At 44.0% G+C, this 232440-nt stretch overlaps 1 protein-coding gene across 1 annotated transcript; it reads left to right on the plus strand.

The window, feature by feature from the left end:
- Positions 1–69729: 69729 nt before the first annotated feature.
- On the plus strand, positions 69730–189344 carry LCLAT1 (lysocardiolipin acyltransferase 1). Its single transcript, XM_084261020.1, has 6 exons — positions 69730–69798; positions 111123–111291; positions 113997–114195; positions 127868–128014; positions 136667–136783; positions 188577–189344. Exons 2-6 carry the CDS (start codon positions 111127–111129, stop codon positions 189083–189085), a joined length of 1137 nt encoding a protein of 378 aa, XP_084117146.1. The 5' UTR covers positions 69730–69798; positions 111123–111126; the 3' UTR covers positions 189086–189344.
- The last annotated feature ends 43096 nt before the right edge of the window (positions 189345–232440 follow it).

The following is a 232440-nucleotide window of genomic DNA, read 5'->3' on the forward strand; positions in this document are numbered from 1 at the left end:
GTTGGTGGTGCCAGTACCTGGCTGTGCTGCACAGCTGGAGGCAGGAGGGAATGGAGATGATGCCCAAGCTGTTGTGTGGGAGCAGGCAGCAGTTGCATCTTCGATGCTAGGGTTGGTGGAGCTGCTGTGAGCTGGTGCCATGGATTGAAATCCTCCTGTCAGAGGTCTGGGTGGGGCTGTGGCTGTTCCCTTTGCCTTAACATCCCGTGCCAGTTCCCCAGAGCTCCTCGGGGCTTTCTGAGCCTATGCATTGCATTATTGTGGTGACCTTTCTCAAATTGCTTTGGGCTCAACATCAGCACAGTCTACCTCTGTCTGTATTGAAAATAGGATTACTTTCTGCTTTCCACCTCAAGAGGCAAATCGGAGTCCACAGAGCAGGATTTAAGCTGTTAAGGCATTCCTGTTAGTCTCTAGCAAGCTCCCTGGAAGGGGAAAAGGTGGCGAGGTAAGATACAAAGCCCCCCATCTCTAGGGTGGGCTCTGCAGAGTTGTTGGGGTTTTTCTTTGCAGTTTATTCTGCTTCTGAGGTAAGTACACTCGCTAATGTCCCGTGGGGGGAGAGCAGGGTTTAGCAAACAAAGCCCAGTGAAAAGGGAGAGCCAGAAATAGAAAGACTGTGAACGTAGAAGCCTCAGGCAGTGTCTTCCTCTGCCTGGAAGAATCTTTCCTTATTACAAAAGCCACCCTCTGACTGGTTCTCCAAGCAGCCAAGGAAAGCAAGGCCATCAGCGCAGGGCTTTTTTGAGAAACAGTAAAGACCTATTCATAAAAGAAGCAGCAGGAGGGAAGGTGGGGAATGGAGAAGGAAAACAAAGGGAAGTTGTAGCCAGACCTTCTTTCATTCTATGAAAACAGTCTTGATGTTAACCCTTGAACAGTGCTTTGAGCATCTTCAAGCACTGTGCATCTGCTTAATTAACCACAGATTGGAACAGAGTCCTGGAGATTTTTGGTAGGTTATCCATCACCACCCTACCCTTCCTGGCAGGCAATGGCATGGTTCCATCAAGCATATCCCTGCAAAGGACAGGCCTGGTGAGGAAGATTTCAAAGCCATTTCAAGGAGACTTGGATGCTCTCTTTGAGTTTTGTTCCAAATGAGAAGCTTGTCCACTGGTTTGAACTTTCTGGTCTGGTCCAGGAGTCTTCGGTGAAGCTGTGCCTTTCAGCCAGAAACCAGTAAAACCTTTGCACAGAGACAAATTTGAACTATGTTTTGCCAAAGAAATGTTCTTCTTGTGATTAATCCTTATAAATAGAAGTGCTGAGACCAAGGAGAAAGTTCCTGGGACATTAAATGGCTGAAAGGAGGCAAATGATGCAGAAGGGAGCCTGAGGGAGATCTGGAGTATAAGGCCTACTGAGTCTCAAATGCCCCTGTTAAGGGTATGGATGTGAAGTCCTCTCTGGAGAGAGTGTGACAAGTGTTAAAGGGTTAAAAAAGATCAAAAGGTAGAGAGCATTCTGGCCTTTGCAAAGTGATGCTCATTGTAGTTAAGTGATAAGCACAGAAAACAATATTCTTAATATTCCTGTGTCGCTCTACATCTCACTTTAAGATGCCTTAGTATAAAAGGGTGACAACCATGGGTTTTGTGCCTTAGGTATTTCAACTAGCTTCAGAGGGACTGCTCCGCATCAGAAGCAATACCCCTGTTCCCGGGGCTCACCTTGGACCTGCAATTCCCAACTGCCCCCTTCCCAATTCCTGTGGCCCTGCTGTACCTGAAGGAGAAGCTGTGCTTGAGTAATGATTCCTTACATGCAGACGGGCAGGGCTGTGACTGGGGTGTAGCGTGTCTGACCAGGAGCAGGTGTGGGGCGAACAAGCCAAACAGCTCCTGCAGAAAGCTCGTGGGGGGTGCAGAGTTCATTCCTTGTGTACAAAGTGGCAAGTAAGTTTGTTCCACCGAGGTCACACTTCTTGGCACTCATTTCCCACAGAAAGTCACTGGGTGATTGCACACGTACCATGTCTGTTGGACTGACATATTAGTTGCTAGCCTGAATTACTTGCACCTAAAGCATCTCAGACGTGTATGGCAGCTACATACAGTTAGAGATCTCAGGGTGATGGAGTAGTTGAGGAAGGGTTAAGTAGAAACAATGGGATAAACTAGGCGAGGGGAAATGGAGGCTGAATACCAGGAAAACATTTCTTCACACTAAGGTCACTTGGGCTTTGAGAGGGGGAAGTGGCAGCTCACCAGAGCTGCCTTCTCCAGGCACAGGATGGCCGTGGGGTTGGAAAGCTGGGTGAAGAGGGGATGGGTTCCATGAGGAAGCAGGCTACCTGGTGTGTGCTTTCTGTCTCTGCTCACGAGGGACTGGAGAGAGAAATGTCCTAATGCTTGTGCCCCATGAGGGCTTTTACGGCAGCAATGTTGGGATCTGAAATAAGAAAGAAGGAAAACCAGGAAAAGGAGTGGCCATAAAGGAATTTCCCTGAATAGACAACAATCTTTGCCCAGAAATATCTGCAGAGAGAGGTATGAAAGGGACACTTTTTGCCACGAATCAGGGTGATCAGGAATCCCTGGGGGTCACAGGAGAATGGTAAGCTGGAGTTATGCTCATATTTAGAACTATGGTGCCTCTGGCAGTTTCAGCTATAACATTTTCCTGTACCCCCTACCCTGGAAGAGAGATTGGCAGGTCTGGAGAAAATCATGCCTCTCTGCAGCCTGATCTTCTGTCGTGGTTGAAGTAAAGCATGTTGGTCTAAATCACAACTAGATAACCACAGGCTGTGATGTGGATGTGCAAAGGTAAGCTGTTGTGTGCAGATATGACAGAGCTCTTCTGCCTGAGAGTAAATCTAGATACACAGAATAAATATAGGATCTTGGAAGAACTCTTTTCTTCATTTAGTTTTTGGGGGTATTCAGCCCTTTCATGCTGAAGACTGTTTACAGTATGTGATTGAAGGAAAGTGAGGCTCCAATGGAACACTGGAATATCCCCTAGCTTTTCTGTGTTGTACCTTTCTACCAAAAAATAACTTGGTAAAGCTGTTTTTCCTCTTGCTCTTGAAGTTTATGGAAAATGTTTTTAGGCCAAGCCTTTCATCGCCCTTGTAGGGGTGTCTGAGTGGAAATGGTCTTTGTGTGCCGAAGCTTGACTCCTCCACCTTTTTGAAAGGTCACTGGTGCAGCACAATGCAGAGATGGCTGACACAATTAATTCTACAATAATTCACCCGCCAGTCAGCTCACTCACCTGTGCCCCTGAGTTAAGTTGCACTCCAGTTACTAGAAATCCTCTTCAGTTCTTAGTTGCTAATTCAAGTATCAACTGAAGTTTCATAAGAAAATGTGAAGACCACCACCTGAAATGACTTGGGAGAATTGCTCCAGGTATACATCTGTGCACTGTGAATGAAGCTACTCAGCTATTACCATTTTGGGGAGATTTGTAACCAGGAAACTTCAGAAAACCATCCAGTTACTTCAGCTCATCTCTGAAGCTTTCGGAAGAGGTAGCTGAATGGGAAAGGGATTTATCATTGAATATGAAGAAACTGGCATCTTATTTTGTTCTGCATGGGTATGAAACACCTGAGGATAGTTGGTATTTGAAGGCTACTTCACCATATGAATTTGTTTGGTGGACACTTGGTCTCGTCCCACTCCCTGATCTAACTGACCTTGAATTCAGATTTAGTAAAGATGGTGCTGCCTGAAAAGGTGTGTGGGGCAACTCAAGCCTCCACAGCGTCAGAGGTGAAGAACTTGTTGTAGCTGTTCACTTTCAGGACTAGTAGTGGCATTACTTCCACATGCTGTGGGGGACAGCACTGTTCAATCAGTCCTTGGCTTGACCTTCCCAGTTGCACCAGTGATGCTGACGGATGTGTGGTCTTAACACACGGATGCTCCCAGATGGTGACTTGGCACCTCCTGAGCAGCATCACCTGATGGCTACTGGTGCTAAGAACACCTTTTGCTAAAGACCACTCAGCAGGACGAACACATACAAAGTGGATGTCATTAGCAGCATACCATTTTAGCCTGCCATATGGATATGCCATGCTCTCTGTGCTGGTGCTACTGTGAGACCCCCACGTGGGGGTGAGCCAAGAACAGCACAGCCAGCATTGGAAGGGATTATGTTAACTGGGAGAGCATTAGGGCAAATGTAAGCTTTGCCTTTTCTGCCAATGGTGATGTGAGGGCAATGATATGAGTGGTGAGGCACTGGGTAGAGTCTGTTTGACCTGTCAGATCCTCCTGCCTCCCATGTACTTCCTCTAGAGCCAGCTACTGCTGCAGGCAGTGACTGAAAAGAAATGACACAGTTAATGAATGGGAGAAAATTGAGTGGTAGATCTTGCCTTACTGGCATCTTAGCTAGTGGCAAAGCATGGATAGATGGGGGATAAAGTGGCTGGCCCTGTCTGAAGCCACACAGAGGTTCCTGGGGCAGCCGAGGAGAGCAGGTGGTATTAGGCTTGGTGCTGTGCTATATAATCAGCAGTTTGCTTCCTTGCTGGAGATCTTCCTTCTGCTTCGAGATGCTGTCTCTCCCCCTCAGTTTTCCTTCTGTCTCCCTTGTTTTTTTCGCTCCATGTTGTAGTAATTCTGCTTGGGTGAGACAGAACTTGTTTTGCTTTTAACGGCAGAGGAAATCCACCACACACTGTTAAATCAGGGATGTGATACGCTCCTGTAATGGTGAGTGGGTGGCTGTGAGATGCTCAGGGGCTGCCTGGAGATGCTGAAGGAGAATAAACAGGAATAGGAAGTCCCTACCAAAACAGAACTAAGAGCAGAGACTATGGTTATGAGATGAGTGAGTACAGAAAAGCCTTTGTGATATTGCAAAAAGTTTAAAGCTTTGCCTTTATCATTGTGGAAGCACCTCATGGGGTTTACAGGGAGAAGGAGCCCTGGGAAAAGAGGGATGAATGGCTTGAGCCAAACTATTCAACAGGACGGAGAGCACCAAGTCCCACAGGGGCCATCTCCTAAACCTGCCAGAAATGATCTCCAGTGCTCAATCACCTTGTTAGGAAAGCAACTAGTGCAGCAGCATTACTCCAGAGCTTGGGATTTGCAAGGGAATGGCAAATTTTATTTTGTTTCTCTTTCCTTTTTAAATCAGAGCAAAGTTGTTCCTCCCTCCTGAAACCATCAGACTGAAATTCCATTCTAGCTTGCACCCACAATACCACACTGACTTCAGTATGTGAGCTGAATTTAACCTTTGGCTCTAAAACCCAGGGTAGTCAAGACACCTCACTTCTGGGTTTGGCCAGCCTGTATGAATGAATGCTCACAATTCAGCCCTGGAAGGTGGGGGTGGAGAAGTTCCTGAAAGCTTGCTTGTTGACCCTTCAGGTTTTGCAGATTTTCATGCAGGTCTGTTTGGCTTTATTCTAGCAAAAGCATCTGTACACCAGCATGGTAAATGGCAGTGGGGGTTTCAGCCAGGCTTCATGACCCAATAGGAAACAAGAGGCTAGCTGAGAGCAAGGCTTCAGGGCTTCAGAGACCCTGCCATGGACTATTTCATCCCAGGGATGACCTTACATGAAAGCCTGCTGGGGTTTTTTGTTCGATTTCTGATATCATTTTCTCACCAAGCTGGTGCATGGAGAACTAGGTCCCTGCAGCACACACTGGTGCAGAGCGAGTGCAGACACTTGTTTCTATAGCCTGATCTATCTGGAAGTGGCTCTGAGTTTCCTGCATGGTGTGGTGAAGGATCCCACCCATAAGCAGTGCCTTGAAAGCCACGGGGCAGAGACGGTGCTGGCACCAGTGAGGCTGCACTCAGCCACAGCCACCAAGCTCTGCTGGAGGCTGGCTGAGTGTGGGAGCCATGCAGTACCTGTCCTGTCTGCTTGCTCTGGGGCATCCTCTTCCTACTGTGCCCCAGACAATGGAGAATTACCCTGAGGAGCAAAGTGGCTGTGGCCTCTGTCTGAAAGATTTTCTACCACCATGTACTTCAAAAGAAGTGGTCCTTGATCCACTTCCTCAGTGTAGCACATGGTGTTGAGTAAGGCAAACTGAATTCAGACAAATCCCTGCATTCAGACACCTGGGAAAGAGGTTTTAGGTATCACAGTTTGACTGATAAAACAGGTTTCATTGGCTTGATTTGTTTGGTTTGGGGTTGGGTTTTTTTTTAGAGATGTTGAGCATGTGTGACCCTTTTCTGACTGTTCTTATAGTGTGGGTGTTTGCCACTCTCAAGATCAAGCCATGAAAGTATTGGGCTAGGAGCCTGGTCACTGCACCTCCTAGATGCAGGATCCCACCCTGGAAACCTTGCCATGGTAGCCTGAAACATAAAACTAGAGGTAGGAGGAAAGGCAGCTGGTTAGTCCTGTTTGTTGCTATGTTTTCTAGGCCTTTGAAGGACTCTGTGAAACTTGGAGAACAAGGGAGCCTGGACCTCTGGGTGAGCAGTGTTCAAAATACCTCCCAGGCTGGCATAAGACCATGAACAGTCATTGATCTTTGGGAAACTGTATGAAGGAAATACAGACTTCTTGAAGTGAAAGAAGGATGACCTTACAGGTTTTGGTGGAGAACTAGGTTTGATTGGGAGGTTGGGTTGGAATGAAGTCTCCTTCTGCCATGGACTTTCAGTTTGATCAGAGTCAAATAAACCTTCAGCCTGGCTAAATGCAGTGACAAATCTCTGACTTCAACAGAGTTGGAAATTCAGCTATGTAGTTTAAAAATTGCTAGGTATTTGATTCCTCATAGGAAGTGGCATTTGTTGTTGGACCAAAAGTCTGTACAACTTGTGTCTCTGACGCCAGGAAGCAGTGAGAGGCTGGGGATAAGGACATAAAGAACAAGACACATGTAGAACAATCATTGTTTAATTCTCTTTCATAATGTGCTTGCTATCATCTTAGCAAGCCCAGCATTTGAGTCATTCTGTTCTCTCTGTCCCTTCCTTGGTTATCTCTCTGCTCCCAGTGAAAATGATTTGACGTGCAGCAAGGCCAACGCAGTGTTTCGAGCCTCCTCGCCTCTGCTTGCCTTCCAGCATGTAAGCAGCATTATACAAGCTTGAGTGAAGAGCCCTCCCTAGTCTTTGAATCAGATGCTTTCAGAACAAGCCCTAAGTTCCTGGGAATATTTAAAGCAGCACACAGGAGAGTTTTTTTAGCTCTGCATTGACATTCCAGTCTTATCAACCTCCAGAGCTTGTTGCTTTTGTAGGAAGGAGAGTTGTGAATGGTCCAGGCATGTGATGTTCCACTCACTTAACCCTATCTCTTATCAAGCTGTTGTCTCTTGTAGAGAGCTTTTCCTTTGACATTAGGAGCTTGTTTCTGCTCCTACAGCTGCTTTTCACTTTATATATAAACCTGCCCATTCCCCTCCCCAAGGCAGTCATCCATCCCTAACTGCAGCTACTTCATTCTCTTTGAAATCACTTTTGTCCTGCCTGTTCCCAGGAGCCCAGGGCAGGCTATTCCCGCTTTCCATGGGAAGACTTGGGCAGGATGGTTTTGGAAACAGTCTTTTCTGAGTAAGTGGCAGCTGTAGGTATGTACTTCAGAGGATGCTGATGGGCAGGGGGGCTGGTGGTGCAGTTCCCCTCAGTCACCCCCTTAGCCTGATGGTGAGTGCAATTAACACATGTGTAATATGCAGGTATAAATACTTGTGTAGATAGCGGTAGAGAATTATGTCTTTACAGGGCATGGGATCAAGCACTGAACCCAAGGGCCAGGCTTTGCCTGATGTGTTGCTTGCAGCTCGATTGCCACAACAGGCACCAGTGGGACAAGCTGTGGTGCTTGGAGAACCTGACCCCTGAAGGAGCCTTTTGGATGAAGATGACCAGACCATAAAAAAACCCAACCCAACCAACAAACCCAAGCACCCAAACAACAACTTTGGTATTTGTTTAAGAGGTTAGATAAGCTGAAAAAAATGCAGAAGATAATTGTTTACACATGCACACAGACACATACACCAGGAAGAAAATTCTTTTCCAAAAATAACCACTTTTTATTTATAGCTTTTTTTATTACCCCCTTCCTTTCTTCTGAGATGAAGCAGAACATTTACATAAGGGGCAAGGAGATCTGATGATGAATAACTATTTCTTGTTCAGACCAAAGTCCTCATTAGACCTGCCAGCAGGGATAGATGTCTGGGCCTAGCAGAGCACCAGAATTAGCAAGTATCATTTAACTGTCTGAAGTCTTTAACACTAGAAAATCTTTCAGAAGTTTAGTAGGATTTTTTTTTCCCCTCTAGCATCTAAAAGATAACAGACCTGACTTATTCCATCTAAAAAATATCATGGGAGAGAAGCAAAGGCTTAGCTTCTGTCTGAGTTATCTCTTTCTGTTTTGGCTCCTGCTCCCACCCCCTCCCAGCCAACAAAATAATAGTGATACTGGGCGAGATTAGGCTGTGCTGCCATCTGAATTTTACAGAGGGAGAAGCAGACACACGCTGCCTTTCAGTGTTTGGCCATCTCATGAAGGCCTTTCTGTAGACTTCCATGGATCTGCACTAAGGCACTGCCCCAAGATCCCTCAGAAAAATTTGGGCAGAGCAGAGAAGTGATAATGCTGCATTGCGAGGTCACCCCTATGTGCTATCCTAAGATTGGGGTACAGACCCAAGGGGGGACTCTTTTCCTCCTAGCGCTGACTGTTGCTAAAATAAAGCAGCTGCCAGCTACGAAGCTGCCTTTCCTCTCCTGGTAGCCCACAACCTCTTGTGCTGCCCTCACCTGCCTGGTGAGGCATCCTCCCTCCTCATCATCCGGGGTCACAGGGCCATCACTTTGCAAAAGGGACTTTGCAGCTGGCAGGTAGGGGCTGCCCCGGATGCTGGGCACAGTCTGGCTGGCTTCACGGCTGCAGCGGTCCCCTGCGATTACATCAAGGTAAACCTGATTTTCTGCTCCAGTGTTCCTACCACGTTTCTTTGTGGTAGAACTCTGTGTGTGTGTGTGTGCTGTCCTGTACAGTGGTCTTGGAGAGTGAGGAAGGTAGAGGAGGCGGTTGGTTACAGAGGAGAAGCCTTGCTCTCCGCACTGTGCAGAGAACTTTTGGCAGTTGTCATGGCTGGGAAGAGGATCATGGGAGAAAGGGCAAGGCTGCTTAATTCACTTTAGAAACGTGTTCCTTAGCTTTGTGTGCGTGTATTTTTAGTCTCGTAGAGTACAGAACTAAACTTTGAACAAAAATAGCGATCTACTTACATAACATCCTTGCTTCCAAAACTCCCACAGCTTAAGCTCTCCGGAGGCTTCTGGAGCAGAGGGCTGTCAATCAAATCAAAGCCATGACTCAGGCCCGTACGCACATCCCAACAATGCAAAGTCAAGATTCGCAGTGTTTACACAAGATACTCTGCGCAAGGCGCGTGACAGCAAATGCCAGCAGCATCCTCGCTACCCTGGCTCAAAGACAAGGCAGGCTGCTGACCCGAGTGGAGAGGCACAGACAGGGCAGGGCGATGCTTTCCCTTTCTTTCCACTTATCCGTGATTGGGCAGGGGGAGGAAAGGATGAGGGAAGGGTTTTAATCGTATGGGTTCCTGGATTTTATTTTGTTTAGGTCTTCTTGAACAGTGGTCAGAGTCCAGACACAGAGCCCGTGTTCTCCCTTGACTTGCAGTGGGTGTTATTGGTCATCTGATAGAGCCCAATTTTAATAATCCCTGCGTCCCTGCTACTGCTGTGCTTAACAGTCTGAGCAAGGAAGCTGTGGAGCTGAAGAGGTTTGGAGTCACAGCTCTCTCCTTGACCCTCTGCTCAGGACAGAAGCATACTCATGCTATGGGAAAAGTTATCCAGTCACAGTCGAGGCTTCATTTATTCCGGTGATAAATCGGGGAGGGTAGGGTCAAGGGTGTTCATTCTTTCCATTTGCACTTTGAACATGCATGGTTAGAGATTAGTAATGTGTCATCCTTTCTTCATCCTGTTTTCCCTTGGCAGCCATGCTGTACTTGGATGTGCCTGGGCAGGTAGGTGATACTGGTTCGTTTGCCAAAAGTAACATGAGGTTGCGATACCACACGTTGACTCTAAAGGACCGATTCTGCTGAACGTGCTTGTTTGCCTGAGACATCAGGGTAGAGTAGGTTTTGGTTAAAAATAACCGACCTCCCCATGCTGAGCCTAAGCATTTCTTCCTGGGAAGCCATTTTTAACCACAGATGGTCACCAGACACAGTGGTTATCAAGGAGATCAAAGTTCACCATGGGGATGAGCTGAATTCTTTCCTTTTGCTATCAGACCTTCTCAAGTGGAGCACCTTCTTGGTCATCTGGTGTGAAGGGAAATGTCTGTTCGGGGCTCAAAATGTGGGAACCATCAGGTCAACGAGAGACGTGCGGTGGTGGGTGTACGTGTGCATGCCTGGGAACAGGCTTTTACCATGATGCTGATGGATTCTGAGAAAGACAGGGCTGGCCGTCATGTCTCAAAATAGCTCATGAAAACAGGCGGCCTTCCACTGCTTCCCTACTCCGCGATGGAGATGTACAGCCATGAAACAGAATTTGTTATGCAATTTATCCAAATAGTTATCCTCCAGGGGCTTTAGAGCCCTAGCAAAAAGAGACAAGGAAATCTAGGGGCTAGATTTCTTCAGTGAGATAAATAGTAAGTTGTTTTCTGAATACCTTGGAGTGCTTTCATGGGAAGTCTTATTTGACCTCAGTATACAGTGGTGCATTTATAGAAAGGTTATTTTTATCTTAGCTATGTGGCAGGCAGCGCTAAAACAACCATATTGTTAGTGACCATGAGCAGAGTATCTTCCAGATCTGCCTTTTCAACTCCATCAACTTTGGATGCTGTTGTAGATCAGGTCTCTTCTCTCCATCTCACAGAGGCACACACATACATCACATGTAAGGATGCAAATCTGATCATATGCATCAGGGAGAAAGTATAGCCTAGCAGATTGGGCATTAGACAGATTTGCTTTCAATGCTACTTTTCTTCAGTGTGTCAGACCAGGCAGACCCTCAGAGTTGATGCTCTGACGCCAAAATGTGGAGAGCCCTTCCCTGTGTCCCAGGGGGGCTGTGATGGCAGGATCCACAGCTGCTTTCAGGTCCCATCAGGCATCCCTTATCTCTGCTATAGCAAGGCTGAGCTATGTTGCACACAGGTACCATCGCTTGCTTTGGTCTCAGCTACCAGCCTGACATATCTCATTTTGGCAGTTTCTACCACCAGCTTTTTTAAATTATTACTTAGAGAAAATCAGATGTTTCTGAAAATAAAGGTAGTGAAAAGTCAGTGTTTTTTCCCCAGTTAATATTCTGGCAAGCTTCTTCTAGAACAGCTCTAATAGTCACACTACCGGGAATTATGAAATCTGTTGGAACCTGGTCTGTTTGCTGGCACATCTAGGTTTTGCGATGTTAAACTTCTGAGGAAGGAAGTAATCTGCATACCCTCATGGATTTTACAGAGAAATTCCCAGAAGACTTTATAGGCTTTAAGCAAGTCCGAGCCAGGGACTAACACATTGGCAGCTGGTAGGTCTGGGTCCAAACACCTGAGTTGGAGGCAAGAGGACTTCCTTTTGCTGTTAGCATTTGCACTGGTGATACTCAGACCGTGACGAAGATCAAACAAAAATACCCAAGACTATTAACAGACCTGTCTTCAGAGCAGAGTCTGAGTGTGGCACAATAAAAAGGCAAACAGAGGGGCGTAAAATGAGATCCTGAATTCTCATTCAGTGAGTGATCATGATCCAGAACAGGAACTGAGTGTGGGAGGGGGAAGTATTCTGCAGTCATGTAGCTGATGATTATGCGGTCCTACCTGCACAGGGAGTTACGGAGCACGCTCCACAGTGTTTCACTTTACAGCTTATTGTTGTCTTTCAGTGTGGGCTGCTGTGAATAACGTGGCATGTGTGTCCCCCAGAGATGTGTACAATACCTCCTCTTCAGGGTGGCTCCTGTATTTTAGCAGATATGGAAATTTGTTTGCATGGGCAAACATAGGGATGTGGTACCACTGGTATACGTGCGGGAGGAAGGTGTGTGAGTGCTGCAGGTAGGTCAACATGCGTGTCCCTGTATCCCCAAGAAATCTGTGCTGGACCTTTATGAAGAGCCATGTTTTGTCTAAGTCCCACTGCAGTTGCTTAAATCTGTGCTGCCAGCTCCCTTAGTGCCTCGCTGGTGGAGGGAGCAAACCCCGAAGGCCTTTGGAAGCTCTTATTGAGCACTGACTCCTGTAGCTCTTGTTTAACGCTGGCTTTTTCTGCGTAATTCGCTGTTTCCACAGCCTGGATAGAGTTCAGGATCCAAGAAGGTTTTGCTATTGATTTTTACAGAACTGAGATATCACTGTAGGTGTTTAACATTGCTGCTGCAGCTGTGCAACTCTACATCTCTGCCTAGGCAGGCTGTAGGAGTAAAGTGAACCCGTTTACCCCAATTGCACTTGAAAGGATGTTCTGTCCCTGTGTGATGGTCTTTCCTAGGAAGTTTGAAGTATTAAGAGAGGGTAGATTTTCATGAAAAAACAAGTTACAGGCAGATCTGATCCCTAGCACTTCATTACAAATAGGAGAACAGAACTATCATGGAAATGTAATTCCCTTACTATATAAGTAATGCCATGAGCGGTTGCACGGGGCTGGGGGCGTCAGGGCCAGATGCCATCAAAAGTGGCCAGTGTCATCTTTATTTAAAACTCCAGCTAACCAAATGAGCTTTTCTTTTCAGAGGAAAGGCAGGTGTGTGCCGAGTCCCGTTTGTACCCACAGTGCTTCCTAGCCTTTTATAGAAACATGCTTGGTCCTTTGGTGGGGGTTCTTCCATGGGGATTTATCCCACCAGTTGGTCTAATCAGCTCCCAAAATTTGAGTGATCATGGGAAGCTGTGCAGTGAAAATAACTCACCAGAACCGAAAAAGCAAACTGCTCAGGACATTCAGGCTATTAATAAAAGCAAGCGTGGCAGAGCCCCGTGTAAGCTTGTTGCATCAAGGACACAGAAGCAGCTACTCAGACCATTTTGGTTCTTCCAGCCAACAGAGCGCTTCCAGTTCATTATAAAGCTGCTGCAAACCTGCCCTGAGGACCCAGCTGCGGCACAGCTCCTTTCCCACTGGAATGCCGTGGAGCACCCTGTGGCACCTCTCCTGCCGAGGCGGCGGGATGACCGGTGATTCAGGAGGCTGCACCCGCAGCTGGCTTCGGAGAATCTCAGCCTACAGCACAACTGGGTTTCTTCCACGCTTACCCATGAATGTGCACTCTGCTTTAATCCGCTGCCAAGCTTCCTACTTCTTCATAAAGTACTTGCAGCATTGATTTCCAGTCTTTGCACTGTGGGAGCAATAACTTACGGAGATGTAATGTTTTCCATTGCATATTTAACTTTGTATGCCTGGTGTGTCATTGCCAGCGCTTTGCTTTTCTGTTCTGTGGCCTGAGAAATGCATGCACGAGGTACATCTTTAGGAAGGAATCCATTCAAAGTGATGCCTTCACCACCACAATTTTAAAGATCAGCGCACAAACAAATTGCTGCCTCTCTGACAGCGTGACACTATAAATATAGAAAAAGCCTGTTTTGCTGTGTTCTGCGCCTTCCAGTCAGATCCCAGCCCCCACCCTCTCCTTTCCTCAGTATTGTGCTGATGCCAAATCAGCAAATGTTCAGAGAAACAGGATAGGCTGCAGCTGTAAACCAGCAATGGCATCTTGTGCGTTGGGCTGTTTGGGGTTGGGGCGGGGGTTTTTTTTAGTGTGAAAGACTGGAGTAGTGCAACACTGAAATTGCATTGGCTCAGATAATAAATGGATCAGACAAATATAGCTGGGCATATGCTGAGTGTGGATATGGGTTTTTAATTTCCCTTCTTCATACCCAGATCTATAATAAGATGTTTCCTGGCTTGTGTGTGAGTGTTTTTAATAGCTTCATTTTTTTTCCTTGCTGCATAGTTCTGGATGTGGCTGTACTAGCCAAGCCCTGCACAGTAGCTACAGTGAATATTGTTTTACAGCTCTGAGCTGAGAGTACAGTAGGTGCCATAAACTATCCTGCAAGTCTGTTCTGTCAACAGTTGAGCACATTAGCAGCCTTTCTTTGCAAACTGAAGCATCAGAGATGGCAGAGGAAAGAGGTTTAGTTTGCAGGAGAAAAGCATGCTTCTCTGCAGCAGTGGCTGTCAGAGCAAGGGAAGGTGTGCTTTTATTTTATCCACTTCTGCAGTCATTACAGGTAGCGGCATTGCTCCTTGATCTTCTCCCTCACTTATCCCAAATCCAGTCCAGCCTGGCTCCCAGCTCTTCTCTGGGTGCTAGAAGATACCATGGCCATGCAGCAAACAGGACTGCTGTAGGACTGAGGGGCAAGAGGAGCTGGTAAGCAGAAAGCTTCATTCAGTGATGTGCACATGTACACTTGCAGTGGTCAGAGTCACGGGCTTGCCTGAAACCACTCTTCACATAATCATAGAATCATAGGGGTTGGAAAGGAGCTCAAGAGATCATCGGGTCCAACCCCCCTGCCAAAGCAGGTTCCCTAGCTCATATCACTCAGATAGGTGTTCAGACGAGTCTTAAATATCTCCAGTGAAGGAGACTCCACCACCTCTCTGGGCAGCCTGTCCCAGGGCTCTGTCACCCTCACTGTGAAAAAGTTCTTCTGCATGTTGGTGTGGAACTTCCTATGCTCCAACTTGCAGCCATTGCCCCTTGTCCTGTCCCCACAGACCACTGAAAAGGGGCTGGCCATTTCCCCCTGCATCCCATACTTAAGATATTTATAAACATTGATTAGGTCCCCCCTCAGTCTTATTTTCTCCAGGCTGAACAGCCCCAGCTCACTCAGCCTTTCCTTGTAGGGGAGATGCTCCAGGCCCTTAATCATCATTGTAGCCCTTCTCTGGACTCTCTCAAGGAGATCCCCATCTGTTTTATACCAGGGAGCCCAGAACTGGACACAATACTCCAGGTGGGGCCTGACCAGGGCAGAGTAGAAGAGGAGGATCGCCTCCTTAGACCTGCTGGCCACACTCCTCCTGATGCACCCCAGGATCCCATTGGCTCTCTTAGCCACCAGGGCACACTGCTGGCTCATGGCCAACCTGTCATCAACCAGGACCCCCAGGTCCTTCTCCACAGAGCTCTTCTCCAGCAGGTCATCCCCCAGCCTGTACTGATGCAAACAGTTGTTCCTTCCCAGGTGCAAGACTTTACACTTGCTTTTGTTGAACCTCATCTGGTTTCTCCCTGTCCAGCTCTCCAGCCTGTCCAGGTCTCGCTGGATGGCAGCGCAGTGTTCCTGCGTGTCAGCCACTCCTCCCAGCTTTGTATCATTGGGTACTTGCTGAGGGTGGATGCTATTCCCTCATCAAGGTCGTCAATGAAGATATTAAACAGGACTGGACCCAACACTGAGCCCTGGGGAACACCGCCAGTCACAGGTCTCCAGTCAGACTCTGCTCCACTGATCAACGCCCTCTAGGCTTGGTCAGTTCTCAACCCACCTCACTGTCCACTCATCTATCCCATGCTCTCTCAGCTTTGTTATCAGGATGTCATGGGAGACAGTATCAAAAGCCTTGCTGAAGTCAAGGTAGATGACATCCACTGCTCTCCCTCCATCTACCCAGCCTGTCATGAGATCATAGAAGGCTATGAGACTGGTCGAGCACAATCTCCCCTTGGTGAATCCATGCCGACTACTGCTCATGACCTTCTTCTCATTCAGCTGCTTGGAGATGGCATCCAGAACAAGCTGTTCCATCACCTTTCCAGGGACAGAACTGAGACTGACTGGCCTATAGTTGCTGGGATCCTCCTTCTTGCCCTTTTTAAAGACTGGAGTGACACTGGCTATCCTCCAGTCCTCAGGCACTTCTCCTGTTCTCCAAGACCTGTTGAAGATGATAGAGAGCAGCTCAGCAATCACTTCTGCCAGCTCCCTCAGCACACGTGGATGCATCCCATCTGAGCCCATGCATTTATGTGTGTTAATCCCTTTGAGATGCTCCTGGACCACCCCCACCTCAACCAGAGGGAAGCTCTTCATTTCCCAAACTCTATTACTTTCATCCAGTGTCTGTGGGTCCTGGGGGGCCTTTGAAGTGAAGACTGAAGCAAAGAAGGCATTCAGTATCTCCACCTTCTCAGCATCCCCCGTTACCAGGACACCCTCCTTGTTCAGCAAGGGACCCACATTATCCCTGGTCATCCTCTTACTATTCACATATCTAAAAAAAACCCTTTTTATTATGCTTTATGTCCCTTGCCAGTTTCAATTCCAAGTGGGCTTTAGCCTTCCTAGTCGCATCCCTAGAGGCCCTGACAACATTAAGCTTTGCTGAGTCTGTACTGCGGCCTTCATCTCTTAAATTGCATTAATTGAGATTTATATTCCCCATCCCTGTCCCACGTTGGAAAGTCAGGACACCCATAGAGTCACGCTGTGCCTACCAGGTTTCTCCATCATAGCAGGATCCCCTACGTCACCCATGGATAAAGCAGGGCCGCAGGGCTGGAGTGAGTCATGTATGCTGACCACTCCTTGCACTAGGCTTTAAAGTGGAGGCAGGTTTTTAGGAGCTCTATGGAGTGCTTGTGCTTGCTTAAAACCCCATCTTCAGACGTCATTTGAATGCTCAGCTTTCGCGTGAAGTGATCGCATACCCAGCCTTAGCAGCTTTGACTGGGTGGCTCAGAAAGCTGAAGGTGTATCCAAGGTAATCTCTTAATTTAACCTGCAAGATTTATTTTGAAAGCCAGTGTCGTGTCTGGGAGAGGCCTGAATTGTAGCCATCTTCAGACTGGAGCCAGTTCCTGTGTCTCAGGTAGGATGTTTCTAAGCCTTCTGCATAATTCTTGAACTTTATTTTGACATGAGTCAGCATTGTAATGTTATGAAAAAGGCAAGCATCATACTAATAATGTGGTCTACAAGAAAAGGTCAGACTAACTGGACCTACCGAGACTGAAAGAAGAGAAAGCTGAGGGAAGGACATGTCTCTGGGGCACAGCAGGCCACCTGAGAGACAGAGACATGTTTCTGCTGGCCTACTAAGACACTTGCATCTCACCTCCATGGGATCAAGTACGGGGTAATCAAGAAGGGTGACAGAGCAGCAGTCTGACAAAGACTTCAGTGGGGAAATAATTTACTATTTCTGTGTCTCTGCTCCTTATCTCTGGAATGGCAAAATCACCATCATTCTGCCTTATGCCCATTGACAGACCAAGTAATCACATATCATAATTTCAAGGCCACATCAGTCCCTCAGATATGTAAGCTGATATCTCCGAGTGGATGCAGTGTTGGGAGTCAGAAATGGCTTTAGGAAAACTATGTGTGAGCGTGGGCTCTCCCACGGGTGAAGGACACCACCCTGATCAGCTTTGGCAAATAACACATGTTCCCACTGGACCTCTGAAGCAGTTAGCAGGGGCCAAGGAAGAAAAATAGGACCCAAACCAAGCATTTCTATTGGGGTACAATTCACTGCTTCTTCCTAAATACCAGCTCCCATTGTGCTTTCACCACGTCGTCCCCAGTGTGGTCCCACTCTGATGAGCTGATCCCTAATGGGTCTGCATGCAGGGTGCGCGTGTAGGGCAGCATGTCTGGAATCAACTTTACAAAGGGGATCCTTCTCCCCCTTCCCTCCATATCCAGCCTGGCCATGCTCAGCTGCTGGGACAAGGAGAGCTGGGAGCAACTGCAGGGGCAGCTGTCCTGCACATCACTTCTGCTTGGCTTCAGCCAGGACTACCCCACCGCTGGTCCTGTGGCAACGTCTCCATCCCCAAGGCTCTCGGTGCAGCTGCCTATTCATTAGGACTGGCTGCAGACATAGCCAGAAGTGTTCAGGGCTGGGGAAAGCAGTGCTGCTAGAAAGGTGGCACGGTTGTGGATGCTGAACAGGTTTTACCCTTAGAGACTTCCTGTGAAAGCTCCTCAGGCTGGTTAAATGTGCAGTGTTTTACTGAAAGCTCTCCCCTGCTCAGCCTGCACTCTGACTGAAGCTATAACAGAGGCAAAATTCACATTATTGTGCAATATATTGAGAATCCGTCTCCGCTCCTCAGACCTGTTGGATATCAGACTTATCTGAGCTAGCATTTTGGCTTTGGGCTGAAATGACTCATGACCAGCCACTGCTGTCAGGAGCATATTCCGATTGCGCTCAGCTGATTTATCACATCCTCAGCACTGCATCACTCCTCATTTATTATCCTGTATTATAACAGGTGGAAGGGCCAGGATGTCTCTGTGGCAGGAGCAAATCCTGGGCTGCATGTGTGTCCTCCTGGTATAGAAGACTGGAGGCACGTGGCTGTAGCAGAGACTGTGCCATGTGTGTTCCAACACGACCTGCCTGCGGGGAGAGCACACCTCACTGCCTTAGCAGGTACACTAGAAACAGATTCCTGCTCACAAATGCAGTCATGGTGTTTGTGTTCCTTTTTTCCAGCAGCTCCCACTTCTTGGGTGTTACCAACTCATCCATGATCCTTTTGCAGCAGCAAACTGAGGACCAGGGGGCTGTGCAGGTCTCCTGGTCAGGCAGTGACTCGTGGACATCGCAACATCTGTACTGGGCCCCTGCCTCTTTCAGATGGATGTGGTGCAAGCTGGGAGTTGAGATTGCATGGCACTTGCTAAATAATACAGAGACACCTCCATTTTAGGAGAGTGCTTAGGAACTCCTTTCTGTTCAAATAAACCCGCAGCTGGCTGCTTTCCTCCTGTGCTGATTTGTGCCAAGCCATCGTTTGTCTTTTTACTCAGATCCAGCTTTTCAGAGGTACACGGACACCTCACCCTGGCCAGAGGTGGAGCCAACGCCACGAGACCCCCCCCTCACACCAGCCAGAGATGGAGCCAATGCCACGAGACCCCCCTCACACCAGCCAGAGATGGAGCCAACACCACGAGACCCCCCTCACACCACCCAGAGATTGAGCCACTGCAACGAGACCCACCTCACCCTGGCCAGAGATGGAGCCAATGCCACGAGACCCCCTCTCACACCAGCCAGAGATTGAGCCAATGCCACGAGATCCCCCTCACCCTGGCCAGAGATGGAGCCAATGCCACGAGACTGTTGCGCCTGCGAAAGCACGCACGTAAAACGTCTTTTATATCTGAAAAGAACGATTGGCTTTGTGGTTACTTCTGTTGCTGCTGTGGCATTGTCCTCCCTTGGTGTACCAGTTACCACCTTCCCCCAGGGGACGTTTTGGTTTTCCAGGAGGTTGCAAAGCTTTGATCATGGAAGTGGTATGCAGTACGTAACTATCCCTAAATCCTTCCAACGCTGCCACCAAGTAAGATCAAAACCTTGCTGTTGATGAGATGTCAGGGTACAAGGCAGGGCACATTGCACGGTGCCTCTTGTGCCCAGAGGGAGATGTGAGAGGTTTTCCCTGTCCTCAAGGTGAGTGGGGTTGATAACAATATCCTTTCTCTCGAGCCCTGATGGGAGAAGGGGTTAACTCACTGCTGACACGAAGTGATAAAGTGTTTCATCTGGCAGCCAGTGCCAGGTGGTAATACACTTTCTATAGAGAGAAATTATGTAAAATGGAGTGGTGACCCAAGGAGGTGTAATTAGCTCTGCTGTCACATAGGAAAGAACATGTTTGTACAGATTATTTCCAATTTCTAGCAACACCTGCTCACTTGCTTTAACCAGATTTCTCAAATAGGGACTAATTAGCACTTCCTTGGAAGCCCAGCTCTCTCCAGGCAGTAGCTTTACCTCTCAATCGGTATTCCTTCTGCAGGAAGGCACATTAATTACTATATCAGGAAAAGCTGATGGAAGCAGGAAACTGTTTACATGCCTAAAACTAATTAAAGGAGAAGGGAAAGCTTGCTGGAGTTGGTTTTGTTTGCCTATATAAAGGGTGAGGGCTGTATGGTGAGCTTTCCTCTCTGTAGCCTTGAATGAAAATGGCACTTTATGTGACTTCTGGGGGCTGTGGGTGAGGGTCGTGTGGTGTTGCTCCCCTAGGGTCTGAGTCCAGCAGCAGTGAGCAGCACTCCTGTTGCCCTGGCAGTGGCACAGAGCTAACCTTGGCCACCATGGTGGCTTGGGACCAAAGGGGGAGCCCCTGTAGCATCTGGGCTGGAGGTGTCTCCTGAATGAGCCTGTGCTAGGGGGGTGGATAGGGCTCCTTTCTATCTATCTACTTATTTGTAAATGTAACTATGTGTGGGGCTTTGGCTGTAGTTAGGTATTAACTACAGTTGGGAAGTTAATGGTATTTATTTATGCTACTGTTTGTAGAGCCCCAGTCTAGTCAACCCCTTTCTCAAGCAGAGGATTGTGATGAAGTTAATGAGGTCTCCAGTCACCCTGACTGACAGGTGAGAGGTGTCGCAATGCTGCAGGTGGGTGTGCCAGGACAATCCTACCAGCCCTTCCTTCCTGCTACTCATCCCTTCTTATCCCCAGCTCTGCTGAAGCTTTATAGCAAAGAAACCTCCTTTGGAAGCCTCCTGCTTTCCTCTCCTGCTTGAAGGGATCAGGTGTAGCCATCTAACGTGGCTAACCCCAGCCCCTGCCTCCTTGTAAGGGGTGGAGTCAACCCGTCTTGTCCTGGAGGTGTTTCTGTTTCCACTCAACACCTGTATCCATGAAACCAATCCTCTTTTGATCAGTTTTTAGGAAAAGATACATTTTTGGGAAGTGATCTGTACTGAACTGACTCCCTAATAGTCTGCTATGCACTGTCCACAAAGCAGAAAGTGAGAAGGCACGTCCAGTCCCACCTTCTCCATGTAACCACACCTCATTGCTCATGCACCAAGTCTGTTACCTTGTGTTTTGGATAAAACATATCTTCCAGGCAGCTAGCCAAGCTGGTTTTGGCCACCTCAAAAGATGGAGACTCTGCTGTTTCCTTTGGTGTTTGACTCCAAAACTCCAAGCTTGCACTGTTGATGTATTTCTGTCTTGGCTTGTCCAGCTTCAGTCTGCAGCTTTTTGGTTTTGTTCTTCTTTTGTTCTGACAGAGTTTAGTGCCTGAAGTTCAGTGCTCGACGCTGTAATTGAATCCACTGTCTCAGTAAGACAGATGGCTCTCCAGATGCCTCCCTATAGGCATCTTCTCCAGCTCTGAAGCTACATTTGTGACCTGGTTCTGCCCTCTTCTCAGTTTTACCGTATCTTTTTGCAACCATGGGTACCAGGACACAGATGCTGTGTTTTAGCTTCAGGTTAAAAACTCCTTTGAATGTGTGTATAGGGCTTTTGTTAACACTTTGTGCTACAGCATTGCTTCTTGTCCATCTGCAGTTTCCCTTTCTCTGTTTTCCTCTCCTACCTGTATTGCATTAAACTCTTGAATTCTAAAAGGAGCAGAAATTTCAAATCTTAGTTAAGGAAACCATTTGTATTCCTTACCCAATCTATGTGGAACGGCTGCCATAAAATAAAAGCGAGGCCAAGCATGGCAAAATATCCACAAATAACAGAAACATCTACAGAAATAATATATTTATATATATATATATTTAGAGACCTTTCAGCGAGCTGTACATCCTTAAACCCTCTGGCAGTCTTAACCTGTGGGGCTTTAGAAGTTTTGCCTCAGGGAGGTTGTTACAGGGGGAGGTTGTACAGGGAAGTATCTGGCAGTGGTGACTGCCAGGCCAAGGTAAAGAAGGAAGAGGACCACCAGCCTGAGCCAGCGTAGCAGCTCCTATGTATCAGTGCTTGCTGCTGTGTCCCTCGGAGAGAGATATGTGACCTTCCAGAGAACAGAAATCCCTATTTCCCAACTGACCTAGTTTATTTTTACGCATCATTTAACAGGCCTAATAATATTTTATAGACTCGTTTCTGTAACTTAGCACTGAGCTATTATTTAATGAAACAATCCCAAACAGGGACCAAGTAGGAGAACTAGTTTTACTTAAAAGATTTAGGGGTGGGGTGGTGGGAAGCATCCACAAATACTTTAAATACTGAATTTTACTTCTCTTTTTTTATTTTTAGGCTTGGTCTTGGTTGCAGTTCTGCAGAGCCACATCAGCAGTAACATTGATTAAACCCCTGTGCAAACTGGTATCAGAATCAGGTTCATAGAAATAGTGTTTAAAATTTTCTTTGACCATTTTGCCAGCTGGGGCTCTATTTCAATGTCATTGGTAGAGGCACAAACTTTCAAAGTGGGTGGGGGAGAATTCCAGGAAGACCCTTTATCAGCTGATCTGAGAGTTTGGGTACATTTCCAGGCAGCTCTGAGGTACCCCTGTGGACCTCTATGGCAGCAGGAGTTTGGGCCACAGGCTGGGCAGCACTGGAGGCAGGCCCCTTGCAAGAAAGGAGCATCTTTTTATTTATTATTTTTATTGTATTTTTCTCATTGCAAGATTTGCAAAGTAACTGCGATCCCTCAGTGTTTGGTGGTCACTTCAATGCCTGGTGAAAATGTGATGAAGTGTTATTTTCTTTGTATTGAATACTACTACCTGGTATCCCAGCAAGCTTGCAAAGCATTGCAGCAGACCCCAGGTGGAAATCTCACAAAGGATCATACAGAGGTGCCCATCATGGGTTTGCAGTGGGGGTTGGAGTCAATGATCTCTGGAGGTGCCTTCCAACCCCTACAATTTTGTGAATCTGTGGGAAGCAGGAAATTAAATGGAGCAAATCTTACCCTTTGAGATCTGGAGGGCAAAGAAACTTGAGGAGCATCTGAATGCCTTTGATGGTATGAAGTGCAAGAGGACAGAGGAGCTCTGCCTATTAACCCACTGAGGCTTTTTTGGATGCCAGTTGCCACGCAATGAGGACAACTTCCAGCACAGGCTGATGAGTAGTTATTTTTTCTGCTGCTGCTGAAGCTACTGGAAAAATCTGATTGATCCAGGATGTCACGTCAGAGTCTAATTCCCCTTCTGCAAACACCCATATGCTCGTGTTTAGTGCTTAATAAATGGTAAGCTCCAGTCAATGGGAAAATGTGCTTAAGAGCTTTATTCACTTTCTTAAGTGCTTTGCTGGGTCTGGCCCCATGCAATGTGTCAAGCACCCATTAGTCTCATCTTTTATCACTGTAATGTAGATAGCTCCTTGGAAATAACCCTTTCAACACAAAGGTGGGGTTTTTTTTGGAGGGGAAGCCACTCTGTGCGTGTGCACTTACTAATAATGACATGCGCTTGGGTGATGTTCTGGCTTTCTGCTCTGAGGAAATAAAGGGAGGGAAACATGATGGTCTTGGAACAGATACAAAGCTTTCAGGTACCTGGCTCGGATGAAGTTGTAGAAAGCATTTCTCTTTGTGTTGCCGGGCCTGGCAGCCCGGTGAGATAATAAAAGGCGAAGCAAACTGCACAACAATGGAAAATGCTGAGCTCCCCGAGTAATTAAAGGTTGTATAAGACGGTCGCATGGCTTGCAAGGATTATTAATACAGTCACGTTTGCATTATATAAAGGGTAATTAAAATGCAGGCTGCGTACCATTGATTACACCCTTTGCCTGGCATTCGTAGCGGTGGGTGCACAGTCAGGCTGCAAAGGCAGCTCAGGCAGCAGCGACTGCAGGTGAAAGGAGAAGCTCTGTGTGTGGAAGGAGGGGTGGTGCAGAATGCCTGAGGCCATGGGACCAGCATTGCACCGTGGCTTTGGACAACTTGCCCTGCAGACTATGTTGTCTTCAGCATGGACAGGAGGGTGCTTCTCCTCCTGCCTTCCCGCAGCCACAAAAGCTTGCTGATGAGAGCCTTCAGGGGGTTGGCAAATTTGGTGACCAGTGGGGTTATCAACAGCTCTGGACAGAAGGCTAAACTGGGCAGAGATTATAGACTGGTGCACCTGGGAAACTTTGGCAGGGTATCCTAAAGAAGCTGGGAAGTGAGGGATGTGTAACGTGGCGTGAGGTCTTTGGCTGCAGCCACTGTGCAGCTGGGAGCCACCCTTAGCCCTAAGCAGCCTGCACTGGTTTGGCCAGCCCCACTCCATGCAGACAGGCAGCTGAGCCCCATTGGTAGCACGCAGTGTTCTCAGGAGTGCAGGGTGGCACAGGTCAGTGATGAGCAGCTCCCTGGGGACATGCACAGCAGACCCGGGCAGTGAGGCCTGAAAGATGGGACTGGGCCTGGTTGCAGCTTTCTGGCAGCCCCACCTTGAAGATGAAAGGCAACTTCACTCATATGATCCTGGGCATGGAAGTACACACTGAGTGGGGTCTGGAATGATACGTCACTTTCAGAGAGCGTTTTCCACTAGTTCCCACCGCAGGGAGAGGTGAGGTGCCCAGACTGAGGAGAAAGGAGTGTGGGCTCCCTGACCTCAGCTCCTGGGAGCCCTCGTAACCCTGTTTTGCATTTTCTGTTGCATAAGGTATGCTGAAGAAGGGTTCAAGTGAAGCTGGGGATGCTTGGTCTCTGCAGGATGCTTCACTGTTTGGAGTTTTGTGCTGTCTGCTCCTTTGCAGGGCTGGCAAAGGAAATGCCTCAAACCCATGTACGAGGCTGTGGGGATGCTGCGAGCACACCATGTCTCTGTGTTCCCGATTGTTTCTCCATGTTCCTGATTATTTCCCTGGGACTTGTGTCCTTGGTGCAAGAGTGCTTTTTGGGCAGCAGCAAAGGCAGTGCCTCCGAGGGAGCTGGAGATAAGAGTACACGTGAGAATGAGCCGGCCCTACCGTTTCTCCATGGAAACACAATTGGCACTCGGCTGTTAGGCCCAGTAAATCCAATTACAGCTGTAGACAGGGGAAAAAAAATAAGCCAAGCTGGTGTAAATGAAAGTATAACTGTGTGCTTCAGAATTTTGGGGGCTATTTCTTTGCTTTTTACAGTTCCAACTGCATACCATACCCCTTGTAGGGTGTGGGTGTTGAGTGATGTGTGACTCTGCTGTCCTATGAAGCCATGGTACAGCACCCCTGCCTTGCTGTGGCAAACGTTGGTTTCTCCTAGCACTGATCTTTCCTAGGGCAGCCAAATTTTGGGGCTGGACAGGCAGCCAATGCCGAACATCTAAAGCATGAAGTATTTCTAGAAAGTCACTCTCCATGCAATGGGCCTCAATAAACAAAACCTGAGCTCCTGGGGATGACAACAGAGAGCTTGAAGTCTTCCTTCCAGCCATTCCTAACCCAGCAGCCCTCCAGTGGCTTCTGAGATACTGCTTTTAAATACATATTAGCATTCCATTTCAGGATACCTCTCTTAAGGACACTTGAACTATGCAGAGAAATGCTGTGAGGTGTTGAAACCACAACCTGAGTTTGAAAAGCCTGGTTACAGCTGCATGTCCGGCCCGAATAGCCATTATGAGCTTTTCCCCTGTGTTTTTATAATTCCCCATCCCCACAGGTGATGTGAAAATAACTTCTTGCAGCTGAAAAATTGCAACTGTAATCTGAATGTAGCACTATTCCAGAAAAACCACAGATAAAACCATAGATAAAAAGTTCCCCCAAACTCATCCTTACTCTGGGCATAGCGTTTTATGCCACTCAGCCTCCTCCACACAGCCCTGGGTAACACTGCCAGAACCTCCTGCTCCCCAGACCACCACGCCAGGCAGGGGAAAAGCCCTTCATGCTGCCTTTTCCAATTTTCAGGTCATAGGGAGGAATCTGCCAGCAAACCACAGACTTCAAAACTATATTTTTCTGTCTGTGGAAAGAATTAATTGCTTTAACTGCACATTGTGGTGGGTACAATTTAGTATCTTTTTAATTGGCATCTCATCTGTGCTTTCTGCATTCCCTCATGACTGGTTTGAAGTCTATTTTGCTTGTTTAGTCCCTGGGTGGCAAACCCATGGAGAATACAGGAGACATGGATGGTTTTTCCAATGCTGCCACTGACTTTGCTTGACTGGCTTTCTGATGCTTATCCAAAATATGATTTGGTTTCCCATCTGTAAAATGGAGGTTGTTGCTTAATCCCCTTTAAAAACTGCTCTGAGAGCTTGAGGTAGAAACCATCCAATGGGCTCTAAGTCAAGTGAGTTTCTATTTTTCAAACCTATGGCAGATTTTTCTGAGTTCTGTGCTTTGAAATATAGGAAAGTATGGAAATGATTGATTCTTTTTTTTTTTTTTTTGGTGGGGGAGGTGGCTTTTAAAAAGCTCTGTAATTTTGGAATGGTAGAAAACGTAAAATTAAAATCTTCCCACAACATTTTAGTTTTGTACTGGACCAAATCTTGAAGGAAGCAGTATTGCCATTGGTTATACTTGTCAGGCTTTGGCATTTCTCTCTTGTGGAAATCCAGCATCAGGGTTAGATGTAGGGTCTCACCCCAGCTGTGCTGGGCTTTCTCATCCCAGTTATTCCCTGCTGAAAGCCAAGGGTATGTTTCAGGCTCTCTGGGGACGACATACCACCCCACAGTGAGGTGGCTCCCTCTGTGGAGGAGTGCCCTGGCACAGGCAGCCAGGCATGCTCCTGCATGTTGTGGCATGGAGAGGAATCACACCATCTTCCCAAAACCAAGCCTGACCAGCCCTTCTGGAGAAGTCATCCTGCCCATCTTCACAGCATCAGGTAGGTCTGGGCTCTCTCATTCTGTGAATTGAAGGAGAGGTGGACCACCTCCCCCCCGAATTCCAATGTCTTCTGCAGGTCCTGGTCAGACAGGGCTCCAACCCACAGCTGAGAGCAGCAGGGCATTCATTCCTGGGATGGTTCTGTCCTGCCCTGTGGTGGGTCCATGCTGGAACGGGACACCCTGGCACATGGCCACAGGAGGTTCTCCACTTACGGTAGCGACCCTGTGCAGGTAGTTTTGCTTAATGGTATTAAACCAAGAGTGATAATGTTACTTTGGGGATCAAGTGGTGAGCTTTGTGTGGTGTGATCTTCAGGAACCTCTCGTGCCATAGAAAGACCTGGAATGTCACAGGGACCCAGTGGGCAGGGGGCAGATTTACCGGGGAAGGAGACTGATGCACTGACAAGGGAACAGCTGGATTGCTTGCAATAAACCACACCTGCTCCCAGGTATGCAACCTCTCTGTTTCAGCCCCCATTTAATTTTGCAATACTCTAACTATTATTTTTGGGCCACCTCTGAACAAGCTGGAGTTATTCATCCTCCTCCATCTCTTGTTGCCTAGACCTATCATTGACCCAAGGCCGCACCCAAACATGCAAAAGCCATTCACCCTTCTCCATCTCCTCTTGCTCAGACCCTTCATCAGCCCAGGACCACCTCCAAACATGCTGAAGCCATTCCTCTCCATCCACCTCCTCTTTCTGCTGCCGCTGGTGGAAATGAGCTCCACAGTTACACACAAGCAGTTCAGAGGAGGCTGTGTGCCTGTGTCTGCAGGGATGGAAGCAAATATCAAATAACAAATCAGTGAGGCAGCCTTGGGATCTGCTTGCTGATGCATGGGTGGAGGGGAGACAGACAGTGTTCCAAGAAGTTGCTGGCTTGGCTATGGTGACAGGGTGGCTTGTCCTACCACCTCCCCAAAAGGCTGCCCCCCCCCCCCCCCCCAAAAGGCAGCTGCCTGCCACCCCCTCACTGGGGCAAGCCAGGCTTTGGGCATCCAGCTATAGAAAGAAGATGCTATAAGGGAGAAGTTATAGTGTATGTATATGAGTACACATACATATATGTAAAAGTATACATAAAAGGTGCTGTTCGCCTCCTTGTCAGTCCAGCACATGGCAATTTCAGCCATATTAATCTATTAAACAAGCTGCTTGCTTAACTTCTGGGAAGGCAGCATTAATTTCGGGTGGGTTTCTGTTGGAAGGGAGGGCTGATGAACTTTTGATGAACCAGGGCTGGAAGCAGACAGTCGCTCCTATTGAATCAGCATCGTGTAAGGCTGGCCTCATTAATGAATGTCAGCGAGCATGCCTGAATCAGAGGTTTCAGGCCTCTGCTTTTTCTCTTTTAATTGCATTTTCCAGAGTTCACAGGCCAGAGTAAGCAGGGAAATTTGTGATGGGTCAGAAATGGCTGTGGTTTGGAAAGAATTTCAGGCATCCTTCATGTGACCTCCTCCTCCTCCTTGCACACAATTGTTGCTTTTAAAAGAAGCAGCGATAATGGGGGACTGGGTGAGCTGCCTCACAGAAATCTCACCCTCAGCCCTGCCATTTGCAAATCCCTTCTTTGATCTGAAGGCAGGGAACAATCTAGGCCTGGGGGAGACGTCCAGGGGCAGAGGGCCAGCAGCTAGGCACCCCCCCACCCCCGATGAAGCAGAGGAGCCAGAGCCTACAGCAGCGACGAAGCATTTTACAGTAGCGGCTCCAGAATTAGTCAGCCACAGCCTCTGTGCCATCTGCGGGGTTTGGAGTTAATCTAGAGCCGAGTCAAGGCTTGCAAGGCCCCAGGAGGGGATGGAGCTTGCTCCCTTAACAGCCTGTTTGAAGACAAGGGGGGAAAACCCCCTTGTACTCCCTTGCTGACTCAGCTGGTCTGGGCAGCTGGCCTAGTTAATCTTAAATAAGCCAATTAAGGCTGCACGTCAGGAATGCATCTCAGCTGAAGGTTTGCTTGAATAAAGGCTGTGAGATTTAGTTAAAAGTGCTCCAAATCTTAGCTGGGTGTTTTTTACCTAGAGGGTCAGTTGTGTTCCACTCAGCTCTCCCCATGCTGTGATTTGATTTAATTGAATCAAACCTACCAGGGAGTGAGTGGCAGCCCGAAGAGCCAGTGAGTCTGGGACACAGCAATGAAGGGAGCAGCTCAGCTCTGTCAGCTGCTGGGTAAGTCATGATATAGCTCCTGTGCCTCAGTTTCCCCATCTGCAAAACCAGTGATGCTCCTGGAAGGCATGGGGTATCCCATGGTGTCCTGTGATGTATGTGTGGAAGTTGGGGCACCAGGTAAAATCAAGTGTGTGATTGGGGGGCACACATGATGCATTATCACATTGTATGTGGGCCTAAAGAGCTGGGCATTTGACCACCCCCCTGCCAGCCTCATGGTGATTGAAGTGTTTTTAGGTTTCCTGATGAAAAGGTGAAGCAAGGCATCCTCAGCTCTGGGTGGCTGCCCTGTGCTTCCTGACATGAGCAGGGTAGGAAGTCTGACCCAGCGCAAACAGGCAACCATTATCCTGTAAAACTCCAAACCAAGTTGCTTTCCTCAGGCCTGAGACCTGATGCCAGGGCTGGCTGCAGCTCACCTCTACCTGTGCTTCCCAGGGTGCAAAAACCTGCTCTGATTAAACCAGAGAGGCAAGGTGATATGTAGCGGCCCAGATCCCTACTTAGATGTTGTGTAGCAAAAGGTGTTTGCAAGAGAGGGAGGGATGGGGATCGCCCCCCGCCCCTGCTTTTTTTTCTTAATAATTATTTTAATTGTGAGAAGAAAAGCTCCCTTCAAAGAATACCTCCTTGTGACTTTATAGTTCTCCAACCCAGTATTTTATGATCTCAGCAAGAAGCTCATAAAACACATGTTTGGAGAGGGGGAAGTTTAAAAAAAAGGGTGAAAGAGGCACCGGCAAGTCTCAACTGCAAAGATGGAGCAAGGTTTCCTAAGGCAAGCATTCCTGTAGAGGGAGATGGGCTGGTATGGGAGGGGAGGGTACTTCATGGGATATCTTGTACTTGGGCTCTTCATGTTGGTGGGTCAGGAGGCTTGGCAGAGATGGCCTCAGCGGAGGGGCATCCTACCAAGGGGTGGGGAGAGCTGATGGGCTTTACTTCCCCCACTGGAGAAACCCTCATCCCAGGGGGAGGTCTCAGGGGGTCTGTGGAGGGATTGGGTGTCTAGTAGAGGGAGCAACTCACTTGGAGAGGGCGTGGTTCTGGGGGCTGTGAGTGCAAATGTTATAGTGAGGTGGGGAGGTGCGTGTGAAAAACTCAGAGCTTGGCATTTCTGCAGGGACTCAGAAAAATGGATTTGGTTTCTGACCCCTTTCTAGCTCCAGAAGGTCAGAGGGAGCATGGTGTCCAGCAGAAGGCCTTTCCTGCATGGGGACAGGGCAGACACTGCTCTTTAAAGATGCTGAGGGCCAGAATGGCAGGGTAGTACACACTTTAAAAACCCCAGGGAAATGCTTAAAATCCAGTATTTGCTCTCCTTCCTGCAGCCTCAATTTCTATTTGTGGGAGGGGGTGTTACTTTTAATTTTTTTTTTTCTTTTTGCCCTCATTCTCCCCAAAGATTACACTGTAGTTTTTACACATTCTGGCTCAGCAGCCTCTGAGCACCTTCCTCTTCTGTGGTGTTGGACAGGAACTGGCTTTGCTCTGCAAAAGACACCTTGGTGGGTCTGGGAGCTTGAGCACCAAAGCAGTGGTTTTGCACCGCCTAGTTAAAATCAGGGCTCCTTCCAGGCATGTTAAAGCCAGGGAGGAACATCAGTATGAGCCTCTTTAGCCTAGCATGGCTGATTTTCCTGTGTCTGTCCTGTCATTTCTTGTGCTGTATTTGAGTCCCATAGGTCACCCATAAAAGCAGATAGGCTGTAACCAAACCCCCCCTTCCAGTTCACCTGCACCCCTTGGGGTGCTTCCTCCCTTTACTGTTCTGGAGCTTTTCACACATTCTCAATGTATCTTTCAAATCACATTCCCCAGCACCCAGAGCCATCAGTGTGGGCTGGATAAAATGGAGCCCTGCTGTTGCTGGTGATGGGCAACCTGTAGCATGTTAGGGGCTTGTCCATCCTTTTGCAGCTGGGAGCTTGGAGTTCCTTGTATGCTCTGACCAGCTAGGGACACCCCTAGCTTGGGACTTCTGCTCTGAAATTGGGAGGCTGTGGGCAACTCATCCCCTAGAGCTGGCAATGAGGAGAGGTGGCAGGCAAAGTTATGGGTGGCAGCAGTGCTCTGTGGTCTCCAGAGTTGCTGTTAGGGACAACATCCTTGCATGGCCTTAAAGGGGCATTAAGGACTCTCCTCTGATGTAGCAGTATGTCTTACTTTTGCTTCTTAAAAAAAAAAAAAACCAAAAACCCCCCTCCTAATGGGTTTAATGATGTGCAAGGATGACTCTTTCACAATTTGTGCTTTGGAAATGGGGAAAGTGTAATATTTGCCCTGCACTTGCTGAAATTCACTCAGTTTTTCCAAACAAGAAATCTGCCTCCTGGCCAAGGGCCAGAATGGAAAATTAAAAAGAATAAATATTTCTGAGCATGTGTGGGGGTTTGGTTTTGTGTTTGGTTTTGGAGGGAAGTGTGTGGTTTGTAGGGGGTTTTTTGGGAGGGTTGTGATTTTTTTGTGTGTGTGCGATTATTTTTTTTTTTTAATTGGCAGAGGGTGGCTGCCTTTTCCCTCTGACTCCTTGCAGTGCTGCCTTGGGATGTCCCTATTTTGAGAGGCACGAGCTGATATGATTCTCCTTGGTTTCCTCCCCTCTTCCAACTCTGGGGCTGTGAAAGAAACCCCAGGGGAGGACAGCCCATGTAATACCTGCCCTGCACACACTGGGCTAGGTGAGCTTGGGAGGCAGCAGTGTGGCTGGGCAGGGCTGTGGCAGATGCCACCTGGGCACTTCCATGCCTGTATGCTGATGTGCACACGTGTGGAAGCACACAGATAAGCGTTCTTTCCTCCACCACACCAAGATGCGCTTAGGAAGAAAGAAACCTGCTTTTATAGGCTTTATCTCCTCCTTTATCCATGTGTGGCCTCAGAAAGAGTAATTATTGAGTGAAAGCTGTTGGGAAATGGCCACACGAGTCCATGCATTTGCTGGTAGCCTCATGTCCCCTGCATCCTTTCAGCCCTGAATTTTAGAGAGGTAAGAGACTTACTACAAGGCAGCGCTGTGGGGAAAGAAAACCTTCCTTAGAGAAACACGCTCGATGCACTAGGAAAGCCTTGAGTAATGGAGCTTTTTGTGGGCTAACAGAATAAAGCTGCTCCACAGAAATGTTATCCTTGGGAATGTAAGCTGAAAAAGGAATGCTTCATGTGAAATGTGGGATGTGCCTCTAGTTCATATGAATCAGTGCTATGCAAAGTGGGAGAAGGGAAGATTAGCGCCCCAGAACTGCCCCTAAGCATGGAAAAGATAAAACACTTTAATTAAAGACCTCAGTGGGAGGTAGTAAGGAGGGTGAGATAGACTTGGGAAAACCACAGGATGGGGAGTCCCTAGGGCTAAGGAGAAAGCCATGTTAGAGGCCTGGATGATTGCTGATAGAGGGCAGAATTTCCCATGCCTTTCCATGCAAGCTGAAACAAATCTCTTCCCTTCTCTGCACCTACGCTATCTCCTCTAGGAATCATAGAATCATAGGGGTTGGAAGGGACCTCGAGAAATCATCGGGTCCACCCCCCCTGCCAAAGCAGGGTCCCTAGCTCATATTGCACAGCATGAGAAAAGAAACTGCTGTGGAAAAGGAGCTTTGTGGGCTACATCTGCAGTTTACTGGGAGCTACTGCTTCAGAGGAGGCTTAGTGGAAGAGATTTGGGAGGGTGGAATCTGTGACCTAGTAATTTATTTTTTTTCTTGAGGAAAAGTTATTCCAGTCCATTAGGTAGTGTTTCACAGGTGGCAGAACTTGTGGTCTAACTCACTAAGGGCTTCTGAGACCACCCCCCAACTTCTGCCCTGATGTTGTTACTGGCTGAGGTGAAGGAGTAGAAGTAAGAGGTTTGGCTTTTGTGACTATTTTGCTTTTTCTCTACTGTGCTGGAGACATCGTGGTAGTGCTGATGTTACCCAGTGGTGCATGCAAGCCATGGGCCCAGGGGATCGACAGGGCCAAAAAGCTGCATGTGCCTGTATATCGTGTCTGAGCCGTTCCCACCTCTGACAGTCCCCTGAGGTACCCTACGGCTGTATTTGGACTGGGACTTTCTGTGACACACTATATTTAGGCTGTGGATTTGCATTGTCTTAATGAGCAGGTGACTTGCTTGTCACACCAAGCACTTACCTCCTGTGGGCTGCCTCTGTGTTGTGTGGTCAAGGATGCTGCAACAGGGGAGAAAATACAAACACCCAGGTAAAAACCTGTTTGGCTTCTATTTAGAAGAAAGGGCCTCCCTTATTTTTTAAAAATAAAAATAAAAATGTAAAAAGAGGACAAAAAACAAAGACCCTCAACCCTTCTTTATCACAAGTAGGACATCCACATGTCCAAACCCTTTGGCAGGTTGAGGATACCTTATATGGCTGTAACTCACTTGGGGATCCCTGTGGTGTTTTGCTGCTTTGTGGTAGCACAAACACAATGGCACCAGGCAGGTTTGGGGCTATCAGGTATGTGGGGAGATCCTGACTGCCAGGACTACCCTCTTCCTGCACACTCATGGCTTGGACTGCTCTGTGGGGTTTCTTGCTAAAATAAAATGGTCTGAGTGACAAAAGAGAAAAACTGGTCACCAACGACTCACAGAAAGATCCTAAAAATATATGGCTATTGTTCCTTTCTGTATGACCCAGCTGGGATAAGTTGTTTTATAGAGGAAGTGGTAAGATAAACAAACAATTCCAGCATGCGATGGGGAAGGCTGCAGACCAGTTTCTTTCAGCTGCCCGAATTTGACTCCTGGATCCTCCTTTGCCATCAGGCTCCTACCCCTCCAGCTCCCTCTCAGAACCAGAGAGCTGGGAAAGTTGGCTGAGGATGTCCCTGATGAACGCAGGGCTGGGATACCATGTGTAAGGGATGTGCTGATGTGCTCAGCCCATGATGCTTCTCTCCAGGTCACTGATTCAGCCCTGGGTCATCATGACACATTGCAATGCTGGCTTGCCCTGTGGCACAGCCTTGGGAGCAGGAAGCTGCTGCAGATGGGAAGTCCCACTGATGGCTGTCACTAATATGGATGTGGTCCTGCCACACAGCACCTGGATGTCCACCAGTGCTGCTGGCAATGTCTGATGAGACCTTCATGTGAAGTGATCCTGCTGACTACAGCCTTTATGGCTTCAATTTTCTGTACTAATGGGGATCTTCCTGCTCATCCCAAGTGAAGCCACCCATTTCTTCCCACCTTCCAGGGTGACTGTCACACTCCTTAGCACTTAAACCTTGTCACCTCTAGTTTTGTCTTTCTGAGCACGAGGAGGAAGCATAGCATGCATGAAAGTAAAAAAACAACCCCCAAACAAAGTATATTGCAGGTGGCCTGAAACTGGCATCAGGATACAAATCACTCTTTTGGAGGAAGATCCTTTTAGCAGCAGGTTGACCCATAACAGCTCATTTCAGGTTCGGTGATGGGTTTCTCTGGTATTATCTGACCTACTGACTCTGCTCAGAGAGGACACTGGTCCCTCCTGTGATCACACATGCTCGCATTCCTACGTGTTTCCTCAATCACAGCAAGCAACTTAGAGCCTCACATGGCCTTGATTTGCCATCCCACCCCTAGCCTCCCCATTATACAAAATAAAATATGGAGTGAGGCTTCCTGGCAACCAGCTCTGCAGCTGGAGTCAATCTGCCCAGCTCTTTGGGTTTCTGCGGAGCTACCCCCTTACACATCAGAAATGGTGCGACCACTCACATGTAAGGAGTCCCTCTAACACCTGCCCCTGTATCAGGCCCTGCACAAGAACCCCACCAGCAGTATTTAATTTTGTGAGCACAGTGCCCAGCTGCTGCTTTGCTTTTCTTGCAAGCTGCTTGTCCTGAGCAGCGCAGGAGTGGGATGAGAAGGAGCAGCACATCTGTCTCAGGGCTGTCCCAGTGCTGCTTGGCTGCATTTAGGCTGGCTGATGGCTGGGAGGCACTGGAGGGAATTAGGATGCCTCAGCAGTTCTGGCCTCAGTGTTTTCTCTCTGATGGTTGCTTGCCAGCCAGGGAGATAAAGCCAGCCTGAATGTCTTCTTGGGGTGATGGGGAGAGGGATCCGTGCAATAACCTCAGACCCAAGCACCCCTTCAGCTCCAGGCACATATGTGACGGAGCCTGGAGCTGGAGTTTGGTCAGTGGTTTCCTGGAGGGCTGCACCACACCAGCCTGGCCAGACCAGGGCCCAGCTTTGCTGCTGAAGAAGCTGCTTTTGAGCTTGGTTTAAACCAGTGAATTTAGGGCACAGGCTGCCTAGAGGTGTGCTCATGTACCCTGTTGGGTTTGGATGGGAGGACCCAGGGCTTGGAAGGTTTACCTAGTGTAAACTGAAGCTCCCAGATGTTTGTAAATCTGTAATGTTGCTTTTGCTTTGTTACGTGAAAAGGACCCTGGTATTCTCAATTTTTTTAATAACAAAGTTTTCTGCTTCAGTAGGTTGGCAGTCTGCATACCAGGGCTGAGCTGCTGGGCAAGAGGTATCCAACCCCTCCAGCACAGCCTGAGCCTTCATCACAAAACACTCCTGCTGATTTGATAATCTCCAACACATTTCAGCTCTACCTAAAGACTGACATGTGACACCTTTCTAATGGCATGTGGAGTGCTATCACCTTCCACGTAGCTTTGGACACCTGTAGGGTTTTGTGCTGTCACCCAGTTGCTGGTTAGATTAGCATGATGCAAGGTTGAGGTTAGTGTAGGGCTGGGAATGTCCCTCATGCTCCTTATCTGAGGACTCCAATCAGCCTTCAGTACCTCCTGCCCCAGTCCACCCCTGACAGGGCTGCAAGCACAAGGTGGGCTTGATGAGCAGGTCATGGGATGGATGAAAGTAGGGGAGAAGCCATCATTCTGACAGGGTGCCTGGGTGTCTCAGGCAGCATCAGCACCTCAGGGAAGGAAGCTGATGGGTCTGTGTTCCTCCAGCTTGTGGGGAACAAAGATCTGTTACCATTAAGCTCCATTATGGTGGAACTGAGGTGAAATTGAGATCAAATTCTTCATCAAAAGGTATGGAAAGCAGCTGCCCTTGCTCAGCGTTTGATCCCTGCCTTTGTCCTGCCTCTGCCTCTCTGCTCCTGTCACTGAGCACCTGGAAACAGCTGACTAATGAAGATGTGATGATGTCAACTTCTGCATTATGCAGCATGTGGCTAAAAATAGCCAAGGTTGCAGGTCCAGGCCCAGCTCTGCTGGGACAGATTTGCAGGGCAGAGTTAAGAACCGATTTGTTCCCTGGTGCCATGGCAACAGATCTCAAAATGAGAGTGGCAGGATGGTGGCAGCATGGCAATGCTCCACTGGCAAACAGGATGATCTTGGAGAAGCAGGCAGCAGTAAGGTGCACCACTGTTCTCACCAGCCGCTTGCAGGAGTCCCTCCTGCAGCCCCTTTCCCCAGCCAGCAGCCACCGGCTGGCAGAGAAGAAAAGGCTTGTGGAAAAGGATGGACTGAAATAAGGAAAGTGAGTTTTGTTGCATTTAGGTGGCAAAGATAATGGTAATCAAGGAATTACCAGCAAAGGTGATATGGGAAAAATTACAGCAGAGAGTGAGCTGTATTTGTGTTTTGTGGGTGTATCATCAGAAGTGCCAGTACTTCTGTCTTTCAGGAGTTTTCCCTGTTCTGCTCCCTTCTAGGTTAGTGATATCCTGGCTGTTAGATGGAATGCTCTGGGTTTGTGCTGGAGGACGCTTCAAGCAGGCTGAAGTTTCACTAGGAGATGGAGCTGACCAAAAGCATTATAGATGTTGTCCAAAGCAAAGAGAGCAAAGGTCCATTCTCAGCTTCTTGGCAATAGCTGTCTTAATGCATTGCAGCTCTGCTATGTGTCCCATTTGTCACACAGTCTCTGTGGGTAAAGCTTTCCTGTTGAATGGGAGGAAAAGGAGATGGGAACTGAGCTGAGACAAACGATTCAGATACTCTTTTGCAAAGGGTGATGTGGAGGAGGTTTGTTCGTTCTTTGTGACCTTTGTGTGTTCAAGTGACCTTAGGAAAAAAAAGATCAACTTTTGTTTGCAAAAAGTTGTTGGATGCATCTTTGTTTTCCACTCTCTTCTCACCAGAGGGAAGAGGCTGAATATCCTGGACCTTATTTTCATGTGTGACGTGACCTATCCCCAGTTTCAGTGGACGCTTGAGATTTATTATTTTTTTTTTCAGGAGCCTGAGGTTTTTAATCACCTCAGTGCCAAATATGATACATGGCCTGGTTTGAAGTGGGTCGACCATCAGGCCATTTCAGACCCCTTTGAAACCTCACTGTGGGCATCCAAACCCAGACAACCAAAATAGCTGGCTCTGTGGAAATGCCTTCACTGGGGCTCCAGGGCTAATTACCCATACAGGCTTTAACAAGATGGCCTCTAGTACTTGGCGAGCTCATTTGAGTAAGGGAGATTGAAATGGAAAGGGGTACAGGCCCAAATTTTGGGTACAGGAGAGAAACTGAAGCACAGCCAGATTTTGCGGAGTCTCTGCTGTCCCTGTTGCTCAACACTGACTCCTGCACAGGAAGGTGCTCCCCTCTGTGGAGCTGGGTCCGTGTTGTATTCAGGACATGGACTTTTGAGGTTGGTGGGCTTGGTTCAGTTGTGGGAAATGATGAAAACCATTCAGGGAAAATTTAGTTTGGTTTTGGGTTTAAATTTAATGTGAAATTTCTCAGATTTTATAAGTTTGGGTGCATTAACTTTTTTTAGCAAGCCCATTTGTCAGTAAGACTCTGAAGAAATGTCCCTGCTTTGTGTCAACCTCTTTTATGGGAAAGTTAAACAAGAACAAATGTGCTGCAGAGAGACAGCCCTGTCTCAGAGGGAGGGACCTCCCCTATTTCTGAGTATGGGACAAGTGTTCCACTTCTCTGGGACTGATCAGGAAGGATGGAAGGGGAAGCACAACAAAAGGAATCAGATCTAGTCATGAAGTACAGTCACCAGCATTGCTTCTGGGGCTGGGCATCCCCAAACCCCCATTCTGATGCCAGAGCAGATTTAACAAGGTGTGTTAAATGATGAGTTGCTTGAAATAAAAAAGTCTCTGTCTGGCGTAGTGAGCACTGAAAGACAAAACATGCTGCAAGGAGTAGCCATGTGTAAGCTTCAGACAGGTCTGCAGCAGCTCTGTCTCTTTAGCTGCTGCATGAGAGTGTTTCTGCTTACACCCCTCACGGAGGTGTTGCTCCCCTTGGCCAGAGCCTGTCTTGTCTTTGCAAACACTTGTAGCCCTCAGCCCATGACCAGAGATGACAGCATGGTCTAGCTTTGCATCTCTGCCCATGTATTTGGGTGACCAAAGCATGGCTCAGAGTTGGTGTCACCCTGGAGCAGCAGCACAGCACTTCTCTGCACTCTCACTTGTGTTTTCCACTGCTGGATGGCTTCTAACATAGCAGAGCTCAACTCCCACAAAATCTGGATTTTTACCTGTGATACCAGCCTCTTCTCTTTGATAACAGGGGCCTGTTGAGATAGGAACCGTGTGTGAAATCACACCCAGGGCCCTGGGCAGGGCAGATGAGGAGCTGTGTTGTCCAACAGGTGCCCATAGGAAGGTGACAGGGTAGGCAAAGCACCTGTGGGAGTCTCTGGGTACCGAGAGCCCACGCCACCATCATCACAGCCACAAAGTGCAAGTATTTACCGGACATATGACAAGGACGTGATGGAGACCAGATGCTAAGTACCAGATCTGTGTGCACACATGTTTTTACAGCTGCTGAAGAAATGATTGCATCTGGTTGCTCATCACTGACTTCCCCTAGATATTTTGATTCCTTCAGATCTGCTTATGGTGTGGCTATCTGCAAAGGATCCCAAGCAATTTGAATCATATCTGTGTAAATAGCTACATTCCAAGGTTGGCTGGTTGGGTTTTTTTTTTTGTGAGGAGGATGTCTTTTGGGAGAAGTGGCTCATAGTGTTCCCATGAGTAGCTTGGTGTGCAGGTAACAACCTCCAGAAGGGTAGTCAGAGCTGGCCTTGTTACTCTTTGCACATATGCAGCCCACAGCTTGACTCAGGCTGACCACTGTCAGCTCAGCACTGCAGTACAGGTGGCACCTCTGGCCCCAGAACCTCAAGGAGAAAACTTTGGTGAACAGTAGGTGACACTTCCTTCCTGTGGTCATACTGCTGGTGGTTGCACCTTACCATAACCTGATGAGTGTAGCTGGCCTCATGCTCCCAGGTACCACAGCCTGCACAATTTCTTATGAAAAGGCTCGTTGGTCCACTTCTCAAGGCAAGTCAGTCTCTTCCCTAAAGAAAACAACAGGACTTTTAAAACCTCAATACAAAATGAGAAGAAGAGACAGCAGTGAACCACCTCCCCCTAGGAAGCATGACCAGAAGTGTGAGACTGCAAACAGGGGCGGTGTGCTGCTTTCCACAAACACAGGGTCTGCTGAATCAAATCAAATGAGATTATAGTTTTATTTTATTTCTTCTCACTTTAAAATACCCTGGGTGAGAGTCTTTATCTTGAGGTGTCACTGCATGTGCTATGGAAGAAAACCAGTAAGTTTTGAGGTCTGCTGTGCCACATTGGTAACTTCACAAAGCCGAAACCTGATAAATTAACATCTGCAGCTGGATGTAGTGTTCTCAAATTTATTTCTGCCTGGAATCTAGGAATTTAGTTTGGCCTATCTTAGGAGACGAGATCCTCTACTAAACTTCAGGGATGGTCATACCTGGGATCTAGATTTCAGACCAGTCCTTTTTTCACATCTCTGGACAGGACAAATGTATAAATTCTGGACTCTTTAAAGAAAAAGCAGAAGCTTCCACACTGGGGTGATTTAGTCTGTGTAATGCACTTAACTGAAGTCAGCCAGCTTTCTGCTTTAGTTGCAACCATGACCTGCTGCCTCCCTCTCAAGAGCAGGTAGCTCCATGTTGTCTCTGCATGGCCAGTTCCACTGCTGCTTCTCCTTTGGCCACTGTATGCCTGGAAAGTACATGTGGGAGAGGTGTTGTGCTCCTCCTGTGGAGGTCAGAGCAATGCAGAGGTGACCACTGCCAAGGTGTGATGCTACCAGGGCTGAACGCTCCAAAGTCACAAGGCTGTGAGAAATCAAGCGGTACTAGATGGTTCCAGCCTAGTACAACAATCTACTATGAAACCACGAAAGAGAATGAACCACAAGGATGGAAAGGCTGGAGCCAGTTCCTGTGGTACCCCTTGCAAATACATTCCTTCCCTAAGCAGCGAAAAAATAACCCATCTCTTCCACTCCCTCTGACAAACTGCAATTATTTTTATAAGCAAATACCAAAAGCAAGTAAAAATATTTTGGAGGTCCTGAAATGTTGATTCACTTCATGTTCCAGCCATAAAGGAAATAAAAGGCTAGAGATCAAAACTGTTTTCAAGGTCCTGTCTAAATTGGGAAAAGAAATCATGGCAACTCAAATGTGTTTAGATAAACTTTGCCTCTAATTTTGGGTTTGTGCCTGGCTACCATGTTACCTTATGGGTGTAATTTCTGTCAGCATTGCGAGCACAGTTGCTGTTGGCTTTCTACTGGATAAGGCCTCTTTGTCCAACCTTGACAAGACAAAGAGAGATCAGACCTAGGTTTGCCAGATAAAGGAAGCCTCTCAGGCTTTTCAGACCTGAGGTCTGCAAGGTGCTTCCATGGGTTTGGGTGTTTGAGCTGGGCTTGACATTTGAACTCTTTTTGGCTGTATCTGTTCCTGAAGGCAGACATCCCTCAGTGTGTCCACAGACCATGGGGATATGTAATAGCTGTTGGAAGCTGAGTCCCTCTGGAGCAGCCTGGCTGCACCCACGGCTGCATAGCTCTCGGCTTAGGTCTTTCCCGGGCCACAAGTTATGGCCTTGACACATTGTTGGGTTTTTTCCTGTGAGATTTTTTTGTTTGTTTTTTGGGTTTGTTTTTTCTTCTCCTTTTTTTCTTTTGCCCTTTCCATTTTCCTCTTTCTCCAAAAAGCCTGAAGAAATGCATGTGTGGGTGTTGTAACCAGACAGGCTGGCGCTTTCATAGCGTGATGCTTATGGTATGTGTTGCATGCTCAGGGTTATTGTGTGTAAATATTCAGAAGAGGTTAGTGTGGAAGGTCCCAGAGGAGCACTGAAGGACTGTTCCAGGAGACGGGACCAAAACTGTGGCCTTCCACACCTACGTTGCTTGCCTCCTGGAAGGTGTGGGGTCACAGTCCCTTCAGCTGCGCTTCTTTTTCCTTCTGGAAGGAAGTACTTTGAGCAAACTAGGAACAGGGTGCCCAGAGAGGTGGTTGTTGTCTCCTACCTGGAAACCTTCAAGGTCAGGTTAGACAGGGCTCTGATCAACATGATCCAGTTGAAGACATCCCTGCTTATTGCAGGGGGGTTGGGCTAGATGACCTGTAATGGTCCCTTCCAACACAGGCTATTGTATGATTCTATGTACATGGAGTATGGATGATCACATATTTAGGGCCTGGGAGAGAGGAACGAAACTAAGCTAACTGCTGGTGTAGACAGAGTTATTTACATTTTAAGCCAGACTTGTATTGGTGGGTTTCCAACAAAACGGGGAAAAATTGGATTAGTCTTCTGGGTTTGGTGTCCACACTGGAAGAATTCAGCAAGAGGAAAGGAGGAGGAAGTGACTTATTCCTCCTGAAAAGGCAGTGTGATGAAATACAGCGTGAAGTTCAGTAGTGGTAAATATAGCTAAATCAATTGAGTTTAGTTCACATCCTGAGAGCCATAAATGTACACAGGTGAAATTTTATGAGCTTTTAAAAAGAACTTTATGAGCTTAGAGGGAAAAGCAGTATAATTTGAAACTAGCAATGGAAAAATAATGTAATATGGATTGTGGCATACCTAGAAAAACCTGTTAACTTAACCTACAGAAAGACCATAAAGAATAAGCAAGGAGAGGAGGCCTAGGGATCTCTTTTATTCTTCTCCAGGACCTTGATCCAATCCACTTTTGAAGCTGTAGTGCCCATTGAGTTTGCTCTCCGGGCAGTCCAGTAGTCTAAAGGACTCTTGTGCCAGTGCCTCAAAGGGAAAGAGTGAGAAAGAGGAAACATGCAAGTTTGGTAGTTCTCTGTCACTGCACTCTCTAGCTTTCCTCCTGGGGAATAGATACTGCCCTTCTGTGCACCTGATAAGAAGCAGTGTTACGAGACATTTAAAGATGCCTGGTCTTGCCTAGCCGGTGTAAGAAGGGTGGCCTGTAGCCTCACCTGAGACATCTGAATACCAAAATATGCTGTCTCCAGAAGGTCATCTTTCATGAGTAAATTAAGTGCCCTTAAGAGCAGAGGACTGATAGCAGCAGAGAAAGGCTCATAGTGGTGTAGGCTGCCTCTTGTAAGAGACCAAGACAGATGTTGCCCTGACCACTGACCCCTCCGGAGCTCCTGCTGAGCTCTCTTAATGCATGGAGCTGTAAGTGGTATCTCCTGTTCTATGCTGCCTTTCGACAGACACTGTAATTTCCTCTGGATTGCAAGTCAGGCTGAGGAAGTTTTTGGAGAGGGGAGCTCGCCTGTGGCTTAGTTCAGTGACAGGTTAGTCAGCTGTGCCATCAACTTCCCTTCAGCCAGAGGCCATGGTGAGATAGGGCTGAGAGCCTTCCCTGATAATTGCCAAGCTGACTGACCAGGCTTAAGTAACAGCATTTCAACAAGTTCAAATAACCCAATGTTATGGGTGAGCGGGATGGTATGTGAGTGGGTTGCTTTAATTTAGTGAAGTCCTGCTTGCTCTTGACAGCATTTCCTTGGGCCTCACTCTTTCGAGTGTGGTAGGACAGGCTGTAAGACAGGAGAGTTGCACATCAAAAGAGAAGTCTTTCTGACTAACCAACCCAGTCTGGTTCAAAATCAGACACTTAGGAGTGAATTTTCAGCAGTCAGCTAGATCTAGAGCAGCAATTAGGACAAGAACCTATTATGGACCTCTTACCACAGGCAAGAATTTATGCTAGAACAGGAGTAGCCATCTAGCACCACGTTTGAGGCACAGTCTTCTGAAGTAAAGGCTTTATTCCAAATAAAACATTTCCCCCAAGTCACTAATCAGATCTGGCTTTGACAGAATAGTTATCAACAGAATCCTCGTATGGTGCTAATATCTAAGCTTTGCCTTCCTCGGTTGTGTTTGGTTATATATATAAATTTAAAGCTCCTCTTGTTAATGCACCAAGTATGTGTAAGCAATTAACAGATGATTGTGTTTGATTATGGCTTACAAAAAAGTCCCCAGAGAAGTTAGTGTTCATTACTCAGTGAGCAGTCCTTTCAACCATGAATGGTGACCTTGGAAGAGAGTCCCAGAGACCACAAAATTAATTGAAAAAGTTTTAATAAAGGCTGGTGCATGGAAAAAAAAATATCCATATGACTAGTGCATTGTTTGCTGGTGACGGTACGTTTGGCAGATACCTATCCCGTTACAAATTCAGACTCTGAGTTCATTGCTGAGCTGTGCTTTCAGGCTAGATTTGATGACACACTAGAGAAAGGCAGCTTTGGAAAATGGTCCTTGATACGTTCTAAAAGATGTTTTGCAGTCAAACAGAAGTATAGGATTGGTTAATGGGATTCTGTTGTGTTTAGCCAGGTACTTTCTTGGAATAGCATTTTTCCATGGCATCATAGTTACAGAAGTAGTTGTGAGCACGTTCATTAACTCTTGTGGCCTGAAGGAGTTTTCTTAATGAAAAAAAAAAAATCCTTACGTGCTGATTCTATTTGCTGTTGTTCCTTCAGCCTTATTTTCCTGTTTGTGGCTGCTCTGATAACTCTCTGCATCTTGAATTCATTGATGCTAAAAAGGGGACGGCAGAAGAAAGATGTGAGAGTGGTCATAATTTCCTATGCAGTCATGGCTAAGTTTCAGGCAGGGCTTTGAGATCCTTAGGTAATGCTATGGTGGTACAGAGGGCTAGCACACACGTGGCGTGTGTGGGGTATGTTTCTGCTCTACCAGCAAATGTACCAGCAACTCAAAGGATGTGTGTTATCAGGTGTGAATTTTCCCCAAAGTGACATTTTGCTCACTGAAAATAAAGATTGAAAGGAGCCTCATAACTTCTGTTTCTCTGTATCAGGCTATGTTGAAGGGACTGCAGTGTTATTTCTCCTTGTGAAAGGAGAAATTAAGCAGTTACATCAATAGATGTTCAGAGATCTGGCCTTTGTAATTATTGGATGGTGTCTTCTTGAAATGTGTGGACCATGGCTGTGGGGAACCCCAGGCTGTCATAGAGAACCTGAGGTTTTAATCAAAGCCCACTGAAGTCTTTAGGATTCTTTGTACTGACTTGGATGGGGTTTAGATTGAGCTCTTGAAATTCCGCAAGTTTAGGTAAATAGGCATGAGTAACAAGTTGTTTCTCAAAAGCTCATTCTGTCATCAAGAGGAAAAAAAACGCACTGCAGATGCTCAAGATACACAATCCAAGCAGGGTGTTGTTTTTTTTTTTCTTTTGATCAGAGAAAAGCTCATTTTTCTCAAAAATACTGAAACATTGAGGGTTTTATCAACTTGAAGCAAAGCTGTCTCCACTTCCCCATCTGTCTTCTAGTTGAAAATTACTATTTTCTTACTATTTAAGGTAAAATGAGATGTACTGTTAGCACAGTGCAGGAAGATTTACTCCAAAGGGTATAAAAACCTTAAAAACATGGGACAGACTGGAAGCTAGCATACAACCAGCAAATAACCAGCCTTCTCCTATAATGTGGGTTCGAAGTTATTCTCTGGTTGGGCTTTTACATTTATTTTTGTTAATAGTCTCCTCAAACAACACCAATGGGCTATAGAGGAGCCAAAATATCCTGCCTGAACATCTGTGAACTTTGGATTTGGAAGCAAATCCTGGCATTGGTGCCAGCTCTCTGTTGGTGTGAATGATGAGAACACAGTTGTGTCTAGGTTGGTTGTCAGGGGCTCAGGTCTGAGCCCGATGCTGAATTTTGCCCTTTAGGAAAGGCCATCTCTTCCCTGCCATCCCACCACGTGCCAGGCGGTGGGACAAGCCAGGAGACAGGGACAGAGCGTCACACAGCTCAATGAAGAGTGTTAATATGAGTAATTATTGCAGTATGTCACTGTGCTATTTTAAGGCTGCTTGCTGCATGCCAAAGAGTGCTCTGGGCAGGGTTTTCATTACAAAATCCTGCCAAAGCACTTCCTGAGGGGATCGTGATAAATATAGATAGTGGAGAGCCGGTCTGAATCCATTGCAGTGAATAGCAGCAGTGCACATGCCTTAAGGTCCTCAAGGCTCATAAAGCAAAAGATACTTGAGTTGGCTGAGATCCCTGAATAATTTGGCTGACTCTGGTGAGGGATTTTCAGGTAGCCTTTTGATATGGTATATAAGACACACTAGGGAATCAGCTCCCAGCTCTCCCTACCAGTGCTGTGGGGGTCACTTTTATTTCTGGCCCTTGATTAATCATGATGGATACCTGTCGGATGTGTTAGGCCAAGCACTTTTCTCTGTTGTTACACAGCTCCGTTGTTGACCATCTGTATAACATTGCTCTTTGCATCATGGCATGGCAGAAAAATAAAGAATAAAGGAAAAATATCTGACTGGTCTTAAACTCTCCCTTTATAACAGCACAAGTCCCAGTTGCACAGGTACACGAGCAGCCCTGCTGTTAGTTTTGCAGTTTTATGTTCTCTTCACTGTCTCCAGGGCTGACAGAGGTGTCTAACCCAGCTGTTGCATTAGCAGTGTTTTCTAAGGACTACTGGGTGACCCTGACCATGTCCCAAGGCTGCCAGACCTTGACTTTCTATTCAGGTGCTGCAAAGTAATGACTGCATTGAAGTCTCTGTACATGCTGGTCTGAGTAGGGTCACTTCCCCTGCACCAGTTGGTCTGGTAGCCCTGATGCTGCTGCAGTGGGGACCACTGTAAGCCAGAGACCCCACACGTGCAGCAAAGGCTGTGATGGCTTGTGCTTCTCTAAGAAGAGTGGCAGCACTTCTGAAGCAAAATGGCATGCGGTGTGGGATGGCCATGCATTCCATAAAAGCTGATTTTCATCATCAGTCTTGCTGGGCAACACTCAAAGGTGCCAGGTGTTTCATGTCTCTGTGGGTTAGCAGAGTTTGGGGGTAGAAGTGTCCTCATGGTGATGTGGGAGCAGAGACATGATGGGATGTCCTACTTCTGCTTGGAAACAGATAGTTCCTCTTTCAGGCTCAGTCTCTGGGGGCCGGTCTAACTTGTTTCCCCATGTCATTGTTGGTTGTGGGCTGTTGCCAGAGCATGAGATCGGTGTTCTGTGCATCTGTCCTGGGTTTCTGCTCCTAGTTCACAGCAGCATACCCTCTGCTGAGCCCTTTCCTGCTCCAGTGACCAAGGCTGTTGTGGTCTTTAACTTGAGGAGGTCTTATATGTTTCTTAAGTTGAATACTGATTTACTTTGAAACTTTCTCATCTCTTCATGGGAGAGTCCGACAGACATAATGTTCCTGCAAGTGAGGCCTCTGAGTTCTCTCCCCATCCTGGCCTCATAAGTGACTTCATCTTCTCTCCCAGCAGAAACTAAGGAGCTTGCTCAACAGATGAAGTCATGAGGAGCAGTGGGGAAAGCTAATGAAGGGGACAGGCTTCTTTCTGGTGCCGGTCTTCTCCCATTCCCCTGTCCCCACCAGGCCTGTGTTTCATCCCCTCTGCGCTGTGCTGGGCTCTTGCCTACAGTATGCACAGGGAAAGGAAATGTAGCAGCAAGTTAAAACTTCCCATAGCTTCCAACAAGCATGTCATGTTTTTCATATGCTTTTCCAGAAAATACCTGTGTGCTTTGAAAACAATACTGTCACAATGGCTCTAAATGTTTGAGGAGAAGTAAAATGCCAGTCATCTCACTCTGAGAGAGGTGATTGTGCATCAGCAGCAGATTAACTGTATCCAACAGACCTCATAGCCCTATGGGAGGAAAGACACAAACTTCATAGTAATTTTCAGTTCTTTTTCCTTAAGGAGCAAGGCTATCATGAATTAAAAATTGCCTGTACTAGATGAGAGGGGTGTGTGTGTATGTCACCATTGATGTTTATTATTTATTTTATTATTCATGACCAGAAGCCTGTATCAAAGCTAAAGCCTGTTGTCTTAGCTCCTATATAATTCCATGGGTAAAAACACTCAAACAAACAAAAAACCCAACCCAACAAGAAATCAACCCCAAACTGTGCTGTTGAAGTACGAGAGATGCTAATTTGCTCATAAGTTTGTTACAGGGCAATGCAGACAAGGTATCTAGTAGTTAAGTCTAAACAAAAATGCAGGAAAGGGTGTTCTAGCAAGGTGGTTCCTCTTCTCAGCTTCTGCATTGCTTTGGTTGTGAAGAATAACAGGCTACTTTGCAATAAGGAAAATGTCTACTCTAGCAGTTTTTCCTCCTCTGCAGAGAACTCCCTGTACCTGCCAGGAGAGCTGGATCAGTTGACTGCTACCTACTCTATTTAATCATCTGTTTTTGTGAGTGCTGAGAGCTGGAAAACAGGAATAACAACATGTTTAGAGGTCTGATCCTTTCTCATGACCCACAAAGACTGTTTCCACCGCTCATTCCAAAGGGAGAGTTGCAGGTAGCGGAAGTGGAAAAAGTTATGAGGGAAGATAGCTGTGAAGGTTTGGTTTGGACATGTTTGACTGAGCTAAAAACAACAATTATTTCCACTTCCCACCCTCATTGTCCCAAACAGCAAACTGACCGGCAGTTGCATCTGTAGATATGCTTTTGATGTACTTCTCTGTAATATGCATAAGACAAATTGGGTGGGAAGGGAAGATACGGGGTTCCTGCCTTTTTTCTACCCTAACCCTCTCCCATTATCTTAGCTCCCTTCTCCTCTCCACTGTGTGCCTTGACTCTTCTGCACTGTGCTTCAAAGAACCTGTTGAAAAAATGCCGAGTTATTCCAAGCCCCAGAAGTTAACACCTCTCAGCTACAACTATGAAAAACAAGACCAACCACGGCGCAGAACCTGCACCAAAGCAAATGCTGCCAGAGTAGTTCATGGGACGTGTTATCCTAGTGTCATTCCCATTTCACTTCCATTTTACCCCTTGGTTTCACACAACTGATGTAGAGCTCGAACAGGCCTCAGACACGGAGAACTGGTTTTGGCGAGAAACCCTGACAGTCACCACAGAATCCTCACGACCTTCAGACTTGTGTAGCTGCTGGGCCTATAGCCATCTGTGACTGAGGAGAAAAGCTTCTTGGATACAGAATTCCAATCATTGACCTCACCAGGACAAAATTCATGTTTTGTGGGGGGAAAAACCAACACAACTAACATAACAGAGCTGTAATTGGGAAGCACAACCTTGAACTGCAACCAAATGGGAACTGGGAAAACGTGGAAGTTGTGAATTAATGTCACATTCTTCCCTTATGCAAAATTTACTGTTGTCCCTAGAGACTGGTGATTTGTCTTTATTTCTAAAGCAGCAGATCTCAGAGCTGCATTTTTTTTAACGTTTTGATTTGTAGAGCCTACAGCTTTCCCAGCAGCACTGTTCCCAGTGAATCCAAGCCTCCTGCCAGCATACTCACTTCTCTTGTGCTGGACCCCCTGGAGCTCCTTCAAGACCCCTGAGGACCTGCAAGCAACAGGGTGGACACATCTGTCCCCCAGCTCTGAAGCAGAATCCCAGTATGAGGTCTCTTTTGTAACCTGAATAGATCGAATTATATTTGAGCTTTGGATTATATTGGAGAAGGTGGTGCTCTGCCTCCATCATCACCTGCCTAGCAGAGGAATATATTGCTTAAGAGCAAGAAGTAGGGAAACAACAGCGTCTGTCATGGCTCAGCATCCTGAAAACCCCTTGGGGGCAGAGAGCTCCTCCCCAAGCAGAGTACAAACTATGCTTGAAATGCCCTTTTTTTTCCTTTTTAATTAAAAAATACCGTTCTGATCTGCCTCTGCCGCAGCACAGATTCCTTACAGGCTGAGTGGTTTCTATCCAACTGAAACACATGTTCAACACCGAGAATGTCCCCTGCCAGTTAAGCAAAATGTGTAGCGAATCTGTTGGTATCAGAGCTGACTTTGTGCAGGTGAGCTTGGACCTTGTCTGACACATCAGGGTCCATTTGCCAACTTGCTGTGACCTCCAAGCAGTGACACTGGCCCGGTCACAGCCACTCATTTATCTCCACTATACTCACACAGGGCCAAGCAGAACACAGGAGAGTTTCTCCAAAGCCATGTAGCTCATGTTGTTGGGGACAACTAGTTTGTAACCCTTTGCATGTCCATTTTAACCAAGATCCTTCTCACCTGAGAGTGTTGGTGGCTGAGAACAAGGCTGAGCTTCCATGGAAATCACACCAGTAACTTGCTGTGGGCCATTGGATGAGCAACATAACTTCTTGGAGCTTTAGTTTCCCCAATTATAAAACTGAAGTAAAACCCTAGGGTGTTGCCTGACAAAAAACAGTACAAGTCTGGGGAACTTTGACTCTCCCTGCTCCAACAGCACAGAGTAACCCACTTCTCTTAGCTGTACTGCATTTCAGGGCTTAGTCAGTACTTGTATGCCTATGGGAACGTATTAGGCACATATACACACAATGGAGCGTTACCTCCATTTTTTTCTCACTTGCAATTTTTTAGATTTTTTTTTCCCCCAACCTTCTCTCTTTTCTCCTTCTGTTTCCTTTTGTCTAGTAGTATCCATAGAGAAAATATAGGAAGGGCAGAAGAGTAATAGCAGAGTGTGTGAACAATTTTTAGCTCTCTATGCATTGGAGTGATACATGTGGAGTTCACATGCAAACACTGGTTCCCAAACCTTGGGGAAATTTAGATTCCAGTTTGCTGCTTGGCTCTTAGGACTGCAGAATTGCCTAATAAAGAGACTAAAGAGTTACTGCTCTTAGAAACATCCTCTTTGCAATTAAGTTTCAGATCAAGGTCTGAAAGTGGTGGGTAACTTTTATCCCTTCCTCATCTCGCTTCAGAAAATTGTTGTCAAAAGTCACACCAACAACCAAACCTCAGGTGACTTACAGTTCCTGCCCTGTTCTGTTTGAAGGCTTCACTTCTTTTGATCTCTCCGGGGCAACAACCCAGCTCCAGTCCACGTGGGGTTTTTTTTCTACAGCAACAGAAACTGGTGAGTCCTTTGTTCAGCACAGTGTCAGTAAAGGTCAAAATCGAAGCAAATCTGGCTTTGTCTATTGTGGAAGAACCAGCAAGGGGTGAGGCTCCTCACAAGGGCGGGTGGGAATGGCTGCACAAAATAGCTTTAGATCCTCTGGACAACTGGCAGGCTGGCCAGCCTAGTGTTCAGCGCTGTGGGAGCCACTGCTGCATTGAAACTACAAAAAGCACGCTTCTAGACAGATGGGAATCTTCCTGGTCATTAGGTAGCAACCTTGATAGCACCCTTTGGAGACTGGGAGAAGGACACGGCCCCAAACATTCATGTGCCAAAATATCCAACACGCTGCTTCATCACCATCTTGGAAAGTCTTGTGCATCAGGGCGAGCCTGGCATTGGGTGGGTGTTCTGACATTTTTTTCTCTAGCTATGCTTTTCCCTTCCATTGGTAGGGTATCACAGCTCTTCACCCCTCCACCGCAAGCTCTGCCTTCTGCAGTCTGGTCCTTGCCTAATCAAGGGAGACAGCTTTCCTGTTGTTACTGTTGAAGCTGCAATAAATAGCATATCCATTTCTCCATTTATCTGCTTTTTGAAACCCAGCCTGTAACGCCAGCAATAATTACTCTATTTCTATATTTAGAGATCATCAGCACCTCATGAATATCAAACTGTACTGTTATTATCTCTGTACAATATGGGCCAGTCTCCTATCAGTGTAAACATTTATAACAGTGATTATCAGTAGGACTGCTAGAGATCCCAAAATAGACAAGGCTGAACAGGAGCCTGACATTATTTGTTTACTGGGGAAGGCAGATGTCCTGCCCCACAAGCAAATTCCTTTGAATGCTTCCCTAGGGCTTTTTTTTTAGTATTTTTCCTTGTCCTAGAGAAGGTGATGTTTAAAGCTCCAGTCTGACCAGCCTTGTAAATTGTAGAAATGTAATTTCCAAATTATAGATTCAACTAATTTTACTGCCAGCATTAGCTGGCTGGGGGGGAAATGGCTAATGTCTCTTCTTCTGTGCCAGGGAATGGCTGCGTATGATGGCATTTGCCCCTGCCAGGCAGTGCTTGGAATGAAACTGTGCTCTGAGCTCAGGGAAATAGCAGGATGCACAGACAGGAGCGTGGTGAAAGACTGCTGGTAAATGTTAAGGGCACGTGTGAATGCCAATGGGTTTTGCACTCAGTTGCTTGTTTGGGTTTCTTTTTTGTTTTGATGGATGTGTCGTATTGCATTGAGAAGGGCTGATCTAAACCTCTGTCAAACAGCTGAAGCTCAGAGGATCTGGCTGCCTCCTAAGAGACCATTTCCCCTCTGAATCCCCAGCTGAGGAGGCTCACAGGGGACAGTCACTCCCCATCATCATCTTTCAGAGCTGCCAGGCTGCTTCACCAGCTCAGCTCTTGGCACGGCTTCCCAACCTTCGCCTGCCCTGATATGGCCCATCGTGCATACAGTTTTCCATCTAGCTTCACTCTTCCCCATCACAAAAGGTCTTTCTGTTATTAATAACTCAATGCTTAATTTAATTACCTTCACCCTCCTCACTTTTCCCTAGAATTGTTGCTCTAGGGTGCTTACTTTGCCCATCTGTGGCCACCTGGGTATGGCTAGGCAGAGCCACCTCCTGGCAGGACAGTAAGCCACGCTCTCGGACCTGCTGGCCTGCTACTCTCCTCTGCACAAACACCAGACTACGGTCAGTGACGTGTCCCTGGCCTGCAGACTGAGACAGCAGGGTTACATCTCTGCACCTCGCTCTTTCCACCCAGAAAGGGTGTATCTATGCTTTATGGAAAATGTTTTATATATAAAGTGGGGGTGCTCAAGCACAGGAAAAAGGGTGGATGGTTCATTAACTGGGAGGTAGGTATGGGAGTGACCGTGCAACTTGAGTGTGGGCAGGCAGGTCACTCACAGACACAGGGGTGGTGGATCTGAGGGACATCAGGAGAATGGTAAGACCTGAGAACAGTCGATGCTTTGAAATTGCAGGTTCTGTTTTCCCATGATATTTCACCCCAAGGTGTACACACCCCCCCAAGCACATGCTTTAGTTTCTAGCTCAAAACACTTTAGTAACAGCAAATCCAGGCACCAGTACCATATTTTCCACTCCAGACAGAAAAAAGTAAATAAAGCTGGCTTCTTATCAATTCCTTGTCCCTGAAAGTGCTGTAATACACCCACCCATCTGACAGTTTCTGTCCTAGCTAATTTCTTGAATCAGCTCTCTTTTCAGAGAAGCCTCTGCCAGAAGAGGACATGACTAAGCAAGAGAGGAAGCTCAACTGCAGGAGAAAGCGAGTGAAACAGAAAATAATCATTGAGTAAACTAGTACTTGTCTGTTCAGCGGGGAAAACAAATCTAGATCATTCTGTGCAACTTTGGAGAGTTCCTGCTGGCTCTAGCACAGCTGGTCTGGAGAGGTGAACAATACACAAAACAGGAGGTAAGGGCTCCAGGGCTGTGCGTGGCACCTAGTGCTTTCATCTCTTGCACAAGGGGATGTGGCCTTCTGTCGAGAGAGCTCTTGTACACGTGTTTATGCTGTGAGAAAGCTGTCTATGTTTGGTTTGGAAAAGCTATGCTCGCTTAACAAAACCTGAATTTATCCCTGTAATCCTTCCCTGTATCTCCATGGCCAGATTGGAGCAGCCTGTGGAAAAAATTCCTGTCTATTTTCAGAAATAGATAAAAGCATTCAGATTACACAGTGCAAATCTCAGCTCGAAACGGCTGGAAAAAATCCATTCAGCGCCACTGTCACTGACCCCTGCGACCTCTCCAAGTAATGAATTTCAGTCGCCTGTGCCTCTTCCCCCCTCTGCCTCCTTCTCCTCCCGCTGCCGGAACTGCCTGTGCTCCCAGCATCTGCAAAATGTCAGCCTTGCATCCCACTGTTTATCCCACTGGGAGGGAGGCGTTATGTAAAACAGTGGAGTTTGCGGAAATTATTATTGGTCTCGTTGCTTAAGACTGTTATAGTGGGGTCTGTTTAACCCAGTGTTTTGGCAGAGGGCTGGCACACCAAGGGGGAAGGGCATCTGCCTTTTGCCCGTGCTCATCTCGGGGCTCTCCTTGCTGCCATGCTGGGAGCTGGGTACAAGTGTCATCCCCTCCACCACTGGGAGCTCCGGGGGAAAATGAGCCTGTAGCATCACTTATTACTTCACGAGGTTGAAGATTTGATGGAGGAGAATACTGATCATTTAGAGGGATTGTGTGCTTCAGGTAGCCCCCCGGGCTTGATGAATTCCTCCTCGTGGTGTATTAGATGCCCTGTTAGGAAGCAAAATATTAAACACAACTGCAGTGAGCTTATATTTCACTCAGTATTCTGCTTTGTGAATTACAGGGCGAGTCTTCATAATTAATACTAAGGAGGAAGACATCCAGATGGGCTGAGGCTTTGGAAAGATTAACCTTGATGGGATTTATTTTTTAATTTAAAAGTTTGTTTTTCTTTCTGTGATGTTCAGAGCAGACCTGCTGATAGCTTTGTGCCCAGCTCATTAAAGTGTCTACCAGAAGTCCTGTGGCCCTCCCTTGGGATTCAACCCAGCTGATGCTCACTGCACTTGTGTCTCCTCTGACAAAACTAGGTTGAATCCTGGGAGGTTCTGAGCAACCCATTTTGGAGTTGAGGGTGCTTCAGAGGTCTTTCCTTCTGTGGATGATGAGCAGGACATGAAAACCTAAAGGAACAGTGCATGTTCTAATGCTGAGTACAGGGTTTGGGACAATAACACTGCTGATTGTTGCTCTTAGGGCTGCTAATGAGCAAGGACTTGGGGGACTCAGCCCACTTCACTGGGAAACGTAGAAACATATTCAGTTTGTGGCAGTGATGAGAGGGTTAATTTTTATCTGGGGTGGATACACTGAGGCACAGAACTGACCGCACTGCTAGTCAAATACGCCAACAAGGTACACCAGCAGCTCATAACCACACCCAGGGGTTATTTGGTTCTTAAATGACTTTAAAATACTTTGAGATCTTTGATTAAAGGACTTCAGCAATGAATCAAGTGGGATATAAACACAAATTATGCATCTACTGTATGTTCAGAGCTGGATTAAGTCTGTGTACGTATACGTGCCTGTGTATTTGCATGCATGTACATCCTTCAAAATCCAAACACAGCTCAACTGAACATACGAGTGAAGAAGAAAAGGGGAGAGTGTGTGTGTGTGTAGAATGTGTGTGTATATATATGTTCCTTGTATGTTGAGTACAAGGGCCAAAATACATTGGAAAATGCAACACACATATTACACTCTGCCTACACGTCTAATGCTAAGATCAGAATTTGTTTCATCCCACTGCCTTATTTTTAAGGCCCAGAGAAATACTCATGCTAGCCAAAGTAATCCAGCTCTTGAGCTCGCCTCAGTATTTTCCACATTTTTCAACCAGCTGTCAGATGAAACTTTGAGCATTTGTAAATGGCAGTCGAATTTTTAAAAAATGCTAGAACCACATAATTTAAGAAATGCAAAATCCTTCTTCCTGTAAGATATTACATTTTCAATTTATTTTTTCATTTTAAGCTTATATTATTATTGAATATAGTCTTGAGTATTGAATATCTGTAGCAAGGGGTATTATTTCAGATAATAGTACACAAGCGGGGATACCACTAGAAAGGACAGTATTTCCTGTAAAGATTAATTAATTCCCCTTAAAGTAGTCATGAAGGAGTGCATATTGATTTGAGGTTCCTGGATCTACCTATATTGAACACAAGCTGAATACATAAGACTAAACTGTATCTATATAACACAATGAAGATGTTCATTAGAAAGAGGAACCAAATTGCTGGTTGTAACAAACTTATTCTAAATGTCTTCAGAAGATCTGTATGTGTTTCCATTATGACCGTAGGTCTGAGAACTATAACAATGCCTTCTCTAAGTAAAAATCTAACCTGTTAAGAGAAAATTAATGTGGAAATCCATAAAAAGATTCAACTCTGACCCATTTGGAAGATAAAATAAGCCTCTGACATCCTGTTTGTTCACCAGGGAGTCATATTTATCATTGAATTGTTACAGGTAGCCAGAATACAAGAATTTTTGTATCCTCTATGATCTAAGTGCTTAAAATTGCTTTCGACTGTTGAATTCAGCGGAGATGAATGAAAGAAATTTACAGGACTGCTGCGACCCAGGTTCTTCCCGCGGTGTGTAATGACCTCAGGAATATCTCCTATGTGCATCATACCCATCCGTTCCAGGCGTTCCCAGGGCATCGTGCAAATCCCACAGCAGAGACGTCACCACAGCCATCACAGCCGAGCTCCCCACCGCCTGCTGCCAGCTGATGGCTGCTCGATAGGAAACACCTGCACGGCACAGGCAGTTCGTAGGGCCTTTTGGATAGGTGCTTTCTGGAGAAAAGGAAAGATAAACCACCAACCAACCAAAACAGAACTAAAATGAAATGATTCAGTATGGATGGGAAAGACGAGTCCTGTTCCTGACTGAAATTGTCCAGACCGACGCTCTTACCTCTGCCCACGTCACGCGATGTGTTTGGACAGCCAGCAGAAAGGCTGGATGCGTTGTCCAAACACTGCGTAACGCCGCTCTGCTGCGACATTGACCAGTCAGCATAGCTTCCCCTGGACATCAGCCACACGTGACGAAGGCAGAGATGAGCGAATCCGCCTGCATAAATGTCTGTGGGCAACTTGTGTTTCCTCTTTGCTGCGGTTTGGACTATCTGTGTCTTTTCCGTGTAGTTTCCTCCTTCAGTCCTGACTCCTGTCCTGCTGCTTCTTGCTCTGGAGTTGAGGCCGTGTGTTGTTTTAATGGAGGATTTCACAAAAGGAGAGAGCATTTTCCTTTCCTGACAGGGAAGATAAGTTTAAAAGGTCTCAAAAGGATTCTCTTAGATTTTCTGGTTATGTTTCTAGGTTTAGGATGAGCACAAAGTATAAATTAGGCAAAAGGCTGTAATAGGTAAAACCTGGAAAACATTCTCCCTCACACAGTGTTTTCTACACAGACCTTCCCAAACATTTCTAATTCCACATAGTGGAATAGTTTGAAATTATAGTGCTGGGCACAGCAGCTCACAGCAACCCAAAAGACAGGAGAGGTGACATTCCCACCTTCAAACAACAAACAACATGCAATTTCCCAGTCAAGTAGAACTGAGGTGATTAAACAGTTTTGGAAAACAGTTATTCCTTTCCAGCCACCTGAGACCCAGAAGACTTAAGGGCCCTTGTGCTCAGAATGTACTAATGTGGGCGCCTGACTTTTATTACACTGTCTTGGAGGAAGCAGCATCACAGTTGTATGAGCAAGAAAAGTGGTTCATCTTTTGCATACCTGATTGCTTTAAAAACATGCCATAAAGTGGGCTGGAAGAGTGCTTCCCCCTCTACCTCTGCCTGCAGGCTCTACAAGGAGGTAAGAGTGTGGTAAGTGTGGTGCAAGAGGGTAGACCGCACTCCAACACCCGTCTGTTGATAACTGGACATGGATTGATGTCTCAGGCCCTGCCCTGCTGTTCCATGTCATGTGGCCTGATTTGTCCCAAGGGGCCAAGGTACATCAGTGTGTGTTGTCACCAGGTCTTTGTGGGGTTGTACAGGCAGGCAAGAGCTCTTCTGTCTGTAACACAAGCAGCACAGTTGTGATTCTCCATTGCTGCCTTGTGTAGGACTGCTAACCCTGGGTGAGGTGCTGGAGCCATGGGGCTCTCTCTGGGGGACCTTTTCACCACAGAGAAAAAAGGGAGGGTAGGGGTTCCCCACCAACAGATCTGAAAAAAAGGAGGGTTAACTCATTGCCTGGATATATGTTGCCATTGCTGGTTTTGCCTGGCTTTAAGACTGTGCTCCCTCTTGCCTAATAAAGATCTGGGAATGCATGTGAGTGGTGGAAATCCATCTCTTTAAGAGTGCTGAGGGAGGGTATATTTAGTTTTCTCAGGTTTCTAAGCGGAGCTTGGAATGTAGTCCTTTATCAAAAGTGGCCACGGGTATGTTAAATCCAGATATTTTCTCTGTTGTTAACCACCTGTCAGAAAGGTCATGCTAATTGCATCAGATTTATATTCTCAAATTTTCCTGCTTTGATTGTAAGCATGAGGATTAGGTCTTCAATTGTGTCAGAGGACCCAGTCTTACCGTGGGGAAATGCAACCTGTCTTATCCATGTCTCAGTTCCCAGATGAGCCAGGTGACAGAGAGACCCTGGCAGGAGACATGATAGGGAGACAGATACAGACAGGTCATGAGATGAGCATGTCAGACATGATCCGATTCTGTCACTGCAGAGCTCCAGGTCTGTATATATGGGCAATGAGTTGACAGGTTGTGTACCAGCAGGTACTGTGCATGTGGCTTGGAGGCACAATGAAAACAAATCTAAGGTTGTGCAAATAACTCTCTACCTCCCACCTGCTGGTCAGCAGACATTTTTTGGGACTACCATTTGTGAAGATGATGGGAATGGTGAAACAGATATTGGGTGGGTCTGGAGAGAGAGGAAGAGAAATGAACCAGAGGTGTGAGAGAGGTCATGCTTGTGACACTAAAGATGAGCCTTCATCATCTCCTTGGTGGCCAGACGTTGTCTCAAACCCTGCAGTATCACTTACACAAACTGGAGTGTTTGTCCTTTTATTACTTTTTCTTGTGTTGTTGGGTTTTGGTTTTGGTTTTGTTTTTTTTTTTTTTTTGCTAAGGGTGCCTCTACAGTTTGGCACGTTAAGTTGTGGGCCAGACTTATGTGGAAACTTATGGTGCTGAGATTTTCCTGGAAAGCGGCAGTGTTAATTTTTATCTCCATCCAAAACCAAATTTTCCAGAAGTGACAGTGGCAAAACCAGGTTTTAGAAGGAAATCATTGTCATGCTTGAAAGAGAGAAGCACAATACAAAGTCACAGTTAAAAAGGGAGAAAAGTAAAATACGGTTTGACCTTGTTCATTCAAGATGAGACTCAGGCATGAAACTGCATTGTGGGCTGAAACCCTTATATTTAATGACAGCTCTTCTGACATTCTCCTAACAGATGCTTTTGTAGATTGGAAATGAACAACAAGGAAGAAATACGGTATTTTTTTACATGATGCAACAAGATGTTGTACTTCCTGGCCACATATAAAATGAATTTACAAGGGAAACATGCCAGAAATGCCTGAGGGTAATAATAGCCATAGAACACTGAGGGTTTGTTTTTTTTTTTCTCCAGCATTGAATAATGGGGCTGAATGTCATTTTTCTTAAAACAACCCCAGGATGTGGGGCTGTATAGTGAGATCAAAGTTCCAAGTTTTATAGGGTACATTGGGAAAAAGTTGCCGTGTAATCAGACCTTATATGCACATAACATCCTCTGTCACACACATTAAGATAACTCTCGAGGTTACTTATTGCAACAGACCCCTGCAGTGATTACATTATGAAATTAATATTATTACTATGAATGATTGCATCATTCTCTCTGATTCTAGTTGTTCTTGCTTTCTGCTAATACATGCATGTTGATGCTGGAGTGACTGGAAACGTTTCACATAGTTTGCAGAAGATCGTTTTAATGTTCTCCAAGCAAAAGTGAAAAATACACTTTGACTATTTTTCACCTTGAAACCGTACAACAGATTTGCAAAATATTTAAGCATGGGGCTACCGGGCTTCTAGCAAGATCACAGTAGCCTGTAAAAACATTCCTACTGATTTCATTGCATTCTACATGATACTGAAAGACCAGAGCAATCAGAACAGCCTGTTGGTACGCGGAAGAGAAAAGAGGGATGTCCAATCTGGTAATGCATGTTCAACAGTAAAGTGACTTGCACCAGTACTTGTGTGTCCCAGAGGGCTGAATGGCAGTGCTGAGCCAGAGGTGATGAAGAGCCATAGACAGAGAGGGGCAGATTCACATGCTGATTTACAACAGTGGTAATCTCCCTTTTGGCATAAGCAACACTTTTGACCTTATGCAGGGAACAGGAGAAAATGCCACCAGGAAGTAAGTTAAGAGACCTGGAAGGTTTTAATGCCTTAGTTAGGGCTGTTTGCCTTAGTGTCAGCTCTTCCACAGCGATGCACATATGCTTTCCTAACCACAATGCTATCCCAAGCCTCCATCTTGGTTAACATTTCATCATTCACACTCCGGGAATTATCATTTCCTTTAGACATGCTGACAAAGCTCATTGTTTATTGCTCACAGCATGTCAGAACTGCTGGTTTTGCTTTGGACTGCAAGATGTTTGGAAAGCCACATGCTTTTTCTGAAGCTGGCTTAGTCTCCTCCATGCCAGCCTCAGCTGCTGCATTCACTTTAGCCCAGAATGCCTGATCATGTCCACGATGAGTCAGAGCAGGGGAAAGCATCAGCTTGAGACTGACCAAACAGCACTGGATTTCACATAATCACAGCCAAGTTCTTCCTGGCAGCCACATGTACAGCCTTTCCAGAAGAGATGGCTGGTGCTTTTTCACCTTGCTCCCCTCCGAACCCAAGGATAAGCCTGTCCAGGTAGTGAGCCAGGGAGGGTGATCTGGAGATGTGCCCATCATGCTGCTCCCACCACCCAGGGGAGATTATGATTCTTTCTGGCAGCAGTATTGCCCATGGAGGGATTGTAACAGGGAAGGAGGCCATGCACCACCCCTTCTGGAAAAGGAAGCAATTTTCAGCAGCCGTCCTGTGCTCTAGGTCTCCCTCTCCAGAAATGGGGGCAACACCTGGCTGTTACAGTGCGGCAGTCACGAGCAGTTGCTAAATGTTGCAGTTGGAGAAATGCAGATCATTATGTATTACTTACAGCATTCCACATGACAGGACATATGTTTTTCCATAAATCCCTGAAATTTAAACTAACACAGAACACACAGGACTTGTCCTACAGATCTGTATGATGTTACCTCTGGCTGCATGGCTGAGCTCTCATTTCAGTCCAGGAGGAGCAAGACATGATTTTGTTGAAGGCTCAGTTATTGTGTTGTAGAGAAAATCCTCAACCACATAATCTGGCCTACCCAGCTAAAAGTTCTCCTGGATACCCTGTCTTGCTCACAGTAGTACCTCCAGGATAGAGGACATGTGGCACAGGACCTGCCTAGGGCTCTTGCACATGAGCTGAACCTACCCAAAGGTGGGCAGGGAGGCCTCCTGCCTGCTCAGAGTCAACAAAGCAATGAGCAGAGGCAAAGAAGCTGTAAGTCCAGCGCAGCAGGAGGCGGGGGCTGTCCTCAGCATGTGGCAGTTTGTGGCTAGAGATGAACAGGGTGATGGCAGCATTCCTCATTATATGGGACAGTGGTGCTCTAAGGCACAGGGCACATCCTCCAGAGGATGGAGGTCCCTCTGCATCCTGTGATTTGCTACCAAGGTTGAGTTGCTCCCCCCATGGTAACCCCAAAGGGACTAGTCAAGCCCAGGGAGGTAGTAAGGAAAGGTGGTGGGTTTGTTATGACTGTGAAATCAACAAGGGGTTTCAACAGATTTTGGGAAGGGCAGAAATCTCCTGAGGGTCACTGGTCCTGATGACAAACAGCAGCTTGGCCACAAAGATCATAGTCTCTGTCTCTACTTGCTCCCCAGCAGCATCTCACCCTGTCTCATTTTGCTGCTCTGTAGATGTGACCTGTCTCTTGGAGCCTGTTGTCCCACGTTTTATTTGCATTGTGCTGGATCTGCCCAGGTGATTAAACAAAAGACATCTTTTTATTATTGTTGTTGTTGGTTTTACTGTGCAATTGCTTTGTCATTTATTAGGGCTTTGCTTTTCCTGTGAAGAATAATCTCTGGAAACTTGGATAGGATCCTTTGGCTCACACTAGAAAAGGTAATAAAATCCTGGGAACCCAAAATGCTTCTCTGTTGTTTTCACCAAACATCTTCTCTCATGTTGAAAAATGTGCTTCTCTGTTCTGATTTGTTTTCTGATTTAGGGAAAATTTCTTCCTAAGCTGCCAGCTTTCCTCCTGTCCACCAGACCTGGGCATTTGAGAGGCTGTGACCAGGTGCTCAAAGGGCTCTGCAGACCCCACCACACTTCTGACTTTCCTTAGAGTTACAGGGAAACCACTTATTTTCTCATTGCTCCAGGTTGTCCATCTGCCACTTTATGATATAATATTTACTTACCTTTTCAAAGCATTTTAAATCTCCATAGGAATGCATTATAACAGTGCATTAGTGTTATTACTGTTCTCCATTGTGTAACTTTGAGGAATGGCTTGCATAAGGCAGGCTCCTCTGTCCCCTCTTTGACCCCCATCCATTGTCCTGGTGCTGCTGCCTCCTCCTGCATCAGCAAAAATTAAGCTCTGGTTTCCCCCAGTATTCCCCCAGGCTCCTACACAGACCTTCAGAAATAACCATCCAGTCCCCTCTACATCAGCTGTCCTGGTTCTGGCCAGGTCAGAGCTAACCTCCCCTGGCAGCCAGCACAGGTGAGCTGGGTCAGCCCAGGTGAGCTGAGTTAGCCCGGGCTGTTTCACACCACCTGGCATCACCCCCCCATAAAAGGGGCTGGTCAGGGAGTGGTGTTCCTGGGTGTCTGCAGAGCTGCCTGAGTGTGGGCTGGGGTGTTGGGTTGGTCCTTGAGTTAGTTGTTCAGCACTGCTCTGTTATCAGAGATCAGGTTGGTAAGGTACGCTGTGTTATCACCGGGTGTGAGTGTAATTTGCCACGGGTTGTTATTGTTCTCCTTTCACGGTGGTTTTGTCAGTAAACTGTCCTTATCCCAACCTATGAAGGCTCTGTCTGCTTCTCCTCAGGGAGTGAGTGGCTGTGGTGCTCAGCTGCTGCCTGGGGCTGAACAATCCAGAGATTAGCTGCTTTGGATTCAAAGGTCCTGCTCCTTCTGTGCCGGGACCTCTGTTGAACAAGCCTGTGTTTAAATCCCCATGTATCTCTTCAGAGGCTCTGGAAGGCCTTCTATGATCTCAAAACCCTCTTTTCCAGTATCTCTAAAGTACCCCATCAACGACAAACTTAGAAGCTTCCTTACAACTGTGACGTGAGCTTTATTGAGAGGACGTTTGTAACCTCTTACCTCCATGCTCTCTCAAGGCTCAGCTTTCACAAACCAAGTATACTAGGACCGTTAGAGCAGTCAAGTAGTAACCTAAAGCAGAACTTATTCAGGTGGTATGGTGGGAAGACTGAAGCTCCCAATGAGAATGACATAGCTGAATGATGACATGCTACTGCACGTGACCCGCTTTTTCTGCCACGGCATTTTTCATTTTAGTAGGTAAGTTAATTTTTTTTGTTCCTTTTCCTTTCTGTCATGCCAAAACAACTATTTTCAGTGAGATAAAAGGCTGTCAAAACAGCAGGTAGTTAAACTTACAACGCCATGTAGGAGCTTTCACTAAACAGGCTGGTGACAAGAATCTCAAGGGTGTGAACTAGTCAAGCTCCTCTATGTCCTTCTTCTTTTTTTCTCTTCTTCCGTCCCTGAAGGATATTGGTCCGTATGCTTACTGTTTTATGTGAAACAGCTGTGAGGTTTCATGCCAGAGGTGACTGTATTTCAGAGACAAGCAAATGTACTGCTGTATTGCTGCCAGACACTGATCTCATGTACATTAGCCTTGGCTTTTCAAACAGCTCCACCGACTTTGGCAGTGCAGCTCCAGCCTGAACCCAGCATAAGACACTTGAGCACAATCCATTATTTTTTAGCATTCAAAAAATGTAAAGTATGTGTCTTATAACAATGTACCCATGCATTCTGCCATCCTGTTAACTCCTCTCTCTCATAGCCAATTTAGGCAAGAACTGGTGACTAATAGAGGCAATTTGTAGGAAACATGCTGTTCCCAAGTCACCAAAAGCAAATTGCTAATGACTGACATCAGAATGACCATTCTCCAAAGAGGAGTAGTTGAAAGCCCACTGTGCACAGCACTGATCACATTTAACAACAAAACAATATCCTCCCCCCAACACTGGCACCTGCCATTTCTCCTGGCTGCCGCTTGCCTCTTTTCTCTGGTCCATCTGTAACAGCAATTACACTGAAATGCAACAACCACATATTTGTCTACAGAAACATGAAACGTGTTTTAAAACACTTTGGTAATGTGACCTTATAAACTCAATGAACAAAATATTAAAAGTATGAATGCACTATAGGGAGCAATTCTGCACTGCTCAGGAGATGGATCATAGGGCTTAATAGATCATTTCCATCTCTGAAATTTCTGAGTCATGATGAATGGAATTTCTTACTGTTTGAAACAAGAGAGGGGCACGTTTAAAAAGACTGGGGAGAACTGCAGTGTAAAATCTTTGCACTATAAAAAAGGCAGCCTTGGTTTTTACTGCCTCTGCGGGGAGTCTCCTGTGAACCAAACAGCAACTAAATCAAATAAACATTTCTGAATTAAATCCATCTTCTCTTTAGCTTTGGGGAGTTTAAAAAACTAGTAATTTATTGAATTACCTTTCACAGTTATACCTGCAGATGCCTTTTGAATTTGATAGCAAAAACATTTAAAGTCAGTGTTTCCCAAATCAGCTAAATCCATTATATCACTTGTGCCAGTTACTATATTTGTAGGGCAGTAAACAGTGGTCTTTATTGTTTGCTGTTCATGGGGCTGTGCATCAGAATGAGCTTAGTCTGTCTCCAGAGATATATACCCACCTTACTGGCACCAGAAATATTATACCAGCTTAAATCAGTTCAAGCTTTCCATGCTGTCACTGCCTCTCCTGTTTTGATTCGGTGATGGTAATCTCTACCCACTGCTTTGCTGATACCCTCTGAGTCAAGGCCCCTTCTCTACTTCTGCTATGTCTGAAAAAAATGTGACCATTGCAGCTCAGGCACCTTATGAACAGTTAGCATATTTCCTTACCTGAGAGGGTGTGGGGACTTGCCTATCTGGCTTCCTTTGTGAGCAGATGGAGAGGTAAAAATCCTTATGTGGGCTTGCCATATCCTTATCAAAAACCTTTCAGAAAAGTAGGAGAATGAAAGTAAGAAGGTCAATGATCTAGCTATCAAGGAACTAAGTAGTTCTCGCATGCAGTGAACCTTGGTTAGAAAACCCCAGAGAGACGAAAAATCCAGGTGGATAGGGAGTACTGCAATTTCAGTGAATGAGCTACATGAGGAGCCTTAGGGCAGAGCATGGGGATTAGGGCAGAACCATCCTAAAGGCCTTTAGGAGAAGGTCCTGAGGGTGGTATCTGCGCTGCTCTCTGGGGCAGAGGTCTTTGGGGAACGCAGCTCATGACCTTCCACCTCTTGCATTTATGAACCCTTCTCATCTTTCCCTTTCCTCTTCCTCTTCCTCCCACCCTTTTAATTTGTCATTTTGTCTCATCTCTGAGGCTAGTTCTGCAATTGTTTACGTGGCATAGGGTCATTAGGAAAGCAACTTGCTCTGACATGATTTAGGAGATAGAAATAGTCGTGTGAACAGCAGGATGTCGGCATCCCCCATAAGCAGCTTGTGGCTTACAATTTGAACGTGTTTTGATTCAGGCACAGCCCCTAAGCCGTTTAGCAACAGGACCTCCTAGAGAGTCTCCTCATTCAAGTGGCTGAGGCTTTTGCAGGGAACAGGTGAACATGAAGTTTCTTTCTGCTGTTTTTTTGGCAGTTGTAGGGAGGCACAACTGACTGCTTAAAGATATTTTCCATCCTGCTTATCTTTTCTTTTGAGTGCCACATGGTCTATCATTTCCCTTGGCTCAGATACAGGCCCCAAGGGGACTTGGTCTGCAAGTAAAACACAGAATTAAGCAATAGTGCTTAAAATACAAAATGTTTTAGGCATACTGCTGATATTAGTGAAGATGCTTTCAAATCCTATCCTCCCTCTCCTCTTCCCTCTCCGAGCAGTTTGTTATGGGCTCCATCATGGCACTTGTCACCCAGGTGACTTATGCCAACACAGGAGGGATGGAAGGGCCCCACTGCAAACCATATCACTTAAAACCTTATGTAAAGCCAACCCCAGCTATAGCAAAAAACTTCCTTTTTCCTGTGTTACTGCAATCATCTTAAATTCTTCATTCCATACATTTTCAGGTCCTGTCAGTGGGTGGATGGTATCTTGTCTCATTTCCTGTTTCCACTTTCTATTTCTCAGGTGCTGGCACAACTAATCATTTTTCATTCACCCCCTTCCAGAAAGGTTTTCATTGATTTATTTTTTCCCCTCCACTGCAACCACCTCTTTTTTTTTTTCAGCCTGTTTTTCTACATGAACGTTGTTTATGCAGCCACGCTGGCTTCAGTCTGGCTGCGAGTCTCCCTTTAACAGCTTTTGAAGCTTTTTGATGAATTTCAGTCAAGGGCAGTAGTCTCACAAACAATCATGCTCCTACAAGATCTGTTCATACAGACAGCATGCCAGAGGAGCGAGTCTGAAACTAATGCCCTTACTGAGCAAACATATTGTTTCTCTTGGCAGCTGGTACTCACTCATAGACCCACAGCTATTGCTTCTTTCTTTGTGGGGCTGTTGTCTGTGGTGTGGGGAGGAGACAAAATTAATGCAGTGGGGGTGGGCTCAGGGATGCGTAAAGTTGTTGGAAATCAGACCTTGCTGCTTAGAGATCTCCCCACAAGAATTGTTTTGTGGTCGTGTCCTGCACTTCAGCCACAACAACCACCGGCATGGCTACAGGCTTGGGGAAGAGGGGCTGAAGAGCTGCCTGGGGGTGTTGGTTGTGTGCCAGCAGTGTGCCCAGGTGGTCAAGAAGGCAAATGGCATCCTGGCCTGCATCAGGAACAGTGTGGCCATCAGGGCCAGAGAGGTGATCCCTCCCTTGTACTCAGCCCTGGCGAGGCCACACCTCAAGTACTGTGTGCAGTTTTGGGTGCCACAGTATAGGAAGGACATTGAAGTGCTGCAGAGGGTGTAGAGAAGGGCAATTAGCCTGATTAAGGGTCATAAACAGGTCTTGTGAGGAGAGGGTGAAGGAGCTGGGACTGTTCAGCCTGGAGAAGAGGAGGCCGAGAGGGAGACCTTATTGCTCTCTACAGCTACCTGAAAGGAGGTTGTAGTAAGGTGAGTGTTGGCCTTCTCTCCCTGATAACTAGTGACAGGCAAGAGGGAACAGGTTCAAGTTGTGCCAGTGGAGGTTCAGATTGGATATTAGGAAAACTTTATTCACTGTAAGAGTGATGAAGCATTGGAACAGGCTGTCCAGGGAGGTGGTGGAATCACTGCGCCTGGGGCTGCTCAAAAACGGGTAGATGTGGTGCTTTGGAAGATTGTTTAGAGGTTATGGTGGTGTAGGGCTGACAGTTGGACTTGATGATCTTGAAGGGTTTTTTCCAACCTCGAAGATTCTATGGTTCTAAATTAAAACTGTGTTGTTTTCTGTTGAACACATTGGAAGCTTGACGTTGGCTTCAAATGGCATTATTTTTGTGGCGGTAAAGCCAGTACCTTAACGTTATTTTAACAAAGCCTTTTGAAATGCACATACGTTTCCAGTCTGCCAGATTCTTCCTTTTTGCTGAATACTGAACATTCTTTTCTTCCCCTCACTGTTGTCTTTGGCTGTAGAAATTGTACTTTCCACTTTCACAAAAACTGTAGGGGCATTATGAATGCCTGTATTGTACTTGAGCAGACTTTTTGCTTTCTAACAAAACGGCTATACTAGTTCACCTCATGGAATTTCGGTGTTAAGTATATGATTGTAATGCACAAGGTGCTTATCTACATTGCCTGTGTAGCTGCAACTGAAAATTAAATTCTCCTTTGTACTTTCTAATAGACTGCCAGGGTGAATGGTTGAAAAGATGTCATGTTCTTCTTCAGTTGGCTGCGTGTCAATGTAATAGACAAAACGATTTCTCTACAAACAGTACAGAATTGCTTTGAGGTCCTTAAGGAAAACAGGAACACAATTACTTGTTATAATCTGTCTTAGCAAATTATTTTCTCCACAGTAAAACTAAAACATCTTAATTGGAAGTTTGTATAGCCAGGAGTCGGCATTGTAAGGAGGAGAGCTGTATAGAGTTTCATACCTTCTAATCAAATTATGAACTTTGATTACTATCTCCTGACAGCATTCTCAGCAAGAAGAAAGTGTCATTATTCCTATTACGCTGATAGGGAGAATGAAGCAATTTGTCTGGGGTCACCCTGGAAAGTCAGCTACAAAATCTTCTTCAAGGTTTTAACCCATTTTAGCACAGATTTCTTCTGTACAGAGAGCTTCAACATGAGAAACATTTAGCTCTACGCATTTTTACCCATTATCAGTTAATCAAACTAATGAAAAGGGCTGACACTTCCCTGCATTATAAATACCAAAAGGCACACATAGGTATGACTGCAGTCTCACTTCTCTCACCTTTCTATATAAGAACAGTATAATAATTTTGGAACAGCTTTTCGTTTGTCATTCCAGGGTTGTCCCAAGAGGACTATTGCAGATACCCTCACTGCAGATGCCCTGCCCCTGCTCAAACTTTTGAGGCTGTTCAGGAGCTCTAGCCATTAGTCAACATGTGACAACTCAAGACACATGTTCCCCTCTGAACCATTCTTCCTATGTTATTTCTTTCATCGTAAGGTCTTCTGCTCCACCACCTAAAATTTCGCAGTTTGCCTTCCTCCTGTCTTTCTTTTCAGGAGGCAGCAGTGAGGATTCATCAATCTTTAACTATCTGTTTTATAGTTAGCACAAGTCAGCTGTGCTGAATCACCTGACAAATGACCCCCTAACACAGGAGACGGTGCAACTTAGGAGGGACTTGTCTTCACCTTTTCTGCAAAGTTGTTTTGGGATGCTATTGGTACTTTCACTGCATAAAGATATTGCACAATATCTTCATCCATTCCAGCACTTCACCATCCTCATTTTGAAGAATTCCTTCTTAATATCTAACTGTGATTTCCCTTCCTGTAAGTTGGGACACCTCCAAGAAGGGTCCAGCTTTGCCTTCTCAGTAACTTTCCACTAGCAGAAGACAACAGCCACATTCTCCCTTAGCCCCAGACTAAATGAACAAAAGAAATCCCTCAGTCTTTCTTTGTATGTGCTTCAGCTCCACGGCCATCTTAGTTATTACTGCTGGATGTGTGACATACATCAATTGTTGCCTTGCACTGAGGAGCCCAAATCTGAAGATGGGACTCTGGGGCTGCTTTGATAACTTGCAACTGTCTGACATGTAAGTGTCATGGCACAGATAGGCTTTGAGGAAGGATGTAGAAGAGGACAAGGTGTTGACTATGTAGTAGAAAGATCATCCTGTGCATCCAAAAGGCTGGAAAACTGGTTAATGAGAGTGTTTCTAGCAGTAGCGAGTCAACACAGTAGAGGAGAAGACTAAAGAAGGGTGGGGAATTGTTTGAAGTTTTAAGTGGTGTGAAGGAGAGGCTTTTTCATCTGAAGTGCTCTGACATTTCAGTTGAAAATTGTGCCACTTTAAAAGTTCAGCTTTACAAACAAAGGGATGAATATGGAAATTCCAACACTTTTAAGATGAGGTTCCCAAAATACTCATTCGCTTTTAAAAAACTATTTCAAGTATTGACCAAATTGATACACAATTCTCAGCTCCGCAAAGGCAATGAATTCTCACTGATTAACTGTAGGCATTTCAGAAGAGCCAATGTTGTCCTCAAAACTAACTGCAGTAGAAAAGAGGGATCCCACCAGGGGAGTGGCTATAGAGCAATACATCCCTTAATGGTTATGGGATCCTTTTTTGCCATGGGATTTATACTTTGCCAGAGTTTTGCAGAGAATCATGTTTGTCCATGCACATTAAATTGTTGTGGGGAAAGAGAACCTGGGTCACTTTGGTCTCAATCCAACAGCTCTAGCTAGCAGGGAAGGGGTTTACATTGCTTTTACACAAGCATAAAACTTTACTTGAAGCCTCCTGGAGTTTTACTTCTTGTGTCCAAGGTTATACCAGACTTGTTTACCTTATAAAAACATACATGTGGAAAGAGTGTAAAGAGGTTAACTGTGTCAACAGTGAGCCGCTGTAAAGCATGGTGTAATAAACTGAAAATATGGCCAGTTTCAGAGAAAGTTAAGAGAAATCATCCCCTTATGGCAGTGGAAATCATGCCATGGTTGTTTGCCACTCTCTGACATGTGACTGTCAGTTTTATGACAAAATTCACGCCTGACAGTAGTAGGGTTTCCCCCTTGTACAGCACCATAATGAATCATTGTCCCTTTCTAGCTAATAACTAAATTAAGATGAATGCTGTTTCTTTCTGCATGTCTGAAGCCGTTCTCTCCCACGCGGGAGCAGTAGCAGGGTTCTGTGTGCCCTGAAAGGCCTGGCTGGAAACTGCTTTTGGGGTGACGGGGGCCAGGCTCCCAGGCAGGGGCCTGCAGGACCCCCCAGCTTCGGAGGCAGGGAGGCCGAGGGCAGCAGAGCTCAGCCCCAGGGCAGTGGTGTGCCCCTGCGTGGGACGGGGCCTGCCCCTCCTTCAGACGCGGGTCGTGCCCAGGTCTGTCACCCACACGTGTGTGCGTGGGTGTGAGTAGGGGGGTACGCAGGGCTGGCCGCTGCCCCTTTAAGGGAGGCCGAGGCCGGGCGCGATGCCATGGCAACAGCTTGACTGCCGTGACCGGAAGTGATTTGGGGTCAGGGGTCGCCGGTGGCAGCGGGAATATGGCGGCGGCGGCGGCGGCGGCTCCGGCGACGCTGGGTGCTGGTAGCGGCGCGGCTGCGCTCCCTGGGGCGACGGCTCCTTGAGCGGGGCGGGGAGCGGAGACTCCTCCGGCCGCCGCGCTGCCTCGTCTCAGGTGAGGGCGGGCGCGGGTTCTCCCGCGGCGGGAGCGAGCCGCGGGTGGCTCCGGGTCTCTGCCGGTGGCCGGGCTTTGCCGGCTCCTGGCCGCCGAGGCGCGGCCTGCCGGCCGCTCACCTGCCTCCCCTTTCCCCGCAGGTATGGTCGCCGCGCTGTAGGAGGGCCGAGAGCCGCGGCGATGCCAGAGGAGGAGCCGCTGGAGGAGAGCGCTTGAGCCTGTCTGGGTGCACGTTCGGAGGGTGTGAAACGTGTACGTTCCCCGAAGCCGCGGTCCCAGCGCTCCTGTTGTCGTTGCGTTCTGAAGGATAAACGGCGGGTGGTTGTTATAACCTCATCCTTGGTAGCTTTCCTTTTGGCACAAAGCAGAGCCTCGCATGGCTTGCCTGCATGCAGAAGTCAGCCGGGTTTTGCCAACCGTAGCTGGGTGGTTTCCCCGTTTAGGGTGCCTGTCATAGGGTCTTCTGGTGCTACTGGCACATAAGCTGCAGCCTTGGCCAGGTTTCCCCTTTGGTGAAGGCTGAACTTCGGCCTGAACGGTCTCTTGTGTAAGAAGCAGGCGCAGGGTGAGTATTGGAGCCAGGCTCGTGATGTTTCGCAACGTGGCTGTTCAGAACGTAGCTGTGGCTGCAGAAAGTGCCACACTAAAAATAAACGCTACAGTTGAACTCCGTGGGCAGCTCTGTGTGGGCACTGAGGTGGGTTCACTGCCATGCATGCTGCGTAGTTGCCGGGCCTTTCATTTTTTTTAATCTCCACTTACGATAGTGCACGGGGCAGGCTATGCTCGCCTAATGGGTAGTATGTGTTGCGTATTGATTGCTAAGTAGTATCTCCATATCTCGCTTGCTTCATGCTAGCTGTTGCTTGTTTTCAAGACACCACCCACTCGCTGCTTTTGGGCCTTTGGACTTCTCAGCACTAGCTACCACAGCATTACTGTGATGTTCCTAAAGCACAAACTTCTGCTGTAACACAGAGAGACTAACAGACGGTCTTTTTGTTTTTCTTCTTACTTGATGAGTGGAGATGCTACCATGATAAAGGGAGGAAAGCCCAAGTATGTCTCAAAGTTGATTGGCTTTTGTAATCAGATCTTACAGTATTCCACTCCAAATGCAAAGCTTGAGCGGCAGCTGTAGTGTTTGACTCCTCAGCAAGTCAAAGTACAATTTAGCAGTGTGAATACATAGTTTGGCCAGTGTGTGGGCTGCTGTTGAAGAGTGTGGTCTCACTCCTTTGCCATCACTGGCCGTGTGTTGTTGCTACTTTCTTTGTAGTGGATTCAGCGGTTGGATGGTTGTAGGGAGAGTTGATCTAACAGTTTTATGGGAATGGCTTTCTGTCAGATGGCAGCTATTCTAATGAGTGGTTGATCTGATATGAATGAAAGCTGCTTCTCTTGCTCTAATATAAGCCAGCTGTGGGATAAATATAATGTGGAACTACCTCAAGAAACTAAATCTCAAATCGGCCATTCGGAAAACTACCCTTAAAACTTCTGGAGAGTTTGGATTAAAAAAGGAAAATCAGCCACATGTAAGGAATATGTGGTAAGAGTGAAGGGTGTGTAAGTCTGTGAGGGAACTTTTCTGTCTTTCCAGTCTTTTCGCCATTTGCTTTCACCAAAGAGCTTCTGTGCTAAAAAATGGAAGCCTCTTACAAAGCCTTGTTTAGACCTCAGGGGCAACGTGTGTGCTCAGTGAGGCAGGAATCTTGAAGGAAAAATACTTTATCCTACTGTGAAAGCCAAACGCCTTGTGCAGAGAAGCCTTGATTCTGGTATGTTCCAGCTCCTTGGTCTTCATAAGTTTTGCTTTTGTGGAGTTCCCTACCCTCCTCCAAAAAGCAATTTGAAATGAAAATTGGAAGTGTAATGAGGCATCATCTTCACATCTGCCTGGGGTTTTAGCAGTGTTAGGGTTACTTGATCCAGCAAATCTTTTCTTCAGTTGTTCAGGTGCAGGCTGTCATGCGTTTCATCTGTTACTGACTTTACTTCTTCAGCAGCTATTTTTAATAATGCCAGGATTCTTAATCACCTGAACTGTCTCAGGCACAAATCCTCTTGTCCTTCTGCTGGCTTACTACTTGATTCTGTCCAGGACTTCTCCCTGTAGCTTCTGTCTCTTAAAATTGTTTAGATAGTTCTGGTTTTCTCCTTTCTTGTAATTTGTCTTGTCCTTCAGTGTGCTTCTGTCCCCACTCTTCCTAATTCTGCTTTGACAAAATACACCTTTTCCTTTTGTTGTCTGCTTCTTCCAGTTTCTTGGGGCGTGGCAGAGACTTTGCTTCAGTTTATGCTTTCCTCCTACCTGGTCACTGTTTGTGAGCAATCTTTGTTTTCCTTGGTCCGTCCTTTCTTTATTTCCTTATTTCATTCTCCCGTTCTCCACATACAGTTCAAGATTACCCCTTCCTTGTTCCCTTGTTTCTTCAGGTTGTGCTACTGAGAACACGAAAACAAGATTTTAATGAGCTCCATAGTCTGTTTTAATCACAGAATGCATTAGGTTGGAAGAGACCTTTAAAGGTCATCTAGTCCTACCCTACCCCCTGCAGTAAGCAGGGACACCTTTAATTAGATCAGGTTGCTCAGAGCTTCATCAAGCCTGATCTTGAATGTCTCCAGGGATGGGGTCTCCACTACCTCTTTGGGCAACCTGTTCCAGTGATCTACCACCTTCATATTGAAGAATTTCTTCCTAGTATCCAACCTAAATCTCCCCTTTTCTAGTTTAAAACCATTACCCCTTGTCCTGTTGCTACATGTCCTTGTGAGCGGTTCTTCCCCAGCTTTCTTACAGGCACCTTTCAGGTACTGGAAGGCCGCTATAAGGTTCCCCTGTACCCTTTTCTTCTCCGGGCTGAACAAGCCCAACTCTCTCAGCCCATCTTTACAGGAGAAGTGCTTCAGCCCTTTGATCATTTTTGTGGCCCTCCTCTGGACACACTCCAACAGGCCCATGCCCTTCTTGTGTTGAGGGCTCCAAAGCTGGATGCAGTATTCCAGGTAAAGCCTCACCAGAGCAGGGCAGAGGGGCAGAATCAGCTCTTTCAATCTACTGGCCACACATCTGTTGATGCAGCCCAGGATGTGGTTGGCCTTTTGGGCTGCAGATGCACATTGGTGGCTCATGTCCAGCTTCTCATCCACAAGCACCCCAAGTCCTTTTCCTCAGGACTGCTTTCTAGCACAACATCTCCTAACCTGTATGGATAATGGGGGTTGTCCCCATTATCTAGGTGCAGGACTCTGTACTTGGCTTTGTTGAACCTCATGAGGTTCGCCTGGGCCTGCTTCTCCAGTCTGTCCATGTCCTGCTGGGTGGCATCCTGTCCCTCCGTCACATTGACTTCACCACTCAGTTTGGTGTCATCAGCAACTTGCTGAGGGTGCACTCAATCCCTCTGTTAACAGCATTAATAAAGATATTAAACAACACTGGTCCCAGTATGGATCCGTGAGGAACACTGCTTGTCACCATCTTCCATCTGGATATTGAGCCATGAGACCATCCAGCCAATTCCTCATCCACTGAACAGTCCACCCATCAAATCTGTATCTCTTTAACTTAGAGAGAAGGATGTTGTGGGGGAGTGTGTCAGAGGTCTTGCACATGTTTTATTAGCTATGGACTGAGGAGAGTTGGCTTGTTTGCCTTGTGTGTGTGGTGTTTGGGCAGCACTTAGAGCCAAGAGAGGGTGAAATGAAACCTTTAGAGAGTTGACTTTTTTGAAACTGGTCCCTGCTGACTGTGGGCAAAGGCTTGTGCTTTGTTGACCTGGCCAAAAAGTAAATTGCTCCTGAAAGACAATTCTGTGTTATAAAGTCCACAGCTGCTGTAGTAGGGTACAGTGAGATGTGAGATAGCAATGTCAGCAGACTTGCTGAAATCTAGACAAAATACTCCCTTTTCCTAGTCTTTTTGTCTTAGCTGACCTGGTTTTCTTGTAAACTTATTTTGCTATAATAAACTTAATGTACTTGATTTGTTTGTATTAGGGTTTTTTTACACATTTAGGGGTTGAAAACCAGGGGAGTCTTTACTCATCCCTACAAAATTCATTGCTTCATTAGGTTCACATAATACCCTTTCATGTCTCTGAGAAAATGAATTTGCCTTTTCAATCTGACAGCAGGCTTAGTTTCGGTGTTTTCTCCCCCACCCCCACCCTGCTCCTCCCTGGGGTTCCTTGAAACAAAACTTTTTTTAAAAAAAAATAATCTTGCTTTTAAACATGTGTTTCCAAGACTTTGCATTTGTGATATTAAAACTCCTGTGACTCTTGGGTGGAATTTTTGGGCATTCTTTGGTATAATACCTGCTATTTATGATATTTTAGCTATCAAGAGGGCAGGTATTGCATTCCTTCCAGTGGTTCTGAAAGGTATTGCTTAATCTCAAGTGTTTTCTCATTGAGCTTACAGTGGTTTTGTTGTTTTTAAGTCATCCAGCACGTTTTACGGTTGGAAGATGTGATTGGCCCACTCCACTCTGCACTGGTGCCGCCTAATCTTGAGTACTGGGTGCAGTTCTGGGCACCACAGTACAAGAGGGACATGAAACTATTGGAGAGTGTCCAGAGGAGGGCAGTGAGGATGGTGAAGGGTCTGGAGGGGAAGTCTTACAAGGAGAGTCTGAAGTCCCTTGGTTTGTTCAGCCTGGAGAAGAGGAGGCTGAGGGGAGACCTCATCACAGTCTGTGGCTTCCTGATGAGGGGGAGCAAAGGGGCAGGTACTGATCTGTCTTTGGTGACCAGTGATAGAACCCAAGGGAACTGCATGAAGCTGCAACAGGGGAGGTTTAGGTTGGGTATTAGGAAGAGGCTCTTTACTGAGAGGGTGGTTGGGCTCTGGAACAGGCTCCCCAGGGAAGTGGTCACAGCACCCAGCTTGACTGAGTTCAAGAAGTATCTGAATGATGGACTCAGTCCCATGCTCTGACTGGACTGGCCCTGTGTGGAGCCAGGAGCTGGACTCGATGATCCTTATGGATCGCTTCCAACTCAGAAGATTCTGATTCTATTTGCTCTTCTCTTTTGATGGCAGCTTCACAGCTTCAGTTGTATCTTGACAACTAAAGGAATAGACTGCCTGAGGAATCTATATGAAGCAGTTAAGTGGATCACCACATATATTCTGTAGGTAGAGAATTAATTTTTCTTGAAAATGCTCTAATTCTTTATAAAATTACTGTTTGAGTCATGGAAGCATTCCTATAAACTATTCTGTCCCCAGACATGCTCACAGTTCCTGGGTGTTATTCAATACATAGATTTTATTCTCCTTCATCAGCTCAGTGCAATGATGGAGCTAATGGGAGTCAGAAGATAACGCGCAGGCTTTTACAGGGGAAGAAGAAATACAACACTACCAAGCCATTCATTTTTCTTGCTAAATCAAAGGCAAACAATAGCAGGCAGTGCAGGTACTGACAGGTATGCATAATGATGATTTTTAACAGCAGTGAAGTTCCTTTGATTTCCTGAAATCATGTTAGTTGCAGCAAACTGGTTATGGTTGTTGCAGATCAAGGTTCAACTTCCTGCTCAAAGTAACTGGAATTTATTAGGGTTGTACATGAAATGAGCGTGCAGATCTTGGGCTAGTGTGTGACTATATCATTTTTTTCCCCCTTTTTAACTTTTGCATGATCAGTGTGATCATGATTTCACCCAAATATAAATCTTAATTGAGAAGTAACAGAAAACATGTTGTATGGCCTTACTTATCTATCAGGAAGAACCTCCCTGGTCACTGCAGGTAAAAATGTTACTGTCTTGCTACATGAGAGGTTGTGTGAAATGCTTGGTATGGCTTGTGGTGCAGTTTTAACGGAGGTGAAAGCGCTGAGAATCCTCTGTTCAGCTTGATCAGCTCTTGGAGAGAGACAGAAGCAGTAGATACAAGTTTCAAAACTTTTTTTCTTAAAAGAAAATTCTTTATGTCTAAGTAATTAATTCCACATCACTTGGTAATATTGCTCTTAGGTTTCATTATGGTTGCTCTTAACTAGTGTTGGTATTGATTTTTAACATCGATTTCCCCAGTCTCCATGCAAGCAACGATCTACAGTCTGCATTTGTGCAGATCAAGCATTAGCATTATGTGTTTGAATTCAGAAGATTATTGCACATATTGCAAATTACCCAATGGCTGTTTCATCTTGAAACATTTAGAAATCCATTTAGGTTCTCATAATTATAATGTTTTAGTCAGACAGCAATCTAAACTTAGGACAGCACTTTGGCAGTGATATGCTTGTCTTTCTAAAATGAGTACAGTTTCTGTGGTTAAATTTTCCTTTCATTTAAATATAGATTTTAATCAGTGTAGGCCAAACTTTTCCAACCATGTTTAAAATTAGCCCAAGTTGTGTTTTAAAAAGTATGTTCTAATGTGATTTAAGTTATGTAGAAAAATGTATGCGAAAATGAATGTTTTAAGCTGATTAATGCTTTTGAACTGTTTCTACATTTTATTTGGAGGGAAAGAAAACCCTGTTTATAGACTGGCTCAAGTATGACTTGATACCAAGAGTCTCTTTGTAATAAATACCACTGAAAGTGCTTCATGCTGTGCTTCTGAAATTTGAAAGGTAACTGTTCAGAAAGAAACTGTAAATTCCACTCAACAGCAGCTGAGTTATAACATCAAAACAAAGTCAGACGCTTGCTGTTCTTCTAGACTTCTATGCAACCGTTGTTTTGGAGATTACTGAAGTTTTCATTGGTCATCTTGTATTTCTTTAGGCAGGATGTAATTACCATTTTCAGTTGGTAAGATGAAGTTGTAAATACATGTATAGCAGGTCTTAAGCGTCGTGTAGGGTGTATTCAACTTTGTATGCACTCCAAAAGAAAAGTGGGAACAACTCAGAATTTAATCTACCAGCTGGGTAATACACTTCCTTGAAGTACTGCCAAATGTTTCGTACTTTGTTTCTAGAAAGGTATTAACACCTCCCCCCCCAAACAAAATCCCACAAAGCAAAAAGTCCCCCATAACTGTTACTGATCTTATATCCCCGTCTTTACCAAAATGCGGGGAAAATAGTCTGCAATAACCAGAAAGTTTTCCAGTTGGCAAAGTGTTCAGAGATCAAGAGTCTGTCAGCAGACTTGTCTTCACCTAGACCATTTGATTGCAGGTAGGGTGAGATGTCTTTGCAGATAAATGTGAGAAAAATGCCCATTATATGGAATGCAGTGTTTTTTTGTGAGATGTGCTGCTTAGCTTTAACACACTGTTTCTTTAGTGAAAATGATGTAGAAAAGAAAATACTGTCCTGTTTTGGATGTGGAACTGTGACAAATGTTGGGGGTTTTTTTTCAGTTGCTAGAAGGACTAGATCCTTCTAGTATTTAATAATCCCACAGTAATCATGCATCTGTTCAGCTGATCAATTCCATTTCCTATCACAGTCACATTTGTTACTGTGACTTTATTGATGTGCTAGAATGTAAAGAATGCTGGTGTTGAAAAAGCTGATAGACCTATACCAATAGTAAGCAACAGCAGATTTATCAATGGCTGGTGAAGCTTACGTTTTATCCAATTGTTTCAGCTCCTGCTGTCACTTTTAAGAAACTTAAATGGAACAAACCCTTTTTAATTTCACTCAAAGTTTTTTTTCTCATAAACCGAATTGTTACTCAAATTTGTGTGGTACAGTGGGAATTTTCCAAGCTCACTGAATAGCAGATCTTTCGTGTTAATTGAAAAGCAACTTTTAACTATTCTGGTAAGATAAAGGAAGGAGGCAGTGGTGACCTGATGAGTTGCATCAAAAGAAGTGTGGCCAGCAGATTGAGAGGTGTTTCCTCCCCTCTACTCTGATGACACCCCACCTGGAATGCTGCATCCAGCTCTGGAGCCCTCAACACAAGAAGGACATGGACTTCTTGGAGTGGGTCTAGAGGAGGGCCACAAGGATGATGAGAGGGCAGGCTGAGAGAGTTCAGCCTGGAGAAGAGAAGGCTCAGAGGAAACCTTATAGCAGCCTTCCAGTACCTGAAAGGGACCTCCAGGAAAGCTGGGGAAGGACTGTTTATAAGGGCATGTAGTGATAGGACGAGGGGTAATGGTTTTGTACTGGAGGAGGGTAGGTTTAGATTAGACATAGTAAGAAGTGTTTCAGTATGAAGGTAGTGAGACTCTGGAACAACTTGCCCAGGGAGTTGGTGGAGGACCCGTTCCTGGAGGCATTCAAGGTCAGGCTTGATGAAGCTTTGAGTAGCCTGATCTAGTTAAAGGAGTCCCTTTTTACTGCAGGGGTGTTGGACTAGATGAACTTTAAAAGTCCCTTCCTAACATGTTCTATGATTGTATGACTCTGTGCTGATCTATGGAAGTTAATGTTTGGAGTGAACCAAATTGCAAAGTGGCTTTCAGGCTATGGTTGGAACTTGGGGTGTGTTTCTAGTTCTTCTGGACAATTTTTTTTTAATTATGTATCATCCATTGTTAGGGGCTGTATGCTTCTAGGAAGGCATCACTAAGTCCTTTACCAAAGCCAAGAAAAGTTATGAAAAATTTCTTAAAAGCAAGTACAAGAAATATTTACCTGGTAAGTCTCTGTTGGGAGTCAGTCTATTCTGGTAGGTTGTGTGGGTTGGTTTAGGGTTTTTTTTTTCTGAACTCTTCGCTCATGGAAAACCTCTTTCTCCTGAGTACAACATTTCAGCAAGTGTGAGATAATACACTGGTGGCAGGGTGATTGAGCCAATCTGTAGAGTCTGGTAAGGTAAGGCTAAGAATTTCCTTTCAGCCTCCTGCATAGACAGTAGCTTTCTTCCAGTCTTACCTTTTCTGTGTGAAAACAACACTAAATCTGTCAACTTAACTAGTGAATCTCTTAAAAAGAAAACCATTGTAGTGATTTCTTTCAAGGTCTCTTGCCCAGCTCAATAGATGTGTCTTTAGGACAAGTAGAAATGATGCACTGCCAGCAAGCTATGTGTAACTCATCACCAGACAGTGGAAACAGTGTTCTGGGAATGGGCATGTGTTTTACCTTTGGAAAAGGGGTATTTGGTTTAATTTCTCTTAAATTATTGTAGACTGGGCCAGGCAAGGTGGAATATGATATTCTGGGTATGTTTGATCTTTCTGAACTTTAGCAATAGACTCTCACAGAAAAGGATCGATCTTGTGGCATTTCGTGTATCTCCATGGATGGGTTTTAGAGTTTCCTGAGGAAAAATAGATGTGTGTCAGGCTAGTTTACAAGAAATATTTTTGCACTCATCTATTTCTAACCATTGAAAGTGACAACGGGTGTGACTTGCTCTGGCTTTGCTCAGAGAAAGTGTGTTCTTTTATTAGGAACATCAGGCTTAAATTTTCACTTGAATATCCAGTTTTTTCTTATGGGCTGCTTCTCTCTGTGCCTTTACTGCTTGGCAGATCATCACCCTTCTGCAACAGCGAGATGCCCTTGAAGTGGCTCTAGCAAATACTTATCCCCACCTTTTATTTCTACTTTTAAAGGGAAGATGTAAGTTATTCCCATGTTTCCCGCAGCCCTAAGACAAGTTCATAGGCTTGTTTGTGCTAATGTAGGCAGTGGCAAGCAAAGGTGGTAAATATGGCCATTTCCTTTAACTTTACATCAGGCATCTGTAGAAATCTGCTGAGCAAACCAACATCCCTTATCTTGTCTGTAGTTTTCGTAACAGGAGCGCTGGGGCTGCAGGATTCAGCTTGCTCTCAGAACAGAAGGTAACATCGTTGTGAGCAGAATGCTAACGTTTGTGCATGTCAGAAGGAAATACTACGTTTCCTCTCTCCGTCATCTCTCACAGCGTCTTGAAATGCAGAATTAGCTGGAAAAGGCGTATTTAGGACAGGGTTTTGCTGGTTTAGAAGCTCATCGTTTATTCATAAACATGACATAAGCAAACCTTAAAGTTTAGGGAAACTGCCTGGTAGCTTTGGATTTCAGTGCAAGATAGTCTGTATTTACAGTATCAACACAGATGATAACATTTACTTAGGAGCATCACAAAATTGTGTATTGGCTAGGAGACATCCAAAAAAATGGAAAACAGTTGCAAAATATCGTTGTACAGTGAGTTCCCAAGGTTGCAGGATATTTTAGAACAATAATTTTTAGCAGTACTGAAAATAATCTGTTTTGGCTGAAGAGTAACATTTTAATAAATGCTTATAGCATGACAAAAGGAAGGAGAAATTATCAACATTTATTTCTTAATCACTTGAAAACTGCTGTGGTTCTTCCAGCCATTTAGCCATTTACAACTTTTGTATGGATTATGTGTTACGGATTTTAGAGCAAATGCCTTTGGCCTCAATATCCTGTGAAGACACCAATTATCAGGATTTTTGCATGTGGGACCTTAGTTTGTCTCCATGCAACTAGTGCATGTCTCCCAGCTCTTAAGAACTTGGGATTTGGTGTTAGTATGGAGTGAAGCTTTGAAAAGCTGAAATCAAATCCATCAGGATGAGTAGCCCACACCTAGGAGTTGCATCTTCTTTTAAGAGACCTTGATGTCTATCCTTCTCTTGAGAAAGATTATGGTATTCTTCTCTGCCAGTTTCAATGTCTTGAATGATTTTAATGTTTAGAGTGATGTTATCATAGAATGGCATGTGTTGGAAGGGACCCCAAGGATCATAAGAGTTCCAACCCCCCTGCCACAGGCAGGGCTACCAACCCACAAGATCTGTAGTTTCTGGTTGAGGAGCTATTCAATGTAGGACCATAAGCCTCTTATTTCTTAACAAGAACAGTGTTCTCTTCTTTACATCTCTGCTCTATGCTCTAAAAGCTGTCAGATTTCCACCAGGCATGTACTGAAGAACTAGAACATAACAGTGAAGGTTGTGTTGGAATGAGATCTGGAGAGAAGCAAAGTTGTGGGCAAGTATTTTTCCTTCTTCCCAGTGTTAAGCTACAGCCATATTAATATTATTTCTATGAAAACATTATTGGGCTAATTTAAAGCAAAACTCTAGAACTGTTATATCCAACATGGCATGAAACATTGCTATTTTTTTTTCCTCCTGGTGTATTAACTTCTTACACATAAAGGAAATGAATTTTAGAAAAAATGTTATGTATAAGCTATTTGAGACATTCTCTGTTAAGGAAATACCAGCTGTCAAGAAAGATGCAGCCAATGTTGAGTTATATTAAAAACATTGTAAAGGAAATATTTGTCAAGGAAAAGTGGATTAATTAAAACATTTCAACTATTTTTGCTCTGAAAGAAGGTTATGGAAGTTCTATATAAGCCTCTCCTAAACACAACCATTATTAAAGGTCTCCAGTTTATTTTTTCCCAAGGTAAATTCATTCCTAATGCAGAGTAAAGATATTTTCTGACTACTGTGTAACCAGTAGGGGAAAAAAAGACAAAACAGACTTGATGTCATTATACTTAACATTACCTTCAGATTCTGTAAGCTTGCTTCCATTGATTCTTCTTGATGGACAGAATGTATATCAAAAAGCGAATAGGGTACAGTTTAGGATTTTAACGTTAATGTTTTTATTTGAAAATAATTTCTTTTATGAGCAATTAATAGCATTAGGAGGCATCATTTTCTTTCTGTGGAGGAAAATAGTGAAGTGTACATAAAAAGGAGCTTGATTCAGGCATAGGACACACTAAATGTAATAGGATTTACTCTTTAATCCTGACTAGCCTGCTGGCTTTAAGGAGCTGTACGTTGAATACGCAGATTTACTGTAACAGTTTGAAACTAGCTTCTGGTTTAACTACCACTTTGCTCTTTTCCCCATGAATCTGTTGATGCTATCAGATCTACCCTGAAACGTAGTACATACAGCGACAGTTATGACTCTTAACTTTCTGGGTAGAGCTCAGATGAAGAGGCTGAAGTGAATTCACTCAGTTGTTACGGTTATGTGACCCGATGAAACGTTGAGGTTTTGATTTTAGAAAAGCATAAATATTTTATATGGGAATGTTAGGTCTTCCTCCATTTAAGATATCCTACCTGTTCATTACATTCATTTTCTGGAAATTCGTAAAGATCAAAGTGTTTTCTTTTGTTCCTTGAAAATATTGAGATTATGTTTCCGAAGTTCCATGATTGCTATTAGAGATGAGCAGCTGTTCACACTAGGCTTGTGATCTTAAGACTTTGTTAAAATGCCAACAGAAGCATAAGTACCCAATGACATACGGGCTAAATTTTTTTAATGTCACATCTCCACACTTGATTTGACAGTCTGTAATTCCATTAGCACACTACCTTTTTTTCCCTTTCAAAAACTGGGCGTTCACAGAGGTTTGTGTTTTAGGAATGCCTTAAGGATCCAAGGAATGTGGTCTGCAGAACACATTTTACTTGTTGCATGTGCTTTATGATGTATATTGAACCGAAATAAACAAGCAATTTCTGTAATGCAACTCTGAAGAATGGGATTTTGCTTTTTACTTGATAAGCAAGAATCCTAACATGGTTATTAACAATAACTAATTGTGATCCTTGTATCGAATAATAAGGTTTAAAGCTGGACACCTATAGGATAAAGAATGCAAAGCTTTCCCAGCTGTGACTGAAGCTAATAGCATCTGTGAATTGTGCTTGTAATGTACTGGGTAGCGACAAATATTGTGAAAAAAATTTTAGGAAGGATTCCAGACAAGGCAGGCACAACTTGCATATTTTCTGTTGTGGATATTATGTAAAATCTGTTGTGCAAATAAATGGCTGATATACACCACTTTCAGTTAATAATATAACAGACATAATACAGATAAGGCAAAAAAGGGGTTTCATGCTAGGATTTTCGTAGCTTAGGCTAATTTTAGTGCTGTACTATGAGAAGGACAAAAAAGAAATACAAAGTCATTTCTCCCCGTTAGCCCTGCTGTCTAAGCATGCAGGTTGGATGAGGTAGGGTTCCTGTCAGAAAAGAATCAAAACCAGGCAGGCAAGAACAGCCTTAATTCTGGTGGTTTATAATCTGTATGTTTGACAGTGCAGCTTCAGTGTCCCAGTGCTTTTTAACTGTAATATGCAAGTAACAGTTCACAAACTGTGCACCCTGTGGTTCCACGTGCCCCTGATCCTTTAGCTGTGAATGCAGCGGGCTGTAATTATGCTGTGGATGACCCCTTACAGCACGAGGTAGAACGTTACTTCTAGTATCTGACCTAAATACTTTTCAGGCTGAAAGTAGCTGTTGTGTGTTACTGTGGAATCACTTCATCTGCAGTCTGAGGCTATACTGGCAGTGTGTTTTGTTGTACGTGAAATGACAGATATCTGGTATCAGTGATGACTCCAAGGAGAGTAGTAGACTTGGGTTCCTGAATGTAACATTGGGGCCACTAATTGTGTCAAGGCTAGGAAAAAAACCCCATCTATCAGTATTCCAAGTTATTTATCCAAAGCAGTTAACAACAGTAACTGATTCTGCAGTTTGAATTCTATAGATACTACTTCATGCTTCCCACTTAAATCTCACTTTTGTCCGTGGTGAAATAGTTTTTTGTGTATTTATCTATGCATGGTTGAGCATATGGTTATTGTTCCAGGGAGAAGGGGGAGGAAAGTACCCTCTTCTAATCTGTTAGTTCATATTTCGAAGCTCATATTTTTTTATAGTAACTCTTGTGAAAATTGTATTAGCCATATAGGACCACTCTTTTCAATTGCAGTCTGATGCCTCTGCAGACAAGATAAAAGCTGTTGATTGGGATGTCTGTCTTCTGAGAAATTAATACTGAATCAGTAGTCATTGTTTGACTTTTACTGTCTAATTAGTGATAGACCAGTTTGCCCAGTCTCTGTTGGCATTTACAGTAAAGTTAAGCCTGAAAACATACCTGAAGTTATTTGATCTAAATAAACCAAAGTTACAGGTTGTAGTTGGTTTTTGATGGGGCAGCTTGCAGCTTATTTGAGCTGGTTCTTGATGTATAGCAACACCTACTTTCAGTTTAAAAGGATCAGTTATATATCTTGATGTTATTTTCCATCTATATGCTTGATATCTTTATCTGACAATATATAAACTAGAGATGGAAAGTTACAAAAATAAATCATTAGACTACATTAAGTGTTATGGGACAATTGATAGATGAATCCCATTAGCCATGTTGTGTTGAACTGCAGCCAGTCATTTTGGAATACTTCAAATGCCTAGTGTTCCTGGACAACTGGAGAATTGTTTTCTGAAGTTCCTTCTAAAAAGGATTAATATTTACCTTTGTTGTAGTTTGGCCTAAGAATTTCAGGGAAGTATCTGGAAATTATTACATTTTTCCTTAGTGACTAATGCAGTCAAGCCTGATTGGGAGCTTGGAATTTGCAACCAGTTAAAAAAGGCTTATGATTATGCTGCTAGGTGTTTGAGATCACTTTAAATTTCTTATTTCCACAAAATGCCTAAAATCCCACCAGTGCAAGTCATAAGCTATGTATCTATATGTCTTAATTTTATTTGTTGGATAGAGAATCCTGTAAGACCAGTCTTGTGCAGAACTAGTTTTGAAAGGGTTTTTGTTCTGCTTGTTATACTTGTGTTGATGCTTTTCCATTCCCAACCCCCTTCGAGGTTTCTAGTTTATCAGCATTTTGAGATGCTTGGTGGTTGGTCTGAGTGCCTTTTGTGGTGTATAGTTGGAAGATAAGATGTGTCTGTAGCAGCTGCCAAACTGAAGCCTGAAACAATGCTTTATTCTAGTGTTTAAAGACAAACTCCCTCATGCTGAATTCAGAGGGCCATATGCTCTCTTATTGTAGAAATGCTGTGCAGCAGCTAAAGGGACATTGAGGGACATCTCAGCTAATAAGAACATTATGAATGCTTCTGGAAATGTTTATGTTTGATACTCTGTGCAAGCACACATTAGACATGCCAGAGAGAGTTCAGTGAAGGGCATCAGGGATGGTGAAGTGACTGGGGCATCTGACATATGAGGTGAGGCTGAGCTGGACTGTTCAGCCTGGAGGAGAGAAGACTTATGGAGGGGGAATCTTATGGATGTATATATACATACCTGAAGGGAGGGTGCAAAGGGGATGGATGCTCTTCTCAATGGTGCCCAGGGACAGAAGCAGGGACAACAGGCATCAAATGAAACACAAGAGGCTCCTCTTGAACATCAGAAAACACTTTTCTTTTTTTTAAATTTTGTTGTTGTGAAGGTGAATGAGCACTGGCACAGGTTGCCCAAGGAGTTTTGGAGTCTCCCTCGGAAATACTCATAAGCTAAGTAGGTATGGTGCTAAAAACTGGCTGTAGGTGATCCTGCTTGAGCAGGAGGGTTGGACCATATGACCTCCAGAGGTCATTCCAACCTCATCCATCTGGTGTGATTCTCTTGTTCAAATGTCATCAAATCTCTACTGGTTTGAGATCACCCATATGTGATTTGTAGGGGAAGATGATTTGTTCTTAAAATAAAAGATACCATATTCCTTTAGAAGTCTCATCAACTTCAGAGGAGATACATGCTTAGTTTCAAGTTGCAGAATAAGTGAATTGCTTGGTATATAAGGTTCCTTTCCTCTTTTGAGTCTTGGGAAGTGTGTGAATTGAGAACTGAAGTGGTAGTTCTAGTGGCTGTTAAGGCAATTTAAATGTGCATTGTGACTGAGCCACCGTAGGAAAATAATTTTCTTTCTTGAGGAAGGAAGGACAGAGAAACACTTGCTGCATACTTGATTTTGCTATAGGCTGTTTCTTTTCTTGTGTAATGGCCTTCTGCTGTGAGAAGGGTTAGAAGCACTGTAAACACAGGAAAATGTGGTCGTTAAGCCACAAAAAAATAAGAGACTTCAAGAGCATGCGTAGTATCAAAACCCACTTTTTTCTCTAATTTTTGATTTTTCTTTCATTTTCAGAATGATAGTTTAAAGATAATGATTTAAAAAAAAAGTACTTCCCTTAGGTGGCAGAAATCTGCTTGTCACTTTTTGTAACAAAAATGCTCCCATTTGAAATGCTTGTTTATTTTCACAAGTTTGGAGTGGCTCTAAATTCAGTGACTTCAAAATGTGCCTGTACATTTTAATTTGCTTTCTTGAAACACGCTTTGTTAGAAGTGAAACATTTTTATTGGCAAAAAAATTACTTGACCCACCTATTTTCATTTGCTACTGGTAGGAATGGTAACTTTAAAGGCTGTTTAAAATATGTGAAGTAAGTTCTGGGGTCATTCCTCACCTGTTGATTGGTTTCTTGCATAAACCAAAGCAAAGTGAGAAGTTGATGACGTTCTGTCACCTAAGTAGTAGTTTTAGAGGCTAGCATAACTACATCCTACAAACAGTAGACTCAGACAATTTACACATCAGCAGGTTTGGCTTCTTCAAGCAAAACTTGGGACTTCTGGTATGATCAATGCTGAACCTTGGCAAGAAAGATAATTTCTGAGCTTTAAAGCAACCTAGAGTACATTGCACTTAGTTGTGGAATGAGACAGTAAATACAGAAAATCTTAGATTAACTTCTCTTTCAGAGTGTCTTGACCTTTATTGAGTTCCCCAGTTGACATTTTTAGAAGGCTTTTAGTAGTACTCCCTTTCATTATAAAGAGTGTGTTTGCATATTTGCTCCCACATATTCCTCTGTCATCTTCTGTGTGTACAGCTCATATCAGCCTGGTTACTGTAGCAGGGTGGTGATGTAGTCCCCGTATATGAAATTCTAGAGATGCATTTCTGTAAGTAGATGTTATCTTAGTAAGTGAAAGAAAAATAAAGCGACCACCAGTGAAAATGTAAAAAAAAAAGGGTAAGCGCCAACAGAAGCATTTGAAAGATGGCATAATATTCAAATGAGGAATAAATGGCATAGGATTCCCAGCACATCTTTCTATTTTTAGTTTTTAAACTGCTAGCTGCATTGTCTATTTAAAGGTAATGACATTTAGTCAGATTTAATGCAAGTGAATCATAGCATTGCATTGTTATTGTATAAAATAGCGATTGGCGGTTGTGTTTCTTAGACTCTTCATATTTTGGAGGGGGGAAAATAACTACTTTTCTGTGCGCTGCAAGTTGCTCAGACATTTCTTAGTCTGGAGTGGTGATGAATAAATTGTACTATAAATAATGCAGGCTAATAGATATTTTTGTTTTGTTAGACTTGACTCCTTCAGCTGGCATCTTTCTTTCCTTTTCTTTTACAACCCCTGTGGTGGTAGCAACGTAGGCTGTATAAAATGGCAAGTAATTTTTTTCACAAGGAGTCATTACACACTTCATCTTTTCCATGACTGGTCATACTGGTTCTACTGTCTAAGCTGATAGGTCCCAGCCATTCTTTAAAGGTCATGGCAGCGGTGCCTGTTAATATGGCTGTGTCCTTCCTTTCCCCAGTTCCTATCCTGCTTTTGCTGCAGCAGCGTGGGGACCACCTCCAACAGTTAAAGGCTGATTAAATCCAAGTAGTTGGCACCTTGGACCACTGGCTAGCTCAACAAGATCTTCCTAGCTTGAAGACACAGCTTCTCAAGAGCATCCCATGCTTTGTAATAATGCTGAACAAATCCCAGAAGTAAGATCTAATTTTCTTTTTACTAGTTTCCTTCTCTTCCCTGAAGTCTTTAACTTGTTTTATGCAATCCAAGGTGAGGTTCACAGTTAACGATGCTTTCTAGTGAGGTATTGCATAAAATGGGAACTTTTCCTTAGAACAAAATAGAGTTTAGACTTTTTATTTTAAAGATTCCTGGAGAGGGTGGATGGTGATGAGGAGAATCACTGGTTGTTTCCTGTTAAGAAAGTTACAAGCTTTTAATCACCTCATGCCCAACCTGACTACCTGCTACTGGAAATTGAGTGAAACTGGGAGTGGGATTTGTTGCCTGAACGGGCGAGTTGTCTGGCTGCTGTCAATCCTTTTCATTTATGGAGTTGAATCCTCAACAGCACTGAAGAAGGTTTTAAAGATTGCTGATAGAAAATAAGGGATTAGGTCTGTTTATATAGAAGACAAGATCAGCTCGCTAATGAATGACTAATGTTGAGAAGGATGTAAGCCCATGTATTTTATGGCTTAAGATAAATGTTAACAGAGGCTAAGAATAAACTTGCCATCACTGCCTACTGCAGGCTTTCTTCCTGAACTGTTTGCTTTGTAAGAAGGTGCAAGAAAGACACTGTTGGACAGGATGACTGGGTGGACTATTGCTGGTTCAGTTTGGCAATTTTGATGATTTTTTTTTCCCCACTGGTCATTTCTTTCTTCAGCAACATACAAGATAGCAAAATCTCTTAGGTCAAGACACAGTAAATATTCGTTCTTCATAAACATTCTGCTAAATTCAAATCAGATTTGAGTTTACAGAATCCTTCCTTTATTCAGCCTGGGCAATCTTCCAATTTTCTGAGGGCAAGCAGCCCAGCAAACACCGCTTCAGACAAGTCCTCATCTTTCTCCTTTTTCCAGAATGAAAATCCAAAAATATCAGCAACAGGGGACAAAATAACAAAGGAAAAGTGGGTGTTGCCGCTTCTTGCCAGATTTTTTGTAAATATTACTCTCCTTCCCTGTCCTAGAATAATAACAAAACTTCCCAAAGAATCTACAAAATAAACCAGTCTCTTTTTTCAGCTTCTGATCTAATTCAGAGTAGATGCCATAACAAAAATGCTAGAGAACAAGAACTGTAAAGGGTATAAGGGTATACCTTTTATCTGACTATTAAGGTCTTAGTCCTCATTTGTTAAGGCTGCAAGAAATTCCAGGGCAGCTGCTAGGTACTTGATAATGTTCAGCTTTTATTCTCATTTCTAGGATATCAAGTGGAGTGATACCGGTTGCTCCTCTTTACTTGATAGTGAGGAATCTTAACAGGCACATGTATGGATAGATCCTGAAGTTTAGGACAGGCTAAAGTGAAATACTATTATGAATAACTGGAAAATCGGGGTCTGGAGAAAGTGATCTGAGGCAAGAGGTTCTCTAATTCATGTTTACTTGTTCCTCTTCCAGCTTCTGTGACGTGATCAGAAGTAGTAAGTATGGTGATGGGCTACAGAAAGCAGGAAGATCTGTGTTAAGCAGACCAGAGATGGGATTAGAAACCAAGGCTGTGCTGGTGTATTGAGTTAATACAACAAAAGGTCTGAGAAGCAGGATCAGAAACTTAAGATCGAATGACAGCAAGAGGGAGAGGAAGTAGGTTTTCAGACCAATTTGGGATGTTACCTGCAGCTACAGAATAGTTGTTTGATGTGTATGGCAACCATTAATGGAGTTCACAAGGTCAGTTTGTTGGCTTGTTGAATGCTGAAGCGTATCTGTCTTGTCACATGCACTGCAGTTTTCTACAGGTTGTTCATATTTTAGTTGAAATTACTGGTGTTAACAATGAATTCGCTATTGTGAAAGCTTGAAGAGATTTCCCCCCAAAGGTGTTCTTTATCAACAGGTCATTGAACTTAATCATGTTCATATGTGTGATAGGAAAGAACAGTTTTTCTTCATCAGTGGATTTACTAAAGGAAGTTTCTGCCTGGGTTTATGCATTCAGACTTTGAGAGTGCTGCCTTTTCACCTGTCAAATCTACACGATTGAGCTGTATAAAACAATGACTATGAACAATGCCATGACATATTTGAAGAGCTAATAATTGATTCCTTGAAGTCATTTGTACCTGTGTCAGTCATGGTGGACTTGTGACCTCCCTCAGATGTTTTTTAAGGTTACTAATTCTGACCATTCCCTAAAGGGCAAGTATCTGTGAAGTGTTTCCAGGTCATTCACTGTCAGATTGGAATTCCCAAACCAGAGGGAGGAACAGCTATGCAAACTCTGACATAACCTGGAATCTGAGGACTATGTAAGAAAAGACCTTCTCATTTTCTGTGCTTCTGCTCCTATTTTGATTGCTAATATAGTTTCTGTTGGGTCTTTTTTTTTTTTTGTTATTTTGGAAAGTGCAAAAGCTTGAAAGTGTGATTCATTGAGTCTACGCAGTGTCTCATTGGAGGACTCCTGGAAAACCACACTGCTAGAGACAAACACAATGTCATTTCCGTACAGAATCCCTTTGTGAACCTCCTGGAAACAAATGTTTTCTATGAGGATTCAATTTTTCTTGTTCTGAATTCATTCAATTAAATTACCCTGCAGACTCAATTTGTGGTAAATTTTTGAGAAATCCTGTTCAGAATCAAGATGAAATCTGAGTGCGGTTTAGAAGTTGCAAGCTTGTAGGTGTGTGAACAGGTAAATGAATCAAGCAGGGCACTGTGCCTCAGTCTTCTGAGAAGCTAGGAAGTTCAGTGTCCTTTAGAGCTTCCAGCTTGTATTTCCATCTGTTCTCCAAAATATTGTGCTCTTCATAGAAAAAGTATGTTGATCTGATAAATTAACTCTATCCTAGCTGAACCCAGGACAGTGTGGAACAGCAAAACAGGTTTGCTTTTTCTTTCTTAAATAGGTGATGACTCTAAGATGTTTACATAGAAAGAGGATAATTTGCTTAAGTAAGCCAGTTGGTAGTAGAGGTGTTGAGGACCTCCCTTCATCTGTAGGGATCTTTTTCTTCTTCTACATCTAAACAGTTCCAAGTTTCTAGTTTCTGTAGTGCCAGAGCAAAGATAGGCTGGGTCAGAGCATTAGGGGGGGAACCAAGACGTAAAGTGAACTTATTGGGACTTTAGACACCTTTGCTCTCCAGCTGACCAGGAATACAGCCCGAATAAGAATGTGCTTGGGAATTTTCCACCTGCCCATTTAACATAGGACAAGAAAGAAACGATTTGATTTCCTGACAGCACATCTGAAAGTGGAGTGGTTATTTAATGTTTTGGGGTGGGTTTTTCTGGCAATCGAATTCATGGGTTTTGAATGCTTGTAGCTGCCTGTTCTTGATGCAATACATGTTTGTACTATTCACGGAATAAAAAAAAAAAGATGCAACAGGCAAATCTTCAGGGTGTCAGAGCACAATGTGGTCTATTCTCTGTTTTGTTCTCCCTCTAATAGAAGGATAAATAAAAGTATTTTGAGGCCTGTCCTCTTCCATCAAGTGTCTGAGAAAAGAGAAAAGAAAGGGCGGAGGGACACAACTGAGCATGGAAAATTTTGTGAAATTGCTCATTGCTTTTCATGTGAAATTTCCCTGAAATTTTCCCCATGACTCATTTCCTTCCTGATTCCTTTTTAAGTCCATAGTTTGGGCTATTTTTTTTTTTTTAAGACAAGTAGGTTGCTTTTTCCCCTCACAGAGTAACATAGATTTTACAAAGGTGCATATTCAGCATTGAAGTTACTCTGCATAGAGCTCAGATGTTGCAGTGTGTTTCCCATGGGGACGGATGGGCTCTTTCCTTGACTCCTCTTACAGCCCATGGGTAAAGAGAGGAAGCAAGGAATGGACTTGCAAAGAAAACAGGTGTTAATCAGAGGTGTATTGTGTGAGGGAAGAGGTGGTGGGAAGTAGGGTTTTATTTTAGCAGATGTCTGTTGATGCTTGCAAAGGTCTTGCATTGGCAGGGGGTCAATGAGGGAATTTGTTACAGTTTCATAGTTTCTGGCTTGCAGTTTCCAGATTGTGCTGATGTTATGTTTTTTCTGCTGGGTGTAGGCTTCTCTAGAACTCATTCCCTCAAATACCATGCAGCATCTTCTGCAGTGGTAAGGACAGCTCTCTTCTGAATTGAAAACTTGCATGAATAATTCCTATTTATTGGAGAAATAGAAATACTGTCCAGTGTGAGAGATGTAAAATATTGATAGACTGCCAGAGTCCTTCACCAAGCTATAGTCGTTGCCACTCAGAAGTTGTATGGAATCCATACTGTGAGTGCATCTAGTCTGACCAAACTGTTGGACATGCTTAAAGCTCTGCAGAACAACTTTTCTTACAAAGGAAAAAAAAAATCAAGACTCTCAGGGTTCAAATATCTGTAAGACAGAGTTTATTTCTTTTGTAGAAATATCCACAATAACATGTTCTTCTAGTGCCATTAAAATTTAGTATAACCATTCTATGCATCTGAAACATTGTAAGCCCTTGAAGATCTTGGCAGTGTTTCTTGGAATAACTTATTCCTTAAATGTTATCTGAATGTTTCTTGCAGTGAATTAAGGCCCCACCCCTTCCAGGGTTCAGATAAATCATATTATTTACAAGACCCGAGTCTTTTGGAAAAGTATATCATCTCCCTAGTGCAACAAATGAAATGATTTAAATTCCACTTTGTTGGAAAATAAGGCTTAAATACTAGAAATAAAATTGCCTGCAGGGGTTAATTCCGCTTTGATATACATGTTGGTACTATTTTTATGTGAACACATACTACTTTTTTTCTAAGCTGTTTCCTTTCTGTAAACTTACAAGCAGTGGAACAGGCAGCCGTGACAGGTAGCCTTGAACAACGAATGTCGCTTACTCTTAACCTGAAACATGCCTACCTGTGCTGCTCGTAAGCAGTGCAGTTGTCCTAGTGTTGAAAACTTCACTTTTAAGCTTCTTACTCCTTTATGAAAAAAGAGCTTATTTTGTAGAGAAACTCAGCTGACTTCTTAGCTAGGCTTTTTCCATATTGCTAATAGCATAGTTTCTTCTGTTTGGATAAATTACTACATCTGAAACAAGTTTCAGATACTTGAAGACTTAAGAACAAACTGGAAACTGAAATCCAAAATAAGATTAAAATAAAAAACCCACAACCCCCCCCCAAACTACCCCTGCACACCCTCTCACCCCAGTGTAACCAGAGAAGCCTTTTCTGCATTAACACTGCAGCTATTATGTCACAGGAACTTGCAAATACTGGAAGTGGCAATTTCCTCAACTGTGGCAATGCTGCTTTAGTTCTGCCATTCTAAACCAAACGGAGTTTTCCATCGAGGAATAGGCAGATGTATTACAGCTCACCTTAGATTTAGGTGTATTTATGCATTTCCATGTGCAGTGTATGAATTCTTAACTTGTCTTGACATGTTGGTACATCAGAGTACCAGTATAGACTAGTTAGCTTTTTGTTCAACCAAACAGGAGCCGTGAGCAAAATCTTGCTGCTGCGTCTGATTTTTGCAGTCCTGTTTTTGTGTTTGTGTGTCTGAATGTACAGACAACTGCAAGTATTTGTTGGTAGGCCAAGTTCTTGTAAATCAAGTGTGTGCCCAGAAAGTCCCTTGATAAACAAGGCAAACTAAATTTCCCAGCTCTGTCACTGTTTACTCTTTTCAATTACGAGTAAATTGACTGGAGACAAATGTGGCTGTTCCTGAGTTGGGAGAGAAATTATCCGTGAATATAGGTGTCATGCCAAAAGGACAAAAACTTCTTGAGTCAGTGGCACTGCTGAAATGACTGTCCTAAATATTCCATTATTAAGGACTGGTAGCCTGTTACTAATGTACTAAATATATAAGAGTGTGTACAGGGTGGGAGGTTGGGGTACTCATGGCATTAGTAGTAATTACATCCTTGGGAGTGTTAGAGGGTTATGAGTTAACCTCACAGCACAGTGAGTAGGGAATCTTCCTGTCTGACGTGTTTTTTATCATTCGTTAGGTTACTTTTTTAATGTATAACTTCTTTTGAAAATAGAACTGGCTAAGGGAACATTCTTGTGGTCACAGTGATGTTTGTTCAGTGTGCATCTGGCCTAGGATGGTCTCTGAATATGTATGATTATGTGGAAAACATGTTTGGTTGATTAAATTCACCCCTGTTTGTAGTGTTTTACTTAACTGTTAATGACAGATAAACTGGATAAATGTAATAATATAAATGAAGACTGAAGGCTCATAATAAGCTTACAATTATCTTTATGGAAACAAAATTACTCAATCGAAGTATGGGTCAATATAACAATAGTGGGAGATGTTAGATATCCACATGGTGGTATTTTCAAACAGGGCAACCTTTTAGAAGGTTGTTCTAGACAAACTATTGTTGGCTAAGGGAATTGAATTAAATAGCCTTCCGCAAACATTTGATTAAATGATCTAATGGTATCTTCTGGCTTTAAACTTTAGAGGACAAGCCCATGACAACTAATATACAGTTTGAATCTAATACAGTTTGAATCTAACACAGTTTTTCCAAATGTCTTTTGATGGCATTGATGGAATAATATTCTTTTGTCAGCAAGAGCAAACTCAAAGAAAACTGAGGAGGGAGCTGTTTTGCAAAAGCATTTTGTTTTGCAACAGTTTGTTTTTATTGCTGAAGTCTGTCATGACTCTGCATATGTTTAGTCACTTCTTGTATGTAAGAAGAAAAATGGCAGTGTTTACTGTCACTTTTTATCCTTCACATATGTAAATGTTAGTCTGATAACCTGGGTCTTGAGCAGAACCAAATCATATTGAAAGGGCTAAACATTCTTTGCTGAAACTCTTTTGTTCAAATTTCAAGCTGTGTGGCTGCACAGTAGTAGTTCGATGTTGTTGTAAGAAAACCTTTATTCATAAGAGGAAACTTCCAGAGCATCCTGTACCCTGTTCCTTCCCTCCCTTTTCTCAGGAGAAAATCTTGAACCTGCGTGGTATTTTCTGTTTGGATGGCTCTAATGTGACAGAGATACAAGGAGTGAGTGTGGCATTCCTGACGTTAACTATGTGTCTACCTTTTCCTACCATGGTTGCAAATTTTACTCACAAGTTCTAAAATTATTAACGCTTTGTGGATCAAACCTCCATGGCAATAAGCTGTGTGTACATTTGCTGCTTTACAGGAAGAGCAAATGAAGTTTTCTTTTGTGAAATTAGATTACAGGATCCGGCTACTAAATGAAGTGGTATGGGATATGGGAAATAATTTCAGTGACCCAACCTAAAGTACTTATGGAAATGACCAAAACGAAGGAAGTCTTTCTTTGACAGATTGGTACCGGGCTTGGCAAATTCAGAATTGCATAAGGTAGTTTTGATTTAGGATTTTAAAAAGTCCATACTGTTTTGCTGGTATGAAGCAGAAGATAGCTAATGTCTTTTCAATTTAATCTTTTCTCTCAAAGGTTTGGGAAAAAATCAATAACCCTTTAGTCCAGAAACACAGTAACATTACCATAATACACATACAAAAGTAGTGAAAGCTGACTTAGAAGGCAATTCTTAAAATTACTTAAATTCTTTTGACTTCAGTATCTGTTTAAACTAAAACACTTGAAGAAATATGCTCCTTTACATAAGCACGTTTTTCTCTGGAAGCTGCTTGTGGTTTAATGTTTCATCACAATAATGGCAGCTTGTATGTGCTGCCAAGAGACTGTTACTTTTTCTTCTGGTGCTCAGGCTGTGCCAGTGAGATATCTTTAAGGTGAGAAAACGCATATTTAACAAATCCTGTCATCGCTGCCTATTCAGTGAGAGAGCTTTGTGTGGGAACTTCTTCCCCTGTTACATTATTTCTATGGAGCAAAGTTGAAAAAAAAGAAAAAGGCAAAAAAGAAGGCAGGGGTACAGAGACAGATGTGATTTACAAGAAGAAACTTTAAAAATGGCTTACATAAATAATAAAGATTATTTGATTGTAAATACTGTAGTGGGCGCACAAAAAGCGTTTTGGTTTCTGCAAAGAAATCAATAGGAAGGTTCCTCTACTGATGTTGGAAAGTTATTTAGAAAATGGACTGTGCCATAATAAAGCCTTGTTCCTTTGAGTTTTTTGGTTTTGTCCCCTAATGATACTCTTTTCAAAGCATCAGCCACAGCTTTACCTCCACATCCTTTGCATAATGGGAGAGTGGCAGTGACACACGTGTGTGCTGTTTGGCCAGCTAGATGATTCCAAACGAAATTTATATGCCTATCTTGTACATTCTTTGAAAAGACTGCTAAGTTGTGATATGAGTAAACTGTTGATCTAAAAATCCTGGTTTTGGTGACTTGTTAGCTTACCTTTTTCAACAGAAACTAACAAAGATGTCACTGATTGCTTTCCTCACACCCCCCACCCCCCCGTCTGTTCCTCATTCTCTTTAGCAATAAACCCAAACAAATTAAGAGAACTTTAAGTAGTAAGTATGGATAGAAATACTGTTAAACTGAATTACTGTATGCATTGCCCATAACACTTTTTTCTAAATATTGATGTAGGAGGTTGTTTAGCTTTCTTGATATATTTTAAGGCAGAGGGAAAATGATGCCTTTACGAATAGCTTTGTGAATGTTTTTCTTCAGTATATTTTTCTGAATAGTCTGTTTTGATGTTCTCATCAATACATGAAAATTAGTAATCAGATTTAATTGCTCAGCAATCCTTGGCATCACTTGGTCCAATGATTGATTCCTCTTACTGGCATTACTTTGATTCCTCTTACCAGCAAACATATATATGTTTGATCCCAAATAAAGAGATCTTTTAAAAAGTTGTTGTGAAAGCTTCTTTTCTTACCGTAATGATTCAATAAAATGTTCAGCTCTGGCTGAATTGGAAAGGAAGCACATGTTGCTGTAGCTTGTATCCATGTTGGAAAAAAAATTCAATATAATAAATCTTAGTTGTTGATAATTCCATGCATAGCAGGAATCGATGGTTCCTCAAGTTGTTCTCAACTTTTCTTGTTGCACTATTCAAAACTCTTACAACCAGCTTTACCTCTCCTTCAGTGAGTTAGACAAGGCTTCTTGGGAAAGATGGGTGATGGAAAACATTAATCTTCTGGGTTGTAATTGGCTTCAAATTGTCTTTGTTAGATGGCAAGTTCTTTATCCTTGCTTAGATGTGATACAGGGCTTCCTGATAGCGCTGTGCTTTCCCTTTTGACATAGTGTGTTCCTTCATTCCCATTGCTGCCCTGTCTGGTTCTTTCTGTCCTCCCTTTCTGGCTGTTCAACTGCAACAGCAGGAGGAGCAGGTGAAAATGATCTGTGTGGGAAGAAAGTTTTGAATGCTAAGCAACTTTATGTAAAACTAAAAATTAGATGTTTTAGTCTTGAGAAATCACAGGCTTAATCCAAGTTATTTGTGTTTATCCAAGTGAATAACTGATACAGTTATAGCTGTTAGCAGCCTGGGATTTTTCTCAAAGCACATTTATTGATACCATAGTAGAAGTTACAAGCACTTATATTCTTTTTAAACTATGAAAAGTGTATTATTATTGTTTAAAGACTGAAACAACATAATTACCTGCGCATTTCTGTGGAGAGCTTATAGGCCACCTACATATTAAGAGGTACCCTCATGGGAAGACTATGTATTGAGAGCTACTTTCTTGCATATATTTAGATCAAAGTACATGCAAGAAATTATATTTAGGGTTACAAGTGGAAACACTCAAAAAAAGGATCTGCATATGTTCCCCTGTGAAAGTCAAAATTAGGAAGTTTTAACTGAGTCATAGTTTAACTTTTCCAGAGGTGTTATTGCCTCAGTCATTTCTCAAGATTGACCTGCTGAGGGGAAAAATCAGAACTCTGAAGGAGAGGAACTGTGCGCCTGGCACCAGGGCTTTAAGTTTAGTGTTGTTGTGGAGAATTAGGCTTGAGACCCTGCTCAGTATGAGGTAACATATATAGGTGTGTGTTTCTCCGTTTGGTGCCTCCACTAGAATAGAAATTCACATACTAATTGTTCTGCCCATGAGCTTTGAAAGCACCCTTTCTGCATGTCATCTTGGTTTTCTGTCTCTAGGAAAGATGGCAAATTGACTCAAATAACAATTTATTTAATTTATAACAGTTTTAGAGAAGAGTTGGAACCTTGTTCAAAGGCCCTGTAACTAGAGTTTCTCTAAATAGTTTCCATGCTTTTGTTAGTATTTACTCATGCTAGCATAAATGAAGAGCTTTAATATGTGATACTGTGTAACATCAGGTCTTTGATCCATGTGTTGTGCCATTTGCCATCACTAATGTTGCTCTTGTTTATCAAGATGTTTGCTTGGTGGTCATGCTGGCAGCAAATATTTTGGAACTGATCATCTCAGTATAGGTGTTGGGGTTTTGTGTGGCAAGGTTCTAATGGAGGAGGGGTGCTGCAGGGGTGGCTTCTGCAAGAAGCTGCTAGAAGGCCTGACAATAAACACCAGCCGGGCTCAAGGCTGGACCCCCCACTGACCAAGGCCAAGGCCATCAGCGACAGTCACAGCACCTCTGGGAATCACATTTAGGAGAAAAAAACCCCTGAACTTGCAAGCCACTGCTTTTTGGCACCAGAGAAGAGAGTGAGAAGATGTGAGGACCTGTGCAGACACCAAGGGCAGTGAAGAAGGGGTGGGGGAGGTGCTGAAGAGTGATACCCTCTGCAGCCTGTGGAGAAGACCATGGTGGAGCGGATTGTCTCCCTGCAGCCTGTGGAAGATAATGGGGAGCAGAAACCCCACCTGCAGCCCATGGAGAGACCCCACACTGGAGGAGGTGGAGACATATGGAAGACCCTGTGACCCATGTTGGAATAAGCCCCTGACAGGACCTGCAGCCTGTGGAGAGAGACACCCATGCCAGAGCAGGTTTGCTGGGGGGACTTGTGCTACCGTGGGGAACCAGGCTGAAGCAGTCTTGGCCTGAAGGACTGCACCCCATAGAATTGACCCACACTGGGGCAGCTGATGAAGAGCTGAAGTCCTATGGGAAAGGACTCACGTTGGAGAAGTTGGTGGAGGGCTGTCTGCCATGGGTGGGACTCAACGGTGTAGTTGGGAAGAGTGTGAGGAGTGTCTTCTACCTGGCTAAGAAGGAAAGCAACTTGTGAGGAACTGACCATTCTCCCCTGCCCTGTCTGTGCCACCCTGGAGTAGAGGGCAGGGGTAGAAGGGAGAGAAACCATGACTAAAGTTAAGTCTGTGAAGAAGGGAGGAGGGGGGGGGGAGGTGCTTTAAGATTTGGTTTTACTTCTCATTACCCAACTCTGGTTTCACTGTGAGTGTGTGTGTGTGTAGTGTAATAAATTAGATGCTTTTATTTTTTTTATTATCCTGTGTGGAGTCTGTTTTGCCTACGATGCTAATTACAAAATGATCTCTCCCTGCCCTTATCCTGACTCCTGAGCCCCTCAATATATATTTTCTCCCCTGTCCAGCTGAAAAGGGGAGTGACAGAGTGGCTTTGGTGGGCGTCTGGCCTCTAGCCAGGGTCAAACCACCTCAGTAGGATAAGCTTTCTGTTCCACACACAGGTGAAAAATGACACTTAGCTCTGGGATGTAACAGTCTTGACTATGAAATATTCTTATTTTTCATGCTGGTGCTTCTGTGTTCAACTTTGTAGCTGTGCTTGTGTGTTCTCCTTAACTTCAGCATGCTTTACAATCATGCCAGAAGTGGACCAATTTTCTTGCAGCTGTGTTGTTTGAATGCAAAGTGTTCCAGTGTGTAAAGATATACTGTCCATTGGTTATTTAGGAGCACTGAGAGTTTCAGCAGTGTGTTTACTTTCATGAGACACAGGGAGAGGCTTCAAACTGATGAGGAAGAGAGGGACGTGGAATGTCACAAGCATCTGTTTTTTGACAAGGCTGTGATTTATAATTTCCCCAGTAAAAATGTCACCTCCACATTGCCCACTGCAATGAGTTCATTAAAGGTGTTTCAGGAGCTGGGAATCCTTTTGAAAATGCAACTAGAGATGTAGATGTTTTCTTATACATTTGGATGCCCATGTATCTCACTTATTAGCATATTTTACAACTTGAAGATCTTCTAGCTTCTGTTTCTGTGATATTAGTGCGCTAATCAGAAATAACAAATTCTTTCCAGGAATTCTGTGGTTTTGAATACTCTTCTTCCTGAAAGGTCAGGGCACTTGGTAAAAGGAAAAACATATGACAGGTTGTGTTCCCACTTGGAAACAACTGAAAGAATGCTGGGAAGATAAATTTTTGTAGCAAGAGAAGAAAAAAAATCTGTATAATTGATCATTAACTCTTTGGTCCAAAACAGAAGTCTAGACACTGCTGATATTAAACCTGTTCCACGACTACAGAGCCTGCTATAAGAAGATTCCAGATTTACATGTTTCTGGTACTGTGATCTGCCAAATTTGGATAATATTTTCCTTTTTAGGATATGGTTTATAAAGTGCAAAGATTAAGTAATTGCATTTCCTGTTAGATTCCTTTTATTGTTATTTCTTTTAAGGGGGGAGGAAACATCACTAAGTAACCTTTTCTGGATTGTCTGCCTTGTCCCCTGCCTGCTTTCTTCCACATGATAGTTTTAGTGTAGGTCAGGTATTCCTTTGCTTCCAGCCCCTCATCCTTGAAGTATGAGCAGCATAGTTTCCTTAACTATCCAAAGAATATTTTCCTTCAACAATCAAGGTCTTTTAAAAATTGTTCTTTTTGTTCCTTTGCTATGTCACTTTGCAGTGGCTAAGGCACCTTTGTAGCAGCATTAGCAGTATTGAGTTGGATGTAGGGAGTCAGCTGCTGTGTAGTGTATAACAATGCTCCAGATATGTCTTGGTAGGCTCTTAGCTCTTGCAAGGCTTTCCTTCTTTCTCCCCTGCATCCCCCTCCCCCTTTTTGTTTTTTTTCCCTAATAGCTCTTATTAAGCTAGAGCATTGCTCACATGTGAAAAATCTATAGCTACAGTGGGTTGTTTTCCTGACTGGGTCACTTGCTGTTCTGTAATTATTTCATGGATACTTTATTTGTGGATTGCATAGCATCTGTCTGCCACAGCATGTCGATCTAATGCATCTGCAACTGCCAAATGTATTTGTAGCTGACTTGAAACTCATTCTTACTGTAACATTGACTAGGTCTTTGTGAAGGGAAATACACCACCTATTAAACAGCTTTTAATTATTTCCTTTTTTTTAATAAGCTCCTTTCAGTTCTGGCAACGTTTATTAGAAATTGAGGTTCTGCTTCAAATGAGTTACTATTTTACATAACACAAAGCTAAAAAGCTAGAAAACAGCCTTAGATGTTGAGATTTTTACCATTTTAGTCAAGTATTGCATAAGCATTGGCAGATAACCTCCCCAACTGCTTCAGCATTGAATTACTTTATTTAACTTCTTATGCTGGTAATTTGTTATAGGATAAAATGACCTTGCTGAATACTCACAGAAAACATTTTGCTATTCATTTGTTAATAGGATTGGGTCCTTTGCATCTAAATGCCAAACACTTTAAAAGCAAGAGTCACACAGTTGCTCATATTTTACTGTATGTTTGGGGGACCAAAGTCATTCAGCTTTAACAAGAAGCAGGAGTTGCTTTATTATACTGTATTGGTAAAACATTATCTGGCTTTGAGAATGCTTTAAGTTTGAAGAAAAATTGAATCAGCTTCAGTAGCCCTGGAACCAGAAGCAACATATCTGCATCAGCCTGGCGCTGGGCATGGGCTGAGAATCCCTGCTGAGAGATGGAGCTTTATTAGCTGGAGTACAGATCATCTCACTCCTCAGTACGTCTTCCCAGGAGAAGCTCGCGTCTATGCGTGGCACCACGCAGATGCTGAAGGAAGTGTTTACGCTCTGAAATGCAGTGGTGTAAAGAGAGAATTACGGAGCTGAAGAGGGCGTTAAAGCTGCAGTTCTTACCACTGGTTTCTAATGTAGTCTTAGAAATGCCCAGATACGCTGTTGACTGATCCTGCTGGTCAGCTGTGAAAATGGGATTTGAAGACTGTTCTTTAGAAGGCTCTGAAAAGCATGTCAGAACTTCATCTCCTACTGTCACATCTTGTAGCAGAAATACTACAGTTAGTAGTGGAGCAGGAGACTGGCTGTGTCATTTTGGCTGGGTCGCTTCGGGGGTTCCATCTTCACCAAAACCTAACAGATTGAGAACGGCATTTCATGACCAGAAACGGATCAAATGCAAATAAATGGTTTCTGCTGCTTCTAGTGGGAATGAAACGTATGTAAACGTTCTGCAGAACTACTGCATTTTTCCTCTTTTGCTTTGAAGCCTGCCAGGTAATGGATCCATCCTTTCTACTGTGCTTACCTTGGAAAGCAGCCAGCTTGTAAACATAATTCACTAGAAAACTATAATTTGTGTAGCTTTTGAAGTTGTTATAAACCTGTGATGTTTGCTATGTGTAAGTGTGCTTCACAGTACTGTGTATTCCTGATACAAAGGCAGCCCTTCAAAATTTCAAATTCTCTATAAAGTATGGACTTTTCTAAGTGACTAGAACATTAAAAATGTTATTTGCAAGGGTGTTTTTTCCTTGATATTTCTCTTGGAAATATATTTTTTAAAGCCTGAGGCAGTTGCACAGACTCAGACGCTTGGCAGAGTTATATGCAATTGATAAGAGCAATTTATCTTCATTATTATTAAAAAAATCCCCCAACAACATAATGGCATAAATTTGTCTGCAGGCACTATTCTCCATCTCTTGTGAAAGTATGCTTTAGCCAGAATGACTTACATGGTAGGAAAATGAAGGTATGTCTCTTATTTTCAGCCCTTTAACGATTCAGAGAGTAGATAAAATCCATCATCTGATCTTCAAGTTGATTCTAGGTGGAGCCTAGAGTCAGACAGCTAGATTCAGAAAATGGACTTTGTGGGATTTTTAACGTGGGGTCTGCTGAAGTTTTATATCAAGAAAAGGAAAAAAAATTCTTCAGCAGTTGTTTTTACAGGTGATGGCTTTCCAGGTATAAAAGATACTGAAAAAAAGAAAGGAAAAGATGCTTTGGTTAAAATAACTCAACCACCACACTGTAATGTTATCCCTCCAGAATTAAATTAATTTGTAGCATCCATACTAACTGGAAAAGGAGGAACTATTTGAGTTAATATGTTCTGTTCTAAAACTGAGAGAGGTTTTTGTAAATACAGAGCTCTCACTGAAGCTTTCTCCTAGTTGGGTACCTTGCCTAAGGCCTCTGAAAGTCTGCTTTTACATCACCTAGTTTTGTTTTCATGATTGCACTCTTCAGAATAATATGAGCTATTAAGTTTTCTGTCATGCTGTTACTATCCTAGTGATCGTAGGTGGTTTTTGTAGTTTGTTGAATAGGCTGTTTCAATTTTGATTATATAGGTCTCCTGTATTTCTTTTGAGTTGTTAATCTGATGAGAAAACACTGGTAAGTGTGGAAAAGCCACTGGAAGTTTCACAGATGTGCCCTTACACAGAAGGGAGTTGTGAGTTACTACTCTGTGAGCAGACTGAGAAAAGGGTTTGTCTTTTAAGTAGCAAAAACACAGCAAAGGTTTAAAAACCTTGGAAATTCAACTTTGTTTTTTAAAATTCTATGTTCAGCTCTGTTGTAGTGTGTATCAATAACGTTTTTTGGTTCCATGCCAGAGGCAGAGATCTTGAAATACTTTACTGAACACTACCTTTGTCTGAGTAACCATTCTTCAGCACGGAGTCCTTGATTTCTATTCCCCAGCTGAGGATATTATTGTGAAATATGTACTTCTGAAACTATAAATGCCACCTTCCCTGCCAAGAATAGCTGTGAACGAAAGTGTTGGGGTGCTCTAATCCAGGGGAAAAAAGACATGGATTTGTTAGTTTGTTGGTAAAATCTCCAGCTACAAAATGGAACGTTTTATCTGGTTTTCCATGTTTTTCACTCGGATCTGTTATGTGTCAAAGTTGTTCAGCTTTTTGGTCTACTGTAGATTTTAAAAACCAGGGGATTTAGGTTCGCCAGCTGTTGGCTGCCAGTAGCCTTTTTTTTGTCAGGTAGACTGGGCCTAGAGCGGGCCTGCAGGTTTTACATAATGTACCTGAGAGAAACTGCAGAACTGCCCATTACTCCATGTTTGTTGGAAAGTTAGGGGTTTTCTTTTGGTTTCATTAGAGGGAATACAACAGCTGTTCTTCATATGTCAAACCTATTTTTGATGACCTGTCAGCCTCCTTACATTGCTTCTTAAGACAGGCTTGTGGGGCCATGGCAACTTGAAGGCTTGTGCAGAGAGCAGCTTGTGGTTTTGCCCCAGCTGGGAGCTGAGCACCACGCAGCCCCACTCTCTGGGAGGAGAGAAGAAGGGGAGGGGAAAAAGAAAACCCAAGGCAAACCTTGTGAGTTGGGATAAGGGCAGTTTATCTCTCTGCTGTCCCAGTATAACAATATAACAAAACACACACAATTGGTGATACACAATGCAGTTTCTCACCAAGCCGCACAACTCAGGTGGTACAGCTCAGAGCCATTCCCAAAGCCACACCATCCCCAAACCCCCATGCCCTGGAGCCATACCCTCCTCCCTTCACCAGTCCTCCTTTACGCTGAGCATGATGTAATCGGCATGGCCAGTTTGGATCACCTGTCCTGGCTGTGTCTCCTCCCAGGGTGCCTCCTCTTCTCATTATCAGGGCAGCATGAACAACTGAAAAGTTGATGACTGCTTGGCAACAACTAAAACATCTGTGGGCTATCAGCACTGCTCTCATCCTAACTCCCAAACAGGGCACTGCACTGGCTGATAGAAAGAATTAACTCTTTCCTAGCCAAACCCAGGACACAGCTGTGTGCACAGAAAACCCAATTCAGAAGCATTTGTACCTGTGCATTATGCGTAATAAAAAAATTAGGTATCTTTTGGTATCTGCTCTTGTGCAGCTCTCCGTAGGGCAGCTCAAACATATTAATTCATCTAGATTTTCTGAATATGGCAAGAAATAAAAGCAAGCTACGTTTTCATAAATTGCTTCTTTGTTTTCAGGAAGCAACTGTATCTGTTGCTTGATACCCTCGTACAAATGATTTTAAATACCTTAGCTCAAGCTCTCATTCAAGCTTTATTGGTCTCTAATGGTTGTCTGGAGCAACAGTGGAAAGATCACAGGTAAACAAGAGTGAAAAAGCATCAGAGTGATTTGATGACTGCACCCTGACTGAATTATCTCCTTACGGTATCTATAGGCTGTGCTGCAAAGAATCTCAGCCAGGTTTTTTGCATTTGGAAAGACACAATTACTTGGAAGAGCAAATTGAATATTCTACTTAATATTTTTATTGCATTATAACAGTTGGATTAAATCTTGGCAAATAAAAGATAATAAATTGTAAGATGCAGCAGTAATCATATTTTATTGGTAATATTTACGGAAATTACTCATTAAGTATTGTACTTTTTATTTTGTGCATGTGTAAGCTAGTATCTGTTACAATGTTAGAGAGGGTCAGGGATGTGGTTTATGAAGATAATTACGTTTTATTGCCCCATCCTATATTGTTTTATGATACATGTGTTAAATACCTTAAAGGATTTTAAATACAAGAACTGAATGAAAGGCAAGTAGTTCTAGTGGTCTGGTGCCTGTTTCTTCACGTGTTTTTTCTGTGATAGTGATCTGTGACACATCTGTATGTTCCATAAAATACTGCAGTACCCAAGAGAAGGATCAGAAATAAAAAGGAGTTCATGCAGTGGTCTGTGGAAACTCATGGAGCTTCTTTCCAGTATCATATGGGCTACTGTTGAGAGTGGATATCTCTGCAATTAATAATTCAGCTGCTGCTTGTCATTGCTTCCCATATAACTTCTGCTATTTCTGCTGCTCTTGTAAGTGAGGCACAAATCAGAAGTTACGTGGCCAAGGAAACGGGGTAAGTTGTAGATCAGAAATATAATTGAGGCAGTCTACAAAAGCTTCCTGTAAGCGATTCTCTTTTGGAAATACAATGCTACATAGAAACTACTTTTTTTTTGCTCTGAGTGCAAGAATTGGTAAAATTTTCCTTTGAAATGTTGTTAACAAAAAAAAAAAGCCCATAAAATTCTCAAACAGAAAAACCTTGTGATTTCAACTAGAAATGTTCTGCTAGGATCTGTTGTTTCCACCGATACTTTGTGTGGTTGAGGTGCCTACTTGGTGATTGCCAAGACCCCTGTGTTATGTGTGTTATATGCTTTGTAAGCTGAAAAGGATGGTCCAGCTGCCTGCTTTCCTGTCTAGGTGATTTTGTTTAGTAACCTTAAACCTAGTGAACAGGGTGAAGTTTCATTCATTTGTTTGATGGCTGCTTTAATGGATGCTTGGGAAGCTGGCAATCTTTGTTCCCCTCATGCTCACTGCCTTCAAGTCCAATTCAATTCACCCAGATGAAAGGTTTTTTAAAATTGTTGCACAAATGCTATCTTCTGACTTGAAAATTATGCTTCAGAATGCAAAATTCAACATGAGAGCTGGAAATTCCACCTCACCTCTTTGATTTGCGCTGCTTAGAGGAAATGCGAAACCGAGTAAAGTCAGTTCACAGTTAACTGGTGGCTTCCTTTGCAGAACTGTGAGAGAAAAGGCATCATTGGCCGGCTGAGCGAGTTTCTGCTTGATTTTAATTGAAGATAACATTTACCTTTTCCACTGGTAATTGACTGAAAGATTTAAACCAAATGCCTGTTAATTCCCATTCAGTTCTTGAAGACTAACAAAAGTGCAGCTTTATTGCCTGCGCTGATTGAATGGAAAGACACTGACCTGTAATAATACAATATTGCTTTATTGGCAGTAAAGGGCATTTCTTTATTTTTTCAGTAGTGTAATAAAACCTGCTTTGCTGACTGTGTTAGTACTAAGTGCTTGAAAAATCTCTCTAGCTATTGGGCAGCTGGCTCTGTTTGTCAGGTAGTATTGCTTAATTCCATACTCTGTAGGTTAAGTCTTGTTTCATGTTGAACCTGGCAGATGAATTAACCTGTTTGCTCAAGAACTTTGAATTAGTCAGGAGCTGTTAGGGAAATACGAAGTGCATGGTGAGTCTCAGTTAGTGTAACTTCCAGACTTTTAATTTTAGAAGAAGTTTTTTGTTTCTGACCAGATAGACTTCTTTTGTATCCTTTGTCTCCTTCCAGGCCATAGAAACAGTTGTGAAGATAAACTAGTTTTGTTGTAGAGAACAGGCTGTTTAAAACCTTTTGAAGTCATCATCATCATAACAAGCCACGGTTTGTCTGTCATTCCAGCTGTACCTAGAGTAAAATCATGTAGTTGATAAGCAAAACAAGCCAAAATCCAAGGACAGGAAGATGCCTCTGCTTTATGTTACTATACAAGCGCTTTGTTTGCACACAGTATTGAAAAAAATTCAAGATAATATTTGAATAAAGGTGAAGTTTACAAAAATGCAACTGTTTTGCAAAGTAATTTGTGCCATTGTAGCCAAGAATTTTTAAAGTTATCTGCAATGTAAAACAAAAACTATATTTTAATAATTAGTTTCCTGTTACCTGGAGATAGAGCATGTTTTTCTTCTGCTATGGCAACAACAACATGTGAAGTATAGTACCCTAATAACTTGGAGTTCTGCCACAAAATAGATGAACTACAAGCCCAGTATGAGGGCGCTGTCCTCCTAACTGTTTGTAGCCTGAATCTTAAAATAGTTTTGACTGTTTTCCCACAGCTCTGACCCACACAGCAAATGGAAAGTGGCTTTAAGATGGATAAAGGCTGTAAAATATACTAAATCCCGTGTTGTGTTAGGAAGGAAGAGTTGTCGTGCAGCAGTAAAGGAATACTTCTGTGCTTTGGAAACACTTGGGTTCTGTTATTCAGAATTCCTGTCAAATCCTTGAATTACTTTCTTGTATGCTTTCACATTTGTTTCAGATCATGTTACAAATCCTCATTAATTGCTAATTGCTACATTCCCTTTAGAATTATTTGGTTGAATTTTAATCATATTCTGAAGTTGCAGGTGTGTATTTTGCATTGATTTGTAGCTGTAACTACTTTGCTTGAATGCGTATGTTCTGTTTGGGATGGCTAACATAGCTGTCTATGAGGATACTTTGATTCCAAGCTGGCTGTTGAAGGGACTGAGGTTCAAATGGATTCTAACATAGTTTAACATATTGGCTGGCAGATCCTGGGGTGACTGACACAGTAGTAAGCAGGTATCACAGACCGTGTAGTGCCAGCACAAGTTGACACCAGTATACAGAGCCTAGCCTGGCGGGACTCAGTAGCTGAGCCTGCGCCCCGGCCTTGCAGGCCTCAGCGTCACGGATGTCCTCCTCATCAGGGGCTGTGACAACTTGGAGTGTGTCACCCTTCACCAAGCTGGTGTTGCATGGGATGCAATGGATATGGGATGGGTGTAGGGTGGGAGATGTGGGATATGGGGCCGGGAAAGAGGGGGAAAAAAGAAGAGGATGCAGAGCTGAGGAAGGACAGGCAAAAGAGGGTTAGGCAAGTTGTATTACGGTGTGAACATGACTGCTTCAGAGATGGCAATTCCCAGACTGTACTGAAGCTTCAAATAGGATGCAAAGTTGGGACTAACTAGTCTGACCAGAGCTTGCTTTGCACAGTTTATGAAGTTGTGCAATGTATTCCTAGTCAAGGAGATGCTGGAGCTGACTCCCTGTGGCACTGCTTGAGTTAGGGCACATGACTTCAGCAGTGCATCCTGTCTGTTGAGTGTGTTAAATCAAGTTTGGGGCTTCAGCCTCCCTCTGCCCTTCCTGCTCTGAACACGCAGAACAAGTCTTTTGGTGGCCAGCCCAGGACATGGGCTGTTGGCAGTCAACAGGCCTGGCGGTTTGTATCATGAATTCCTTGACTGTTGGCTAAAACGAGAGTGTATGTAAGTGTAGGCAGATGCAATTTGAATCATGTAACCTGTTGTCCAGGCTGTAACTCCACCAAGTGAACCCACAAATGAAAACAAATGGGTTGAGTGTGCTGACAATTTCAACTTGTTACTAAAATGGGTTTACCGAGCGTAGTTTTCGGAAGGCTAGCTGGATGGATGATTGCTCTCTGCTGTAAACTCTTCAAGTTATCATAGGCTTCTCATTTTGCAGTTTTGCTCAAATTCATTAAGACGGTTAGAGTGTTTTTCTCTTCTCATACCTGTTTGCATGGTATGTGCTTTATTGCCCTGGAGGTAATTAGGAGACAAAGTACTGACCATTATTCCACATAAATGCATGTGCACATGTGTAAACATATATAATGCAGTATATACAAACAATAAGCAAAATATGGTGTGTGTCACACCTTTAAAATGTGCCTGCAAGAGAGAAATTACATCAATTAAAACCAGACATGATATCTCTTTTTGTCTAGAAAAACATTACAGTGTTTAACCAAGTGGAATGCAGACTAACTTATCATATACTGTAGTGTTAAAAAGCTGCTGCTGGGTTACAAGTTAAAGAGGAACTTCACAGCTTTCTCAGGTCTTTGCCATGGCTCAGATACAGTCATCTAAAAAAAAAAAAAACAAAAACCAATTTTTACAAGGTAATCTTTCACATAAAGAACTGATGCCGTGAAAAGCTGAAATGAAAACTCAGCAGCCTTGGTGACTATTCAGCATGTATTCTTTATTGCAGCACTGGGCACACAGGGGATCACTCCTCTGAATGTGTGTGCCCTAAGGGTCAGTTACATAGCTTTTATACAAAGCACATAAAGGCATGTTGCATATTGATAAAGGCATGATGCACATTGATAATATGTACATATTCATAGGGTTTTCAATGAATGGTTAATTTTTCCATTATGAGAGCTCATTATCACCCACCCAGCTAACCCACCCCGATAATCTCTTGGTAGGTTTCAAAGAAACGTGATGGCCATTTACTTCATTTACTCCTCTTCATTACAGGTCCTTTTGGTGGGCTTTAGCTTTTGCCCTGCTAACAAAGCCACGGAGCTGGTTTTGTGGACTGGAGGCATCTTCCTGTTCTTCCTCCCTCTTCCTTTTTATCACTCTCTTCTCAGAGACTAGTTGTTCCTCCTGAGGTATCACAGTGCACGCAGTGTGCTAACATTGTGGTCATTTAGACGGAACTTTGCATTTCCTTTACATAGTTTGTTGCTGGCCAACTAATATTTATTGTGTTCTTCACTTCAGCCTTTTGCAGTAGGTTTCCAACCTTGCTGTGTCATGAGGCCTTTTTGTCTAGTCCTGCTGCATTTGATTTTTTTTTTTCCTTTCTTGTTGTTTGTTCTTCTCTGGGTTTCATTTGTGTCCTCTGTTGCCTTAATTTCTGACTGTCTTCACACAGGGTTGCAGTAACAAACACAAGGAGGCAGTTGGAGCATTGTTTCTTCAGTGCAACACTCTTCATGGATCCCTTGATATATCAAAATTGATCCTACTTAGTGCCTGCATATGTGGCCAGCTGGTTATTGCATTCCTGCTTGTGGCAGGAAAGAGAGGGCTCTCTATTTCAGGATGTAAATAATGTTTGAACTCAAATTTCATTGTGTTAAAATCTTCCTGAGACAGCTATCAGCAAATGTTTGCATTTAGTATTACCTCTTCTTTCCCCTCACCCCCGCTGCAGAAGTTGGGCTAAACAGAGCTTCCTATATCCTCCTTACACTGACAAATTTGTATTACCTTTTCTTTTGGCCTTCCTCCAAATACGGTTTAGGAAATGGCTTAAAGCTAAAAGTGTCCCTGAATAGGGATACTTTCTTGTTACTTGTCAACATGAAGTAGCAGAAGCAAATTCATATGACATCAACAGTAATGTTGCCATTTCTTAACTTTTGAATGCTTTGCCGTGCAAACATTATTGCTGTGGTCCTTGCCCAAAACACGCTTGTGGTAAATCATGTATGTTACAGTACACAAGGCTTAATGGATTACTTTTCCATTGCTCATTTTATAATTAAGAATACCAGCTTCCTGTTTTTCTTGTCCTGAAGTCCAGTCTATCTGAGCTCTTAAAGTTTCTAAAATAGCCTGTCAGAAAAGGAATTCAGTGACTGAGAAGTGATTTCTACTTAACCTTTGATTTTATAAACTATTGGTTGAGTCCAGAGTAGATTAAAACAGTCTATTTTTAGGCCCTAATTTAGAGAATTGATATTTCCATATTTACATTGTCATAGCTGGTAGTAGCGGCTGAATTGTGAAAGCTTGTAGCTGTTACAAATGCTCAGAGGGTTGCTGAGTGTTCTGCTGTAATGCATTAAGAAGTTCTGTGCGCTGTACTTTTCAATTTATAATAAGGGAGTCAAGCTGATAGTACAGACACTGAAATATCTCAAGTCTAGACTACTGTCTTAAAAAACAAATGCTATTGGCTTTTTGGTGGAATAAGTTGGAAAATAACTTATAAGTATAGTTGAAGTACAGCAGACTTGAAAAAGTCACATGTTCTTGAAGCTAGGGTGAGTTAGAAGTTTTCAGTCACTGCTTGCCTGCCCTGTTGTGATAGAAAGGGAGCTGGTGTTGGAAATGGCTGATCAGTCTCACAAGGTTTCAGTAGTTTCTGAAGGAGCTCGTGTGTCAACTCTTGTTGTCAACTCATTGGAAGATGAGTTTCTGTAACACTGTTTGGTAAGAAGAAACAAAATGGAGAAATAGAAAAGGCTAAGTTCCCTGTCCTCAGAAAACGCTCACATTGGTACTTTGCCTCCAACAAAGATAATGGCTGAGAAGTTCAATACAACAGGCATCATCTTACATAGCTCTTTTGTACTTTGGGTTAATACAAATAGCTTGCTGAAGATTTTAAAGTGGAACTACATACTGTAATAAGTGGAGGAAATTGTGATGTAGCTGATACTTTTATGACCCCTTTAATATCCCAGTACTCCTTCCAAATCGCTGTTTATGAAGTCGTTCTCCTACTGCTGCTTGTGAGGTTGAACTTTCTGGTTGCGTTTACTGTCATCATGTGTCGTTAGCCATGGGGGAAGAAAAGAAGGTGTATTACCTCAAGCTGGACTCAACAGGCTTGAAGAGTTATGTAGTTACTTTGCTTATCTCTCTAACGTAATGCCACCTTTCTTTTTCAGAGCCATGGTGTCATGGAAAGGGATATACTTTGTACTTGCACTATTCTTGGGAAGTTTTTTTGGAAGTATATTCATGCTGGGTCCTTTTCTCCCCCTGATGTTTGTCTCACCGGCCTGGTACCGCTGGATCACCGATTGCATTGTGGCCACGTGGCTCACGCTCCCAGTGGTAAGTCGCAGTTTGAGGCAAGTTCTGGGCAACCGTTCCTATCGCCATCCTTTAGGTCGCTCACTAATGCTTTTGGTTTCATGGTATTTCTTATGCTTTTGTCAAAACATGTCTCCACAGATAGTAAGTGTGCTTAGGCCTGGGGTTTAGCTCAGTGTTTCAAATTGTGTTCCTGTCTGCAGTCCCCCTCTTCTTCCACAGTTTAATTATACATAAGCTTAATTGCAGTCTTGAAAAGGCCTTTTTGTTGACATCTCCTTCCAGTGTCAGATGATGATCAGCAAGTGAAATGCTAGTAAGCAGGAGGTTTTTTTTGAACCTGCAAACTTCCTAAATGACTTGTATTTTAATCTCTTCCTTTTAAGTATGCTCCAACTATCTAATTAGGAAAATTGTTCACTGTTCTGGTACATTGTTACTGACCTTCACTGTTCCCTTACTTAACCCTCTTAGAATTTAGTCCTTGTAGATAAATGATTTCAGGTGAAAAACTTCCTTAAGAAATGAAGTCCTCCTCACTTATAATGCATCAGCTTCATGGCTTTAGGAGTCTGGAAATCAAATAAAGCTCTTCCATGAATTGTTTCTAAGGAAAGACAGACACTTCATTTGTTCTCTAAAAATCAGGGGATCTTGTTCCTGACGGACTTTAAAGATCTGTTTAACTTTTTCTAAAACAGAATCACAGAAAGTTAGGAGTTTCTAATGGACCTTGAAAGATCATCTAGTCCAACCCCCCTGCCAGAGCAGGATCACCTAGACTAAATCACACAGGAAAATGATATATTGTTATGCATAAATATGTATCTTGTGGCATAAAGGAAGATTTGTCTATCACATACCACACAGTTTCTGCTTTTTTTTGGTCTTGTGTGTTTTCTAGGGGTGTGAGCTGTTTAATATTTCATTTTTTGTTTGTTTGTTTTCATTGTTACTAAAAACAATGAAATTAGGAGGGAAGAAATAACTGCCAGCAAAAGGAATAGAAGGATTGTTATTTCTTGTTGTGCTGGTACTTTGCTGAGTAATGATAGCATCACAAAATTGACAACTGTTTACCATTCTGAGCTATGCAACCTCTTCTGCTTTTGAAGTGGTCCATAGCTGCTTGACAGGTACACCTATACAAAAACTATAGTGAGCTGAGTTATTAATATTTCATACATATGATGCTTTTCATTCTGCGATCTTCAGCCATTTGCAATTGTGAGAATGTGTTCTGGTTTTACAGGTGACTTAGACCCAGAAATTTGTGTTCTTTGAGGTTCTGTGGCACAGAGGCGGCAGAAATATGAACAGAAATATTGTTTTGCTTCCTAGAGCTCTTTTTAAATCCTGAGACTCTGCTCTTTTCCCATATCTTTCTGGAGTAGGAATAAGGAAAACATTAAGTAAGGAGTAATTTGAAGTGCTTCCACTTATTTGTTAAGTTTATTCTTCTAGATGTCTGATCATGTTTTGGTGGTTTCCTTTTCTGTCCTAACTGGGTTGGACAGTGTCCTGCCAGTGGCCTTGACCAGAGGGCCTCAAATCGTACCTTTAGGTAATAGCAATGGTCTATCTCCCTTTCTTGGTATTTTCTACCTTTCCATTGTGTTCCAGTAGGCCTGAAAAGCTTGCAAGGAACTAGTATTCAGTTATCCATATTTTTGAATTATTTGCCTGCTTCTGGTCTTCTACTATAACCAACCTACACTTCCCTGCATGATTTGGGAAGGCTTGTGGGTCAGAAATCGTTTTCAAGAGGCAATTTGAATGCAGTGTGAACTTGGCCAGAGTGGGCTGTTTGGCTCTGCTGTATACAACTAGTTACATGTTTGTGGTCCAGCTGTCTATGTTTTGAAACCAGGCCCTCTTAAATTTACTGTGTAGCTCTTGGCTGCTTTTTCCTTCTTATAAGCCACTGATCTATGATATATAACTTGACCATTCAGCAGGTAAAGCAAGAAACGTGTTATTTATGTGAACTTCTAGTGTCACTGGCTGTTCAGGCAAAATGGAGAAAGCTGTTTGCTCAGCCTTGTGTCCTTTCCAAGTTTGAAGTTTATTCCATACTTTGGGAAGGTACTTTGGAGCTGATTCTGCACTGCTGTTTGGTGGTTGATGCATCTTGCTAAGGGTGGGGTGGCGGCCCAGGCTTTAAGGCCGCACTACAGATTTGTACAGACCTAGGTCTACATCACTGTGCTGTGTTCAAGCTTGTTTGGGGTTTCTTTCAGCTCCTCTTTCTGCAATTAGATGCTAGACACTTTTTGTATGTGGAAGTCAAGCACGAACACATTCATCACTAGGACTCAAGCAGAAAGCAAGGCAGCTTCTGATGCCTCCCCAGCCCTGACAATATTGAGCGTTAGATTATTCATGTAGCTGGACTCTCCTTAGATTGCTTACCGAGTTACAACCCATGCTGATTCCCTTACTTTTGTTCCTATTTGATAGTATTCTGGGAAAAATAAGTTTAGTGTTGGACATGGATTGTAAAAGAGTGCTTTTTAAGAAGTGCTATGTAATTCTTGTTTCCTCTTCCGTTAAACAGCTGCTACTGTGAAAAAGCTGGCTGCTTTTATTAAAAAACAGCCAGAAGTTTGTTTACCAGTGGTAATGGGAGTGAATAAATGAAATGATATAATTCAAATTAATTTCTGTTGCTAATGGGCTGTTTTTCTTTTGGGAATAAAGCCATAATACTGAGACTTTATTTCTAGGCCTTGCTGGAAATGGTGTTTGGTGCCAAGGTGGTCGTCACTGGTGATGGATTTGTTCCTGGAGAAAGGAGTGTCATTATCATGAACCATCGCACACGAATGGACTGGATGTTCCTGTGGAACTGCCTGCTGCGATACAGCTACCTCAGACTTGAAAAAATCTGTCTCAAATCCAGTCTCAAAAGTATCCCGGGATTTGGTAGGTCACTAAACCCTTGTTTAAATTCGGCCCAGCACTGTTCATAGTCTGTCAAATCACATAGGTGTGAGTTTAGTTTCGGTATTTAGGAAACAACTTGTGGAAAATATCTAGCATATTGAGCGATTAAACCTGAAACCTCTTGGAGAACGCCTGGACTACATGCTTAATCATTTATTTTAAAGATAGTACATGTGCTACTTTTTTATAGGTAAAATATTTCTGCTTTATGTACCAAAAGCATTTTTTTAAATTATGAAAAAAGATTTGGAATCTTTTCAAAGTCTCTCTCAGAGCTTTATTTTTGGTGCTAATTCACCCCACATTGCAAATGCCCTCATCAAGCTTCTTTATTATCCAATTTATACTATTAAAAAAAAAAGAAGAAAAAAGCCGTGTAGGCGATTGCAAAGTTGATGGTTCATTTAATAACTGTAGTTTTGAACTGAACTTGGTTACACTAAGTGTGCTGTACAGGATATGAAATAATCAGTATTTATAGTGCCGTAGGCTGGAAACAGATCTGAGTTGCTCATACTCAGAGAAGTCGTTTTAGATAGGCCAAAAATTGTCACACAAATGTTTTTTGAATAAATAGGTAGATTTATCTGAAATAAAAGCATCTCTGCATTTTATTTATCTCTTAGATTTATTTGCTGTTTTATACAAAACTAGTTTGGGCAGGATATGCATCAACTTTATGATGTTGAAAGAGTAACCTTATTTATGGTTCCCTTTTGTCAGACCATTTATCTGAACAGATAATTTTGGCAGGATTCCATACTGAGGAACTCTAATACTGTTGTGCTGTTGGGGCATTTGCTTGTTGGGCCTCTAGTCCTCCTAAATAAGAGCTTGCAACCAGGTGACATGCTTTTTTAAAATTTTTTATTTCCCTAACAGTCAAACATTAAGGTCAACTTTACTTGACAAAACACATCTCTCTCAACGTTACAGGAAATGAGAAAACACATGTTTAGATACATGCTTTATCTTCATAATACAGCAAAGATGTTTTGGAATCTTTGAATCAGCTGCATATGTAACTTTTAAAGCAATAATGGGAGATGCAATCAGGAGTATAGTCTAGAAGATTGATAGGCTTATTTCTTGATAAGTAGGATATATTTTGTTTGTAACGAAACATTTGCATGTATGCTTGTTAATGTCTTTAATAAAATTGGAAGGTCAGCTCTAGGAGCTTGGATGCTAAGCTTGGCAAAAACTGGTTCTTGAAATGCTATTAGGTGTTGTTTAGAGGTTGACCTCCCCCTCCCTCCAATTTTTAGTTCTGTACATAAACTGAGCCTATCGAATAGATTTAATGGGTAGGCTCAGGCAGATGGAGCTGCGGCAGATCCATGTTAGCAGACCGCCACGCCAGTTCTGTTCATAGTCTGACACAGTAGCTTAATCTGCTAATGAAATTCTGGGCTCATACTCAGCTCTGTGGGCTGTGATGACAGAGGTGGCACAGACAGACATTTACTCCTGTTGTTTGTGTTACAGGATGACAATTTCTGGCAGTAGAGTAGAGTGGGTGTCTCGATCTGTAGTGTTAGAAACCACTATTAATATGCCAGGTCCCCAAGTGCCCTCCACAGTATATGGGTTTTGAGTACTTTGGTTGCAGTGCTGTGAATTATAGCTTACTTTTTAGTAAACTGTTAGTGTTGTGTTATTAGTCACAAGAGGGGACTTCAACTAAACTGCATCCTTCACTCTAGCTGTGATTCAACAGCTTAAAATTGAGAATGATCAGCTTCTGTTCTGTGATAGTGTATTTAAAAAGAGCCCTTGAAATACATGTCTCCATGTTCAGTCAGGTTGTGTTTTGGGTGGCAGACGCTTGCAAAAATGAAGTATTCTCTACAGTCATATAATTAGGGGACACTTGGAAAGTGAGACTCTTGGATTAAATGAAGATTGATTGAAAAAGATGAATCCATATGAAGCTTGCCGGGGCACTGATATAGTGTCTAGAGAAGACAACTCTGAATATCATCAGTAAGAGTAGAATTTCTGCTACTTACCTCTAATGGCCCTGCTGTGTCATGTCAAGAGATCAACTCCAGAGCAGGTACGTCCGCACTGGGGAAGGGAATAGTGATGAAAAGAGCTGACAAAGAACTCTTCTTCGGGCTTTTTGAAGCCAGGGCAGTGACACACTTGTGCTGGGGGCTGGCAGCTTGTGGGCAGGCTGTTGACACCATGTAGGCAGAGCCAGCATCATCCACGGCACATCTGCAGGAGGCATAGACACACCAAGGGCTGCTCATTTACCAGCTCAGACAAAGAACAATGGTCTCCACCTGGTGGAAGAAGATCATGCCAACCAAAATGGATATGGGAACCCAGACAGAAGTCCTGCAGATGGATGTGGCTGTACAGGCAGGCCACAGGCTCCTACTGGTAGCAGGGGGCAGCTATGAGTATGACTGTGTGTGGTGTGAGCAGATAGATGACCTGCTCTGTTGAGCAGCACAGCTGCAAGATGAGGTTGAAAGGCTGAAAGATGAAATAGAGAGGCTTAGGAGCATTAGGGAGGCTGAATGGAGATGGACCGGTGGAGCCATGCTCTGCTGTCCCTACAATGGAAATGGGGGCACCCACCAGATAGCACCCAGGATCAAGGGCCCCCTGTATCCTGCCCCTGTCAGGTGGAAGACAGAAGCCTAAATGAAAGGGATGAGTGGAGGCAATTTCATAGCAGTGGCAGAAGGCTGGCACCCACCTTGCTTGCCTTGCCTCCCCAGATGGCTCTGAACAATAATTATGAGGCCCTGCTGGAACATGGCCAGTCTGATAGTGAGGTAGATAATAGGCAAAAACTATACCACAGGTCTTCCATGGTCAGATAATTCTTCCAGCCATATAGCAACCTCTCCTACAAGGAAGAAGACAAGAGTGTTAATTGTTTCAGACTTGCTCCTAAAGGGAACAGTGGGTCCAATATACCAGGTTGACCCTCATATGGAGAAGTCTGTAGTCCTCCTGGAACCTGAATCAAGGGTATTTCTGGGAAACTCCCCAACCTGGTGCAGTCATCAGACTGTTAACCACTACTGATCTTCCAGACTGATGGGGTGGAAATTGCATCCTATAGTCTGAGAGGAATGAAGAGAGAATTAAAGGCATTGGGATAGTTGGTAAAAGAATCTGGGGCACAAGGTTTTTTTCTCTTTCCTCCTTCTAGTTGAGGGTGATGACATGGGATGAAATACAAGGATCTGTAAATACCTGGCTCTGAGACTGGTGCTACAGGCAGGGCTTTGGGTTCTTTGATCATGGCTGGTTTTGTAAGATATCAGGCCCAAGAGGAACACATAGGAAAGGTCTGTCTTCCTGAGGAAATGAGTTCTAGGACAAGAATTAGCAGGCCTCATTCATAGGGCTAGACAGGCTGGAGAATTGAGCAGGAAGAGATTTAATGAAATACAACAAGGGCAAGTGCAAGGTCTTGCATCTAGGGAAGAACAAGCCCAGGTACCTGTAAATGTTGGGGACTGACCTGCTGGAGACCAGCATCATAGGGGAAAGGAACCTGGGGGTTCTGGTGGGCAGCAGGATGACCATGAATCAACCATGTGCCCTCCTGGCCAAGAAGACCGATGACATCCTGGGGTTGTATTAGGAGGGGTGTGGTTAGCAGGTTGAGAAAGGTCCTTTTCCCCCTCTACTGGTGAGACCACATGCAGAATATTGTGTTCCCTTATGGGCCCCTCAGTTCAAGGAGGACAGGAAACTACCTGAAAGAGTCCAGCCAGGGCTACTAAGATGATTAATGGAGTGGAACATCTTCCTTATGAGGAAAGGCTGAGGGAGCTGGGATTCTTTAGCTTGGAGGAGACTGAAGGGTGACCTCATTAATGTTTATAAATATGTAACAGGTGAGTCTCAGGAGGATGGAGCCAGGCTCTTCTCACTTCTGTACAAAAGGACAAGGGGCAACGGGTGCAAGCTGGAGCATAGGAAGTTCCATGTGAACATAAGGAGAAACTTTTTCACTGTGAGGGTGATGGAGCCCTGGCACAGACTGCCCAGAGAGGTTGTGGAGTCGTCTCCTTGGGAGACATTCAAAACCCACCTGGATGTGTTCCTGTGTGAATTAGTTGAGGTGATCCTGCTCTGGCAGGGGGTTGGACTAGATGATTTTTTTGAGGTCCCTTACGACCCCTAACATTCCATGATTCTGTGAAGACCTTTAATAGGTGTGTCGGGGGGGGGGGGGGGGGGGGGGGGGGTGGCGTTCCATTTTTTTTTTTTTTTAATTGTCTTGTGGTTTTTACATTATAGCTTTGTTTATTATCTGAGTTTGTAAAAGTGAGAAGAGAGCTTGAAAATCAACTGGACAGTTTCAGTGCACTGCATCTATAATCGGTACTTTTGATGGCAATCATTTAAGGTCTAATATTTGTGGGAGTTTAAACCACCTACTTTCATTATGTCTTTGTTTCATCTTTTCATATATTTATATGAATTAGTTTTACATGGACAAAAGAATAGGATTATGGAAGTATTGATATATTGGCTAAGTGAACCTCTAAGAAGTCTTTACCTAATGATAGTCTTGCTTTGAATTTGAGAAATATTTGAATGAATATACGGTATTGCTTTCAGCATATTTTTTCTGATCTTTCAAAGGCTTTATTTAAGCATGTAACTTAAAATTTTACGTAAGATAAAGTTTAGAAAGCTGCCTTTGCATTTCCATGTTTCTGAAAAACTTGTGAATATTAAGCATAGCAATTTTGATGTTGTAAGTACTTTCCCATTTAGGGTATAAAAATAGGTCTATGAGAGATTGTACTTATCCAAGTGGTATGTATGGTAGGTGAAGGGCGAAGCTTGGAATGGAAATAGAGTCCTTGTCACCCCCTTTGTAGGTTAAAAGTGTAAAGGTATCAGATTTAGTGAGTCTGTATTTAAAAGTAAGCCATTATTTTCTGGTTAATTATAATTACAATCTGAGGAGTTGGTATTTCACAGAGACACATTGACTCATTCATCTACTTAACTTATTAATTCTTTGCATTCCAGCATATGAAAAAACTTGAAATGGATTAAAGGTGAGCCTTAAAAAAAAGCCCAAAGAAAAACAGATGGTCCTTTCTTCCTGGAACTGTAGCTTTGGCTTGATAAATGGTGTGCAGGAAAGTTTTTGAAAAGAGGTATTACGTTTCAGTAATCTCAATTTCGGAAACATTCTTGCAGCATTTAGGTACAACTTGCCAAAGTTAGTGTCTTGAGGGAGCACAGCTCTACTCTTTGCTGTTGCCGCAGTTTCTCATCTGACATCATCAGAAACTACTGACACATTCTGCAGTGCCAGTTTTGAAGGAGAATTTCTAACAGCATCGACAGTTTCCTGCTTGGTCTGACAGGATAGGGCTTCTCTGCAGTACTTGTAGTATCTATGTGCAATTTATATTCTTGCCTGTTCTCAGTTACTAAGGAATAGTATTGGAAGCGATATTGTGATGCAGTTGTTCAGCATGTGCTGTGGAACACCTACTGTTTGAGTAGGTACCAAGGTACATACAGTACTGTCAGATGACCAGGTAATAACTAGAAGTTAGTTGTATCCTTTTTATTTTTTTCTTAATAGTTTCATTTTTAGAAGTCTTGTTCTGATATGAACCAGTAAGACTTCACTGGAAGCAGAGATGTGTTTTAACAATGGATAGTTCATATGTGTTACTGCAACTTGCATTGCAGTACTGTTTGGATTTTAGTGGTTAAAATGACCTCGATGTCTACATGCAAAATAAAATAAAATAAATTTGAGTTTAGTTTGAGCACACTCAGTTAAATTGATGGAAAGAAGAGAGAGGGTAAGCAAAGGGGGTTCATGCCTGGCTGCAATTTGAGATATTAACAACCCTACCTAGTTTTGCTTAGTGCAGATGGAAAAGTTAATTAGCACTGTAGTTCAGCGTACAAATGTGAAGTCTGGAGGTGCTGCAGGCACCATCAGTGGACATATCTTGAAGCCTCACCATTTTTTAAAGGCTCACTGAGAAATAAAGCAGGGAATTATAACTGGAGCAGTTTGGGGCAGGAACAGGTAAGGAAAGGATGAGGTGGTGAAGAGAACAAGCAAAGCTGGCACACCTCAAATAGTTAGGAGCAGAGATAACAGAGTAACTATGTTGAGATGTTCATCTCTGTTTCAAGTTATTCTGTGGCTACTATGGCTCTTGAAGAGACTGCAAGACATATGAGCTTTTTAGTTGTTTTTTTCACTTGTCACACACAAAACAAAATACAACCCAAAACCACCCCCTCACAAAACAAAACACCAAAGAACAAACCAAACTTCTATTTCAGTACTGGGCTTAGCCCCATCAACTTCTTACTGCATGTCAGCTAATCCATTATAGCTGCCCGTGTGTGTGAGCTTTGCCTGGAGCGAATTCAAAGTAACTTTAGTCATCTTAGTTTTCAATGAAGCAGGGCAAAACAACTCAAATTATCCTGCCTTTGCCACAGGCTAGGAGCATGCACACCAACAGCTATGATGGATCAGCTACCATGAAGTAAAATATTGGTGTTGCTAAGCCTAGAAAATTTCAGCACTTAACTCAATTTAAAGCAGCACACTGCAGGGAATCTGTATGGATCTATATTGGCATGGAAGTGTTTGTGCTGCCAACAGCTCCTTCCGTGGGTAGGGGTAGAAATACTTCACCATAAAGCTTCATTGTTTGGGTTGTAGCTGGATTTGCATCCAGAGTCTTATCAATAGAGCATATTGGTTTAAAAAAATTAAAAATGTAACCTACTGAACTTTCTAGTATAGCTCAAGTATCTTTGTTATGTTAAAATAGACTGAAATGAGTTTTGAGGAGCTGTGACATTTTGTCTTCTAGCAATTCAATTATGAGCTGCCAGGCTTAATTACCTTCGAGTTGTTATCTGATGTGATTTTAAAATAGAAGTTGAAAAGCACACTCTCTAATGGAAAACACAATTGTTATTCTACCAGTTGTTCACAGTGAGACTCTTTTGAAGTTTTAAGTGTGAGAGAAGTATTATACTTTGAAACAAAGATGCAGCTTAATTTGCCTGTAACTCTACAGTCTTTTTTGTGGGGAATAAATACTGACATGCCTGTTTCCTAGCATAGTTCTTGGAGGAAATGCATAAGAGGAATGTTTTCAAAGGTATACCATGGAAATTCTCCCAACTCTGTCAAGGAAAAAAAAAATACTAGCCTGTATTCCATCGAAACTTTCCTTATCCTTTCTATATAATAAGGACTTCAGTTTCTCTCTGCCTCTTTTGCCTCTCCAAAACACACATAAAAGGGGTGAGATCAGATGCTAACCTTTCTCAGTCTCCCCATTTTATAAATGACAAGAGGTAAAGACACTGTTTATTTTTTCCAAGCTCACAGAAAAAAATATCAGCAGAAATCAGGATGGCAAGTTTTCTGGACTCCCATTCCTAGTTGTTATCAGTGGGTTATGGAGCACCTGTATGGATCAGCTATGAGAGAGACTCACCCTGTTTGATAGGGCTTTGTTGTTTCCTTTCTGTCTTTGGAGATTCTGAAATGATTGTATTGGGCAGCACTCATCTTTTTTTTTTTTAATATTTATCTTTTCATGGGCTGTTCCACTGTACTGATATATTTTTGAAACGTATTAGAAAAAGCAACCTTCCAGCCATCCTGGAGGTTCAAGCCTTCACTTCAGTTTGCTTCAGTTTTGAGTTATGTTACTCTAATTTTAGATAGTGCATAAAATCAACTTTGAAGTGTTATTTTCAAGATAGATGTTGTAACTCGATAGGTTTAATGTTCCTCAGTGCAGTTTTTAGCATTTTGGTGCAAAGATTTTGTGTAAGTAGCACTAATGCAATGGTAGAATTAATCATCTGATTGTCCACAAAAATGGCATAATTTAGGAAACAGAATGAATATTTGACTATGACGTGTCCAAATAGCATCTTTCTGATCCAATGCAATGGAATGTTGAAAGAATACTTTCCAAGACCATGGTATATCTGTAGGTACTTTATATAGATATATGTGCTGCTACTACTATAATGAGTTTTTGCTGTGTGGAGCTATCTGGATGCGAGCACATGGCGGGGGTGGAGCTATCTGGATGTGAGCACACAGTGGGGCTGGAGCTATCTGGATGTGAGCACACGGTGGGGCTGGAGCTATCCGGATGGGAGCTCACGGCGGGGGACTATATAAGCAGATGAATGGTTTGAATAAATGGCATTCACCTGATCACATTGGTCTCTGCGCGTATGTCCGGATCTCCCACGTTCATGTGTACTGGAAGAGGTGATATGTCCAAGTAAAAAGTAGACTATGTAGTATATACACGTATGAAAAATATACCCTGAATGTGACCATAAAAATAATTTAAAACCAGATGTAGATTAAAGTAATAGAGTTCAGAGTCAGGCAGGGCAAGGCAATGGTGAAATCATACCCATATTTAAACAGACACTTTGCAAATAGATTGAATCAAATGAATAAATAGACTGAATCAGATGTTTAAGTATAAAATTGGGAGTGCTACTGTGAATCTATATTGTTGAGTTTTCTCACTTGGCTAGTTTTGTAATTTGCTCAAAGAATTCACCAGATCAGACAGTAGTTGTTCATTTCATTGTAGTCTTATTAATTTTTTTATTGGAAACGAGCACAGTTCAGAAAGAACTTGCCAGCATCAGAGATTGTGCATCACGAGATGACTTCAAGACTCACTTTTTATTTATTTTCCTAGTTTTTGCACTCAAGCTAGTAAGTTTTTTAAAAATCATCTGATTTTTTTAATTCAAGAGAAAACAGTAATATGTTTGATTGAATCTGTAGAAATCTCTTTAGCAGTCTATAGGACAAAATCTATATATGCACAGCAACTTTTAATGGCTTCTTGTGTCATTCTTCTGTGTGCTAGCCTCTTTTTAGTACCTACCCATCCTTAACATAAGGAACACTGAGAACTGTGTGGTTATGCCTTGTGAATGTTTTATGTAGCAAAACACTTGGAATAACAAATTGTTAATGGCCCCAATTATTTGTATTCAGTGGGATGATGCGCTTCCGAGTGATTTCCCTTATTAAGCCTGGATGTCTGGTTCACTGTTGCTTCAAAATCCCTGATCAGGACCAGATCCCTGCTGAACACAGGCACGCTGAGTAATGCTTTTATTTTAGACCAAAAGAATTCTTGATATGAAAAACCATTGAATAATGCAGTGGAAGGAGAGGAAAGAAGAATGTGTAAAAGAAAAAAATTCCATAGTTAGGCCTTTTGCTTCCGCACTTGCTTCTGTAGTTTTGAATCATTTATGCCATTTGTTTGTTTGCTATTAGCTATTCTGTTGCATTGCTATAGGGAATACCATTTTCTTGATGTGTGTATGTTTACTTTTGATGTCACCCCTGACATTCCTCCTACAGAGACATTACCTTTTTGTGGATATCTAATTTCTTGAGATGCATACACAAAAATGTAGTACAAAGCCAAAGACAGACTTTTTTCTGAACAGCACCTCTTTTTTCGTCTTTTGTTCATTGACTCCTCCATCTCTAGTATCTACCTGGTCCCAAATTACCTTTGCAATGAAAACACACTTAAACCTCAGCTTCAAGTGTTGTTTTCTTTTAGAAGATTTTTGGGCTGGGGAAAACAGAAGTGCAGGGTCTTTAGACTTTAAAAAGATTTATACTTGCAGCTAGCATTTTTAATACAATGCCACAAATTTTCAGCCTGCATAAGCTATAATTTGTTTTATCCGCAAGGCACTAAGGAAATTCTTAAGTACAGCACATTTCTCTAGTTCAATAGCAAGCTTTTCTTTTTGTGTAAGTGTAATTTTTTCCCCTTTCCCATTGTAGAATTATGTCCTGATGAAGCCTTATTGAAGTGTAGAACAGGTATCATCAGTGTGTAAGCGTTACTTGAGATTTGAAGCTGCCATTTTTATTTTTTCAGTTCTGAGAAGTTGATTTAAAGATCCCTGTGGCTAGCTACTCTACCTAGTAGGTGTTTGTGCTGCTGTTTTGCAATTTTGAACAAGATCTGCTCAGTGTGATGCTTTTTGTATACTTTTCCAGCCTGTTACTTAGCAGAAGTTTCATCTATTACAAGACAACTGTTTTAGTAAAGAGGTGGAGTTGCACCCTTATGATTTCTTCAGCTTCACTGTTTCTCTGCTGCATTTTTGTAACTGATGATTTCTGAAGAATCTGAAAATCCAGAGACAGCCATTTTCCTCCAGTCAAGCAAATACTGTGTTTGCCAGGAAAACTCCTGTTGCCTGTGAGCTTTTAGAAGATCAAAACCATTGTAAATAAAGGCGAAATAGAATTCCTTTTTTTGGACAATGTAATGACCTAAACTTAGCAATAATTAACTAAACAGTGTGTCTCACTGCAGGCTGCACATGAGAAGGTACTTGCTGATGAGCAAAACCTTTCATTTTGGCAATTGCTTTACCAAATTACTCTTCCCTGAGCATTGCCATTTGGATCCCATGTTGTGTCTCAGACTTGTTACGTGTTGTTTTTTCCAGCAGCACAAGCTGTGTAATGGAAATCAAAGCAAGAGCTGCTCTTGCTTTGTTCGTAGGCATGTGTCTGCAAGCCTGAACTGGGTTTCCTCTCCTGCTCGAATCTGGCGGGACAGTGAGACATGTAAACAGCAGGAGTCCCTTGCCATCAATGCATGGACTAGGCTTTTGGTTAAAAGGCTGTAATTCACATTTCGTTGCCTTTCACTGGACACTTTAAAGTTTGAGTGAATGTGGAAGAAACTTCTGCTTTCATAGACGGTAAAATAGTTTGGCACAGGATGCTGTACTGGGGTGAGTAGGGAGGGAAAACCTGGGCCCTTTACTATATTAGTCATCTGCCTGTTAGATAATCTTATTTGAGCAGTTAGGACATCTTTATCTAACTAGATATATGCTTGAAGGTAGAAAAATTCTTCCAAAACATTGGGTGTTAAAGAGTGATTGTTAAGAAGAGTTTATGTGCAAGTTTCCATGTAATTTAAAGCCTTGTGCTGCATGGAGAAAGGTATGGAGAGGGTGGGATCTGGTAGTGAGGTTTTTTCCATGCTCCTTCTGTTACGGACAAAAATCACTCTTTTGAAGGAGCTGCTGACCTGGGAAAGTATCAGCAAGCTTCCCAAGTGAACATTTATTTCCCTCTTGCTTGCTTCCTTCCTTCCTTTCTGCATGTGGACTCTTCTGCAATGAGAACTCAAGGCCTGATGTGGGATACCACACAGTAAAGTGTTTTAGCACAAGATGTTTTTTGCATAAACCAGTTTAGGTTTAGTGTCTAGGCTACATAAACACACAGAAGGTCTGGACTGGGAGGCAGGAATGACTGGAAAATGCCAGAGCAATGGCACAACTTCCCAAATCTGTTTTTCCACTCTGTCCCATGGAGCATCTGCTTCCCCAGAATTGTAAATGGTGTGGTACAAGGCATCTCTGTTTCTACTTAGTCGGCTTTTTTCCTTTGCTGTGTCCGTTCTTAAGAATTTGATTTCAGATGAGGTATCACAGAATGCAGAAGGGACCTATAAGGAATCAAGTTCAATTCCCTGCTCCTCTCAGAACTACATAAACCATATGACTAAGAGAAACATCCATATGGTTTCTGAACTCTGACCTGCTTGGTGCTATGACCACTTCCTGGGGGACGCTGTTCCAGTGACTGATCACCAGTGAACTTTTCCTAATCCCTAGTCTGAACTTCCCCTGACACAGCTTCACGCCATCTCCATGTATGTTCTGCAGGAGCCAAACACTTTGTTAGTGAAGCTGTACTGATACTTCTTGATGCTGTGGGAATGTAATATGCTCTAAGAGAAGTTAAAACTTGTGGTCGAAGTTTAGTGTTGTTTAAAAAGGGTTTTTAACAAGTACAGTGTGCAAATTTTAAAAGATTTGCTGAGATTGCATTCTGAGCATTTCTTAATTCATGTAATCACTTCCACTATTCAGTTGTCTGGGTATCATTTATTACCTGAATATCTGAGACTCATCAGGTACAGATTGCAGAAAGCATGCTAGTTATGTTTGCTGTTTTGTTGATTTGAAAATAAAAGGTATCTACCCCACCATACAGGTTGCAAACCTTTAACAGTACAGTTAATGTTCCTAACCAGTAGAGAAGAGATGCAGCTTGGTTAATAGATTATGCAGGCTGAGTGACTGAAGAAGTTGATTTAGAAATTGATGACTCTTATGGCATATGTTCCTTGTAAGTTACTGCCACAAATAGAATAGAAAGGAATCCCTGTAAAGACGAGCTGAAATAAAGTGCAAGAATAGCATGCTTTGAGTCACCAGCAAAGCAGACCTTGAGAACTGTGGTGAGCAAAGAGGAGAATGTCAAGATAAGGTGTTTTCTCTTTGATGTGGAATATCTATCTGCAGGTTTTCTGATGAGGAAAGAGCTAACCAAGTGTGATGACAAGGCAATGTCATGCTCTTCTGAGCCCTGTTTAGGAAGGGAGCATCATGGGCATGTGGTAGAACTGGAGCCCTGGGTTTTCATCCTGCAGTCTGAACTAGTGAACAGAACTTCCAACATTACGTGATATATTGTATAGGAAATTGCGCCAAAAAAGCAATGGATGTTTATGGAAGGTAATGGCGTGTGACCCCTGAGCTGCAGGCTCAGCAGCAGTTTCATTTATTTAACTGCATTACATGGCCAATTTGATGTCAGGCTGTAAATCTTCAGGGTTATCTTGTGTATTAATACAAAGAAATGGATATACATAAATTTTTTCTATAATCAAGTGTAAAGAGCAACTTTATATGTTCTATTAATAATTAAAATTATAAGAAGGTATATGAGATGAAGGCATTGAAGCAAGGGATGTATGTTCTGTACAATGTATATGGTTAAACAATCCTATGAAAGGCAACAACCTTTATATCATACAGCTTTTTTTCCCACCCTGCAGTGCATTGCTGAAGTGTTGGCTCACGGGGCCACTGCCTTTCCCTTAGCAGATTAGTGCTGCAATGATGCAGGACATTATAGCAAGGGCCATGGCTTTATACATACTTCATGTAATAGAATCATTTAGGTTGGAAAAGACTTTTAACATCAACTACAACTGTTAACCTGACATCGCCATGTCCACCACTGAACTATGTCCCTAAGTGCCACAGCTACGTGTATTTTAAACACCCTAGGGATGGTGACTCAACCACTTCCCTGGGCAGCCTGTTCCAATGCTTCATAACCTTTTCAGTGAAGAAATATTTCCTGATATTCAGTCTAAATCTCCTCTGGCGCAACTTGAGGCCATTTCCTCTTGTCTTACTGCTTGTTACCTGGGAAAAGAGACCCACACCCACCTCACTACAAGTCCTTCCATAACAGTATCAACCATATTCTTACTCTCTGGAAAGCTTTTCTAACTCTTGCAAAACCATAGCCATTTCAAATGTATATAGATTTATTTATTTTAATTACATGTTCTTTTCCTTCCTAGCCAAAACTCCTTTTGCAAGATAAGTAAGTGCTCTTAATCAGAGTTGAGGACAGGTGGGCAGTAAATAAAATGTCTAGCACAATTTAAAGTATTTTGGAATAACAGACACCGTGGAAGTATCAGAGTGAAGTGTTACTAAAGGTGGCTTCTTGTTGTTTTTTTTTTTTTAACTTTAGGCTGGGCAATGCAGGTTGCTGCCTTTGTTTTCATTCAGAGAAGATGGGAAGATGATAAGAGTCACTTTGAAAAAATGCTGGATTATTTCTGTGACATTCGTGAACCACTACAACTCCTCATCTTTCCGGAAGGAACCGATCTTACAGGTAGGCTGCAGTTGTCATTTCCTCAGAGAATGTTCAACCTGGAATTTCTGTGTTTTAAGTACTTTAAAAAAGTACAAGGCAGGAGTAAGACTGGGTTCTCACAGACAGTAGAAATTATCATTAATGATCATATCTGCTGATTCATTTGAGAGACACAAACGTAGCTCTACTGGGAGTCTTTGCCAGTCTTTCTGAAATACCCATTACATTTCAAAGCACGTGATGATGGAATTGGTTTGAGGTTGGTCCATGTTGTGTGTACACTGCATTAGCAAAAGCAGGTGTCAAGACCTGGAATAAATAACTCCTATGTTCCCATTTTCTGTATTCCTGGGGCAAGCACTGCAAAATCATTTCAAACCTATGGAAGAGTAATTGAGGAGGAGAACTAATGATTCTATTAGATTTCTTGCCTGGTGTTTTAAGAGGAGAAGATGAAGATATTTGTACCTTAGGCCACGTAAGCAATCTGTATCTGCTGCTGTAAGAAAAATATCTCCCTAAAACAAACCTCTACATTATCAGAAGAGTACATTTAATGAACTGGATCCTGTATCATTATTTATTAATAAAATACCTTAATTCAGGCATCTTATAGCATCAGTAGCAAGCTGTTGAAGACAACCCAGTTGTGAATAAAAGAAAATGTATGAACGTTCTGTGGTTCTTCGTGTCTGCAGCATGATTCAATAAGCATCATCTTTAAATAGAAATTCAATTACCATTAAACTTCTACCTTTAGTTCATTTAAAAGATTTATTTCCATTGCAGATATTCTGAAATCATACTTTATTGCAATGTCAGATCACTGACTACTATGCACAGTATAAAAATAACTAACGTATATTGCATTTTTCCTTCTGTATTCCTGATGCTCTTAAAAATGGGTATGTATAGTATGTAGATGCTACCACTGTGTAGGGATTCATCCTCACATCTTCACCCTTCCTGAAAGAGGTTAAATTCATTGCATGTTCTGGGACTGCTTCACATGGTATCTCTTGCTGAATTGCTTGCTTTGTATCTGAAATTAGGAAGAAGGATGGAAATTACCTCATTTTAATTATATTTTTCTTTGAACTGATGAACAGCTGCCCCCTTCTAGCTCTGAATTATGAGATGAAATCTTAATCTTATTCACGGAGACGACTCCTCAGGTCACTCACGCTCTCTTTCTGAACAGGTGTTTCCATCTCAAGATGATTGAAAGAATTTGATTGTTCATAATTTATTCCATGTATTTATACTTTCTAATCCCTCCCACTATTCCTCAGAGACAAGGCATTTTAAAGAACTGAAGTTTCGTAGTGCAGTTTTGAAAAAGAACAACTAGCTGAGGGCTGAGCCAGCCTCAGTGTGTTAACACTTGTGCTGCGGAGCCCCAAAGGCAGTGGTGGGAAAGCTCCCAAATGTGGAGTTGCTTAAGGAAATGCAGGGTTTTCTCTCAACTGTTGTAACTGATATAAATTGCTCAGGCTAAATTTAAGTATATGCTGTTGGTACCATTCATGTAGACAAGATTCTACACTTAATATTAAAAAGAATTCTCCAATGGGATTTCTGAACCTTTTTTTTCCCAAGGTTTTTCTGTGTTTCCTCTTTCGTACATATGTAACATGTACTCCTTAAGTCAAGACTCAGATAGTCAAGTGGCTATCTGCCCTAACTGTGCTGCTGTTCTGGCATCAGTTTAAGCCTCCACAGGGGAGTGGTGATCATTGCCCCCTATTTTACTGAACCAGCCCAGGGAGGAAGCAGTGAGGTGGGAAAGATGGATGAGTGGGCAGGGAGGATGATGGGGCACTGCTTCCTTGGGCAGCTGTGCTGGCTTCTGACACGTTAAACTGCCTGTTGGTTACCATTCTTAACTTCCCATCGGTAATCAACTTCCCATGGGTAATCAGTGCCACCTTGACAGTGTTATTTGTGCATAATAAGATGTATGGAGACAAGCACAAGCCTGGGGCCTTTTCTGTGAATGTAAATAGCAATCCTTATCTAATTGTCTTCACAGGAAACATTAGCTCATGGATTTTAAAATATTATAGGAGACAGGGCAAAATCCCTCGACAAGCTAATCCTGACCAAGGGAGAAGCTTGTGCTGAATGAGAATGACAGAACGTAGCAATGTAATTTGTGTAGAGTTTTGAAAAATGATTGTCAGAACACTGTTATATTACCCATGTATTAGGACCTATTGCAACCTCTTCTTTCAGAGTAAGAAATAAACCCCAGTTTTGTTCTGAATGGTCACTTGATATCCTAGGGAGCATTTCACAAAAAAAAAGGCAACTGCCTTTGTTTTCTGGCCAAATTCCAAAGCTGCCAATTAATCCCAAACCCAAAATTCTTCTGGTGCTTAAAAAGAAAATTTACATTTTACATGGACTTCAGTGAAAAGCAGAATAACGGGGCAGATCTGTGCTACTGACATTTTTTCATCCTCTTAGTGGCTGGAAGGCAATGATAGGTATATTCTCCTTGATCTGAAATCGGATGTTTTCAGATTTCTTTGAAATCTCCATTCCCAAATGTGGAGTATGGCTATATTTATATAGAGGGCACTACCTGACTTCATGTTGACAAAGTAGTTTGCAATGGAAGATACTATGTAAATAAATCAAAAATGGTAATGTTATGAACCTTGCACAACGTAATTGTGGACTGGATGTATAGGGTAGTAATTATATACTTATTTCTGATAGGTTGGTCATCTTTTCACTGTGGAGTACTTCAAGGTTAAAGCTAAGTGCACCAAAGGTATTTTACTGTAATTGCTTAAAAAGAAGCCCTCGGCAGATAACCATATAGCCAGAGTTTCTGAGGTCCTGAAGAAAACAAAGCCACAATCTAGTCTAGTGCTTGTGGAAAGCTGGAACACAACCCACAGTTTTGCTTGTCTTTTACTTTTCTTGGTGTTCCTTACTAGACTCTATTTAGTAATTCTTCAGAAAGCAATAAGAAAAACAAATTATTGCTCTATGCCTGTTGAAGCCTCATTTATGGATTTGTGTCTGCATCTCTATGCGTGGTCTCTTCTTCACTCTGACTTGTCCTTTTTCCTTGTGTTTTCTTCTGTGTGACATTTCCTCTATAAATCTCTTGCTGCTGTCTCGGCAAGAGGCATTGTGTTAACCAGCAGACCACTGCATGTGCTGAAAGCCCTGACACCCAAAATGATCATGGAGCCTGCCCTGGCTTTTCCCTGGTCTCTGCTCTCAGAGGCTCCCCTGTGTTCAGTGACTGGGTTTTGTAAAACTTTTGTGGAGCTTAATTGTCTTTCAATCTCTTGTCTCTGTCCAACTTTGTCTGCAGATAGCAATAGCTTCAAAAGTTATGGGAAACAGTTGGACAGAGTGTGATTGCACAGACCTTTTTTCCTTGAGGAGCACTCAACAACAAGTAGGAAAGCTTGCTAGAGCCTAGATTTTGGCAGGAAAGTTGTGATGTGGATCACGTGCTATGTTCTGTCTAGAAGGTAACAATGAACCACAGTTGGATTTTTAACTTTTCTAATAAATGTGATGTGCTTCAGTAATGCAGAAGAATATTCAAAAGCCTAGTACAGGTTGATTTAATATGTAATAGTTTGAAGGTAGCACAAATAAAAACAGTTGCTTAATTTTTTTCCTAAAATATTAACTGTTGTCCTGGTTTCTGGCTAGGATAAAGTTAATGTTCACAAACAGTTGGGAAGGGGACACAGCTAGGACAGCTGACCCAAACTAGCCAGACAGATATTCCATACCATGTGATGTCATACTCAGTGTATGAGGGCAGTGTGACTAGCCAGGGAGGAGAGGATGATGCTCAGGGATGGCCATCAGGTACCAGGTGGTCAGCAAATTTCACTACTATCTGCCTTACATATGCTGTGGTTAGTGGTGGTGTTAATTCCTACCCCCTGTGCTGTCCCAACAAACTGTCCTTATCCCAACGTACAAGTTTTACCTTTTTCTTCTGATTCTCCTTCCCATCCTGCCAGGGCAGGAAGGATTGAGTGAGTGGCCACATGGTGCTCAGCTGCTGGCTGAGGCTAACCCACAACAACTGTGAGCCAATATAGCTTTTATGCTTTCTCTGCAAACCTCTAATAGATAAATAAGGATTTTTTTTTCCAATTTTTAAAACAGAATTTTGGAGTATTTGTTTATGCTTTCACTGTCTGGTACATCAATATAATCTGAGAGCACTTGAAGTTGTGGAAGAGCATGCATACTTCTACCACAAGTCAGACTAAAGGAAAAAGTAGTGCTTAATATTCAAGTTTAAGTGCCCTGAGTTGAGAGTTGATCAGAAATAGTTGTGTTGAAGTATTTGGAATCAGCTTTCCAGTAGGATGATGAGGAAGCTTATGCTTTTGAGTGATGTCCAGGAAAACACATCATCCTGGACAATGTTAAATATATAAAAGGATGTGAGCTTGTATGAGAGATGCTAATACGGTGTGCGTATTACATGGGGAGCACAGACTCGGCTTTTGGGTACAAGGCTTGGAGTTTTAGTTCCACTCGTGCAAAGGCAGCTCGCTGCTGCATTGACACCTACCATCGAATTGTAAAGATTTTTATTTTAATGCAAAACTACCTTACAAACTAAGAATACAATTTCACTTGGAAAAAAATACTATTTTTTTTCACATTATCCTCTGGTTTTCAGGGGCAAAAGCAATTCGACTTCTTAACAATCTGTAACTCAGAAAGGAAGAAAATGTGTTAGCATAACTTCTTCCTCTAGTTACTTTGAATGGAATTCTGAAGTGTGAAAGTGCTGACTTTCTGAGATTTTCCAGTAATTTACAAAAGTGATAAATAGGATTTGCCCACATAATTGTGAGATGAATGGGAAAAATATAATCAGATGATGTACCAAAGGTAGCACAGGAGCAAAACCAAAAAAAATATGTAAATAGGTATGATGACCAAAAATTCTGGGGGTAGATTTACTTTTGCTTTAAATGCAGTGTAAAAAAGAAATACTTCTTTCAAGAAAGGAATGCTTTTTCATATTTTTTGGAGAGAATGAGCAAGGGGGGGCATTATCCTTAGCTGAATGATATGAATGATGTTTTGGGCTTGAGATCCAAAATGAGTTCACTTCCAGTCCTCACTTCAAGTGCTGCTTTATGCAGTTTGTGTTAGTTGACTAGAAGAAGGGAACGTATGTTTCCTCTTTTTAAGGAAGTGTTTTCACTATCAGGCCTACAAAGGCATCTTTCACCTAAGAATCAGTGTTATAATCTGGACTACTGAATGATGAGTCATCAGCATTTTGCAGCACTGACAATGTAGTCGATTGATAAGGGGTTTGAGAGGTGTTTGTTGTGCAAATTCCCTTAGGTTGGAGTGGATATAAAATGGGTTTTCAGTTTCCTAGTTCAGTTTTCTAACCTCTGGGTTTCATAAAATGGGAAAATCACATTTTCTGCCTTGTGTTGAATCCAGTGCTGTGTGAGAGACTTGTTCTGAACTTCCCCCAGAAGGTTTAGGCAAAAGTGTCTTGCGCAGGGATCCTAAACAGTGGTGAGCACCAAGGAGCTTACATTAGATAAGAGGGCAGTGAGTGCCTTTGTTCATCAGTAAGAGCAGATTAAGAGACTGTTTTCTTCAAATGCTTGAGAGTAGCAGGAAGGGGTGGAAGGGCGTTATTTTTACTTTTCAGTTGAGTGAAGGCATATCCTACCCTTGCTTTCAGGATAGCATCAAAACCCTTTGACCTTCCTGACTTGCTGTAATAAATATTGTTTAATACACGAAGAGCTGTGGATGGTAGTTGTTAGGAAGGGAAGAGGGAGATGTTTTTTCCAGATGACAGTGATCATCGTATGAGCTGGGAGCATTCTTCTAGCTCTAAAATCCCATTACATGCCAAAGGGGAAGGGAACAATCTCTGTTATATAAAACTTACAGTCCAGAGGCAAGACAGGGATACAGATATCAGGAAATAGCTGACTAGTGCTGGCTGGTGTGCTAATGTCCAGCTGTTCGCACATTTTTAGATGTTTTGCAGATGTTTACAGTGAGTTTTTTCCAAGTCCAGGGAGGTGCACAAAGAGGTCTGAAGATGATTACTTCAATGCACTGGGCAGTGGAGGTCCCGAACAATTTTTTGCAGTCTCAATTAGATCTTGCTCAGAAAATGAGGCTGACTATTTACTCTAATTTTCCTGCAGTGCAATAGGAATGCTTTGCAAACACAAAGGATTCGTTTTCACACTCCCTTTGAAACAAAGTGTTAGTGAGGAGACATATGGAGAGGATTTTCTGACTGCTCATTAACTGTTTGCAGTTTGAGATACTGAAGACTTAGATGTAATTATTATTTTTCTTTTTTTAGACTGCTTAGCATTATGTAGGCTTATGGCACTTGTGTCTCAAAGCTTTGACTTGATTTGCAGATTGTAAATATTCCAAAGTGAAACCCAAACTTGGATATGCAGAAAACGAAGAAGATACTTCTTCTGTCCTTTGGAAGAAACAATATGTTAGCTTAAAAACTTTGTGATAGATTAATTTAATGCATTTTACGTGAATTGCCGCTGAATCTGGAAAGGAACTCTTGGCTTACATACTTTTTATAGGAACATGCTTGATGATCCATGTTCTTTTGTAGAAAATAAACAGTTCCAAGTTGTTGAGCTAATAGAGCAAGACAGTTATGTCCAAGAGGTAAAATTTGGCTTTTCAGGGGAGCGTTTAATAATTACCAGGTTACTCTTGCCTTTTCTGCCATTCCAAGTTTTTCTCACGACTCACATTGCAAGCTTTGTCATTACAGAGGTAGAGGGCTTAAAGGCAAGCTTCCTTCACTGGTTCAGAATAGTCAGCTTCAACATTGAATGGAGCAGTAGTTAGGCAGACAAAAATAGATACTTTGAACTTGTGGTTAAAGATATAATGCATATGTCCAAAGAAAGATAAATTTAAGTTGTACGGCCAAGTGTAATTTTAGTATTTCACATTTTCATTAAATTAATGTAAACACTTTTTGAAGAGGTCATATTTTCAAGTATTCGTACTTTTTGGCAAGTTAGCAAGAATTACATCTTTGGTTTCTCTTTACTGAATCACTTGTTTGGCTGCCATGCAACAGTGTTCCTTTCCTCCAAATCACGTGGTCAGGAAATCTGTGTGCTCAATCTCCAGGGTTGCAATGCATGAGAAGCAGTATTCCTACGTGTGGAAACAGCAGGTCACAAGGGAAAAAACTTCTCAGTGTGCTGACATAGTATAGCTTTTATTAGTAGGTCTCATTTCTTGATAAAGAAAGAGCTTTTATAACTTAGGCAAAGTAGAAAGGTGCAGGAAAGTTGTGTTACTTGAATGATGCAAGTTGCGTTACTGCGTTGCTGTCGATTTGTCCACTCGTGCTACTGTTCCTTTACAGGAAGAACTGTCATGATCGTAAGGGAAAGGCCTTACCTATAAGTATCAATTCTGCTAAATTATTAAGCAGCAATGTGTTTTTCATTACTTAACTTTAACAGAGATGGAAGATAAACTGAGGACACTTCAAGAGCTGTTTCTGCTCGATAAAATTTATATAGCACTTCAGCAACAATTTTATTCCATACAGCTGTTGGTGGGATTTTGTCTTTTAAAACAGGTATAAAACTTATATAAATATTAATTATTTAATAAGTTAGCTGATCAAACTGATTTGTTTTTTCTATGTTGCCAAAGGACCATTGCACATGTCTGCTGCCTTTTGGCCCCTGGCAGAAGGCACAGCAATCCCCAGAAACGCAGGAGTAAATGTAGCTCACAAAGTCCATTTTACTGCTGAGGCTGCTTGGAAGAGGCTCCTACACATCACTGGAGAACAAATTGCTTCCTCTCTGCTTCTCTTCAGAAGTTTTCACTGTAGTGTCCGTGTCTTCCTTGCTTAGTGGTCTGTTAGCAATTGGCTCTGAAAAGCCTTTGTTCAGTCTGCTCACGAGAGACTTCTTTTTGCCAGATGTTTGAAACACATTTGTCACTATGTTTAGCTGCACCGCTTTCTAGATGCTTAGATGCTTCCTATGTACTCTGTGTACAGTAGTAAGCATGTGTTGCAATGCTGAGGTAGTTGGTCAAAAAAGTAAACCGTTATGAATGCCCAGCATGGGTCGACGAATAAAGTGTGTCAAGTTCAGAATAATGATGTAAAATACCATTTAAATGTATTAGATTAACTGTTTTCCTCCATTTAATGTTGTATAACAGAAATAAATTTATGGTGGTTAAACATTGACCTCAAGGTATTCTGTACATAATACCAAACGTATGCTGTGCCTTTTGAGTTTAAAAACAAAAATATCGGGCCATTTGACACCTTACTGTTATGCGGGTGTCAAAGTGTACAGAGAACTATCAACAGACTTTAATAAGTAGGTTTCAGATTGCATTTGATAAATATGAGGCATTTGCTGATTATTCTCTAAAACAAACCAAGAGGATAAAAAGGCTTTCCTTGCAATCCACAGCGCTCTTCCTCGTATCGTGCTACCGCCAACTGACAGCACACTGGCGGTCTGTCTCCGTCTGAAAAGCTGTTGCACGTTTGTACTGTCTGAACTGCTGCTGTACCGTTCCTGTCATATAATCCTTACATTTAATTCTTGGTCTACCTGTATGCTAATAGAAAATGGTCCTTTTCACTCTTTTCCTCAGCCAATACCAAAGGCCGCAGTAATGAATTTGCTGAAAAGAACGGACTTCAAAAATACGAGTACGTCTTACATCCGCGGACTACGGGATTCACTTTTGTGGTAGAGCATCTAAGGGAAGGTAATCCTGCTCTGTATTTATATGGTTATTTTTTGGTTTTTTTTTTCCTTTAATTAATCTCACCCAAGATGCAGAAGCTGATGTTCACAAACCTGCTTGATGTGATTTTGGATAAACTTCATCCTGGTCACAAAAAAAGCCCTTGTTTGCAGCCCTACTTAAAATGAATGTGACATGGAGAGATTTGAGAGAGCTGATAACAGATACTGATACCATTGAGAGATATGCAGGGAATGAGAAAACAACATTTTCACTTTTTAAAAAAAATCTGTTAGCTTGTTTATAGAACAAGAACCTCAGAAAAATAGCAGAAAACATCCCAAGGAGTTGCAGACTTACTGACTGTACCGGTCCTTAACCCCAGTTGTGTGGTTGACATCAAACACACAAACGTCTGTATCACTGTAAAGCTGCTGGTTTTAAGTCTGAGAGCTGAGAGGACAGGTTGCTGTGTTTAAACAGGCAAGGGGAATGCCCAGCAGTGTGTAGATGCAGCATGCCAGCTGCCCAGTGCTGCCAGCTCTGTCAGGTGGTGGTGACTTCGGCGGAGCTCCATAAAATGGGTGTTGTGATGCTTGGCAGAGTGGTGGGTAAAAGAACACACAATACTTGGTTTTTACCTAGAAATGGTCTACCATCCCTGTATTATCTGGGGATGGAGATTTGAGTCCCTATTACCAGGGGAACAGGGTATAAGGCAGTAATTGCTTGTTGGATTGAGATGTCTGTGGCTTGTGTTTGAAATGGGCATTTCCTTGAGATTTGTGGCTGTAACAGAGTAACCATTAAATGATGCCAGCGTGGCAGTGATTCAAATACAGATGAGTGAACCTTCACAGGACATATGAATGTATGGTCGAAGAAAATACATGTGTACAGTAGATAGGAAGTGACTCAAAGGCTAGTTCTTCAGGGAAAAGTGATTCTAGATCTTTGACACATGCTGATTATTCAGAATGACAAAGGAAGAAGCTTGAGATTATTAAAAAGAATAAGAGCCTGCTAGTAGCCTCCCCTCCTTGCTTGGATTTTAGGACCAGAGCTGAGTTGTATTTTTCCTGATTCCTACTGAGCAGATATCCTAAGGTCACAATAAATACTTGATATTTTTGTCCAGCTGGACCATGTATCAATTTGACCCTATTTTTATCAGACATTCATTGGTGGAAATCTTAAATTTTCATCTATCTTGAATGTTTATTATTCAATTTGCTATAGTTTAAAAAAAAATCTATATACTCAATTTCAAAAGGTGGTATTACTTAAAACTTTTCATCATTAGGTTAACCTAGTGCATATTAATATTTTTAGCCTGGAATAAATTTTCAGTTAAAGGAATGTTTTCCACTGAAAACATTATCAACTTTAAAAAAAAAAGTTCCTGTCTTTGCTGCAGAAATGAGCTCTCTGGTTATATAGTCATTTTCTAATTTTACAGAAATGTTTTTGTTTTCTATTGCTGTATGAGAGATCTATGCAAATTAGACTATTTGGTTATAAAAAGGAAAATATTTGAGGCTTGTTTTACTGATTTTTATGCATTACAAAGCTGGATAAAACAGGAATTGTTTTTTTGGGTTTCTTTTTTGTCCAGTTCTCCAAATGCTTTTAAGTCTTATTTTTATTTAAGGCAGGCAAATATTGTTCAAAATATTAACGTCTCTTTACCACTGAATTTACTAGGTATTGGGTACCTTGAAAGGCAAGCTATATCTACTAGTGCTGTGTGCTATTATTTGGTAAATTATGCGTGAGAAGGTAGTTCAACTAGAATTTTAAATTACTAACTTACTACTTACTAAATTAAGAATTATTTTTCAAATGTGCCAAATACAGACCATTTGTGTTAAAATGTTTTATTTTCATGGGCAACATAACTGTACTTGCATGACTTTAGAACACTTCAGTGTATTATATACCTGCATATATATACCTGTCTTTTCCATCTGTACAGTATAGATGTCCAGGCAGATTTTCAAATGCAGGTGCCTCAGTTGACACCTAGTGTTTTCGCACAGCTCTGACTTGATTTATACTATTAGAATGCCTTTTTTACAATTCTAATTTCTGATACCAGCAGTAATAGGGAAAACCAGGATGGTAAAGGCTGCGGTGTTAACATGAGTTCCTGTTTCTGGACTCTCCAGTAGCATTTATTGTAAGAATAGACTTGTTTCCTTTTACCTTTTTCCCTGCTCTCAGCCACAAGTGCAAAGTGGGGTGTGTGTGACTTTAACATGCAGGAGGGACTGGTGGAGATTCTAACATCATGTTTACGTCTTTGAAAGTATTTTTGTGCATAGATAACAACCTTATTGCCCTGTAGCTCTCCTGTGAATACATTTTGGCTTGTGGCTGTTTTCCATTCCTGAGGCTCAAGTGTCTTTACTTCAGGCCTGAGTACATTATTTTGCTCCAAAAATAGGTTGATGAAGAGAGAGGGGAGAATGTCATTAGAAGTTTAACTGCTTTTTGAATGTTGAAAAAACTAATTTAATTTGGCAAGAACCCTGATTAATATGCATCACAAGCTGTAGCATGAAAGCATTACCTGTTATTGCATAAAAATAACTCGTAGCAAGCCTTCTGAATAGCAAATGAAGAATCAGGAGAAAATAACCTTCGCTAAAATGTTGGTTGTATCTCTGCAGGAGAGTTTTTCTTCCAAGAGGAAGCACTATCAGCATTTTGACAGCTTAATCCAAGCAGTTATCAGGCCTTTGCTTTCCATAGGTGGCAGACATTTTTAAACCATGTTCGTGGATTTTTGCCAGTGATGACCAACACTCAAAATTCCTCTGGCTGCCTTCTTGCTCTTATATGGTCATTATTTCTACTATTTCATCTCTTTTGACAGTAGATGCTGCTATGATGGTTTCTAAGTAATTGCTGAGAGTATGGGAGCTAAGAGGGAAAAAAAAATCTATACAATCTGCACCAAAAAAGCAATAAAAATTGTTTAGGCGATAGAGCTCCATAGCTTTTGAGTCTCTTACCTTTTTTCCACATTCTAGCTCTTCATAAGGGATTGCTGCTACCCCCTAAGCTGACTCTTCTAAGCAGAAACCCAGGTAAAAGCTGGCTGGTTTTACCTTTCATTGTGCTCAGGTGCCAAGCCAGTGAAAATATTCATTTACTTGTAAATGATCAGATTACTCTTTCCTCATTCATATAAACCTTAGAATCACCCAGGAGTAAACACAGCCTGTGAGCGTGCTTTAGATGCATAATTACTCAGGAGAATAAAGGCTGCAGCTCTTGCTATCTTTTAACCAAGAGAAAGACTTACATACATTCGGTTCACCATTGAGTTTTGAAGAAGTGTATTCCTTTGGCTCAATAATAAAGTAGGATGGTTTAATATAGCATCATTGTTTGTGCATGCTAAGAGAAAGTACAGTATAGACATGAGAACACAAGTGAGGGAAAGCCCACAGGGTAGCTGGATAAGATCAGCTTGCTGCCTGGTAGGCTTTAAATGCTGTTACCTGAAGATGTGGAAGTGAGCAAGAGAGGAAGAAGAATTTTGGTAAGGACTAATGAAAACAGAAAAGCATTAAATATACTTAGGCTAAATATAGATTAACAAAATATATGCTTTTTTTTTCACCCCACAAGAATATCATCCTTCTTGGGAATGATTATCGAATTTCCAATAGACTGTGACAGTCTCTGCAGCAGATAAAGCAGCTTGGTGAGATTCTTCGTTAATCTTCACTCATGCATGTTACTGAAAATAGCAGCAGCCTGTTTCCCTAGCATGCTTTAAGGTTTGCTTCTGCAGGCACTCTGGCCCTAGTCTGTCAAAATACTTACAGTGTATGAGCTCAGTTAATGGCACGTTTTCTCAGTGCTGAAGCACATTCGGTTGCTTTCATCACTTCCTGCGGTAGCCAGAGGAATTAGCCTGTGGAAGACCAAACCTTTGGCCAAAGTGACCACTGGAAAGCCACCTGCTTTATTCAGAACACTATCGCGTCCTGTTGAGTGGCCTATTGATAGAAAGCAAGGGGAAACAAAATGGTTGGTTTGCTTCTTTCTCATTCTGCTCACTTGATTGAATGTATGATTTGTCTTGCCTCAGCTCTTATGAATCCTGGTTTCAGTCAGCACCTGGTGAAAAATTACTAGAGCTTAAGCTATATTGCCTTGGGGAACGAAGGCGAGCAATTTTTGGAAAGACAGAACATGTGAATGAGCAGCAGAAAAGAAATTCTAGACACTGAAATAAAGACTGGTTGTGATTTTAATGTTTGTGTATATATATCTTCATTATATACCTCTCTTTAACCATCTCACGTTATATACAGAGTCATATTTGGCGGAACTTGGGTTACGGCAAATCATTTCCTTTTACAAAATATGGGACTTGGGAAATGGCAGAATATGCATGAATTTAAATAAGACTTTTATATAAGCATACCTTGCTCTTGAAGACCTAATTTGTGAGATCCTTATATGAAAGGTCAGGAGGTTACTCAGAAATTAAGTATAGCTTTCCAGGCCTGGTAGCATTTTATAAAGTTTTTTCTCAAGTGCCAAATGACATTGAAAGTTCAGATGGCTTGAATGTTCAGTTTCAAAGAGATGGAAAATAATACTAGTTGATTTGATCCAATATTGTCTGGATTCATTGAATTACATATATCATCTTGGCATAATATCTGTAATTGTAGCCAAATAGTCTGTCAAGAGAAAATAGTTGTTTACGAATATTTTCTTAAAATTGCTTCTGCCTTTTAAGTATTTTCTCAGGACTAAATAAACAGTAAGTGTTAAGACAGGGCTGAGATTTTAAAGCATCATTAGAAGATTATTCATACTTTTGCAGACAATCATTTCTGCCAACGTTAAATTTTAACTGACCTCTTGTTGACACTTCCTCTATATCCATCAACAGTCCCTAATATCTGGGTATGCTGGACTGGATGTTCCTATTATGGGGTTTATGTTTTATACTATGATGAAGAGTCAGAATTATTGTCTTATTATAGTATTTCAGCTTTGAATTTATTTCTGGTTCATAATTAGCCAACTGAAAAAAAATATTGCAGATAACAGCTGCCAACTGCACCATCCTAAAATAAAGACAGACACAAATTTTACATGCTTGCTTTCATTGCATGTCCTCACTGGTGAAAAACAGGATTCTCATCCTGTTTTCATGATTGATTCAAAATTGATAGTTTTGCCCCCAAATAAATGTTTCCATCTATGCAGTCAGAAAACTGCTTATACCTGAGTTTTATGGTTGTACATCATTTCAGTAATTGCATGCAAGTAGCCCAATCTGTTTCATTGCTAGGGCAGGAAGATTGTATTTAGGTGTTCAGTCCAGGATATGTATATCTTTGTGTAAATATTTTAATGATGTGACACTTACTAGCTATTTTATGTAGATAGTATCTATGTACATGTATTTATGTACTCTTAATACTCTTTATTTGGGTTCCTTTATGGCACTTTTGAGGTCATAATCTAGGGAGACAGTTTGCAATTTGCAGATCGTTACCTATCTAAGACAATTAATAGGAGATGATGATCAGCAGTTCCTGAAAGCTGGCACATATGGGTCAGTTCACCTTTGCTGGGGTGTGAAGTAGCCAAACACAGGAGGTCCTTGTAAATGGCATCTGTGTGTCCTTGCTATGCATGGAGAATATAGTAAGGTCTCATGTAAAGTCCTAAGTAGCTTAATGACCATCTCTCTTTATGAGATTATTCAGTCTTGAGCCCTGCAGTTATCACATGATCTGTTTGTGTAAATGGTATTTGAAGTCGAGACTCTCAATTTAGTATTTCCTTAAGAAAACCCTCCAACTTGAAGTAGCCAGGGTGTATTAGCTCTCAGTGCTATTTTCTTACTCCGACCTTGAAAGAGGGAGAAGTAGGAGGCTGCTTTTGAGTGGATGAAATGTTAATGAGGAATGCTACCATGATACTGCCAAAGGCATGTCTTCTGATACAGGTGATGCTTCTGTTCTCTGCACAGTTATGTCCAAATTACCTACAGCTTACAAAACTGATGTAATTTGTTCTGTCAGATGTAAAACAAAGTAATGTCAGTTTCCAAGAGTGTTACATTTGGAGTTTTTTAAGCTGTATAATTCAGGTTTGCAATAGCTCTGTTCATTGACTGAAACGCTCAGGCTGTAGTGGGTGGAGTGTATGAATGGATATATGTATTAAATATACTGCTTTCTGTTTTAATGCACAGTATTTCTTTCCTTTTCATATGAATATTGGGTGAGGCATGTGGGTCTTGCTCGTAGAAGTGTCTGCTGAATTACCTTCAGAGTTTTTATGTGCTCAGGCTGAACTGTGTAAGCAGGACTTCAGCACTCTTCAGGTTTGTGCCTACTTTGTCTTCTGTGTAGCGAAGGTACAGGACATAGAAGGGCCACGTGTCATATGACGTTAAGGGTTAGACCTGTTGTTTTAATAAAAGCTAGCCTCCCTCTTCGTGACTGAACAGATCTCTGTCTCACAGAATGATATACTGGGACACTGCCAAAATTTCTGTGGGTTTTGGCGAGGCCAGAGTTTGTACACTGATCAGCACTGCTCTCTCTCAGAGCAGCCTGTGCCTGTTTGTTCTGGTTGCTCAGTACATGTATAAACCAAAACCAGTCTGTTTTGGAAATAGGAAAATGTAAGTGGCCACATGAGCATTAACTTTAGGTCTTCAATCAACTAATTTCACCCGTATGTCCATCAGATTTGTAGAGCTTAAACAGCAAGTCTAAACCATCGTTCCTTACAGCAAGGAAATTCTTTCTTCCCAACTTATTTTTTTCTCTGTGCACGTGTGCCTCCAAGAGTTGTGATGCTAAGTAGATGGATACTCAGAAATTGCAGAGCTATTGTGTAAGAGCTCTGAGCAGTGCTTTAGCTGAAAATGCAGTATCAGAGCTTCACTGGTTGCCATTATAATTGAGCTTGTACTTTTAGGAGAATTGGACCCTGTGTATAAAATAGCATAGCCTTTGATATAGAAATGCCTGTATGTAAATTGAAGCTTGTGGGCCTTTTATGCTTTTTGTGTGGTGGTAGAGATTATAACAAATTAGTTAATCAAAAGAAAACCAAACAAACAAAACACCACCAAATACCACTCCCCCCCCCCAAAAAAAAAAAAACCCAAACCAAAAAACCCTAAATCACCAACAAACCATCACCACTACCCAAAAAACCTAACAAAGACCGTGTAGAAACCCACACTTTTCTCATGGGCCATGTCTGTGAAATTCAGCAATGCAGAAAATCAGGTGCAGGCTGTTACACTTAATTGCAAAGGCTGACAGTTGTCTCTGTAATCTGGAACATGGGAAAGGGCAGCCTGACTTTTTCCAGAATCACGTTAACAGTTGATGGTTACCAAATCTTGCAAACATGTGTTGGATTTGACTTCTTAAAATGAGCACCAGCTTTGTAAGCCATTTTCTGGCCTTCAGTACGCATTGAAGTTTCTGTTGCTGTTTCTTATGTCCTGCTGGAGCAGTGTTCTGCACTACTTGCCCCACCTCTGTGGGAAACAATCCATCATCTCAGTCTTCTTGGGAAGGATGTGTTTTTCTCCAAACCATTCTCTTCTCTCAGCCCCCATCCTTTCTCCTTTCCATTCTCTGTTACTTTTGAGGAGGGAGTGCAGCCTGTCACTGGAGGGTTCACAATGGATCCATGTAAGAGTCCTGTAGGGTAGGATACTACAAGTTTGTGCCACTCACACATCCATGGTACTCATCAGAAGAATTTCAAGTTTTACATTCTTGACCCTACCAAGACCCATGTACTGAAGTATCTCTTTATGCTCTCGTACACCCACGTCATGGCTTGTGACGAGCAGATAGACCATATGTCAGATCATTTTCCATTTACCTCCTTGCAGGTTATTAATAGCCGCTGTGGTAAGTATATAAAAAAGTTATTTGCCAGCAGTTACCCCACAGAGGTAATAGAGGTTTCCACTGTTTTCCCTTAACTCAGAATACACAGTGTCTGTGGTAACGATGTGGTAATGTTTGGCGAATGCGGACTTCTTTTAATTGCTTCAATGGGAGGCCTGGAAAGATGTTAGCTCATCAGCTCACATACGTAGAAGTGAGGCTTGGCCACAGATGAGTTTGGGAAAAATGATTGCTCGGTAAGAACTAGAATTATTTTCTTCAGGATTGAAAACCTGTTCCTGCTTTTTAAAAATTGAATGGTTATCTCCTCCTCAGGACATTTTAAAGAAAGTTCTGGTTGTTTATGCACTTCGGCTAGGCGGTGGACCAAGAATGTGTGTAACAAGATGTATCTGCTGGTCTAGGCTTGGTTAGCATTTCTCTGGGTGTGCATTTTGAAAGGTCATTCATCTGATGGAATGTTTCTTTGGTTTGCATTTTCCTACAACATTATGGCAGCACAGTAAGCTTAGCAGGGTCTTGTAACACCCTTGGTGCTCCCCTGCGTGAAACACCGAACAATCCTTTCGTGGGTTTGTTCGCTCCACCCTTGTACACTGGATACTGTAAGAATTGTCGTGGGGATTTGGAGTTCTGTGTGCGGAGTACTGATCTTTGTGGTTGTTTTTTAAAAAAACTTTCAGCTGCAGGAGAGACAAGGTGAGCCTCAGGTAAAGCTCAGGTTTATTAATTACCGCTCGTTCTTGAGAGATGATGATCTGTGATGTTACAGGTGATGTTGGTTGGATTAGTAGCATATCTAATTATTGCTGAAGTTGAAATTAAGTCCCATAAACAGAGGAATAGCATTGATACCTATTTATTTCATACGACATTACCAGATGCTCTACACACAGCATACCCATTTCTTGTCTGTGTTTATTATTAGGGCAGATAATTGCTTCAAGGAGCCTTGTGTAGAGAGGGGCCTAAACAGACCTTTTCCAGGACAAACTACTGCTTTAGTTTCAGTTAGATGATGTTTCCTGATGTGTTTTATTAGGAAAAGAACAGCATCTACAGACTGAGCAAGCTAATCCCAAATCAGTTTCTCAGTCATATTTGATGGATTCCCCACTCTTCCATTTTTTGCAGATGCCAGCTCTTTTCATTTCCAGCTGCATGAAAAGTTGCTGCAAATGTGTTTTGTGTATTCCTAATATCAGTTTTCTATATGAGTAATTACTGGCAGGGGAGAAGGTCCATGGAGTATCACTCTGGTTTCTGGAAATGTTGCAGTCCTCAAGATATCCAGATATAGCCCCCAAATCTGTAAGATGGTAATAAAACTTTCAGTCAAAACTTGTTGCTTATATTAAACATTGTCTTGTTTGTTTCATTCCTTTCTGCTGTTGCAGCTGCAGCTCTTCTTCCGTTTGCCCTCCTCCCAGTCCCCTGCCGTTATTTTCAGGGTACACTAGAATTAGCCCAGCATCATGCTTTTCTTAGCTGACTCAGATCCCTGACTTTGGCAATCATTTGCAAGGCTCTGCTCCAGAGATGTTGAGAGCCCTGCCACATTCATGAGTCCTGGATGTTGCTATGGTACAGATACTGAAAAAGGAAAAACATAAGAGGGCAGAGGAGCTTGGGAAAAATTGTAGTTGGGTACAAATGCTTTTGAAAACAGATTTTTATCAAAACATAAACTTCAGCATAAATTCAGCTCTCTACCTCATTCATCACCTTATATGTAACCTGAAATACTGCTGTCTTTTGGACTTATTTTGTCAACCTTTTCCTGAACTGCACGAAATAAAACCTTGGCTCTCAATGTTCTCACCAAAATTTGGTGAGAAATTTGGTGAGAAAATATTTTCCATAAATTCATCTGTGGAAGGGCTATCAGTTGAGTATGCATTCAATATGGCAGTGTTTCTTTTTAATCCTATTTCATATTGTTAAAAGCTAATGATACCTTAAAATAAACATCTCTGAAAGGCTTCTCATCTATATTTAGGCTTCTGCAAAACTGTGATTTTCTGCTGGTAGTTATTGTTGACCTTGCAGTATGACAATAGAAGTGAGTGCTCTTGGTGAGTGTAAGCCAGTTCCAGAAGCGGGGATCTGAACAACCTTTTGGCTGACTTGTTCTGATCCCCAGTTCTTCACTGTGCTGCTCTGAAAGAAGCCAGCCTGTCCTGATGGTTTCTGGCATTGCACAGACGATAAGGACATCTATTCGGAGAAAAGCATAGCAGGCACAATAAATTAAAAGGAGAGACATTTTCAAAAATGCTTCATAGACTTTGGAATTTGTGAGCAATGGCACGTTTGCGTTGCCTGGAAATTGCTATGGGTACTGATGTTGAAAAGCCAAACACACAGAGGGCAGACCTTAGAGACATAAGTCCCATTTAAAATCCTGTAAGAATTAGTGTTCTTTAAATCTACTTGGATGCTTTTGAAAAAAACATCCCTCAAAAGGATTCTTTGCTTAAGTGCTCTCTCCAGGTTCATCCTGTTAGCAGCACCTCTCTGATTTGACCAGTGCTACTTCTGCCTTCACGTATCCAAAAAAGCATTCCTTCCAGAAGACCTGAAAGCTCTTTCTTGTCCTCTGTCAGCTTTTTGCTTTGCTGCTCTTGTAGCAGGGATCAGAGAATTAAATGAAACATATGCTCAGCAGCTCTGTGTCTCCTACTTTCCTTCCCATTGTTTACATGGCATCTGCTAGGACTGTGTCTTTTTGAGGCAGGTAGCAGTTAAGCTGCAGCTGTCTCAAATAGTGCACTGTGTGTCCACAGCATTGCAAATATTTAATAAACCTGTTAATAATACATTCCAAGCCACGCTGAGAGGCTGGGGAGATCTGTCATGATTTATGCTACCTGTGGTGCTAACGAATTCAGTTAACATTGCACACTGAGCCATGCACGTACGCATGCACTCAATTTCATAATACATATATAATTTCTGATTTATAAGAGCAGTGTTGTACATTAGGAGGGAACATTTTTTTAGGATTATTCTCTTCCTTTGAAGGGATAAATTCTCTTGACTTTCTGTACTCTGGCACATGTTGCAATCAGCCAGCGGCATATTCTTTTTCCCATCTTGTTTAGATAGCAGTGGACAGCACAGAATTCATTAAACTTAAATAGCCAAATGCTGATGGAATATAATGAGCCTATGATTCAAATGGTGGGCTTTTTCCTGTAAGGTGTGGTATGGTACATATGTATACACTAAGCTACATGTATATCAAGAGAGAGGAATTTTGGTGGCTGATTTCTGTCTTGGCAGGCTGCCTAGGGTGAGCATCATGTGCTAAAACCTTGTTAACACAGTTTAGAGAAAACAAATCTTAGTTAGCCTTTGAGAATTCATGCAGCAGGGATGTATCCCCCCTGATTTTTTACAAGCAGAATGATTTTATTCTGCCATTTTCTCTGAGCTGACTGAAAGCACCATAGGCAGACAAGGGCTGCTTTACATCCAAACTGAAGACATTGTGGTAATGAAACCAAGGTGGGTTTCAGCTAGTCCAGAATATGAGCAAAATGAGCTTGATCAGTCTGCAAAATATTCTGGGGCATCCCCAAGCCAGTTTAGCAGTGGTGGTGTTCAAAATTATTTCACTGGCTTCTTCCTAGAAGCCCCATTACCTTCTCTTAGCTGGTTGAGAAGAACAACTCAACCAAGCAGGTACATACCACTTGGAAAACATTCCAGAATCACTTGTTGGGGTGCACTGCCCTGACCTACAACACAAAAAGCCTCGTGAGGCACTGCATCTTTTCAGAATGAAAGTGTTGAAGGTTCAGGTTGCATAACTAAGTGCTGAGGAAGAGGAATTTCGAGAAGCGAGACTGAATGCAGCCCTCTTGTGGTGTCTGCTTTGGAGTGAGAGAACAGGCATCACGTTTGGCCAGTCTGCTCTTCCCTTTGCTTAGAATGGGAAACTTCTAACTATCTGCTTCATGCTTTTTGATTTCAAAAGAAAGGGAAAAAAAAAAGAAACCCTGGAGTCAGAATGAAGGAGCTTTTTACCAGCAGGGCTTTGAGGTGGTTCTGTTAATGCAAGAAGCTAACAAGGGAATAAAGCACACTCTAATCTGCAGTATTCCCTGGAAGAGCCTGAGTGCTGAACCTGAGGAAATGAACGGAGTTTCTGCCTCTGAAAAAGGTGAAATTTGGGAGTATCAGGTTATAATTCCAGAAATGCTGCTTTCATTTTCAAAAGTTCTGTAGTAACTCCTTTGCACTGTCACCTCGGCATTGTTTTCTCAAAGTATTTTGCTATCCAGAAATATGTTCCTAATTTTTTAAAATGTTATTTTAGTAGAAGAGTTGTGACAAATATGAAAGGATGGAAGTAGTGGAGGTAGCTGAAAGAAGTAAGAGAGCTTTGAAGATGGATATACTCTGACAGTAGATTCCGTAATCCAATACAATTACGTGGCTTAAGTTGTTCAGAGTACACATTAGGAGGTGGTGCTATATCAAACAGCATACTTGAACATGGCTACATATTAAATACCTTCTAGGTCTTAGAGTTTGCTCTCTTAAAAAAAACCACCACCACAAACAAAAATCTCAGTACATTCTATCCCCTCATCCCCCCAAAAAATAGCCAACTCCCCCCTCCCTCCCCAACAAATCACAAAAGATGTTCTGATTTTCAAGTTATATGATTCTTCAGTGAATTTCATTAGTAAATTGTACTTTACTTTACAAAGTAGAAATGTCATGTTGCCTTTTCCTCCATGGAATTTGCTGTGTATATCTGGTGTGGACAAAAATCAAGAGCCATTATCTTGAAAAGGAACACCAGCATAGTTCTCATCCCAGAAATATGACACTTCACAAAAAAATCTTTCCTGCAAAAAAAATAAACACACTAAGACACTCATTACAAACAAACAAGAAATGAGCAATATGCTGGTCAGGCTTTTGTCACAAGATAAACAAAAGCATTGAGGACTGAATGTAAAATATATTTTGTCTGCTACTTAGCACACACTGTAGCTAAAATGGAAAATTCTGTACAGCTGAATGATAGCATTAAGTGAATTGGCATTTGCACTTAGTTTTCCAGTGGTTTGGCGAGATTAATAATGCAGCAGAAGGACAGGATATCCTTCAACTAAGTCAGTATGAAAAAAGGTTTTTCATTAGCATTACAATGAACTCTGAGAACCAGGTATTCTTTTGGAAAAAAAGATTTGGGGAAGCAAATTTGGGGTTTGAAAATTTTTGGTGAGTTTCAGGGAGTATCTAAATATGACTTATCGGAAACTGGTTTTAGTGTAGCTTAGGGATAAAGTATCTTTCTCAGGCTGTTATTGTAATTCATAAGATGTTATTTTCAGCAGTGTTTATTATACAAAAGAATGTTCAGAACCAGATAAATACACTAGGGAGCCTGGTTAAATAGGAATAAACCAAAGGAGTTACTTAAAATTACAAGAGAAACAAAATGCTGACATAGATGAGATAAATTCTTTCTGTTGTTTTTCCATAATAATCTACTTTAGTCAAAATCAAAGAGCTGTAACTAATGTATTTGTATATTTGTGGGCGACTTTAGATGAAGAACACAAACGTTCTGTGTTCTGATTTATCAACCAAAGCCAAAGGAGATAAAAGCAATCTGGTCTGGAGGAGCTGATGCTTATCAGCAGAACCTTGGAGCTGAGAGAGATTAATTGGAAGCCATCAAGTGCAGGTTGATGTCAAGGGATGGGTGGGCAAGGGAGCAGTTATGCCTTTTTATAGTCGTCCCCCCCACAGAGCTTGTGTTTGTCAAAACAGTCGAATTAGTCCAGCCTTCAGAACAGAGTATGCAGTTCTGAAATGGAAATGACTACCTGGTAGCCAACAGTAATTTTGGAATTTGCTGCCTTTGATGTAACCCATTTTGAGTTATATGCTTAGATTTTAGCCTTGATGCCCAGCAACATCTTTATCGGCCGTTAAAGCCAGTTATCTTGTAGGTAAATGACCATGTATACTACTGGGCAGTCATTCAACATCATTCAAACTCTTAGTCTCTTCCATATATTTGGTTAGAACGATATCGGGATTTTTTGCAGGATCTCCTCCTACACCTCCCTGCAATAAACACTCCAAACACACTTCCATGTAATCCTTCTTCACTAAATTGCAGTGGTGTTTTCCTCTGCATGTCCTGGTGCCTCAGCCCTGAAAGAAGAGTATTGTAAGTGGTCTCACCAATTTTGCCAAAGACAGTTAATTCTGTTTTTCCTTCTGCCTTATGCCACTATGTCCTTGTTTCTGTTTTCATATGAGAGCAGAAGGAAGAAACTGTCAGCTCTGGAGTTCAAGAGAATTGAAATCAGGAATACTCAAGTTTTCTTGTCTTTTGGACATTTCTTCTTTCTCCTCTCTGCACACACCACCACAACCTTGTTCCAGCACTGGCTATGGAGCAATTAATTACTATTAATTTCTGTTTATTATGCTTAGCTTGTTTCTCCTCTTGAAAGAAGCTGAAATTTGGCTAGGTCCTTCTCTCAACCATAAAAGACATGATGCTTTGCTAGCTTTCCACTACTCTGCTGGAGCCTGTGTGAGGTTTCTGCTCTGTGTGTCTTCACTAGCCTTGTTGTTGCTGATTGCTGGCAGTTGCCCAGCACAGTGATATTTGAATCCATTGTACCATGGGTCAGATTCCTTGTCGTTCGGCAGACACTTGTGATAGCGATTTCCAAGTCAACATTACTGAGAGCTTCCTTATCCAGCTGCTCTCCACAGTAGTTTACTACATACCAGATATATTTGGTTCCTTTTTTATTTTACACTCTCATTGTCCAGCAGAAACAACACACCCTGTATATGACATTTTGAGTGAAATCCAATCCAGCAGGACTAAGAATAAGGTTGGTTAAGTTCAGTAGTTCCCCTTTGTTTACCAACATAGGCTGGTTAAGGTTATGCAGTAGAGGCAGCTTTGGGTTGCTGTACTCTGCTTTACAAACAGTCGTGAATAAGGTCCTCCCTGCCAAATATGCCTTCTGGATGACAGCTGGACAGCTGGTGGCTCTCAAAGGAATTTGCTTCAAGTGGGTTATGTGCTTGAATGATCCTATCTACCAAGATTTGGGGGCAGATCCATGTTGAGTAACACTGCCAGAGAACGTGCGAGTACAACTTGGTGAGGGACCGGAAGGGCTGTATGAGAGCTTTGAATAGCATCTGAGCAGAGAGAAAGGACCTGGGATAAGGTATCCAGCTGTAGCTTTTCCATGAATTTTTGTTTGGCCTTGAAACTAAATGACTGTGACACCAAGTCTGGAAAAGAAGAACAAATAAGCCTCCACTGGCAAACAAACAGCAAGTAGTCATTTTGCTAACCAAAGATGTCATTCGGTCCAGAGTGTCTAGCGTAAGATTAGCAGATGTGAGTGGAACTTAATCCCAGAACTGCAAACAGCTTTAAGGATTGTAACAGGGAGGGAAATGGCTATTAAACCCATGCCCCAGCTACTGCGGTACCTGAATGTTGCTCAGTCTTAATGTACTGTTAGAATACAAGTATCTTACAGTTTTGAGTGTTTTGCTTTATCTAACAGTTCTTATCACAAGTTAGAATTTCCTTTGCAGGAATGTCTGTGGCCTTTGGTGCAAAGTTAGGTTAAGATAATTTTAAGTGTGTGTTTTGGCCTTCAGATCTTTACCAGAATCCCTCACTTGTTGAAGTTGGTAGAAAATTCCATACTGACTGTACTGATAAGGTGGGTGGATGTGTTGTTGCACAAGACAAAAAATTTTATAGTGTTTGCTCATGAGAGTGTTTAAAATCCTGGTGCTTCCAATAGATATTAATATGTTTATTCTAAAACTCAGTGAGGCTTCTTCTGCGTAACTGTCTCAGATGTCAGTATGTTAGGATACATAATACGATGCGGAGAGAAGATAATATAAAGGAGATGAAATAAAGTCAGCATTTAGCTGTCTCTGTTGAGTGCTCGTTTAACCCAGGTAGACTGGATGCCTGTGACATATCTCTTCAGTAACTCAAATGTGCATCCCCTTTAAAAGTAAAACATCAGAAAAAGGATCGAAACACACAAGAGGTGAAAATGAGTGGGAAATTGCTACTCATCTGTTGAATGGAAACTTGATGTTAAATAAGATCTTCTTACGTTTCACCGTTTGAAACACAGTAAGAGTTCCAGGAACTAATTATCTAGCGATGGATGATGACATGGAAATATATTAAATATACATAGATAGCTAACCATGAATACTTGATGCATGCAAAAGTAGAGTCTAGTTAGTTTTTATGTAAATTAAGCAACATTGAAAGTGGCAATATAATAAGCAACCGTACTGTTTTGCATTTGAATAAAGGAGCAAAATCATACATGAAATGGAGCCTTTCTTCTTAAATTGCCTTTTCCTAGGTAGGTATTTTAACGTATGGTTTATTCGTAGTAAAACTGTGGTCTTCATTGGTATGGTCTTGTCTAGAAACAATGATACCAGTTGGCCTTTTAAAAGCCAATTTAAAACTTTGGTGGATATCATGTCTGTGTTACCGCTTCTGCTGATTAAAGGGACCAGTGTTGAATCAGTGCGATAAGCAGGCATAGTTAATGCCAGCACAGTGTTAGGACTAGCTTATTCCCACAGCTCGATGGAAGTAATGAAAAGGGGTGTGCTCTCTGCCAGGGAGTGAGAATGTCGAGTATGAACAGTCCCAGCAGAGGTAAGTGCAGGCGTAGCTGCGTCGTGTTGCTCCCTCAGGGAAAGAACTCCAGCATGAATTGAGCAAACAGGTAACCTGTTATTGTGGAAGATGGGAAAATCACTTGTGGTGCCTGAGAGCAGAAAAAAAAAACTGAGGAGGAATGAGGAGAAGGAAGAAGTTGAAAAAGTGTATTGGCCTTCTGCTGCAGGTTGCTTGATGTATGGCAAAGCTTTTCCTGATTTTTTATGTGTGGTTTATTTATGCTGCTGGTATTACTTCTTTTTAGAGTTGTCCACAGATATATAAAATTTCAGATCTAGATTATGTAAGAGCTTTTAAAGCTCTTGGAGTTGATAATCTTTAAGGGTGAGGGAGGGGAGGGTATTAAAGCAATTATTAAATGTACATTAATATGCACTGTTAAACAAACTTCAGAAACTGTTAGCGAACAGATGCCTTTGGGATGTTTCAATGGCAAGCATATGGCTATTCAATTTTGAAATACAAATCCCAAAGCATTTAGATCAGTGCCTGTCAAATTCTTTGTCATGACAGAGGGTTCAGCTTGGAGCTGCAAATTGAGTCCTGTTTCTTCTTTCTAATCTACTGTTGAATTTGATTAGTTGAGCCACCTCTCAGCTTCCCGCAAGACACAGGTCCTTAATCTGCAGTAAGCATACAGCCAGAGGCATGCAGGGCACACACTTTTACCTCTGTATTACTCAGTGCTGTGCATGGCAGAGGTTTTGGGTGTCCTTCACATGGCTGAGGGCATGTGTTTATGTTAGGGATAATTTAAGAAAAAATTAGAAGCGTTTTCTGAGTTCACATTGTAATGCCCAAAATAAGAATATACTTTTATTGCAAACAGCTTACAAGTACAAAGTTGAGGTGAGGCTTTAACACTTGAGCTGCAAGACACAGTGACAAAATCCTATTTTTTTTTTCCTTAGCTTGTTTCCAAATCAGCGACTTCCACGTGAAGTTCAAGTCTAACTTGAATACTTTTCATTTATACATGTGAGACACAGGATCAGAAAAACCATTGTGAATTAGCTTTGTAGTTGCTAATGAGCACTGCTTTATAAATGGAAACCTGTAAGACTTGGTCACTGACACTACAAAATTTGAGTCTTCCTTCACAGGTCAGGTTTGGGCTTTGAGTTTAAAAGCTGGTGCAAAACTGAATCTTTGAAGGCCTAATGCATTCGTTAACAGCGAGGCCAGATTTCTCAACAACTTTCAGCATCCAATATCATTAGATCCTAAAGGACTGTTTTAACCCATTTGGGGGACTGGTAATTTTATGTGGATGAAACCAACAACAAAAGCGAAGTTAAAAAGAGAGAGAAAAACCATTGTAATGCTTGGAAAATCTGGCACTCAGAAGTCAGCAAACGTAAGAAAGCTGTTTGTGGAATCTTAATTTGGCTTTCTTACATGTATATATGAAATGATTTGGTCTTTAGCTAAATGATTGCCTGCTATTCTACCCACACACACATCCTCTGCCTCATTGAGCCCTCACTGAAAGAGCAACTTCTAAATATTTTGTTTTCTCCTCATCGTCAGTGTGTGGCCCCAGGGTTTATATGCTGCACTGTTCAAGCTCTTCTCTGAAAACAATTTCCATATAAGCATTTCTGCTGCTTGCTGTTCCAGTACTGGAGTGCTTCCTGATCTTGAAGGAGTTGCTTTTCATTATGTCTGTATTTGCCTCATGCATGTGGGAAATCGAAGTGCGGCAAGACTACGGTCAGGTCTGCTGCTTGGTTTTAGACACCTGTGCGCTGATTTTTCAGTCGTAGCGCTTTCTACGCAGCTTGCAGCTGGGGATGCTCAGCAGCACTGTAAGACTGACCCTAGAAATTTCCAGTCAGCCAAACCAGAAGATGAGAAATTGAATTCTGTTTATGAAACAGGCAGAAATAGCATACTGTTCTCTTGAGTTTTATTTAGCATGCACATTGGTTTGAGACTCAACTGCCTAAAGTTGAACTTGTCCTGCTCTCCCCTTCCTCCGCCCCATTTTGTTTGGTGTAGACCTTTCTGGTCCTGCAGCAAATGAACCAAAGCTCCTGCACTCTGTTGTTACACAACCCTGACACTGCAAGTTCAGGTCCTGGGGCAAAGGAGTATATAATCATGGAACTAAAGATAATACTTATTGTATAGGCAAAGGCAACCTTAGGTCTGGCATTTTCCTGCATCTTAGTATTGAACTTTCCAACCTTATGTTCTTTACTACTGATGTATTTTATGTTATTCTACAATGTTTGTAAACACTAAATCAACAGACGATCATGAGACAGATAATGACTCCATCGCTCCGCAGGCTGAGTTTCTGCTTTGATGGCCAAATTCCTTCCCAGACCTGTTTAATAGCTGTCCCCTTTGCATTTGTATCAGAACGCTTCCTTCCCTATGCTGTGTGGTTGGTCACCCGTGGGAGCAGTGAGGGGACCTGGCATGGCCTTTTAAACCCAGGGAGTGGTGCGTGAACTGAATGCTAGAAGTTGGGAATACTCAATAAGGACAGATTCTTCTTAAATTTCAGCTGTAAACTCTATAAAATGTGTGCTGAGTGTGTGCAGAATTAAGATTCTTCGAAGTTTGAAGTTGTTGGCCAAATTTGGGATGTTTTCTTGGAAGTTGGCAAAAGGCGTATTACTGACACAAATACTGGCTCCTGCCAAACTTCAAGTCCCTGTTCCAAGGCTTGGGGATGCTGGTCCTTTCCAAAGAAGAAACCATGTGAATTTTTTTAGTGACTTTTTAAGTAACAGAAACATTTCTTTCCATAGCCTCAGTCTTTGATAGAGCTGAACTGCTTTAGCTGAGACTGTGGTGGCCCTTCTCCCCTTCAAAAATGGAATCTGAGGCCGAAGGAGCCTGCAAATATAAACCACTTCAGTCCAAGTGGTTTGAACTTGGTTCACATAGCAATTACAGTAAGGTCTTGTAATGGAAGAGCTGGGAAATTGTAATGTGGAGGTACTAAGCCTACTCTATAGTATGGAAATTAGCTGTTGTCATCCGAGTTGTTTTATACTCGCATAAAATTGGTGTTCTGGAACTTTTATTTTTAGACCAAATAATGGAATCTGGACTGGACAGCTTGTCCTACTTTGATTTTTGCTTGATCTGGAGAACGTGTGATATGTTGGCATTGCGCTGTGCACATTCAATCCAACCATCTAAGGCTAGTTTCTTAGGATATCATCTTACTGCACGAAATGTCTTTCCGTGAAAAGAATGCAAAGAATTTTGTTACTAATAACGTCTTACCCCTTATGGGTAAAGTTATTTTGCTCACTTCCAGCAGGAATGCAGCTCTCACCAACTTCAGTGGAGATCTGCTTCTTTCCTGCTTTGCAAGGCTGGATTCTTAGCTAGGACAAATTAGTTTAGCTCTGTTGAAATACAGACAAATTTGATGCTATACATGCAGTCAAGCATTTGCGCTTCTTTTAACTGGAATGTTTGAGTTTGTACTTGGAAGTTTGGGGTTTTATTTTCCAGCTGAACTTCAGTAAAAATAAAACCAGGATGTGGTCCTTAAGCCCGTTTGCTTCTCAGCGAGTTGCACAACTGGGGCGGAGGGCACTCGAGGGGATTATTGGTCCACCCAAAACCTTTGTAACCAACCGTGTAGTTTTATGTGCATGTAAACCAGCAATTGCCACTGAGGGGAAAATACAGGAAAAGGATTGTTTTTCAGCGGGAGAATTTTTCTTATATGATTCACCATCTGGCCTGCAAATGTTTGTGTCATAGAAGTGGTCGTGCTGGGAGGGAGCAGCCCTGCAATGCCAGTGCCAAAGCAGGAGAGCAAGGGAGATGGATGAAGCTGTTTTGTTTTGATGGCAATGCCAGCTCAAGTGCTGCAGCTTAACCTTAAGCAGCAGGGCAGTTAGACCAGTTGACGGAGGAAAATAATTGATTCTCACACATAAATAGGCACCTGACTGAGTTTGCACCTGAAAAGACCACGGGGTATCTCCCTTCTTGACATTTGTGGGAGGTTGGCATCCGATGAGTCCATGTCTACACAAAAAACAGCCCATCAGCTTGTGGGCAGGCTGCTGTTGTCGTGTCGGTGATGCCAGCATCACTGGTGGCACATCTGAATGCAGCGTAAACACGCCAGGGTCACTCGCTGAGCCAACACCCTCCTTTCTCTTAAAAGCAGCCCAGAGTAAAGGAGCCCTGCCTGGGTAAGTTGTTTAGCAGCTGATGAGCAGGCAGGCAGGGTGATCAAACAGGGCACTGAAAAAAAACCCCACAAAAAAACCCCAACTGAAAACCAAACAAAGCTTTTTATTTGTTTTTTTAAAAAGGGACTGAAAATTCAGAAGGATCCTGGCCATGGCATCCACCTGGTGGAAGGTCCTGTCCTCTCTCTTTACCAGAAGGACTGAGGCTACTGAGCCAGGGTTGCCACAAAACCGTGTGACCAGCCAGACCCCATGCTGCAGGGACTGCCAGAGCCTGGTCTGGTGACCAGGAGCAGTAGCGAGAACGGCTGCGTGAGGTGTGACCAGGTGGACAATCTGCTCAGCCTGGTGGTGGAGCTGTGAGAAGAAGGGGACAGGTTGAGGAGCATTGGGGAGGCTGTGAAAGAACTAGACTGGTGGGCCCAAGCTCTGTCCTCCCAGAAAGAGAAGCAGGAACAACCACCAAGCAAAACCCAAGGTGGAGGGGACCTTGTATCCTCTCCCTGCCAGGCAGAAGGCCATGACTCAGAAGGAGAGAGTGAATGGAGGTGAGTCTGTACTTGGTGAGGTAGCTGAACCTCCTCCTCCTCCTCATTGCCCACCTCTATATGACAGGTACAAGGCTCTGGATGTGGAAAGCCGTTCAGTGTAGGACACAGGTGATAGTCAAGCTACACCAGAGGTAGCACCGAGGCCAGAAAGTCCCACACCCTGTCATCTGACCCCCTCTACCAAGAAGAAAAGGCAGGTTACAGTTGTAGGGGACTCCTTTCTGTGGGGAACAGAAGGCTTGATGTGCAGGGCAGATCCTCCACTTGGAGAGGTCTCCTGCCTGTCCCCCCAGAGCCCATGTTCAGGATGCTAAAAGGAAACTCCCTAGCCTGGCATGACCCTCTGACTACAGTCCTCTAATCCTCCATGAGGGTGGGGAGGCGGCCGCAACATGCAATGCCAAAGCCATCAAAAGATACTTCAGGGTCTTGGGATGGTCTCTGAAGGGTTCAGGAGCATAGGTTATCATTTCATCCCTTCTTCTGGCTGTGGTCAGTGATGTTAAGTGGAACAGACAGATGCAGTCCATTAACACCTGGCTACGTGATATTTGAGGTGCCTTCCAACCCAGAGCATTCTATGATTACATGAAAACCTCCTCCTTGCACTCACACATTCATTGGGCTACAAAATAAATGTCTAAATCTGATGCCTTGGCCATTTCCTGGCATACTGTTCATTCTTTCCCTGGGTAACCACAATTGTCTGAAATTTGGTAGTAGCTGTCCCCTCCTGTATATGGACAGATGTTGCTAAGAATTTGATGGTTTGTTTGTGTCGGTTGAGGGAAAAACATTAATTCATCACAAGTCAGCTTGAATATTTTGTGTCAGACATTACTATTTTTAAATTGATTGCACCTTGTTGATACAATTCATTATAAATATTTAACAACAGTTCAACAATTTTCTCTTGTTAAAATATCTTTTAGGGGTTTGTTTGGTTTTTGAAGGGTGGTGGTGGTTAAAGTTTAAGCAGTATACTTGGTATAAAATAAATTCAGTAAAATACTGATAGTCTCCATTTCCAGATTAGTCTGTCTTTAAAAATGACTGTAATACTGGAAGGTAAAAGATACTTACTTACATTCATTCATCACATGTTTTTGGTTTGTGTGCTTTTTCATATACAAATATTACAGATACTGTATGATTTAATTCCTGTTTTGTTTTTTAAACAACAGGAGTAATGACAAAAGAAACCAAATGTTCCACTAAATATAGCTGTTACTCTGTATTTAAAACCAGTTTACTTGAAATTAGAAGCCAGCAGTGTTGTAGAGACCATAATAAAGAAATGGTTTTGATAAAATCATGACATGGTTTATGTCATGTTGTACTTCATGCGAGACAAGAGCCTTCTAAAATTGTCAAATGTCTTCCTCACCCCAGAAAATACAAACAAAACCCCTTAGACAGAAACAAAATTACCTTACTGAGATGGTTTAGTAGTCTAACCAGCAGTTGCAATTTTAGCCTTGTGAGAGGTTGCATAATGGAAATTTAACACCTAAACAATTCAAAAGGAGCCATTGAAGCTGAACCTCTAGAAAACTCATAGCCAACTTCTTGGAAGCAGTGGAATCCCACCCATCTGCCTGCAGGCGTGGTCTTTGCAGGGCAAATGGGTGTTCTCTCCACCATCCCAAGAGTTTAACTAGGCAGAAGTATATTCAGAAGGTTGTTTTGAGGGTATGAAGGGTAATTATTTGTATCCATAATACAAAATCTTTTACCTGTGCTGTCTGTTGTTCTGTAAATTTCCTAAATGTGTTCATTTTGTGCTGGCTGCTATAGCTTCTCTGAGAATGTCTGATGAATTGAAACTCCTGAGGAAATACGCAGTTAGTTGTAATAAGGGAATATAAAAACAAATGTGTGTTTTTAAAAGACAGCGAATGACAGGCTATAAGTCATCCACTGGTGACCTTTCTTTGAATTTCCAAAAAAGAACCATTTTTTTGTCTGTCTTTCATGGCTGGAGCTTGAAATTCAGAGCCTCAGCCAGGAAAGGATTTCTTTAAAACAATGCCTTTAAAGGTCTGTTAATCCATCAGAAGTTTTGATACATTTTCTTCTGTGAAGATTTGTTTGGGAACCTGACTTTTTGCCTGTTGCACTTGTGCTTAACCTCCTGTCCTCTTTTGTCTCCCCTGCTTTCCTGCAAGGGGAACATAGAAGCGTCTGGTTGAGTGCAAGCTTCTATTTGGTGGTTTCTTGAATTAGGTCTTGCTTCTCCCGCTCCACCCCGCTTTTTCCTCATGACTCATGCTAATTTGTCGACAGCAGAAGAATTGGGATCCACAGATTCTTCTTTCCCCACTGCTGACTTACTTCCAGGCGTGATTTAAAACCATAGCAGAACCTATGTGAAGCCCTCTGCAAATTGTGGCTGGGTCTCTGCCTCGGGGCAACTCATGTGAAGGCTGGCTCCCATAGGGGGGATTGTTTTGGGTTTTCTTCTTTTATATGGCACTAGTTCTTCTTCTGTTCCACTGTAATTTTAAAAGCTGAACCAAAGGACTTACAGTCAAAATAAAAAAAGGCAGGGGCATCAGGTAGAATGCTGTGAGAGGTCGGGGTGACAGTGAGTCTCCCGTGCTTCAGGAAACAGAGCACTGAAATTATAACTGAGCATGTCTGCTGAAATTGTAACTGAGAATCTGTACAGAAATCTGAGTGGAGGATGGGATTTGAGAAGGCATTGCAGTGTTAGTAGCAAGGGCCTTTCAAAGGAAAAGGACTTACCTTTAAAGATACTCAGCCGCTTCAGGGAGAGCTGCAAGAAACAAAGAAACTGGAGTAACCAGCCCAACTATGAATCACCTAAAGAAGTAAATGCTCCTAGTCTGCTGTCTAGATCGTTGCTGGTTTGCTACAGACACGGACAGTTCTATACATGTTACAACTCTGAGTCTAGAAAAATTTGCTTTCATGAGCTGAGGCAGGCAGACTGCAGGGACACGTTCTGCAGTTGTGTACCATCACGTGCAAGTGTATGGGGAAATGGCTCATCTTAACAACTGAGATTTGTCAGTAAAATAGCCCTGATATGTCTGTCAGAGGCTAGCAAAACTATTCACGGGACCTTGACCCTGTAACTATGGGAGGAAGCCTAGTGAAATGCTGATTCTCCCATTACTAATTACAATGCTGTAGCAAAACCAGCATATCTGCGGGGTTTTTTGTGTGTGTGTCTGGAGTTTTTTACCCTATTCTTTTGTTACCTTAAATGGGACCTCAGTATTCATGTATTGTCTGGTTTTATTCAGTCTTAATTCCTTGGAGTTTAGTTTTTTGGAGGGTTCCCATTATTGATGCATTGAAGAATATCTTGGACAGAGGTTACCAAAAAAGGGTGTGACTTGGGAGTGGAGTAAATTTAGCACATCCACATTTTATTAAATTTATGACTCATAAAATGCTCGGTATCTCACAGAATAGCCAACTGACCCTCAATTTGCTTGTGCTGATGGATGTCCTGAAGTTTTGCCAAATAGTTTTGGAACTATATCCTCCAGAAAAAATGTTATTGCCTATTAAAAGCTTGAATGTGACCTTTTCTCCTTTCTTTTCTCTCTGACCTCTATCTCTGGATACATCCCGCGTTAAAATTCTTTTGCTCCTCTGTCCATTCGACAGAAGGGTTCCACCTCCTGCACACCCTCTGTTGTGTTTGAGTAGATGTAAAAATGGACGTTCTTGTATGCTACTCCGTCCTCAATGTCTTTCTAGAGTACCTTTGTTTCTGCATCTGGACATTCTGATGCTTTTATATATGGATATTTGTAAAAAGCTTCATCTACTTGATCAAAAATGTTTAATTGTTAAGGGTTTTAAAACTTGTTATGAAATGTTCCTTTTGGGCTTGGTGGGGTTTTTTTCCGCCCCATACAGCTGTTGATGTTGTAAACTGCACGTTTGCAGGGATGCACGTGCCTGCAGCTTTACAATGCTGTCGGCTTTTTAGTAGTTTTTCCTGTTTATGGGCTAGAGAGCATTTTGGATGGAGAGGACCAGCTGGAGGGAGAGCAATGTCAGCATTCCCTACCAGGATTTTGATCACGCTAAATTCTGTTAATAAAATTCAGGGTCTGTATATCAACATCGAATAGCTTGGAAATGTTATATAAACATCTTTAGTGAGGACTAAGGGTCTGTGAAATGCAACTTTAAATGTTTGGTTTTCGGTTTTTTTAAAATCTTTTCCTTTCAGATCTGTACAGAAAGCTAAGGCTTTCCCTAGCATCACTGGTTGATTTTTTAAAAGCAAAGATTTAGGAGTCTTTTTTTGGTAAATGTTAGAGGTAATACTTTTAATCATAAGCTAAGCCAAACCTATCAAAATAACCTTTAGTGCTGGTTTTAAAATTGCTAGCACTGAAGAGAGGTGGGCTTGCAGCAAACTCTGTAGGTCACTGTACTCTGATGTCGTCTGCAAAATGGCTTTACATGTATGTGCTTACCTGACCTGTGTCCTACTGTGGCGGCCACGTGTACAAACAAGAAGTGACATCAGCCCTGCATTACTCATTCACTAATCCTGTGTCCAGGGAAATCGAATAATGTATGTGAGGGGAGAACAACGTGTTATATATTGCTCTGCTGCGTAACGCGGTGCTTCTCTTATTCACTTACTGCCTCAGCAATCACATTTGGCTACTTCATGGCTTCCTCTGCTTGCAGGGAACATGGTTTGTGGGCTGCAGGAAATAAGGAGAAATGAAAGATATTGCTGGCACGGGGAAAATTAATAAGCATACACAGAGGGGTTGTGAGCCGTTCGAGGCACTGGTGACTCTGCATGTGAATGAACAGGTAGGAGAGGTCAAAGGGCGTTTTTGTAAATTTTAGATCCTAATCCAGCAATTTCATTTGTGGTCAGGGGACTGCACAAATACGCGAGGCACGCTGTGCACATCTGATTTCAGGACTGTTAGTGCATTAGCTTTCTGAAAATGAAAATACAGCAATTTATACGAAACCCAAGCAGTATTCTTTATGTAATTCATCTTCTGCAGGCTTTTTTTTTTCTTTTCAAACATGTTGGAACACAATATATTTTTATTAGCTAGTCTGTCAACTGGGGACAAAAAAAAAAGCTTGAATTTTTTTTTTGTTTTATTTTTCCTCCGCATGTATTTTGCACATTTAATAGAGTGCTGTCAGTAATCACATCCTGTCCAATTGGAATAATTTTTTTACTCAAAACCCACAGAAATAAAAAGCTTCAACTTGCTTTTTTAGGACAGCTATGGATGTAGCAACATATATATTTATAGAGAGAGAGATGTAGTTTTTCAGGTCAGGAGTTGATATTTTTAATAAGAAGTTTTAAAAAACTCAAGTTGCATTCTTTTTTTAAAGCTCTAGTGTAGTAGGTTTTGGTATATGAAAAAATATTTTCAGAATACCAGAATAGGTTGTATTTGTCAGTGCTTTCCTCTGTAAAACCCAATGAGGCAGCTTTTTCTGTAGTGGCTCTGTGGTGTCTCTTTCACACATGAGATGTTCAGTGCTAGAGTGTGGGTAAGGAATGCAACCAAATACAACTTCATCAGCTTCATTTCAGAAGGCTGCATTCATTTACTTTTATATTTTTTCAAATAGCCCTTCTCCTTTCTATTTTGGGGCAGAATATAAAAATAACTTTTGTGAAACCTTGGTTGATTTCCTCTGGAAATGTATGAGGTTAACATTTAATTGCAATTCTGTGCATGAAACAGGAAGTGAATGTATCATTTAGCTGTGTCATCATGTTTCTGCTTCAGAAATGGAAAAGTGCAAACTCAAGTTCTGTTCAGTAAGGTATCCTTAAACTGTTATTTCAGTTAAGTATCAGAGAAATGTGGATCTACTACACTTAGAAAATAATTTCCAGAAGCAGGCAGCGAAACACCTCAGAAACTGTTTAAAAATCTGAACCAACCAGCCATAGTATCTTTAAAGGTAAATCATGTCCTCCCTGAAACCCTCTGAATTGTTTTGAGATTCATCTGTAAAACTTTCAAGTTGTTAGGAACTGCATGGTAATAACCTTCTGCAGGTCCCAACTCAGACCCAAATGTTAGATTCCTATCTCTAAAACAAAGTGAATACGTGATAAAGAAACAAAAAGAGCCCTTCCTAGAAGAGAATTGTTTTGAGAGATAATTTTGCTCATTTTGCACGTGGTGGGACTATTCCCAACATGCTACATGAAACAGCTTTGTGCTTCCACACTTTGGGGATTGCAGCAGTGGGTGGGAGAGGGAGGGACCGAGACAATTCACCTGCCACGTTGCCAGAAACGTGCCTGCCATGCAGTTGACTACACTAAGGAGTTCTTGGCAGCTGACATTTACATGGGCGAGTCACATCATTGGTAATAAAGAATCCTGTGTGTAATTTAGGATGGAAATTCTAGATCTTTCATAAAGACAGAAAAGATAATTGGACAGGTTTAAGCACGCATGGTTTTTGTACACGTTGTATACAGAGAAAATAATCTTCCTATCTCCAAAAAACCCTGCGAATTCCAAATATTAAGCATTAACCGTAATTTTGTAAACACTTTTTTGTAGCAGCGAGAAAAGTCATAGAGGAAAGTGCCTGTGTCTAGTTCGAGGCTGTCATTTTCAAGCCCCTTTGCAAATCTTGCTTTTCTTTATTTTGGCTGGAACGTTTGCTCAGAGTTTTATTATAGAACAGGTACATGCCTCACATGGTTTCTTATAAACAGCCCAGATGAGCTTCAGAGTTACAGTTTCTGTCTCTGCAATTAATTCTTTGGTCAAGCCCTTTTACCATTTGTAGAGCAGCACAAAGTTAGGGAAGCAAAACTAAAGGACTAGGGAAAGCGGGGGGGGGTTGTCTTGTCTCAGGTGTAATACTTGATGTACTTGGGGTTGGGGTTTTTTTCCTCATTTTCATCAGTGTTTTCTACAACAGAAACATTTGATGCATCAAAAATTAGTGCTTTTTGATCTGTCATTTTACAAATATATGTATTAGGTATTCAGTAGAAATTTGTGTTTTGAAACTGAAAATCACTGGAAGCCTGAAATAACCTGTTCACTAAAGACAATATTGGGTTTAATATGTCATAGAAGTAGCTTTAAGCATCCTACACTGTCATAAGAAAGATAGCTGTTTTGTCAGTTCCCCATCACTTAGGATCATCATGAAAGAGCTGGGTCACTGATGGGAGGAGGGAAACACCTTATAGAAGTAGCTGTACTGAAACACGGAACCTCAGTTTGGAGGAAAAAAAACAAACCAAAACCCCCAAAAAAATCAACCAACCAAAAAAACAACCCAAACCCCCAAACCAAACAAAAACCCCCAAACCCTGCCCTAAACCCAAAATTATAAACCCTAGTCAGTTCAGTTTTTTTTCTTCTAGTTGAAAGGAATGAAAAAATCTAAGGAACCATTCCACTCTTTTTCTTTTTCTAAAGATGGACTCTGCAAAATCCAAATATCCAGAAGTTTGAGACTCCACTTCTGCAGGTGGTGGCATGGTCCAGTCTTGGTTCCGTGCTTTCCTTGAGGCACTGCCCCATTTCTTGAGTATCTCCTGTTGACAGCAGGAAGGGTTTTGTGTGTGAAGGTGTCAGAGCTGATCACTGATTGACGGCAGAGGGTGGCATGTTGCACTGTCGTTTTCTTCCTCCCTGGAAGATCTTGATTTCAGGAATCTGCCAAAGTTGTTGCTCCTCTAGAGAAATGAATGCGTACAGATACTGGAGGAGGGATTTTAAAGGCGCTGAAAAATAAAGGTTTAGCATAATTTGGTTACGACACTGCTATTTTCTCCTCACTTAGCTTGGAGTCTCCTGTGGGACATGCGTCTATGTGTCTAGTGCCTGTGTGTCAGTGTGCCTGTTCCGTAATCTAAACACTTCAATGTTTGGTCAGTGGCAAAGAAATTTGGTTCTGAACAGCAGCGATGCATCTAGCTGATGGGCAGAGGGTGTTTGTCTGCAGGAATGGAGTAAGTGCTTACACCTCCTAAGGGAGTCTGGAGGGTGTGCTGCTCACTTCTCCTGGAGTGTGTAGCTCGGAGGTCCTCTTGGGTCCTTCACCATTTCAGAAAAGGAACAGCTGTGGTTTCATGCCTTTGTTTTTTCCATCTGTTGCTAGCCAGGAATTTGTGAACATCCTTCTCGGATGTGGATCTTGCTGAGGTTATTCATGTCTTTGTCACCTCCCAGGCTGAAATACTGCAATCCAAACTTGGAGCAAATGCCCGTAAGCCTCCGGAGCATGTCGCTGGTGTGTAGGAAGCAATGCTGTACTTCCTGAGTGTGTTTAATCAGCATGGGCTTGATTTCTGCAGATACCTTTGAGCCCTTTAGCTCTGTGGTGAATTTGCTAAAAGTTGCAGGTGTGATGTATCTCTGAAAATCAGGTCTTGGGAACACACTGAGCTCATGTCTGCTACTCTCCTCTGGCTACCTAACTTGTTCCAGATGCTGTTCTAGGCAATAGCAACTAATAGAGGAAAATGCTACTCTAGGCAACGGTAGAATAACGAAGAAAAAATGTTCCAACCCTTGGCACAGAATTCATATGAATTACAGGACGATGCTGTGTTCTGTGTAATCTTGTTTTTGCATCTTACCAACACAACAGATGTGAGCTGCAGGTTGGGTCTTCTGCCATGAGGAGACAAGCCTGCACCCACGTCTCGGATGGGTGGGGAAACGGAGAGTTCTTACCCCTTTTGATGGGTGAAGGAAGACGTTCCTAATATGAAAACATGCTGTCCAGTCCAGCCAGATATGAGCTCCCCTGACTCTGAGCTAGCAGTGGAAATTCCCATGTCCCACTTCCATGAGTAGTCAGGTGTTCAGATTCCCCAGCACAGCTCTCTGGCAGGGGTAGCTTCTGCCAGCGCCCTGTGCTAGAAAGGCTCATGTGCGGGATCACAGGGTCTCCCCCTGGGAGCTTCCCATGCAGGGCAGGAGGCAGCAAGATCCCTCCTTTCGGAGCTGGATTAGTACTGGGTTGGTTTGGCTGCATTGTCCACATCCTAACATGGCTTAAACCCACCTTTTGGGGAGAAAGGTGTTTGCTGTCACACTGAGCAGGCTGCATTTCTGTTTTGGCAGCATATCAAATGGCTGCATTTATATTGAGCCCTCTGTCCAGGACATTTGTCTCAGCCGTTCCAGTAGTGTAAGCACTGGATCCGAAGGCTCCATATTCAAGGTAGTCCCAGGGGTCAGAGAGCAGTCCTGAGCTCAGATGTGTTTATTTGCCTGTGATAACATGGGTTGTTCTGCTGATGATACAAGACCATCTCAAATACATGTCTGCAGCTGTTCCTCTTGCTTCGTGCAGCCGCTTTCCCTGCAGCTGAGTTCCCATGGCAGGGCATGGTGCACATTTCATTAAGTCCTGCCAAGCCATCTCTCTGTAGCTCATACCTAGGAAGACCTCAAACAGAAAGAGATTTCTGGAAATCTCCACCTCGACAGCCAGGAAGATCGCTTGACCATGTTGCAGTGGAATCAGGCATGATATTACTGTTACATTTTCAGTGGTGGCATTTTTAAATCTAGTTACTGAATCCTCAGACCTAATCCAATTCAAAGGGGACACATAAAGAGAGAGAGAGAGGGAAAGAAAGGGAGAAAGAGGAAGGAAAATACAAATATTGTATGCAGAGATGCCTCTTGCCTGGAAGGGCGATGCCTATAAAAGGCTTACAAGCAGACTGCTAAAAGTAATAAATATTAGTAACCCCTTCTTGCATAAAACAAGGGGTCTCCATAGCAGTGCTTCCCTGTGAAGGTATTGGATTTTAGAAAGATTGGAGAGCTATTGATGGACTTTTTTTGTTTGTTTTTTTTACTTTTTTTGCTTGTTGTGAACTTAGAATGGCCTATGTTATAATGGACAAATATAAAATATCCCGTAAGGACACTGAACCAAATCCCCTCATTGCTGTTGTTGAAGTCTAGCTTGCAGACTTAGGAAAAGAACTGAATTGGAAGGTCAGTAGATTTCAGTATTTCTCCAGCTCTGCTCTCATCCCTAGTGCTGATCAATTATAACAGCAGCAGCAGACTGTATGTCAGGGCATCTTATGAGCTGAGAAATTATGAGTGTTGAAAGCTACTTCACAGATGTGTGAACCCAGGAAGGAGTTAGACTTGAATGATATGTATAGTGTTATGAACTGAGTCTGGCTTTGGATTTGTTTTTATTTTTTAATGCTGTGACAAGGGGCATAAAGTGAAGCGGCACTAAACTTATTCACAGGAATTCTAAAGCTATGTCCTCACTGCTGTGGTTTTCTTGTTCTCTGGGTAGAAATAGAGCATTTAAAGCAAAGCCAATATTGGTTCATTCCTCTAATAAGAAATATTGAAGAATATTTATACATGTCTGTTCACTGCAAGTAGTGAAGTCAGAAAATGAAATGCAGCTCTCAGTGTCGTTTAGGAACATGGAATTTATGATATGCTGCAGTTCCTTGTTTATTGTGTATTGTGTTTCACAACATATGGTGGTCGTGCATTTCCATCACTGTACCTTAATGCCTGACGTGCCTCTGGTGCCAAAATATCACACTGTGGGTTATCCACAGGCTACACTGGATTTACAATTTCCTGTTTCACCTTTGTAATCCAGAATGTTTTCTGTGTATTAATAGATAGACGTGCACGTTTTACCATAAAAATCTTACATGGGAATTCCTAAAGCAACCAGTACACAAGCTGTGGCATGCCATACAATTAATGATATAACTTCGGTTTTGCATTTAGGTTGAATTGTGAAAGGAAGACTGAAATCCCTTTTCTTAACATAAAATATTTTAAATCAAGCATTTATTATGCCTAGATTTGATAAGGCTACTTACCAGCCTAGACATGTTTGCACACAGCAGTATCTTCTCATTTAAATTCAATCACAGTCACAAAACAAGCCTGGCTTAGACTAGCTGAAGATATAAACTTCATTTTCATCTCATTAGGCCACCTGGAAGCAGCAATCAGTGAGTAGTCCTGACGTCAATGGTCTCTCTACTTCATTAAAATGTTAATTTCATGGCTTTAATTCCCTTTGTAAAACGTGCTGCTGCAGGACACTATATGCAGATTTATTCTGAAGCAGACAAATCTGCATGCCATATTCCTTTTTTAGTGCCTTAGGTTCCTTCAGATTTTTATTTTTAGCCATTCCTATTTTTATAAACTGCTGTGAAAAGATGATCACCATAACAACCAAAAAGTAAATATTTTCTTAAAACAGCCCTTTGAGAATGTATATTTAAGATTCAGGAATTTGGGGCATCATACATTTAGTGGTATTTTGTTCTGCTCTTCCCTTTTTCAGTATGCAAAAATGAGACAGGTATTGTTGCTGGTTAACAATTTCAGACAGTAATTTTTCAGGGGAAGCATCATGTGTAATAAAGCAGAAGCAGCTACATAGATCAGCTGTAACACCAACATTTTTAGTTGAGGTCCTGCTGATGACAGGATAAAATGATGGACTTTTCATCAGTTTTAGAATCCTTCCTTGACAATATGTACTTCCTCAGCATTTAGGCATATTCACCTTGCTTTAGGGACTACAGAATACACTGTCCTCAGTGTGGCTTTCACGCCACGCTCTTCTTTTTCCTAAGAACTGGGCACATCTGAAGTTTTTCCTCTGTGAGTCCCAGCGGGACTTCCCTGCAGCTAGCCCCAGGAGGATGCTCCTGGGAAGTGCCAAGGGACAGGGAGTTAACTTGGCCTCGGTGCCTGCCCTGGGACTGCAAGGAGACTGGTGTAGCTGTATCAGTCTGCTACCATACGCATCTCTGGTAGTTCTTTTGAAGGTGTGTGGCTCAGAGAGCAAAATGGAAATGGGCCCTGTGATTGTAACTGAGAAGTAGACAAAATAGCTTTAAAGATGTGAATACAGTAATGTTAGATAGACATCTTCCAGACCTCCATCAGCTTCCTATTTCAGATTAGGTAAAATAATCTGTAAATGAGTCTAAAAGCATGTTGGTACCTATTTTGTCACTCTTAGTGTCAAGGGGGAATGTTTTTGAAAGTCAGTGAAGACAGGTGGATGGTAGCCAATTCATTTCCATCTTGGGGCTGCTGCCTATGACGTTATTTCATCACAGGCAGCACCATAACTCAATGTACCAGTCAATTTAAAATGCCAAAGTGTGCCAGGGCTTTACTCTGTAGATGGAATTATTCATTCATGTCTGCAGTTTGCAAGAGTGGAGTGATACTATGATGACTTCTCAGATCACGGATTGATCAAGAAAAATATTCCATTTTGTAGCCTCTCTGAGACATTGGTTGTGACTGCAGCAGCATATTCACTCTTCTAGCACCGTGGTTTGATTTGGTGTACAGCTTCTCTGATAAACTAATGAAAGAATTTGTCTCTTTGGTGTGCAGTCCACCGAAACGTGAGTTGCTGCAGGTGTTGGAACAGAAGCTGTCCGTTTGCAGAATGAATTTTGTCATCTGCCTTGACATTTTGAAAGACCATTCCTACAGCACAGCAACACAGTTGAAGTTGCTGTTGTCACTTAATGAACTCACGACTGTAGGTTGACATGGCTTCGGGACCATAAAATTAAGAGATCTTTTTGTTTTGCATTTCTTTTGCCTCAGTCACTAATTATGTGCAGTTTCAGAGATATTCATGCTATAATTGCTTATTGTTTGGTTTGTTTACTTGCTTTTAATGCTCTCAGAAGCAGGGCAGATAGAAGGCTTGGTGGGAGTTACTTTGTGTCACCATTGCTTAGGCAGAAAACGGGCTGAGTGGTCAACTTTGAGTTTCAGCATTTGTCATGTTTTCCATGTTTCAAAAAGTAGAGCAAAGCTGCTAAAGTTCTCCTTCGGTTGTGTTTGCACATAGAGGGAGAGGTTTGTACCAGAGCTACCTCTTAAAGCTAAACTGGCTTCGAACTCAGCCAAGCTCAGCGGATTTTTCATCGCCCCATCGTTTATTTGTGAAAGATCAACTGGCAGATCATTCTGCAGTTCTTGAAAACTCTTAACTGTTCTTCAGATGAGAGATTATGCTCTTCAGGTAAACTTGAACACTCTCACCACCTTTGTTGACCTGCCATATGAATCAGTAGCAGCTGCTTTGTTCTGATTTGTAAGGACTGCCTTTGGAAAATGGGAGACATCCAGTTGCTCCTGGCTGATGAGGACATTGTGTTGTACCATGGCAAAGCCTTGCTGCGGGCAGTTGGGGCTTTCTACCAGCCCTGGGCCTGGTCTCTTCCTGACTCTCATTCCTCCAAAGCAGAGGTGTTGGTGCTTTTACTGGTGGTGAGGAGGCTTCTTGTCCTTTCCCTCCTGGCTGAAGCTGGCCACAGTTGTTTGTGCCTGTAGACCAAGCACAAGTTAGCATAGCAGTCTTCACCTGAAGCCTGTGCAGATGGTGCCTAACTTGTTCATGGCCATTGAGAGAAAGTGTTGAGACTTGTGTGGCTGGATGTTGACTGTAGCGAGCTGTGCTATGTACACAAGCACTGGAGGGAAAATATCAAGGTACCACTGTATTTCCTGGGATGTGCGTGTTTCCAATCTCTGTTTGCTGTTCCTGTACACCTCAGGATCTCCCAGCGGAGGAGGCTGTGGAGCAAGGACCACACAATGCCTTTTGTGCTTTCAGTGGTGAGCCTGGGGGCAGCAACACCCAGAGACCATGTTCAGGCAGTCTCCAGGGAAAGTTTCTGAACTCGACTGTGTTAGATACAGCAAAGTATGTTTATGGGAAACACAGCTCAAACAGATTTTCTGCTGTGGCAAATAGTTTCTCCCTTTAATTAAGCATTGTCCTCTCAGTGCACTATGTGAAACTTAAGGGACTTAATTCTTCCCGAGTTAAAATACTTAAGGAAAACAATTGTGTGCTGACAACAATGGACTTTTTAACTTACAGGCCATTTGTTTCTGTAATTTGTATGAAATAAATTGAACTGCCTAAGATGATTTTATTCATTGTGGTTTAGTTATGTACATATTCATATTTGTGTCAAAAAAATATGTTAAAAACGTTAGTAATGACTGGTGTCAGAGCTTTCTAGCACAGAGTGCCCCTGGAGTTAAGTTTTCCACTGGAGTTCAGAAATGGAAGTTTATAGCAGATGTTTTCAGGAAACCAATTTTAGACTTCTGTTCAGAGGGGCCTGTACAGCAGGGATTTACAGCGGTTTCTCATCTGTGATGTCAGCTGCCATGGGGTCACCTTCTGATCTGTGTAAAAAAGATCACTGCAGCCCATGCTTTTAACAGAAGGTATGGTGCTTGGCTTATGAGCCTAAACCTGGTCTGCTTGTCTTGAGCAGAGCGGTGCATTCAGCTCAGTGTTAGGCTGCTATGCTGCTGGGATAAGTGGTCTCTAGACCTCTTTCTTGCAATACTGAGACCAGATCTGAAGACGAACCGCTGGCCCATGTTTAACTCTCCTTGAGGTAGGAATCCAGCTTTTATGTCTCAGGCTGGCAGACTGACAGCATCACGCATGTGGAAGTACAAGATGGATGCCTAGATTTCAGCTGCCTTCTGGGCGCAGGAATGACTGTTCAGGCACTCTCAGCAGTCTTTGCTCATTTTCATTCAGAGGACTGACTTTAGTATCATTTTTCTAAGCACCTCTATGAGCGTAGTAGTTAGAACAAAACCATTAGCAAATTGTTTTATTTCTAGAGACAGATCTTTTTGCTGCTGTGCATTTAAAATGACTACAATCCCTCATTCATCTACAGGCCACAATGCTGTGTTTGCAAACATCCTGTGGTCCATAGCATCCCTTTTTCTTTTCCATGGCACTGTCATGGCTGTTTCTGTTGGTACATCCATTCTCACATGGCCAATTAAATGTAACTGATTTGGAGCTAAGGGCATTGATCAGGGGTTCCACCAGCCACTGTCAGAGGAAGCTCATCTGCTCCCAGACCTCTCCTTGTCTGTTTTCTGCAGGGCACCACGGGGTGGAGGACCAGCTCCTCTCCATGCTTCCTTTTTCCTAGCACTGTACTGGTGAAAGGAAAGCAAACATAGAGGGCCAGCAGAACACTGTTTGCATTGACGCTGTAAAAACAGCACATGTCCTTCACCTTGGCTCGAGTGAGTGGGGGGGTAACAGCTAACCCATGTTAGTGGGGAGACCACCACCCCAGTGCCATTAGGACACAAAGAGGAGTATGACTGGTTTTACAGAAAGAATTACTTGAGCTGCTTTCTATGTTTTATGTAAGGAAAGAAAAATAGGAGACATTAAGTTACGCCCCATGGGTACCTGTAGGGCCGTGCCTTCTTAAAGAGGTGCTACCTGATTGAGAGCAGTCAGATGAACTGGAGGGGGTTTGTGCTGGTTGCTCTCCCCAGTCTCCCCCCATTGGAGCTGGGAGGGCACATGTGTTATGTGAGGTTTCTCTGCATGAGGAGGGAACCAAAGGCCATCAGACACTTCAATTTTATGGCTCCTTTCCACCAGAGAAGCTCCACCAAGTAGCTGCAGTAGGGTTTGGGTCTGATCCCACGTCGTTAGGGAGGGAAGGAACTATATAATCATTATCCATTTTGGAAATTTTAACCACAGCCCGTGGAGGGATGGCAGTACTTTATCTGACAAATAAGTCAGTGTCTTTCATCAGCTGATTATAATCATCTTGGAAGTTCCAGTGTGTCTGGTTTTCCCTATTTTTTTTTACTATTGTGTTTTGTTTAACTTTCCCTAATGAGCCCAGTGAAAAGCAATTGTTCTAAATAAATCATGTGCGCTACACAGCAGTATATCACAATTAGGTTTCCATTATACTTTAATTAGGCATTCCATTATTGAATTGATGTCTTTGGCTTCTTCCAGGTCTCAGACTAATCCTGAAACAAATTCCTCTTTGTGGATAAATATTAGTCAGTCGTAATTAAAGAGTATTCATTGTAGTTGTGGCTTTTCATTAAATCCCTTTCTGATTAAGATGGCTCCCTCAAGTACTGGACTGATTAAATTTAATAAGATTTGTCCTCTTCTGTGTATCATGGTCTGGTGGAAACTGTCTTAGCACCAGGGGATTGCGAACAATAAGTTCATATCTCAGTGCAGGCAGGCATGGGTCTAAATGCCTGTTATATGCAGTGCTGGATGCTCTCATGTCAGGGGGCTCCACCGTTCATGGGGTTGATCAGTAGAGGGGAAAAATCCCCATGGAAATTGAATTAGTAATGTTAGGGTTGAATATCAAAGGTTAAGTTACATCTAGATGGTTACAGTAAGGAATAGAAGATTAGAGTGTGTTAGAGGCTGTTTTTTTGTTGACAAATTCATGACTAGGGTTTTTCTGCTTAATGAAGGCCTGAGTGGTGCTCAGCCCAAAGTGATTTCACTCAGCAACATGTATAGATGAGCTTGTTTCCATGTAAACATACCTCATCTGCCAATTCAGATAATAAAACAGAAGTTCTCCTAACAGCAGAGTATGAAAATACTTTCAGAGCAAAATCTTTGTCCTGGATTTAAAACAAGGTGGAGCAAAAGCACCACCTTTGGCTTTATAATGGCTCTGTATCCATCAGAGAGACATTAATAAGCCTCACAATTTCCGTGTGCTAAATTCATGCTGCCTTGTCAGGCTGCTGGTGCTGTTCTGCATTCCTCTTGCTTTGTACACAGAAATGAAAACAAACCACTCTGACCAAGAATGGCAGTAGCACAAATTGGCAAGGCATGAAATGCAAGCGATTGGCTAAGGACGTCTACGGAAGCACTCCATCCAAATATTTGGGGTGGCTGCTAGCAGGTGTTTTTTCAACATCTGGTTCATACTCTATTTTTGGGGCAGGGTACATTTTCATCTAGTGTTTTAATATAACATGGGCCATATTTGTAATGCCAAGTCTCTCAAAAGTTTCTTATGTAATTTCAGTTTATCCTCACATACCCCAAATGTAACAGTAGTGGCTATATCATCTAGCCCATCTTTTGAATGGCGAGGAATCGGAGTTGACCTCTAATTCCAGATTGCTCTTCCTGGGGCTGCACTAACCATGAGTGATGCCCGGAAGGGTTTGAAGAAGGCAAGGTTAGAAAGCGGTGTCAGGTCGCTAGGCAGCTGAAGAGTACTCTCTGGTGGTTGGCTTTGGGTAGTGATAAGAACAGATGGCAAAATGCACCGAATTACCAGAATGTCACTCGTCTGTAGCCATCAAAAAAAGGGACAAAAATAAAGTTGGGTGAGGAAAGGAAGCGGAGCTTTCTCTCTCTGAATTATAAAAAAGAATAGATTTAATGCACTAGCAGCCAAGAATAAAGTCTCTTCAGTAGTCGTCATTTATTTACTTATTGCTACCGTCACAATACAGCGTTGCGTGGTGTTATGCTATTCATAGCACCATCCTTCCAGGGGTATGAAAGAAGGGCTGATGGGAAGTGACAGGTCCACAGCATTTCTGAGGAGATAGGATGCACTTTGATCCATCGATTACTGAGCAAAAATTGCCACAACTGCTTCCTTCTCAGTATCTGTTGTGGAGTATTTTTCTCTGGTCCTCACAGTCTCACACTGGCTTTGTAATGACTTCACAAAAGGCAAGACTTGAAGTAAGTTGCATGTTCAGCCTGCAGATCGACTGGGGTTTAATGTTCATCTATCTAAAACAATTGGAAAATTATAAAAATCAGTGAGGAAATGATGAAAAAAATTCCTACCCTATGTACTAAAAAATCACAAAATTATTTAAAAAATAAATAGATGTATAGGACGGGAGTGTAAGCAATGCTTTTGGAAGACTTGGGAAATAAGTCACATCCAATATAGTGAACAGGGATATTGGGAAGGGTAGCTCCTTTTACGCTTGTATTTTAATTGTGATCATAGGATCACAGACTATCCTGAGTTGGAAGGGACCCACAAGGATTGTCAAGTCCAACTCCTGGCTCCACACAGGGCCAGCCATGTCAGAGCAGGTGACGAAGTGCATCATCCAGGTGCTTCTCGAACTCAGCCAAGCTGGGTGCTGTGACCACTTCCCTGGGGAGCCTGTTCCAGTGGCTGACCACCCTCTCAGTAAAGTACCTCTTCCTAACACCCAACCTAAAGCTACCCTGTCGCAGCTTCATGCCATTCCCTCATGTTCTGTCAATGGTCACCAAAGAGAGGAGATCAGCGCCTGCCCCTTTGCTCCCCCTCATCAGGAAGCCACAGACTGTCATGAGGTCTCCCCTCAGGCTCCTCTTCCTCAGGCTGAACAAACCAAGGGACTTCAGCCTCTCCTCGTAAGACTTCCCCTCCAGACCCTTCACCATCCTCGCTGCCCTCCTCTGGACACTCTCCAATAGCTTTGTGTCCCTCTTGTACTGTGGTGCCCAAAACTGCCCCCAGTACTTGAGGTGAGGCCGCACCAGCGCAGTGTAGAGCAGGACAGTCACCTCCCTGGACCAGCTGGCAATGCTGTGTTTAATGCACCCCAGGATGTGGTTGGCCCTCCTGGCTGCCTGGGTGTGCTGCTGGCTCATGTTTAACTTGCTGACAACCAAGACCCCAAATCCCTCTCAGCATGACTGGCGTCTAGTGTCTGATCCCCCAGTCTGTGGGTGCAGCTAGGGTTGACCCTTCCCAGGTGCAGAATCCAGCACTTCCCCTTGTTAGACTTCATGCTGTTGGTGATTACCCAGCTCCCTTATCTGTCCAGGTCTCTCTGTAAGGCTTCCCCATTCAACAAATTCAACAGCTCCTCCCAATTTGATGTCATCTGCAAATTTACTTAAGACATCCTCTAGTCCTGAGTCCAGGTTGTTTATGAAGATGTTAAACAGAACTGGACCTAAAATGGAGCCCTGGAGAACCCCACTAGTGACTGGCCACCAGCCAGATGTAATCCCATTCACTATCACCCTCTGGGCCCAACGAATCAGCCAATTGTCCAAATTGGCTTTGTCTAGTTGTACGCTGGACATTTTGTCCCTGCTGGATGTTTTGTCCAGCGAGATACTGCGCGACCCGGCATCGAAAGCCTTAGTGAAATCCAAAAAAATAACAGCAGCTGGTTTCCCTTGGCCAACCAGCTGGGTGACCTTGTTGTAAAGGGAAATCAGATTGGATAGACAGGACCTTCCTTTTCTGAACCCGTGTTGGCTGTGACCAGTGACTGCGTTGTCCTTTAAGTGTTTTCCAATAACTACCAGTATGATTTTCTCCATAATTTTACCAGGAACTGAAGTAAGACTGACATGCCTGTAATTACCAGGGTCATCGTCTTTCTTACCCTTCTTGAAAATGTGGATGACGTTTGCCAGCTTCCAGTCAACTGGGACCTCTCCAGATTCCCAAGACCACTGAAAAATAATTGCAAGAGGTCTCGCGATGACATCAGCCAGCTCCCTGAGCACCCTGAGATGAATCCCATTGGGATCCATGGACTTATATGGATCCATAATGCTGAAAGCTAATGCATGCTTCTGCACTCCCACATGGCAGTTCACACACATCGCTTCTCCTTACATCTTTAAAAGAAATTCCCAGGTTTTAAGCCAGCTGTGCTGTTTACCTAGCAGTAATATCCTGCTATGTTGAGCATCACTGGAATGGCAGTTGTGTATGTAAACTGTTCCAGAATGATTTTGCTTTACTGTTAACTCAACGAGGCCGGTCAGAAATGACAGTGGAAACTGCAGATGCAGCAGCTGGATTCTGGCAGAACTGGAATAGGAATGCGTTTTCTCTGGTAAAGATTGATGTTTAATTCCGTCTGTATTGGAAGGGAGATTGTTCATCCAGGCTGAGAGCAAAAAAAATGTTCATGGGTCGATTACTACTTTCCCAGGTTTCCGGTGCTTTCAAATGCCCAACAATGAACAGAGAAATTTGGTAGATAGTCTGTTGTATTCAAAGAAACAACAAGCTTGAGCTGTTTTCTCTCTGTGCGTTTATTTTAAGGATATTTGTTATCTCTCTTTTTTTTCTTTATTGTCACAATACTTGGCTTTCCAGAAATACTTGGATGACTAGTTTCGTATTCTTCATAAAAGTTTTTTTTTAAAAAAGAAGAGCCATTTCCAAATGTATGTGTATTTGCCTGTCTAGAAAGATATCACGACACCGTAGAGTGCGTGTGATGCTTTTGAAAAGGATTTCACTGCAGTGTAGTAAATTATCTTTATTTAAGGCACATTTGTGGTTCTTGTCAGAATTTGTTGGCTGTTTGCCAGGAAATTTGTTAGAGCTGAGCAGAGTTGGAGGGTTGCATACCAGTGCATCCGTGTCTGTCTGTTATAGGAAATAGTTTTTTGTATGACTTAGCAGCATACTATAAACCTAGGAACACCTTCTCCTTCCTGACATGTAACATACCCATGAGAACGAAGTCCCATATGTGTAAGAAGGGCAGGTAAGTAGTATGGGAATGAGCAGATATGCAGGTGAGGGAAGAAACGTGGCATTTTTGTTATCTGCATTTGACAAATATAGTTTGGGAATGATAGAGTAGAGTGTGGTGAGTCAGTTATGCCTGATCATCCCTAGTGACTGGAAATAACTTGTTATTCTAACCCTTTTATCCCTCCTCTCCCTCCTCCACATATGTTGTACTTTAAATATAGCTCAACTAGCTTTTGCTTTGTAATTTGCTAAATAGCTCTTCAGAGCTGGGAATGGAAGACTGGAGACAACAACCCCCGGGCAGTCTTGCAGATGGAGCCGTTGCGTCTGTGTGTTCCCCATCGTTCCCCATCGCAATGTCTGGGTCCCTCCTCTCCCCTGCACACCCTTCCCTCACCTGCTCAGACGTTCTTCTTTTAAGCAAGCAAACTCAGTTCCTGAAGTCATTAGTGGGTTTGTGTTGAGAGCGGTACCCAGGAGCCATGTGTGGTGTTTCAGACAAGCTGGCTGTGGCTTTGATAGCAGCTGGGGTCTGAGGGCCCTCATCCAGGGAGAGATGGCAAGAAAGAGCTGTATCTGGAAAGCCTTAACAGAGGTTGTAAAACAGTGTGAAACGTGTGAAATCCAGCACCACAACCCATACTTGTATTTTGCTTGTAAAGTGTAGCTGTGCAAACAATGCAAGTAGTAGTAATGAACTAAATCTTCTGTATTTCGTTCTGGCTTGATAGGGGCTTAAGTATTTTTGTACAGTTTAATCCACAAACTAAGAATCAGTTTATCATTCAATATAACTTGCAGACCAGGATAGCACACTTGGTGATCCACTCTTAGCTTTCCCAGCTTCCCCACAGCACTGGCTTCTCATACCATACCTGAATTACGCCATGTCTTCTTTCTTGTGTTAGCTCTGATTTGGTTTGGAGAGGAGGAAGGGAGCTGGCAGGTGCGTCATCTGAAGAAAATAGCATCCTTCACGTTCAAATAGAGAAGTGGGACAGCTACTCCTCTTGCTGTAGTAATACTGGTTTATAGTCCTGCGAAGAATCACTCAATCAGTAAGAGGCATTTAAGTTGATTAGATTTTATTGGCAGACCAAGTTCAGTGTAGCAATGCTGATTTAAGAAAAAAAAAAATAGAGGAATTGCCTATCTCATGTTAAAAGCTTTAAGACAACACAGGATGTCTGTCTTACAACATCCCACGGCAAAACTGAAAGCACTCTGCGCAAGCTCCTGTGGCCAGTGTTATTCAGGAGATCGGATTAGATGATGATAACATTCCAATCTGGTCTTAAAATAATTAAATGAGGTATTTAGAGAGATTTCAAAGTCATTGTGCATCTCTTTCCCCCTCCCACCCCCCTCTCCCTCCTGACAGCTTCAATTAGTGGTATTGTTTTACACATTAATGAGATGTGGTATCGGGTTGCAAAACTATGTGATTTTGGTGTGTTTATGAAAATATTTAAACATATGCAATGATTCCTGGTATTTCTGAGAATGTCCTCATATCTCTATATCTCTGGAAGTACTTTTGTAGGGGCCCGGGTTGCCCTCTACTCTTCCATACGGCACCCAGAGCACAGCTCCATCCTGCTGGCCAGGGATGTCCCTTCCCCAGGGGATGTCCCTCCCTGGGCTCTCGCCCTCGAGGACAAGAGGTGCAGTTTCCTGAAGTCCTTCCTGTGGGCAGGTGGAAGGTCTTCCCCTTTCCTTATATCACAAGGTATCACAATGCCGCTAGAAAATCAGATAGCTACAGTAAGAATTGGTATGTAGGATTGCTCTTCTCTGTTAATCAAGGCCAGCATTAGCATTCTGTCTTTTTTGTTTGCTTATTTGATTGCTACACTTACCCAAAAAAGATTTCCAATAACTACTGAGTTGAAAGTGATTTAGATTAACCCTGGGTGACACTGCTACTTTAAGGAGGGCTGCCTGACGTTTTAAATCTTCACAAGGATGATACTTCCCAGGAGGGGTTGTAAATCCTTGAAGTTGCTCCCTCCTGATACTGTGTTCTCAAAGAAAAATGGCTCAGATCTCGGGAGCCAAGACAGTAATATTTCCCAGTAAGCAGTTTTACATGGCTTTTGTTTTAATGTCCAAAAATGTATCCTTTTCTCAAAGCTAATGTACAATACTCAGATATTGTGAGACATAATTAGTTCTGTTCTACTTGTTTTCGTATCTATTTTGATTATGTTGCTGGTGAGTTTATTTACAGAAATGCGCAACCTCCTCCTGCCAGGTTTCTTAAGGAAACCTATACAAAGCTGAGAATATTAAGGGGTGGGTGGGGGAGCTAGAACCAGAGTTTTATGGCAGCCTGGAGCTGTGCAGAGCATCTGGAGCTGTGTGATGAAGGGACAAGTGTGCTGCTTTGCAGGAGGAAGGGGCTATAGTAATTCTGCGGTGGGGAGTAGAATGGCCAAGGGCCTCACATGTTGGTCCCACTTTTCACAGAACAGCTTATTTTAAGGTTATGATGAATATTTTGTTGTGAGAGCGTATCAGTATACCTCTCCCTGTTCTGGCTCAAAGATTCATCAGGGCACTGTTCTGTGATGTACTGTGGTTAAGAATAGCATCTTCGCTGCTGGATCAATACAAGGGAAGCGACTGTATAATCCTCATATGATTTAAAGTAATGCCAATGATAACTAAAGTAGGACAAATTACAGCTGCAGAGATCCTTGCTAGGGATGGGTAATGGCCACCACTGTTAATGCCAAGGAGGCTCAGCTGCCTGTTCACCTTCTGGACTGCTGAGTGTCTTGTCTGAGCATGGATTTGCCTGGGGCCCACCCTCATTTTTAGCTCACCGAGGGTCATTTTGGCTTGAAGAGCTTTTGTTCTGAATCATTGTTTTGGCCCTCAAGTTGCTGCTTATGTAAAGTTGGTGCTTATATAGATCCTTCTGTCTGGCAGTGAGCTTGCTCAGCATCGCTCAGTCCCAAGTATGAGCTGTGTCCTTGTCACTGACACAGTTCAGAACTGAGGAATGAGCTGTGCTGCAGCTCCTGAGCGATCCTTACAGCACAGGGCTTGGGTCCCTCCAACCAACCCAGTTACTTGAGGCTGCGCTGTGGGGCTGAGCATCACTTCAGGCAGTTCTCACCAATTGCAGCTACCTTTCAGTATTTGCTTGGCAAATGTATTGGAAAGCAGCTTAAAGTAGTTTAATGCTTCCTTGTACCTTCAGGATGTTTTTCCCCCGGAATTAAAATAATGTCCTGACATTGTATTTAATACCCGCATTTAAAAGTAATTTCCAGTTTACCTTTATTCTGAACCAAGTAAGAGGGTCTTGGTTGTAAGTGTTTTTAATAGCTTGTGAATGAACAGCTTGCTTGCACACACACACGGAGCACAGTGGGAGGTAGAGAAAACCCTAAAATCCAGACAGAGAAACAGATCCTTTACCTTGGTTCCTCTGAAGGCTGTAGCAGGAGAGCCATCAGCCGGTGGGCCAGGGGTAGCAACAATCACAGTGGGAGAGGCTTCTGTGCATCACCTGACAAACTAAGGAGTGATACTGCTTGCAGGGCTTTGGGACTTGTTAGGGGCTGCCCAGGAGGAGCATTTGGGGATTGTATTAAATTTATTATGCTGTATTTAGAGGAGGAGCCAAAAGTGTGCAAGGGGTAGTTCAGGGTGACTTGGGAGGAACAAGTTTGGGAAAATAGAGGAACGAGGGATAAAAGGAGATGGTCCCATAAAAATGGGACTGGTCAGTATCTGCCTGCGCCTTGTGCCTGATCAGTCCAGTTTGTTCCATCTTCTCATTAAACTCCATTTCTAAATATTTTCCTGGGCAAGGGGACTCTGGGTGTGCATATAGAGGTTCAGTTGCCAGCAACTGGAGAGGCCATGGTAGTCTGTGTCTACCATGTGGATGCATATGTCAGTATGGGATCACTAGTGACTCCCAAGCAGGACTAGCAGGCAAGTAGGGCAAGAGGCTTGGGAGCCCAGGTATTAGAGAGACTATAAGTCCTGGTCAGATGGTCACAATTTGCTACTGGAAGGGACTACAAGACCCAAGCCTGTGTTTGAGGAGACTGTGAGGTCTGCGGTTAACTGAGATCAGTTTGTGTGTTTGTCTCTGGATAAGGCAGCTGAAGAAGAAAGGATCTGAAGACGAGCTAGTAGGTTGCCCTGACTGCCTAAGGCCAGTTACTGGAGGGATCAACAGTGTATGTCTGTTTGTGCAAGGGATCTGAGCCAGCCACTGGAGAGGGGCTGTGGCCACGGGGGTTCATGTGCCAGTGTGCCAGCACCTGGGAAGACAAGGACCCAGGGGCAGCTACAGCATAGACTGTCTATGGCCAGTTCCTGGAGGGATCCATAGCCTGTATGCAATTGCCACCATCAGACCTTTAAACTAATCACCCAGGGAAGAAAACATGATCCGGCCACTTTGCTTGAGTGCGGTGCCTTCTCTCCATGTTGATCCACATGTGTCAGTCTGCCTGTGTCCGTGTGCTCTGTGTGTGTGTATTGGGAATATGTGCTCAGACTCACTTCTAGCTGGGCCAGGGAGATTCGGCAGCTTCACTTCTACTGGGCTACCAGATGCTGCCACTTCTAACATGGAATAAAAATTCTGATGGAACAGCTGGTGTAGTGAAAGAAAATGTCCTAATTTTTCCTTGGAAATATTTTCTAAAAGAAGTCATCTTCCTCTGCTGCTGTTATTTTAGTAATGAGCCTGGTTAAGTTCTTCCTCTGCCACCTCTGAGCGCAATGCCCAAAGCAACCAGCTGTGCATTGTGATTGCACGAAGTAATGTCGTATATCAAGAGAGCCTGAAATATAAATAACTTTGATTGGAGCACGGAAAGTTTCAAAAGAAAAAGAATAGTGCTTTTTGAGGCACTTTGTCATCCCAGAACGGAGACCGCTACGCGGATTAATCAGCGACTGCAAGTTGTGCAGGTTAGAGCTGCAAAACAACAATTACAAATAAAATTTCCTCTTCAGTCCTGAGCACTGTAGTAAGCTTTGCTTTTCAGAGGTGCTTTTATAAAGCATGGGACAGAATATTGTTCACAGCTATGAAGGATACAGGTTTCAGCATTGCAGAAAGGAGGTCATGAGACTGTGAAGCTACTGAAACTGGTGTTCTCTTGTAATGAAGAGCTGGGCTACCTGCCTGATGTTTTAGCCTTAATGGCAGTTTCTTAGGTTAATTAGATTTCAGATGCAAAACTGTGAACATTATTTGTTTTCCCCTGCCCTTCATTCCTTCCCCAGAGGGATGTGGATACACTTAGGATAAAGAAGATCCCTCCTGTCACTAAAATCCTTCCACTAAGTGGTTTGTCCACCAAGAGCTTCTCTGAACTATGTGCAAAGACTCTTGTTTACTTCATGTTTGAGCCACTTAGAGAAGTGGCTTCCCTTAGGGCAATTTCTTTTTAAAATGTGCAGAAGCAGTTGGGGATTTCTTTAAGCAGATCTTTAAATTTGGGTGGAAAGTTTTAAACTCAGGACTGCCCTTTGTCTTCACTTAGGATCATTTTCTTATGCTGGTTGATTGGGACCTTGCTTTTGGTCTGAAGCATGTGCTGTTAGCTATCTCCAGACTGCAGAGAGAAAGAGATTAACTTCAGAGGGAAGTGGAGACACTAAAGATGCTCTAGCTAAGGATGCAGGTTCAAAACTGCCTGACTAAACCTAGCCTAAGGGAATTCTTGTCCCTGACCAGAAATGGTCTACCTTCATCTGCTGCGGTAACTTTTCTTCTTTTTAGCAGATTTTCTTGTAGCATGCTTGACCCTGTCCATATTAAAAGATCCCATTAATAAATCAGAGAATATGCAAACCCTTTCTGTTCAAGAGTGCAGTGTGGGTCCTGCAGCCTTCACTGTGTATAATGCTAGCAGGACACGTTTCTTTCAGTCACTGTAGAAAACTGATTGAAGCTGGCCCTTTCCACATGCCTGGTTTGCCAGGGAATTAAAGCTTCAGGCTGCCATTTGTGTGGAGTTTTTAAATATGTATGACCCAAACAAGGGGCCTGTTGAGAAAGGCTCTAATCCCTTGCATCTGCAACCTGGTATTCTGCTCTTGTCTCTTTCTGATGTCTCTGTGCTTTCAGATATGCTAAATCTACCTTTGAAGTTGCATTTCTTCTTGTGTAAAATATCCTTTAACAGGTGAACCTTGCAACTGGGAATTAGGACATACCGATTCAAGTTGGACACAATGAGCAGTTGACGTAATCACCCTTTGCCTCTGTTTCTCCATTTGCAATGCAGAGAGAGTCATACCCACCCTCCTGTACACAGCTCTTTGAACTTTGTTCTGGGTAACTAATTTAGAAGCCATGATGTAATGTAGACTTTACACAGTCTAGCATGAAGCCCTGCTGGAAGGTATCTGTCTGGGGATGCCACAGATCCATAGGTAAGGGGTAGAGGCTTTCCTATTCCCAATTAGGAACTCATAGGCAGAAATACACCTGTGTGCTGAAGGGATCAGAATAGCTGTGTGTGTGCAGGGAGTCCTGCCCAGTCCTGCCAGTCCAGCACTTTCACAGAATCAGAAAATCGGTGTCTGAAGCAAATCTGATGATTAATCAATCGCCCATGGTTTCTGTGCCAGTGATCCTTAGGTGTAAAGCCTTGATTCTTCAAGAACATCTGCATGTAAAGGCAGACTGTTGAGCTGCAAAGATGCAAAGGACTGGAAGGTGGGTGAGAACCTCGTGTAGCCAAAAAACTCTCTTCATAGAAGACGATTTTTGTGCAAGAATCTCTGGAAGACTGAATTTTTCTGGTGTCCCTCTTAAGGGAAGGTGTGTAGCTTTTATGCGCCACTAGGACCTGGGGAGCTATGAAGGATCAGGAGGAAGGCGAGATGAGTATCTCTTAGAGGTTTCTGTAGCAGCCCTTCTAGGTCATACAGCATGCCTTTCTAAAACACAAGGCATCCCCAATTAGGGAATGTCTGTCCTGTATAGCGACTGTAATTCCTTCTAATGGCAGAAATATTTGGAGAAGGAAAAGTGCAAGCTGTTTTCAAAATGCTGAGGTGCATCAGGATGGCCAGGGTGGAAGGTTTTATCTGTGCAGAACATGGTGACTCTCTGCTTAGATAGATAGGATGTATTCCCATGGTGAGACAAAAGCTGGAGTATTGGGTATTGAGTTCTGATAGACCTCCTAGGAGCTCTTTAAAAATCCAAGTAACCTGCCACAAAACTGTCCAAGAGAGATCATAATAAGACACCACAGTTATAAAATACTCTTAAAGGCTGTATAGGGGTTTTTCCCCACTTGTGATATTTGGAGCTGAACTTCAGATACATCATTTTGAACATGGCCTCTCAAAGTAGCTTCCTATTCTGTTTCTGACATTTTGGAGCCATAAAGGAAAGCCAAAATGCCAGGGATGGGGAGCAAATGAAAAGGGGGAGAAGGGCTAAAGAGTAGGTTTTGATCATCTTTGCGAGAAGTGACATCATCTATGAGAACAAAAGTCTTCTGTCACTGCAACTGGAGACAGCTCTTAGTCTCCAATTCTATTTCGCCCTGAGCCAGCCAGCCAGCCAGCCAAATAAAAACAGTGGGATAAATCACTGCTGGCAGAACTTAATGGTTATGCAACATCCAGTGCACCACGCGCCTATTTTTAGATCAGTTTTACACTAGCAGAATTTGCTTTATAAAATCTAAAAAGAATGTCTGGTCAGAGGCCAGGAGATAAAGAGGGTATTTAGAAAGTGCAAAACCTAAAAATGCTCGGTGCAAAGATGAGCTAGCAAACCCCACTGCTGTCTTCCAGGCCCAGGCAGCGGCTGAGCACCATGTACTGCTTGCTCACCCCTACCCCAGGAGGGGAAACAGACAGAGCCCTGTGGGTTGGGATAAGGACAGGTACTGACACAGCACCGCCAAAGGGGAACAACAGAGCCCAGGACAGAACACACACCGATACAGACACACAGACACAGACACACAGATGACACCGAGCACTTTACCTACCTGATGAGGGGGTAACACAGAGCACTGCACCTACACAATGACTGACTCTACACCTGACCGCACTCGTACTGTCCCAGAGCTACATGGACTTGCTTCTCCCCATCCAGCCCCTTTCACGGGGGTGTGATGTCAGGTGGGATGGAAAACAGCCCAGGCCAGCTCAGCTCACCTGTGCTGGCTGCCTGGGGGAGTTCCCTCTGGTCTGGCCAGAACCAGGACACCCACTTTAGCAATACTGATGTCCTTTCAAGAGCACTGGTTCAATGAAGCATGGTAATGAAGAGTAGAGAGGTTTTTTGTCAGTGTTCCTTTGCAATTCTAATCTGCAATTGCTCTGTAAATATGTCAGTATACTCACTGTTGTGGTGTAACCCAGCAGGCAGCTAAAGCAAACACACAGGCGTTTGCCCACCCCCACGCACAGTGGGATGGGGGGAGAATTGAAAATAAGGATGAGAAAAATGAAAAGTAAAACCCATGGGTTGAGATAAAGACGGTTTAATAAGACAGAGAAAAGATGATTATGATGATGATAAAAAATTATAGAAAACAAGCAGCACACAGCACAGTTGCTCACCACACAAAGGCAATGCTCCACTAGTTCCCGAGGCAAGTCACTTCCCAGCCAACCCTCCACTTATAGATGGAGCATGATGTAATATGGCGTGGAATATCCCTTTGGCCAGTCTGGGTCAGCTGTCCTGGCTGTTTCCCCTCACACCTTCCTGGGTGCTGTCTCCCATCCCCCCCATCCCCCCCATCCCCTTCTTGTTGGCAGGGCAGTGTGAGAAGCTGAAAAGTCCTTGTCTGCTTGGCAACAGCTAAAACATCAGTGTGTTATCAACATGATTCTCATCCTTAATCCCAAAGAAAATTACCTCTAGCCCTGCTGAAAGCAGGATACAACGGGCTAACCATGAGGCCTCATCTGGAATATTGTGTGCAGTTCTGGGCTCCCTGGTTCAAGAAGGACCGTGAGCTACTGGAGAGGGTACAAAACATGGCTATGAAAATTCTTGGGGGACAAGAACACCTCTCTTACGAAGAGAGGCTGAGGGAGTTGGGACTTTTTAGCCTAGAGAAGAGAAGATTAAGGGGGATCTTATCAATATTTACAAACACTTCAGAGGTGGGGGTCAGGAGGATGGGGTCAGTCTTTTTTCAGTGGTGCCCAGTGGCAGGACAAGAGGCAGTGGGCATAAACTTGAACATAGGACGTTTCACCCATACACGAAGAGGCGCTTCCCCACTGTGAGGGTGGCAGAGCACTGGCACAGATTGCCCAGAGAGACTGTGGAGTCTTCTTCTCTGGAGACGTCCAAAACCCGCCTGGATGTGTTCCTCTGTGACCTATTCTAGGTGAACCTGCCTGGATGCTGTCCTGTGCAGCCTGCTCATGGTGATCCTGCTCTGGCAAGAGGGTTGGACTGGATGGTCTTCAGAGGTCCCTTCCAACACCTGACATTCTGTGATTCTGTGGAGTGCTCTGCAAAACCAGCTGAGCTACAGAGATACTCCTCATCCTTTGCAAGATATCCTAGATTTAACGAGCTGCTGACATTTAGCTAGCGTATGTTTCATGTATGTTTTCTCAATCTTCAGCAAATTAGGATTGTGTGTGCTGCTCGTTCCAGATCAAACCGAATGTTTCAGTGTTCACAGGAACATACACCAAGTTGTATTCCATTAGCTAAAAGCAATTTCAGCTTGCAGCACAGGTACAAATATCTGAAGATCAGTCTTGCATACTCTGCACTTTGTCCAGGACTGGATGTGCATCTCCTTTCTTTAAATTTGACATTATCCTCTTAGTCACTGTTGTAATTCTTCATTAGTTTGTACTGTGTATAATTTTGATGCCAATTTTTTTTTGCTCAGATTCAGAACAGGCAATGATTGGGAAAAGTTTGACCTCTCAGCCGTTAGAAATTCCAGCAGATGAAACATGCCCTGCATAGCTAACACATCTTTGGGATTTCTGCCACCATTTTGACAGTTTCCCATCATGCCTGGAAGTGACTTAGTGTTCTGACCAGTCCATTGTCCATATTGATATTTTTCTCAAAACCTTTCTTCTAGGTGACAATCTCGATGCTATCCATGACATAACTGTGGCATACCCCCAAAACATTCCTCAGACAGAGAAGCACCTTTTGAGCGGCAACTTCCCAAAGGAGATTCACTTCCACGTCCAGAGGTATCCCATAGAAACAGTGCCCACTTCTAAGGAGGAGCTGCAGCTCTGGTGCCGAAAACGTTGGGAAGAGAAGGAGGAGAGGCTCCGGCGCTTCTATGAAGGTGGAAAGTGCTTCAGTGCAACAGGGCAAAGCGTTATTCCACCCTGTAAATCTGAGCTCAGGGTCCTGGCAGTGAAGTGCATCTCGCTGCTGTACTGGACAGTGTTCCCCCTGGGAGCGCTCGCAGCGCTGTACCTGTACAGCTTCGCACGCTGGTATTGTGCAGCCATGATCACGTTTTTTGTCGTGCAGCAGAAGGTATTTGGTGGGCTGGAACTGATTGAACTCGCTTGCCATCGGTATTTTAAAAAGCAGCAGCAATTTCACAACAGGAAAATAAAACCCAATTAGTTCTGGAGGAGAGAAAGGTGTTCAAGGGGATGGGTTTGAGATGTCCTGCAAGTTTTATGCACAGGGAGGAATTTTTGCATGAGAATTGTCTTTTGCTCTCGCCATTGTTAGACATTTGCACTTGATTCTGTGAAAAGAAAGAAAGTTGTTAGTTATTGCTACATGTGAAAATGGTAGTTTTTATCTCTGAATGTAATTTCAACATTGCTCTTGCAAGCACCTAGCAACTGCATTCTGCTGTAATTAAGAAACAAATTGCTGGATTACTGAATACTGGTAAGGACATTAATAAATGTGACATGCACTGAATTGTGATGTAGAAACCCAAACGGTCCAGCTGAGAGGGACAGATGTATGACCTTGGTGTAATCACATTCCCATAGGCAAGCTCCCCATTTGGAAAGCTGGTAAGTTTAACAATGTTTTGATGGTAGGTGGAAGTTGGAGTAGTTCTGTTTCTTTTTTCTACTTCAAATATTCAGACTTATTTTAAAGAATCATTTTTTGCATAAGCTTTCCTGAACACTACTGAACCTACCACTATTCAGCCATTCTGGCTTGGTCACCCCGAAGGATTTTTAAGCTTTGGAATCTTGCGACGTAGAACAGAAGACAGTGCTGGCTCTGCCTCTGTTTAAGTCTTAACCAACTGCTTAATAGATCTCTGCAGCCAAGTTTTGCTTTCTCAGTGTTTCATACTGGTTTGGTCTCCCTGTTAGCTGTGGGAGACTTGTTCCTACTGTAGTATACAGACCCGTGGGGTAGGGAAGTTGGTTTCTTTGGTGGTTTATTGGTGGTGTTTTCTGGCAAGGGCAAAAATAAGTGTCTTGTCCCTGAGTAGCTGGCAAATGTTTTTCTGAGAGGTCTCCTTGTAGACGTTACTTGATTGAAAACATTTTCTTTGTTTTTCAGAGTAGGCAAGATATCTTTATTTAAGCATTTATTTTGGTTTTCACGTCGCTTCCTTGAGTGTTACAGTGTCCATGTAGAATCATAGAATGGCCTGGGTTGGAAGGGACCCCAAGGATAATAAAGTTCCAACCCCCCTGCCACACACAGGGCCACCATCCTCCAGGCCTGGATCTACACCAGGGTGCCTAGGGCCCCATCCAACCTGGCCTTGAATGCCTCCAGGGACGAGGCATCCACCACCTCTCTGGACAGCCTGTTGCAGCACTTCATCGCACGCTCTGTAAAAAACTTCCCCCTACTATCCAATTTAAACTTCCCTTCCTTTAGCTTTAGTCCATATAGATGGGCAAGACGACTGCTTGTTCAGTGCATGTCAGCCAGACCTGTTGAAATGCATCTGATGTGATGGCTGTCCTCTTATAGGTAAAGGAGATGGGTTTCAGCCTTATCACAGCCCAAGGCAATGGAGGTACCTCTTCCCTTTGCAGTGTTCTCATTGATTGCCTGATGAGATCATTGTTTTTCTAACCCCCTTCACAAATTTTTTTTGGGGGGGGGTGTTCTTTTAGGGCTCCCACTATAACACTTTCCCTTTTTTTCATGACATTCAGACAATCTGCAGGTTTAAACTCCAACAAGACACTTGCAAGTATATTCCTTACATGGCCTATGTAACTAATGCCCATGCTCACATAGTGAAAGACACAAACAGTGCCAGCACTTAGAAGACACTTCAGGTTAGATTTATTTTTCAGCCTCAAAAACATCAGACCACTTGATCAACTGTATTGCTGCAAAACCTTCCCCACTTACTACATGTTTGTTGCGTGAAGGCTTGTTTGAGCTAAACAGAGCTGTGTTGAGTGTGAAGTAGAGAGTGCAAAATTATCTTGTACTGTGCTGAGTCTCTCAAGCATCGGGTCAGCATGATAGGCGTGTCTGTTCTCTTCTAAAATACAATTCTTAACGTGTTGTCTCATGTGTTTGTATCAAAGGCCACTTTTTGAAACAATCACCAGCCTCTATTCAGCTGTCCCTTGCAAGGTGACAAATATTTTTTAATCTGTGCTTCTAATAACTCTTTATTGTGCGGAAAGAACTCAAGGCCATCTGTTTTACTCTGACTTTTTAAATCCCTTTTTTCTTAAAAATAAATAAAACTAGGTTTATATTTAGGGTTATGTTTCTAAATGATTTTTTTTTTTCATTCGTCTTCGAGTAGCTGACGACTGACAACTGGTGTTTCATTGTCACGAGTGGAAGAAGGTCCTTTCTGCACCATGAGGACTGTTTTTTAACCTAATTGTGTGATATCAAAAGTGTGGTTGCAGCTTAAATTTACATAGCCTGGTTTTTCTTCGCCTAACACTCTGTTTTGGTGCAGTTCCCTGCACATCCAGGTAAATCACCACAAAGGAAAAACCTAAAAACCTCATTTATGGTTAATGCAGAGGAGACCTGAACAGCTTCTTTCAGTCTGTCCTGAGCCATGGCTGTGCTGTCATACCAGGAGTAACCACGGTCAGCCTACTCCAGTAGCCTTAATATAGTCTTCAGGAATGACAGGAGGACAGATTGTGTTGGTGGCATAAACACCAGCTATCTACGCTTTTCTCAGTCCTTCAAAGCCCTTTGTAGTGTCGTCATATGTATCAGAAACATCAGTGTGATCTTGGTCACAGAGCAGTGAAAGATTTCTGTCTGTGTGTGATTGGAGTTGGACTCTGCAAGTGTCATCAAATGCAATCCATCGTTGACCCTTACAAGGGGTTTTCTCCCATCTGGAGCCAAACACGTAACCTACTGTCATGCAGTAAACACCCTGCAAATCTGTAATTCGTCCCCCTCTCTCATGTATTTGGATTGAAGAGCAAGAATACCCTTCTTGTCAGCTACTAACGTCATATTTGCAGTGCCTGACTCCATGATGCGGGGCAGCACGAGGTTAAGTTGGACAATCCTCTCACGGGGAAGGGTGTTGGTTGGTAAACTTGCAGGTTATGTGCATCATTTTCCAGATCAATTAGAAATTCAAGATGAACAAAAAGAAAAGAAAAAGAGAAAAAGCTTTGTGGATATAGAAGGTTCTTTGTTTAAGAAGTGGTTTTGGAACTGAGGGAAGATCTTTCTGTGAATGTTTTTTTTTCTCTTTGGTCAAAATGTAAGTTTTTACTCAAAAGTTTCTAATACACAGGTTTTTTTGGACACTGTTTTTTTTCTTACCCTATTTCCCTGTTTGAAGTACATTAAGATGGCACTTAGGGACATGGTTTAGTGGTGGACTTGGCAGTGTTAGATTAATGGTTGGACTTAGTGATCTTAAAGGTCTTTTCCAATCTAAACAATTCTATGCTGGGTAAATCACTTTGAAATGCTTTCAATGCTGTTAGGTTAAAGTTAGTAGTAGTACTTCAGGAATCACACACACCCTCTTTCATGGGATGCATACTGGCTCCGGGACTTGTCTCACTCATTAGCTCATTTGTCACAGCGCACCTTCTCTTGCAGCCCCATCAGTCACGGTACTTAACCAGAACTGCTCTATCTACGAGACCTACAGGGCTTGCTAGGTCTTGCCTGCATTGTGTGAGATCAGTGACATGCTTCAAGGAGCCTGCTCTCATTTGCTCAATCAGATGTTTCCTCATCAGCATCGGGGGTTCCTCCTCTTTGCTTGGAACAGAAAGTTGAAATCCTGCCATCTGTGTTTGCCATCAAGATCACCTCGCTAGCAGGACTTCAAGACATTTCTCTTGGGTATGAAGCTGTGAGGCCCAAAGCTGCTCTGTAAGATGTGGTCCTGATCATATGAAATGTAGTTCCTAGTTTTGTGCATTGCATCCATCTCTGTCGTTTAAAAAAGTTACGTGTTTTTATAACTTGATTTTATATGTACACTGTGTGAAAGGAAATATCAGGATACCACAAACCAACAGAAAGCCTTAGTTTTCAGAGTTCACCAGTTATATTACAATGTTTTAACCATGTACCAGTTACTCTACAGCAACAATAAAGACCTGAAGCATTGCATGTGTTTAATTTGCCATTTTCTTTTTACATGCATATTCTGTATGCACCCATAAGGAACAGACCTCATCTGCAACCGCATGGCTGTCTGTCTCGGGCAGGCCAGTGTCCACGTGGGTGCTCAGCCCGTGGTTTGCTGCTGTTGGGGTGGTGTGTCTCTCTTCTAGCCTCTTCGTATAAAGGAATGCAGAAACCCTTGGGTGTGCAAGCGGTTCAGCTCAGTTTTGGCCTTGCTCTGCTGCTTAACCAGGTAAGAATAAGCTGTGGTTCGACTGTTAGGTACTGACACGTAGGAAGGCCCTCCAGTTCAGCCATAACCTGTTACCACTCATGTAATTACTGACACAGGAAATGATCTATGGCACGGTTCATGTTCTTAGAGGGCCCATGTTTAATGTAACTTCGGATTGTAGGCTCCATGATTTCTCTCTCCCTTGTCCATAAAGCTGATCCACTGTGGATGGGCAAGGGCCGTATTTCTCGGGAGCTGGTGTGCTCCTTGTTCCCTAATGAGGAACAGCCTTGCTGGGACTGCTGCACCCCACAGCAGCCACAGCAAAGCACACACATCTCCAGCAAGGGCCATGTCTCTGAAAGACCGTAAGAAGCACAGATGCTGGTAGCAGTTTCCACAGCTGGAGCTGGTATTTGCCGTGCATGCATATGCTCAGAGCATTCGGGTCAGTCCCCGAAAGCCAAAATAAGCCATGCTCTCTGTACTGAGTGACTTTGTATCTCTTGTCACTCTCCTCTTTGTTTCCTTGAGGCTCAAAGACGTGATGAAAATATTTCTTTGTATGTTTTACCTGCTGTTCCAGAAAATAATAGTAACAGAGGCCAAAGCTTTCACCCTCAGGCCTTCCCTCCGCATCCATGGGACGACACCCAGCAGAGGAGGACAAGCTGCTGCTGGGTGTGAGAGCGCAAGAAGGTGCTGCAGGAGGAGCAGGAGGCAGCAGCTTTCTGTAGAGCCCTAACCTGGCAGTAACACCCCATCCTGTTTTTTCCCCTTCTCCCCCAGCACTGTTTCATGGCCTGCCATAGCAGCTTGCCTTGCTGCGTGGTCTGCTGGCTGGCTGGTGAGGAATGAGAGGAAGGGGCGCTTGTTAACACTGAGCCTGACAGAAGGGAGATGTCAGGGATAATGAGGTGCCAGGGAAGGTGGTGGCTCCTGCCAGTGCTGGGTACAGCTGGTTGGGAGCGTGTCATCTTGCTTCAGAGGCTGAAGGAAGAGGTCTGCATTAAGAGACTTGTTTACTTCAATGTCTTTAGAGAAAGTGGATAGAGAGAACATCCTCCACGCAGAGGTTCACAGCATGGCCCATGAGCTGCCCCGTGGGGAGCCTCTTTACGTGCTCACCTGACAGGCTCCCCACCAGTACTGGCATCACTCACGCACGCTTGTCGCTAGTTGGGGTGATATCTCTTCTCTTTCCATGCTCCTGAGCCCAGGCAGCTCTGACTCATCGTGGGCAGGGACAAGAGCGAAGGATGCCAAACCCTCTCCTGTATAAGAGCACCCCAGGGAGCACAGCAAGCAGGATGGGCAAACAGGGCAGCAGCTCCCGCAGGTGGCTGTGTGGAGAGGGCACAGCCACCCTACCAGGTGAGTCCATCTGTGGTCATCCCCACCTCAGAAGGAGCCTGACCACGGCATGGCAGAGGGCCCAGACCTCTCTCTTTACCACAAGGACTGTGGCTACTGAGCCAGGGTTGCCACAAAACCGTGTGACCAGCCAGACCCCATGCTGCAGGGACTGCCAGAGCCTGGTCTGGTGACCAGGAGCAGTAGTGAGAATGGCTGCGTGAGGTGTAACCAGGTGGACAATCTGCTCAGCCTGGTGGTGGAGCTGTGAGAAGAAGGGGACAGGTTGAGGAGCATTGGGGAGGCTGTGAAAGAAATAGACTGGTGGGCCCAAGCTCTGTCCTCCCAGAAAGAGAAGCAGGAACAACCACCAAGCAAAACCCAAGGTGGAGAGGACCTTGTATCCTCCCCCTGCCAGGCAGAAGGCCATGACTCAGAAGGTGAGAGTGAATGGAGGTGAGTCCGTATTTGGTGAGGTAGCTGAACCTCCTCCTCCTCCTCATTGCCCACCTCTATATGACAGGTACAAGGCTCTGGATCTGGAAGGCCATTCAGTGGAGGACACGGGTGATAGTCAAGCTACACCAGAGGTAGCACTGAGGCCAGAAAGTCCTGCGCCCCATCATGCGACCACTTCTACCAAGAAGAAAAGGGGGGTTACAGTTGTAGGGGACTCCCTTCTGAGGGGAACAGAAGGCCCAATATGCAGGGCAAACCCTCCCCTTTGAGAGGTCTGCCTGCCTGCCCCCCAGAACCCGTGTTAAGGGTGTTACCAGGAAACTCCCTAGCCTGGCGCGGCCCTCTGACTACAATCCACTACTCCTGATGGGAGTCACCTTTCTCATAGGGCAAAAAGTGTCTTACCTGAGGAGCTTGTGGGGCTTATCAACAAGGCTCTAACCTAGTCTTGCAGGGGGAGGGGGATAGCATCAGCCTTGCCTGTGGCAGGCTATGGGAAGTGCCCAAATTGGACGGGCGTGCCCAAATTGAGGGTGCTGGAGAGGGTTCTCAGCCTGTTGCTCAGGGACACTGCAGCATGTTGGATGTCTAGGGGTGATGACCCAGGGTTTTCTGAGGCAGCAGGAACCAACAGGGAACCACTGGGAAAACACTTCAAAGGAACTCCAGCTAGCAAGTCAGCCTCACTGGGCGCCCAGCTAAAATGCTTCTATCCAAACCCACATAGCATGGGGAACACACAGAGGCTGAGATATGAGTGTGCCTGCAGGGCTGTGATCTTATTGGCATTACAGAGATGAGACATGGTGGGATGGCTCCTATGTCTGGAACATCAGGATGGAAGGATACAGGCTCTTTAGGACGGACAGGCAGGGAAGGAGAGGAGGGGGTTTTGCCCTCTATGACCAGCTGGAGTGCATGGAGCTCCACCTGGGGATGGATGAGAAGCTGACTGAGAGCTTATGGGTTACGATCAGAGGGACTGCACGGGATGTCATAGTGGGTGTCTGCCACAGGACACCTGACCGGCGGGACAGAGTAGATGAGGTCCTCTACAGACAGATAGGAACAACCTCGTGTTCACAAGCCTTGGTCCTTATGGGGTGTTCACAAGCCTTGGTCCTTATGGGGGACTTCGATCACCCCAACAGGATTGCAATGTGACGTGTCCGTAGAGGAAGGTAACAGGCAAGAATGGGCATTCACACTGCATGACTGATAACAACAGAATAGTCACAAGCAAGGTAAGCAAAGTACAGCTGTCCCTTTGTGTGCAGTGTCTGCTAACAAGAGAAGTGTTTTATAACAGGAACATTTTTTTCTTCTATGAAATGGAGGTGTCCTGCCAACTTAAACAGCAGTTTCCATGGGCCCTTCCCTCCTAGAAACAATCCCACTGGTAGTTTACTCTTTTCACATGCGCTGTACTGCTTTTTAAGATGGTTGTTCTTTAGTATCTGGGATTAGCCTTTAAAAAAGGCATTTCAGGAGGAAAAATATCTGAAGGAACTGAACAACTAAACACATCGTCAGAATAAACTCCTGCAAATGTATGTTGTTCTGGCTTCCATCCTGCGTTTCAGAGTTGTGCTAACCAAACAGGAAGGTGCCTTTCTGACATTCTTCCCAATAGGACTAACTATACTGTTCTGTTGTTTTCATGAATATTAGTCTCGTGTCTGCCTTCTCCCTCCAAGTGTAAATAACAGTGATGATACTTGCTGGAGGACCATAGTGGATGAGTGTCACAGCATACCCATGTGTATTTTTTATTTTCAGGATGTCTTCAGGGGATATTGCCTGTGCATGTAAGAAGCTAAAACCAAGGATGTATAAATTAGAATGCAGTCCTTTTTCAGAACTATTCCTGTCCTAATTGAATGAGCCAGGAGTGGGACTTGATGATACTTTTGGGTCCCTTCCAACTCAGGGAATTCTATGATTCTGTGATCTGTTGGAGGGACAACACAGCTGGGCACAAGCAATCCAGGAGGTTCCAAACAAGAAGGAATGGCTTCAAACTGAAAGAGGCGAGGTTTAGATTAGACATTAGGAAGAAATGGTGAATATGGGGGTGGTGAGGCACTGGGACAGGCTGCCCAGAGAGGTTGTGGAAGCCCCATCCCTGGAAATGTTTAAGACCAGGTTGGATGAGGCTTCCGGCAACCTGCTCTAGTGGAGGGTGTCCCTGCCCATGGCAGGGGGTCTGGATCTGGATGATCTTTGCGGTCCCTTCCAACCCAAACCATTCTATGTTTCTATGCTCGAGTTGCTCACTTGATGTGCTGGGTTTCAAGACATGCAAACAGCTTCTCCTGTTTCTTGTCCTGGCAGCTGTGCAAGACTCCGAGTTCTTTAAGGACAGAGTAATCTTTCACTGTCAGTAAGATTCCCACCAGCAAGCTGGGAAGATGCCTGGCTTGCTGAGGAAGCTTGCAAAATCCCTTGTCAGACAGGGCTGCCTCATGCAATCTGTGCATTGCCTGGCAGTCAGGTGCTTCCCCTCCTCTTCCTCAGCTCAGCTTATCTCCCTGGCAAGGAGCTGCCTCATCACCTCCCTCCCCACTGCAGCACTTTGATTTCCTTCCAGATTGCCCACCAAAATGATTCAAGTGTTCATGCTGGTAGTTCTGCAGGTTTGCTTCCTACTGCTTCCCCTACCCCAATGCTGTTCAAAGAGTTCTGCAAAAGGCAGTTCTGACCTCCTTTCACTTGAGAAGTGTCCTTCTCATAGCTACTGATGTGAAGGTCCCTGCTTCCCAGGGGCTTTCCTTGGTGCTTTGTGATGGGTACAAAACATCAGGACCAGTGCATCAGCCTCAGCGTCAGGGCAGGGAAACCTTTCCTCTGCTGCAAGGGTGGGAGGGGGTCCCCTTCCAGCACTCAGGGGCCAGTTAGATCAGACTACAACCTGCAGTCCTGGACACGGGGAGGTCAGGACCTGAGCTCATGCCACTTCTAACCGACCTTAATGACAATGAAGCAGCCACTTAAAGGAAATAAGCAAAACAACCTGTTTTTACTGCAAACATAGCTTTTCTGATTCTCTTCCTGCTCCAGAGCTTCCTTCCTTCTCTCTCCCACACAGAAGCAAGAGAGAAGTATTTAGGACACTGCTTCAGTGGCTTAAACCAGGAGAACATTGTAGACATGATTCTAAGGGGTTGTCTCACGTGCATCAAGTTGTGCTGGCCAGGCTCACAAGGCAGGACTCAAGGACTGCTCAATACCACAGGCTCCCTGGACTGGTCTGCCCACAGGGTTTCCCACCTAGTGCTGGTCTTCTACGTGGGCTCATGGCAGCTGGTTTATCCCATTGCACTGCTATGTGAACAAGGTGAGATCGTCACGGCCACTGCCAGGACCATGGGCCACAGAGCAGCCTCCTGCAGAACCATGGAGCTTCATCCCCCAGCTGGGAAGCCGGAGACGAGTGTTCGGGAAAGGTGCGGCTATGTGTGACCCTCCTGACTGGACTGACAGCCCTCAGGTATCCTTGGTGGTCTTCTCAAAGATGCTGTGGGTACTGTGGGTCAGGGACAGGGATGGTGCACAGATGTCACTTACTGCATGGCAGGGATGTGTCCAGCTCCAGGCACTAGCACACATGTACAGGTTTGAGGTTGCACATGCTTCTGGGACAGGTATTTTTCCTGGTCCCTGAGGAACTCAGCTGCGAGTGAGTCCCACTGTCATGAGCAGGACAGTGCGGGGTGCGGCTGACCCACAGCTGCAGGGGTAACGGGCAGCAAAGGTCAGATTGCCAGTGGCAGCAGGCATAGGAGGTCCTGGTGGATGACAGGTTGGCCATGAGTCAGCAGTGTGCCTCGGTGGCTAAGAGAGCCAATGGGATCCTGGGGTGCATCAGGAGGAGTGTAGCCAGCAGGTCAAAGGAGGTGATCCTCCCCCTCTACTCTGCCCTGGTCAGGCCCCACCTGGAGTATTGTGTCCAGTTCTGGGCTCCTTGGTATAAAAGGGACAGGGATCTCCTGGAGAGAGTCCAGAGAAGGGCTACGAAGATGATTAAGGGCCTTGATCATCTCTCCTATGAGGAAAGGCTGAGTAAGTTGGGACTCTTCAGCCTTGAGAAGAGAAGACTAAGGGGGGACCTAATTGAAGTCTATAATTATCTTAAGCAGGGGATGCAGGGGGAATCAGCCAGCACCTTTTCAGTGGTCTGTGGGGACAGGACAAGGGGCAATGGCTGCAAGTTGGAGCACAGGAAGTTCCACACCAACATGTGGAAGAACTTTTACACAGTGAGGGTGACAGAGCCCTGGGACAGGCTGCCCAGGGAGGTGGTGGAGTCTCCTTCTCTGGAGATATTCAAGACCCGTCTGGACGCCTATCTGTGCAATATGATCTAGGGAGCTGCTTTGGCAGGGGGGTTGGACCTGATGATCTCTGAAGGTCCCTTCCAACCCCTACAATTCTATGATTCTATGATACAGGAGCTCCGCTGCCTGTTCCTGTCCCTGGCGTGTGCCCGGCATGTGCAGCCCCCGGAGCGTTCATCCCAATAATTCGGGTGAAGCTGACGTTCCGCTGTGATCTCCGCTCTCTTCCCATTGCTCCTGCTGCTGCACCGCCTGCGGGGAGGCCTGTGCAGTCCCAGGCCGTGGGGCGCCTCAGCCTACACGCCACCTGCCCAGCCTGGCTTTGAATGAAGATGCTGAATGTCTCGGAGTAGTCTGGCTGCACAGAGCTCAATGTGGGCTACTCTGCCCTGCTCTTGGCATGTAGCTGACTTTTCTCCAAGTGCCCTGCTGCCATGGCCAAACAGCTCTCCCATACAGCAACTTAAAAGCCCACTGAGGGATCTTTGCGAGCCTCTTCTGCAGCAGGAGAGCTGATGAGGCTTCCTTTTCCTTCCCAACAACTGGTGAAGAGCAGTGATGGAAGCAGGAGTCCAGCTAGAAGCATATGACCTCTGCTGCCTTCTCCATTCCCACACTGGGGTGAGCTGCCAGAAGCAGTGTAGCTGGATCAGCCCCTGTGGTCCATCACGATGGCTCCTGCAGCTATGCAAGGGCAAACCTAACCTTGTGGTCACTCAGTGGTCAAGTGTCCACTGGATGTGTGACATCTCCAGCCACCTTGCAGCAGACACCACGCTCCTTTAGATGTTTTGATTTTCTGCTGTTGCCAGGGAAGGGGGTGGGGGGAGGTGAGGGGCGCATGAGTGTCTTTTCCAGGAGCTCCTGAGAGAGAACAGAAGATGTTTTATGCAGGATCACAGCAAGGTGTTTGGCTCTGCCCCTTCACAACATGTGAAGGTTAAAGGCAGGCTCTCAGCTTTCTACCGCTAATGACAGAAAGTGCTATGTAATTGAGAGGGCACCTAATTAGGGATTAATGAGAAAGGAGCCTGTGGCTTTATTATCTGTTGGACATGAGTACCGTGGATGAGCAAGAGAGGTTGCATTAGCTGCTTCCTACTGAGTCCTTCCAGCAGGAAGGTCTTTAGCAGACTTTCTGCATCATTTAGGAGGTAGAGGAGGGTGCTGTGGGCAAGGAGCGGTGGGGCTTGGTGTCCTCTGCTGTGGGCAGGGGCAGACCCTCAGACCTGTGGAGCTGTGAGTGGGGCACAGACTTTGGGGCAAAGGCAGTTTGGTCTCTGCTTTTTGGTGTGCCACCAACCCACGGCATGTGTCATGCATCTCCTGCTTCCCAGGTGGTTCAGCAGGACTGGGGACACCTCCTGGGGATACACTGCTGCTGGGGACACCCACCACACTATGCTACAGACTATTATTGTGGGCAAAAAGGGCATCCAGCTCCCTGAGAGTCTGTTAGGTCACAGTTGTCCCTTCTCCTCAGCCTGATGACAAGCCACAGCACATCAGGAGGGAGCAAAAGCACAGCTCTTTCCTTCTTTGGAGGCCAGAGCACAGCCCCCCTGCTTTGGGACCAGCCCGCTGTCCCGCTCCAGTCTGAAGTTGATAGTGAGGGACGCTGGAAGATATCAGATTGTTGACTGATGGATAAAGACAGGAATAAAACCAGGGAGGTTAAATACCTAAGCTTTAATTAGCTTCATCATTCCTAGTGGTTGCATAAAAGCTGTTTAAGTTATTACAGGGCATGCTGAATGCTTGCACAGCAGGAACAACAAATAAAACAACAGTCCTTGTCATAAATATCACTCAAGCCATCTCAACAGCCCTCTTTGCCATCACGATGCTGCTCTCAGCCAGCCTGGCTGAGCAAGGCCAAGCCAGTGGCAAGTGGTGGGTGTATCTGACAGAAACAGCTACTTCTCTTTCTAAATAATAGGAGGCTCCCACGGGTTCATGATCAGCAGATCCTGGAACGTTTCCCAAGGAGACAAACGTCCTGCTGTGGGGCAGGTATGGTTTCTCCGTGTCCTCTCCATGGGGCTCTTGCTGCAAGTGCCACAAGGAACCAGAGACCAGGGGTGAAAAATCACTGCAGAAAAGCCCCACTGCCTCTGCATGCATTTGTCATGGCTACGAATCATGAGCTTCACACTGTCTTTTGAATGCTCTATTTAATGATTGCTTTGCATTTCATCCCTCAGCTACTGCAGTCACATCTAGGTCCTAAAGCTATCAGACATTCAGTCTGTAAGATCAGAATTCAACACATCTGAAGTCTTGCTATTTGGTACAAAAGTGTCTTTATTGCCAAGCACGTGGACCTTGCAAGCCTTGACATAGCATGCAGGTAGGTGCTTTTGTTGCTCTTCTAAACAAACCAGGCCCCTTTTCCAGTGACAGACCATTGGACCCTTAGGTATAAAGTCCTTCAGTCATCCCTACTCAGCCAAATGCTCATCCAGTTAGGAGATGAACCCAGCATTTAGCTAGGTCTCTCCAAATCCTAACCCTCCCATCCCACTCTGCCATGTCTCCCAAAAAAGAGGGGAAGGTTAGGCAGTGGTGGTCAGAGCGGAGCAGCCACACTGAACCTGGAGTACTTCCAGGGCCACCGAACCTCGCTGAGTCACTCGTTAAGTTGATACAGCAGAAAGTCATCAAAAAGAGAAGACAGTGGAAATAAAATAAATAACGAGGCATCCATTCACACCCTTGGCAGAGGTGTTTCGGTTCCCGGTGCCCCATGTGCCCACAGGGAGGACAGCCACTGCTTATTAGACAAGTTATGTAATTGAAGTGGTCTATATTTATCAGGAGTGCGTGGCGTACACACCTCAAGGGTCAGACGCCCGGCAGTTTGAAGAACATTAGCTCCCCTAATGAATCAGCAGGGAGAAGGACCTAAAAATACAACTCGGCTGCAGAAGGGCATCATCAAGCTGCTCAAGGAGCCAAGGTCAGGAGGCCCTGATGCGCCTCTCCAGCTCTGGCTGGGGTTGTGATGCTGTGCTCAGATGCTCGTTGCCGCTGAAAGGCAGGATCCACACTGCACTGAGCCTCCTTTCAAGCTTCGTCTGGGGTGTTGGTTGTTGAACTGGTGCCTAAAGGAAGAAAAAACCCCTCTTGATCCATACCATAACCACCATGTTGTAAAGTTAAGCTCCTTTTTGGGTTTGGCAGTTCTGGACTTGCAGAGGTACAGTTCCCACAGACAGGATGCTGGGCTCACCTGCCTGCTCTGAGTTTCAGCTTTGTGACTTAAAGCATCCTGCGTGGAAGAAGCATAAAGGCTGGGGATGGCCCAGGCTGCAGGTCTCTCATGTCACATGTGAGCAGGTCTTTTATGATGTCCTTGTCTTTCACCCTGGCTGTGCCTGCTGCATCCCAGGGCTGTGCTGGTCTGAAGTGGGAGAGCACTTGGGTGGCATTTCTGCGATGTGGAGGCCCTGGTCAGCAGCAACTTTGGCCTTGAATTGGATGATGTTTACAGTCTGGGGCCTGCAGAGAATTCCAGCAGCTCCTTACAGCAGCCATTTTCTGCAGCCCTCATTCTCTCCCAGCACCCAGACTACACAAAACTGCGACACCTGAATATGAGTGACATGATTCCTCTTTTATAGGGTGCAGTACCACTAGTAGTGATTGATTTCATTCAGGGGTCAGGGCAGTCCTTGGCTGGTACCAAACACAGAGGCTGGTCTGTACCATCTCTGCTGACACCTGCTCTGGGTGCTGGTGGGATGCATGCTTTGTGCCCCTTCCTCAGCCTGGGGTTGCCTCTAAACTTTGTGGATGGCTGTCAGCATGCTCAGCTACCTGAATGTCTGCAGCCAGCTGGTGCTCACTCATGCCAGGCAGAAGACATCTTGCAGGAGCCGCCTGCCTGAGGGCAGATTTGTTATGGGGGTGTTGCTGAGGAGGTTATGAGGATGACTATGTCTTGTTCACCTTGGAGCTGAGAGCCAGAAGATATCCAGCTCTCTCTTTTGCTAAAAGATCACACCATGTCCTCCTGCCAAGGAAATCCTGCAAACTGTGAGACGGGGACCTGAGGAAGGCTCCTGCCAGGTGTTGCCCACCTGTAGCTGAAAGGAGCCCATGGAGGAAGGCTTGTCTCCTCCCATTCAATGAGCAGGCTGCAGGAGCTGTAGTGCTGCCTCACACTCTCCCAGATATGCGAGAGTGGGGAAACTCACACCGCAGCAGGCTGGAGACACCGAGGTGAGTAGCCAGCTGGAGGGGTGTTTGTAATGTTTTGCACAATAAAGATAGTTAATGAGAGCTTTTTTGAGGAAACCAGAAAAGGTGGAAGGAGATAAGAGTTCCTATTTTCTTGGTTTTGACTATTGCAAGTGCATTTGTCGATGATGTTCTGGTGCAGTGTCCATACATGTCATTTACTGTTTTAAAATCCTAAATACCATGCCCTGGACCAGATTCTGCCTTCCTTTAGGCCTGGTGAAGGACCCACCTGCCAGAGGCAGAGAGCAGACCCTGGCCACACAGCCTGTCCTGCGAGGCTGGCCATCGCTCAGATGGCTGTGCATCCCTGTCACATCCCCAGTGACATCTTTGGTCCTGGTCTTCATGTGCTTCAGCAGCCTGCCCCAGGCCAAGGTGGCCTGGATGGGCCTGTGTGGCTCAGAGTGAGCCTGCCCTCCACTTGAAATACCACTACAGAAGTGCAAATTGCACAGAGGAGTTGAGTTAATGACCCATCATAGCCAAGGTCGAGTCCCTTCTGGCAGGGTTTGCAGAGGACTACTGGTACCAGTAATCCCAGCGGTTCACTCTGACCCTCCCAAGTAGCCGTGCTTTGTTATGGTTTGGGACAGCTTGGACAGGACTTGCTTTCTCATTGCTCTCTGTGTGTTTCAGGAGAACAGGAGGTTACCTACAGGAGCAGTAGAGCTTCCTGACCATTACAGCCAGTACTAATTAAGTGTTGAAAGGAGGATCCTGCTGAGCTGTGGGGTGAGGAGCAGCTAAGCCTTGGGGGGCAGAGAGAAGAGGGGACTCCAGAAGTTCAAGGGCCGCCCTAGGACAGAGGGATGAAGGCAGGCGCAGGCACCAGGTCAGTGCTGCCTGTGGAGCTTTGCAGATGTTGGGCACAAGCTCAGATCCTGCTCCTCACCTGAACCACTTCTGATGCCATCCTGGAGATGCTGGCAGGCCTGATGGGGAGGACAGATGCCTGGAGAAAGACTGTGAGGTCAACACCAGCAGTCACGTCCATGCTGTGGACCCAGGCTGACGAAATTACTTTTTATTTTTACACCCTAGAACACAAAAGCCCTACCTTTATCTTTTGCCAGCAGGCCCAGCAGCTCCTCATGTCCTCATTAAGCAACCAAGGGGGTTAATGGGATAGAAAACTAGCAAACTGGATTATGGGTCATGCAATTTTATTCTCCTCTTCGGAGACACTATTTAAATAATCCTTTTATTTATTTATTTTTAATCTCTGTAAGCCCACACCCTGAGGGAGGATGTTTTCAGAGCTGGAGGACCACCAGCTATTGGTCAGCTGGGTACGAGGTTATGCCCATGGGAAACCAGTTTGGGTGGCAGCCTAACCCCAAATCTGGGCTGCTTCTAAGGAGGATTTGGGGAGAGGGGGTGTCATACAGGGGTGCATACCTGTCCAGAGAAAAAAAATCCCCAAAACACTCCCATTTGGATGTAAATGACTGGGTGTTCAGAAGTGTTTGGAGATGGTGTGTGGAGCTAATGTTTTGCTCAGGACTACCTCCTAGCTGGTTGCTTCAGCCACCAAACCCACCAGAGACTCTCCCAATGGAAGGGGCACGCTGCATTTTGGAACAGAGTGTGCACGCCCAATTACACACAAAGAGGGAATCATGACGGGCGATGTTACAGCGATCTAAGTGATGGGAGCATGCTCACAGGTAGGAATGACACGTGTGCTGTGGTGATGGGAGAAGATGTGGTCGCTGGTGCTCATTCTGGGGCTGGGAGCCTGCTTTCCAGAAAGTACTAGAGCTGGGCCTGCAGCTAAATTCCGGCTTGACAAGAGGATGCTCAGGAGTCCCTGCTGGGGTACAGTTCACACTGAGACAGCATCAGCTGGTACAGAAATTAACTTTATTTCCCCCCAGCTCTCAGAAAAGGCTTATGCTGGGCTCTGTTGTTGCACTGAGGTTTAGTACAGCTCTTGTGTCAACTAAATTTCTTCAGGCATTGCTAATCAGAATGAATTTTCTGGGATGACAAGTGCCTTTTTTGTCTTGCCCACAGCTGTTGCAGCTGCTGCTTGGGCTCCGGTGCTGCCTGTTCAGTCCTGGGGCTCTGGCAGTGACAGGCTCAGCCTTGCACAGGGACCTGCCATGGGACCCCCGGGGGCCCTCAGTGCTGGCTGGGCTCAGAGGCACTGCCTAGGTGCCTCTTCTGGTGTGAGAACCAAGGGGTGGACCAGCGATCAGCCCACCCTGGTTATTATTTCTGCAAAGAACTCAGGTGGCCACGGACTAGTCTGTAGGTGCCGCCTTCCTGTCCGTGCTCGGTGGGGAGAGTTAATAATAGATGTTGGATGCTGCGGGAAGATGCAGAATTTAAATGAATTCCCCTTCTCAGTAATAAAAATGTTTTTCCCCTAAGAGTCCCTTGATTAATTGATCTGGCAATTGGCAAACCAAGGATGGGAGCGCATAAAATCCAATAGAAACAGATGAAAATAGCATTATGTAGCATCTGATGCAGTCAGCGATATCACACAACAAAATGACTGCAGAAAAATAGGGCCTTGAGCTGGAGGAACCTTCATTAAGATGTGGCAAGGGTATTATTAAGTAAAAGAACATTGATTTTGTTTGAAAGATTTGGCCATCCATATTAAATATAATCTCAGTAATGTAATCTTGGTAGTTGCCTTAAATGTCAGCCTCACTTGGCTACATCTGCTTGCTGGGGCTGCTGTTCCGAAATGAAAATGGGAAGTTCATCCTCAGTCGCCCATTGCACTCCGTGAGCATCTGATCAGCTTTGCCCATACAGGGGGAAAATCAGCATGTGGGTTTCCTATAGGGAGTATGCCTATGCCAGGAAGGCCTGTGTGCCTACACAAAGTGTGTGGCAGTAACAAAACAAGTAATTTACAAAGACAGAAGCAGCCAACACACAGGCTAGATTACAGCCAGAAATCACCTTAAACTCTGGGCTGCCATGGGGGGGGCTTGAACACTGGTCCAAGTTCTCTTCTGCTGTTAACACACATAGCTCTGCTGATTTCAGCTGCATGTCTGCAGAAGCCGAAGGACAAGCAAGCCCCAAGTCCAATCTGACAAATGCTGCTGGAGAATTCTTTTTCTGGATCGCAGCTGTCCAGATCCAGCCACAGCAGTGCCTGCCCAGGCTGCCATGGGTATATGTTGGTTGGCTGGAGAGAAGTAGCAGACAGCAATGGCCCCATAGCTCATCTGAGAAGTGGATGCTTCAAGACTGGGGAAAAGAAGTCCTCACCCAAATGGGTGGTCCCACAGCAAAATGGTGCCTGGCATAACCACTCCTGACTGGGAACATGATCCCAAAGGGGTATGAACCTCATATCCCTCCAAGCCTCAGAGCAGCTGGGGATATAGCATCCCCTGGGGCACAGAACAGGAAGGAGGACAGAGGAGGAGGATCTCTGCCAGAGACACAAAGACAAACCCGAGTAATGAGTAGCGTGCGTCCTCTTCACTGCCTGCTGGAGGTCTGCAGTCAGAAATCCAGCACAAGTGCAAGAGGCACTGACCAAAGACACTGACCAAATCCCTGCTGGCGTCCGACTGAGCTTGAGGCACTTACCCTGCTCCCACAGGAGATCTTCAGTCCTGTGCTCTCCCCATGAGAGAGAAACAATGGAAACAAGGAGCACTGCAGGACAGGAGGGGCTGTGGGCTTGAAAGCAGCTGGGAAAACATCGTCAGGACCAAGGGAAGATTTACAACCGCATGGAGAGTTTCCACACAGTTCTTCCTGCATCCTTGGGGTCCAGCGAGCGTGGGGAAGGGGCAGCGGTGCAGAGAGCAGGTGGCTGAGCACATCAGTTGCACGGCTCTGCTGAAGGAGCATGACAAAAGGCATCAAAGCAATTTTCTTGCGAATCAGAAGTGTCCAGACACAGCTGAAGGCACTGAGCCACTTGACTCTAATGGAGTCAATTTTCTCCTTCAAAGTGCAGCATATAAACCTTTTTATAGCCATACGCCAGCAGAGCTATTTTTCCCCCTGCCAGCTGTTGAAAGCCATTTCTGAGGCTCCCTCTCCAAGCCTTTGCTTGCTACCCTGCAGCTGCCACGCGAGGCCCGAGAGCACAGCTTTCATTGCCTGCTTGCAGGGTGAATGGAGAAGGCACAGAAGGCTACTGCTCCTCTCTGACATTGATTTGGGTCTGGAAAGGCATCTGGTAGAAGTGGGGACTGGACAGGCAATGGGCAAAGGGGACCTGGGTGAGCAACCGTGTGTGGTGAAGCTCACCCCAAGTACCTCTGACATGAGACCTGCTCCGTGTGTCGCCTGCAGCGATGGGGCTGCAGCAAGAAGGGGATGGCTGTTTGTGCAGTGAGCAAAAAAGCCAGGTAGTGCCTTGCCCTGGGATGCTGAGGACACCAAGAGCCTCACAAAGTTCTCAGGAAGAAGGAAGATCTTTGGAGAGGTAGGTAGTGCACAGAAAACATCTCTGCCGCAGAGCTCCTCAGCAATGCAGTGCTGGGGATGGGTAGGGTTTGTGAGTAAGAACGCTCAGTCCTGATCTTATCCTCCTCCTAATGAACCCTTTCAGGTAACGAACCAGCTTCTACCTGGCCCAACGTGGAAACCGAATCAACCTTCCTTAGGTCCAATGACTATTTTTTCCATCTCTATTATACCCATGAAACAAGGAATGACATAAACCATCCATCCAAACCATCCAGCAGGCTTTTGCTGGGTAAAACCCATAATGGCCCTAACATAACCGTGACCTGAGCACTAAGCTGGGACCAAGAGGGGCTTTTCTCCACCTCTTTCCTCACAGGAAGCGTAGGGCTTGCGCAGCGGTACCTTTCCCTGCGGAAAAGGGCAGGTGCATCGCGGCTGCGGCTCTGCAGAGGAGGCATCCCTGGATCAAAGATCAAACATCGGGCTTGACATTCAGGGCACAGATGAGGCAAAAACACCTGCCTGCCCCCATGATTGGTCCTGGGGTGGGGGTGTGTGTATACACAAACACAGCCTCTCTCTGGAACAAAGGGACAAAGAGGAAAATGGAAAGAAAATAGATTTGTGTTGACTGGTTGAGTCTGGTAGTTTTGCAGAGCCACAGAGCACAAAGGGGGAAAACACACACGGAAAGCAAAATATAGAAGCTTTTGTGTGATGGCAGCAATTTTTTTTTTCCTTCACAGGGAAAGGAGCTGCATGAATGTGAGGTGTTAGGATTTGCTCTTTCAAGCGGTTGAGTCAAATACCAGCTAAATTGCAATGAGCCATACGGAGACATGAAGGACATGTAATGACAGTATTTTGTCATTCAGATTAGATGGATGTGGAAAGCGGGAAGAAGAAGAAGAAAAAATGCATTAGGATTCAGATAGGATTTTGATAGCAGTTATTAAATGAAATTTAAAGGTTATTTTTAAACCCAAAACCTGTGTGCTGCTCCAAGCAGACTGGCAAATGATCTGAATTTTTCCATTTTCTTAACATTGCTCCTATGGATGTGTTTACCACATCACCAGGCGCTGCAACCTTAAATTAATAAAAAGAAAAGAAAGGTAGAAGGAAAGCAAGCGTTTTGCTGGGTATGTAGGCAAAATACATACCAACAGAGCCACACAGGGAATTGATATTTCATTGTCAGCACACCTTGCTCTGGGATAAGAGCAGCCATGAGCGGGACTGGGATTCAGAGTATCACTGCACTGATTCAACTATCTTGGCTTCAGCTCTTCAACTCTGAATACATCCCTGGAGCAGGGATTTGCAGCAAGGAAGGCCAATGGCAGAAACAGTGTGGCTAGTAGGTCTAGGGAAGTGATTGTGCCCCTCTACTCGGCATTGGTGAGGCCACACCTCGAGTGCTGTGTCCAGTTCCGGGCTCTTCACCATAAGAATGACATTGAGGTCCTTGAGTGAGTCCAGAGAAGGGCAACCAGGCTTGGAAAGGGGCTGGAGGGCAAATCGTATGAGGAGCAGCTGAGGGGGCTGGGGCTGTTTAGTCTGGAGAAGAGGAGGCTGAGGGGAGACCTTATCACCACCTACAACTACCTAAAGGGAGGTTGTAGAGAGGTGGGTGATGGTCTCTTCAGCCAGGTGACAGGAGAATGGGAAAATGGCACAAAGCTGTGCCAGGGCAGGGGCAGATTAGATATTAGAAAAAAATTTCTTACTGAAAGAGTTGTCGGGGCCTGGAACAGGCTACCCAGGGAGGGGGAGGGGGTGTCACCTTCCCTGGATGTGTTTAAAAAATGTGTGGATGAGGTACTTAGGGATATGGTTTAGCATAGGATGGGAACAGTTGGACTTGATGTTCTTAAAGTTCTTTTCCAACCTTGTGTGATTCTGTGACTGAGTATTCAGAGAAGGATAGGTGCCAGCTGGTGCCCAAACTTGGCCCAAAAGCCTCTGTAATGATTCCTGTTGACTTTGCAGAGCCAGTCCCAGGTGCAGGTGGCAGGCCTGGAAGAAGCTGGCAGGGCATGTGGGAGGATGGCAGGCTTTTTGGAGAAACCCAGGCAGTCTTCACACCTGACTTCATAAGAAGCTCCTTCATGTCTGGTTTCTGGTCATTGTTCTTGCAGAGTTTAGGTGGTATTCAGCAATGCTTAGACCTTGTCCTGTCTCACCAAGGACCTGTGGTTTTCATCTGAGGGAAGAAAATGTTGCTCACAACAGAAAAGTCAGTCTTGAGATCAGTCCACCAACCCTACTGGGGTGATGAACACTGCAAAGAGAGGAACCAGCAGACTGTCCCAACCCAACCGCTCGCATCCCAGCCTGCAGGTATCCTTTCTATCACTGTTCAACTCCAGCTGCCCCTTCTTCTGCCACATTGGGCTGCAACCTTGGTTTTGATCAGCTCCTCACAAGGGCTTGTTTCATATCCTCCCCTCCAGCTCTGTCTTCATCTAGGACTTCCCCCTCTCCCCCATTATCTGGCAGGGCCAGTCCAATGTGACCTGTGAATAACTCATCTGATGACTTGAGGTCATTTGTTGTTTTGTCTGCATCGCAGTCAGAAGCCACTCGTCATCCCTCCCACGTGTTCAGGGCCAGGACTAGTATTGCACCTGCCTGGCAAGATTTTCTTCTCTTACCACAATTTATAGTGCTTGTCCTTCTTGAGGCTTTGACAGCTGGTCGTGGCTTTTGCAAATGGCTGGTAGCTGGGTGTGGAGGAGCGTAGTAAACGTGGTGGTTGCCCACATTTTCAACTGGGGTCAGAGACCATGTTCTCTAGCATCCTTGTCCGACTGCTGCAACATGGTATGTTGGGGCTGGGATTGGCATTGAGGTCTGGTTAACAACATGCCCCCTTTCCAGTCCTACCTCTGAAGAGCTCAGCACTGCAGGATCTGGGCAGTGATGCCAAGCTAGCATTACTTACACAAACTCTGGCTTGCTCATCCTTCCTGGATTAATGTGGCATCATGCGTCGTTCCAGTTGACTCAGTTGTTGGTCTTTAATATTGTCACCTTATTATTTTTGGTGCTACTCATCATGAGCATCAGAGCGTAGTAGCAATCATACTACTGCTGTGAGAGCTTGTGAAGCAGTGTGTGCTGCCAGTGACAAGCAGCAGCTCCCTCTCTTCCCGGCCCGTGTGTTCACTCTCCCTTCTGAGCCTCACTGGCGGCTGCCATCCTGTGGGAGCAAGGAGAGAGGGAGCATGCTGCTGCCTTACACAGGAGGGGTTGTCCATCTGTATGCTATCCATGGCCATCGTCACAGATGTCAGGTGTGGGATCATGTGGGAAACACACAGGGAAAATGCTGAACTGCACAGTGTTAGGAGGAGAAGGTGCAAGGCCTCCCAGCAGCCTGCTGGGGCTGAGGGGCTGTGGGGTTCATGGCCCTGCGATGCTCTTGCTCCATCCCACATTTGTCCATCCCGGCATGTGCACACCTATGACTTGCTGCACTTGTTTGAGCTGTGCACTGAATGATGATGAACTGACATCGTCATGGCAACACGTGTGCATTTCCTGGTTGCGTAGCAACCTGATGCAGGCTGATTTAGGATGTGTGCTTGTTTCCTCCACTGGCTGTGCCCCCTTTGATGTATCTGTGAGATTTGGACCCGGTTTAGTTGGGGGTTTTTTATCTGTTGGATGTGCTCTGACATCAGAATGATGAGAATGTTGTTTTGTGTGTGCACAGAGAGGAAGAGACAGAGATTATCTCCCCTGAGAGCTCTCATCGCAGGCACTGTCTTGCTTAGGGGCATTAATATACACAGTAGTACTTAATCTTGTATTTATTGTAATTACTTTGTGTAATATAGACTGGAGGAGACAAGAAGCTGCCTTCAAGTGATTTTTGTCTCCTCTTGCTTCCCCTCTTGATCTTTCTATTAGTCTTGTCAGACGTACAATATTCTTGTGTGTGGAGCAGCTGTGAACAGGTCAGATGTTTTTCGCAGCATCACAACTCAGTGCCACAGGGAAAGCTGCAGGCCTGGTTTTTGTGCAGGACAAAGAATCTGCAGAGCTGGCTGCAGAGCTGTTTCATGGGTCATCTGCAGTACGGAAAGGCTAAATCCTTGGTCACAATCACACTGAATCCTTGTACCTGACATGAAATGGGAAGACTCTGCAATGTCCTTCTTGTGTATTGAGTGCATATATTTATAGTGAATCACAGAATCACAGAATGTTAGGGGTTGGAAGGGACCTCAGAAGATCATCTAGTCCAACCCTCTTGCCAGAGCAGGATCACCTAGAATAGGTGACAGAGGAACACATCCAGGCGGGTTTTGAATGTCTCCAGAAAAGGAGACTCCACAACCTCTCTGGGCAGTCTGTGCCAGTGCTCCATCACCCTCACAGTGAAAAAGTTTCTCCTTATGTTCACATAGAACCTCCTATGCTCCAGCTTGCACTCATTGCCCCTTGCCCTTTTGCTGGCCATCACTGAGGAGAGCCTGGCTCCATTCTCCTGACACTCACCCTTTATATATTTATAGACATTAATGAGGTCACCCCTCAGTCTCTCTCTTCTCCAAGCTAAAGAGGCTCAGCTGCCCCAGCCTTTCCTCATAATGAAGGTGTTCTACTCCCTTAATCATCTTAGTGGTCCTGCGCTCTTTCAAGGAGTTCTATGTCCTTCTTGAACTGAGGGGCCCAGAACTGGACACAATATTCCACATGTGGTCTCACCAGGGCAGAGCAGAGGGTGAGGAGAACCTCTCTTGACCTACTAACCACACCCCTCCTAACACACCCCAGGATGCCATTGGCCTTCTTGGCCATGAGGGCACACTGCTGGCTCATGGTCATCCTGCTGTCCACCAGGACCCTCAAGTCCCTCTCACCTACACTGCTCTCCAACAGGCCAGTTCCCAGTCTCTACTGGTTCCTGGGGTTGTTCTTCCCTAGATGCAAGACCCTACAGTTGCCCTTGTAAGCAGAAGGTCTTTACAATGATGCTTTTGGCTTCAGTCTCCACTGGTGGCCAAATGGTCAGGATCTACAGATGTCAGAGCACATATCTGCTAAACATATCTCAGTTTGCTGGCAGCAAGGACCAAGGCAAGATGCTAGAGGTACCTCCTAAGAAACTCACATTGCCTCAGTCTTCTTGGTATCTTTCTCTGGAAGCAAATTAGCACTTTAATAGCTAGTGGCCTTAATGGAGGACATTAATTCAATTAGCACAAAGTTCTCGTCCTTCTGCCTGCTCTACCACAGGATGTGTGGAGCCACAGAGCATGACGCAGCCAGGTCAGCACACGTGCTTGGAGAAGGGTGGCCTAGGGCCCTATTCTGGTCATCACATGTACAAATTAGGTAAATGAGGTACCCTGTAGGAAAAGCAAAGCTCTTCAGACTCCTTCAATGGCTTGTTCTGGTAAGGGTGAGAAAGAACCCCAGACTGATCCAAGGAGTTTGTCTCTGACCTCTCATCTAAGGTCATGATGAACCTTAAGTAATCTAAACAAAGGATGCTGAATTAAATCTGGGGAATTAAAATAATTCAGCAAGTTCTTCCAAATATACCAGAGCATCCATTCCCCTCTGGTTGGTCCTTTGCTTGTCCCATGTGGATCTATGACAGACAGTGAAACACTTCTAGAGGTGGTATGTAGGCCCGGAGGAGAGAAGCGACGGTCTATGAGATAGTCTGATGGGGAAAGGGGCTGCAAGCCCCTAAGGACCAGAATCTGCGTTACCAAGGTAGCATAGAGGGATAGGGCATCCCCAGGGGAGGCCAAGGCCACCTCTGTCAGTCAGTTGCCCTTGCTCAGAGAAGGATGGAGTTGGAGATAAGGGACTTTGCATATAAACTTGTGCCTGTATCTTTTTGTGCTCTATAGGGTGGGAAGACTGGGCACTTGGCAAATTATCTATCCATCCATCTATGCCATTATTCATGAGCAGACATTGTCCTAAATGGTTTGGGAGAGGTGGAGGGACTATATATTTATGCAGAGCGAAGGGGAAGAAGTCCCCTGGCTCAGGCAGGATATCCATGCACAGCCTAACTCAAAAACCTAATAAGTGCTGATCATGATAAATAAATAACAACCAACCAAATAAATAGTAAAATAATATTGCTGCCAGGTTTCATCAATAAGGCACTGCCAACTTTGCAACAAAGTGTTTTAAAAGATCCGGAAGAGATTTGTATCCCTGGGTTCCCGTCATCAGGTCCCAGAGATGCAGATGTAAGGGAACTGATCTGAAGGCTTTTATCATCCCAAAGACAGGCTGAATGGCTGTATACATCACTTCTCAGAGATGCGGGGGATTATTTAGAGGTGTCAGTCTCCAGACAGCTTTTCCACATGATTGATGGTAGCAAAAAGGTATCCTTCACTCTGTGGCTTCAGGCTTTTCACACAAAACCATGTTTTATACTGTATTTGCTCAAAGAGGAGAAAAAAACCCAAACCAACCAACCTTTGACAAAGTCTTAATTTATTTGCCAGGAAATTGTACGGAGCCTGGAAAATGGACACACCAAACCAGGGGTGCTTATTCCCAAGCTGTTTGGATGCAAGTTCCGAGATCTGATGCCAGAGGGGCAGTCAGCCCAGGTGCTCAGATGGCTAATGCTTCCTGTTCCTGCTTGAGGCAGACCCTTCTGGCACCACCATTTTTGGACATTTTTCAGGGATTATCACCACACAGAAATTTCCTTCTGTGAAACATGAGTTCACAATTCATGGAGCAAAAATTCAAAAGAGCTTTTCTGGAAGCCTGCTTATAAGGTGCTGTGAACACACCAAACAAAACAAAATTGCTGCTGTCTCCTAAGACGTGCCTAGGAGAGGCTGTGGCAGGCTCTTAAAAAGCCTATTCAGAGTCAGACAGGTGACCACCTGGATAGCAGAGCTCTTTCTCCTCTCCTCCCGTGCCCGTCACCTTTCCTTTCAATAGCTGATGAGCACAGTCTCTCCCTTTCTCTTTCTTAGCTTTAGATTTGTTGTCTCTCCTTTTGGTTGCATTTATTGTTTCCTTCCCATCCCATCCAGTGCTGTTGGATGGAGTGATGTGTTTGAGGGACCACATCTGCAGCCCTACCTCCACTCTGCTCACAGGCCCGCCTCAGGCCCTGGCTGTGTGACTCAGGCAGGTGTGGATGGACTGCTTGGCATTTTCTCCCCAGCCCGATATTTTTCACCGAAGCCTGACTTCTCAACAAACACAATGTTTTGCCAAAGAGGTGGCATTTCCATCAAAAACCTCAAATGACTGGAAGCACCATGGTAAAGAATAGTTTTGTCATCCCTTGGGAGTTGTGCTGACGTATACAAACCCTTTGAGGTGCAACTGTGGTGCCTGAACATCACCTCTCCAGCCCAACCCCAGTGGTACCTGCATGCACCTTCTCCCTTTTCCCTTCTCCCTTAGCCCCTGGCCGCAGGTGCTTGGGCAGGTCCCCAATGTGAGGCTACGAAGAAAAGGTTTGGCTCCTGGCTAGCATTCCTCTTGGCTTCTCCTCCCTCTCCCCCACCGTGGTCCTACTGCAACCATGGTGTTTGGGGAACATTTGTGGTAAGACCCGAGGTGAAAGTGGGTTTCATCAGTCCCAGAGTCATTGCAAGGAAGAGCTTAGCCTCTCTCGTAATGGCATTGCACTAGCAAGGGCTGGAAACCTAAGGCGATTTTCAAACTGGTTTAACCCCCAGCCACCAGTATTGGACCAAATCTTTCTTGCAGTGCAAAAACTCTCTATAAAGCTTGGGGGAATTTAGTGTTTTTAATCTCAATTTTTAATATTTTGCAAGCACAAATGACTCCTTAGGTGAGAAAGTACCATGTCATCCTCATGCTTCCTCCCAACGCTCACAGCTTTGCCACATCTCACAAAGGGGGAAGCAAGCCTGACTTGTTTACAGCCACTCTTCTGCTGGCTGTTGTGCTAGGATGAATGGTTTATTCTTTCCTGCCTAATTGCTTTGCTTCCCAGGCCATTCACAGAAAATTTGGGAGCAGCACCCGTCTGCCTCCCAGCCGGGGGTGGAAATAACAGTCCCAGCAGATGACATTTGCTGTTATTTTTTTCAGGGGAGGTAATTGCTGCTTTTATTTTTTTGCTTATGAAAGACTGAGAAAAGTCTCTCTGTTTACAAATTGATCTGTTTGCTTTAGTTTCATCCCATTTGATTGATTTCTAGGAAATCAGACACAACTAGCTTTGTGGAGGAGAGACCTCTTCCACCTCTTCTTGGCGTCATGCTCGTCCAAGAAAAGAAAGAAATGCAACGCTGGGTAACAGCAGGCAGCAGCCTCGACCGTGGGAGATGAGGCTGTTCTTACCTCTGCACTGCTGCAGACCTCACTGTCTGTGTCGAACACAACATTGCCCATGGAGGTGACTACCACTCATTTGGACCTGGTTCTTCTCACTTTCCCCTTGGAGAGGGGCCAGCACATGCTGGAGACAGCACTGGAGGTGGTGTCTGGCTCCTTTGCGTAGCGACTGAGCTGTGGGTTGAGGATGCTCATACTTGCACCCATTCCCAACTACCTCACAGCCTGGGTTTGAGGAGAACAATTGATTTCTTTATTATTTTATTTTTCTCATAAATGCAATGTGGGGATTATTCTGGCATTTGGAAGGGAAGCATTGCTATCGCTATTGTTATTGTTATTGCTATTGCTACTATTACTTACTGTCTCCTGAGTAGGAGGATGAGCCTGATGATGCCCCTGGTGTATCTGTGCAGCTCCCCCCAAGGAGGTTAGGGGGTGCTGCACCACCTCTGCGGGGTAGTTGCAGTGATGTCGGGGTTGGTCTCTTATCTCTAGTGAGAAGCGATAGGACAAGAGAGAATGCCTTGACATTGAACCAGGGGAGATTTAGGTTAGGTATCGGGAAGAATTTCTTTACTGAAAAGGTTGTCAAGCATTGGAACAGGCTGCCCAGGGAGGTGGTGGCGTCACCATCCCTGGAGGTATTTAAAAGGTGCATAGATGGAAGTGCTTAAGGATGTGATCTACAGGTGGACTAGTCAGGGTTAGGGTATAGTTGGACTCGATGATATAAAGGGTCTCTTCCAGCCCAGGTGATTCTGTGATTCTATGTTTCACCAGAAGGCTGAAATTTTCAGCGCTGCAAGTGAAACACAGGCAGGGGGTAATCAGAGGACCCAACCCTTGCTGAGAATTTCCCCCACACACCCCAGGTGTTTCTGCTGCTCCTCTTTCCATGGTGCAAACTGGAGCTGGCAGGGCCCCTCCAGCCCCTCCGAGCTGGCTCCTGCATGGGAGCAAACCAAGGACAAGCCACTGTGAAACCGCTGACGCAAGGCAGGTCCGCAGGAGCTGCCGCATCTGGGAAAATGCAGCTGGGGCTGGGAAAGCAGGAGATGATTGAAACAGCTGAAGGTTCGTGGCAGACTTTTGACTCCAAGCAAAATGGTTCTGTAATGTTCATAGGAAAAGAGAAAGACATTTCGCAGGAATAGGGCAGCAAGAACATCATCTGGTCTGTCGCTGAGCGATGCGTCTGTCAGGAGGGATGCTTGCGGGTGCCTGGGCCTTTCTGGACAGATGTTGCTGATCTGGTGCATAAAGGCACCCCAGGACAGGTGACAGTGAGATCTCCAGGCAGCCTACTCCAGCGTTTCCTTACTGCTGGAAAGACCTTTCTAGCATCCAATCCAAACATTTCTCCCTTCTTCTTTAACCTGAACAATCCAGGTTCAACCCATCTTTCCTCTCAGGTCATTTTGTGAAGACCTGTGCTTGTTCTCCTGGTGGGCACTGGCAGCTGCACCCCAGGCAACCTGCTCTCCTCTCGCTCTGAGGTGGCTTTGTGGCAGCTGTTGGGGACAGGCCATGCTGGAGGGGAGAAGATAAAGGGAAAAGAGAAAATAAAAGCCAAAAAACAAGGGTGAGGACAAGTGGTAGCGATTTGCCTCCCAAGTTGCTCATTCCAAGCATGCTTGAACACTGCCTCTGCATAATGTGCAGAGCTATATTTGTCCATGAGACAGAAAGAGAGAGAGAGAAAATATTTTTCCATTGAGGTCATTCTTGCTCACTTTTTCCTCTAAGAAAATCAATGTCCTCTCTGGTCCTTTCTGTTCCCTCGCCCTCCCCGCTTCAGACTCATAACCCTGCCTCTGCTGAGCGGTGGCATGCTGGATTACCCTCAGTAATGATGGCCAGGGTCTTCTAAATCTCATGCCTCCATCCTATTCTGTCTGGCTGCTCACCTGGTAAACATCTTCCCCTTACCTGTTTCAAACCCTCACATTCATTCAGCTGTCCTCCCTTTCAAAATACCCAAGCAGGAATGGGAAATGGAAAGCCTTTTTTTGGTCCTGGTTCCAAAGGGCTCCAAACCAGCTGCATGGGAGAAACCATGGTGGGAATGATGAATGATGGTACCTCCGGAGGGGTTCCAGCAGCCCCAGGCCAGTGCTTCCCTACGCTGGGTCATGGCCCATAGGTGCTGGGGTGGCTCAGAGGTGATTTCAGAAGGTTCATTTCCTGAGGGTGCTCGTTAACTTATCTGACAGCCACTAAAAGCCAGAGCAGCTTCTTTTTTTGGCTCACAACAGAGCGAAAGGGTGGCACAAAACAGAAACCAGTCTAAAGTAGAAACTTCAGATTTAAGTATCTCAAGGAGATCCTGGCTCCTGAGTCTGGGACACCCGCTCACCCCCTGCTCAGAGAGATTTTCAGATCAAAGAATGCAAGTTTTTCTCTAACATATCAATGCCAGTGAAACATCTAACACCTTTTTAGTGTAGCCATGGGATCTTTTCCTGTGTGAGGCAAAAAAATGATCACAAAACTTTGATTAAACTTGATTTCTTTTTTGGCTTTAAATTAACCTGATAGCTGGAGGACTTCAGTATCACCCAAGGAAAACTATATGGTAATATTGACATTTCTCATTCCCTCTGGTATTCCCTAGGTATTAAACCTTCCGAAATGCAGAGCTGCAGCTATGCAAGTCAAAAAGAGACGCAGCATCTTTTCCTACCACTGTTAGCTCAGGTCGTGGCTGCTGGGAACAAAAATCATCATAGGAGAAAAGCTGAAGCTTCCAGGAGAAGAAGAAGTGGGGGAGGGGGGGAGATAAAGCGTTTAAGCTGTGCTTGAAACCATGCAAGCAGAGCTGACAGCCTGCAAATGCTGCTGTTTGCTTCCTGAGTTTAGAAAGGGGCAGCACCAAGGAGGTGGGAGAACAGGCTCCCTGTGATTTGTGCTGGAGAGGGGCAGGGGGGAGGCAGCTTCCTTGCAGAGCAAACCCACCAGACAGTTTTCCCAGGTTTGTTGAACAGGGTCAGACAAGCAGCAAAAATCCTCCATCCTTATCCCAGTCATCCACAGAGCTTCATGCAGCCACGCATTGGGAATCTCGTTGCAGCTGTGGTAACGTTTCAGAAAGGTGGTCCCAGCCCTGGCTGGAGGCCAGAAGAGCACAGGACGCATCACAAAAAGGTTCTGCTTGATGGTAGGGACAGGTCCGAGTCAGTACTGATTTGATTCAAACCAAGTGTTTCCCATTACTCCTTCCAGCATCTCTGGAGCAAAGAGATGCCACCGCTTCAGGCAGAGGACAAGCAGCAAGAGGAAAGTGTACGGGCTGGGGTCTGTCCTAGCCTGGGCAGTGGCATGCACGTCCCACCTGGGGCCAGCACCGGTTGGTATCTCGGCACAGCATGAGAGGCAATTTTCTCAAGAATTTTAAGGTTTGGTTTGGAAACAGATGCCAAATAGGAAACTGGTCCTAGTCCGGCGTAGACCAAAGTTAATGTGAAGGTCTGATGCTACCTGTTCTGCCTTGCTCAAAGTCCAGCCCTGCCCTGTCTAGCACCCACACCCACCTCCTCAATCCCACTCTAATTGGTGCCTGATCATGCCCCTTCCTACAGATAAAAACTGGAGCTGGACATTGGCCTCCTCCTGATTCGATGCCACAAGGAGTGGGTTTAGTTTACAGAAACTGCCAGCTAAGCCTCTTGGAAACCCTGGGGAGTTTGGCACTGCACTTCCATTGAGATGTCTTCCCTGAAACTATAATTCCAGTTTTCAGATGTCAAAAGTGTCTCACATTTATTATATGTTTCCCTTAACCCCTTTGCTCTAGTGTTTTGTTTTCAGGGAAGATCAATAAAGAAGTTAAGCTACCTGACTCTGAGGGCATTCGTAATACCGGCTCTTCCCTTGCCTTTTTCTTCAGAGGGTTTTCAATATGCTGTTCAAAAACATCCCAGCATGTTTCAGGGCAAAGTCTCTTAGAGCTGATTCTTAAAATACTATTTACTATTTAAATTGCATTAGCAACCAAATCATAAGAGGGGAAGGACAAGGAATTCTTGCAATGGATGTGTGTGCAGCTCAGCTCCCTTTACTTAACTGGGTAACATGTAGCTGTAGCGTGTTGTAATATGAAGCCAGGCAATACAACTCATAGCTGCCACGTGCAGTTGAGAGAACACCTACTGAGGACCTTATCCATCATTATTGACTCCATAGTCAAAACACCCATATATAAGAAGGGCAGAAAGGAGGATCCAGGGAACTACAGGCCTGTCAGTCTGACCTCAGTCCTGGGGAAGATCATGTAGAGGGTCATCTTGGGAGCTATCATGCAGCACATGTGTGATGGCCAGGGGATCAGGCCTAGTCAACATGGGTTTACAAAAGGTAGATCCTGTCAAACTAACCTGATCACCTTCTATGACAAGGTGACCCGCTTAATGGACAAGGGAAAGGCTGTGGATGTGGTCTACCTGGACTTCAGTAAAGCCTTTGACATGGTTTCTCACAGCATTCTGACTGAGAAACTGGCTGACACTGGCCTTGACAGGTGGACCCTCAGCTGGGTTAAAAAGTGGCTGGATGGACGGGCCCAAAGGGTGGTGGTGAATGGAACAAAATCCAGCTGGAGGCCGGTCATGAGTGGCGACCCCCAGGGCTCAGTCCTGGGTCCAGTCTTGTTCAACATCTTTATCAATGACCTCGATGAAGGGATTGAATGCTCCCTCAGTAAGTTTGCAGATGACACTAAACTAGGAGGAAGTGTTGATCTGCCTGAGGGTAGGGAGGCTCTTCAGAGGGATCTGAACAGACTGAAGTGATGTTGCACATGGGACATAACCCCATGCAGCACTACAGGCTTGTGGGAGACTGTCTGGAGAGCTGTCAGGCAGGGAAGGACCTGGGGGTGTTGGTTGACTGCAGGCTGAATATGAGCCAGCAGTGTGCCCAGGCAGCCAAGAACGCCAATGGCATCTTGGCTTGTATCAAAACCAGTGTGGCCAGTAGGTCTAGGGAAGTAATTGTGCCCCTGTACTCGGCATTGGTGAGGCCACACCTCTAGTGCTATGTCCAGTTCTAGGCTCCTCACCATAAGAAGGACATTGAGGTCCTTGAGCAAGTGCAGAGAAGGGCAACCAGGCTGGTGAAGAGGCTGGAGGGCAAATCATAAGAGGAGCAGCTGAGGGAGCTGGGGCTGTTTAGCTTGGAGAAGAGGAGGTTGAGGGGAGACCTCATCATGGTCTATGGCTTCCTGACAAGCAGAAGCAAAGGGGCAGGCATTGATCTCCTGCCTTTAGTGATCAGTGATAGAACCCAAGGGAACTGCATGAAGCTGTGACAGAGGAGGTTTAGGTTGAATCTTGGGAAGAGATTCTTTACTGAGAGGGTGGTCAGGCTCTGGAACAAGCTCCCCAGGGAAGTGGTCACAGCACCCAGCTTGACAGAGGTCAGGAACTATCTGGACAATGCACTCAGTCACATGCTCTGACTTGTCTGCCCTTGTGTGGAGCCAGGAGTTGGACTTGATGATCCTTGTGGGTTGCTTCCAACTCAGGAGATTCTATGATTCTATGATCCTCAGGACCCACCTGGCCTTCAAAGCCTTCAGCCTCTCACAGCCATGCTTTATTTTTGTGATGATTTCACATTTTGGATGCCTGTGAGCTAGAAAGATCTCTTGATGCCCACAGACTCCTTTAAAACAGGGCACTTCACCACCAGTTCCTTGTGGCAGCTGCTTACTCTTCACTCCATGTCTGTCTTTCCTCAAGAAGAGTTGAGGAAAGTATGGGAAGACAAGACCCTGAAGAATTGCAGCTATCCAAAGTGGGTCTGGTCCTGAATTAGAAGATTAAAAAGTCCAAATTCCCCATCGAAAAAAGAAAAAAGCCCTGAAAAGTCCACACCCAGCTTGCTTTGCTTTATTCTGGCTTTGTTTCCTCACGTGGTTAAAAATGCAATTTAAGGGACCACTTAAAATTCACAAGAGGAAGCTGGTGCCCTGGGCCAGCCGTGCTCAGGGCTCAGAGCCCTCACCCACTGCATGTGTCTGTACACACACAGGGGCACACACGCACCCCCCACACACACCCCCACAGGTGCCTGGCTGCCCCTCACTGCATATGCAGCCATAGCTGGATCCCAGCATGACTGGGTGAGCTTTGGGGGAAGGCAGATTAGAGAGAGCGAGCCCCTGGCAAATGCAATTACGGAAAAGTAGTTCAATAAATAGAATTACGCTCCCCCACCCCAACGAAGGATTACACCCAGGATTTGAGCAAATTTAGGATAAGCGGAAATCAGGCCCTAGACATGGAGATTACCGAGGATCTGGAGTCAGGCCAGCTGAAGGAAAAGCCCAGCACGCTTGCCTGCATGGATTAGTGTTTGCACGGATGCTGTGCTGGGCCAGACTGACCCTTTTCCAGTGTGGAAAGCCAAGGGCAGTGCTCAGGTGGGTCCTTTCCCCCCTGTCACCTGCCACAGCAGCAAGCTGGGGCATGGCATAAACAAAGATCAGACATGCTCTGCTTCCTGGCTGGCCAGTAACCAAGTTAGTATTTTTTTTTTCTTCATTTAGCTACAAAAATGTGAGGAATATTCTGCCAACACACCTTTACCAAGCGCAAGTGATCAGAAACACGTATATCCATACACTTTCCTGTAGCTATTAACCAGCAAGCAGCAGCTGATTCCACTGTAACAGGCACTTTCATTGGCCAGTCAAAAATAAATAAATAAAAAAAATAGCTCTAAATGATCCTGCATGAATCTCACATTAGCACGTGCTCCATTTCCCTTGTAATCATGGCCTTGCCACTAGACAGATCAGCATTTTTCCTGCATCTCAATTACCTCCTGGGGAGGTATGGATACACTAATAAAGGATGAAGAGTCCCACCCCACCTGCCCATCTCTCAGTTCTTTGCTCTTCCTTAGCTCAAGTTGTCAGTTTGAGTTAATTTCCAATGACTCAATACCCACCTTGCCTCTGGGCACAGAGGCCCTGGATGCACCACCACGAATAGCAAGAATAGCAAGAATCTCCTCCCGGTGTTCCAGGTGCTGAGCCCTGCGGTTAGCAGGAGCGTTGTGGAGACGTGGGGTCATCAGGTGTCATCTCTGCCTGTGTTTTAGGTGGGACTTTAAACCATTCTTTATCCTTTACTTCATTTGTGCCTAGCCAGTATTAAGGGATACCAGACCCGGAAACCTTGTCACACGGGTAATCTGCCTGCGGGCAGGTACACTAAGGCCCCTTGTCAAACCAGATCAGCCAGCAAGCTAAAAAGTCCAGAGGAGCAGCACAGAAGGTGATTTGGCTGATGACAAGAAGCCAATGGACCCGAGCAATCACTGATCAGCATTCTGTGTTACCCAGCTGTTAACACCAGGGCATCAGCAGTCCCAGCCTGAGTGCAGTGCTGAGGCCCTGCTGTTCCCCCTCTGACGGCTTTAATAGCTGCTGCCTCCATCGTCCCACCACACTGACAGCAGAGTGTTGACTGCTCGTTAAGCAGAGGCACTGAAACTAGCGCTGCCAGGAAATTAGGGCTGTTCCCATATTGCAAATTAAGCCTAATTAAAACGGGAAAAGAGTTGTTTTTCCTCTAAGGGAAAATAGGTTTTGAGAAAGGCGCTAGCTCAGAAGTTGTAACTCCAGAGGCACCTGTGCAGTGGTGTGGGTCCCCATGGTTGCCTGATTCCTCTTTTCCCCCTGCTCCTGCTCCCCCTTGTCACACAGATCCAGATCCATTAACCAGACCTCTTGATAGGAAAGCCACGCTGAACCCAGGGTTTGCTTGCTCCAGCCTTGTGCTGTGCTTGGAGGAACGCAGGCAGCCTGGGCTCCATGTCTGCTGGGGCTGTGCTCAGGGACACAGGCACACACAGCATCCTCATACCAAAATCGTGCATCTCGCCACAGAGAGCAAAGCAGCCAGCTGCTGCTCAGACTGTGGAAGAGAGGAAGCAACCAAAATAGCAAAGGCCTGTCTTCGATATGAGCCATAGGCAGGACACAGGCCCAAACTCTGCCTTCCAAATGGTGATGCTCGAAAGCACAGCAGTCCTGATGCTGGGGCCCACCTTGCCTTTCCCCACTGGTTCTAGATGAGTGCAAATGGAGAAGCTCAAGGAGATCGTACAACACTGCCATCCCACACCTTTGGAAACCCAGAGCCAGGAATCATAATCACCTTCTCACATTCAAAACTTAATTAAAGAGATTTATTTTTCTTTAAATACATTTTGGATCTTCTAGCCTCTTCTAGCTGTGTGACAGGCTTAAGTTTTTCTCCTACAAAAGGTCTTCTGGAAGTGAAAGCTGCACACCTCACTTCGTCCCCTCATTTGGGTCCCCAGGCCACGGAAAGTGCTGGATCAGGCTGCCGAAAAGGCCATTAGCACAGTCTCCTGCCCCAACACCAGACATCTTGAGAAGGATACAATGACAAGGACCAGGTTCCTCATGAACTGGAGTGGGTGCCTTTGAGTATGGTACCCCTCGACTGATTCCTCTCCAGTGAAGTCCTCGGGCTGCTTTTCAAAGACCTGTGAGCCCCAGAGTCCTGCAGAGATGAGCCCTTCCAGGGGCCTGTTTCCAGGCCGTGTGAAGCAGTACCTCCTTCTGCCTGACTGAACAGCAAGTGATTTATTTGCTGTTCCTGGTGCTTGTATTACAATGAACACCCTTTCTTGTGCACCTGCTCTCTACCATTCATGTAGTCATCTCTCTTCCAGGCTAAGATATCCTGATGCTTCCTCAACCAGAAGTTGCCCAGAAACTTTGATTATTTGTCATAATGTTTTTCTGTTGTTGTTCTACGCATGGAGGACAGTGGGTGCAGCCCCCTCAGAGCAACATCAGCACCAGCAACACTGGCCGTGAGCCTCCGTGTTTGTGGAGGAAAACAATCCATTTCGCAAGAGGACCTTAACATGCCTAAAGCAAGCTGCGTGCTGGTGGTGTACCACGAGCCTGCCCTACAAAATGCTGCACCTACCTTCATCTGTCGGTTGAAAGTACCTGGTTTGGAGAGCAAAGTAGTGCTGGTCTCAAAATGAGTCTGCAGTTCAATTCTGCCATCTGCAGCTCAGGCCTGAAACTGCGGGCGGCTCTTCTGCCCCACAGGCCAGCTCCTTGTTCAAATAATCCTCTCTTGTAAACTTTGCGGAGGTGAGAACCAGAGAAACAGGGAATTTATGAGGAATTAATATACTGTAAGTGAGATAAATGAGTAGTTGAAACGCACATCATCAATGACAAATTGAGATTGGCCTCAGGGTAGTGTCTCCACATCAGCAGCACAGGGGCTCATAGCTTCCCAGAAGTTCTTATCTAATCTGTCCATTTTGCAGGGCGGAGGAGGTGGGAAGTTTGTTCAAATGCTTTGGCCCGGGAAACTCCAAGGCTTTGCATGCCTTTATTATTCTTGCAGGAAAACAGTTTGGAGCTTGCCTGTTTCTCAAAGAATGGGTGCAGGCTGACAACCCAAAGAAGTTGGTAAAAACCGGTCTGAATTCACAAAACCCTGCCATTGTGCAGCACTCAAAAAGCTTAGTAAGAGGATGGTGTGATGATTTCTCCACCCCAGCACAGCAACAAACATGTTCTTCTGCCATTGTGTCCCTCTGAACCACACCAGGATGGATACCAGCATAACCCAGGTAGCTATCATCACCCAGACCTCACCACCTCAAGCCTGGCAGGCTGGAGTTGAACATCATGTTCCATCTGCTGAACTCCTGCATTACATATGACATGGAATATGCCTGGATTAATGAAGTCTTAATTTAATCTAAGCATATCTTGTCAATAAAGAGAAACAATCAGTTCATGACCTAAAAATTTCCACTGCTGACTTTTGGCCACAGTTTACTCTTGAGCCTCAGGCCTTTCTATAGGCTGTCCCATTTTTTAGTTGAAAGCGAAAGGGAGTTTTGGAAATACTGTCCCTTTTTATCTTGCTTACCCTGCTGTTGACTTGCTGTGTGACTAGAGAAGGAAATAACTCTTCTATGCCTCAGTTTTCTCACCTGAGCAACAAAATCAATTCATACATAACGTGCCTTAAAAGCCATGAACATTTTGTCAGAAATCCTAATGTCAGTTATTTCTCGGATGTATTAGAAGTACATTATTACACTGAAATATCTGAAGGCTCTTGCTTAGCCACTCATACAAAATTGCCATCTCAGTAACAGCGGCCTCTTCATTAAAGAAATTATTTTTTTAATGAGTGACTCATGACTGTCTCTAGTGTAGGTCAGTGGGGCTGTGTGCCACTCTGCAGCTGGCCCAGCAGCATGGAGGACACATCCCAGGGGACAGCTGTGATGGCTCAGCGTAGGTACCACATAGTTTCCTGAACCTTTCAGTAGCTTTGCAAGCAGCTCCTGGCTGTTGCCTTCCTCAATTTGGCACGTCCAGCTCGGCAAAGCGAAGCTGTTTGCTCGGCCTGGTGCCTCTTAGATGTGACCGGTCAGCATGATGCTCTCCCAGCCTTGGAGAGGAGGTGAATAATAAGACTTCAAAGTGAAACTGCATCAGGGTAAAACCCCAGAAATCAGTTTTACAAATTTGGTTAATGGAAATAGGATTCCTCTATCCCATATTCTGAATTTGGCTGTAAAAATAGCCTGCTGCCTATGAAGAAGTGGCTGCAGTGTCGTGTCTTCATGTCTCAGCAGCAGACATGAGTGATTGCAGATGTCTGCCTTCTCTAGGACTTGCTCACATTAAATGAACATTAAATAGGAGGGCTGGATCCATCACCTGCTTAAAGAGCTGAGCCAGAAATTACATTTCCCAGTATTTGTTAGCATAAAGTTGTCAGGTAAGCTGCCTGTTAATGACTGGAGGGAGACAGAATTTGTGGGTCCATCGTAAGTTTAGCCCTGCCAGCACCGATAGCAGAGTCAGAGCCTGTGGGAAACCCATGGATAAGGTGACCCAGATCCACACGCAGGCACACACTGAGGTCTCTTAGCTCCCTCCCACTTGCCTGCTGTGAAGTGCAACACCAGCCTTCCCAAGTCCCCATGGTTTTGTTTCAGGGCAGTGAGACACAGGAACATGAACCAGACCATCTCTGGCCCCTTTGGCACATGTGCTGGCTGAAAGGGTCAGTGCTGGCACTGTGCAACCCCTGGCAGTGGCACAGAGAGTGCTGCCTTTGCCTCTCTGCATACTAGCCCAATCCTAGCCCATGCACAGCCAACTTCATACAACTCAGGTCCTCCTCCTTCCTTCCAGCCATGCCAAGCCTGTCCTCCTGCGCCATTTCAGGGAGAGTTTCTGATGCCTTCTTTTTGGAAGGAGAAATTATGTCAACCCCTCCCTAGGCAAAAGCCAACAACCAAATGAGAAGTTTGAAATGCTAAGTGTTACAAAGACAGTTTAAAAGTCCAAAATGCCCCTGTACTGCTGGGCGGTTATGAGCTCTCTTTGGACTTTAGTGCCTGGAGAAGCTGCTGTCCACTACTCATGTGGGAACAGCCTGCCAATGCCTCTGACATGGTCATAAGGCAGCAGATGGATGCCTTCCATCCTGCAAAGGCTGGGGGGCCGGCAGAGAGCTTGTTCCTCCTGCTCCACCTGCAGCATCTGCTTCAGTCCAGATGTGGATTTAGCTTCTCACAGCCCTGCAGATAGTAACAAGTATCTATGTCTCCATGTGTATAGAAAGCACAGAGGACTCTGAAGGAGGAGGTACTGGTGTGGCATGGGGGAAAGCTTTCTGTGCCTCCTTGCCCTCAGTTCCTCCAAAGCTAATTTTATGGGGGCTTATCTTCATCCTCACCCTGTGAGAGTGCTGCTAAATATGGAAAGCAGGTTGGAACGCTTTAATCTTTGGGGCATGTTTGCATGCTCACACTCATTAGGTGGACTTGGCTTGAGAACCCCTAATCTGAGCTCTAACACCTACTGGGATACATTCAGCCTCTCCCAGGCACCGTCAGGAATCATGCACTGCAGGAGGATGGAGATGGTGGTGTTTCAGTGGTGCTCCTGCCTCACCTTGCTGTCTCTATGGCTGTTCTCATCCTCTCGAGATTTCCCATTTTATCAACCAGAGATTTTTGATCTCACGAAAAAGGCCTGACCTGACCTTTCTCTTGAACGTTCCCAAGAGTGAGATAGCTCACAGGATGGGCAAGAATCGTTCCTCCCACTTTTCATCCACAGATTTTATCCTGTGGGACAGCTCTGCTGCAGTAGGCTGCTTAGTCCCTTATTTCAGGCTCTGCAGACCCACAGTGCCTATGTTACACCACCCAGCAAACACACATTCCAACAAGTACCCCTCATGTGAGGACTAACATCCCCTCTCTCCACAGCAGGCATTTCAGCTCAAACCCAGAAGCAGCTCAATGCTCCTTCAGAAGGTGCATTCAACAAGTGGTTGAACAGTTCAGCCTATGGATACGATACCTTTATCCCTCTTTCTTGAATGCACTGCTTTTAAATACATAATACTGATTGCACAATAATCCAGCCTCCACACAGCGACATTTCCACGGCAGCTCTGCATTTGGTGCTGGGTGGCATCGAACCTGACACGTGGCCTATCAAGCAAGGACATAATATATTTCCTGGGCCAGAAACCTGCATGTGTTATTTAACCAGCAGCAGCCTCTTGTGGAGCAGTTTGTCTCTCAGGGAAGGGACATGGGTTGCTCCCCCCCCCCCCCAAACCTTTGTCGTTCCAAACTTTCCTCCAGGTGCTATAACAAAGATCATTCTGACAGACGGCTTAGGGAAGGAGGACTTAGAGGAGCTTGGATTCAAGCCTTGCAGCGCTTCACCCTTAGGGTATAGATGGGCCTCCCAGGGGCTTCCTAATAAGCAGGTTTCTGCCTGCCGAGTGCTGCCAGCAGCATGAGCAGCAAGAGCTCCGGCCAAGGAGCCTCTAGATGTCACTGCCATGCAGCAGAAATGGACCCCAGTGCCGCAGTAGGCCAGGGACACTGGGGCCAGGGCACCACTGGCACCGCAGCTGGCAGCAGGCACCCACCCAGGGCAGCACTGGCCAGTTTGGCAGAGGGCACTGGGAAACCTGCTCGGAAAAGGCCAGTGCATGCTTGGTCTGCCTGGGCATCCCACCCCAATTAAAAGATGCAGCTATCTGGTGGGGATGGGTGCAAGGTGTGCAGCCAGGAATTGCAGGATAAGGTATTTTGGATAAGGAATTGCCAGGTGACAGTAAATTGTTTCAGCTCCATCCCTGCAGCACAGAGATCCTAAAGTATAGTAATGCCAAGCACAGCTGGTACTCTGCAGGGAGAAATGGTCCTAACGTTTGCCCACGCTCCTGCTGAGCTACCTAAACACGGGGGAGGTCTCTCTTGATGGGCTTTTCACCTGCCCCCCGAGTACAGGGTACTGGGAGAAGGACAGGGTCACTGTCTAACTGAAGGCAGCAGCAAGAACTGAGGATTCCCAGGTTTGGAGACAACTCCCCAGGCTGCACATGGACATACTAATCCCTCACCATTGCACCTTCACCTGAGAGATACCTGTGACTCTACAGCCCATGGTCAGAGCATTTGTCACAGCACAGCAAAGTTGCTCTCTGCTTCATAGCCAGGGTCAAACCCAGCCTTCCCTGCTTCAGCCATGCACAAGGTTATGAGATAATGTGCCCTTTTGGTCTGTTTTGGTTTGGTTTTCTTGAGAAGTGGTTTAGTTATTATATACACCTGAGGCCCAGCCAAAGGTTCAATTACTCTGAAACTGGCCATGGATGCTCCCAGTCTCCCATACCACAAACTGCAGGATGGGTTCACTGAAGCATAGGCACCAAACTCACAGCCTCTGAGGCTTCTAGGCAAGCCTTAATCCAGGCTGTGTGCTCTGGGAACAGCTGCAGGATCGGGCCCTGTAGACAATGACATGGGAGAGCTTCTGCCTCCATCCATCCTGAGATGACTTGGACACAAACTCTGCCAAGCAGACACCAACACATGGGACCTTCAGGGCCCAGGATAAGGGCAGTTAGCAGCAGGGCTTCAAGATCTACATCGAGAGATTATGTTTGCAGAGCCAGCTGTCACCACAGTTACACCAAAGTCCTTCTAATGCTAATGGTTTTCTCAGATCCTACCTAATTTCATCAGCTCTTTATCCCATCTTCAGTCCTATGGAGTTCAGCATCACTAATCTCATCCACTTCAGCTTCTGCTTCTTCACATTGCCTGCTTCTTACCCTCTTGAGGGTTTTAGCATCATGAAGATTTAAAAATAAGACATTTGTTTGAGGTTTTTCTCTTCAATTTCTAATAGCAGATCCTCTTAAGGCTTTTCAGACTTGTGTCCTTGAGGACTAGAAACTTATTTTCATAAAAAATAAAATTAGAGATGATGTTATTATAATTGCATGAATTTCAGAGCTTTCACAAATGCCAGAAACCTCATGGGGATTGCACTAACATTTCAGAGCTGGCAAACACAGATGAGGTTGCACAAAAGATTTTAATGGGGGCACCATCCCATAAAGTTGGCCTTCGTAACTTAAATCACACAAAGTTGAGATGCAGTTGTTTTCCCTCTTTATCTTACATCTCACTGATCGGAGCTGCCTTTGTTTTTAATGTTAGCCCCTGTGTTCATGAAATGCATTAAGCTTCTTGTTGCTCTTGGAAATACTAATCACTGCTGTACTAAGGCCAAATCATTGTTTTTTTCCCTATTGACCCGATTTTTTTTTTTTTTTTTCAGGCTACCAAACACCCTTGACTTTGCTTGTGGGATGGTTAATCAACAAGTCTGTCACAATGATGGATTCCTCCTGAATTGTTGCTTAATTAGCTTGGTTGGAAGTATAAATCAAGTGGAATACCAATTCTTCCAACGCCACAGGCAGGCAGCCACGCTCAGCTTGACAGCAGTGAGTTATTACTTTCTGCCCCAGCATGGGATCAGCAAGCAGGCGCCAGTTCACAAACCCAAAGGGGCCATAGGTTCATCCTTGGGACCGCTGGCATGCCCAAACCGTACACACCAGGGTGAAGGGCTGGTGTCAAGGAGGTGGAAGCGGGCTCCAGCTGGAGCAGCGACCAGCCGCAGGGGTCTGGCAGGGACATGCACACAGCCCTTGTGTGAGAAGAGCCGGGGAGACAACCTCATACATCAGTGATGCTTCTTACCTGGGATGGCTGGTGTCTGTGGCCAATGCTTTAGTGAAGAAGAGACATTTTAGTCCTTGGCCAGACTGAGTTATTAGAAATGAGGATCTTTGTCTCCTGAGAAGCAGAACTGCCTTGCACAGCAAGGCAATTATATATTGTAACAAAAGGAAGGGAACGCAATACATTGTCTGCAAATTAAGATTTTTAAGACTGATCTTAATGTGCTGCTCTTAACAGCTTGGTATTCTTATAGCATGGACTTCCACACAACAAGAATGTATTTAAACTGAATTTCACCATTTTACTGTGAGCGATTTCTGTGTATGTACAAATAGCTTGTTGCCAGCAGGTCTTGAGCCAGCTTGAGCATCCCTGAACTGCTTGGTGGACATCCTACAGAAGTACTCCTAGATTTCTATGTACCCTTTTTGAACTCCCAGACTAAACTAAACAAGTATACTTCTCTGAAATGGATCTACTAATGTGCCATCTCAGCAAAGCATATTTGCTTTCCCATGGCCACCTTTTTTATTATCTTCTCTCTTTGCCAATTTGGGTTTTATTTTCAGAGGCTCTAATTAATGATTAATGATTTCAGATGGAATGTCTAAGTCACACTTTGGAGAAGGGATCAGTTTGTTTAAAAATAATTGAAAAATATTGGAGTAGTCTAATTTTGTTGGTTTTCCTTTCCCCACGTTTTCAGTGAAAGGCTGGATTTGGTAGTTCCCTCTTGCGTAAGGCCTACCAACATGGGCAATGCTCTCCAAGCTGCAGAACGAGACACTGCTGCAGACCAGCCTCAGGATAACAAAGACACGGAACCCTTCATTACCTTCTGACGTAGCTGTTGCTCTAAAGTGTAACATCCCTCTGCCAAATGAGTAGATCTGCTGCTGGCATGTGGATGCCTCGATGGAAACTTGTGCGGAAGGTCTGTGTGAGGCATGGTGTGAATTATATTGCCATGG

Source organism: Gallinula chloropus (genome assembly GCF_964237585.1).
Source record: "Gallinula chloropus genome assembly, chromosome: 3".
NCBI lineage: Eukaryota > Metazoa > Chordata > Aves > Gruiformes > Rallidae > Gallinula > Gallinula chloropus.

Bases quoted from the DNA above. Each gene is read 5' to 3' on its own strand.
- LCLAT1 (XM_084261020.1), top strand. From the start codon at position 111,127: ATGGTGTCATGGAAAGGGATATACTTTGTACTTGCACTATTCTTGGGA. The intron at 114,196-127,867 runs GTAGGTCACTAA...TTTTAACTTTAG, and splicing joins CAAAAGTATCCCGGGATTTG to GCTGGGCAATGCAGGTTGCT. The intron at 136,784-188,576 runs GTAATCCTGCTC...CCTTTCTTCTAG, and splicing joins GGTAGAGCATCTAAGGGAAG to GTGACAATCTCGATGCTATC.